This window comes from Moschus berezovskii, chromosome 4 (genome assembly GCF_049115385.1).
Source record: "Moschus berezovskii isolate FMDL1 chromosome 4, NW_MosBer_1.0, whole genome shotgun sequence".
Lineage (NCBI taxonomy): Eukaryota > Metazoa > Chordata > Mammalia > Artiodactyla > Moschidae > Moschus > Moschus berezovskii.
Genome location: NC_142463.1, coordinates 98,653,231 through 98,941,588, shown reverse-complemented (window position 1 = coordinate 98,941,588; position 288,358 = coordinate 98,653,231). Strand labels below are relative to the sequence as shown.

Here is a 288,358-nt window from a genome sequence, read left to right as displayed (position 1 = left end):
TAATTTGAAAATGTCCTTCTAGTCTTGTGAATATCCTTCCCTCATTCTCTTCCCTGGGGATGCTGAGTACGATAAGACCAGACTTCCAGCTCCTGCACTGTGGAAGTGTCATACAGTTAGTATTCATTTCTACCTCACTTATATACGTATTAAACCTCCACCCTGTTGATGTTAAGAATGTTAAGAAACATGGATCTCGCCCTTGAGAATTTCACTGGCTGGTGAGGGTAGCAGACTTGCTGGAAAAGTAACTTACAGCACAATGAAATGCTGTACTAGAGGGAGAAAAAGCATTGTGGGTACTTAACGGAGCAAGTAACTCAACTTAAACCTAGGGAAGCTGGGGAAGACTTCATAAATGTGGTGACAACTGAACTGCATCTTAAAAGATAAACTGAAATTTAGCAGGTGAAAGGCACACCAGGCAGAGAGAACTGAATGTGCAAAGGTTCAGTTTTGGAAAGAACATGGCTTCTTCAGGTAACTAAAAGAAGTAGACAATTCATGGAGTAAAGCAGTGAGAAAAAAAAGGCTGAAAAAATACACGTAAGTCTTCTTGGGTCTTCTTAACTCATCAGTGCTGGTGGGATAGGAACCAGCAAAACTGCTAGAAACACAAGAGAACTTGCAAAATACTTTGTTATGTAATTGGGCTATTTATTCTCCAACAGTGCTTTTTTTAAAAAAAATTGTCATTAAGATGGAAAATAAAAAAAGAAAATCATCTGTATATTATACTTTAGTATAACTCAACTGATGACATTTCAATAGCATCATTTTTACACAGCTGGGGTTCTGCCTGTCTACACAAAACAGCTTTGTTTTACTTGGTACATACATTTCTCACTCTTCATTATTTGATGGTTACGACACAAGCATCTGCAGTTACTTTCTCAATAACTATGATTATTTAATAGTAATATAAAAAATAAGTTAGTGTTATTTTTCACAAAAACGTCCAAGAACTGAGGTAAGCACCAGTGTCGTTTGTGGTACCAAGTATTTCATCATTAATCATTATTTAGTATATAGTAATTTGTCATCTAAGTAGTTGAAAAATAAGGTACTACTTTCAAGATGTACTTTGAAGTCATCTGATTGAAACTGTTGAAGATGGGAATATTCTGTTACTTACACTAATTATTTTACTTACTAATATTTAGTCATAAAAAAGAATTATGTACAACAAAAAAAATTTCCAATTGAAAAGGAAAGGGTCTCAAAAATGCCAAGGGAAGTTGTATATAAAATCATTACAGTTTGAATCTGAGTGCTGATGTGTGGTGAAGTTGTTGAAAATTTTTCATTTTTGACTCCAAGTATATTTATAAAAATAGAATATGCTCATATAGATACATAAACTAAGTAAAAATAGTCAGATTTGGAAATTTATTGGAAAACAGTGTTTACTGGAGAAGGGACATGATAAATATTCATTGATGAATAAAGGTAGGTTTTTGGAATTGAAAATCAAACTGAAATATAAAGGAGAATAATTATTTTGGTTTTTATTTTACAACTTGATCAACCCAAAAATGCACAAATTCCAAATAATTGGAATCAGAGAAATGAAACTATGATACTGCATTACTTTATAAATGAGATAAATGTTTCTTCAGCTCAGTCGATGATAAAAGATGAGACAATTTAAAGCAGAATGAAGAAATGTCATCAATTTGTATAAACAATCAGAAAAAACAAGTCTCCTTTAATTAAAGAAATATTCTTGAATTTCATTAGGCACAATGAGACAACTAAGGAATGCAGAGTTATTTTGTACATGTATACACACACAGTGAGTGCAAATCAGAACTATGACATTTCCATTAAACGTAAATAAAAAATTGAATGTGGGGGTGGTGAAGTTTTAGCTGCTGCTGCTGCTGCTGCTAAGTCACTTCAGTCGTGTCCGACTCTGTGTGACCCCATAGACGGCAGCCCACCAGGCTCCCCCGTCCCTGGGATTCTCCAGGCAAGAACACTGGAGTGGGTTGCCACCTCCTTCTCCAATGTGTGAAAGTGAAAAGTGAAAGTGAAGTCGCTCAGTCATGTCTGACTCGTAGCGACCCCATGGACTGCAGCCCACTAGGCTCCTCCGTCCATGGGATTTTCTAGGCAAGAGTACTGGAGTGGCTTGCCATTGCCTTCTCCGAAGTTTTAGAGGAAGGGCTAAAAACTCAACTGTGAAAATTTTTAAGGTTTATTAACAAGAGTGGGGCTTCTCTGATGGCTCAGTGGTAAAGAATCTGCCTGCAATATAGAAGATGTGAGTTCGATTTCTGGGTCAGGAAGATTCTTCTGGAGAAGGAAACAGCTACTCACTCCAGTATTCTTGCCTGGGAAATCCCATGGACAGAGGAACCTGGCAGACTACAGTCCATGGGGTTGCAGAAAAGTCAGACACACATTAATAAGTAAAAAGAATTGGAAACTCTGAAATGAACTCTATGCTGACACTTCTTTGACAACACAGCCTCTGGATCTGCGTAAGTTACCAGATTTTTCAGAACTTGTATAACAGGCTCAAAAATGTGAGAAGCAGGAAACTATGTGGCATGTCGAAAATATGTTGGATTATTTGTTCTTCAACATTATGGGCTATCATTGATAACTTCCTGAGATCTTTCAAATATAAAGAGGGATGGTGAATTAATGATCAGCTGACACTGATCATTGTCAGTGTCATTGGTTTCCAAATGTGAATTTTACTGTTTTTCCCCCCAAGTTTATTTCATACAAAGCATTGTAAGACTTCTTTCTAGGAAATTCCCTAGTGGTTCAATGGTTAGTGCTCCACATTTTCACTGCTAAAGCCCAGGTTCAACCCCCAGTTGGGGAACTAAGATCCCACAAGCCACATGGCACAGCCAAAAAAAATAAATAAATAAACTTTCTAAAGAGCTTCAAAGAAAGATTATAGATGTGTTTTCTTAGCTTTTAAGAGAAATGGTTCACTGTTTATTATCTAAGAAAACCTGTATCTCCAGTCTAATGCTCTCCCAACTGAGCTATTTTGGCTACTGTTAAACCTGTATCTCAAAATGATTTGGGCCGGGGTCATTATGCCAAAAAATAGTCTCTTAAGGTTTCAAAGAGAAAAAAAGTCCTTTCAGAGGAGAACAGCGGTGTTTGTTATCGTTGTTCAGTCGCCAAGTCATGTCTGATTCTTTGCAACCCCATGAACTGTAGCACACCAGGCTTCCCTGTCCTTCACTATCTCCCTGAGTTTCCTCAAACTCATGTCCACTGAGTCAGTGATGCCATCTATCCATCACATCCTCTATTTTTCCTTTCTCCTCTTGCCCTCAATCTTTCCCAGCATCAGGGTCTTTTCCAGAGTTGGCTCTTCACATCAGGTGGCCAAAGTATTGGAGCTTCAGCTTCAGCATCAGTCCTTCCAATCAATATTCAGGGTTGATTTCCTTCAGGATTGATTAGTTTGATCTCCTTGTTGTCCAAGGGACTCTCAAAAGTCTTCTCCAGCAGCACCACAGTTCTAAAGCACCAAATCTTCAGCCCTCGGTCTTCTTTATAGTCCAACTCTCACATCCATACATGACTACTGGGAAAACCATAGCTTTGACTGTATGGACCTTTGTTTGCAATGTGACATCTCTGCTTTTTTTACATGCTGTCTAGGATTGTCATAGCTTTTCTTCAAATAGTACGTATCATACTGCTTTATCAGAAGAATGGTGCACAATCAATATTTTTTGGACCAAAGGAAATGGTATTTGCTAAGAGTAAGTTTACATTTTCTGAGTTATTATAGTGTAGGGAAATTTCAGATCTACTGTTTAAATGGAAGTAATAAATGGAACAAAGCTAACTATATACAGTAATTTTGTAAAAGCAATGCAAATATGATCCTAGAACTTTGATTTTTCCCAGAACAAAGTAACAGCAACTCATTACATCCCTGTCATTGATCTTAGCTATTTGTTTATTTGATGTGGTCTACCTAATAAAAAGGTAGACCTTCCTGCACCTCAGCACCACTACCTGCGTATGTGTGGTTGTGGTCTGGCCAATCACGATAGCCGATGCAGAATGCTCATGTTCTAGTCTGCCTGGCCCCAGCATGGGCTTGGGCAGCTCTGGAGAAGCTCAGTATCCTAACAGACTGACCCTGAAAGACTCATCCTATTAGTTTACCACATTATCCAAGTGTATTATTCTTTAAGGCTGCCTTAACTGTGTCACATACCAGATGGCTTAAAACAACAGAAATGTATCCTCTCACATGCCTGGTGGCTCAGAGTCTGAAATCAAGGTGTCAGCAGGGCCATGCTGTTCTGCAGGGGCTTTAGGGAAGAATCCTTCCTGAACTCTTTTCTAGATTCTGGTGACTTGTTGCAAACATTGGCATTCCTTGACTAGCAGCTACATCACTGCCATCTCTGTCTCCTTCGGCGCATGACCTTTTCCCCTCTGTATCTTTATGTGTTGTCTCCTCTCCTTATAAGGACAGTAGTCATTGGATTTAGGTCCCACTCTGATCTGGTATGACCTCATCTTAGTTGATTACATCTGTAAAGACCCTACTTCTGTGTAAGGTCACATTCTGAAGTTCTAGATAGACATGAATTTGGTGGAGGGACATACTCAACCCACTACACCCAGCAATGGAAATGCTCTAAATTTAATCTGGCCTAAAATAACATCAGTTGGCATATAAATATTTTTTACATTTGGGTTTTAAATTATAGATCCTGAAGATTGCTCTTGTGGTTTTAATTGAATATGATATTGGCTCTGATGCAAAGGATCAGAATCATAATATAATCAGAATAATATAATAATAATAATCAGAATAATAATATAAATGAAAAATAGCCTGTTATAAAGTATTGACTATAAATCATTAACCTGGAATTTTCTTTTTTTTCTTTTTTTAAATTTATTATTTATTATTTTTTATTATTTTTTTTTTATTGGAGGCTAATTACTTTACAATATTATATTGGTTTTGCCTTACACTGACATGAATCCGCCCCGGCTGTACATGTGTTTCCCTTCTTGAACCCCCCTCCCACCTCCCTCCTCCCTTTATCCTCCCTCTGGGTCATCCCCCTGCACCAGCCCCAAGCATCCTGTATCATGCATCGAACCTGGACTGGTGATTCATTTCACATATGATAATATGCATGTTTCAATGCCAACCTGGAATTTCTCATGAGACTTCTCAGTTGCTTAATTAGGGTTCATTCAGGGAGCTACTTGCCCCTACCAGGTCTGTTATCTGTATGTGTGTGAAGTCAGATTATGAAGGATTTTATACACTAACTTGGGGGGTTTGGACTTGACTCTGTAGAAAAGGACAAACCAGTGGAGATTCACTCTTTTAAAAAGATAGTTCAGATAATGATATAGCGGATATAGATGCTAGATAGAAGCCACTGAAACAGCACAGGTGAAGTGATTGGAGATTAGACTGTTGATGGAGAGGGAGTAGTGAAATTGTGTTGGAAACTATCCCTGAAGATTTAGCAATTGGTTGCTGCTGCTGCTAAGTCACTTCAGTCAGGTCCAACTCTGTGCGACCCCATAGATGGCAGCCCAGCAGGCTCCGTGTCCCTGGGATTCTCCAGGCAAGAACACTGGAGTGGGTTGCCATTTCCTTCTCAATTGGTTAGGTAATGTTAATAATAACAGCTTATTTTTTGCCAGCTTAAGATATATTTGACATATTGTATGTTTAAGGTGAACAAGATGGTTTGTTACCCATATATATTGTGGTTACTACAATGTAGTTAGCTAACACATCCACCACCTCACATAATTTTATGTATATAAATGCAGTGAGCACATTTAAGATCAATCATAGCTAATATTTATTGAGTACTTTCTTTGTGCCAGGCACTATTCTAAGTACTTCTTATATACTAATACATTTAATTCTTATAATGACCCTATGAAGTAGTATTAATACTATTAAAATATTGGTTCAGAGGAAGAAACTGAGGCACAAATATTGGGTTGGCCAAAAAGTTCATTAAGGTTTTTCTATACACTGTTTCAGAAAAACCCAAATGAACTTTTTGGTCAACCCAATACTTGCCAAAGATCTCATATCTAGTGATTGAAGGAGTCAGGATTTTAACCCACAGAATCTGGTGAAGGAAACGAAAGAATCTGGGTGGCTGCTACATTTGGGAGTCTTGAGTGGATGGTTCTGTCATTAGCCACGATTGAAAATACAGAAGAGCAGGTTTGTGGGCAGTTTACTGGAAGGTTATGAGTCAGTAGATTTTATTTTGGATATCGTATTAAGTTTGAAGAGCTGCTGGTGGGAAATCCAAATGAATATACCTTGTAAATAGTTGATATCAATATAGAAATTATATTTGGTATTCAAATTCATCTTTTCTCAAAAAGAAAGTACTGTGTTTTAGTACATACATTATGTAGCTGTGGTAAAACATGACAAATTGATGATACCATCTCTCAGCTCTAAAAAACTAAATGAGTGCCTTCTTTGGGGTGAAAAGTCTTTGTGGATATATTCCTATGTCCTCTTTACATGGTTAGGTAAGTAAATATCTTACCCAGAACTTTATTACATTTTTCAGCCTAACAGAGCAGAGGAATTCATTCACTATGATTTGTACCCAGTGATCACAAGTGAATTTAATTCATTACAAACTCCCCTTATACCCTCACCCTTTGCTCCACACATTCCACCAAATACACCCCTGCCTTGCTCTAACCACGGGGTATTCCAGTTCAAATCCAGCTGTTTATGGGAACTGCTTTTGTTGAAATCATTAAAGAAAGAAAGGCCTGTGAATTCTCCTTCCGAAGCACTGCCTGTTTTCTGTGTCATTTCAGTCTCATTAATCAGCGTTGCCGCCAGGTAGACGTTGTGCTGTGTATTTTACTGTCCCCAGCACAGCAGCTCCTGCGTCTCTGCCCCGAGGCCGACGCACTGGGGAAAAAGAGAGAGGGAAACCATCAATCTTGCCAGTTGCACATGTCAGCAGTGATTCCTTCCCCCTTCCTGTTGGCTGTCTCTCTCACCACCTGTGTTTAGAATTAGCGCCGAAGCTGCTCCCCAGATGAATAAGAACCACTGTCCCTGTCACCTGCCCTGTCCTGGCCACCACTTCTAAAGGAAAACAAGAAGTACACAGGGCAATTATCTTTACTGTGTGCAGCGCAAGAGAGAGAATCACACATCCCCATAGAAGTTCACTATGTGAACATAAAATTACAGCAGATTTGAGGGTGTACAGTCTAGGAGGTAGCATCATTTATTGAAGCAGAGGGATGAAAGCAAATAATTTACTGAGTGCTCTGTTGTATTCTCATACACTCCCTCTGAAGTATCTACAGAGTCTAGTCTCACAGGGAGGCTTGCTGGTGGTTCCAGGAGTCCACTCTGTCCTGCAGTGGGTCCCTTTCCTTCATGTGCCTGCACCAAGTCTCTGGACTAAATGAAGCATGTATAGCTGAATTTGATCTGCTTCTGTTCAAGCCCTGACTCTGCTATTTATTAGATGGTCACTGCGCACTGAACCCCTCTGTGCCTGTTTCCTCACCTATAAAACAGAGTTTATAATCCTACCTACCTCATAAGGCTTTTTGTAAGGATTAAGATAATGCATTCATAGCTCTTGCTAGAGTATTTGCATAGTAAGCACTCAACAAATATTAGCCATTATTATTATTAACCTTATTGTTCAGGTTATCAAACTGAAGTTCAGAGAGATTAAATAATTTGTACAAAGTGCTGGGATATGTAGAAGGAATTGAACCTGATACAAGACTGTCTGATCCCCAAAATGTGTTTTCTATTACATTATGTTGTTTCCGTTCTAGTTCCATGTTACAAATAACTTCATGTGTGAGCTTAATCAATCACTTCACTTTATGCATGTCTTTATTTCCCATCATGTAAAATGAAATTGATAATACCTGACATTCCTGTTGGTATGAGACTTTTGTAATTATATGTAAATTAATCATCGTCAGGCCATATGCAGTAAAGCCAGGCATTTGTTTTTTTTAATTTGGCTACAAAAAATGTTCATGCCCTTAAAAAGAGTTAAATAAATACAAGTGTCAAAAAGGTAATCATTGCATATTCCCACTCTTTGAGGTAACCATTGTTAAGTTAAATGTGTAGTTGCCTTCCTTGTCAGCAGTCGTCTGTTTAATAAATGTCTTTATAGAACCACTGTGGGCTAAGCATTGTTCTCAGGCCTTTAGGAGGGTGCTATCATTATACCCATTTTACAGATGAGAAAGTTCAGTGACTTGCACAAGGAAACACAGCTAGTATATACAGAGCTGGTATTGGATTTGGCCCTTTGACTCCAGAGTTGGGCCTCTTCACCTCCACTCTGTGCTCTTAGTACTTACATTCTTATCTGTTGCATAGTAGTCCATCATATAAAAATAAAACTACTGTTTATTCAGTATGTTCCCTAATGGACATTTAGTTGCTTGTAGTCCTTTTGTCATTAGTCATATAGGGAATGCCAGATAGACTTACATTCTAATATGAGTATTTCTGTAGGACACATTTCTGTATGTTGGATGCATATGTGCATGCTAAATCACTTCAGTCGTGTCCAACTCTTAGTGACCCTGTGGACTGTAGCCCGCCAGGCTCCTCTGTCCGTGGGATTCTCCAGGCAAGATTCAACCAGTAGTGGGTTGCCATGCCCTCCTCCAGGGGATCTTCCGACCCAGGGATTGAACCCGTTTCTCTTGTGTCTCTTGCTTTAGCAGGTGTGTTCTTTACCACTAGCGCCACCTAGGAAGCCCTATTGTTGGATGGTTGGGTGAAAATATTTAAACACTTAAAAATTTGACTTCCATCAGTGATCACATAACTTCTGGAGAGCATACTGCATGCCAGGCACTAAACACTTTACACTAATAAACTCATCACAATCCTGTCATCTACCCTGTGAGTCTGGTATATTATCATCCCATTTTGTAGATGTTCAAGACCATATAAGTAATAAAGCCAGGACTCAGCCCAGGCAGTGTGGTGCTAAAGCCTACTGCTTAACCATGATAAATAACCAGACAAGTTATCACAGTCATCATATTTTACTGCTTGACTTTGTCATGTTTCTAACTTATTCTAAAGTTGACTTAACAGAATGAGCTGACAGAAGGGTCTGAACAAATACTGTTCAAACAACCCTGGGAATTGTATCAGTCTACAGGTTGGATGAAGAGAAAGGGAGCCATGAGTCCTGCAAAATGAGACTTCTTTCACCTAGTAGTATTTAGGATAGTCAAAGAGTTTTTTTGGTGAAATATTTTTATACCGAGAAAGTAACTTTAGAATTTTTTTTTCCTGTTTGTAGTATCGTGTGTATGTGTGTGCTTAGTTGCTCAGTCGTGTCCGCCTCTTTGCGATCCCATGGACTGAAGTCTGCCAGGCGATTCTGTCCGTGGAATTCTCCAGGCAAAAATACTGGAGTGAGTAGCCATTTCCTTCTCCAGGGGATCTTCCTGACCCTGGGATCAAACTTGGGTCTCCTGCATTGCAGGCAGATTCTTTACTGTCTGAGTCACTAGGGAACCCTGCGAGATAGTCATGCTGTCTCTCAAAGTTTCAGAACACCGAGGTCATGGAGTTCCTTCATTTCTTGGATATGAGAATTTCTGGCATCTTGGTTTCACTTATCCAAGGTCACCAGTGGTTATTTCAGGTTTTCCTCAACTGACTGAGCTGACCATGAAACCCAGCTACAACTGCCTAAGTGTTGAATTCTGACTCTGTAGGGGTTAGAGGAAGTTAGAGAATTTTTCACCCAGGGAAATAGGTAGAAAAGAGCATTCTATACAGTGATAATTTTGTATTCTATCCATTACAATTCTGATATTAAAATCTTCGTGGGATTACTTTCTTGTCAATGTCTGGGCTATATGTGCTTCTTGAGTCCCTGCTTGCATGCTAAGTCATTTTACTTGTGTCTGACTCTTTATGACCCAATGGACTATAGCCCGCCAGGCTCCTCTGTCCATGGGATTCTCCAGACAAGAATACTGGAGTGGGTTGTCATGCCCTCCTTCAGGGGATCCGACCCAGGGATTGAACCCGCATCTCATATGTCTCCTGCATTGGCAAGTGGGTTCTTTACCACTAGTGCCACCTGGGAAGCTTCTTGAATCCCTGAGCCATAAGGATTTATGAAACTGGGTATTATCAAGTAAGTTTACCTCATGGTGGAAGGTGGTATGCTTACTTGGTCTTTTCTCACCAATTTAGGGACTCTAGCCACACCTTCATAATCTGTTGACCATAATTTGCTGAACTTCTGCCTGAAGCCAAAGGGATCCTTGACTGTGGATCAATGCATAAATGCTCAGGGCTTTTATTAGCTTGAAATGTAAATTGTAAGCAATTGAACTTTTCACATTTTTATAGTCTATTTGTATGTTCGTGTGTGTGTGTGTTTATGTGTGTGTATTTCTATGTTTCCAATCAAGTTGGCAGTTTTGGAGAGTAATTATGTAGTAGTTGGCTAGGAATAGTGGTTTTTCAATCTTGGACACACATTAGAATCACACAGGGAACTTTTAAAAATTCCCTATGCTCATGCCAAATCTCAAACTGATTAAATCAAAATATCTGAGGATGGGACCCAGGCACTGGTATTTTTTAAAGCTCCCAGGTGATCACTGTGTAGACAAGATTGAGAACTGATAGCTTAGAAAGGTATCTTATATCTTTTATTCAAATGTTTTCATCTGTACCTCATTTTATGTAGTTGAAGTAAATTTTAAGACTACATATCAGTCCCCCCAAAGCCCCTCTCAAATGAGCAGGCATCAGAGTCACCTGGAAGGCTTGCATAACTCTTGTAAGTTTTCTCCTGGAATAAGCCCACCTTTGGTAGGTCTGGATTGGAGCCCAGGTATCTGCGTTCCTAAAAGGTCCCTATTCAGGTGATATTGCAGGTACAGAGACATAGGGTGGGACCCTCTGCTCCAGTTCCTGCCTTCCACCTTCTGAACTTTCTTCTCAACAATGGCAGCCAGGGTAGTCACCTCCAGGACAGACCATATACACGCAATATCAGTGTTAGGTAAGCTGAAAATGCTGGAGGAAGCTCCCACATGTTGCTCCACCTCCAGTTCAGTTCACTTCAGTCACTCAGTTTTGTCCGACTCTTTGGGACCCCATGGACTGCAGCATGCCAGGCCTCCCTGTCCATTGCCAACTCCTGGAGTTTACTCAAATTTGTGTCCATTGAGTCAGTGATGCCATCCAACCATTTCATCTTCTGTCGTCCCCTCCACCTCCAAATAATCGTAAATTTAGTCTCAAAAGTCTGTATGCAAATACAGCCTGCCCTTCCTACCAGATTGCTCCTCTTAAGTGCTTTCTGCTCTGAAGTCAGAGCCACCACTGGGTAGGTAGTTCTTGTGTGTCCCAAAATAGAACTTGGATTTCACTTTCCCACAGAAACAATTTTATGAATGGTGTTTAGGTGCAGCTGAAATACTGTTGTTAAAACCATCCTTCAGGAGTACTGTGGGTTCAATGAGGCTTCCATGGGCTGCCTTCCAGGAGTTTAACTGCCTTATAAAGAATTGAGTTTCTGAGTTTCGGAAAACCAGTTTTCAAACATGAACATAACTTGTTTAGCAACTACCTATAACTGGAACATTCGGTTCATTTTGTGTATAGTTATTTTGCCCTTTACATGGAGCCAAAGTCAGGGGTAGGAGTGGGAGATTTGTCATTTATTCCACTAACACTTATTAGATGCTCACAATGTACCTGGCACTGCTGTGTTCTGGGGATATAAAGATGAAAAAGACAGCCCCAGCCCTGGAGAGCTCATATTCTAGGTGGGAAAATATTTACTAAGCAAATAAGAAAATATTTACCAAGTTACCAATGTGATATGTGCAATAATAAAGAACCGATGAAAGAAGGATCTGTTCTGCCTGGAGAGAGTGACTGTGTGTGTGTGTGTGTGTGTGTTTGGTAGGGAGGAGGTATATTTAGCAAGTTTAAAATCAGGGAAGGATTGTTTGGCCTTGAAGACTATGGGGAGAGGGTAGGGTTCTCCAGGCAGAGATGAGGATGAAGGATATCCAGGCTGAGGGAAGAGTCTGAGGGCAGAGGGGAACAAGCAATACAAGAGTGGCAAGTAACTAGGTCGGCTCCTCATGGAAGATAATGGAGGACGACTGGGAAAGGGATTAATGGTCACATAATGTCCGAGCCTTACCCCCGAGGAAGAAAGGAAAAGATGTATACATACAGCTAAGTCTGTGTATGTGGTATTTACATTTTTATCCCAGCCTTTTTTGTGTGAAAACTCTCTTTTCTGTATATTTCCTGTTACCCTGAGGAGGAATATTTTTTCAACAACATATTAATATTTAGAAAATATACTGAATCAAGTTGTTTCCAAACCTGTGCTCTAGGAAGCTCCTCCAGAGGCTGGCTGGAGTGAAGGCGGAAGAGCCCACGGGGCGCTGACTACTGGGGCTCCTTCATTGACTCTACTGCTGTCTACACACCAAGCTTTTCTTTGGACTTTTCTACATGTTGGGCATATCTAGTAAGACTATTTCATTTGAAAGTGAGACTCGGGTTCTATCCCTGGGTCAGGAAGATCCCCTGAAGGAGGAAATGGCAACCCACTTCAGTATTCTTGCCTGGAAAATCCCAGGGATGGAAGAGCCTGGTGGGCTACAGTCCATAGGGTCGCAAAGAATTGAACATGACCAAGCATATAAGCATAAGCCTGTATTTTACCAAAAAAGGCAATGATAAAAAAAAGAGGTCGTATCTTTCTAGGCAATGATTTCTCTAACACTTTAAGATCAGTGTTCAAATTTTCTTATGGAGAAAAGCTAATATTTTCTTAAGCACTTCAGATCATTCTTTATACTTAAAAAATTTTTAGTATTCTTGATCTCTTGCCTGTATTTACTGTTCTATTCAATGTAAAAATAAATTATGTAGTGGTGGTTAAGATGTTTATGTCAAGAATTTGACCCTGGCTCATTTGGTTTAGGAAGCAGTATTATTGTTAGAAATTAAAAGTGTTTCTCACTACATATCATGTTATAATTATTTATATTGTGTTTAGATAATATATTTGAGTCACTCTTCCAATAAAAACTAAAAGGACTTGCCAGATTATTCCATACCTACATATAAGCTTTGCATTTCAACATAGCTTAGCTTCCCTTGGATGACAATGCATTCTCTCCTAGGAGCCAGAGTCCCTAGATTTTATATTTCATCATCTGATGGGGAGACATTGACTGAGGTGCTATTCACTGATGTGTAAGAAAGAAAACAGAAAAGAAAGGCATGAAGAAAATAAGCCCAAAGATATACTGAGGTACAAAAGAAATAGCTGCAGGATAAAAGAATGTGATAAATATAAATACAGAGGCATCATGTGGTCTGTGAGCCTAGCTCTGGAGGTCTGGATTCTGGTCCCACCTATGCCACCAGCTGTTACCTGGGCCTCTCAGGAAACATCTCCTTCCCTTTCTGAGAAGCACACCTTCCCTTTTTGAGAAGCATGTGTGTGGAGAGGGGAGCTGTGGGTGGGAGTGAAGGTAGTTAAAGTTCAGGCCAACCTTGAAGTCAAGAAGTTCTAACCTGGACGCAGACCAGTGAGAAGGTGGGCGAGTCCAGTTCTGAGAGCTGAGATTCAGATCTGACCACCTGCCTGTGATCTTGTGCAGGTTACTTAACCTTCCAGTGTCCTTCCTGGAAAATAAGGCCGGTAATTCCTGCCTCTGTCACATGCAGTGAAGTTCATGCAAGTGCCAGGGAGTCTTTCTGATTGCTTGAGTTCAGCACAGGAATGAAAAATACATCTGTGAAAGCATTCTGCTATGTGATGGAAGGACAGCACAGTGCATGGGGAGGGAAACAGATGCACAGCTCTTAAAATTTGGAGGTGGCTTAAATGAGTTTATAGAAAACTGTTCTAAAAACTCAAGTTCATTCCTTTCAAACTACTTCCCTGGCCTAACAATATGTGGTAAGTGCTTCTTGTCTCTGCCCTTATGGAACTCGCAGTCTAATGAATTAGTCACTCCTCTTTTTTTCTTTTTGATAGTGATGTTTTCCTACAGTTTTAATTGCTGGCCTACATATTGCTTCTGGTTTGAGGATGACATAAGACCTGCTTTCTCTTATATTGAATTAATATTTACTATATTGATTCCCAGGTCTGAGCATCTGGTTTCATTTCTAAGCAGAAACGAACCTAGTTTTTTTTCTTGGTGCTGAGTCAGCATTTTCTCACCAGACTCTCAGCTCTCTGTGCTTTCTGAAAGAAAGCGCTGACTGTGGCAGAACAATGCTGAGCTGTGGCCAAAGAAAGCTTCAGAGAAGCACCTGGATCCTCCCAGCCAGGATGAAAGTGCTATTTTTCTATGCTGGGTCTCCTATGTTTCAGCTCTTAAATCACTAGTTGGTGGTAGAGACATTTTCAAGGAAGTGTTGAAAATTATATACAAGAGTCCTCGATATACATGATAGGGTGATATACATGATAGAATTGAGAAGCCCTAACAGAGAGCTCCTTAAGCTGTATTTTTTATTTAGCAGAATAAACAGACTTACAAAAAGAGATTTTCAAGCTAATTAGTTGATAATGCTGATTCCTTTCTAATCACAGTCTGTGATAACATGCTTTTCATGGAACCAGGTAGACATGCTGGTTGTTCAGCCAAGTTTTTGGTCTACCATCGACTATAGTTAAAACAGGTATGATGAATACACAATTGATGCCCCAGCTGGACACAAGCAGGACTTTGTAATAAGAATCTTGAAATGTTTAGTTGAAGTCCTTGGTTGCCACCTCCATACCAAAGTTGAAAGTGTTTCTAAACTTGTAGGCAGGATTTTTTTGATGTATATTCTGCAGTTGGGAATAAAATCAGAAGCTCTCTTTAGTTGATCAGAAAAATTATCTTTTGCTGTAATTAGCAGCTTGGGATTTTTCAGATGCTTTTGGATGCAGTCATTGAAGTTATAATAATTACGAATTTGGAATGTGCTCAGTCCCTTATAACAGGAATGATTTGAACTACGTCTGTCAGATTGATAAATCTGTTCTCCCTCTGATTCAAATTTAAACTCCCATCCTCTCTCCTGGAATATGTCAAATCTCAGAGCTGAAACTGCCCATTGGTGATGTGAATTCTGTTACAAAATAAGCCAAGGCCTGCATTGACTAGAAGTGGCCTTTGTTAAAGAAATACATTGGAAGTAAAAATGAAGACCTGTTCTGTAAAATGGACCTTCTTTTTAGTCTCTGCACTGCAAAGGGATCGAAGGTTGATGCTCTAGCCTGCCCGAGGAGTGAATGCCTGTGGGCTGGTCTTGAAGCTGTTTTCTTTGTGGTTTGCCTCCCATCCACTGGGAAGCTCATGCTCCTTTCATTTTCATTCTTTTCCAGCTCTACTGCTTTTGAACACAGAACCCCCATCCTCCCACCACCCAAACTCCACATTCCAGCCCCATGATTTCATGGTACCAGGCGTATCTCCCCTGCTATGCTGTCAGGCTGCCTGCTGACTCTTGCAGGGGGAACAGACGGGAACATAAACTCACCATAGAAGAGCAAGACACTCTCTGTATATTTTTAAGGCCAGGAATCCAGTTCTCATTTAGAGCCTGTATTTTCTTAATAGCTCCTTGAAAATTGAACAAACCATTTCTTGTTGCTCTTACTTCTTGATAACATCATTCCCTCTGCCTAGATGTATAGAATCACAGAAACTAGAGAATGAAAAAGATGTATTAGATCATGTCTAGTTCATTCCCACTGGTCACAATTCTTTTTTTCCCACAGTCTGTCCTCTAGTGCTTTTCTCTTCTAGTTTTCTCAAGAATTAGTGTCTCCATTTGTCCTGGGGGATAATTCCTGAACATGGAGGAATTTGTGTGGAAATATTCCTTTTTTTTTTTCCCAGCTTGACAGTCCTGGTCCTTATAATCTTTTACATGACCATAAACAGTCTCCTTTCATCCTAGGTCAAGCGTTTCTGGATGGTATTTTTTTTTTCCTTTCCATTTATTAAGTTCAGAGCTTGTTTTTCTGCTTTGCTTTGTCTCTTCATCAATCAGTCCCTAAAGCCCATTAATCATTTTTAACCTCACCGAAAGCTCCTTTACTTATTCCCATATCAGGAACCCAGGGCTTACTGTGGTCCTAAGGTACTAGAGAAAGCCTCACTTATTCTATGCTAACTCTTCTCTCTCCCTTTCTTTTCTTTCTCCCCTTCTCCCTCTCCAGCCCCCACATCTGTCCCTCAGCCTCAGTTCTCATCTACCAGCTATTTTTAAAATAATGTCTCTAAATTATGATTTCAGGAGTTAGTCATTGAGGGCCTCCTGTGTGTGTGTGTGTACATGTGTATGATTCTAAGTGCAAGATCATATTTGTTCTCAGTTACTTAAAAGGTATTTTTCATATTCTCAGAGCCACAAATCTTTTAGGTCTCCTGAGTGCTTGGATCAAGCACAATTCTGGATCATGGAACTATGATGTAGCATTCTATTTTATAGCTGTCATCTGAAGAATAAAGAGGAAAATAAGCAGATATGGGGAAAATAGACTGTAGGATTTGAAATTCTAGGGAGTAGGAAACGGCAAAGTTTAAGTAGTCTTAGCACTCACATATCTGAAGTAGATTAGCTCTTAGGAGCTAATATTATATATAAAGTCTGTGGTAAATGTTACATTCTTTTTTAAAAAATTTCAGCTTTGTTGATATATATCAACAAATAAATTGTAAGGTATTTAAAGTGCACATATACCATGGTAATCTGATATATATTGTGCAAAGATCCCCCCTTCTGTCTTTGTGATAATCTAGAGGAGTGGGTCAGACACCACTGAGCGACTTCACTTTCACTTTTCACTTTCACACATTGGAGAAGGAAATGGCAACCCACTCCGGTGTTCTTGCCTGGAGAATCCCAGGGATCGGGGAGCCTGGTCGGCTTCCGTCTATGAGGTCACACAGAGTCGTACACGACTGAAGTGACTTAGCAACAGCAGCAGCAGCAGAGGAGTGGGGTGGGGTGGGAAATGGGAGGGAGGCTCATGAGGGAGCTATATGTATGTATAGCTATGGCTGATCCATGTTGATATATGGCAGAAACCAACACAATATTATAATTATTCTTCAAGTAAAAGTAAGGAGAAGGCAATGGCACCCCACTCCAGTATTCTTGCCTGGAAAATCCCATGGACAGAGAAGCCTGGTAGGCTGCAGTCCATGGGTTTGCTAAGAGTCGGACACGATTGAGCAACTTCACTTTCACTTTTCACTCTCATGCACTGGAGAAGGAAATGGCAACCCACTCCAGCGTTCTTGCCTGGAGAATCCCAGGGATGGGAGAGCCTGGTGGGCTGCTGTCTATGGGGTTGCAGAGTCGGACACGACTTAAGTGACTTAGCAGCAGCAAAAGTAAATAAGGAAAAAGATCCCCCATCTAGCTAATTATTACCACAACCAACACCTTACATATTTGTGTGTGTGAGAGGGGGAACATTTAAGTTCTACTCACTTAGCAAATTTCAATTATACAATACAGTGTTATCAACTATAGTCATCATGTTTTGCATTAATTCTTTTTTGCTGTGTGGTTTTCAAGATTGGAGGACAAAATATTATAAAGATGTTGGTTCTCCCCAAGGCAATCTATGGACTCAATTTAATCCCAATCAAAAATCCCAACAGGTTTTTTTTCTCTTGGAACTTGACACAATGACTCTAAAATACATTGAGAAGTGTAAAAGACCAAGGGTGGGTTCAGTTCGTCAGTTCAGTCGCTGTCGTGTCCGACTCTCTGCGACCCCATGAATCACAGCACGCCAGGCCTCCCTGTCCATCACCAACTCCCGGAGTTCACTCAGACTCATGTCCATCGAGCTGGTGATGCCATCCAGCCATCTCATTCTCTGTCATCCCCGTCTCCTCCCGCCCCCAATCCTTCCCAGCATCAGAGTCTTTTCCAGTGAGTCAACTCTTCGCATGAGGTGGCCAAAGTATTGGAATTTCAGTTTTAGCATCAGTCCTTCCAATGAACACCCAGGAATGATCTCCTTTAGAATGGACTGGTTGGACCTCCTTGCAGTCCAAGGGACTCTCAAGAGTCTTCTCCTGCACCACAGTTCAAAAGCATCAATTCTTCGGCAATCAGCTTTCTTCACAGTCCAACTCTCACATCCATACATGACCACGGGAAAAACCATAGCCTTGACTAGATGGACTTTGGTTGGCAAAGTAATGTCTCTGCTTTTTAACATGCTATCTAGGTTGGTCATAACTTTCTTTCCAAGGAGTAAGCGTCTTTTAATTTCATGGCTGCAATCAGCATCTGCAGTGATTTTGGAGCCCAAAAAAATAAAGTCTGACACTGCTTCCACTTTATCCCCATCTATTTCCCATGAAGTGATGGGACCAGATGCCATGATCTTTGTTTTCTGAATGTTGAGCTTCAAGCCAACCTTTTCACTCTCCTCTTTCACTTTCATCAAGAGGCTTTTGAGTTCCTCTTCACTTTCTGCCATAAGGGTGGTGTCATCTGCATATCTGAGGTTATTGATATTTCTCCCAGCAATCTTGATTCTAGCTTGTGCTTCTTTAGAATAAGGCAGAAAGACTTGCTTCACCAGGTCCCAAGACTTATTAAAAAGACAACTGTAATACTGGTGCAGAAATAGACAAAGAGACCAGTGAACCAATGAGACAGAACAGAAATACCAGATACAGACTCAGACATATAGAGATATTTGATTTATGCTGAAGTGGAATTCTAGAGCAGTGGGAAAAGACAATCGTTTCAATAAATGGTGCTAGAATAATTAGGTATCCATACAGAAAAAGAAAAAGGAGAGAAAATAAAGCAGATGCTTGCCTCACACCATATGTGAAGTGAAGTGAAGTGAAGTGGCTCAGTCGTGTTCGACTCCTTGTGACCCCATGGACTGTAGCCTGCCAGGCCCCTCAGTCCATGGGATTTTCCAGGCAAGAGTACTGGAGTAGGTTGCCATTTCCTTCTCCAGGGGATCTTCCCAACCCAGGGATCAAACCCGGATCTCCCACATTGTAGGCAGACACCTACAATGAGCTACCAGACAAGCCCACACCATATGTAGAAATCTCCAAATTGATACAGACTTAAATGTGCAAGATAAAACTTTAAAGCATGCATGCATGTTTTATATATGTATATACATATCTTCATAAACTTGGGGTTTTGGAAGATTTATTCTATGACATAAAAATCTGTAGTCAAGATTACATATTTGGTAAAATTAGGAACATCTCTTTATCAAAAGATAAGTGAAAGTCACTCAGTTGTGTCCAACTCTTTGCGATCCCATGGACTATACAGTCCATGGAATTCTCCAGGCCAGAATACTAGAGTGGGTAGCTTTTCCCTTCTCCAGGGGATCGTCCCAACCCAGGGATCGAACTTTGCAGCATTGTTCGATATCTCTGGCATTGCAGGCAGATTCTTTACTAGCTGAGCTACAAGGGAAGCCCATAACAAAAAAGCAAATAGCCACACAATGAGAGAATATATTGTCCACACGTGTAACTGACAAAATAGTAGGATCCAGAATATACAAAAATTCTTAAATCAATAAAAACATTTTCCAACTTCATAAAAATAGGCAAAATAAGCTGAATAGGCTCTCCACAGGGGAGAGCAATATGGTTATTAAAATAGCAATAACCATAGGAGTTCTCAGCTTCTCTAATAAATAATCAAAGAAATGCAATTAAACTGTAATGAGATTCTACCTTATATCACCAGTTAGCTAAAATTAAAACTACTGGCAAAGTGTTGGGAGGATGTGGACCAACATGAATTGGTGGTAGAAGCTGCATACCTAGGAACAGTTTAGCACACTGTAGTACAATTTAAAATACATATGCATACCTTGAAGATCCGACTCACTAGAAAAGACCCTGATGCTGGGAAAGATTGAAGGCCAGAAGAGAAGGGGATGACAGAGGATGAGATGGTTGGATGGCGTCACTGACTCAGTGAAAATGAGTTTGAGTAAGCTCCAGGAGTTGGTGATGGACAGGGAAGCCTGGAGTGCTGCAGTCCATGGGGTCACAAAGAGTCCGACACGACTGAGCGATTGAACTGAACTGAATGCATACCTTGAAGTGAACTGAAGTGAAAGTCGCTCAGTCGTGTCCAACTCTTTGCGACCCCATGGACTATGCTGCTGCTGCTGCTAAGTTGCATCAGTCGTGTCCGACTCTGTCCGACCCCATAGACAGCAGCCCACCAGGCTCCCCCTTCCCTGGGATTCTCCAGGCAAGAACACTGGAGTGGTTGCCATTTCCTTCTCCAATGCATGAAAGTGAAAAGTGAAAGTGAAGTCGCTCAGTCCTGTCTGACTCTTCGCGACCCCATGGACTGCAGCCCATGAGGCCCCTCCGTCCATGGGATTTCCCAGGCAAGAGTACTGGAGTGGGTGCCATTGCCTTCTCCCCATGGACTATAGAGTCCATGGAATTCTCCAGGCCAGAATACTGGAGTGGGTAGCCTTTCCCATCTCCAGGGGATCTTCCCAATCCAGGGATCGAACCCAGGTCTCCTGCATTGCAGACAGATTCTTTACTGGCTGAGCCATATGACCCAGCAGTTCAGCCTCTAACTATGTACACTAGAGAAACTTGTACAAAAGTAAACATAAAAATATTCTTTTTCACCCATAACTTTTTGGGTTTTTTTGGTGACAGAGAAGTTGCAAAATAATGCAATGAATGTAAAAAGTTTTAATAGTTGGTGGCTAAGCAAAACATGATAGCCAGTGGAAGGAGCATACATGAGCTCTGAAGTCAGTGATACTAGGCTTGAAATTTCAGTCTCATGTATGAGTTGTGTGACCATGGTCAATATCTTAATATCACTGAACCTCAGTTTTCTCGTCTGCAAATTGGAGGTAATCATATGCCTACCATATTGTGTATTATAAGGGTTAAATACATTAATACATATAAAGCATTGAGCATAAATACCAGCAACATAGTAGTTTTCCAGTAAATTACGGCTATTATTAGTAATATTTTTACTATTGTTAAAAATGATAAGGATACATTTTATTTTTTCAGAGCCTTTTAGTTATAGCACATTTATTGATATACATTCATTTTTGCTTTTTCGCTATAGAATGCAAAATGATTAAAAGGAAGCATGGCATTTTTTCACTCTGTATTAGGGACAGAAAATATATTTTGAAAAAAATTTGCAGGGGAATTCCCTGGCAGTCCAGTGGTTAGGACTCCATGCTTCCACCACAGGGGGCACAGGTTCAATCCCTGGTTGGGGAACTAGGATCCTGCAAGCCACATGGTATGGCAAAAAAATTTTTTTTTGCATTCAAAATCTTTCAAATACAGAGGCACATTTTTTTTCTCACTTCCTATTATGACTTCAATAACAGCAAATTAGGTCTGTGGGAAAGCATGTCAAAAATAATTTTATAATTTAAAAATTATGCAAAATTAAAAACTTCTTTTGAAGAAATAAAAAAAAAGTATGATTTTATCAAAAGTCAAAGGAAACCAAAACATGAATATGCTAAATAACTTTATCAAGAAGTAATATCAGAAATGAAGTATAGGTTTCCTAAATTTTAACCCAAGATTCTCCACATTGAATTATATCAGCAATTATTTTTAAAGAAAACTGAATTAAGTAGTAGTAACCATTAGCCCTAATGCTATGGCCTTCATTGCCTTACCTGTACAATGAGTGAATCATGTCATAACAAACCCTTGGAGCCCCTTTAACCCCCAGTGAAATTTCACTTCTATCTCTGAAGTATTTGTAATGACCACCAGAACCACAGTCATCTTTTGCTCTTGGGAATTCCTGTCTGTACTCCACTATTTATCTTTCCAAACTGGTTATGACTGTGTTGTCATGTTGTATTGTTCCTTTTATTTTCATAAGCATATCTTCTATCTCCAGTTAGATTGGAGATACAGACCTTTTCTTAAGTGCCTTGGCATTTGTAAGGTTTTGAGTGCAAAAAGAAAAAAAAAATTATCTTCTGTCCCCTAATAACACCTAACATAGTGCTTTGCCCCAAATAGGAACAAAATAAATGCATAAGGATGATGACTGTCAGATTTCATTAAAAAAAAAAAAGGAGTAGCCATCATAGCTGTGGTAATATGGGCATCAGATTCATGGACTCTGCTTCAAAAGCAATTTTGTTTGTTCTCCTTTGTTCCAGAAAGATGCTGTGAAGCGAATATTCTCGGGCATTCAGCCTACAGGAATCCCCCACCTCGGCAACTATCTGGGAGCCATTGAGAGCTGGGTGAAGTTGCAGGACGAGCATGATTCTGTGCTGTACAGTATTGTTGACCTGCATTCCATCACTGTCCCCCAAGACCCAGCCATCCTCCGGCAGAGCATCTTGGACATGACTGCGGCTCTTCTCGCTTGTGGCATAAACCCAGAGAAGAGCATCCTTTTCCAGCAATCTCAGGTCAGCTTCTCAGATTAGAAATGAGCAAACTTTTATTTTCAGATTATTTGAGGAAAAAATTTAGTAGTTTATATAGCTCCTGTTTGTGATATTTTTTTTTTGGACCGTTCAAAGGTGACTTCATCAAATGTAACTGTTTCATTTTTCCCTGTGCTCATATCATTGAGTATTATTATAATGCAATAATATTTTCAGCTTTTTCCTCAACTGTACTTGGTAAGTTTATAATGCTTCACATACCAAAAAAATTATATCCTATTATTACTTCTAACTCAAGAATTGTTTTTCTATATTGGGTTGCATTCAAACTGATGAATTCATGCTATTGACTAGCTTCCTGGTGATGAGGGATAGAATTTAGCAAGTGATGGTTTTACGTAACTCCAATGTTGCTTTGCTGGGTATTGCATTTGGAAGGTCTATTGGATAATTCCTATTGTTCATTCTTTGTATAATAACTTTTGAGAAGATTTGAAAGAGCTAGCTGGGAAATTGGAAGACGATGTCCAGTGTCTTGACTCCAAGCCAAGAAAGGCCTCAGAACAAAGCCAGAATATTTGACTCATATCTTTACTATGGATGAATCAGTTTGCTCTTGGACAGGCAGATAACCTGGCCTAGAGACAGAGTACTTAAGAGACTCCCTAGCAAAGAAGATGAGAGTTTTAACTGAATCATGCTTTACATTACATGTTTTCTTTAACCTGATGACAAACCCCAGCCAAGGAATAGAATGTTATACATGTTTTGGCATAATTTAACATGTATGCAAGTGTGGTATGTGTTATACATGTGTACAACTCCTTTATTGATCATAAATTTCTGACACTCATTATTTTTATGCATATTTAATCACCCACAGAACTTAATGGAATAATTCACACACCATTACATTAACCATTTAAAAATATGTAATGAATGAGAATAAATAAATAAAAATAAAATGCAGTTATCAACTTAAACTTGTTGCCAGCTTAGAGATAATCTGAAAGAATAATAGAATCTAATCATTAACATGACTTTTAAAGGCAATTTACCTCAGTTTCCTTTTTCACAAAGGAAAAAGTCAGGAAGGCTTTCTTTACGTGTGACTTTTCAGATTGAATCTTGGACAGATCTAATTGTCATCAAGAACTTGCTTATGTTGAGCAAACATCTGCCTTCCTGTAATTTTCAGCCATTCATTTAACTTCTCTCTGAAAATACATAATAAATAAACTCTGTCTTCCACATGACTGCTATTCCAATACTTGGAGGTATTGGTTGTGCATCATCCTTACCCTCCAGGTCCTTGTTCCATAGGACTTACCTTCTTCATACTAGCTGTCCTTAGATGTCTCACCCTCTTGGTTGTCCTACCTCAGAAGCATTCCTACCTTTTCTCCGAAAAGATGGTACCTCTCATATTTCATAAGACAATGTCTATCCAAACTCTTCACACCCCTCTCTCACATCATAATTATCAGAGCCAGTCTAATAATTATCAGAATCAGTTTTTGAGTCACCTAATGCATTTTCCAAGGCATACCATCTTCACTCCATCTTAGCTGTTTTTGAGATAAGCTCTCATTTGACCCTTATGTGATACTCTTTTATTAAGAATTTATTTTAAATTAGAGGATAATTACTTTATAATACTGTGATGGTTTCTGCTATGAATCAACGTGAATGGGCTATAGGTATACATATATCCCCTCCCTCTTGAACCTCCATCTTACCTCCATCCCACCCCTCTAGATTGTCGCAAAGCACTGGTTTTGGGTTCCCTGTATCATACAGCAAATCCCTACTGGCTATTTATTTTGCATATGGTGTTGCATATGTTTCAATGCTACTCTCTCAAATCATCCCACCTGTCCTCCCCCACTGTGTCCAAAAGTCTGTTCTTTAAGTAGGACTCTCCTTTGCTGCCCTGCAAGTAGGATCATCAGTACAGTCTTTCTAGGTTCCATCAGTTCAGTTCAGTCGCTCAGTCGTATCAGACTTTTGTGACCCCATGGACTGCATGCAGCATACCAGGCCTCCCTGTCCATCACCAACTCCCGGAGTTTACTCAAACTCATGTCCATTGAGTTGGTGTTGCCATCCAACCATCTCATCCTCTGTCGTCCCCTTCTCCTACCGCCTTCAATCTTTCCTAGCATCAGGGTCTTTTCAAATGAGTAAGCTCTTCGCATCAGGTGGCCAAAGTATTGGAGTTTCAGCTTCAACATCAGTCCTTCCAAGGAATATTCAAGACTGATTTCCTTTAGGGTGGACTGGTTTGATCTCCTTCCAGTCCAAAGGACTCTCAAGAGTCGTCTCCAACACCACAGTTCAAAAGCATCAATTCTTCAGCACTCAGCTTTCTTTATAGTCCAACTCTCACATCCATACATGACCACTGGAAAAACCATAGCCTTAACTAGACAGACCTTTGTTGGCAAAGTAATATCTCTGTTTTTTAATATGCTATCTAGTTCGGTCATAACTTTCCTTCCAAGGAGTAAGCGTCTTTTAATTTCATGGCTGCAATCAGCATCTGCAGTGATTTTGGAGCCCAGAAAAGTAAAGTCTACCACTGATTCCACTGTTTCTCCATCTATTTGCCATGAAGTGATGGGACTGGATGCCATGATCTTTGTTTTCTGAATGTTGAGCTTTAAGCCATCCTTTTCACTCTCCTTTTTCACTTTCATCATGAGGCTCTTTAGTTCTTCTTCACTTTCTGCCGTAAGGGTGGTGTCATCTGCATATCTGAGGTTATCGATATTTCTCCCGGCAATCTTGATTCCAGCTTGTGTTTCCTCCAGCCCAGCGTTTCTCATGATGTACTCTGCATATAAGTTAAATAAGAAGGGTGACAATATACAGCCTTGACATACTCCTTTTCCTATTTGAAACCAGTCTGTTGTTCCATATCCAGTTCTAACTATTGCTTCCTGACCTGCATACAGATTTCTCAAGAGGCAGGTCAGGTGGTCTGGTATTCCCATCTCTTTCAGAATTTTCCACAGTTTGTTGTGATCTACACAGTCAAAGGCTTTGGCACAGTCAATGAAGCAGAAATGGATGTTTTTCTGGAGCTCTCTTGCTTTCTCCATGATCCAGCAGATGTTGGCAAGTTGATCTTTGGTTCCCCTGCCTTTTCTAAAACCAGTTTGAACATCTGGAATACCACAGTTCATGTATTGTTGAAGCCTGGCTTGGAGAATTTTGAGTGTGACTTTACTAGCATGTGAGATGAGTACAATTGTGTGGTAGTTTGAGCATTCTTTGGCATTGCCTTTCTTTGGGATTGGAATGAAAACTGACCTTTTCCAGTCCTGTGGCCACTGTTGACTTTTCCAAATTTGCTGGCATATTGAGTGCAGCACTTTCACAGCATCATCTTTCAGGATTTGAAATAGCTCAACTGGAAGTCCATCACCTCCACTAGCTTTGTTCATAGTGATGCTTCCTAAGGCCTGCTTGACTTCACATTCCAGGATGTCTGGCTCTAGGTGAGTGATCACACCATCATGGTTATCTGGGTCATGAAGATCTTTTTTGTACAGTTCTTCTTAATATCCTCTGCTTCTGTTAGGTCCATACCATTTCTGTCCTTTATTGTGCCCATCTTTGCATGAAATGTTCCCTTGGTATCTGTAGTTTTCTTGAAGAGATCTCTAGTCTTTCCCGTTCTGTTGTCTTCCTCTATTTCTTTCCATTGATCGCTGAGGAAGGCTTTCTTATCTCTCCTTGCTATTCTTTGGAACTCTGCATTCAAATGGGTATATCTTTCCTTTTCTCCTTTGCTTTCTGATTCTCTTCTTTTCACAGCTCTTTGTAAGGCCTCCTCAGACAGCCATTTTGCCTTTTTGCATTTCTTTTTCTTGGGGATGGTCTTGATCCCTGTCTCCTATACAATGTCATGAATCTCCATCCCTAGTTCATCAGGCAAGAGATCTAAACCCTTAAATCTACTTCTCACTTCTACTGTATAATCGTTAGGGATTTGATTTAGGTCATACCTGAATGGTGTAGTGGTTTTCCCTGCTTTCTTCGATTTACGTCTGAATTTGACAATAAGGAGTTCATGATCTGAGCCACAGTCAGCTCCTGGTCTTGTTTTTGCTGACTGTATAGAGCTTCTCCATCTTTGGCTGCAAAGAATATAATCAGTCTGATTTCGGTGTTGACCATCTGGTGATGTCCATGTGTAGAGTCTTCTCTTGTGTTGTTGAAAGAGGGTGTTTGCTATAACCAGTGCGTTCTCTTGGCAAAACTCTATTAGCCTTTGCCCTGCTCCAGTCCATGTTCAAACTATGCTGGTTCTCCCAAAATGTGTTTTATAGTTGGCTTATTGAAATGATAATCCAACCAAGGTCTACAAATAACATTTGATTATAGATCTTAAGTCTCTTGTTTTTATGCTTTTTGATTTGTTGATTGTTTTATTTCTGTAAAGTTAAACTTTCCTCATTTAAAACTTTGGTTTTTGTGCTACTACTTTTTTCATGCCTTTAATATATTGATCAGCTTTCTTTTACTCATTATAAAATTAGCCTTTTTGGGCATAAACATGAACCTTAATTTTCTTCCTAAGGCACTATTTTTGCAAGTTATATAGACAGTTTCTGACTTACAGTGGTTAAACTTATGATGGTTTGAAAGCTATATACATAAGGTAGAAACTATACTTTGAATTTTAGATTTTGATCTTTTCCCAGGCTGATAATGTGTAGAAAGACACTCTGTTGTGATACTGGGCAGCTCCAAGTCAGCCACAAGATCACCAGGGTAAATGATCAAGACATAACCAATCTGTTTCCCACTTTGAGTACAGTGCTCAATAAATTACATGAGATATTCAGTACTTTATTATAGTATAGGCTTTGTGTTAGAGCCCCTGGAGAAGGAAAGGGCAATTCATTCCAGTATTCTTGCTTGGTAAATCGCATGGACAGAGGAGGCTGATGGGCTACAGTCCATGGGGTCACAAGAGTCGGACACGACTTAGTAGCTAAACCACCACCACCACCACCAGGGCTGATGTAACTGTTCTGAGCGTGGTTAAGCTATGATATTGGGAAGGTTAGGTATATTGTATATATTTTAGACTTGGGATATTTCAACTTAATGGTGTGTTTATTAAGACGTGACTCCATTATAAGTCGAGCACTCTTGGAGAGAGAACTTTATTCTGTCTCCCACCGTGCCTTTGCCCCAGGAGCTGATGGCAGAGAGGCAGTACAGAGCCAGAGTCGACCTCCAGGCCCTGGACTACTAAGTTACCCTTTACTCCTGCCTCAGCCTCACCATCAATGGTCCATTGCCCACGTTGTAGCCATGTGCTCTTTCTACTTAAAGTAAACCAGCACCTCTCTCCTACCCTCAAGGCAAATATCTAAACTCAGTTTCTAGAAAACCCTTCAATCATAAAGTCGCTGAGAACATCAGGTCAGTGTTTCTTCCACTCCACCACTTTTTATCACAAGTTATTTTGTGTTCAAATGAGCTGATTAACTTTTATCAAGAATTCTTTAAAGCAGAAGTTAGAAAATATTTTCTTGTTTTATTTTGAGAAAACTTGATAAATCAATTCTTAACTTATACAACAGATAAATTAGAGATCAGTTATACAATTATAACAAGGGTTTTTTTAATATTGGGAATTTTGTAGTGCTTTTAAGCATTTAGTTGATCATAAAATATGATAGGAATTTAGAAAACAAAGTATTGGGAGCCAATGCCAGTTAAAATTGGTTATTCTTGCATTTGTACACACACAATTATTTACAAGAAGAATTAAAAAATTAAAATGAAGAAGTTTTGAAATTGTGAGTTAGAAAAAAATATATTTTTTACATTATTTAAGTGTTCTTTTCATGTTCATCCACTGTGTTAAGCAAAGTACTTATGGATAAATATAGAGACCGGTTCCCTGGGCCATTGTTGTCTACCAGAGTAAGTTCTAGTAATTGTTTGAAATAGGGAAAGAATTGAGCTGTGTTGGGATGCTGATTTTATCAATTATTTTTGTTTCCAGTCCTTTGCATTCTTTCTCAGCCGTCTGACTGGAACGATTGAGACTTATTGAAGATTTTTCTCATTATTTTCTTTTTCCTTCTTTCCCACTGGCCTCTAGTCATGGTGCTTCCCCTAAAATATGTTTGCCATATGTGGGGAAGTTTTCAGAGCCTCTCCTCTAAAAGGTGTGCCTATGTGCATGCATGTGTGTGCGTGAGGGAGAGAGGGAGCGAGAAGACGCCTGCCTGTGTGTGTGCTTGGCAGAGCTTTCCATCCGAATGCCAAAGTCAGTGGTCTTTTATTTCTAGCAGGCTTGAGTGCAGATCCGATCTGATTCCCACAGCTGTCTCTGAGGTGCATGTCTCCACATCTTTAGTTGTTACTTTGCCTGGGATTGAGTCACCCTGCAGATGGAAGATAAAAGCTGGAGTTCATAGCTTTAGGCACTGGCTTTCTGCCAAGGCTAAGAGAAAAGGACAACTTTGACCATCAGACCTCCTGTTACAGAGGGTCCGAAACAGTCCAGGGAAGAGTACAGGGCAAAGAACGAAATCTGCAGCTTCAGAATGTGGCCTCATTCTCTAATTAGAGCGAGGTTTGGTTTCCCAGGAAACAAAAATCAATAATAGTAATACAGGAAGGGGGACTGTGAAGAAACCAATTTCCGAATGAGGGCCAACGGAACTGACTATATGAATCTTGGCTCAGTAAATACAAACAAAATTTGTACCTGACCCATGGTGCTTGTCTTAAAGACACAAAGCCAAAGCCTAAATGAGGACAGGGAATCTCTTGTGTTTTCATTCATCCTCATAATTTTGGAAGCATGTTTAAGTATGTATTTATATTTGTTAAACTCTCAAGTTGTTAGGCTACTGACAACAGGTATACGTTCAACTCAGAAAGGAAACAAACAAACCTCTTTATAAGTTAATGGTCTTGAGGAATCTATTTGTAAAATTGGCATCACTTTCAGAGTTTCCAGGGAGAGGCAGAGGTTCTAAATGACCCATGGAATAAATAATAAAGAGAAGTTAGGAAAATTATTAAAATACCCAAACTTATGCTATTTCCTTCTCTAAAAGGTTTCCACTAGTACCACTTCCTTGCCTAGATCTGTACTCATGTGTGATGCGATGAGAAGCTATTGTATTTGTGTTGCTTCCATCCTGGAGTACAGAGTTAGATCATATCTTAGTTATACCTCCAAGAAGAGCTTTTTTTACTATCAGGGCAATGAGTATGGGCTCTGAAGCCAGATACAGTTTGAATCTCACTGTGATCTCTTCTCGTTGTGACATACTAGGCAAGTTACTGAAGCTCTTTGAACCCCCTTTATAATGTCTATAATAAGGATATTTAAATAATATGACATATACATATGATTCCTGACAGTTGTTAACTTTCTCTCTCACCTTACCTCACCACACACATACTGTCCCCAATCCCGGCTTCTTGATTTAAGGATGGAGTTCATTCGTAAGATGAAGATCAAATTAGTGACAATGCCTCTCTGTATTCCCAATGACAAAATATTTTCACAAGAGTTTGTTATCAAGAAATATTTCAGACATTGAGAAGAGTATGAGTATGGATGGCTGCTTTTTGAAATGCTAACCTTTTGGCATACTTGCTGCATACAGTTTTTGTTTTTTAAGAAGTAAAACATTACAACTATAGTCAAAACTGTTTAGCTCTCTCTAGTCTCATTCTGCTTTCTGCCTCCCCAGAAAATGTGTGTGAAAGTGTTAGTCACTCAGTCATGTCTGACTCTTTGTGACCCCATGGACTGTAGCCCACCAGGCTCTTCTGTCCATGGAATTCTCCAAGCAAGAATACTGGAGTGGGTTGCCATTCCCTTCTCCAGGGGATCTTCCCAACCCAGGGATCGAACCTGGGTCTCCCTTGTTGCAGGCAGGAGATTTAATTATTTTCACTGCTGTATGATATTCCATTGTCTGGCTCTATCACAATTTATTTATCTATTGTTGTTTTCCTGGCTAAAGATATTTAGATTTTTTCCAACATTTTGTTACTATGAATATTATTGCAATGGGCATACTTACATATGCTTTTTGTGCACCTCTGAAAGCCTCCCCAGAGGGAACCACTATACTGAATTTAATATTCATCATTCCCATGTACCTGTTTGCATTTTTATTGCATATGATTTGGCCATTACAATCCATATTATTTATTTTATATGTTTTAGAACTTTACATAAATAGCCTCATGCTGCACATGTCTTCCTGAATCTAAATTTTTATATGCAGCATTAATTATGTGTTTGAGATTTAATCATTTTGCTGGCTGTATGATATTCCATTGTCTGGCTCTATCACAATTTGTTTAATCTATTGTTATTTTCCTGGCAAACGATATTAAGATTTTTTCTAACTTTTTGTTACTATGAATAATACTACAGTGGTGATACTTACATATGCTTTTTGTTCACCTCTGAAAGGCTTTTCTAAGGGTACATATCCAAGAGTGGACTCATGAGGATATATGACATCAATGTTAGTGAATTATTGTCAGCTCAATTCAGTTCAGTCACTCAGTAGTGACTGACTCTTTGTGGCTCCGTGGACTGCAGCACACCATGCTTCCCTGTCCATCAGCTTCTCAAACTCATGTCCATCAAGTTGGTGATACCATCCAACCATCTCATCCTCTGTCATTCCCTTCTCCTCCTGTCTTCAGTCTTTCCCAGCATCAGGGTCTTTTCCAATGAGTCAGTTCTTAGCATCAGGTGGCCAAAGTATTGGAGTTTCAGCTTAAGCATCAGTCCTTCCAATGAATATTCAGGACCGTTTCCCTTTAGGATTGACTAGTTTGATCTCCTTGCAGTCCAACGAACTCTCAAGAGCCTTCTCCAATACCACAGTTCAAAAACAGCAATTCTTTGGCACTCAGCTTTCTTTGTTGCCCAACTCTCACATATGTACGTGACTACTGGAAAAATATTCCAAGGAATATTGCCAGATTGCTCTCCAAACTGGCATTCCAACTTATGTCCCATCAAAAGAAGAGTTCCCTTTGATCTGTGGCAATATTTGGTATCAGTTCAGTTCAGTTCAGTTGTTCAGTGGTGTCCGACTCTTTGCGACCCCATGAATCGCAGCACACCAGGCCTCTCTGTCCATCACCAACTCCCAGAGTTTCCCCAAACTCATGTCCATCGAGTCAGTGTTGCCATCCAGCCATCTCATCCTCTGTCATCCCTTTCTCCTCTTGCCCCAATCCCCCAGCATCAGGGTTTTTTCCAACAAGTCAACTCTTTGCATGAGGTGGCCAAAGTATTGGAGTTTCAGCCTCAGCATCAGTCCTTCCAATGAACACCCAGGACTGATCTCCTTTAGGATGGACTGGTTGGATCTCCTTGCAGTCCAAGGGACTCTCAAGAACCTTCTCCAGCACCACAGTTCAAAAGCATCAATTCTTCAGTGCTTAGCTTTCTTTATAGTCCAACTCTCACATCCATACATGACCACTGGAAAAACCATAGCCTTGACTAGACGGACCTTTGTTGGCAAAGTAATGTCTCTGCTTTTTAATATGCTGTCTAGGTTGGTCGTAACTTTCCTTCCAAGGAGTGAAGTGAAGTGAAGTCGCTCGGTCGTGTCCGACTCTTTGCGACCCCGTAGACTGTAGCCCACCAGGCTCGTGTCTTTTAATGTCATGGCTGCAATCACCATCTGCAGTGATTTTGGAGCCCCCCAAAATAAAGTCTGACACTGTTTCCCCATCTATTTCCCATGGTGATGGGACTGGATGCCATGATCTTAGTTTTCTGAATGTTGAGCTTCAAGCCAACTTTTTTACTCCCCTCTTTCACTTTCATCAAGAGGCTTTTGAGTTCCTTTTCATTTTCTGCCATAAGGGTGGTGTCATCTGCATATCTGAGGTTATTGATATTTCTCCCGGCAATCTTGATTCCAGCTTGTGCTTCTTCCAGCCCAGTGTTTCTCATGATGTACTCTGCATATAAGTTAGATAAGCAGGGTGACAATATACAACCTTGACGTACTCCTTTTCCTATTTGGAACCAGTCTGTTCCATGTCCAGTTCTAACTGTTGCTTCCTGACTTGTATACAGGTTTCTCAAGAGGCAGGTCAGGTGGTCTGGTATTCCCATCTCTTTCAGAATTTTCCACAGTTGTCAGGCTTTGGCATAGTCAGTAAAACAGAAATAGATGTTTTTCTGGAACTCTCTTGTTTTTTCGATGATCCAGTGGATATTGGCAATTTGGTCTCTGGTTCCTTTGCCTTTTCTAAAACCAGCTTGAACATCTGGAAGTTCACGGTTCACGTGTTGCTGAAGCCTGGCTTGGAGAATTTTGAGCATGACTTTACTAGCGTGTGAGATGAGTGCAATGGTGCAGTAGTTTGAGCATTCTTTGGCACTGCCTTTCTTTGGGATTGGAATCAAAACTGACTTTTTCCAGTCTTGTGGCCACTGCTGAGTTTTCCATATTTGCTGTCGTATTGAGTGCAGCACTTTCACAGCATCATCTTTTAGGATTTAGAATAGCTCAACTGGAAGTTCATCACCTCCACTAGCTTTGTTCATAGTGATGCTTTCTAAGGCCCACTTGACTTCACATATCAGGATGTCTGGCTCTAGATGAGTGATCACATCATCATGATTATCTGAGTTATGAAGATCTTTTTTGTGTAGTTCTTCTGTGTATTTTTGCACCTCTTCTTAATATCTTCTGCTTCTGTTAGGTCCATACCATTTCTGTCCTTTATTGAGCCCATCTTTGCATGAAATGTTCCCTTAGTATCTGTAATCTTCTTGAAGAGATATCTAGTCTTTCCCATTCTGTTGTTTTCCTCTATTTCTTTCCACTGATCGCTGAGGAAGGCTTTCTTATCTCTCCTTGCTGTTCTTTGGAACTCTGCATTCAGATGCTTATATCTTTCCTTTTCTCCTTTGCTTTTTGCTTCTCTTCTTTTCATAGCTCTTTATAAGGCCTTTTCAGACTGCCATTTTGCTTTTTTGCATTTCTTTTCCATGGGGTCTTGATCCTTGTCTCCTGTACAGTGTCACGAACCTCTGTCCATAGTTCATCAGGCACTCTGTCTATCAGATCTAGGCCCTTAATAGACATTATTTTTGCCTTTATAAAAGATGGAATATCTTATCTCATTGTTGTTTTAATTTGCATTTCCCTGATTACTGGTATGGTTAAGCATTTTTTCATGTTTAAAACCTTTTGTTTTCTTCTGTGAATTACTTATTCACCCCTTTTTCCCACTTTAAAAACATTGTATTTTTTTATTGTTTGTAGAAGTTATTTCTTTACATATCCTAAATATTAATCCTTTGTCTGTTTTACGTTGCCTTTTTTTAGTCTATGGCTTGTCTTTTTAAATTTGTAAATGCTGTCTTTTATTATACGGAAGTGTTCATTTTAATGCAGTCCATTCAGCCTTTGCCTATATGATTTTGTGCTTCTGCTTGTCTTTTCAAGTAATTGTTCTCTGGCCTAATGTCATAAAGCTATTCTTTATGATTATTTTCTAAATGTTTTAAAGTTTTGCTTTTCCCATTTAAGTATTATCATACCATCTTTAGATTGTACCGGAGAAGGCAATGGCAAGCCACTCCAGTACTCTTGCCTAGAAAATCCCATGGATGGAGGAGCCTGGTAGGCTGCAGTCCGTGGGGTCGCTAAGGGTCGGACACGACTGAGCGACTTCACTTTCACTTTTTACTTTCCACTTTCACACATTGGAGAAGGAAATGGCAACCCACTCCAGTGTTCTTGCCTGGAGAATCCCAGGGACAGGGGAGCCTGGTGGGCTTCCATCTATGGGGTCACACAGAGTTGGACACGACTGAAGTGACTTAGCAGCAGCAGCAGCAGTTAGATTGTACACATTTTGACAGATTTTATTTGCATTATTTTAAAAAAACCACGTTTGATATTATCAGCACAGATCATATCTGGAGTGTCTTTACGTATTGGGAAGATGTCTAGCACATGTAATGGATGCATATTTTCTAAAATTCTAACTTTTGCTTGAAATCTGACATTTTATCATTAGCAACACTTTTTGTGAATTGTTTTCCTTGAAATTCCCATCTTCCCTTTTTCCCTTGATGACTTTTGCTAGAGACTACTCTGTTAATCTTTCTAGAACACAGATTTGGTTTTGTGAAACTCTCGTATCTTGGGCTTTCCAGGTACGCTAATGGTAAAGAACCCACCTCCCATTGCAGGAGATATAAGAGACATGGGTTTGATCCCTGGGTCAGGAAGATCCCCAAAAGGAGGGCATGGCAGTCCACTCCAGTATTCTTGTCTGGAGAATCCCACAGACAAAGGAGTCTGGAGGGCTACCATCTATAGGGTCGCAAAGAGTTGGACATGACCAAAGCAACTTAGCATGCATGTACATGCTGTTATATCTTTCTTTTCTATTTTCTTAGTTTTGTTGTTTCCTCTCTTGCTTCTGTTGTCTTTGATATTACTTTGCCGTTATTTTCATTAAGTGGACCTCATTAATTTTAGCCGTTCTTATTTTCTAATATAAATGTAAATATTCATTTCCTTGTAAGTACTTCATCAGCATCCACAAAGTTGTGATATGTAGTATTTTCACCATAACTCATTTGTAAATGATTTCTAGTTTGTTATTTCTTATTTGACCTGTGATTTATTTAGAAATAGGTGTTTTAATTTCCAAATACATGACTCTTTTTTAAAAACCATTTTACCCATTTGAATGACTAAAATTAAAAAATACTGATATGGCTAAGTTTTGGTAAGGATGTAGAGCAATGTGAGCTCATACATTGCTATTTAAGAGTATAAAAAGTCAGTTTCTTATAAAATTAAACATATACTTATGTGACCCAGCAATTCCCTAGGTATTTACCCAAGAGAAATGAAAACATTGTCTACAAAATGGCTTGTGCTTCCCTTGTAGCTCAGTTGGTAAAGAATCTGCCTGCAATACAGAAGACCCAGGTTCAATCCCTGGGTTAGAAAGATCCCCTAGAGAAGGGAATGACAATTCAATCCAGAATTCTTACCCAGAGAATCCCATGGACAGAGGAACCTGGCAGGCTACAGTCCATGGGGTCACAAGAGTCAGACATGACTTAGTGACTAAACCACCACATAAATGTTCATAATGTTTTTGCTCTCAGTAGCCCCAAACTAAAAACAACACAGATGTCCATCAACACATAAATAAATGATTGTAGAATATTCAGTCAATGGACTGCTATTCAAAGTGAAAAGGAGTATGTAACAATATGAAGGAATAGCAGAAACATTAAATGCCGAGAAATGCCTACAAGAGAATAATTCATATTATATAGTAACATTTATTGGATATTCTAGAACAGACAGAAGTAATCCATAATAACAAAAAGCAGATCAGTGGTTTCCAGGAGCAAGGGTGAGGAAGGGATGAAGAATTAACTGCAAAGTGGTATGAAGAAACTTTTGGGTGGCATTGAACTGCTCTGTTTCTTGATTGGTGTGGTGGTTACACATTTGTATGGGTTTATTAAAATTCCTATGGGAAATAGATGAGGTAACAGTGGAAACAGTGTCAGACTTTATTTTTCTGGGCTCCAAAATTACTGCGGATGCTGATTGCAGCCATGAAATTAAAAGACGCTTACTCCTTGGAAGGAAAGTTATGACCAACCTAGACAGCATATTAAAAAGCAGAGACATTACTTTGCCAACAAAGGTCCGTCTAGTCAAGTCTATGGTTTCTCCAGTGGTCATGTATGGATGTGAGAGTTGGACTATAAAGAAAGCTAAGCACTGAAGAATTGATGCTTTTGAACTGTGGTGCTGGAGAAGACTCTTGAGAGTCCCTTGGACTGCAAGGAGATCCAACCAGTCCATTCTAGAGGAGATCAGTCCTGGGTGTTCATTGGAAGGACTGATGCTAAAGCTGAAACTCCAATACTTTGGCCACCTCATGCGACGAGTTGACTCACTGGAAAAGAGTCTGATGCTGGGAAGGATTGCGGGGCGGGAGGAGAAGGGGACGACAGAGAATGAGATGTCTGGATGGCATCACCGACTTGATGGACATAAGTTTGAGTGAACTCTGGGAGTTGGTGATGGACAGGGAGGCCTGGCGTGCTGTGATTCATGGGGTTGCAAAGAGTCGGACACGACTGAGCAACTGAACTGAACTGAAGACTGAGCAGCTAAAATGGGTCCATCTTACTGTTTGTACATTATGTCTCACTAAAGTTTATTTAATATTAAAATTTTTTTATAATCAGTAGGCACTTAGAATGTTGTATAAGTCAAAAGAAAAAAAAAAGAGAAAAACCCATGGAACTGTGTGAGAACATTATGGGTAGTTCAATGTAGTTGTCTTTCAGACATTTAAAATGATAAAGGCAAAGTAAATATGGCATGAAAATGTCATGTGAGCTTCGAGTCACCCAATCACAATGTAACCAAAAAACAACCTGCTCACAAATGTAGCCAGTAAACTAATAATTTGATATGTTGATGTAACATGCTCCCTAAACTTCTTGTAAAACCAGCAAGAAGCACTGTGAAACCAAGTGTTGCAACTGTTGACCCCACTCCAAGGAAAGCATTAAAGAAAGAAGCTTTGCGTGAGATAGTGCTTTGAATTAGACTGACAAGATCTTTTCTGCCAAGATTTTTAGGGGATTTCAGTCAAGAGATAAAAGAGTTTAAAAGAAGAATATGAAAATCATCTTATGATTTAAGACTTCCATCATTTTTGTTTGTTTTTAAATTATTTTTAATTCATGATTTTCCTTGTTTAAATATTATTTATCCCAATCAAAACAGCAACAAATATATGTAGGGAGAGATATCTTTTACAAACATCTTTTACTTGTTGTATATTACAAAATAAGGAACACAACTCAGTGTTTGTTTTTAATGAAACACAATGTGACCTCTAATTTATCTGTCCTCAGTCTTTTCTTCTTATACTTCTTTACTGCTCTGATTCATTGATATATTGATTCCCTCATTCCTTTTAGGATTTTCTCTTGATCCCAATGTTAAGGCAGTAACTTCATTTTTCTTCTACTCTAATAGTTCATTTATTTCCTTTACTGATTCATCTTTAATCTCCAGAATTCTGTCCTGAAGTAGGTAGGTAGGTAGGTAGATAGATCTATTATATATATTCTGCCCTTGTGAAATTTCATCTGCTTCTATAACTTTCAGCTATTTTCTCTCAAATTTTGTTTCTATCCTTGACCTTTCTTCCTAACTTCAGACATTTTTGTGTGTGTGTTTCTAGCTATCTTTTAGACATCTCTCTATGAGATCTTTCAAAAAATCTCAACGTGAACATATCTAAAACCACAGATTTGGCCTATGAGCAGCAGTTTGCTAACCCCTACTGTATGAGGATTATATGTCCTCATCCACTGCCATGTGGCCAGCAGGCAGATAGGAGAAACATCTGGTCATACTCCACTGATGTTGGGCTTGTCCACATGACTTGTTTTAGCCAATGGAAAGTGAGTGAGCATGATACATACCATGCCCAAGCAGAATCTTTACAAGCCATTCCATGTTTGTTCTAACTCTCTTGCTGTTTTTCCTTCCTCCTAACTCAATCTAGGTCCTGGAATGAGAAGGTAAATAAAGCAGAGTAGACTTCCTAGATGGCTTCCCAGGTGGCACCAGTGGTAAAGAATCCACCTGCCAAAGCTGGAGACATAAGAGACGCGAGTTTGTTCCCTGGGTTGGGAAGATTCCTTGGAGGAGAAAATGGCAACCCACTCCAATATTCTTGCCTGGAAAATCGTATAGGCAGAGTCTGGTGGGCTACAGTCCATAGGGTCACAAAGAGTCAGATATGACTGAGCACACATGCCTGCATGTGCACACACACACACACACACATGCCAGCCTACAGCTACTAATATGTGATGTGAATGAAAAAGAAACCATTGCTGTGAGCCGCTTATTTAGGGTTATTACCCACCATAAGCTAGAAAAAGCAGACTAATATACTGCTATAGATTAAAAAAAATATATGTTTACACATATACATGTATAAATTAAGCAATAGAACTTAGAGGGAGGTGACTTTTTCAGTCTGGAGTAGACTTAAATAGCTACTTATTTAGCTTTGGAAGTATTGAGCTAAGAAAAAAGTTTAGAAAAATCCAAATGTGTACAGATAGATATTCATTGGCAAACGTAAGTCCCAACAGGAGGCAGATCAGTTGAAGAAAGTGAAAAATCAGAGTTCTTTTAATCAAAATCAGATCCCCAAACAAGGCCCCTGTTAAGGGAATTTGTGATGGGGATGACAAGAGGCTAATAAAGATAACTCAGCATGATATTGCTAGTTTTTGAGAGAAAACAATAAATGGGAATTTGTGTCTGAACAGTCTTCAGTTCAGTTCAGTTCAGTCGCTCAGTCGTGTCCGACTCTCCGCGACCCCATGAATCATAGCACACCAGGCCTCCCTGTCCATCACCAATTCCCGGAGTTCACTCAAACTCATGTCCATAGAGTTGGTGATGCCATCCAGACATCTCATTCTCTGTCGTCCCCTTCTCCTCCTGCCCTCAACCTTTCCCAGCATCAGAGTCTTTTCCAGTGAGTCAACTCGTCGCATGAGGTGGCCAAAGTATTGGAGTTTCAGCTTTAGCATCAGTCCTTGGAATGAACACCCAGGATTGATCTCCTTTGGAATGGACTGGTTGGATCTCCTTGCAGTACACAAGTGCCCAAACCAAAACTTAAAAGTACCTGATTCCTGGCATGATAACATTTATATGGGAAATAGTAAAATCTCAAGGGACACTTAGACGTTTGATCTAAGTTTCATTGAACTAGCTAATTTCTTGAATGGATGTGATCAATACCTAGCAACTGTATATTTTTTTGTATCATGCTGTGCTGTACTTGTTAATTAAATATTTTTGAAAAAATTTAAATTCAGCAAAACACAGGAAATAGTATAGCAGACATTCATGTTCCCAACACCACGGACGAATACTGTTGACATTTTGTCGTATTTGCTTGATCTCCGGTATTAAATCTCCTGTATTAAAGCTGAAGGACGCTTTCATTCTTTCCTTGCACACTCCTCTCACCCCTGCTCCCTGCGCCCTTTTCTCTGTCCCCAGGCAGTGAAATCTCGGGCTTGGCCTGTGTCAGTCTAGCCAGTTTGTCACACCTGTTTCCGTGTGCACGCCCATGAGCAGTATGTGATAGTTTTAATTGTGTGGTTTGAAAAAAATGATACAAGTGGTGCTGTACTGTAGAATTTTTTTTACAATTTTCCTTTCCCGCATAGCAGTATGTTTTTGTGATCTCATGTTAATTTTGTATATTTGGCTAGTATGCCATTATACAAATATGCCACCTTTTACCTAGATATCACCCTGTTGATAAACCTTTAATCTTTTCGTTTCATGTGTTCATTTAACAAATATTTATTGAATACTTACAGTGTCCCACATCCTGTGTGAGATACTCATATCAATGAAGAAATGAGACAAAAATCTTTGCCACCATGGTACTTGTATTGGGGTGACACAACATACATAATGACTATAATAAATAAACCAAGCAAAGTATATTAGAAGGTGATAGGTTATATAGAAAAAGGCTAAGGGGAATTGGGAGTGGTGTTGAGGAAAACAGGTTGTTATTTTAGACAGCATGGCTGGGTAAGCCCCCTTGATAAGATAATATTATAGCAAAGACTTAATGTGAGGGAGTTAGTGAGGCGAGTATGTGGGGAAAGAGAATTGCTATCAGAGAAGAGCCAGTGCAAAGCCCCTATGCGGGGAGTGTGTCTGGTATCTTTAGGAAACACAAGGAGGTCAGCAAGGCTGGAGAAGGGGGAGCAAAGAGGGTAAGGAGGAGGATTGGAATCCAGACATTATAGGCTTAAGTAGGAAGAGATGATCATGATAGACCATGGTAAGGACCATACAATTCACTCATTTAAAGTGTACAATGAAATGACTTTTAGTGTTCACAAAGTTGTGCATCCATCACCACAGTCAAATTTAGAACATTTTCATCACTCCATGAGCAGTCACTTCCTTTGCTTCTCTTCCCTCTCCATAGCAATCTCTGATTCACTTTGTTTTCTATGGGTTTGCCTGTTTTGAACATGTCATACAAGTGCATTTTGTGATTGGCTTCTTTCACTTAGCATCGTGTTTTCTTTTTTATTTTAATATAAATTTATTTATTTTAATTGGAGGCAGGCACCAGAGATCAAATTGCCAATATCTGCTGGATCATGGAGAAAGCAAGAGAGTTCCAGAAAAACATCTATTTCTGCTTCATTGACTATGCCAAAGCCTCTGACTGTGTGGATCACAATAAACTGGAAAATTCTGAAAGAGATGGGAATACCAGACCACCTGACCTGCCTCTTGAGAAACCTGTATGCAGGTCAGGAAGCAACAGTTAGAACTGGACATGGAACAACAGACTGGTTCCAAATAGGAAAAGGAGTATGTCAAGGTTGTATATCGTCACCCTGCTTATTTAACTTATATGCAGAGTACATCATGAGGAACGCTGGGCTGGAAGAAGCACAAGCTGGAATCAAGATTGCTGGGAGAAATATCAATAACCTCAGATAAGCAGATGACACCACCCTTATGGCAGAAAGTGAAGAGGAACTCAAAAGCCTCTTGATGAAAGTGAAAGAGGAGAGTGAAAAGGTTGGCTTGAAGCTCAACATTCAGAAAACCAAGATCATGGCATCTGGTCCCATCACTTCATGGCAAATAGATGGGGAAACAGTGGAAACAGTGTCAGACTTTATATTTTTGGGCTCCAGAATCACTGCAGATGCTGATTGCAGCCATGAAATTAAAAGACGCTTACTCCTTGGAAGGAAAGTTATGACCAACCTAGATAGCATATTAAAAAGCAGAGACATTATTTTGCCAACAAAGATCCGTCTAGTCAAGGCTATGGTTTTTCCAGTGGTCATGTATGGATGTGAGAGTTGGACTGTGAAGAAAGCTGAGTACCGAAGAATTGATGCTTTTGAACTGTGGTATTGGAGAAGACTCTTGAGAGTCCGTTGGACTGCAAGGAGATCCAACCAGTCCATTCTGGAGGAGTTCAATCCTGGGTGTTCATTGGAAGGACTGATGCTAAAGCTGAAACTCCAATACTTTGGCCACCTCATGCAACGAGTTGACTCACTGGAAAAGACTCTGATGCTGGGAAGGATTGGGGACGGGAGGAGACGGGGACAACAGAGAATGAGATGGCTGGATGGCATCGCCGACTCGATGGACATGAGTTTGAGTGAATTCCGGGAGTTGGTGATGGACAGGGAGGCCTGGCGTGCTGTGGTTCATGGGGTTGCAAAGTGTCGGCCACAACTGAGCGACTGAACTGAACTGAATTACTTTACAATATTGTTTTGGTTTTGCCATACATTGACATGAATCTGACACGGGTATACGTGTGTTCCCCGTCCTGAACCCCCCTGCCACCTCCCTCCCCATCCCATCCCTCTGGGTTATCCCAGTGCACCAGCCCCAAGCACCCTGTATCATGCTTCGAACCTGGTGATTCTTTTCACATATGATAATATACATGTTTCAATGCCATTCTCCCAAATCATCCCACCCTTGCCCTCTCCCACAGAGTCCCAAAGACTGTTCTATACGTCTGTGTCTCTTTTGCTGATTTGCATACAGGATTATGGTTACCATGTTTCTAAATTCCATATATATGCTTTAGTATACTGTATTGGTGTTTTTCTTTGTGGCTTACTTCACTCTGTATAATAGGCTCCAGTTTCATCCAACTCATTAGAACTGATTCAAATATATTCTTTTTAATGGCTGAGTAAGGAAAGTTATGACCAACCTTGATAGTATATTAAAAAGCAGAGACATTACTTTGCCAACAAAGGTCCGTCTAGTCAAGGCTATGGTTTTTCCCGTGGTCATGTATGGATGTGAGAGTTGGACTGTGAAGAAGGCTGATCGCCGAAGAATTGATACTTTTGAACTGTGGTGTTGGAGAAGACTCTTGAGAGTCCCTTGTACTGCTAGGAGATCCAACCAGTCCATTCTAAAGGAGATCAATCCTGGGTGTTCATTGGAAGGACTGATGCTAAAGCTGAAACTCCAATACTTTGGCCACCTCATGCGACGAGTTGACTCACTGGAAAAGACGCTGATGCTGGGAAGGGTTGGGGGCAGGAGGAGAAGGGGACGACAGAGAATGAGTTGGCTGGATGGCATCACCGACTTGATGGACATAAGTTTGAGTGAACTCCGGGAGTTGGTGATGGACAGGGAGGCCTGGCGCACTGTGATTCATGGGGTCGCGCAGAGTCGGACATGACTGAGCGACTGAACTGAACTGAACTGAATACTCCATTGTGTATATGTACCACAGCTTTCTTATCCATTCATCTAGCATTGTGTTTTCAAGGTTTGTCTATTTGGTAATATTTATCAGTACTTCATTTGTTTTTATTGTTGAGTAATATTCCATTGTATGGATATACCACATTTTGTTCATTCATTCATTAGTCAGTGAATTCATTACTCAGTATTTGGGTTGTTTCCACTTTTCCAGGGGGCTTCCCTGGTGGCTCAGAGGTAAAGAATCCACCTGCAAATGCAGGAGATGTGGGTTCAATCCCTGGGTTGGGAAGATCCCCTGGAGAAGGAAATGGCAACCCAGTATTCCTGCCTGGAAAATCCCATGGACAGAGGAGCCTATGAGGCTACAGTCTTGGGGTCACAAAAGAGTAGGACATGACTTAGCAGCAGAACATGCATGTACTTTTTCAGATATTTTCCACATGAAAAATGCTACTCAGAAAATTTCTGTAAAGTTTTTTTATAGTTGTATGTTTTAGTTATCTTGGTATAGATCTAGGAATAAGATTGCTGGGTGATACGGTAATTCTATATTTAACATTTTAGGGAACTGTTAAAAGTGTTTTGAAAGTGGCTACACTACTTGGTATGAGAGTTCTACCACCAATGTACAAAGGGTCCCTGACTTAGGATTGTTCAACTTACAGTTTTTCAACTTTACAATGGTACAAAAGCAATAAATATTGTAGCAGAAATGGTACTTTGAATTTTGAGTTTTGATTTTTTTTCCCCTGGGCTAGCAACTCTCTCTCTCTCTCTCATGGAGAAGGCAATGGCAAGCCACTCTAGTACTATTGCCTAGAAAATCCCATGGATGGAGGAGCCTGGTAGGCTGCAGTCTGTGGGGTCGCTAAGGGTCGGACACGACTGAGCGACTTCACTTTCACTTTTCACTTTCACACGTTGGAGAAGGAAATGGCAACCCACTCCAGTGTTCTTGCCTGAAGACTCCCAGGGATGGGGGAGCCTGGTGGGCTTCCGTCTATGGGGTCACACAGAGTCGGACACGATTGAAGTGACTTAGCAGCAGCAGCAACTCTCATGATGCTGGGCATCAGCAGCCAGCTACAGTTTCCAGGCAGCCCCATCATCATGGGGGTAAACAACTGACACAATTCTGTACCTATACAACCATTCTGTTTTTCACTTTCAATACAGTATTCAATAAATTACATGAAACATTCAACATTGTATTATAAAATAGATTTTGTCCTAGATAATTTTGCCCAAATATTGCTAATGTAAATGTTCTGAGCATGGTTAAGGTAGGCTAGACTAAGCTATGATGTCCTATATGTTAGCTGTATTAAATACGTTTTCAGCTTCGGATATTTTCAACTCGGTGGATTTATCAGGAAGTGGCCACCTCATGCGACGAGTTGACTCACTGGAAAAGACTCTGATGCTAGGAAAGGTTGGGGGCGGGAGGAGACGGGGACGACAGAGAATGAGATGGCTGGATGGCATGACCGATTCTGTGGACATGAGTTTGAGTGAACTCCGGGAGTTGGTGATGGACAGGGAGGCCTGGCGTGCTGTGATTCATGGGGTCGCGGAGAGTCAGACACGACTGAGTAACTGAACTGAACTGAACCCCTCTGTAAGTTGAAGAAGATCTGTATAGGAGTTCAAATTCTTCAAACATTTTTGTTGTCAGTCTTTTTTTTTTAAATATTTTAACTATCCTAATGAGTGTAAAGTGATAGCTCAATGTGTTGTTTTTTTCTCAGCGTGGTTTTGATTTGCATTTTCCTAATGACTAATGATGTAGACCAGTTTTTCACATGCCTATTAGTCATTTGTGTATCTTTGAAAAAGTGTCTTTTCAAATCCTTTGCATATTTTAAATTGGATTATCTGTCTTTTCATTGTTGAAGGATGAGTTTTTTACATAGTCTGGATACAACTTTCTTCTTAGACATGATTTGCAGGTAACTTCTCCTGTTTTGTAAATTGTCTTTTACTTTCTTGATGGTTCCTTTGAAACACAACATTTTAAAATGTTGATGAAGACCAGTTTATCTGTTTTTTTTTTTTCTTTTGCTATTTGTGCTGTTGGAGTCATGGACTAGCAAATCACTGATTAACACAAGGTCAAATAGGAAAATTTACTATTTTTTTCCAAGCAGTTTATACTTTTGGCTATTACACTGAGGTCCCTGATCCATCTTGAGTTAATTTTTATGTCTGATGAGAAGTAGGGGCCCAACATCATTCTCTTGCATGTAGATATGTGTCTATGGATATTCAGTTGTCCTAGCATTATTTGTTGAAGAGACTATTCTTTCTGAACTCACTTCTTTTCCATTGATCTATCAGTTCAATTCAGTCACTCAGTCGTGTCTGACTCTTTGCAACTTCATGGACTGCAGCATGCCAGCCCTCCCTGTCCATTGCCAACTCCCGGAATCCACTCTAACTCATATCCATCGAGTCAGTGATGCCATCCAGCCATCTCATCCTCTGTCGTCCCCTTCTCCTCCTGCCCTCAATTTTCCCAGCATCAGGGTCTTTTCCAAGGAGTCAGTTCTTCTCATCCGGTGGCTGAAGTATTGGAGTTTCAGCTTTAGAATCAGTCCTTCCAATGAATGCTCAGGACTGAATTCCTTTAGGATGATCTGGTTAGATCTCCTTGCTGTCCAAGGGACTCTCGAGTCTTCTCCAACACCAAAGTTCAAAAGCATCAATTCTTCAGCATTCAACTCTCTTTATAGTCAAACTCTCACATACATACATGACTACTGGAAAAACCATAGCTTTGACTAGACAGACCTTTGTTGGCAAAGTGATGTCTCTGCTGTTCAATGTGCTGTCTAGTTTGGTCATAGTTTCTCTTCCAAGGAGCAAGCGTCTTTTAATTTCATGGCTGCAGTCACCGTCCGCGGTGATGTTCTATTTTATACCATTACTACATTTTCTAAATTAGTGTAGTACTGCATTGATTGATTTTGGGGTGTCAAAGCAAGCTTGCATTTCTGGAATAAATCCCATTTTATTATGTTGTGTAATGCTTTATGTATGTTGCTGGATTTAATTTGCTAGTGTTTTGTTGAGGGCTTTTGCATCTATATTCATGTCATCAGTCTACAGTTTATTTTGTTATGATGCCTTTGCCAGGTTTTGGTTTCAATGTAATACGGGCCTCCTAGAATGAGTGTGCCCTCTTATTTTTTTGGAAGAGATTGTGAAGAATTAGTATTAATTTTTCAATGTTTATAGGAATTCACTAGTGAAACATGCTCTCTACCCACAACCGAGGGTTCATTTTATTGTTGCTGTGTCTGCTTATTGACTTTTCTGCAGCAAATCTGTAAAGTCCCTGTTCACAGTCCTGTGTGGTCACTACAGTCTCTGCTGGGTTAGCTTAGTGTTCAGGTAAAGATTGAGCTGTTGTTGTTGTTGTTTAGTCATGTCCAACTCGTTGTGACCCCATGGACTGTAGCCTGCCAGGCTCCTCTGTCCATGGGACTTCCCAGGCAAGAATAATGGAGTGGGTTGCCATTTCCTTCTCTCGGGGATCTTCCCAACTCAGGGATTAAACCTGTGTCTCCTGCATTGACAGGCAGATTCTTTACCACTGAGCCCGCCAATAATTGAGCAGAAATGTCTAAATGCTTTGATCCTATGATTCAACCCTTTGCACAGGGCCTCAAGATGAGCCAGAGATAAGAGACTGGGGTCTTCTCACGTTTTTCCTGGGCATGTGCACAGCCTTGCCTGAGGCCCAGGAACATGTCAGATCTTTTCGAAGCCCTCCATAAGCATATCATTTCCCAGCTTTTCTCCGTAAGATTTTTAGCCAGCATCTTGTTTTTCTCCTCCTGGTATCAGCCCCTCAGGCAGCAGTAATATTAAGTCATTGCTGGTGATTATTTTTGAAATATGTCCTAAGGAGAGGGCTTTTCCGACTGAGTGAACTCTGCTGCTGCTGCTAAGTCACTTCAGTCGTGTGCAACCCCATAGACGGCAGCCCACCAGGCTCCCCCTTCCCTGGGATTCTCCAGGCAAGAACACTGGAGTGGGTTGCCATTTCCTTCTCCAATGCATGAAAGTGAAAAGTGAAAGTGAAGGCGCTCAGTCTGTCCGACTCTTCGCAACCCCATGGACCGCAGCCTAACAGGCTCCTCCGTCCATGGGATTTTCCAGGCAAGAGTATTGGAGTGGGGTGCCATTGCCTTCTCCGGAGTGAACTCTAAATTAGGTCAAATAATCACCAGCCCTGCAAATGAGGGGCTTTTCCCCATTTTCCAAATGGGCAGCTGTCTGGTTGAGTAGTGACGATTCTCTGGGGTTGGGTCTTTATGAAGAGCTTCAGACCTCTACTTTCCCTACTGTTGGCTGCTAGGCTGCTGTTTTCATGGCCACACAGACATGGGGAGAGACTGATGGGGATCAGGCAAGTTAAAATGCCACCAGGCTCTCTGTTCTTACTGAGACTGTGATGTTTTTCTTAATTATTCTTCAGATGATTGCAAGCCTTTGGTTAATTTTCTAGAGTTTTATAAAAGTTGACTTTGACAGTTTTTGCTTGTGTTCTCATTGTTTTTATGGAGGAGCAGATTTTCAGAGGTTGTTATTCTGCTGTTTCAGCAGTCCCTCCACATTTTCTAAGCACCAGAAAAGTTTTCATTTTATTTTATTCAAGACCACGTGTAGTTAGATTTACAAGCCTTTTGCCTATTTTCACAAGCTGAACACACCCATGTGCAGGTTACATGTGTAATTTGTGTTGATCTTTATTCCCCTTTCCATTTACTAACCATCCCTTTCCCAAGATAACCTGTTTTTAAATTCAATATAATTTAGTACATACTCTTTTACATCTGGCTTCTTTCATTCAACATTATGTTTATGTGATTCATTCATGTTGTTTAATGTAATTTAGTCTTCCCCATTGCTGTAGTATTCCCTTGAGTGAGTATACCACAATATATGCATTCTATGTAGGTGGACATTTGGATTACTTACAGTATGGGGCTATTACAGTACATTCTTGCACGTGTATCTTTGTGAACATATGTAAACTTTTCTTTTAAGGTATACATAGAAATGGAATACCTGGGTCATATGTTATATGAATGCTGAGTATTAATGGATACAGTCAGCATTCAAAGGCAGTGGAACAGTGTTTACATTCTCATAGCATGGCATAAAGGGCTTCCTTTATGATAAAGCATCTGCCTGCAATGCAGGAGACCAGGCTTCAGTCCCTGGGTCAGGAAGATTCCTTGGAGAAGGGAATGGCAACCCACTCCAGTATTCTGCCTGGAGAATCCCATGGACCGAGGAGCCTGGCAGGCTACAGTCCATGGGGTTGCAAAGAGTCGGACATGACTGAGCGACTTTCACTTCACTTCAGCACAGTATAAGAGTTCTGTTTACTCAATATCCTGACCACACTTGGTAGTATTTTGGGTTTTTCAGTTTAATCATTCTGGTGAGTGTGTAGTGGTATCACTAATTTGCACTTAGAACATTTGGTCGGTTTTCATAAGGTTATACTGCTTTTTTCTTATCAATTTGTAGGCGTTCTTTACATATTCTGTATACCAGAGTATTCTGTTTGCAAACGTCTCTTCCCACTCTGTGACTTGCCTTTTTTTCCTCTTTTCAAAAAATAATTTTTATTTATTCATTTTATTTTTGGCTGTACTGGGTCTTCGTTGCTGAATGTGGGCTTTCTGTAGTGGCAGTGAGTAGGAGCTACTCCTCATTGCAGTGCACTGGCTTCTCACTGCAGTGGCTTCTCTTGTTGCACGTCCCCTGCATTGATTGATTCCTAACCACTGGACCATCAGGGAAGTCCCTTTTTCCCTCTTTTAATGGTTCAGGAGACTTCGGCATCAGGTGAAGAAGGACAGGGAGTGATCTCTGAGAGGTGGGAGACAATGGCTCCAATTTACTGCCTGGAAAGAATTCCCAAGCAAAGCACCCAGTGTGAAAGTGTTAGTTGCTCAGTTATGTCTGACTCTTTGCAACCCCATGGACTATAGCCCACCAGGCTCCTCTGTCCATGGAATTCTCCAGGCAAGAATACTGGAGTGGGTTGCCATTTTCTTCTCCAGGGGATCTTCCTAACCCAGTGATGGAACCCAGGTCTCCTGCATTGCAGGCAGGTTCTTTACTATCTGAGCCACCAGGGAAGCCCCTTTTAATAGTGGTGTTTGATAAAAAATATGTTATTAATTTTAATGTAGTTTCAACTATCAAGATTTTTGCTTTCTGTTTAGTGCTTTTCAGATCCTATTACAAATTCTTACTGACCAAAGGAAATTAAAGATACAATCAACTGGTTTATTTTTTCTACAAATTTTTTTAAATGTTTAGGTAAAAAATTTTAGCTAACCCTGAATAATACTAGTGTTTCCTCATGAGCGTATTTTAAAGATGATTATCCTCTTTCATTCACAAAAGCACCAACAAAGAATCCAGTCTTATACAGCTCTATTCCAGATTAGATTTTTTCCTTCCTATCAAGCCCAACAATTCCACTGAGTATTTCTTAGCCCCTTTGTTTGTAATCCCCACTGTCTTCTATTTTCAGAGATAACGGAGCCCATTAGAGTTGACGCTCTCTCACTTTCTGCTCTCCACTGTTATCCCGCGAGATAGACCCTCATCTGTATTTATTTCTCTTCCTCATGTTTCAGTGGAAGCTGTAGGTTTATCCCACCTTAAAAAAAAAAGAAAACCTTTGTTCTCAATCCCTGCCACTTACCTTTGTTTCTATCCTCCTTATAAAAGAAATGTCTTACACATATGATAAAATTGCATTGAACTAAATACACCCACACAATGAGTGCACATAATACTGGTGAAATCTAAATAGGGTAGATGGATTGTATCGAATTCTGTTTCCTGGTTGTGAGATTGTACTGTATTTATGCAAGGTGTTGCTTTTGGGGGAAACTGAGTGAAGGGTATACTGAATCTCTCAGTAGTATTATTTCTTACAACTATAACTAAATCTGTAATTATCTCAGTATACAAAGTTAAAAGATTCTTTCTGAAATTCCTATAATTATAATGACTGAATCACAAGCTGGAATCAAGATTGCTGGGAGAAATAACAACCTCAGATATGCAGATAACACCACCCTAATGACAGAAAATGAAGAGGAACTAAAGAACCTCTTGATGAGGTGAAAGAGGAGAATAAAAAAACCGGTTTGAAACTCAACATTCAAAAAACTAAGATCATGGCATATGGTGTCATCATTTCATGGCAAATAGAAGGAGAAAAAATAAAAGCAGTGACAGATTTTATTTTCTTGGGCTCCAAAATCACTGTTGATGGTGACTGCAGGCATTAAATTAAAAGATGCTTGCCTCTTGAAAGAAAAGCTATGGCAAACCTAGACAGTGTTAAAAAGCAGACATCTCTTTGCTAACAAAAGTCTGTATAGTCAAAGCTGTGGTTTTGCCAGTAGTCATGTATGGATGTGAGAGTTGGACCATAAAGAAGGCTGAGCACCAAAGAATTGATGCTTTATAATTGTGGTGCTAGAGAAGACTCTTTCGAGTCACTTGGATAGCAAGGAGATCAAACCAGTCTATCTTGAAGGAATTCAACTCTGAATATTCATTGAAAGGACTGATGCTGAAACTGAAGCTCCAATACTTTGGCCACCTGATGCAAAAAGCTGACTCATTGGAAAAGACCCTGATGCTGGGATAGATTGAAGGTAAAAGGAGAAGAGGGCAGCAGAAGATGAGATGTTTAGATAGCATCACTGACTCAATGGACATGAATTTAAGCAAACTTCTGGCAATGGTAAATGACAGGAAAGCCTGGCGTGCTGCAGTCCATGGGGTCACAAAGAGTCAGAGACCACTTAGTGACTGAACAAGAACAGCAATCATTTATTGAGGGCTTACTGTATGCTAGGTACTCTACCAAGCACTGTCAGGTGAATACTGTTGTTCATCTCATTTTATGCATGATAAAACTGAGGCACAGAAAGGTTAAGTCATTCATACAGGGTTTCCCAGCTATGGCCTAACCTCAGAGAGAGAACTCTTATGAGCTCTGCTATATTTCCTTTTTTCTCTTGTTCCATACTTAATGGATACTACTTTGACATTTGATATTTTCGCAGGTGTTTGCCATACATTTTGTTTAGTTACTCTTTTTTTAATTAATTTTTACTGGCATATAGTTGCTTTACATATACACTATTGATACTATATGCAAAATAAATAACAAATGATAACCTGCTGTGTAGCACAAGTAACTCTGCCTAATGCTGTCCTTGTACATCTGTCTTTATATGCTGCCCCCTAGTCACATTTCAACCACCGCTTTACAGTTCAGCGTTCATCCCAGTCACTCCCCTGAAACTGCTTTTGGCCGGATTACCAAGGGATTCTTTTTGGTCCTAACCATTCTTCCTGCAGCCTTTGTTACTGTTCATACATTCAACAGATATTTGTTGAGCACCTGTAGTGTGCCAGGCTCTTGTTTTACAGTAGTGGACAAGGTAGGCAAAATGACTGTAACTGCAGAATACATGTCTTTACTTGTTATGATTAAGAGGCCAGAAATCTGAAATCACTGCTGACTTGTTTGTGGATGGTCAACAGACCACTTTATTGTTCCATGCTTTTGTTTTTCTGTAGCTGAAACAGGTTATATTTTTATTTTGTTTGTGATTTCACAATAATAGAATGTACTACATTTAATACCATTTTCACTTTCTCCAGATAGAAATCTGATCGCTTCCAAGCAGTAGCCATGAATAAATTAAGAGAGCCAAATCCTAAAGTATAGTACCCTTCTGATGTACTTATTAATGATAAATTATGAAAATTAATTGCCTCTGACCAAAATGGCTTATGTTTTTTCTACATAAGAATAATTGAACTAATTTTATGCCACATTATTTGGAAACACCAGGAAGATCTCTGCAGAATATTCAATAGGTCTCATTCCATATATCCAAATATAAAGCTACTCCAAGGAAAATACTTGACTTTATAGAGACATCACGGCAGCTGTTTGCATATCACCAAAGCTGAGCTCTTGAGCCCTAGTTGAAGGAAAGGGATCATCTTGTCTCTTTCCACATGTTCATGGTTATTTTCTGTGTTTTTATTCCTTTCCTAATTCAGTAAAGAAGAAAAAAAAAATCTCTCCTAGTTTTTCATGTCAAAAAACAGCTCCTATTTTATTAGTTCAAGTGGGAATGTGTTTTGCTGGTGACTGGAAGCAACTATAATCCTCTTGCCTCCAGCCAGGGTTCCTGTTTCTGTCTGATAGCTGTTTGTTTACAGCAGCAGTTAGCAATTTGCATGGACAGTGCTGTCAAAGTCACTGCCCTCAATGAACCCCAAATGCCTCTTGGAAGAAAGATGACAGATTCAGCCCAGCAACTTGCAAAACTTTAAAAGCGATTCCTTGTCAAACATGTGAAAAACAACTCTTCCCTCTCCATGACTTGAGGGAAAAAAAAGAGAAACTATCTTATGCCAGATGGCGATTCCTTGCTAGTAAAATAGGCCTGGGCTGATTCAGCTTCATTCCTTTATGTTCCATTTGCAAAACCCACAAAGAACACATTTGGGGCCACTTTCCAGAGCTGGCAACAGTCTCAGCTTTTTAAGGAAATCAGATGGGCACGCACACACAAAGCCACAATGGATGAAGGGCTCAGAATCCCCAGGGTCCTGAAACGGGATGCATAGACCTTAAATTCTCAGTGACCAGTTAGAACCTGGCCCGGACCCAAGGATCATCCGAATTGTTGCCAGATTTGGTGACTTGATTTAATTTGTTTAAAACAAAAACAACTTGGGAAAAGTTTATATTTTCTTGTTGATTAAACCTCTTCTTAAAAAAAAAGGAAAAAATAGAAACTATAAAGACACGCTTTCAGATGATAAACTGACTCCTAAATTTCAAACTACTCTGGGTCTAAAGGACTCAATCTTTAGTTTTCAGCCCAGTACCTTTTTTTTTGCCATGTAAGATATTACAGCTGCTTTCATATATTTAGAGGATTGGACCAGTGTGTATGCATGTTTGTGTATGTGAATGGGTGTGTCTTCTCTTTGGCTTTTTTTTTTTTTACGTATAGTTGACTTATTATATTAGTTTCAGGTATACAGCATAGTGATTCCATATTTTCATAGATTACACCCCATACAAAGTTATTATAAAATCCTGACTAGATCCCCTGTGCTGAAATAGATGCCTGAGGACATAATGAAGTCCCCTCACTGAAAATGCTGAAGCAATGTCTGGTCAGCTGCTGGCTAGGGATGTTGTGAAGAAGATTGAAATACTAGACTAGTAATGGTATTGGGTAGTTTTTAAGATGTCTTCTGCATCTAAAATTCTATGCATTATGAATTAACTCCCCTGATTTTTTAAATTACCATGATCTGGTATATTTTAGTCAAGGTAATACCTGTTATCCATTTAGTTTTGCCTTATATGCGAGATGATATTGACCACCTTTGTTAATGTTCTATTTTATTTCTTCAGGTGTCTGAGCACACACAATTAAGTTGGATCCTTACCTGCATGGTCAGATTACCTCGATTACAACATTTACACCAGTGGAAGGTAAATGCCAGTGATCTGATTAATAAACAGAAAGAAGTTCAGTCCCCACTGGAGCTGTTTTTCCCCCTCTCTGTTTATTTTTGTGTTAGACTCTGAGAATCCTGAGTTTTCTGGCTTGCTGTGCACTAGTGGCTAGCAGTGGAGAAGGCAATGGCAAGCCACTCCAGTATTCTTGCCTGGAAAATCCCATGGACGGAGGAGCCTGGTAGGCTGCAGTCCATGGGGTCGCTCCAAGTCAGACATGACTGAGCGACTTGACTTTCACTTTTCTCTTTCACACATTGGAGAAGGAAATGGCAACCCACTCCAGTGTTCTTACCTGGAGAATCCCAGGGACGGGAGAGCCTGGTGGGCTGCTGTCTGTGGGGTCACACAGAGTCGGACACGACTGAAGTGACTTAGCAGCAGCAGCAGCAGTGGCTAGCAAGACCAGTATCTTTAACCTCATCGCCTCAGGGTATGAAACAGAAAATAAAAGGATTCTCCAAGATTCGTTTGAGCTAAAAAAACTGATATCGAACTTATTCATTATTTGATTTTATCTGTGCATGGTCAGTCCTTAGTGACCGTTAGATAGACTTGGTAAGACTTCGAATGTGCCACATTCTAATTAACAAACAATCACCATTTCTGGATTACTAGACCCTGAGGTTGCCTCCACCAGAATTAACTGGCTGTTAAGGCCTGAAGGCTATCATTGTGGGGAGAAGAGACTACATATTTTATTTCACATTTAAACAAATTGAGTCTAAGGAACAGTTCAAACTCACAGAAAAATTAAGTCTGTTCTTTTTCTAAGAAGTTCAACTGAGAAATATAAATTGGGTAATTCATAGTATTCCCGTGTAATTTTGCAATTGGATCACACCTGAAGGTACGTTGCCCTCCAGGACATCAACACTAATTTTAGTATCAAGCTTCTTTCTAGCATATTTTCAGGGCCACTGATTTCCTTAAAAGCTTGTTCAGAAGACTTCACATATGCTGCAGAGAGAAACAGAGCTTTAAACTAGCAGTACCTGAATAAGGTATACTGGGGGTGCTGTAGAATCGTTACCGGCCAGGAGTTAGAAACAAAATTGATAATGTTCTCTATCATATGTTGGTTTGCGGCAAGACTTTCCCATTTTATCATAATATGGTAATGGTAAACTGAACACTGAAATACTTTTAAAAGAACTGATTTAGTGGGAAATGCTCCCGCTTTAAAATAGTGTCTAAGGATCTCCTGGTAACACGTTGCGGTGAATGCATTCTGAATAAGCCTTCCACAAGTCTGTGATTTCTTATTTGTGGGGAAAATATGGTTTTCAAAGCTAGTCTTATCCTAGAGCTTGGAAACTGCCTTCGAGGGTCATTCTTTCATTAACAAATACTGATGATGCCTTCTGCTAGTCTCATAGCACGCTAAGTGCTGGAGATATCACAGTCGCCAAGATGGATGGATGCAGCACCTTTCATGAGGTTTGTAGTCTATTTTGGAACAGATTCCCAGGTGGCACTAGTGGTAAAGAACCTGCCTGCCAATGCAGGAGACTTAAGAGATGTGGGTTCGATCCCTGTGTCAGGAAGATCCCCAGGAGGAGAGCATGACGATCCACTCTGGTCTTCTTGCCTGGAGAATCCCATGGAGAGAAGAGCCTGGCAGGCTGCAGTCCATAGTGTTGCCCAGAGTTGGACATGACTGATGCGACTTAGCATGCATGGATAGTTAAACAAAAAATCAGTGTATGAAGAGTTTTAAGAGGACAAGGTTCCAGTTCCATGGGAAGATCTAAGAACTCCTAGCTTGGTTTTGATTGGGGCAGTGAGGGGCAACACAGTGGGGCAGAAGTATAGGATCAGGGTTGCTGAGGTCAGGGTTATTTGGAGGATTGATGAGATAACACAGGTGTGAGGCATCTGGGGCCCATAATAGACATCCAATAAATATTAGAATTCCCCACATCTCCCCACTTCCTTTGTAGTTTCAAGATCTAGTATTCTAATAAAAAAGACTATAAATCTAATACAGTAGCAATTTTTAAATGTTGGGTTCTTTTCTCATTTGTTTGTTACCAAATTAAATTTTTGTTATAATTACCTGACAATCAGTGCAAACTGGCCTTTATTATGGACATTATAATAAGGAGATGTACTGCAGGAATTATATGGTCAACTTTCAAATTTCCTATGAACAGCCTATCGCAGTAGAAGTGCTGTAAGCCAGAAACTGGGCTTCCCTGGTGGTTCAGTGGTAAAGAATCCTCCTGCCAATGCAGGAGACGCGGGTTTGATCCCTGGGTTGGGAAGGTCTTCTGGAGAAGGAAATGGCAACCTCCTCTAATATTCTTGCCTTGGAAATCCCATGGACAAAGGAGCCTGGCCGGCTACAGTCCATAGGGTCACAGAAGAGTTGGACATGACTTAGAGACTAAGCAACAAAAACAAGCCAAAAATTGCTGGAAGTAACCAGAAAAGCCTATAACTAAATTATGGAACATTAAGACTCTTGAGAGTCCCTTGGACTGCAAGGAGATCCAACCAGTCCATTCTAAAGGAGATCAGTCCTGGGGTGTTCATTGGAAGGACTGATGCTAAGGTGAAGCACCAATACTTTGGCCACCTCATGCAAATAGCTGACTCACTGGAAAAGACTCTGATGCTGGGAGGGATTGGGGGCAGGAGGAGAAGGGGACGACAGAGAATGAGATGGCTGGATGGCATCACCGACTCGAAGGACGTGAGTTTGAGTGAACTCCGGGAGTTGGTGATGGACAGGGAGGCCTGGCGTGCTGTGGTTCATGGGGTCGCTAAGAGTCGGACACGACTGAGCGACTGAACTGAACTGAAGATAAGGGAGGGCTTAAGTACTGAAGACAATTAAAAGGAGAAACTATTGTATCCAGCCTCAAAAGGTATGTCTGCATTTTGGTTTAGGAAGCCCGAGTTGTGAGGTCATGTGTGAGCTTGATTCTCGGAATGATGGAAGTTTATAAATTGAGTTGTTCATTTCATTCAGGAATCACTGGATTTCAGGGAAGTAACTCATATTAGATAAGCAAATAAAACTTATCTACACACCAAGATATCAATTTAGCATGCGTGCTTAGTTGTGTCCAACTCTTTGCGACCCCATGGACTGTAGCCCACCAGGCTCCTCTGTCCATGGGATTCTCCAGGCAAGAATACTGGAGTGGGTTGCCATTTCCTCCTCCAGGGGATCTTCCTGACCCAGGAATCGAACCCTTGTCTCTCGTCTCCTGCATTGGCCAGCAGATTTTTTACTACTGTGTCTCATGGGAAGCCCCATTTATCAGTTTACAGGTATGATATACCTAGACCTTGGAAGCAGTTACCAGTGAACTGCACACAACAGTTCAGTTCAGTTCAGTTGCTCAGTCGTGTCCGACTCTCCACGACCCCATGAATCACAGCACGCCAGGCCTCCCTGTCCATCACCAACTCCCGGAGTTCACTCAAACTCATGTCCACAGAGTCGGTGATGCCATCCAGCCATCTCATTCTTGGTCGTCCCCTTCTCCTCCCGCCCCCAACCTTTCCCAGCATCAGAGTCTTTTCCAGTGAGTCAACTCGTCGCATGAGGTGGCCAAAGTATTGCAGTTTCAGCTTTAGCATCAGTCCCTCCAATGAACATCCAGGATTCACACAACAGTCCCTGCTAATAAGCAGCTCTACCCAGAAAGCCAAATTTCCTGTAGCAAGGGGGTTAGTGCTGCTAGGGCTGGTATTCAGGGTGTGCATATGAGTAGTTTATAGTCAGCACCCAGTACTCACCAGCTGGTAAATCTTCCTAATATCACCTCTGGTGTTTCCATTAGCTTCCCCGTTAAGGAAATATTTTGGTTTATACAACCTGTACTGTTCATTGGAATCACTTTACTCTCACTGCTTTCCCACCTAAAGATCATGACCGATCATTAGAATTGGTAAGAAGAAAATTTCTCTTAGTTTCATTGTTTTTTAACGCCATGAGTTTTAGGGTTTTGTTTTAATGTGATGGTAAGGGGGCATTACAGTTTTGTCAATAGCACAGTATGAGACTTCTGGGAAGTTTCCACAAACAGTTTGATATTAACTAATATAATGTCATGATATATCCCAATCTTCCCCGTGAAATCTGGAGTTTACTGATTTGGAGTCTAGAAAATCTTAGACCTTTATTTTAATAAAATGGAAAAGAAATAGTGGCAGTGCAGGATCGTTTCAAGGGACAGTGGGGAAGCGGATTCACCTTATTCCTGCCTAAGCCTGGAATGTGGAGACAAGCCAGCCAGAAGATGGCCAGATTTGCTAAAAGGAACTGAGTGAGGATGTTGTTACAGGTGGCTTCAAATCACCCTTTGCTTGCTTTTAAGATTTCTTAATTTAGCATTATAATTAGGTTCATGTCAGATTTGTTTCTCTCCTCTCTTTTCACCCTACAGGCAAAGACTGCCAAGGAGAAGCAGAATGGAACCGTGGGGCTGCTCACATACCCAGTGCTCCAGGCAGCTGACATTCTGCTGTACAAGTAAGGAGCAGAGTTCACCCCAGCCCTAAATGTAGTCCTGCTGACAAGAGAGTGTCACCTAGCTTGAAAAGATTTGGTTCACGGGGAAGGATGGTTACAGCAAGGGGCAGGCACATGAATCCATTTCCATCTATTCCCCAGTAATAATGCTAAATCAAACCCATCAGTCCGAAATGAAATCAACCCTGAATAATCTTTGGAAGGACTGATGCTGAAGCTGAAGCTCCAGTACTTTGGCCACCTCATTGGAAAAGATCCTGATGCTGGGAAAGATTGAGGGCAGGAGGAGAAGGGGACGACAGAGGATGAGATGGTCGGTTGGCATCACCAACTCACCAACTCAATGGACATAAGTTTGAGCAAATTCCAGGAAATAGTGAAGGACAGAGAAACCTGGCGTTTTGCAGTCCATGGGATCGCAAAGAGTCAGAGACGACTGAGCGACTGAACAACAACAAATAGAAGTATGTTTCAATGTGAAACTAATAATTTTAAGAAGTAGCATTTAAGTAGCACTTACTATGGGTTGCAAACGGTCATAAGTAATTTACATACATTAACCCATTTAATCCTCACAACAACCTTTAGAATCTGTACCATCAGCATCCTCATTTTACAGGTGTGGAAAGCAAAGCACAGAGTGGTTAGTAACTTCCCTTGGGTCAGGTGATAGCAAGGCCTGGACCTGGGATTTGAGTCTATAAAGTTTAGGTACAGAGTCGGTGTTCTTAACCACTATGGGAGATAGCCTTCCCTAGTAATAATTTCACTTCAAGAGTTTTAAATATTGATTTCTCAAATAATCTAGCCTCCCAAGAAATGCTGTTCCATGGCTCTTGCTGCAGCTATGGAAATGCTCTCTATCTGCTCTAAGACCAGAGCCACTAGTCACATGTGGCTGTTAACACTTGAAATGTTGACAGGAACTGAATTTTAACTTTTATTTAATTCTACTTGATTAAAGAGCTGCCTGTGGCTAGTGGCTACTGTATTGGACCTGAGAACGAATTTTTCAACAGGCTATAAGGTACCCTCACTTTTATTGAACCCATAATCTATAAATCAGCTACTGCTGCCACTTACAGGTCTCAAGACTATACAACCAGAGGATGCCAGTGCCTTGCACTCTTTGTAGGACTGGCCGGGACTTCTGACCCCATTCCTCCTCCAGTTCTTCCCTGCTATCCCCATATCATCTCCCTTGACACCTATTTGGCCATTTAGAGATAAAGCCTCCCAGTCAGCAGGCACTCATAGCCAAGCATTGTTATAGTGGAAGCTTCGGAGGAAAAAGAAATTCTATGAGTGTTTTTTACTTCTTTTCCCTAAAGCCCTGACCCCCATAAAAGTGCCTCTTCTGTGGGAAAACTGGAATTCTTTGCATGTAAATGTGATAATAGCATGGAGATGATAGTGTATGTTCCTTGTGACATGACCCCGGAGGCCTTGTGCAATGACAGTGGAAACAGCCAGAAAAAGAATTGCTCAGCTTTGCATATAAGGAATGTCCATTAGTACATATAAGCTGTCTTCATTTCATTAAATTTAAGTTTGATTCACATTATGATTATGTGTCTGTTTGCTATTTTAACTTGAATGCTGGGCCCCTGATAGCATTTATTATTTGTAATAAATAACTTTTGACTTATCCTGGGAAATCTAGAACATTTTTCTCCAGGAGCAGCAAATGAAAGTTTAAGAAGGATCAAATAATATAGTTCCCCACTAAAGTAGCATATTTACTTAGAAAGGTTCTACAAAGAACCTTGATTTTGTCACCTGTAAAGATGAGAAAAATCCTTCCTAAAGGATTATAATGAAATACATCCCTTGTCTATGCTTGATGGTGATACCTCCATCACAGTCTTATGTCTAGTTCCATTTTCAAGGGCTACTTCTACATAGAACCAGAGGCTGATTTTTCAGCACCAGGATTTGGAAGCACACAATCACAGCAGATTTCTTGAACAGTTCAAGAGCTCTCATGGGAGAGTCCTCTGAACTCAGGGCTATGAAAAAGAAGCGAACTTGAACAAGAACGGTTGACCGTAATACCATGGAACAGAGAGTGGGAGGGAGCTCTAAGGGCCTCTTCTCCAAACCCCTTCCTCTACCAATGTGGCCCTGGCAGGCTAAGCAATCTGTCCAAAGCTGTGGAGCCAGACAATGGACAGAGGAGACTCGGGGTGTGATCATGGTCTCCTGAGGCCAGTGCTCACCCTCCTTAAGGAGCCAGTCATAAGTTATGTTAAGAGGCAAGATCATCACATGAATAACCAGAGTAGTATGAGATCATATATACCAAAGTGATGATGAATTTGTTTTCATCAGTTGCCCAAAAATATAATTGGCAGAATGATAAAAATCCTACAGTTTCTTTCATCTCTGAAGTGGGTTAATGGTACGCAACTCAGGGGCTTATTAAATTCTGCATAAATTGATATCACCTAGTATATACTCAATACAGAGATTTAGAGTACAAACGACAATTTATAAGACTGACATTGGCAAAAGTAGCTCCTTAACATCCTCAAATTTATCACATCATCTACCTTTCTTTCATGGAACAACAGACTGGTTCCAAATAGGAAAAGGAGTATGTCAAGGTTGTATATTGTCACCCTGCTTATTTAACTTATATGCAGAGTACATCATGAGGAACGCTGGGCTGGAAGAAGCACAAGCTGGAATCAAGATTGCCGGGAGAAATATCAATAACCTCAGATATGCAGATGACACCACCCTTATGGCAGAAAGTGAAGAGGAACTCAAAAGCCTCTTGATGAAAGTGAAAGAGGAGAGTGAAAAGGTTGGCTTGAAGCTCAACATTCAGAAAACAAAGATCATGGCATCTGGTCCCATCACTTCATGGGAAATAGATGGGGATACAGTGGAAACAGTGTCAGACTTTATTTTTTGGGGCTCCAAAATCACTGCGGATGCTGATTGCAGCCATGAAATTAAAAGACGCTTACTCCTTGGAAGGAAGGTTATGACCAACCTAGATAGCATATTAAAAAGCAGAGACATTATTTTGCCAACCAAGGTCCGTCTAGTCAAGGCTATGGTTTTTCCAGTGGTCATGTATGGATGTGAGAGTTGGACTGTGAAGAAAGCTGATCGCCGAAGAATTGATGCTTTTGAACTATGGTGCTGGAGAAGACTCTTGAGAGTCCCTTGGACTGCAAGGAGATCCAACCAGTCCATTCTAAAGGAGATCAATCCTGGGTGTTCATTGAAAGGACTGATGCTGAAGCTGAAACTCCAATACTTTGGCCACCTCATGTGACGAGTTGACTCACTGGAAAAGACTCTGATGCTGGGAGTGATTGGGGGCGGGAGGAGACAGGGACGACAGAGGATGAGATGGCTGGATGGCATCGCCGCCTCGATGGACATGAGTTTGAGTGAACTCCGGGAATTGGTAATGGACAGGGAGGCCTGACATGCTGTGATTCATGGGGTTGCCAAGAGTCGGACACGACTGAGGGACTGAACGGAACGGAACCTTTCTTTCAACTCAAGTGTGAGGTTGAGAATGTCCTCTTTTCTTATATAAAACAATAGTTACTTCAGATGCGGCAGGTAAACACCAAGAACTTTCCAATAGCTTCCTGTCTGTCTCACTCTGCCCAACGTCAGCAGGTTCTCACAGTTGGTTAAGACTTAAGGATTAGTAGTTCTTTTCCACCCACAATTATCCCCCTGTAGCCAAAAAAAAAAAAAAAAATCCCATACTATAAATATTCCTTCTTTAAATCTTCCTGATATATTTAATGATTAGAATATACACCAAGAATGCTATCAGATTACTTCATTTTTTCCTGTTTTCTGAGGAAAATTATGGTGGCAGATTTTTGCCTATTCCTGTCAGGATTCTGATATATTAATTTATTAAGCAAAAGTATTTTTCCATAAAACTAGGAACTGGAATTTCCTGGGTGGTCCAGTGGTTATTCCCACTCAGGGGGCCTGGGTTCAATTCCTGGTCTGGGAACTGGTACCCACGTGCCGCAACCAAGAGTTTGCATGCCACAACTAAAAGATCTCGCATGTCACAGTGAACATTGAAGATCTTGCCTGACACAACTAAGACCCAGGGTAGCTAAAATAAATAATTTTTTTTTAATCCAAGGTAATTATATTCAAGATGATTGTCTCCTACCTTAGCCTAGAAACTATCTACCTGTAATGCCACAATCAGATCAAAGATGTGGAGCTAGGAACTGCATGCTCCTTTTCTTAAGAGAAACAACCCTATGTTTCTGTCCTGTGTGGTCTCAGGCCAGACATCCTGCTACCAGCCACACGTGCTCCAGCTCACAGACTCTTCCTTTGGACTCTTTTCTCCTGCCACCTTCCTTCAGACTATTCCCAGGAGTACTGTTGCCACACTATGCACATCCCCCACTTCCTGGGCATGTGTGTCCTTTGGGCCACTGCAAAGTGTGCAAACAAGTACAGTAAACTCAGCTCTGTTTACTATAACATTTACTCTGCTGACATACATTTCTCATCTGTCTTACTGTGCTTCCTTCCAAAGTTTAGAAACCCCTAATTGCTTGATAATAAGTAGCAGAGGCAGAACTCAACCAGGTCTGATTTTTAGCCTGTACCATTGTTTTCCCTACAACAGAGCTCAAGCACTTGGGGTATTTTTTGTTTGAGATATTTCTGAATTTTGAAAAATATGATAACTAGAATATTTATGAATATATACATTATAAATATAGATAAATACAAAAAACCAAAAATATATACCAAAAAATTCATATTTTTTCTCACGAGCAAATCTATATGTGGCCCCTCATAATATGTTGATGTGAAGAGCTATTATAGATTTCATGATTCTTTTGTCAAAATCAGCATTAGGATGAGTGGCCCATGATGGGCTAGAGAACAAACATGAGGGAAGGCAGTGGAAGAGGAGCTTTCCAGATAACTGTATGAAGGATTTATGTAAGTGTTTTGGCAGAACTCGGTAAGGAACCCAAGAATGGAGGTTTTGAGACCATCTTAAGCTTGAGAAAGTGAAGTGAAAGTGTTAATTGCTCAGTCATGTTCAACTCTTCGTGACCTCATGGGCTGTAGCCTTCCAGGGTCCTCTGTCTGAGATTTCCCAGGCAAGAATACTGGAGTAGGTTGCCATTTCCTTCTCCATGGGATCTTCCCAACCCGGGGATCGAACCCTCATCTCGTGCATTGGCAGGCAGATTCTTTACCACTGAGCCACCTGGGAAGCCCCAGATGGTTCAGAATACTCTCCTAAAAGCAGGGGGAAGGTATTTGTGCACTTTTAAGAACAGAGTGAAATGATCCGATTTATACTTTTAAAAGAGAATTGATTAATATAAAGGATGAGTCGTAGGGGCTCAGCCAAGGTTGGTAGGCTACTAAGAGGCTCTTTCATTAGTCTGATTAGACCACAAAGGTGGCAGAGAAGATGAAGAGAAGAGACAGATTTAAAAGATTCTAGGATGTAAGATGGCTGAGACTTCATAATGGATTGGCTGTGTATGAGAAAAAAGCCATCAGGGATGTCCCCAGTTTTCTGACTTACACAGCAGGATTGATGATGGTGTTACCATTCACTGAGATAGAGAATACTGTAGGAGGATTAGCCAGAAGAATTTATAACTTCATGTGGTATTTTCTCCTCTCTCGGAAGCTTTAACTCCCTAGAAGTTAAAACCTTCTTTATGTCTCGCATAGTCCCGACACCAGGCCTTGGACATCATAGATCTTCAATAAATAATTGCTAAATTAAAGAGTCATTACCAGTGGTGGTGATTTCATCCTTTATGAAAGGAAAAGAAGCACCAAACCCCTATTCCAGCCAGGTTGGTTAAAGGCAGCAGTGCTGAAAATGCACAAATACAGCCAAAGAAGTAGGGAAAAAAAAACAAAGGAACAAATTTCTGTGAGCCAATACATGTAAGCAGTGATTATTCATCTGGACACTAATTCTGCCTGAGGGGTGGGGTGGATCCCAAGTGAATGTAGATGCAACAAGGAACTAAGCAAAAGAAACATGGTTTAGTCACCAAAGAAGATCAGACGCATTGTTGTGTGACAGAAGTTGTAACAATCAAAATTATGAAAGACTTTTGTTTTATGTTGTGTCTAAGAAAGTACAGTCAGGGTAAGGAAAAAAAAAAGAAAATGGGGAAAAAGAGAAGACATTAATATGGAGATCATTATGTAGGGTATAAATTTTAAAAGAACAGCACTAAATTATTTGAAGTGAAAGAAAGACTGTGAGGAGAGAGGTTGAAAATGTGAAGAGAATAAGCCCCATAAGTGAGCAGAATCAAAGACAGGCTGAATTAATGTAAAGTGTAAACTCAATGGATGCGAAGGAAGGGCCAAGATAAATTATAGGAGGTGAAAGGAGCAGCAGGAGCAGAGGGAGGAAAGACTAGAAACAAACAAACTAAAGTCAGATGAAAAAGCCAAGTGGAGCAAACGGTCCAGGTGAAAAAAATTAAAAAAATTTTTAATCCCTTTTTGTAAAAGCAAAACCTCTCAGGATTGTTAGCAAAGAGGCAAGGATCCGACAGAAGGCAAAGACTTATGCAGAGTCATTATGAAAACTAAATGTGTTTTCTGTTTAGTTTGGTTGCTTTGTGAATCTGGAACCATTTTGACATGTGGAAATATTCATTTTGATGTGCTTAAAGTGTATTGATTATGGTAATTGTTTTTTCTGTGTTATTTGCAGTCCATTGTGATTTCCTATGGGCTACTGTAATTGCTTTTTAACCTACCCTGTTGGCTAATTTGGTTTGGGGCAGTCAAGATGACCTCTGCATGTCGGCCTTACTATAATTACAAGACAGGAGTGCAAAGTCCAGTCGCAGAAGAGAAATTTAGGAAGGTGTGGTGAGTACATGTACACCTCAGAGAGGAGCATGTACCAGGTTGTGGATACTGTGGGAAACATAAAAAAGAAGATTTTTGTTTTCATTTCTCATCAAGTCAGTAACTTTCTGCTCCAGGATGTGTGAAAGGAGATCACAGGACATGATTTTGTAGAATTTCCTAAATAAATCTACTGACCTTCGAAGAAGAGAAATGACTTCCTGACCCTTTGTCATGGTCCCTGGATTTTCCCTTTCCCTTCATTATCCTGTCCCTATTTTCCTTAAATTAAAAGACTCCTCAGAAGTCCTATATCGTACCATTTATATTTGGGGATTACCTAATCAGATATATGAACTGCCAGTTTGTAATATGTTTTCTACTCAAATCAGGATTGCTGCCCAGGTCTGTGACTGTCTCCAGGATTCTATGTTGATATTTATGTTTGTGGTATGAGTCTGCTATCAAAGAGGAAAACGGTCCTGGTTTGAAAAAAGTCACAATGTACCACACATCAAGGTCCCAATATTATCATTCTTGTATCATTTTGTCTTTCATGCTGTCAGATATTAATGAATTTGCATTATACTAATAGCCCGTGTTTATTGAGCTCTTACTATCAAAAACTATGCTTGGTTATCTTATCTAATCTTTGAAACAACAGTAAGAGGTCAGCACCATTATGATCCTCATTTTATAGAGGAAATGGAGGCTTTAGAACAGTGAGAAACTTGGCTGTGATAACTCAATAGTAGCTAACGGAGCTATGATTTTAACTCATTCTGATCATGAGCGGATTTTATTATAATTTTCTCTTGCTTTAAACCTATATAAACTATAGTTACTTCCTCCTGAGATCATTCATTTATTGAATAGATATTTATTGAGCTCCTCCTACCAAGCAACTCTACTAGGTGTTGGAAATACATTGAAAAGCAAGACAAGGTCTCAAAAAGCTTATTTGCTAGCAGGAAAGAAAGCAAGATACAATTAAATAAGCAAACAAAAGAAGTAAAATTATTAGACTGGGATTAGCACCATAAAGAAAGTAAATAAGATATTGTGAAAAAGAATAACAGGGAAGCTAACTTTGAAGAGTAGAGTTAGGGAAGTCTTCTCCAAAGAGGTGATATTTAAGCTTAGACCTGAAATCAAGGCACCAGTAAGAGTTAAGGGAGCAATATTCTAGCAGAATACAAGAGCAATACATTCAATAGATCCAGCTCCCTGCCTTAAATATTTGAATTATAAACTTTCCAGGATTCATCATCTTGTTTTCAGTCTTTAAAGAGTTCAGTGGCAGGAGAGTCAAGTCTCTCACAAATTCATTTCAATGTTCTGATATAATTTAAGCATTCTATATTCAACCAGGAAAAAGTGAGAAATCACTTCTACTATTTCTATTCTTTTTAACATATTGGTACTTTTCCCCCAGGTGGTGCTAGTAGTAAAGAATCCACCTGCCAATGCAGGAGACACAAGAGATGCAGGTTCAATCCCTGGTTCAGGAAGATCCCCTGGAGTAGGAAATGGTGACCTGCTCCAGTATTCTTGCCTGGAAAAATTCCATGGACAAGAGTCTGGTGGGCTACAGTCCATGGGGTTGCAAAGAGTTGGACACGACTGAGCACATGCACACAGACACACACACACACACACACACACACACACACGTGCCATTTCCTCCAAACCAGATTTTGCAGCTAATATTCCTTGTTTGCACACTAGATACCAGGCACCAACTATGAGCTTAGCATGCATGCATTATTTTACTCATTCCTCAAGCACAGAGTCGGACACGACTGAAGCGACTTAGCAGCAGCAGCAGCAAGCAACTCTGTGAGTAGGAACTATTATTAGTCAGCTTTAAAAATTAAAAAAAAAAGGGATTTAGTTTAAACACTCACCCAGGAACACCCAGCTGGTGAGTGGCAGAGCAAGACCCCAGCCTAACACCAGAGCACCCACTCTAACCACTACGGCCTCTTCTTTATCTGAATGCACATTATGTATATTTTCCAAAAAGTTTGCATCCTGAGTGGGGTTTTTTTGTCTTATGTTTTTCCACATCATTAAATATTTTATGGTTTTAATGATTTTAATGTTTTCTTTGTTTTGGGCCTTGTGCTCTATAGAGAGATTGTGTTTTCTTTGTTTTTATCTATTCCAGTGATTTGGAAGGTGTGCTTTCTGGTTTTAATTCTAGTAGTGATCATCTTTAAACAAAGACCACCCAAATGAGAACAAATAGGCTTTCAGAGCTTGCCACAGCAAGAGACTCAGCCACCATCACTGTGTTCTGCAGGCAGGTGGGGGAGTAGAGAGGTTTTATAGGAAAGGAAGTCCTCAGGGATGCTCTGCTTAGAGATTGTTACCATGGGGAAGCTGGAGGCTAACTAGAAATGGGGCATCTTATGTGATTTGTTTGGGAAACATATTTGACTTTCTCTGGTTGGTCCTAAGTTGGACAAAGAATTGGGATGTTGGCAGTTATTAACCAAGTCTTGACCATGCTGGGTCCATTCCTGCAGAGACTGGTTTGTCTTCCTTGGTTGGTTGCTCCAGAGGTTTTGGGTCAGAAATTTTTGATCATAGAATGTCTGACCATTGTCCATTTGTATACCATTGTCTATTTTTGAAAATATATTTTTGACTCTTTCATTAATCTTTTCAAGTAAAAAATGTTGTTGTGATATTGTGTGGTTAAGATGGGTTATTCATTACACTTGCAGATCCTGAGTCTATACTCACACTTGCTTTTGATTTTGTAAACTAACCTGGGATTTTCAATTGACTGTTGTTACAAAAATGACTTGATTTCAGACTACATCATTTTCTATTTCAAATTGTAACCAAAATTTAGACTTTATGTTCTTAATCTTTTCTAGCCAGTCCTTCTACCTCAGCATCTCCATTTCTGAGTTCTTTAGTCTATAGATTTACTTCAACTTTTTTTCCAGTCCTTTTCAAGTTTTCTTCCAGCCTGAGAATTTCTTTCTGTTCAGGTTACCTCATCTGTAAAATTGATTTACATACAATAAGAATGCATTAAAAGTACTTAGCTAAGTGTGCAGCATATAGGAAGTGTTCAGTAGCTATCAGTTACTTTATCATCATCATCGTTATTATTATTATTATGAAAGTGTTAGTTGCTGAGCTGTGTCCAACTCTTTGCAACTCCATGGACTGTAGCCCACCAGGCTCCTCTGCCCATGGGATTTTCCAGGCAAGAATACTGGAGTGGGTAGCCATTCCCTTCTCCAGGGGATCTTCCCGAACCAGGGATTGAACCTGGGTCTCTTGCATTGCAGACAGATTCTTTACCATCTGAGCCACCAGGAAAACCCAATTATTAGTGTGAAAGTGAAGTCACTCAGTCATGTCCAACTCTTTGCGACCCCATGGACCATAGCCTACCAGGTTCCTCCGTCCATGGGATTTCCCAGGCAACAGTATTGGAGTGGGTTGCCATTTCCTTCTCCAGGGGATCTTCCTGACCTAGGACTCAAACCCGGGTCTCCCGCATTGTAGGCAGATGCTTTACCATCTGAGCCACCAGGGAAGTCCTCAATTATTATTAGTATAGTTCACATATAAAACACAGCTTGGCTAGGCTAGGTTTTTAATACTTTTTTCTCACAACAATATAAACATGGTTTCAGTGTTGTACAATCAATCTTACTTTTGTCTTTATTTCTAACTATTGGCTTATAGGATTTTTCTTTAAGTTTGTAATTTAAAATTTTTTCTGGATTGTGTTTTGGTGTGATTCTCTAGGATTTTTTTTCCTTTTTTTTTTTTTTTTGCCACACCAGGCGTGTGGGATCTTCTGTGACCAGGGATCAAACCCATGCCTAGGAATGTGGAGTTTTAACCACCAGGGAAGTCCCAGGTTTTTTTCTTTTTTTTTTTATATAATTGAAACTTGCTGTGTTCCTTCACTTTTGTTTGCTTACTTCTTTGTTCTTAATTCATTAATCTCTCCTTCTGTTTTAGGTTATTTCTTCTGTTCACATGGTCCTGATGTCTTCCTGAGGAGGACCATCCTCTAGGTCAGAGGATGGCCCTCCAGCCTGTCATTTCTTTCTCCTCATGCTCTGAGTTCTTGAAGAGCTTCAGGTTTCTTTTCCAGGTCACTGATACATCCTGTCCTTAGGAGATTCTGCTCCTACTGCTCCCAATTCTTCTATTATCTCTTTGGTTTCCTTCATCATTTTACTTTCTCTTCATTTCATTGTTTTCTGTCACCACCTATGTTTGTTTTTCTTCTATTGTGATTTCTTGCTCATGTATAATAACAGCCACGCCCTTTTGAATCCTATTGAGGTTACCCAGCAGTTTTCTTTAAAAAAAACCCCACAGTTGTTTCTTGTAAAAGTTCATTTTCAAATGTTTGACCTTGCTCAGGCTCTGAAGGGTAAAGTTCCCTTTCCTTCATTCCATGATATTTTTCATAGGCCTTGTATTGGGGTCTTTCACATGTTTGTTTGATCGACTGATTTCTTTCTTTTTTGGGGGGAGGGGGTGAACTGGGTCTTTGTTGCTGCACAGGCTTTTCTCTAGTTGTGGGGAGCGGAGACTACTCTCTAGTTCTCTAGTTGTGATGTGCGGGCTTAGTTGCCCCTCAGCATGTGGGATCTGCCCCGATCGGGGATTGAACCCATGTCCCCTCCACTGACAGGCAGATTCTTAACTGCTAGGCTACCAGGGAAGTCCTCATAGATCCATTTTTATGTGTAGGGTTTTTCAAATCCATATCAGAACAAGAAAACTATATTCAAATAGTGTTTGCCAGCAGACAAAAATCTATGCAGGCCCTTGTGTCCACCATCTCTCTACTAGGATGCTAGTTGAATTCCCTGCTCAGAATTTAGCAGGAGGGCAGAATCATGTGCTGTGCCCCAGCCCAATTGCTTGTGTTGCTCAACTAGGTTAGTATTAGTGCCTTAGATAGATTTTCTCTTATTGCCTGCCTGGCTCTTTCATTCTCTGAGCAGATGTATTACATGAAAAAGAACAGTCGCAGGATACCTTCTCCAAGGTTTCATCCTGCTTCTGTCTCTCACCTTCAGCACTTTACTTTTAATTCATCACACAGAAGTCTGTTAGTTTGGTGCCATCTCATTTGTTTATTTTTCCTCTTGCTGTCCTTCCCTGTGGAGTCAGATCCAAAATAAATTTCCCTAAGACCAATGTCAAGGAGATCACCACCTATGTTTTCTTCTGGGAATTTTATGGTTCCAGGTCATACATTCAAGGTTTTAATCAATTTTGAGTTAATTTTTGAATATGATATAAGATACCAGTCCAGTTTGGTTCTTTTACATGTAGTTGTCCATTTTCCCCAACACCATTTATTGAGGAGAGTGTTTTTTCTCGATTGTATATTCTTGCCTCCTTTGTCATAGATTAATTGACTGTACATGCACTTGTTTATTTCTGGACTCTGTTCTGTTCCATTGATCTGTGTGTCTGTTTTTGTTTCAGTACAATATTGTTTTGATTGCTGTAGCTTTGTAATATAGCTTTAAATCAGGGATAAAGTATCTAATCTTAATGCTATTCAAAACTACCTTCACTTCCTCATACTCTAGATAATTTTTTCAAATAAACCAGTAGCCGGTAATGCACAAGGAAAATAATCTCTTCCAGTTTTTCAGGGACCATTAATTAACCACAAGGCTAGTAGATTCTCTCTGTAACAAAGTACCATAGTTTTCTAGCAGTTTTTCTTTTCTGTGGCTGTTTTGAAAAGTTGCTATTTTTCTACTCATATGTACAACTGTCATTTAAATATTCAAGTGTACTCTAAGGCTGATGCTTCCCCAGGCAGAATATTAAACGTCCTTGAACAAGAAACTACAACACTTTATTAACTGTATTATCAAATGTCAACTCCTAGCCTAACACTACATACTTAAACTCACCTGTCTCCTTCCTGAGTAATATTTCAGTGTAACGTTTTCCCCATCCAGACTTCTCTATACTGGTTCATCTTCCTTAGTTTGATATACCTCCTCATGTTCCAACACAGCAAACTTTATATATGGGATTAAAATAATTATAAACAATGTCTTTATATGTTGATAATTTTCATCTTACATCTTCTTTTTTTTTTTTTGCTTATACCACGAAACATGTGGGATCTTAGTTCCCCCACCAGGGATCAAACCTGCACCTCCTGCTTTGGAAGGGCAGAGTTTTAACCACTGGACTGCCAGGGAAAGGCCCATCTTCATTTTTTAATAAAACAAAATATTGCAGGGACTTCCCTGGTGGTCCAATGGTGGAAATCTGCCCTCTCAATGCAGGGGGCCTGGGTTCGATCACTGGTCTGGGACTAGATCTCCCATACCACATACAACCAAGAGTTCACATGTCAAACTAAAAAAAAAAAAAAAACAAGATCCTGCATGCTGCAACAAAGATCAAAGATCCTGCATGCTGTAACTAAAACATGGTGCAAGCAAATAAATTATTTTCGAAAAATAAATAAAAATAAAATATTGCAGATAAAATCAAGATCTCCTTTGTTCCTTTCCCCAGACCCATTCTTTTTCCTTCTTTAGAAGCAGCTATGATCATGAATCTTTGGAGAAGCTTCCAGTATGTTTTTATATTTGTATTTGCATCTATAAACAATATGTAATATTGTCGTATGTACTTTTAAGATAAATGTCAGTGTACTCTACACGTCTCCTGCGACTTGCTTTTTTCATTCAACATTGTTTTTGAGATCCGTCCATTGTACTAAATTTTGTTCAAGTTCCCTTAGCATATTGACTGTGATATGATTGCAATTTACATAAAAACAGACAAGATCCCAAAAAAAGACTTTGAGTCACTCCCTGTGTGACAGGGAGGGAAACTCTTGCCTGAAGAACTTTCTGCCGTCTTTGATTTGAAGAGTGCGGTGGAGTGTCTTTCAAGTGTGAGTGCAAGCCCTGAAGTAAAAGGCATCTGGTCAAAGCTAGGATAATATGTGCTGACTGGGTGAGGGAAAGAGGAGTGGTTGAAAATACAATTATGCTTGGAGCATATGCTCTTTAGGATACCATTCCTCCCTCCCAGCAAGATGCTGTCACACTGGTGTTGAAGGCTGTGTTTTTCAGATATGGAAGACACAGAACTAGAGTAGACAAACATCTCCTTGGCATCTGTCTGATACACAGATAAAGACTTGGGTCTCAACATTCTGTCTGTAGCTGGTGAACATTTGTTGAACACCAACAGTGACACAGGCACAGGAAATGCAGCTGCTTGCAATATCATTTCATTATAAGCAGGAACCTTGCTGAGTTCTTCTGTCTGTCTTTCATTAAAGGTCCACACACGTTCCTGTTGGGGAGGATCAAGTCCAGCACATGGAGCTAACTCAGGATCTAGCACAGAGTTTTAACAAGAAGTATGGGGAGTTCTTCCCAGTCCCCAAGGCCATTCTGAGTAAGTAGCAAATATGAGATTGTCAAATCAGGTTGCATTGTGAAGAGAGGGGATTGGATGATGGAGTAAGAGATTTGGAACTTTCTTGGGACAATATTTGACTTTGTCATGAACAGGCTTCAAGATTTGTAATGAGAATCCCATCTTTTTCTGTAATGTAGGACTAGTAGGCCTCATTGGATTATTGAATAAAATAACCAAGGAAGTTTGAAAAGTATAAGAGAGACTAGAAACTACAAATAATCATTCTCATTATAAAATAGCATACATACATACATACATACATATATGTATATATATATCAGTCAGTTCAGTTCAGTTCAGTCGCTCAGTTGTGTTCGACTCTCCGCGACCCCATGAATCACAGCACGCAGGGACTCCCTGTCCATCACCAACTCCCGGAGTTCACTCAAACTCATGTCCACCGAGTCGCTGATGCCATCCAGCCATCTCATTCTCTGTTGTCCCCGTCTCCTCCTGCCCCCAGTCACTCCCAGCATCAGAGTCTTTTCCAATGAGTCAACTCGTTGCATGAAGTGGCCAAAGTATTGGAGTTTCAGCTTTAGCATCAGTCCTTCCAATGAACACCCAGGATTGATCTCCTTTAGAATGGACTGGTTGGATCTCCTTGCAGTATAAGGGACTCTTAAGAGTCTTCTCCAGCACCACAGTTCAAAAACATCAATTCTTCGGCGATCAGCTTTCTTCACAGTCCAAGTCTCACATCCATACATGACCACGGGAAAAACCATTGCCTTGACTAGACGGACCTTGGTTGGCAAAGTAATGTCTCTGCTTTTTAATATGCTATCTAGGTTGGTCATAACCTTCCTTCCAAGGAGTAAACGTCTTTTAATTTCATGGCTGCAATCAGCATCTGCAGTGATTTTGGAGCCTAAAAAAATAGTCTGACACTGTTTCCACTGTATCCCCATCTATTTCCCATGAAGTGATGGGACCAGATGCCATGATCTTGGTTTTTTGAATGTTGAGCTTCAAACTAACCTTTTCACTCTCCTCTTTCACTTTCATCAAGAGACTTTTGAGTTCCTCTTCACTTTCTGCCATAAGGGTGGTGTCATCTGCATATCTGAGGTTATTGATATTTCTCCCGGCAATCTTGATTCCAGCTTGTGCTTCTTCCAGCCCAGCGTTCCTCATGATATACTCTGCATAGAAGTTAAATAAGCAGGGTGACAGTATACAACCTTGACGTACTCCTTTTCCAATTTGGAACCAGTCTGTTGTTCCATGTCCAGTTCTAACTGTTGCTTCCTGACCTGCATACAGGTTTCTCAAGAGGCAGGTCAGGTGGTCTGGGATTCCCATCTCTTTCAGAATTTTCCACAGTTTTTTGTGATCCACACAGTCAGAGGCTTTGGCATAGTCAATGAAGCAGAAATAGATGTTTTTTGCTTTCTCCATGATCCAGCGGATGTTGGCAATTTGATCTCTGGTTCCTCTGCCTTTTCTAAAACCTGCTTGAACATCTGGAAGTTCACGGTTCACATATTGCTGAAGCTTGGCTTGGAGAATTTTAAGCATGACTTTACTAGTGTGTGAGATGAGTGCAATTGTGCGGTAGTTTGAGCATTCTTTGGCATTGCCTTTCTTTGGGATTGGAATGAAGACTGACCTTTTCCAGTCCTGTGGCCATTGCTGAGTTTTCCAAATTTGCTGGCATATTGAATACAGCACTTTCACAGCATCATCTTTCAGGATTTGAAATAGCTCAACTGGAATTCCATCATCTCCACTAGCTTTGTTCATAGTGATGCTCTCTAAGGCCCACTTGACTTCATATTTCAAGATGTCTGGCTCCAGGTGAGTGATCACACCATCGTGATTATCTTGGTCATGAAGATCTTTTTTGTACAGTTCTTCTGTGTATTCTTGCCACCTCTTCTTAATATCTTCTGCTTCTGTTAGGTCCATACCATTTCTGTCCTTTATCGAGCCCATCTTTGCATGAAATGTTCCCTTGGAATCTCTAATTTTCTTGAAGAGATCTCTTGTTTTTCATCTTCTGTTGTTTTCCTCTATTTCTTTGCATTGATCGCTGAGGAAGGCTTTCTTATCTCTCCTTGCTATTCTTTGGAACTCTGCATTCAGATGCTTATATCTTTCCTTTTCTCCTTTGCTTTTCACTTCTTTTCACAGCTATTTGTAAGGCCTCCTCAGACAGCCATTTTGCTTTTTTGCATTTCTTTTCCATGGGGATGATCTTGGTCCCTGTCTCCTGTACAATGTCATGAACCTCCGTCCATAGTTCATCAGGCACTCTATTTGATTTAGGTCATATCTGAATGGTCTAGTGGTTTTCCCTACTTTCTTCAATTTAAGTCTGAATTTGGCAATAAGGAGTTCATGATCTGATCCACAGTCAGCTCCCAGTCTTGTTTTTGCTAACTATATAGAGCTTCTCCATCTTTGGCTGCAAAGAATATAATCAATCTGATTTTGGTGTTGACCATCTGGTGATGTCCATGTGTAGAGTCTTCTTTTGTGTTGCTGGAAGAGGGTGTTTGCTATGACCAGTGCATTCTCTTGGCAAAACTCTATTAGCCTTTGCCCTGCTTCATTCCATGCTCCAAGGCCAAATTTGCCTGTTACTCCAGGTGTTTCTTGAATTCCTACCTTTACATTCCAGTCCCCTATAATGAAAAGGACATCTTTTTTGTCTGTTAGTTCTAAAAGGTCTTGTAGGTCTTCATAAAACTGTTCAACTTCGGCTTCTTCAGCATTACTGTTGGGGCATAGTCTTGGATTACTGTAATATTGAATGGTTTGCCTTGGAAACAAACAGAAATCATTCTGTCGTTTTTGAGATTGCATCCAAGTACTGCATTTTGGACTCTTTTGTTAACCATGATGGCTACTCCATTTCTTCTAAGGGATTCCTGCCCACAGTAGTAGATATAATGGTCATCCGAGTTAAATTCACCCATTCCAGTCCATTTTGATTCCTAGAATGTCTACGTTCACTCTTGTCATCTCCTGTTTGACCACTTCCAATTTGCCTTGATTCATAGACCTAACATTCCAGGTTCCTATGCAGTATTGCTCTTTACAGCATTGGACCTTGCTTCTATCACCAGTCACATCCACAACTGGGTACTGGTTTTGCTTTGGCTCCATCCCTTCATTCTTTCTGGAGTTATTTCTCCACTGATCTCCAGTAGCATACTGGGCACCTACTGACCTGGGGAGTTCCTCATTCAGTATCCTATCATTTTGTGTTTGATACTGTTCATGGGGTTCTCAAGGCAAGTGTACTGAAGTGGTTTGCCATTCCCTTCTCCAGTGGACCACATTCTGTCAGACCTCTCCACCATGACCCATCCGTCTTGGGTGGCCCCACATGGCATGGCTTAGTTTCATTGAGTTAGACAGGGCTGTGGTCCATGTGATCAGATCAACTAGTTTTCTGTGATTATGATTTCAGTGTGTCTGCCCTCTGATGCCCCCTCACAATACCTACCGTCTTATTTGGGTTTCTCTTACCTTGGTCATGGAATATCTCTTCACAGCTGCTCCAGCAAAGCACAACCACTGTACCTTACCTTGGATGTGGGGTAGCTCTTCTCGGCCACGCTTCTGTGAGTGGTCGGTTGTGCCGTGATGCCGGAGCCAGCATCTCTCGTATACATACGTGTGTGTGTGTGTGTACTCAGTAATGTCTGATTCTTTTGCAACCCCATAGATTATAGCCCACCAGGCTCTTCTGTCCATGGGATTTTCCAGGCAAGAATACTGCAGTGGGTTGTCATTTCCTTCTCCAGGGGATCTTCCCAACCCAGGTATTGAACCTGTGTCTCTTGCATCTCCTGCTTTGGCGGGTGGATTCTTTACCACTGGCACCACTTGGGAAGCCATATATATATATATGTATGTATACATACACACACACCACACACATACATATGTATGTATTTCTAAACACATCTTATTTGGTAGAGCAGGTATCTTTCCCTATCTTGTGGATGAGGAACTGAGGTTTGGCAAGGCTGGCTTTGTGCCCAAGTCATGTTTCTAGCTGGTTGTGAAGCTGGACCCTACACCAAGCTCTTCTTGTTCCAAAGCCAGCTGACCTTGCCTTCTCTGTTCACAGTAGAACAAAAGTACTAAGAGTGAGAACCACTGGATCATAATCTAGATAAACCAAGAGGGCACTGACAGTCCTCATACTTTGCCTTCTTATGCACAATGTACAGCTGAGATGGAGTATACAGTTCTACCTGCTGAGTCCAAAACCTCACCTGCAGCTTGCAAAGCTATATTACTCTGGAATCTTATCGAGGAAAGAAGCTGGAAATCTCTATCAATATTTTGGTAGCAGTGTTAACTTATGGCAGGATCAGAGATGACTGAAACTAAACTGCCCATCTTTATTAAGCTGACAGCATTTTAAAGAATATAACATGTGTTTACTATCAATTTAGAAGCAGAAGGTGGATATAAATTCCTGTTATTCTAACAGTTCACACAAATATATTTAGGGCCCCCCATGCATTGAAATCAACCTTCTTTTAGCAATAAGGACTATTTTCATGCTTTGGTCAATTTTATTTTACCTATATAAACTTTATATGTTTCTGTAATAGCCATAAATTAGGCAATTATTAATAATACTGGTTTTATAAAGCACAGCATAACATTTTTATTCTATCAGAGCAATAAAGTCACTTCTGTCACTCTAATGTGTGTGCGTGCATGTGTGTTTGTGTGTGTGTTGGTAATTACTTACCTAATTAATGGTAAAGAAATGGAAAGATGCCATAGGTTGTGAAAACTGGCATGGGGGTAGGAAGGGCAGTAGTTGTAGGCAGGGGTGATTAGCCAATAGGGAAGAGCAAAGAGGAAAGAAACAGAGAATACTTTTTAAACTGTTCATGGCACAACAGTATCAGTTCAGTTCAGTTCAGTTCAGTCGCTCAGTCGTGTCCGACTCTCCGTGACCCCATGAATCACAGCACACCAGGCCTCCCTGTCCATCACCAACTCCCGGAGTACACTCAAACTCATGTCCACAGAGTCGGTGATGCCATCCAGCCATCTCATTCTCCGTCGTCCCCTTCTCCTCCCGCCCCCAACCTTTCCCAGCATCAGAGTCTTTTCCAGTGAGTCAACTCGTCGCATGAGGTGGCCAAAGTATTGCAGTTTCAGCTTTAGCATCAGTCCCTCCAATGAACACCCAGGATTGATCTCCTTTAGAATGGACTGGTTGGATCTCCTTGCAGTATAAGGGACTCTTAAGAGTCTTCTCCAACACCACAGTTCAAAAGCATCGATTCTTCAGCGATCAGCCTTCTTCACAGTCCAACTCTCACATCCATACATGACCACGGGAAAAACCATTGCCTTGACTAGACGGACCTTGGTTGGCAAAGTAATGTCTCTGCTTTTTAATATACTATCAAGGTTGGTCATAACTTTCCTTCCAAGGAGCAAGCGTCTTTTAATTTCATGGCTACAATCAGCATCTGCAGTGATTTTGGAGCCCAAAAAAATAAAGTCTGACACTGTTTCCACTGTTTTTCCATCTATTTCCCATGAAGTGATGGGACCAGATGCCATGATCTTTGTTTTCTGAATGTTGAGCTTCGAGCCAACCTTTTCACTCTCCTCTTTCACTTTCATCAAGAGGCTTTTGAGTTCCTCTTCACTTTCTGCCATAAGGGTAGTGTCATCTGCATATCTGAGGTTATTGATATTTCTCCCAGCAATCTTGATTCCAGCTTGTGCTTCTTCCAGCCCAGCGTTCCTCATGATGTACTCTGCATATAAGTTAAATAAGCAAGGTGACAATATACAACCTTGACGTACACCTTTTCCTATTTGGAACCAGTCTGTTGTTCCATGTCCAGTTCTAACTGTTGCTTCCTGACCTGCATACAGGTTTCTCAAGAGGCAGGTCAGGTGGTCTGGTATTCCCATTTCTTTCAGAATGTTCCACAGTTTATTGTGATCGACACAGTCAAAGGCTTTGGCATAGTCAATGAAGCAGAAATAGATGTTTTTCTGGAATCACTTGCTTTCTCCATGATCCAGCGGATGTTGGCAATTTGATCTCTGGTGCCTCTGCCTTTTCTAAAACCTGCTTGAACATCTGGGAGTTCATGGTTTACATATTGCTGAAGCCTGGCTTGGAGAATTTTGAGCATGACTTTACTAGTGTGTGAGATGAGTGCAATTGTGCGGTAGTTTGAGCATTCTTTGGCATTGCCTTTCTTTGGGATTGGAATGAAGACTGACCTCTTCCAGTCCTGTGGCCACTGCTGAGTTTTCCAAATCTGCTGGCATATTGAGTGTAGCACTTTCACAGCATCATCTTTCAAAACTTGAAATAGCTCAACTGGAATTCCATCACCTCCACTAGCTTTGTTCGTAGTGATGCTTTCTAAGGCCCACTTGACTTCACATTCCAAGATGTCTGGCTCTAGGTCAGTGATCACATTATCGTGACTATCTTGGTCGTGAAGATCTTTTTTGTACAGTTCTTCTGTGTATTCTTGCCACCTCTTCTTAATGTCTTCTGCTTCTGTTAGGTCCATACCATTTCTGTCCTTTATCAAGCCCATCTTTGCATGAAATGTTCCCTTGGAATCTCTAATTTTCTTGAAGAGGTCTCTTGTTTTTCCTGTTCTGTTGTTTTTCTCTATTTCTTTGCATTGATCACTGAGGAAGTCTTTCTTATCTCTCCTTGCTATTCTTTGGAACTCTGCATTCAGATGCTTATATCTTTCCTTTTCTCCTTTGCTTTTAGCCTCTCTTCTTTTCACAGCTATTTGTAAGGCCTCCTCAGACAGCCATTTCGCTCTTTTGCATTTCTTTTCCATGGGGATGGTCTTGGTCCCTGTCTCCTGTACAATGTCACGAACCTCTGTCCATAGTTCATCAGGCACTCTATCAATCAGATCTAGTCCCTTAAATCTATTTCTCACTTCCACTGTATAATCATAAGGGATTTGATTGAGGTCATATCTGAATGGTCTAGTGGTTTTCCCTACTTTCTTCAATTTAAGTCTGAATTTTGCAATAAAGAGTTCATGATCTGAGCCACAGTCAGCTCCTGGTCTTGTTTTTGCTAACTGTATACAGCTTCTCCATCTTTGGTTGCAAAGAATATAATCAATCTGATTTCGGTGTTGACCATCTGGTGATGTCCATGTGTAGAGTCTTCTCTTGTGTTGTTGGAAGAGGGTGTTTGCTATGACCAGTGCATTCTCTTGGCAAAACTCTATTAGCCTTTGCCCTGCTTCATTCTGTGCTCCAAGGCCAAATTTGCCTGTTACTCCAGGTGTTTCTTGAATTCCTACTTTTGCATTCTAGTCCCCTATAATGAAAAGGACATCTTTTTTGGGTGTTAGTTCTAAAAGGTCTTGTAGGTCTTCATAGAACCGATTAACTTCGGCTTCTTCAGCATTACTGGTTGGGGCATAGGCCTGGATTACTGTAATATTGAATGGTTTGCCTTGGAAACGAGCAGAAATCATTCTGTCATTTTTAAGATTGCATCCAAGTACTGCAATTCGGACTCTTTTGTTGACCATGATGGCTACTCCATTTCTTCTAAGAGATTCCTACCCACAGTAGTAGATATAATGGTCATCCGAGTTAAATTCACCCATTCCAGTCCATTTTAATTCACTGATTCCTAGAATGTCGACGTTCACTCTTGCCATCTCCTGTTTGACCACTTCAAATTTGCCTTGATTCATGGACCTAACATTCCAGGTTCCTATGCAATATTGCTCTTTACAGCACCAGACCTTACTTCTATCACTGGTCACATCCACAACTGGGTATTGGTTTTGCTTTTGCTCCATCCCTTTATTCCTTCTATAGTTATTTCTCCACTGAGCTCCAGTAGCATACTGGGCACCTACCGACCTGGGGAATTCCTCATTCAGTATCCTATCATTTTGCCCTTTGTTACTGTTCATGGGGTTCTCAAGGCAAATTCACTTGTATAAAATTGTATGTTTTTATGTGTATATATGTACTAAAGGATGCATGAAAATACGATCAAAATATTAATATTTTATTACTATAGTACACCTTTACTTTCATGCTTGCTCAAATTGCTTGAATTTTTTACAATGAATGTTTGTTATTTATTTAATCAGATAAAAATAATGAAGTTATTTGATGTTCTCACTGCTTTTTAAGATCTAGACACTGACATTCCTATTGGTGTTTTGTTATTTTGTTTACATATTACCCCCCCGACGTGTGTTGGTGTTTCTACCTAGCATCAATGAAGAAGGTAAAGTCCCTGCGTGATCCCTCTGCCAAAATGTCGAAATCAGACCCGGATAAACTAGCCACTGTCAGAATAACCGACAGCCCGGAGGAGATAGTGCAGAAGTTCCGCAAGGCTCTGACGGACTTCACCTCGGAGGTCACCTACGAGCCCGCCAGCCGAGGAGGCGTGTCCAACCTGGTGGCCATTCACGCAGCGGTGGCCGGGCTCCCTGTGGAGGAGGTGGTCCGCCGCAGTGCTGGCATGGACACTGCTCGCTACAAGCTGGAGGTGGCAGAGGCTGTGATTGAGAAATTTGCTCCAATTAAGAGAGAGATTGAAAAACTGAAGATGAACAAGGACCACTTAGAGAAAGTTTTGCAAATTGGGTCGGCAAAAGCCAAAGAATTAGCATATCCCGTGTGCCAGGAGGCGAAGAACCTGGTGGGCTTTCTATAAGAAGTTTCAGTGAGTCACAAAAAGACTTTTCTCTCTTGTGGTCTGGGCACTCCGATAAAGGCAGCTTTTCTCACAAGCAAACAGTTAGAGTTTAGGGACACATAATTTGGTATATCTGATCATTGGTTTCATTTGATGAATAATGATTTGTAGGTTTCAAATAAAGCAGTGTACCGAATCCCAAATTCTCTAGCAAAAAAAAAAAAAACCCAGAAGGCATAACTGTCTGAATCCTCAATTATTTGATGCATGCTCATTGGCCTTAATTTATTCACACAAATGTGACTGAGGTAAGTAGTAGTTAATTTGGCCAATGGGTGTTTCATTGTTTGTCTCTCTCTGGAGTCCTTACCATCACAGGTGCTCCCTTTATCTATCCCAACCTTCTTAAAAAGTAATGTGTAGAAGTCTTAGACTTACAATCCTTGGGATGCCATTTGGACCAATAAGTGTTCAGATCTCATATCAGAGCTCATAAAAATAAGTCATTTGTCACTGAGAAGATCCCTGCTTTATTGTATTTAATCTGCTTATTTCTCAACAGACCACACTTTTTTTTTCTAGAAAGTATTATTATTATATTTTTTATTCAGATATACATGCTATAACCTTCTGAGAAGGTTGAATTATTTCAACTTGATTTATTTATTGTACTAAAGCCCAGGTCCATGAATTGTGTTCTTAATATGTATTTCCTTGCATTTGTCCCTCAGTTTAATGTCATCAACCCATCATGAAATCTATAGGAGAGGAATTACCATTTTATATCTGAGGAACATGAGGCTCAGATAGTACTGTTAGCTTGTACAGTATCTCTCCATGAGTAAGAAGCAAATCCAAGATCAAAACCTTTACTCCTTATTCCTAAGTAGTGCTTGTTTCATCAGCACATAGAGAGGCAGCATGTTTGAGACCCCAAGCATTCTTATTTTGAAGATGAGTACTGGAAATATAGGACTTCCCAGGTGGCTCAGTAGTAAAGAACCCTCTTGCCTAGGAAATCCCATGGGAAAAGGAACATGGTGGGCTACAGTCGTTGGGGTCAAAAAAGAGCTGGACACAACTTAGTGAATAAACAACAACAGCTGCAAGTATAGATCGAACTATAGATACTGTTTATATCAGCAAATCAACTAATAGCTGCTAGATTTAAATCTTGATTCAGCCAAACTTGATCACATTTGCTACTCAGAATCCCCAAGGCAGGTCCCAAGTTTTGTCTCCTTATGCTTGGACCTCAGAAATACTTCAAAGTATATTCTGCCTGACTACAAGAGTAGCTGGCCTGAGAATTCCCTGGCAGTCCAGTGGTTGAATCCAAGCTTTCACTGCAGGAGTCACAGTTTCAATCCCTGGTTGAGGAACTAAGACCCCACGTGCTATGTGGCACAACCAAAAAAAAAGTAGTTGGCCCGATGAGTTGGATTTTCCCGTTAAGTGGAAGCTTCTCATCTCACATCTGCTTCAGTCTAAGTAGTAGCAAGTCACTCTAAAATCTAACTTCTCTGCACTTCCCTTTCCCACATCTGAAAATGGAAATGATAATTGTGATTCACCACACCAGGGCCTGATTGATTTTGTAACAGAAATTCCTTGTTAAGTTTTTTGTCAGTGAGTACCATGATCACCATTTACACATGAGAGATGAGCATGCTGGGCAAAGAATTTTTACTCGTGTTTCTTAAAGAGAAGGAAATAGAGTGGTCCTTTTATCAGAGTAGATGTTAATACAGCTAACACTGCCTCCCAGAATCCGAATTAAAAGATCCTTTTTGCATCTTTTATTGAAAAGGGGTTTCTAGAGTCTTAGAGCCTCCTGGCATATTTATCCAAGGCTCTTTTTTTTTTTTTTTTGCCTTTAAAAGAAATCCTAGTATGAATCCTGAAAAATGACTAAATTAAAGGTGGATCTGTCAAACTGTGTGTGTGTGTGTGTGTGTGTTTTTAACCACCTTAACACACCTTTTATCCAAAGAACTAAAGGCACCATGGAAAGAATCTCAGAGGAGAAAAACTAGAAGACTTATGATAACTTCTAAGGAGCAAATCCCTGTGCAGTTGAGGTTGGGCTCAGGAGAATCCTGTTGTTATTCTTTGAAAGTGACCTGAGGACTAATCACATCTAATATCCAAGTCCATAATGATTGAGAGAGGTGTCCCCTTGATTTCAGTAAGTTGATAAAGGAGCCAAGGCTAGATTCTAGATTTATTTTCACATCCCTTCCACTTAGCGTTTATAGGCCTCCACATAATCTTTTTATCAAGATGAAAATTTAGAGCAAACTCCAACTTGTGGCTTCTCTCAGAAGGTGATTTTAATTGTTTTTCCTGTATGTTTTGTGGAGAGTTGAAATGATGAAAAATATTTAGATGATGGTGATAATGTTCAGGTAACTTAGTGCTCTGTAGCTCTGCTCCCTGACAAGCCCTACTTCCAATCCATGTTGAGGGACTGGCATTCAGAATACAGTGGATGTATCTTGCCTTTTGTAGGTGCCTGGTAAACATCTATCCAAATAATGTCAGAACATGGGCTAGAGAGTCTTAATGAAGTATGGATTTTTTTTCAGAAACCTTCTTGATGCGACCATAAAAGTGCTAATCATAAAACAATAACTAATACTTGAGTCCTCACTCTGTATCAGGCACTGTTACTCAACATCTTATAACAGTGTATTTCCAAATGTGGTCCCTGATCCAACAACATGAGCATCACCTGGGAACCCATTGACTCTCTGGCTCTAACCCAGATCTACTGAAGCAAAACCTTGAGGATGACCCCAGCAATCCATTTTAACAGCCTTCCAGGGAATTCTGATGTATGCTAGAATTAAAGAACAACTACTTTTATATGAATTCTCTCATTTAGCTCTCATAACCCAATAAAATGAAACTATTGTCAATCTCATTAAGGATGCAACCGAGGCATAGGAGGTTGAGTAATTTGTCTAAGAGAGTCCAGCTTCCAAGCGTTAGAGTCAGGTCATCTGATCCTGGGTCCTACTAGGCCACAGTGGATCCTGCACAATGTCTTCTGATGGTGTTTGGCGTCATGTGCTGAGGCTGAACTGTCCAATATGGTATATATGTCCATCTAAATTTAAATTAATTAAAACTAACTAAATAAAAAATTCATTTCCTCTGCAGCACTTTGGAGGGCCCAACAGCCTCAGTGACTAGTGTTTAGCATCTTGAACAGTACAGATGAGAGTATCTCAGTCATCACAGGAATGTCTCTTGGACACTGCTGCTTTAAGGCTTCCGCTTACTGATTTTGCTTGTAATAGGTCAAGCACTTACAGTTGAGGAGTCTCCCTGGAGAATTCTTCAACTGGAGAATTCATGAAGATTAGGTGAGAATCACAGACCTTATAGTTTCCCAGACTTCATTTCAGTCACTCAGTCATGTCTGACTCTTTGCGACCCCATGGATTGCAGCATGCTAGGCTTCCCTGTCCATCACCAACTCCTGGAGCTTGTTCAGACTCATGTCCATCGAGTTGGTGATGCCGTCCAACCATTGTCTTGTCATTCCTTTCTCCTCCTAATTTCAATCTTTCCCAGAAGATACAGATACAACTTAGTATCTATAGTTTCTTAGTTTCTTAGATAGTAAAAATATATGTGTACCCATCTATCTGCTGGGTACTTTATGTGTTTATATGAAATATCTAATTTACTATTTATATCATAAGACAGAAACTATTAGTGCTACTTTTTCAAATAAATAAAGATTCAGTAACTTGGCTAGACTCACATATTTGCCATTAGTCTGTAGTTTCTTCTAGTTGGGAACCCGGTGGTACCTCTTAACTCTGTGCACAAGGAATTGGCATGCCCCTTCTTGACTACTCTGGATTCTGTTCCTCTCCTGCATGTCCCATTATCTTAGCCTTCACATCTCCCTCCCTGCCTCCTTTCTTCCTTCAATGCTCTTATAATCATTCCCTTAAAGGTCTTAGTTTGTGCACGCAGGGCAGTCCTTAGGCTGATTTCCCCCCACCTTCATTTCCTGCGGTTCACTCTGTCCAGCACTGTGTGCCTATCTTACCAGGTAAAGGGATTGTACTGTGGGGCAGCACTTTGTCTCTTTAACATGATGACTCTGTGTCTGTTCTCATCGACTATGTGTTCGCCCTGTGTGACTAATGTTCTCTTTTCACTCTGTCAACTGGAGGGGACTTTGGAAATTTTTTTGGCTGGGAAGAGTCAGCTTCTCCCTGTAACTGAGCTGAAAACAGATTGCCTATTGCTAGCATGTAACATTTTCAAACACCCCCATAGACAGTCAACCTTGAGGCTTTACTGTTAATCATTTAAGCCCTCATATGTTAACTTTCAACAGTTCTGCTATATTGGCCAGGCTGGGATTATCTTATTTCTCCAGGAAGGAAACTGGCTCAGAGCATTAGTGACTTATCCTCGGATATGAAATGCAACATTTATGACAAAAATTTATGTAGGGCCTGCTTTGTGAAAGGCACAGGGGAAATGCAATGTGCCTATTATGTAGAGGAAGACAGAGATATCATGGTCAGTCTCAATCGTGTCCAACTCTGCCACCCTGTGACTGTAGCCCACCAAACTCCTCTGTCCAGGATTTTCCAGGCAAGAATACTGGAGTGGGTTGCCATTTCCTCCTCCAGGGGATCTTCCCAACCCAGGAATCGAACTTGTATCTCCTGCATTGCAGGAAGAATTTTTTTACCACTGAGCCCACACGCAGAGATACTAGCTAGCAAATATTGGATGAGCATAGAAATGAGCAATTAACCAAGATGTTTAGGGAAGAAATAAGACAGATATAGGATAGGAGAAAGGACTTTCCTATCTCAACTAGGAAAGGACCCAGAAACATGAAATTTGCATTTAGGGAAAAGCAAACCTATACAGTATGTGAACAAAATGAGAATGTAAATATTAGATTGAACCACATGAAACTGTCAATATTTGATTATTTTTACCAACAAAACTGGCAGTAAGTTGCATGTGGGTCCACCCACTGTGTCCAATGAACAAAAATTTTGTGGAGTGCCTTTTCTTCAGGCCCCATCGAAGCACCAAGAATTAGAAATGAGACATAATCCCCACCCTCAGAGTCCCCGTTTCCTCTGTGGAGATGAGCATGGAAAGCCAGTGAGAGGCAGATGAGCAACTAGAACCAAAGTCTTCTGAGACTTGTATGTCTTCAGTTCAGTTCAGTTCAGTCGCTCAGTCATGTCCGACTCTTTGCGACCCCGTGAATCACAGCACGCCAGGCCTCCCTGTCCATCACCAACTCCCGGAGCTCACTCAAACACGTGTCCATCGAGTCAGTGATGCCATCCAGCCATCTCATTCTCTGTTGTCCCCTTCTCCTCCCACCCCCAATCCCTCCCAGCATCAGACTCTTCCAGTGAGTCAACTCATCGCATGAGGTGGCCAAAGTATTGCAGTTTCAGCTTTAGCATCTGTCCTTCCAATGAACACCCAGGATTGATCTCCTTTAGGATGGACTGGTTGGATCTCCTTACAGTCCAAGGGACTCTCAAGAGTCTTCTCCAGCACCACAGTTCAAAAGCATCAATTCTTCGGTGCTCAGCTTTCTTCACAGTCCAACTCTCACATCCATACATGACCATGGGAGAAACCATAGCTTTGACTAGACAGGGTATATCAATTAAGGCATTATTTGAAATATGGCTTCTAAGTGTTGTACTCAGTGGCTCTCAGACAGAATATTTAGTATTTGATATTTAACCATGTTGGCTCTATGGAATGCAAACTAGTTCTTTGAAATATTCCCTTTCCACTCCTGCCCACATACACTGTGAAATAGGCTGATGGTCATCATTTTTTAGAAGTGTTGCCAAAAAGCAGATGATGTGACTTTATAGGACTCTACTTAGAATAAAGTGATCTGATTTTACATAGTCACTGTCTTACTCATCATATCCAACTTAATCCCTTTTTCCAATAAGATTTTAAATACAGACTCTTTCTGGGAAGAAAGCCATGTCTCCGGTCCTATCTGTGAACACAGGATGAAGATGCACGTGGGCCTGGCATTCACAACCACATCCCACACTAGCCTGGCCCCCGAGGAAGCTCATTGAGAGCAATTGTCAGTTCAAATAGAGTTTGTCCAGAGAGTTCCCTGAGTTTGCAGCAGCCTCCACCCGAAAAGGAGGTCCGGTGATCTTTTTTTTTTTTTTTTAAACTCTGTGGCTTGTCCAGACGTGACATGGGAGCCAGACCTGGGGATAGAAGTGTTCCCATCATGAACCAGGCAGAAGAGTTATTCTTACGCTGGAAGGGGAGGCGAGTACTGATAGGAATTCAAAGCCACAAACTGCTTTCTGATGGATTTCTCTCCTGGGATTAATAAATAGTGGAATTGCTGAGGTTGGTGGTTCCTCAGTCAACGATTATTATATTACTTTGTTCTTAGGCCTGCCTTTATTCTTGCTACTTTCTGCTGCTGCTGCTGCTGCTGCTAAGTCACTTCAGTCGTGTCCGACTCTGTGCGACCCTATAGACACCAGCCCGCCAGGCTCCCCCGTCCCTGGGATTCTCCAGGCAAGAACACTGGAGTGGGTTGCCATTTCCTTCTCCAATGTGTGAAAGTGAATTTGCTCAGTCATGTCTGACTTGTAGTGACCCCATGGACTGCAGCCTACCAGGCTCCTCCGTCCATGGGATTTTCTAGGCAAGAGTACTGGAGTGGCTTGCCATTGCCTTCTCCCTGCTACTTTCTAATCATCTTTAAAACTCCTGCAAGCTCAGTAAAAAGAATTCCCTGGTAACTAGTATGCACCACATCATGCAGAAGGGGCATGTGCTCTCACTCTTGGGCATCTCATCCCCACCCCCCATATCTAAACGGATGCCCAGTCTAGCTACTGCTGTCATTTCTGTTATCTATTGCTTTTACTATTCTCTAGAGAAACAAATAAGCAAAACACCCCTCCTCCTGAGACCTTTCAACTTTGGCACTCTTCTAGCTCTCCCACCCTTCCTGTTTCAAGATCTTCCCTGATGTCTGTGCATGTTTCATTTCTCTTCAAGTTGCCCTTGATGTCTCACATTATGATAGCCAACATAGCGTCTTCTGCCAGTTCTGGGCATCTGTATATTCCTCCTTATTTCCTTCCCACTGTTCTACAATAACTACCATTGTGTGCATCACTCCTACCCACTCCCTGCCCCACTGTCCTTTCTGCACCAGCCACTATCATGACTTCAATGCCATTCTCACACCTTCTACAACTTCATATTCATCAAGCCACCTGATCCTCCATATTCTTCCTTTTGTTTTTTCTTATTTTTTTATTTTTAAAATTAATTTAATTGGAGGATAATTACTTTATATATTGTGATTCTTTTGCCATACATCAACATGAATCAGCCATAGCGGAACTGGGGAAAGAACCTTTCAAAGCCCTTTTGATGTACTGGCATATTGACTTGTCAAGGTAAATGAAAGAGTTGCTACCTTTTGATCCGTCTTAATTCCAAAGTAAAAACCTCTGTATTAAGCATAAATGTTTCTCCACCCCACCCCATCCCTCCTCTCCTCCCAGAAAATAATATGTGCAGATACATAAAGAACTCTCACTGTATTTTAGATTTTTGTTCCTTTATACATGGGTTTGCCATAAAGTTGTGGCAGAGACTGCTAACTATGCCCCAGTATCCAGTCTCTCGTTCTTCCCTTTTGGAATGGAACTCTCACCCTTCGTTTTAGCAGAGCACATAGTCACAGGTAGGAACTACATTTCCCAGCCCACCCTGCAGCAGGTATAAATTTATTCCAGCCAATGGGATGGAGCAAAGGTGTCATGTGCAATTTCCATTTTTTCAAAAGTCTTTATTGGCTTTGTTACAATATTGTTTCTGTTTCATATTCTGGTTTTTTGACTAGGAGACGTATGTGATCGTAACTCCCCAAACAGGTTTCGAACCTGCATTGGAAGGTGAAGTCTCAACCACTAGACCACCAGGGATGTCCCATGTGAAATTTCCAGTTCACATCTTTCTAAACAGAAATTACTTCCTCCTCCCACTTCCTGGAACTGCACGTTGGACCCATTGATGAAAGCCACAAGAGAAAGATGGGGAGGGTCAACCCCCACCTTGGGTCCCTGGACTTGGCAAGAAGCACTGCCTTTCTATCCTGGATTGCCCATGTACCTTGGGGCTGTTATGTGAGAAATAAACTTTTATCATATTTAAGCCACTTTAACTTGAGGTCTCTCTGTAATAGTACCTTAGCTATTACCCCAACTTTACTGGCCTTTTACCCCTTACTGGCCTCTTTGTCCAATGTCTTCCTGCAATTGGATACTACAATTCAACCAACATTTTATGTGAGCCTTCTATGTGGTAAGGTGGTGGTTTTCAAAGTATGGCTCCCAGACCAGTAGCATCATCCTCACCTGGGAACTTGTTGGATGTGCAAACCCACAAACTGCTTTCCAGACTTGCTGAATGAGAAACTCTGGGGGTGGGACTCAGCAACTGGTTTTAACAAGCCCTCCAGCTGATCTGGATGCACATTAATGTTTGAGAATCACATACTGGGCAGATAAAAAAAGAATAAAACCCAGCCTCAGTTGAGGAGTTTACACTGAAGTAAAAGGCATGCAAATAGATAACTAATCACAAAAAAGTAATTATTGTCTTGACTTTCTATTTGCTGTCTACGCACCTTTTTCATCAGATTAACTCAAAATAATTTAACTTCGACTATTTTTCTTTATATATATGATTATTTATAGACAGCCTAAAAATGTAGGTCATTTGGGTCTATGCAAATCCTAAAAAGGGAAAATAAATGAAGTTACTTTTGTAGGTCAACACAAATTTGGTTATCAACATTAGAACCAATGAAAGTCTCCTGAAGCCAAGAGAGACAAACAAGAAAAGAGAGTTATTTTATACTGTGGGTAGTAAAATTACAGTACTTATTACCCTATAAAGGGTTATATGGCCTAGAAATAAAAATAGTTGAGTGTGGATTAAATTTATGAGTGAGAAAGTCATAAAATTACATTAAGCACAAGTTAGGAATGTTTAAATTATTTCTAAAAGTATCTGACATCAATATCATGAATGGAAACTACAGTCTTTGCTGTCACCACCCTTATCATCATATCATCAGTGTCCAGAACTCTAGGCTAGGTCAGACTAGGCCAGTGTGGGATTGGTGGTGGGATGGAAAGGCAGATGACTGAGAGTCAGGATTCCTGTGCTTAGTGTCTTTTGTATGAAACCCGTACACACTTCAGATTTGATGGGTGATAGAAGTAGAAGACGGAGAAGGCAATGGCAAGCCACTCCAGTACTCTTGCCTAGAAAATCCCATGGATGGAGGAGCCTGGTGGGCTGCAGTCTGTGGGGTCGCTAAGGGTCGGACACGACTGAGCGACTTCACTTTCACTTTTCACTTTCACACATTGGAGAAGAAAATGGCAACCCACTCCAGTATTCTTGCCTGGAGAATCCCAGGGACAGGGGAGCCTGGCGGGCTTCCGTCTATGGGGTCACGCAGAGTCGGACATGACTGAAGTGACTTAGCAGCAGCAGCAGCAGCAGTAGAAGACATAAGGGAGACAATGGATGCAGTTCATAAAAGCGTGTGTTATGATTTCAGATTAAAGCCAGTTTATTGTTCATATTAACCGGGGACAATGCAGATAACTGAAACCTGTAAATAATCCAAAAGCTAAATAAAATATTATTACCACTATACACAGCAAGCTGATCTTACTTTTTTAGCTCAGGAGCTAAACACTCTGGATAATGCAGTAATATGGGAGAAGCATTAGCATGCCCTGTAACTAGCCAATCTTGAGACTCAGGAAATTTAGACTCTTTACAATAATGAAGAGGTAGCAGTTAGCATTGCCCGGCTTCCCCAAAGTCATGTGAATCTTTAGAAGAAAGGGTTTGATTCTGCCACCTTGTATTAGGAGCACAACATCATTTGCTGCTAGAGATTATTTTAGCCCTGGCTTATACACTTCCAAAATCTTGCAGGGTCTTTGAACTACCATCCAGTTTGGTAAAATACAACCACTTTATTTCCTTCATTTCCTACTTTTTCACTTTAAGGATATTTCATCCATCTTCTTCTCCCAAATCCTGTCAGTCAGGATTTCTATTCCAAATAATCTGGAGTCACAAGCATTCAACAGTCTGAAGGCAAGTGAGCCTTTTATTGCATTTTTATTGAGAGTAAATTGAACTATGTGGGCAGGCTAGAGCGGGGCTCCTCTGTGAGGCTCCAACATGCCCCACGGTGCACCCCAGCGAGGAGTCATGTTACAGGAATGACATCACAGCCATCTGCTTATATTGGCTGACCAGCCCCATCAGACCCCTGTGCGCTGCCAGGCAGGCTAACTCCTTCTTCATCCACAGGAAAGTTTATGTGACCCCAGAAGTCTCTTAATTCTTATGGATTTCTAATATTTTCCTAATTTAGCATATGAAGAAGTGTTTGGTAAACTATAATCGTATTTCATCTTCACAAACCTGTATCAAGCATAAGGATTGTTATCCTCATTTCATAGATAAGTTTTCCCTGTGTCCTTCAGCACCAACTAACCTATTTATTGCACTTGAAGTTTGTGCCATAAATTACTATTATTTTTTTCTCTTATATATACTTGTTTGTAACTGTTGTGAGCACAAACCATTGCAAAAATATTGTTTGTTATTTTTTATTATTGATCTTGTAAAGTACTCATAGTCTGGGGCACAATACTGGGCACAGAGTAAGTGCTGAATAAATGCTTATTGACTGAAAACAACCCTAAGAAGACAGACAGGGTTTAAGAGCTGCCAAGTTCAATGACTCCAAACTATGTAAATTCATTAACTAATTCAAATTTTTTTTCACAACTTACTATGTGCCAGGCAGTGCTAGACACTGAGGGTACAGTGGTGAACAAAATTGACAAAATTCCCTGCCCTCTTTGAACTGAAATTGTGGCAGACAGACAGACAATGAACCAACAAGGATAGAAAATGGTGAGTCATAATGTGATGAGTGCTATGTGGAGATGTAAAGAAAATGGGGCTGGAATGTGTTATGGATTGAATTGTGTCTATTCCTCAACCCCCTAAAATTCATGGGTTGAGGCCCTAGCCCCCAGAACCTTAGAAGTGATCTTATTGGGAGATAGGGCCTTTAAAGAGGAAATTAAGGTACAATGAAGTCATTTAGAGTGAGTCCTAATCCAATCTGACTGATGTCTTTATATGAAAAGGAGATTAGGACATTAAAAAGACATCAGGAATGCTCATGCACAGAGAAAAGACCACTAGTTTTGGTGACTGTACAGGGGAAGGTGGCCGTCTGCAGGACACGGAGAGAGGTTTCAGAAGAAATCAAGCCTGAACCTACCAACACCTTGATCTTGGACTTCCAGTCTCTACACTATGAGAAAACAAATTTCTGTTGTTTAGCAGTCTGTGGTATTTTTTTAGGGCAGCCTTAGCAAACTAATACAGAGCATTTCTTTTAAACAGGGTTATAAAGGATGATTTTGCTGGAGTTAAACTTAGAACACTGAAGAAGTCAGTGAGGTAACATCTGGGGAAGACCAGTGCAGAAAGAGGGACCATCCAACTCAAAAGCCTTGACGCAGGAGGCTGCTTGACTTGTTAGAGGATAGCAAGGGGACCAGCGTGGCCAGAGTCAAGTTAATGAGAGGGAGAGGGGTTGATGAGACGGTAACTGGAGCATGGTCAAGGCCTCACAGGACATTGTAAGGATCATGGCTTTTACCTTAGGGTAATAGAATTGGGAAGCTATGTAAGTTTCATTCAGGCTATTATGTTAGAAAATAGACTATAAGGGTCAGAGATGGAAGTGGGGAGACCAGTTAGGAAAGTATTTTAATAATCCCTATAAGAAGGAAGGCTTGGAGTACGGTAATAGTGATGGAAGTTGTAAGACATGGTCAAATTGGTGATATTTGTGAAAGCACAGGTAACAGAATTTGCTGACAGTTTGGTTGTGATATTTGAGAGAAGAAAAAGTCAAGGATAACTTCAAGAGTTTTGACCTAGTAAGTTAGAAGGATGGAGTCCCTGGTTACTGAGATGGGACAGACTGTAGAAAGAGCAAATTTAGAAAGATCAGGAATTTCAGTTTGGACATGTGGAGATGTTTAGTGAGCAATTAGATATTTAAAACTAGAGGTCAGGGAGAGGTCCAAGCAGGGGATATTATTTGGTAGTCATCAATATAGAGATAGCATTTAAAGCCAAGAGTCTTGATGAAATCTCTAAACGAGGAATCATGGACAGAGAAAAGAGGAGGACCAAGGACTGAACTTGTTTCAAGGTAGAAGGAAATAAGAAAATAAGCAGCAACAGGACTGATACAGACAAGTACGATAGAAGGAAAACCCGGAGGGAGTGTTGCCTCGGAAGACAAGTGAAAATGATGTTTTCTGGAAAAGGACTAATCTGTGTCAAGCAAGGTGTTGTTTTTCAGTCCCTAAGTAGTATCCAACTCTTTTCGACCCCATGGAGTGCAGCACACCAGGTTTCCCTGTCCAGTATCTCCTGGAGTTTCCTCAAGTAAGGTAAGGACTGAAAAAAAGACCACTGGGGGCTTTAACAATTTGGGGCTCCTTGGTGACCTTGATCAAAGCAGTTTGTGTGGATGGTGAGGTCAAAAGTTTAATAGATTTAAGAGCAAATGGCAAAAGAGACATGAGAGATGATCATCTTGACAGACTTGCAAACAGTGATGCTGTCATGGGACAGTATAACATTGATATGGATGGATTCAGGAGAGTTGTGTTACTTTTTAAGTTGGGAAGGGGGAAAAATTGCATGTGTGTATGTTGATGAGAATGATCCAGTAAAGAAGAAAATTTTATGAAGCAGGAGTTAGAGAGAACAATTACTGAAGCAATGTCTTTGAGTAAGAAAGGATGGGATCTAGGACACCCGTGAACAGGTTGGAAATAGACAGGAAAAGGAAGACTATCTGGATGCAGAGTGCAGGTGGACTTTTGTGTGTCATAGGAAAGCAAGTAGGTCTGTTCACTGCTTCAGTTTTCTTAGTGAAAATGGAATCAAGCTCTGCAGCAGAAAATTAGGATGAGGGAGGGCACGATGGAGGTTTGAGGAGAGAGACGGGGGAGGTGTAAAGTAGTCCCATAGGGAAAAGGAAAGGGAAAGGACCAGAGACATGTTATAGAATTTCCAGGCTGCATTTAAGGGCTCTCAAGAAACTAGAGAACATTTATTTATGACAGCAGCCAATAAAGTTGATTGTTTTGCTCCAGCCACACTCCGCTATGTGGGTGTAGGCAGTATGTAGGAAAACTGGAAATTAACCTAGAACTGGGCTTTGCTAGGTAACTGCAACAAAAGAGCAAAATGGCTAAGGACCAAAGTATGTATAATAATTAGTTATAGCACCCAAATGGGCCCAAGGGGAAAGTGAGGGTGTGAGGGATGTGGAGACAGTGAAAAGAGGGCAAGATCAATTGACTGAAGGCCCCAGTGATGTCAAAGAATTGAGAGAGTAAGCTGGAGAGACAGGAGATGTTGATCTTAGTTTGAATTCAAGATTGTGGGCAAGTAGTTCTTGACACTGCCAAAGTTTGAGGGAATGGCCTGAGGAATGATTGTTGATATAGGGAGGAAAACATTATCTCTGGGGAAGAGAAGGTCAAAGAAGCTGCAATATTGCAAACATCATTTATTTCACTGTGCAAGCACAAAGGCTATGCCCAGAATAGAATGGATATAAGTGAGTGTAAGCCAGGAATTAAATTTTTAAGAAATGGAGGAGAATGGACTTAGGAGGCTATGGGCTAATGACTAGTTTCAAAATCAGAGTTTTAGGGAACAGAGAGAGAGAATGATCTGGCAGTATCAATGAGAAGCAAAGGGAACGCTTCCTTTACCTCCAGCTGCTAATATTGCACATAGGCTGTAGCACAAGATTTCCTGTATCTCCACATCTCCTAGGGTAAGAGGCCCGAGCTGGGTGGTGAGCATTGAGTTTTTCCTTGTCCTGAACTTTGGAAGATTATGTTGGGCGCATTCAGAAACACGTGGTTGGTCACTGAGCAGTTATTTCTTAACCTATAAATGATCCATCATCATTTAAGCCATCAGCAAAGTTTTGTAATTCTGCTGTTTGGCCCTACTAGTGTGACTCCTAGTCTAAATGATGTGTTTTTTGGTTTTTTTATTTTTTGTTTGTTTTTGTTAGAGGGGTTGGGAAGGTGAAGGGCCTGACAGTCAATTTAGCCCATTTCCTCTGAGACCATCTAATGATATCTCAAAATTTCCAAATAGGGATGCTTCCTGGAACAAGCTCTGTCTCAAATAAAAGGACCCTTGGGACATCTGGGGCTCTCCAGGCAGGCACCACCATAGGAATCTGCTGGCTTCCTGGAGCTGCTTTGTTCTGGATCTCTAGAGTCAATGGATTGGAGAAGGCGATGGCACGCCACTCCAGTACTCTTGCCTGGAAAATCCCATGGACGGAGGAGCCTGGTAGGCTGCAGTCCATGGGGTCGCTAAGAGTCAGACACGATTGCGCGACTTCTCTTTCACTTTTCACTCGCATGCATTGGAGAAGGAAATGGCAACCCACTCTAGTGTTCTTGCCTGGAGAATCCCAGGGACAGGGGAGCCTGGTGGCCTGCCATCTATGGGGTCACACAGAGTTGGACACGACTGAAGCGACTTAGCAGCAGCAGCAGCAGCAGAATCACTGGATATAGTTGGGACTGGCCCACGGTTGCTTTCTGCCACTGTTTTACTTGCTGTGTGTCTGTCATAAGGACACCATTGAGTGACACACTACTCTCTCTGGGGAAAGAAGTCACTTTGCACTTAACACACCTAGCTTTTAGAGTTAGTTTCTCAGTTTGGGCAGCTTTGAATTCCAGGAGTGTACATGTCTTAGCCAGCAAGGAGGAAAATAGTATTGGAGTAAGTGATGATGCCATCTTTCATGTGGCTAGTAAGCTATCCCTAAAGACATTTCCAAGAGAGGCATTCCAAAAATGTCTTGAGCAATCATTTGAATAAGGTGTAGAATCCCAGGGTTACTTCTTTGAAGGGCAACTCCAATTTGAATAAATAAATTTTGGTACTTAAAACAATATATCAGCCCCATTGCTTTCTAGTCAGCTTTCAATCCTTTAATCCTTTAGAAAATTTTTAACTGATCAAAGGAAAGCACCCTGCCTTAGTGACAGTTGTCACTCACCATTATGAGATGTGTGGATGAGATAGAAAATACTTCTGACTTGGTATATTTAGGAGCAGACTCAACACTGGCCTCCAATTTAGTGAACATTCAAATCAAGTATTTGGGACTTTTGAACATGCTAAGCAGAAACACAGTGAGGAAGCAAAGGATGAACTATTCATGGTTTGGAGAGCCAGATTTTAAATGTTGGTGGATCATGCTTTAGACTAGGTGCAGGGTGATGATGAGATGGCTCCTTAAGAAGCAGAAAGTCTTTCTGTGTGGAAAGCCACAAGGAATGATAATGACTTGATTCTGATTACCTATGCTTGCCACGGGGAAATTTTAAATGAAAAATATAAAAAGTAGTGAAAAACAGAAAGCTCCTTGAAAGTACATTTTACGTCTCTTTTATTTTTTTATTAGACAGTGTTACACAGGCATATAAACCTTTGTGATGACTTGGCTCCTATGGGAAAATCCAGTTGATTGGCAAATACTTTCCAAAAACAAAATCTCCTGTAAGAATATATTAAGGTGCTTTGGCGCTTTCCAAATTCCCTTTGGCTAAATAACATGAATTTATAGGAAAGATTATCATGATGTGCTTGAAATAGGCCAAACTAGTGCCCCAGTGGATGGAAAGTTTGTGATGATCTGGTTAGTGCTCACACAAACCTGTTGAGCTTAAACTAGAGAAGCTAAAAAAGCTATGGGTGGTGGGAGTGAGGCGGGATGTAACATGGCAGAGTCATCCTCTGGTCAACACATCCTGTTCTCTGTGATTTCATAGCCTATGGGGGAAGGTATCTGAAGAGAAGATATTGGTTCTGGGAGGAATCCGGGCAGGAGACTATATGGCCTGATTAAAAGAGGAGTCTGAACAGAAATTCCCTTACCCCTTGACCTGTCGTCACTCTACCAGGATACCTGGCACTGCTCAAAGGGATGCCTTAACATTACATTTCTCTTAACATTTTCTATCTTAAATTGAGGCCTCCCCTTCCCCATACTTAAGAGGATTGATATTGTGCAGAGATATGAAAGACACTGTATATAATGAAAGTGTTAACACTGAGTTCCTGATCTCAATACATGACACTTTAGTTAGTAAGATAAAACTTAAACCCATTTAACATGGTCAATCCCTCACAGTCCAGCAAAAATAGTTTTGCTTTGCATGACACATTCACTCAAGAGATAGGTCATGGAGGGGTTTTTACGTGAATGAAGTTACCTATCCAATCCCTTTTGTGCCCCTTTGCTTTATATTTCATTTGTCCTTTCATTCAACATATATGCATTGATACTTGCAATGACAAAGGCACTATGCTAGGCACAGGGAAAACCTAGATAAACATGATAACATCGTAAGGATATTAATACCTATCAATGACACCCCCTGAAAAAAAACATGATTCATTGTGATGCATTCTAAACAAATGATTTTTAAAATTTGGTTATTATCTTCACTTTTCCTTCCTGAGGTGACTTTTCAATCCTGCTATAAAAGTACTGAAAGTATTCTGATGGAGTGAAGTATATAAAAATCCCGTTTGTGGTGTAAAAGAATAAATGCAATTGGCGTTCTCTTCTGCTCCTAGAAGCATGAGGACTCTCTGCCTGTTACGGGGGTTCCTGTTCTATTGGAAGCCCTCAGCTGGTCTTTAGCAGCAATGATGACATAAAGGAAAATTACATTCTGATGCAGAATTCAGCCCCTTCATCTTTCTCCTGTCTCTACAGCATGAAGCTAGGGCCCCATAGAGGATCTAATATCAAAAGGAAGAGGGTAATACCACTATATGGAGAAAAAAAAAATAATTACCAAATTTCCTGAATAGTAAACAGCTTTAAAAAAAAAAGAAGAAGAAGAAGCTGAACCCTTTGATAGCTTGGCCCTTGGTCTGCCCGTGAATGCCTTAAGGATTATATCATCAGACTGACTGCAGCAGCCCGTGCTATTGTTTCAGAAGGAGGAAACGGTGAAGAAGGGGTGGGGGGAAGACGGGTGGGAGCAGGTCTGCACCTTGGGGAGGGGAGAGACAGATTTTGAAAATGCTAATGTTATCAAATGTTAATGGTAGTGAGACTAGGAAGACAAATTGAACAATTTCACAGCATCTATGGGGAAGAGGTTTCTCTGGGACATTTCTCCTTTTCTTGCGGGATTAACGTAAAGGTTTGGATTCAATAACTTTTCTACCACAGATGACGTTAGCTCAGTACAGGCATGCTGCTGCTGCTGCTGCTGCTAAGTCGCTTCAGTCGTGTCCGACTCTGTGCGACCCCATAGACGGCAGCCCACTGGGCTCCCCCGTCCCTGGGATTCTCCAGGCAAGAACATTGGAGTGGGTTGCCATTTCCTTCTCCCAGTACAGGCATAGAGCGACCTAAAGTCGTGTAGAAATGCTGTTGCTGAAAACAATCACCTGGGGGCAGTCTTGTGACTTGAATTTCCTCCACCTCACTCCAGTACGCATTTTACTACTTTTTCCCCTCGAAGTGCTCAGATTCTTTACCCGAGGTGAGAAAACGGGGCAAGGGAGGAGACAACTTAGGAACTGATTACTACACTCTCTTCGACAGGAGGTGACTCCACGAGAACGTGCAGGAGATGTGTCACAAGTTCTCCTTTAGTTCTTTGAAATGGAAAAGTTCAGAAGCTGAGAAGGCGGCGGGGCGGCGGCCGCAGACAGCGCGTCCTGGGGTGCTAACGACCTCAGGGCGAGGGCGAGAGGCCAGGGATTCCTGGGATTCGGGGCCTTTCCCGAGACCTCCCGGCCCGGAGCCCGAACACGCGTCCCTGCCCCGCCGCGCCAGCCCCTCTGGTTCCAAGACCCCCGGCTCCCGCCCACAACCTCGCGGGGACTCGATAGCAAAGGGAGGAGCGGGGCGTGGACCCTGCCAGGCGCTCGCCGATTCCAACCGTGGAAATGTCGGCTCCGGCCCCCAGGTCTGCCCTGAAGTCTAGCTGCTGCCACAGAAGTCAGAAGTTCTCGTTCACAAGCGGGTGCACTCGTCGGTTCGCTCCGGGGGCGTTTCTCGGCTGGAATCCGGGCATCGCCGGCGGGCCCCCGGGACGCGAAGCCGGCCCAGGTCGCCCGCCTCCAGCCAGGGCCCGGTCGGGGGCCGCGGGCGGCGGGGCGGGATCCAAGCTCATCGGCCGCGCCCTTCGTAGTCGAGCAAGAGACGGCAACTTTTGTGCTCTGTGCCACGCCGGGGGGTTCAGAGCCCAAGACCTTCCTGTGCTAGAGGATAAAGCGGGTGAACGGGAAGCGGAGCGCTTGGCCTCCCGGGGGCCGTGGGCGGGCGCCTGGGCCTGGGGGGCCCTGTCCTTCCAGGCACAGGGGCTGGGGCGGCCAGCGAGCCGGCTGAGCAACAGCGCAGCCGGCCGTGCGAGCCGCGAGAGTGTAAAGTAAAAGCCCTGAGCACCGAGCCCGAAACAAAGCCAGACCCCGCTCCACAAAACCACGGCGGGGATTCGGGGTTTATGAGCGAGGACTTCCTCGAGGTTTTCCCTCCTTCCCTCTCTGGCCCACCGCGCTAAAAAAGGGGGCACCCTCCGCCGGCAGGAGGAGGGGACGTTTCCTGAGGGGGGAAATGTCAGGCCGGGAACTCGGAGCAAATGGGCTCCGCAAGCGCTGGGCCTCGGCCTTCACCACGAGCCCGCTCCGAGTCTGGCTGCCGCGCGGCGCCAGCTGGTCGATCCGGGCCTGGCCCGCCGACTCGACAGAATTCACCGCGTGGGCCCATTTCTCCGGAAGTTGTGCCCTGCGGGACAGGCCCTTGTTGGGAAAGAGGAGGAGGCAGCCGCTTTTCAAAATCTGGTGGGGGGAGGCGGGGGGCAAGATGTTAAAGCTCCAAAGGGTTTTTCTTTCTTTCTTTTTTCCCCTGCTTAAGACGGAGAAGAGGACAATGCCGGGCTAGGGTAGATAAGGAGCTTCAACCCTCCTCTACCTCTAGACCCTAGAAATAAGGTGTGTGTTGGGGGGGTGCGAGGGTGGGTCCGCACACGCCTTCGCAGCAAGCTCATGTTGGCAGGGTGGGTCGGAGGAGGCGCTCGGAAACCTCGCCAGGGGTCACAGGGCTCCAGGGCGCCCGGATCCAAGACTTCTCCAGGTCATGCGCGTGTGAAGGCCCGAGGAGCGTCAGGTACAAGTAGGCCTCGGGACCGAAAGGCTCAGTGGGACGCAGAGCGGGCTTCCTAGAGGGTCCTGGTCGGGAGCTCGGCCCCGCCGCCTCCCCTCGCTTTTTCCTTGTTTCCCCCAGCCCCACCCGAACTCCGCGCGGCGGCTTCCCGCCTGGAACAAAGGCAGGCTCCCCAGCCTGGTCTGCGTCTGAATATCGCAGGCATGCAGGAGTTGAGGAAGCCTCCACTCTCCCCCGTGACCGAGAGAAAGCGCGGAGCCACGAAGGCTGCGTTTAGCACCGCCCCGCTTCCTGCGCGGAGCGGCCGGGGCCGGGCTCTTCCAGCCCGGCTCCTGCGCCGGGGGGGTGCGGCCGTCCCTCTCCCACCCGCCCGTCCGCTGCAGCTGAACCCGGGCCCGGAGGGAAGCTCGCGGCCAGAACTCCCTTCTGGGCGGTATCAGCCCAGCTCGGTCATTTAGGGATCCGACGTCGCAGGGGGTGACAGCGTGACTCACCTGTACAGGTGTAGTGGAAATGATTGTGCGCGTTTAATTTCGAGGCTATATTTCCAAAATCTAGATGGCAAAATAAGAGCGATGTTCAGAAAAGGAAAAGCCGTTTATTTCATTTGTTTAGGGTAAAAGTGAAAATGTTTTCAGCTTGATGGGGCTGGATGTTTTTCTCCATTGTCTATTTCACTAGACAAAGCTAAGGCGAATGGACATTTAGGGGGGTCTTGTGCAGTTTACGCTGACCTGTGAATCCGTAAAAGGAAAAGCTCCGGTTTCCAGTACCTTCTCTTCCCTACCTTCGTGTTAGGGGAAATTGTACCCGCCTCGGCCGTTCGTGCGGCATTGGTTTGAACGCAGCAGCATCTGGGCGAGTTCCGGTGGCGTTGCGTTCCCACCCTCTCCTGTGCCTCCAGTACCTCCAGCAGCGTTTTCTTCTATTGCGGCGGCTCATAGCCAGCTTTCCTATTTTGGGTTCATCTTACCTTCTTCTCTAGCCCTGTGTCACACTCTCCTCCAGGTGGAAATCCCCCCAAAGGTACTTCTAGACAGAATCCTTATACTGGTATCTCTCTGCTTCGCTTGGAACTTAGAATTCAAAGTCACAGCCCAGGAATATGCTTGTACATGCAAATACCTACGCCAAAGCTGCTGAATCTCATCACCAGTTCCGTTAGATCTCAGAGGTTCTGAGCACTGCTACCAGGGAGTATAAATCTTATTTTCACCGACTGTGCTGAGAAGTCACAGGCCACTGGCTCATTTGTTGCTACCCTTTTAGGGTAGTGTTTTCTGGGCTGGTAATCCACGGATAAAGCAAATAAGGTGATAGGGACTTATGAAAAAGATTGCTGAAAAACTCAGTGATATTTTGAGCCTACTGGAAGAGTTTCTGAATTTGCCTAGTAGGGAAAACTGAAGGCATCCTTCTCCCATTCTGCTTTTTCTGTAAATATGATTTCATGCTATGTAAATGATTTGTAATGTGTGTATTTGTGTATGTATAAATATGTTTGTGTATATATATATATGTATATGTATATATATATATATATATGTTTGGGTGTGTGAGCATGCTGTTGAAGTGTGCACCTGTGGAAATTACCCTAAATAAGTCTCTCCTTTCTGGCATATGCTTTGAAAAGATTTTCTTTGGTTGCAGAGCTTGTGATTCCCAAGGTCCTTAGACCGCTCCTGGAAGGAAAACAGGCTTTAACGAAAAGCATTGTGTAAAGAGGATTTAGCATACTCTGTTTCTAAGCATTTCCCACCCCATGGTAGCCGGATTGGAGCTTCCACAAATGCAGTGGAGGAAAAGCGTGAATTCGTAGGGTGCCTTCAGACTCTTTATCACATCTGGCATTGACCCAAAGTGTGTGCATCCTGAAGTCTGAGCCCCCATCATTCTGATTGTTGAGAGCTGAAACTCTCACAAACCTTCCATGAAGCCAGAGCAGAGTTTGCAGGATGAACTTGTACACAGACACACATGCATTTCTACAAAGGAGAGCATAGTAAAATGCCCTGCACACCGTAGACATTCAATGATATTTTTGTTGAGTGAATGAATGAACTCGTGAATATTTTTTTTCAGGTTAAGGGTTTTTTTAGCTAAATGAATTTGTATATGTGTATGTGCTATATATATATATATATGTGACAAGGAACTGTGTCACATATCCCAGAATGTAGGAGAATTTTTTGGTGTCTGCCTCTTTTCCCTTCCAGTTCTTCTGAGTAGCTCCCTCCCCCATGTCCCTGCCTGAGGCACAGGTCTCTAACCAGTTGGTAAACTTATCCAACCTGCACCAAAGCCTGTCAGTCAACCAGTAAAAGCAAATGCATTGCTTTGGTCACCTCCTCCCTTCCCTCACAGACACTCATGTTTTCATAAAGGTTCTTCGACTGATTTCACCCCACACACTCCCATGTTCTGCGTACATCTCTAGGTATACTGCTGGGTTTCACAGGCCTTCAGAGGAACTGGTCCTCCCTATTAACCTGCCTGGCCTCAGTCAGCATTTTCCCAGGCTGGCTGAAGTTTTCAGGAATGCTTGGGGGCTTCATCTTGGAGAGGACTGTCAGTTCCAGGAAGGGTAGAAAAAAGCCACTGTTTCCAGTCTGGTTGAGACAAGTCTAATGTTCTAGGTTTGTTTTATAAAAATGTATATTTAATCACAATGCAGTTTGACTTCAGACATTACAAACCTGGTACCTCAGAGAAGAGAGTCCAGTGGATCAAACTCTTGGCCTCCAGTAGACCGCGGAAGCTCACCCTTCTGTGGGAGTCGGAGGATGCTCTTCTGTGCTCCAGCCAACCCACTACCACCTAGAGGGTGCTGATACCCTCTTTTTCCCACCACCTCCTGCCCCCAGACCCCTTCAGAGGCATAGCAGGCTGGAAGGAGCAGTCTACCAGTACCCTAGTCACCACTGGGGAGGTAAGGAGCAAATTTCTACCCCCTCTGAACAGAAACAGTCTGTCCCAGCCTGAAAGACCCAGGAAAACAAGGACGAAGATTCTTCCCCGTTGCGTTTCTCCTTCCTCATCTCCCACCTCTCCCCTCATACTCTCCCTAGCATTTGGAAGTCCAGGAGGTCCTTGAAGGGAGCTGCCTCTAAAGGCTTTGCCCCCAGGGCAGCTGCCTGCTTTTTCAGGAAGGGGAGGGGGACGGGGGCAGGAAAGGAATATTTTTAATGCTCCTCTAAAGCCAAACTGCCAAAGAAATTGTGACAGCTCTTTGGGACAACCTGTAATGTTCCAGACCCCACCCTCAGCCCCTCGGGAGGGACAGTAACTCCTCTTTAAACGAGATGACAGCAGCCAGGACTGAGGAGGTGGAGGGCAGTCTAACTCGTTTCTAACCTGAACATCTAGAAAAATGTCAAACTGAGGCTGCATCTGGAGTAGCCTCTGTTTCTGCTTTGTCGTGAATACGTTACAGGAACAGGCCTGACCCACAGCAAAGTGAGGCCTTGGATTTTAGGGGCAGGACACTTCTGATCTTCTGTTTCCTCACCTGTCTGCCCCACCTACATCAGAGACTAAGGCCCCAGGGAGTTTGCGACTTGCTAGCTAGCGCTTTACAGTTTATAAAGAATGAGAGTGGTGACAACCCAAAGGCTAGTTGGGGACCTCCGCCGCCTGCCGCCTGCCGCCTTCTTGAAGTTCTCCAGGGGCCGCTTTCTGAACCGCCTTTAAAAATCGAAACCAAACCCCAACTCAACAGTGTTGAATCAGCTGCTCACTCTACCTGACCCGCCCCCCCATGTGATCTACAGCCGCGATCGCTAACGATCACCTAGGGACAAATTAAGGAATTGAAAATGCTGAGCTTGAGAAGCCAAATTCCTTACACTATCTGGGGTCGTTAATCACCCAGCAGAAACCAGCCCGGCAAGCAGGAAAAGTAGCTAGAGGGACAGAAAGACAGTGTGGGTCTGTGCGCTGGTGTTCAAAGGGCTCAGGTGGTGGGATTCAAACAGACGTGCACACGTGTCGGATGTGCTCAGAATGGGCGCCACAGTTGACGCGCCTCGGGAACCATAAAACTCTTTTAGGCTGCCCCCAATTATTCTAATTTTACAAAGGGGAAATGTGGACTTGGTAATCAAGAGACTCGTGCAAGGTTAGCTGACGACTTGTTGGCCCAGTGAGTCGGGTCTGCGCCCACCCGCGGCTCTTGCTGGAGAGAAGGCTGACTGTTTTTTACCCAGTGTGGTGAGAATAGAAGATTTGCGTTTGGGGAGTGTCTAAACCTCTTAGGAACCCACCTCCAAGGGCAGGGTGGGGTTGAGGGCACTGCACGCTGCAAGAAGGCGAGTGCGGGGAGGTGGGGGGTGGGGAGTGGGACGCGCGAGATTTGCCGAGATAGGAAAGTGTGTATCTGGAGGGGGCAAGTGTAACTTCGCGAGAAAGGAAGTTTCATCGCCTGCCACTATCAGAGTGGGGGTCATTACAAATTCAATATCTGGGAAGCCTGGCACTTGGAATCGGCTCTCCGACACCGTGTCTCGCAAGCAATAAGCGCTCCGGCTCTCCCAGAAGTCCGGAGCTGCGGGACTCTGGCCCCTTGCCCATCCAGAACCCAGGAGGCTAGGCTTGGACGCCTCCCACCTCCCCGGTGCTCAGCTCCCAGACTGCAGCTTGCGGAAGCACTGAGGTGTTTCGGGGCTTCCCTCCTTGCGGGGCCCCGGGCGGTGGAGAGATCCGGTCACACATCCCAGCAGGCGGGCTCCGGGCACTGGGCTCCTCCAGGGCCGGGCCAGGCCCGCTCTTCTCCTTAACCCCCTCAGTTATCCTCTCTTCTGTGTGGCCCCGTAATTATCGGGCCAATGTGTTTAGTGAAGCTCCTCAGACAATGGAAAGTTCCGAGCTTTCCTGGACATTGTGTTTGGGAGGTGGGGCCGGGACCTGCTGACGGCGGTTTCTCCAGCCCTGTCACCCCCTGCCCCCCACCCCGCTTCTCTGCCCCCTCAGCCACCGGGCAGCAGAAAGAGGCGGCCAGCCGACTCCTGCCCTTCGGCCGAATGACCCGCCGCTGCCGCCGCCACCTCTGCACCTGCCTGGCTGAGGTGAGATGCCCGGCGCGCGCGTGGTCAGGGCGGTGCGCACTAGCCCGCGCGGAGATGCTCAAGCTGCTGGGGCGATGACCTCGGTGACGGGCGCGAGGAGGGAGTGTTAGAGGGGTGGAATCATCTCCAAGGGAGCGGGAAGAACAAGAATTTTTAGGTGACCTGGGTAACGGGTCCTAACTTTGCCACTCAGAAACAGGAAGAGTCAACGAAGTTTTAGGAATCTTGGTTTTCTCGGCTAGAAATGATATTAACATCATGTTGCCCACCCTGGGGGACGATAGTTCTCTTTTCTGAGATGCAGTTCCGCGGGAGGCTGGGGAGACACGGCATCCAGAGCAGGTGAGAGCACGCTCTCTGTCGGCTGTTTTAACTCTTTCTGCCCTGGCAGGGAAATCTGAAATTTAAAACATCGGAAATGAACACGCAGGAACAACTCAAGTGCAATCGAGGTGATATTGCACTCTTGGTCTTTCCGGGAAAGGAAAAGACTTTCGGGGGTTTGGAAGAAGCCAAGTCTTCCGGCTTGCCCTTTGGGCCCGCCCCAAAGAGCGCAGGAAGCCCAGTGGGTACGTGGCGGTCGCTCTATGCGTCCTAGGTTCTGCAGACTCTAGAGAGAAAAAACAGCAACAACCCTCTGCCGCTTGGCTCCACAATAACCGTGCAGCGAAAACCGAGAGAAGGTCGGCCCCTCTCCAGGACTCAGCCCAACCTGGATTCAGCTTCTTCGGCCGCACAAACTCCCAAGCTCTAAGAACACGCGGCGCACTCCGTGCGCCTCGCGGCGAAGACACCCGGGCCACACTGCTGAGTTCTCCGCGTGGCGAATGCGCTTCGCTCCAGGAAAGCAATTGAGGGCCGGAAGGAGTCCAACCTAATCGACCAGGCCTGCAGAGTCGCCCAGTTGGCCTGTCACATATCCATAGTCAAGATCCTTGCTATTCTCTGCCCAGAGAGCCTGGGATTGACCCGGAAGCCCCGAATAATTCGAATCCTATCCTAGTTCACTCCAGTTCTTAAGGCAGCGCAGAAGCAACCTGCAGCCTGAGCGTAGGGGAGGCTGACAAGGAGCCTCTGGCAGCTACATGAGTAGCGACAGGCGATTTGGTGGTGTCTCCGAGGTTTATGTGGATATCTGATGACCCGACGTCCTGTCGGTGGTTAGCCACCCTCACCCACGCGCGGTCTGAAGTCCGTGTATCGGCAGGAGCCTCGGGGCTCTGATTCTAACGCCCGCGTGGAATTGGTCAAGTCGAGGTTTCTCCACGCGCCCAGGACCAGCTAGGCGCTACCCCGCTGCGCACCCCTCGAAGTTGAGAATTTCAAATACACTGGTCAAAATTCACTGTTGAGAACACTTTGAAGTTGGCTGTGACTGCGCCACTCTCTCCTGCTCCCTCCCCCAACTCCCCGCTCGACCAGATGCACCAGAGAGCCGCTCTTTGATCTTGCAAAGCAGCAATTTATATTTCTTTAAATTTTTTTTTTTCTGTAAAAAGATGATTGGGTCTGGGAGAATATAATGTAATTCCGCGAACTCAGGGCTGAGGAGAGATTTTCCGGGCCGGGCCAGGGCTGGGCCGGAGGCGCCAGGCACATCTGCTGGCTCGGGTTTGCAGCGCGTTCCTCTCCGCCGGTTTCTTCTTCCCGCCCCGACGACCGGGTTCCTGTGATTCACCCCAGGCAAGAAGCTGGGCGCTATTTGCCTGTGACCTAGAGATGCTGAGAGGGAAGGTGTGGAGGAGAGGAGGCTGCTTTAGGAAAAGCTAAGGGGGACACTCCACGTTAGGTGAATTGAACTGTAAGGAAGGAGAGAAGGAGCTCAGAGAGGAAAAATACCTCCTGCCTTATAGAGGGGGCCTCCCGCGGGCTCACCTGGCAAAGAATCTGCCTGCAATGCGGCAGACCTGGGTTGGGAAGATTCCCTGGAGAAGGGAAAGGATACCTACTCCAGTATTCTGACCTGGAGAATTTCATGGACTGTATGGTCCATGGGGTTGCAAAGAGTCAGACAGGACAGGAGAACTCTGTGCCCTTCACCCTTTTCCCCACCAGAAAAGGAGTCGGGGCAGCTGCAGCCTCAGTGGGTGGAGGGCCAGCACCAGTCCGTCCCCATCCAAGCTTTCCTGCCTTGGGGATTTACTGAAATAAAATCGACACACAACCTTTCCCAGCATTTTGCCTAATAACTTCAAATTGGATTAAGATTCAGGAAAATATTAAACTACAGAAAGCGCCAGACAAATATCCTGGGCTTCCCACCAACTCCTCCCACCCAGCTGGGCAACCCTCCCTCCTCTGACTAGGCAGACCTGGCCAAACTCCCACCACTCTGGGGTCTGCTTGGGGTCTCTCATTCCCTGGGGTCCTCAGATTCTCAGCCCTTTTCTCCCCATAACTGTGCTCTGTCTACTGTACCTGAAATCTCTTCTCTGCCCTCCTCTGCTCCCAGGAGACTATCCAGTGCTTGTGGAAGGCGAGGCGAAGCTGGGGGGAGGGGGGAAGGATGGTTAGAGGGGTGGTCAAGGTGGGGTGGCATCACCCGGCATCACCCGTTCCCCACTGCCCTTCAATCTGCAGGCTCCTTGTGCTAGGCAGCCAGGTTCTCTGAAGGAGTCCAGTTTAAGAACCTTTCCCTGAGAGCTTCAACACCTAGGTCACTAGGGCTCTGCTGTGCTTGGTGTACTTGCTGGAAAGATTGCTTTTCCAGGCCCCCTCTGTAATTCTCTGCCCTGAGTCACCTCAAACCCTACCCTGGGAAGACGGATCAGGGTTTCATACCCTGAGTTTAAACCTGGCCAGCCCACTACTAAGTTTTCAGGAGTTGAAGCACTTCTGGCCTCTTTCTCTCCACCTTCCTTTCTCTTTCTTTTTCCTTTTCTCTCCTTTTTCCCCTTTTCTGCCCCCCCCTTAAGTTTTATCTTTTCCTTTTGTCCTTCCTTTCCTTCTCATGTTTGTCTGGCTTTTGGTTTATCCCGCCTTTCTCGGTCTTAAAAGCCCCACTCCATGTTTTTCAGGCTCTAAAGAGGCCACCAGCCAGCCTGCCCTCCCCACTGCTCCACCCAGATAGAGCCTGCAGTGGGGACAGCGTGGGAAAGGGGGAGCTCCAGACAGAAGCTCAGGGGCCTCTGGGGCCCATGGCTCAGGACAGAGACTTTCTGGGTCCTCCCTGCATATACCTTTCCTCTCACTTACCTGACCCACACTCCGCTTGCTCACGTTTCTCCCCACAGTCTTCCTCACGAGATACACGTGTGGTCAATTTCCAGTTATAATGTAAAAATTCAGGGGAAATAGATGGAAAGATGGCTAGTAGTTTCCCCAGGCAGGTAGGGGAGCAGTCAAGTCAGCTGGTTGGGTGGAAAACTGCTTCTGCGGCATGGAGGGAAACTGCCTGGCAGGTTGGGTATGGGTAAAGATTACTAGTGAGGGCAGGAGGGAGGTTAAAGAATAAGGAAGCTCAAGCCTTGGGCAGCCCCCACACCAAGGAAACCCCGCACAACACTCCATTGGCTGCACAGGAGTTTTAAAGCCGCGTCTGCTTAGAGCACGTTCACCAGTGAGACTGCATTTGCCATCAGGGGGAGAGAAAAAAAAATGGCTCAAGAAGAGAGGCTGCCAACATTCCATAGAGAAACCAAAATCTGTAAAAGGGAAAAAGGAGGAGGGAAGGTCTTCTTGCGTTTCACCCACTTCCCTCTTTCTGGATCCCATGGGAAATAGTCAGCTGGGCCTTCCTGGGGACTGTTCTTCCCCACAACTCCCTTAGCACCCACGGCCCCAGTTCGCCAGGCCAGCCTTCTGCCTGGACAGGGAGGGGTGGGGGGACGATGCTGAAGCCTCAGGTGCTGAAAAACACGAGGAGCCAGCTCAATTTAGCCTCCTCGGAGCCCAAAGTTTACATGGGACTTGGTGGCACCTCTGCTGAGGTGAAAACTTGGATGGGGAGTTGGTGTCTCCTATCCAGCACGGGTAGCTCTCGTTGGGCATGGAGGACCTCTGTTTTGCTCCCCTTTCTCACCAAATTAAGCCAGAAGCTTTCTCTCCCAAGCTTAGGTTTTTCTTGAAAACTCTGTGGAGTTCTGTCCCCAAGAATCTAGGAGTTTTTCCTCCCAGTTCCCACTTCCCCAGACAGATCAGATTTCCAAGTCCTCGGTTATTCTGAGGAATAAAAGACTGATAGCAATCAGGTCTCAAGTCACAGGACGTGTTCCTTATCTGCATTTCATCTGGATCTGGACTGTAGAAACATGGGCTACAGTATATGAAGGGCCTTGATGATCTTGAAGTTGAGCCTGGGGAATGTGTGTATGACAGCTGGCGGGGATGGAGGGAAACTCAGTTTGGAGACATTTGAGGGACCATTGTCTAGAACAGCATTTCTCAAGTGACCATGGAGTTCTGGAGATGGCTCCCATGCCAAATTAACACAGCCTGTACTCAGAAGCTCCCAGTCTGAGGGTGGAGACCATCTGCATGGCACTGACTACCTCCACAATGGTGTGGACAGGTTCCACTGGAGAAGGACAGGTGGTGCTTGGAACTGAGTTGCGGGCTCCAAGGTTGCCTCCTAATAGCTCAGTTACCAGCCCAGAAGTGTGTGAGGATCGGCAGCTTGGAGATTATCTGGTTGAGGGTGGGAACACAGGCAGAAAGCCTTTAAGGAATAGGTGATTAGGGGCAGGGGGGGTGAGAGTGGGTTGTAGCCAGGAAAACCAACACTTTAGCAAAGCAACCCAACTGGTTTGGGAGCTGTGGCAAGAGCTGGCCCAGGGCTGCAAGTCTGCTGACAGAAGCCTGCTTGAAGCCAGTACCATGGAGCCACCAAAGCCTAACCAGAGCTTGGCAACTTGATTTTAGTTGACTGAGCCCCGCTAGGGTCAATAGCCTTCAGGTTCTGCTCGGCACCCAAGTGAGCACTGAGGAAAATCCCAATAGGAACTCCTGCCCAAAACCCAATGGGAGCTCCTGCCCTTTTGTCTCCCTGCTGGAAAGGATGCTGCACTCTAGCTGGGAAGTCCTCCTAAATGTAATTTAAATGAGAGTATGCTTTTTATTTTTGACCAGTAGACTACAGTTCCATCAAAGTCCCTTTCTTGAACCCACACCCTCCCCCAAGTCACAGGCAGCGGGAACCTAAGTGTGCAAGTTGTATTCATGTGTCTTTGTACCAAGAGAGGCTTCAGCTCTGTTCAGTTGCAGGTATAGCATTCTAGCTCTAGAGCTAGATTGTGTGTGTGTGTGTGTGTGTGTGTGTGTGCTCAGTCGCTCAGCTCTGTCTGACTCTTTTATGACCCCAAGGACTGTAGCCCGCCAGGCTCCTCTGTCCATGGGATTTCCCAGGCAAGAGTACTGGAGTGGGTTGCCATTTCCTTCTCCAGGGGATCTTCTCAACCCAGGGATAGAACCCTAAGTCTCCTGCACTGGCAGGCGAATTCTCTACCTCTGAGCCAGCTGGGAAGCCCCTAGAGTTAGATTGCCTGCACTGAGAGCTGTGAGGCCCTTTCCAAGTTGCATAGCCTCTCCCGACCTCAGTTCTCTCATTTGTTCAATGGGGCTGGTGATACTATTCTTGGTTCGCAAAACTTGAAATGGGTAGAGCAGGCTAGTGGGCATAAAATGCTTAGCACAGGGCCTGACACAGAGTAAAAGGTTCAATAAGTACTAGCTCTTCATACGAAGTGCAGACCAGAAAGAGAGGAGATACAGAATGAGATGTGGTAGCCAGCGAAGAAGGCAGCAATTCTTCTCAGCTGTTCTCTCTGCCTTTCCTGGAAGCAGGGGCCTCTGGATGGCATTGCCTTCTGTTGTTTTATTGAGCTGGGTCAAAAGTTCTCTTTCCCAGTGAAGACAGCCAAGGAGAGCAATACTAGGGGCAGGTGTCCGTGGTGCAGTTCCAGGCCACCCCAGGACCACTGGCCTTTGTCCCTTAGGAACCTCAAGCCTCCTGCGCCCCTGGTGCTGCACAGACCATTGAGAATTAGGAGAATGTGGGTTCATGGGTTCTCTTGTCCTGGAAATGCTTTCATTTACCTGAATTTGTTGACTGTCCTATGAGATCATTGGAAAGCATATGACGTTAAGTGAATATTTTTCCTAATTAGGGATAGACAACTTTCGTCACCCCTGGTTTTCTGGAGTAGGTGGCTGTGGGCCAGACTGCAATGTCTCCTGCAATTTGAATGCAACCAGCAGTGGGACTCCCCTCACCTACCTCTTTCCCAGTGGCTGGCCTTGGAACTCTGGCAATGTCTGGCTCTCCAGACACCCAACATGTTTCTTTGTCCAAAAGACTTTTTGAGTTATTTAAAAAAGTATATAGTTTGTTTAGTTATAAAACAATATACAAAATTGCTTTTATATTGCATGTATGGAAATTACCAAGGAGGAAAGCCCTATTGTTTGGATGAATGAGCCCTCAAAATTGTTTTTTATATGTGTAAAAAATCCACTTGATATGCATATATTATATGCCATATTGCATGTGGTATATATTATATATATCATAAAACCATATGGCTTTATATTCTGTGGTATGTAACATGGTTTTATATTCTATGGTATATAATATGGTTTTATATATGTATAATATGTATATAATATATACCATCTGTATAATATGGCATATAATATATGCATATCAAGTGGATTTTTAGCACATATAAAAAAACAATTTCAGGGCTCATTTTTCCAAACAATAGGGCTTTCCTCCTTGGTAATCTCCCTATCTCTGCTAGTTTTGGTGTCACCAGCGACTCAATGCATATAACCGGAGAGTTCCAGATTCTTTTCTACCCACTTTGGTTTGGTTTTGCCCAAAACGGGTCAGAGAGGTGGCCTATGAATTATAGACCAAAGCTAAGGAAAAGTCTCCTATGATCTTGCTAACGCCTTTTACCAGCCCTTCATCTGCAGCCTGAGAACAGAGTTAAGCACACCTCTGGCCACCCCAGCTGCGGCAAGAATTCAATTCCTCAGCCCCTCCTCATAGCTTTGTGGTCAGAGAGCTGTTTTCCAGTCTTTCTTCTATGATGGACAGTTTGTTCTCCAGTCATGGGAAGGGAGAGAATGATCTGTAAGGAGGCTGAAAATTCTAATTGGTCTCATTTTGGGGTGACAGTTCGGGGCCTGGTTAGCTGGTGTAGTTCTATCGAGGACATTTTGCTCTCAGGTGGCTGATTTTTATTAGTGAAATGTAAACAATTCTGGCAAAAAGTCATCACATCAAGGCCCTAATGCCACAAATCCTTTGACTTTAGCTGCTGGTCCTTGTGGACAGCCCTCTTTCAGTGTTCTAGGCGTCCCTCTCCCTTGCCTCACTACCGCCAGCCTCAGCTCCCCCTCAGGAATCTCAGGGAAGTTTCCTGATCCCAGGGTCCCTGTTGGCAGGCAGTTTTAGGTTGTGGGGCCTGGCGCTTCTTTCCGCAAGCTTTAGATAATCCTTCCTCTCAGTGGAAACACTAGAGAGGACTCTTAGCCTTGATTTAACTAAGCACCTGCAAACCTAGCAAGAAGGGGGAGATGGGGAGTCACAGTTACGGGGCAGACCTGGAAGACCTGGGAGGCAGCAGAGCAGAAAGAACTTGAAAAAGTGCTCTGCCTGGGAAGTATCTGGCTTCCCAGGTTTGGGGAGGCTGACTGGCTAAAGGGTGGAAGGGGCTGCACGCAATTAAAACCAAGCAAGACAAAATCCTACTTGGTCCTGCTGATTTTTTTGTGGCCCAGGCTCCCTGTCCCTGCTGGGCTCCTGTGCTTTGGAGAGTGTCCTGGTCTCACCCATGTATTGTGTGACCTCTCAGGCCTGAAGGCTGGGTACCCCTCATTTTCCCCATCTTTCCTTGCTGGAAAAACCTTAACCATCTCTGTGCAGATGAAAAAGAGGGGACTAGGGAACAGCCACCTGAAATTAACCTTCAGGAGGCAAGGGAGAGCCCCAGGGAGCTGTGGAGTGGGGAACTGCAGCGGGGAGAACTGCCCAAGGGCCCAAGGCTTGTAGACTTTTGCAGCCTTTGGGGTCAGCTGAATGTGTGACCAAGATGTTTCCCCCACGCGTGTGTATTACACTGTGTATATATACCCAAGCACGTCTTGTTCCTCCATGCATGCTTGATTCTAGAAAGGCATGTGGCTACACACGTGTAGCTGTACAGTGTGTGTATCAGCATGTGTGTGCTGCCAGATAGCTGGAACCATGACTTTGTGTTGGTCACGCAAAATAATGCATGAGCCTTGTACTTACGAGCTTCCAATAAAAGAACGTAGTGGTTGCCTGTGTACCCGCATTTATTTCAGTCAGTCAGTTCAGTCGCTCAGTCGTGTCCGACTCTCCGCGACCCCATGAATCACAGCACGCCAGGCCTCCCTGTCCATCACCAACTCCCGGAGTTCACTCAGACTCATGTCCACAGAGTCGGTGATGCCATCCAGCCATCTCATTCTCCGTCGTCCCCTTCTCCTCCCGCCCCCAACCTTTCCCAGCATCAGAGTCTTTTCCAGTGAGTCAACTCGTCGCATATTTCAAGGTGCATGAAATTTCGCTGGCGGCCTCAAAATCCGGTTTGATTTCAGTTGCCTAGGGCGGCCAAGCAACCCTGAGCTCCTGAGGATGCAGAATGTTACCTTCCAGCCCAAACCAAGCAAGGCGAAGAATAGGGGCTGGAGGGCATTCCCGGAAGCTCTCTCGCCTGGAGCCCCAGGCCCGCCTTCAGTAGGGCCTCGGTACCCACAGGCTGGCTCCTCCCTCGCGCTCAAGGGGGCTCAGCGCAGGCTCGAGGTTTCGCTTCTTGCGAAGTCTGGCCGGGCCGAGCCGGCGCCTGGGGCGGCGGGCGCACACCGAAGAAGGCCCAGGGCAGGCTGCCGCTCGCACGGGACGCCCTGGGGAGAGAGAAGGCGGACCTGGGGGAACAGGATTTCCTCGCCTCCTGGGCACGGCTGCTCGGCCTGGCCGCACAAGGCCCCCTTTGTGGAGGGGCCCGGCTCCGGCGCAGAACGAAGCAGGCGAACAATAGCGCAATGTTGCCGCCCGCCGGGCCAGGCTCTCCCGGTTACACCACGGCCGCCGAAGGCGAGGAAACCGGGTGGCGCTTTTTTATAGTCGCAAATATAAAATCGGGGCTTTCTCCCCTTACGCTCGCCCCCTACCCCAACGCCTATAGAAAGCAGATAAATTTATGAAGGGCGAGCTAAGAGAATAATTACAGGGTGAAGGCCGTTAAATTTTATTTCCAGTCCCAAAGGCAAAACCTGCTATTTTATTGCAAACATCTGGAAGGACCTAGAGGTGGGCACGCTGCTGGTTTAAAATAAAAACAAAAGATTTTATTTCGCGAAAACAAAAAAACATCATTAAAGACCCTTTTGCCCCCACGGACTTTTATTTTTAAAAAGTGCGAGGGGGTGGTAGAGTAGTCGAAGACGCACGACGGCCCCACAGTTCCCAGTATCTGGACGGAGCCGAGCTACTGGAGATGCGATCCACAGGAGTGAGCCCGGGCTCTTCTTGGGACCAGTACTACGCCCCAGTACTACGCCGGACTTTCCGGAAATCCATTCCCAGCCCACGCCCACGTGAGGGCTCCAGGCCAATTGTGCCACCCCATAACTGGGCGCCAATTTGGGAAAAGAAGTGAAAAGTGGGTCCATTGGCCTCACATTCCCTGAAAATTCTAGCACAGCAGTAGCAAAACCCCAGATCTTGTCCAGTTTCCTACCGATTATCTTGCCTGCTTTGCTTAGCTGTAAAATTTAGAAGTGGGCGACAGAGAATGAGATGATTGGATGGCATCACCGAATCAATGGACATGAGTTTGAGCAAACTCCAGGAGATGGTGAAGGACAGGGAAGCCCGGGGTGCTGCAGTCCATGGGGTGACAAAGACTCGGACATGACTGAGCGACTGAACACAACAACAAAGGTATTTGGGACCCCTTCACTCCGCTAGCAGGGAAGTTGAGTCCATGGGGCATTCATCCATATGCCTAAGGTCCTATAGCTTAGAAATGACTGGGACCTGGTCACTAGACTCCACCTGCCTTGAAGTCTTGTAATGGTTTCCTCGAATCTCCCCGTCACCTTATGGACCGATTTAAAATTTTTGTTTAAAAATTTTTGTTTTTAGTTCGTTCCTCAAAACTGCAAAGCCACAGTATTTGGTGGATCACCTTAGTATTAAGGCTTTCACAGTGGTGGTATTTAGAGGTATTTAGTGTGGAGAAACAGAAGGAAAGGACAAGGCATGTGGAGGATGTAGGGTTCCATTTCTTGCAATTTTGTGCCTATCTTGCAGAACTCGGATGTTCCTTTGAAAAATCAAGTTATCTGGACACAGTTGGTTTTAGGTGAGCAGGCACTAAGCTGCCCTTGGCTTTCCTCCTGTCAAGGCTAGGCCTGAAAGTCCACTTCCCTTCTGCGATGGGGGTCCTTGAGTGCCTCTTCCCCTCCCCTGCCCCTCTGACATCTCAGGTGCTCAACAACTTTCTCATCCTTTTGGGGACCCTGCAGTGGGTAGAGCAGGGCTTCCAGCTTGGTCCTTGTCAATCATCTTTAGGCCTGAAATTGACCTGAACTGGACTCACCACCTGTAGATTTCACCCAAGGGTGAAATAGGGCCCAAGGGTGGAGCCTATGTTGGGGAAACCTAGGGAGTGCCTCAGAAATTACAGTCAAATATTGGAGACCCCACTCTCATTCCTAAAGGTTAAAGGAGAGAGAAACTGAGGTAACGAGGGAATTTTGAAAGCCCCTTGATGTAGCGAGTAGAAGGAAAATACAGACCATATTCCCAGATAATTACATTTAATACTCCCAACTCTGTTTTTCTTCTTCTCTCTAGTTGCATAAAATTATGCACATAAGTCACAGACATTTAGCCATCCTGCTGAATCTTTCTCCAGACCTTTTCCCCTGTCAGCACAAGGTCACACACCAAGTGCATGCCCCTGGGAAAAACTTAAAGTTGATCCCTGTATTCACAGAAAGAAAATTTCCCTGCCCCTCCCTTTCACCTAGAGGAAAAGTCCTATTTTCATGACTGTTCTAAACGAGTGTGGCTTTGTTACCATCCAATTTGTTTTAATGGCCTAACCCACAACTCTGGGATACATGTGTATGGGGGATGGGGGTGAGGTAACGTATGTGCAACCTGAAGGAAGGGTATAGGAGCTCCTTTGAAAATTTTGTGCAGATTATATGCTCTGGTGTGGGGTGCAAATGCAGGACGTTGAAGGCACAGCTCATTTTTCTGTGTACGACTCTTGGACATGTATGTATGGACATTTACATCGTTCAGCCCTTCCAGATCTGCATCTAGGTGGTGGGTAACAAAAATGTCCTCTTTTTGAGAAACTTTCATGACCTTGGAGTGGGTGTGTGGCCTGTGGTGCAACACCCAGGCTCTGAGCAGGGTCTGAACCCTAAAGACCTGCTGGGGCCTCTCTGCTGTTCACATTGGGTTTCTCAAACCAAACGAGATCTGTGAGAGGAAGGCAGGCAAGAGGCTACCAGAGGGAGATGGAACATACAGGGGGCAGAGGAGGAGGAAAATGCTGGGAAGGAATAGAGGCCTGCCCCATTGCTATTCCATTGGGCCTGATCCTGGCAGGTGCTGGCCAAGGGTGGTGACATCAGAATTGGGAGCCAACAGAGAGGTCTGAGCTGTGGGGGGAGGGTAACTGCGGGTTCCTGGCCTACCTTCTCTCCAACCCCTGGAAGTGGTGGAATCCCAGGCAGTGGTCTCTTTTGGCAAGGTCACCTAAAAGCAACCCTGAGTGGTGAACTGAGGTAGGAGACCCTGTACCTGGTCACCCTGGTTTTTGCCTGGCAGTGAGGTGGGAGAGGCTGAAGGGCTGAGTGCTGGATCCCAGGGTTTGGAGTGCTGCTCAGGGACCCCCAAGCCGAGGCGCAGGCTCCTGGAATGCCGAAGAGGCCAAGCCTAGCTGAATCATCCTTATCCGGTGGCTTTGCCATTATTCTTTTTGCATTGGCTGAACGGGATAGCTTCATCTTCTCCATGCTGGAGGCCCACTGGAGGGGACTCCAAAGCTGGCCTTTTCCTCTCTTCTCTCAGAGAGGCCCAAGGTACATTCGGGACATACATGGTTGCCTCCAGAACCAGAGCCGCGTCCAACTGTAATAGCAAGAACTAGATTTTCTGGCTCTTCTGTGGTCAGGAGGGGAATGTGGCGTTTCAAAGGTCCATCAGGCCCTCCCTTCTGTCCCCAAAGGTGGAAAGACCCATGAGCGATCGTTCTTGGGGAGGATGGGGGGGGCGCTGCTGTGGAACACCGTGGGCTCTTCTGCCCTAGGCTTTCGGGTTCAGACCCTGCTCAGAGCCTGGATGTCGGCATGACTTGTCTGCTGGGGCCTCTCGGTCTGCTCTTCGCATCCGGGAGCTGGCTCTTTCCTGCCTCTTTCTTGCGCTGGGATAGAAGCTCTGGACCAGGGCGCTGGGACGATCGGACTGTGGCTTGGGCCATCCTCCTCGAAATCCGAGACTTTTCCCAGCTTGGCAAGATAAACTTCTTGGCCCTTCTAAACTCGCTCTGCGCTGGATTGCGTGCGCTCGGGGTCTCCAGCGGCCCGAGACCAGTAGCGTAACCTGGGAGGGAGTGTGTGAATCAGGATGGCCCAAAGTGCTGGATTTAAGTCCCTTAGAAATCCCTGACAACCACGCTGTCCTGAAAGATTTTTTTTTTTTTTTTTTTTTTACGATGGAGGGAGGATCAGTGGGGCGGGGAGAGCCGGGCTCCCGAGGTGATCGGATTTGAAGGGAATTTTGAAAAAGCTCCGTCTCCGCTGTCAAAGTTCTCGTCTGCCCTCGCCCAGCCCCTCTCGGCGGGTTCTTCAGAGCCAGCGCCCCGAGCAGGCGAAGCTCGGTTTAGCATCCACGCCGAACGGAAGGACAGCATTTGCTGCGTGCGGGGGCACAGTCAGGATCCGCCTGCTGAGCGTTTGGTAAGCCGGGTGCCCCTCCGCCGGCTTCTCGGTTTGAGGGCGCCTACGTCACCTTCTCTACCAGGTAGAGCTGGAAGGAGGCAGCGATCTTTATGTTTCCAATTACAAGACCTTGGGTAATAACGAGGCTTTCTTGTTTGTTTCTTTCGTTTTGCCTTAATCAGAGTTGCTTAGAAATCTTTCAACAGGAAAATAGGAACCTATGAAGCGAGGGAAATAGCAGATCTGAAAGCATCTGGGGGGCAAGCGCGAGATTGTTGGAATCATTTTCTGGTGTATTTGGACAGGTTGAAGTTTTGTCAAAGCCCCCCGATTCCAGCTCCAGTACTTAAAGTGATCCTACGCTTGCAGCGACTATGAGACCTAGCAGATTTGAGGGGAAAAGGTATGAATTTGGGGACTTGCAGGAGTCTGTAACGGCACAGATCTGACCTCGACTTTCACCCCCCCCCCCCGCCACGAGGAACCGTGGGGTACCGGGAAGCCAGGAGTTAAAGTCGGCCCAGGAGCATCCCGGGGACAGCCAGCGCGGAGCCCTGGCGCGAGCCTCAGTCTCTCCCCGCGTTTCATTGGCCCGCGTTCTCAGGGTTTCTCCAGTTCCCTCTTCGCCATTGGTCGGGGGCTGGCTTTTTTCCCCCCTCAGTCTTTCTCTTCCTCCCCCCTCCCTCTCCCTCGCCCCTCGGACAGGAGCGCACCGCCTGCCCCCAGCTCCTCGGGAAGGGAGGAATTTAGAAAAAAAAGTTTCCCAGAAGTTTGGATCAGAGCAAGGACGGGAAGACCAAGAGAGGAAGAGGGAGAGGGAGGAGAGAAAGGGAGAGGGAGGAGGGAGAGAGAATAAAAAAATGATGAAGTCCAGTCTACACCGCCTGTGAGCGCCTGCCCGGGTGGGTGGGAAACAGGACTCAGGCGCTCATGCAGCGAGCGGGTGGCGTTCCGGGCGCACGTTCCTAGCGGCTGGGGCAGCCAAGGACTTCGGTCCTAGCCGGCCGTGCAGGGCGCAGGGGGAGGGTGCCGAGGACCCGCGGAGCAGCTGCCCTCGTCTTGGCCGCCTCGCCGCCGCCTCTCCCGGGCCCGGCCCGGTGGGCGCTCGGAGCGTGAGGGCTCGGGCTGCTCCCTCTGTAGTGGGGGCGAGCGGGAGCCGGGGTGCGGGCGGCTAAGATGAGTGAAAGGAGAAGATCTGCAGTCGCCCTGAGCTCGCGAGCACATGCCTTCTCCGTTGAAGCCTTGATCGGCTCAAATAAAAAGCGGAAGCTGCGAGACTGGGAGGAGAAGGGGCTGGACCTGTCCATGGAGGCGCTGAGTCCCGCGGGCCCACTCGGAGACGCGGAGGACGCGGGTGCACACGGCCTGGAGCCTCACCCGGGTGAGTGCGTGGAGCCGGAACGCGGGAGGCGGGCGGAGAGGGGACGCGGGGCGGCCAGCCGGCGGGGAGAGTGGCGAGTAGGAAGGCCCTGACCGTGACGCCGTCTTACTCCAACGCCGGTTTCTTTTTCTTTGCGCAATGCCTTGAGGTTTCCCCAAATTCTCTGGAACCAATTTGGGGGAACTGGCCTGAGCCTTGCAGTTTCGTCGCCAACCTCAAGCCAGAAGGCCTACTTGTTCGCAACCCCTCTCTTTTTGGGAACAGAATGCAGTGTTCACCATGCCCGCCCCTGAGAGGGCTGCAGGCCCCTGGGGTTAAGAGGGGCGAGGATCGAAGGCAACGGCCGGAGCGGAGAGGAGATGGGACTCGCTTCTGAGAGCTCCGAGGACTGGCACGGAGTTCTCCGTCCAACAGCCCTGTGGAAATTGCCGTTTGTCCCATTTAGCCTTCAACCTCGGTCCCTTCCCTTCCCCCACCAACTTTTCTGGGACTCAAGCTGTCGCGTTTCTCCTATTCCCCGCGACGAGTTAGCACAATTAAATTTCTACTTCGTCCGCATTTGTGGAAAGAGGAATGGGTGTTAGCCCCCTTACGCTGCGCCTGGGGCCACTCTTCAGAGCCCACGTATTTGTGGGGAGCGGTGCAGTAACGTGTTGGATTTGTACGCATTCTATGCACAGTTATATGCACATAAAATGTAAAACACCGGGCGGATGTCGATGTCAGTATTTTAACAGAATCTTAGAAGGGGCGGGGAACAACTTAACGTTTTGTATTAAGTGCCAAGATTTCAACTGTGCAAAACAGTCCGAGGGAACAGCTGTTGTCGGAAGAATTTTGCGCGCGCGCGCGCGCGCGCACACACACACACACACGCTACGCTCACAGCTTGGTTTAGCGCTTCAGAAACTTTCCAGCCAGGATTTGTAAAACTTTTCTGGAGGTGCTTCCGCTGACCAGCTAGGGCTGGGGAGTAGATTCGGGTCAGAGCGCCGGCAAGTCGGAAGGCGGCGGCGGACCGTAAAGAGATGGGGCGGCCGCAGGCCCACGAGCTTGGGGACCCAGCTTGAGGCCCAGGAAGGAGCTTGGGGGCTGGAAAACTGGCCGATCCAAGGAGAGACAGCTGTCGCTTACATTTTCTCTTTCGGCAGTGACAGTTCAATTTCCATGCTCCTGAGGCTAATAATAACGCGATTAGCGGGTGACCTGCAGAGACAGAGTTTTATGAATTCTCCGTGTTCTTGCGGCCGGTTACGGTATTTGGGTTTAGTGCTGGGGAATTATTTTTATTAGTCGATGAAAAGAAAATTAAAAGGAGATTTATTTCGTCCGCTCAAGCCTTTCCCTGTACTTGGATGCGGGTGTCTGTCCACGCGGACCCCTGTGTGGGCAATCCAGAAAGGAACGCGTGGCTAATGTGTGTTTCTCATCTCTGGACAGACCCTATTTCCTCACCCCACTTATTTGTTGTCAAAATCTCCTTTGGGCCTTCACACAGTTTAGTGGAAGTTCTTTCAGGTCTTAGGACAGCTCATAATTGGGGAGGTTAAAATAGTTTATTTTATTTTTGCAATGGTGGAAAAGAGAGAAGTTACTTAACTGAGTATGCAGACATTCTGTCCTGGCCTCGGGTGCTTTTCTCTGGGAGGGGTTACAGGTCATAGGGAGCTGGTGTATGGTCGCATGTCCAAAAGGATCAACACTCGGATCATAATAGGGGACTCAGCTGGCAGTTTTCTTTCTGAAGTTCTTCTCAGAAAATAATGAGAGAAAAATGAGGATTTGGAACAAGGAGAGACCAGTTCAGGGATGTGAACAGGAGGACCTGGTGTCCAGAATGCTGTTTCCTCGATCCCCCAGGATGGGGGTAGGGGTTGAGGACTTAATAGAGAACTTTACCTGACAGACAGTTGAGGTGATGAGTTCCCATTACCTTTATCACTTTTTTTTTTTTTAAGGAAAAGGGCCTTTGGGTTAGAGAAAACGAAATATGTTTGTGGGGCAAAGGTCCAGGAGGAGGAAATAGCTTGAAGCCAAGAGCACTGGAGGCGCCTTCTTCAGAGCCGGGCTGCATCCTGCTGAACCTCGTTTGGTGGTGAACCAGGGGACTCTCCAAGGTCCCTGCAGTGGCCAAGACTCTTAGGACCAGGACAAACAGGATGTAGGATGAAAAACAGATCTTTCATTCAAAGTGCGCTCTGATGTGGAGGCTTTGCCGTCTGGGGAGTAGAGGAAGCAGAGCTCTGGACTTTGAGCCTGGATGGTAACACTGGAGGGCTTGGGGTTCCTTTTAGACCTTTCTTTTTGTCTCTAATACAGACCCCTAACAATACAAAGGCAGGGCCACATGTAAAGATGTGTATATGGTGGAGGCGGGAAAGGGGGTGAGGGGACTCACGTCTTGCCCAGAGCCGTGTCTCTATCCGGCTGGGCCTTGCCATTGACTTTAAACTTTCTTCTCCCAATTAGCACAAGAGGGTCTGGACTCGCTGTGGGGCTCAGCTGCCCTAGGCCGATTAGAAATCAGGAACTGAGAAAAAACCCACCATGACAAGAATATTGCCAAAGGCCTGGGGGATTAAACAAAAATGCACGCATACACTGGCCACCCGCCTTCGATCAGCTGTATTTATCATTCTCACCATATCCCTCTCCGACCCGTCCTATCATTTTCAGCCCTCCCTCAAAATCCCGGGATCTACAGGTAACTTAGGGGTCCGATTTTAATGCTCAGCTTTTTTTTTTTTTTTCTCAAAGACGTGGCTTTTGCTTTTTCACAGCCCGTTTTTCTTTCGGCGTCAGGACAGAGCTGGCTTTAGTTGGCGCCGAGCGCGCCCGCAGCCTGGGGCGCCAACCTTTAGCAGCGGGGGACCGGCCCGGCCTGCTCGCTGTAGGTCTTCACACATCAGAGGACACACAGTATGTATTTCAAAATTTTCCACCAAGCAGCCTGATGGTTCCCCCCCTCCCCCAAACCCTGAGGCCCTCAGGGCCCTGGAGGAGGGCCTGCGAGGTTCCCTCATTTTCACACCCAGATCAGCGCTCTAGTCTTTCGGAGAAGCCGCCAAGAAACTCAGCCTCTGCGGGCTGGGGAGGGTCTCAAAACCCGTCTCCGAAAAGCCTGGCTCTCGGGTTGGCTTGCCCTCCGCCTCTCACACAGCAGCAACGGAGGAAATTTTCAAGCCAGGATCGCCGAGAACAGCTGCTCCGGCGGCTGCGGCCTTGGAAGTATATTTCAGGCACGCGGCGGCGCCATCTGCGTTCGGACCGCAGCCTCGGCTCCACCCGGCTTCCCCAGCTCGGGTTTGGGCCTTTCCCGCCCAAATCCACAGCCCAGTGCGACCGATGCCTGATCCCCCGCGGAGAAAAATAATTTAAACCTTCTGCAAAGGGATTTCCCCCTACGAAGCCCGCAGGCCTGAGCCTCTGCAGCCAAGGCGTTCTGCGGCGGCCTAAGGAGGTGGCCACGCACGCGGGTGGGCACACAAAGCAGGCACACCCAACAACGCCAGGGAGATCCGCACGCACACGTGCACTCACGTCAGGCGCTCGAGTTCCCCCAGACGGCCGACTGCGCAACCTGTGGTAGAATAAGACAAGAAAAAGCCCTTGCAGTTCCCAGGGCCCTTGCTTCCTTCGAATTTTCGAAATCAACTTGGCACGGGAAGTAATCTGCCAGTTTATGGTTTGTTCGCTCAGAGTAGAACTCCAAGATTTTAATCCTGTCCTCACATCTCTAACCGACTCCCCCTCTCCGCAATATGGAAACACAAGGGTCAAAACAGAGGAAATGATTCTTCAGTTATGTTTAAGTAACGAGGAAAAAGCGATGCCTTTGAGACTGTGGGGGAGAATATACTTGTGCAAGGCAAGCACCAGCCAGGGCGCAGGCCGCGGCTTGGACCGCAGTGTAAGGGTAGGAGGCGCGCGGCGCAAGACGCTTAAAGGTCTTTCTCCGGAAGAACTCCAGTTCCTTGGTGGTCCTGCGTCCCGACGCCCGTGCAGGCCTAGATGTGCCGGCTCTGCGCCCTGTAAAGAAGCCAAGTGTGGGGCCTTCTGAACGTGACCTGGGTGTCAGGTCAAAACAGTCTAACACTGTGGCTGCCTCTTTGGTAAATGACCTTGTGTCACGAATCCGAAAGGGAGTGAAGGGGTAGGCAAGGTCTGAATTCGTCGTAGGCCGGGTTAGGATGGTGGTTTGCTGGGGCCTGACTGCCAAACGCCTTTTTTTGCACGGGTCTGGGAGAGCGCACCGCAGTGTCCCCAAAGCGGTGGGGAAGGGAATGGAGACGTTCTGCATAAAACTCCAGGCCTGGCGTGATGGCAAGACGGAAGGCACTCTGAAGGAGATTATTCTAACGCGTTTTATCCCATGAATTGAGCAAAGTGCTCGAGAGCAGTGGGGAGGACAAGGAATGGAGGAAATCCTAATGCCCAGAGTTTGGACTGCGGTGGAAGGAAAGTGGATTGGGCTGTGGTTTGCACCTCCGCAGGTCACCCGCTTGTACCCCGCCACCTCCACTTGCAGGGGAGGGAGGTTTCAGAAACGGGTGTAAAGCGTGTGGAAGGCGCGCGCGCGGGAGATGGGGTGGGGCGGGGGGCTGTTCTGGCTTCATGGCTACTCCGTGCAGGGCAGCCCCTTGCCCGGCTGGCTTCTGCCTCTCGGAGACCGTCCCGAAGAGTACAAGCCTAATGGGCGGTGAAGGCTTTCCTGGACAGATCAGCTTACAGCCTAGGTGCGCAGCGATTCCGAATTCGCGCCTTCCACGCCCCACCCAAAGCTTTCTTATAGAACACTTTATTTGGATTCAGAACTAGCGCCTTTGGGTTTCCTGATTTTATAGGCAAAAACTCCCAGAAAGAAAAGTTCACGAGGTGACGTTCATGCAGGGGAAAAGGGGAATTAAATTTCTTACGGTGGAATTTGGATCTAAATTATATTGATACATATCTGCATATCGGCTGCCATTTTCCTGTGTGCTCCCCCATTACTTCAAATGGTGTCTTGAACATCTTTCAATTATTAAAGAAAATTAGCTTAGCATATTTAATTAATATATCCGGCACGTGAGGAGCAAGCCAAAAATGGTATGAAATGCTTAACCTGGAAGCTAAAACTGAAATGATTGGGTATTGGTGGTTTGTGTACCCCGATTTATTTGTATAATTTCCTTTGTGTGGACAAGTTTCATGGAAGCAAGTCCCTCATCACGAATCCTTCATTTTTGGGCCACAAAGAGGGAGGGACAAATACATTTTGGCTCAGAAGACCGAAACATTTTGTTCATCCAAGCCTCTCTTAAGGGCATTGCTAGCATTGAAGAGTGAAATATTCCAGGTCTGTCACAATCCTTTTCTGTATTGCCAAAATTATAATATTAATAAGATGAGAGCACTTTTTTGGGGATCCTGGTTATGGACTCTAACAGAAGTTTATTTCTCATACCCCAGGAGAAAAATGATTACTTCTTAAATCTATAAGTTTTTTGTCTAGATGATGGTAAATTTTTTTTTTTAAGCTAGGCTGAACGGTGCAAATTCCACAGGGATAAAGAACAGATTGGCATTTCACTTTCCTTTCTGGAAATGCAGAAATCGGTCCCATGATTGTTCAAGGGTGTAACTGGTTATTGCTTTCTTACTCCCAAAAGACAAAGCAGTTAAGCAAGGGGAGAATATTTGAGTGGCTTTTTAAGTTTTAACTTTTGGGGATATTTTTTCACAGAGAAAAGTAGGGAGCTGATGGAACGTGGAATCTTTCCCCCTTCTTCCTCTCATCCAGGTGATTTATTTTTGCTTTGCCTTTTCTGGTTTCTAGTGAGCTTTGAATTTTATATGTGCATGACTGAGATACTCAGGGGTCTACACTGGTTAGAGCAATTAGCAAATTTAGAAATTAAGGTCTGTTTACACTTCTCTGGGCATGGATAATCATTAGTTAATTTAAGTGAGGCCCTTGTTGTTAGTGTCAGGGTGGAAAATGAGACTCAGTAGGGAGGACCGGAGGTGAAATGGAAAGAAGTGGGGAATTGCAACTGGTGACAACAAATCAACATTTATTCCCTGCCATTAATGGCAGGACATTTTTGCTGACTACAAACTGATGATGAGTTTTTGATGCCAGAAGTGAAAATAGGCCCTGAAATGACTGCTTTTTATTCTGTAAAATTTGCATGTGTTTAATACAAATTTATGTGTGAACATCAAGTTCTGAATGGGTCATAGATAAAATTTCAGAGAAAAGAAACTGCTTTTTTTTTTTTTTCTGTTTGGAGCCAGTTTAACAAACTGGGAATATCTAAAATATGGGGGGCCAGAGATTTTGTCATATCTAGATATCCTTTGACAATTCAAGAGTATCCTGGACCTGAAACTTATAGTTATTGGCATTTTTATTTAACTCTCAAATTAATTGATTTTGACTAAAGGCTAAAAAAAAAAAAAAAACAAAACCAGAAAATGAGAGTGTGCAGGTGTAATTGAAAAGAACAAGGAGAGTGGAACATTTTCTAAATGTCTAAAATTTTCTTTATTTTGTGAATAACGCCATCTTCCTTTTGGATGGACAGAGGCTGCCTTGTATTCTGAAGAGTAATTTCACATTCTCCCAAGAGGAAAGTTAAGGGAACCACTAAGAGAAGTCTGGATAATAACGATGGTTAATAGAAATCATAAGAGAAACACTGTGATTTGGGGGAAATAATTTAAGAATGTAGGAAATGTATTCAAATCTTGCCCTTATTTGTCCTTATATTGTCTGCGGTATATTTGCTGAGCTGTTTCCCAGTTGTCACACCCTTTAGAGGATTGCAACAACAAAACATCAACCCCCTAATTGTGGATTGCAGGACTAATCTCCTAATATAGCCTTCTTTTAAAAACCAAACGCTACAGATAACAGTAGAGTTCCCTTTACAAGATCATCATTATACACCTAGCTGGATCCTTAGAGTTCAGTGCCTAGTTCTCAACCGGGTGAACCAAAATTCTGACCCCGAACACCCCCTGTCTTTCTTTTGCTGTCCCACAGGCCAGGGCGTAATGTCAAAATCCCCAAACCGGGGCTCGGAAAGCAGTTAGCTCCCCTTGACTTCCCCCTTTCCCCTCACCTCCCCGCCCCCGACATCCGTTTCCCTCCTGCAACCTCCTACACGCACCTCGGTCGCTCATTTTTACCCCCTAAAAAAGAAAAAAAATTCAGATGACGTTTCATTGAGGAAGGCATTGGGATTGCATCTCTTAACGTGAAACCATCCCTGGGAAACCAGGGCCCCTAGGGTGAGTGTCACGAGTCGGCGAATTGGGCCGCGGTCGCGGCTGCTGACCCTCCGCCCCTCGCCCCTTGCTCGGCGGCCTGGGAGAGGGAGCGGCGGCCGGGCCTCGGGGCGCGCGGCCCGGGGTTCCCTGCTCCGGCTCTCGAGGCTGGGCCTGGCCGATCCGTCGGCCCGCAGTTGCCGCGGGGCCTTTGAAACCAGGGCCGGCATACTGAGGGATGGTGGGTGCATTTCTCAGCTCTACTTACATCCTGGAGAAATGCGGGGACAGTGAGGGTAATCAGGAGAGCTTTGATGAAAGATTCCCGTCCTCCGTCCCAAAGAAAAATCGGAGGCGGTGGGAGGTGGGGGGGGAAACCCCAACCTAACTTCAAACTGGGTCCAAAACTTCCAACCCAAATCAAACTGGATCCAAGGATCTTACACCTCGCGCCCTGGGGGAGTTTGAGCTTTTGCTTTCATCAGGCTAAACACATTTTCGGGGAATCAAACGCACTTCAAACATCAGCAATTAGAAACCAAGAAGCCCTCGGCTCGTAGAGTTTTAAAATCCCTAACCATTTCCAAATGGGTGATTTCTAGGGTCAGTCACTATCATAGCCAGACCGTTAAAAAGGAAAGTCATTTTGTCGGTTCGAAACGCAGATGATTCCCGGATGCGTGGGACTCATAACCGCAGAGATACCTCCTCGCAGGAAACCGGCATTGCCCACCGAGACAAAGGGACAGCAGGCAATTGTTCTTCATGCTGTTCTTGGAGATTTGAAACAATGAAGTAATGCGTTTCTCAGATAAGCAAAGAAATCAGTCAGCTTTACAAAGTAGATTGAGAAATGACTATATTCTGCAAGAAGCCTGCCAGATGGCTTCCCTTCAAGAGCTGAGCGTTCGCTGCGAGGGAAGTCCCGCCTCGAGGCGTCCTGGTTCCCAAGCGTCAATCACACCAGGCCCCAGGACCCAGAATTGTAACCTAGTGGATAGGTGACTCGGCTGTTTCAGGCTTCCCGTTCTAGCTACTGAAAAATAATCGCTTTTCACAGTGGGGAGGGGCAAGCATTTGGGCCGCTAAGTGGTTGTGAATGCAGCAGTGCTCTCCCTGGATATGACAAATCTTCCTTAATTCATAAGCCTAATACTCTGATTTCTTTGTTTGCAGCAAAATTGGCGAAGGGCTCCAAATATATATATATATATATGCGCACTGTGTATGAAAAGGAAGGGCTTAGTTAGAAAATTAATTGTATAGGCAAGCTTGCAGAGGAATACTGAATTGTGAGACATTTCAGAAACCTTAATTGCTTACATGGCTATCTTTGAGTCTTCACTACACTACATTGGACACAGGCCCTTGTATTCTAGATTGTATCCATGTATTAAGATGGGAAGTGGGCTAAACTAATTTAAATTAGACTAGATTCTAGTGCAAGCTTTGTTATTAATGTTGGAACCGAGGATATTGGTTTTAAAGGCAGACATATAAATGGTGGGAAAAAAAAGTTTTAAAGTTGTTTGTAGCCACTGATGAGGCCTTGGTTCCTGCTTCATGAAATACGAGAGAGTCTTAAATAACACCTGAGGCCTCTTTAGCTATAAGATTCTGTAATCCTGTTAACTTAAAAATATTTTCTTATTTCTTCCTCCTAATACAATTTAGCTATCACTTGACTCATCCTTTACTTTGTTGCAATGAGGGAACTTTTACTGCAGTTGTAGAAAGTAACAGTAATAGCAACATAAGACCAAAAAAAAAAAAAAAGATTTTTATAGCTAGAATTAAGAGCTTCCATAAAGCTCTTGAAAAGTTTTTAGATTAATATCACATGTTCAGAAGTCCCGGATCAGTGATTTCTAGTCTTTGTGTTTGATGTAACCTATTGTTGCTTGTGTGAACGCCCAGGACTCTCCTGCCAAAAGAATTCTATGGCATTACTGAATTTAAAAGAAATACAAGTTATTTTTGCTTCGAACGTTTTTTTCTGCCATTCTCAGAAATAGCTGGAAAAATTCTATGGATTTGAAAAAATGAAGACTGAGAAAAGCAACTTAAGCACTGGTAAACTGAATTGAAGGACCACCCTCCCCACCTGGTTCCACACCCCCCCCAGAATCAGTTGCCCCTCATTTCTATTTGAGCCTGATAGAAAGCACTAGTAACTATTTTCCATGTCCTGTCTGCTAAGCCGAGATCTTGATCTGGCAGAGATGTGGGAATGCTAAAAGGATGACTTAGTAACAGGCAAAACGCTTGTCAACAAGATAGATCAGAAGACAGCTTAGCATTCAAGACCTCTATTCATAGCCGCTGAACTTGAGGGCAGGGTCAGACAAAAAAACTGGGCCCAGGACACACCGAGGAGGGTATCTCATGTTTCTATCTTGTGGGACTTTATTTCCTTATAGACTTCTACAGTTGGAACCTCAGTGACAGCTCCTCTGCTCAGTTGCTGCCCTATTCTCTGCTGCTCTAGCCCCTGTGCAGAATTTCTGTTGTTATGGAGTTTCACATTTACTGGTCATCCTCTCTCACTGTTGCCCTATAAATTGTTGTGGGGCAGGGATATTGTCTTCATTGCTTTGTATGTCTAGAGCCTGGCACAGAGCAAACACTTAGTAAATAATAAAAATATAATGACAGTGCAATAAAAGCAATGATAACCAATTTATTGAACACTATGTGCCAGCCATTGTGCTAAGTTATATAATTGTATATTATCAATACAATGTAATATGTGTAAATATATACTATTATACATTATGTGTAATAATGTAATGTGATATATAACTATATATTCCAAATAATTATATATAACAATTATATATGTATGTAGATCTTCCAAAACACTCTAATGAGATAATCACTTCTATTTCGTTTCAATTTGTTACAGTGAGTGGATTGTAGAATGGTTAAAAGCTCAGGTTTCTGGGGTTAAACAGCTTGTGTCTGAGCCCTAATTCCAACACTTGGGCAAATTACTTAATCTCTGTCAACCCCAGTTTCTGCATCGGTAGTAAGAAATGTATTAATCACAAAGTGGTTGTGAGGGCTAAATGAGATAGTGCACATTTAAAGAAAAGAATTTAGCATGGTGCCTATTATTGCTATCAATTGAATTGGTAGTGATTACTCACCTTAGTGACTAGTTTACATAAGAAACTGTTGCAGATTGTAAATAACTATAGCCAGTACCCCTCTCCCCCAGTCTTTTGCTTTAAAGGGGATGTTTGGGACTTGAAGTGGGATCCCCACTTGGTGTATATAGCCTATGGTTGGAGACAGAGGACAGGATTTTCAGTGTGCGTGGCTTAAATCACACTGAACTTTGAGAGCCATTGCTGTTCAGGGTTCCACTGAGGCAGAAAGCCAGTACCTGAGTGAGCACTGGAGGGCTTTCAAGGGTGGGGGTCAGCCAGCTGGCAGACGTTAGGAAGAGGGTCTGGGCAGGGGCTGGGGCTGGGGAGCCTCAGCTTTACCAGCTCTTCAGGAACTCCATTCTGGCAGCAGACAGAGGGGCCTTTCTGGATGCAGGGAAGTGGAATAACTCCTGTGTGTTTCTCTTTGGTTAGTTATTGGAGCCCAGAAATCCCCCAAAGGTCAGGTTTTATCATATAGGAAATAATGTTCATCTTCATAAGGCTTTGTTTGTAAAGCCTGTCTTCTGATGGACCCCAGCATTCTGTGCAGAATGACTAGTAACCAATGAGCCGAGGCTGCTGTGAGGGATTTTTAGGTACTGCTTAGTTGAATTACAAGGAGAGAGGGAGAGTAAAGGGACTAAATGAAAGGGAATCCTATAACTGAGCGGACTGTTGGGAAAGAAGACACTGGGAAGTCTTTTTCCAGTGAAGCAGAAGAAGATGCAGCCATTCTGTGAGAACTCATATCTGGCTGCACACTTTTGCACAGTTTTCTTCCTTCCAGAAAACAGAAGGCTGAATTTGATCATTTACTATTAAAGAAAAAAATCGCTACACCTCAGACTTTGTTTATATTGATTCTCCACCGCAATGGGAGAAGGTGCATTCCCAGGGAAAGAGGAATAGAGAAAGGATCCCTCCCAAGGCCTCCCTCCTTCAAGGAGCTGGGGCCCTTCACCAGCAGCACTCAGGTCCTGCCTGGCCTTTCAGAGGAGGGAGCTGCTTTGCCCTGGCTGGAGGCAGGTCTGGGTCTTCAAAATAGACTCTCTGCTCCACCTTTGATCAGATGTTTCCATACTTCCAACCTTAAAAGCATCATCTTATCGCAGCATGCCCACAGGGCTAGCCATTAAGAGCTTTCATGGCTAGAGAGTGGACCCTTACAAGTCACTAAGCTGATGGTTTTACTCACCTTCTCTCACTGGATACACTTTATACACTGTATAGTCCTCCAAGGGAATTAATTGTTTCCCCATTTACAGAAGAGGATGCGTGCATGCTGCTAAGTCAGTTCAGTCGTGCCTGACTCTGTGTGACCCTATGGACTGTGGGCCACCAGGCTCCTCTGTCCATGGGATTCTTCATGCAGGAATACTGGAGTGGGTTGCCATGCCCTCTTCCAGGGGGATCTTCCTGACCCAGGGGTTGAACCTGTCGTGTCTCTTATGTCTCCTACATCGGCAGGTGGGTTCTTTATTTCTAGCTCCACCTGAGAAGCCCGCAGATGAGGAAAATAACTTGCCTACAGGCACACAGCACTAGTTCACTGTAGCCGGCTGGGCCAGAGTTTAAACACAGCTCCACATGGCTCCAGAATCAATGTCTTAACCATTAGACTGTATTGCTCCCCACTGTGGATGACTCTTCAGTGCTTTAGAGAGATCTTCATACTTTTTGTAAATGGAAACTTATGCTTTCTGTCTGTGCTGTTCCCCTAAACTGATTGTTAAATCGTAAATGAGAGACACCTCATTTATAGTTTCTGATTCTGTATCTTCCTTTCCTGTTTAAAGTCTCTCTAGCCCGAAGGTCGGAGAAGGCAATGGCAAGCCACTCCAGTACTCTTGCCTAGAAAATCCCATGGATGGAGGAGCCTGGTAGGCTGCAGTCCGTGGGGTCGCTAGGGGTCAGACACGACTGAGCGACTTTACTTTCACTTTTCACTTTCACACATTGGAGAAGGAAATGGCAACCCACTCCAGTGTTCTTGCCTGGAGAATCCCAGGGAAAGGGGAGCCTGGTGGGCTTCCGTCTATGGGGTCACACAGAGTCAGACACGACTGAAGTGACTTAGCAGCAGCAGCAGCAGCCCTAAGGTGGGCTTTCTTGGTAACTCAGTGGTAAAGAATCCACCTGCGATGCAGGAGACTTGGGTTTGATCCATGGGTCAGGAAGATCTCCTGGAGGAAGAAACGGCAACCCTCTCCAGTATTCTTCCCTGGAAAATTCTATGTCTGGAGGAGCCTGGTGGGCTACAGTCCACGGGGTCACAAAGAGCTGGACATGACTTAGCGACTGAATAACCAGCAACAAACCCTAAGATGCCTTCTTCATACCTGCTGTAGAAGCCTCTGTGACAGCAATTCAGGGTTGAGTTTATAAGCCATAATTTTTGGAATGGGGCAAATACAACCTTTTCAGCATGGCTTGCTTTGACTTTAATGCACAGAAATCTCAATGTTTGAAATGCGGTGGCTATATATTGAATTTTATTTAAAACCGCCTCATCCTAAATCCCCTCCTGCAGTGAAATTCAGGGGAAACTTTAACTGCTCTGTTTTACCCATTCCCTTCTCCATTCACAACGGGATGGATGGAATCTTATTGGTAATTGATTCAAAATGGAACAGCTTAGAAACGTATCAGTTGCAGTGACAAGCAATTCGTGCATTTCTAAGTGCTGTTGATTTTTTTTTTTCCAAACTCAGCAATCACAGCTGAAATCCCTTTGCCATGGATTGAATTTACAAAGGAGGAGATTCTGATTTCCACAGTGGCTTCTTTCTAATGCCCAAGGATTAGGAAACGGCCTTGAGGACCCACAGCAAGTACACTCGCTCTCAGAGTCACGGCTTTAACTTTAACCTCTGAGTGACTGCTCTGATTCATTTATTTTGTAACAGCTCTATTTAGAGCAGTCTAGTTCCGTATGGGATGAGTTATTTGCAGAAGTCTCTCATCCCGATAAACGTTTACAACCCAGAACTCCTTTACTCTTCTGACGCACTATAAGTGGGTATGATCTAAGCAGTGAGTTTCAGGAAACGTAGCAGTGGGGTTCAAGGGGTTTTGGTTGACCTGTTCACTGTCTTTCCATCATTTCTCACCCCCTCCCCCCTTCACTCAGAGTAACCGTTCTCTCTTAGGAAGTCTGATGCCTCCAAGAGGGATTTGGAGGAAAAAGAATCCCCCAGCCCTACCCCCAGTTTCTGCGTGTGGACTTTGAATTAATGTGTTTCTTGGCCCTTTAACGGTAAGGTCTGTCATATTCCTGTCTGTTGTGCACAGTGATAGAAAAATGGCTTTTAGAGGCTAAAAAGAGAAAGATGTCAAGTCAATCTCTGTTTTCAAGCTTTACTTTCTCCTTTTGCCCACCTTGCTCTGGGCCAGCAGTGATTGATGAGATTTGATATGCTCTCACAGCAACAGAAGCATATGGATCTCTGGGCCCATTTCCTTTCCCAAGGAACCCATGTGGAGCCAAACTCTTGAAATATAGAGGGTGGCAGAGGATGAGAGGAATGCTGCAGTCTTGGGTGATTTGCTGGATTTCATCCACGAGATGCGTCCATTTAGAAATGTAGATGCTTCAGGATCTAAAATCAGCCAGGCCTTGGCCAGTTCAGTGTTCCTTCAGTTTCTTCAGTGTTCGGAGCGCTGATTGCATGAGCAGCATTAATCCTGGGAACGTTAGATCCCATCTACTGCAACCGTGCATTACCCAGATTAGACTGTGACATTACAGAGATTTAAGGCATCTCTGTGATATTCTGACTGGGTGGTAGGTATGACAGAGGCACTTCCTATGGACACAGGACAGTTTGACTACCGTGGGAGCGAGCAAATAGTAAACCATGGCCTAGAGAGTGACTGTGTGTGTGTGTGTGTATGTGTGTGTATAGGGAGGGCCAGGGGGTGTTATGGAGAGCTGGGTGTAACGGTTCCCCAGCCTGCGTGGGCGAATTGGTTCCGGATGTTAACATTTTTTCCTTGGGGCTTGACTACATTCTTCTTTTTCTTTGCCTGTCTGTTTTCCTGCCCAAATTGTTAGGCCTGTACAGCTGTGTGGCTCATTGCTGGTGAGTGTTGAGAATGACAGATCTGGCTTTAATGCAGGGGCAATTTGGGGGCATATGTATAGGTAGACTTTTGAGATGTTTTCATCCAGCATCTTTCCTAAATTTTGAGGATATTTTTTTCCAATCCATCATCTTGCCAGCTGAGTACCAACCTTATATTGTATTGGATGGCCTCTGTTGGGGAATGAGTATGAAATTCTATAGAAAGCAGATGGTCCTTCATATCCTAGAATCAGAAGAAACCAGCCCGTGTGGGGAACTAAGATACCAGATGGAAGTCAAAGAGGCAGCCTTGTACAGTGGAGCAGAACATGGGGTGCCAGTTAGGGAGCCTGGACCGGTGGGCGTGGTTCTGTGTTGCCTGAAGTTGGTGACTTACTTCTGTGGCTCCGGTGCATCCGTGTACAATGAGGGCAATAACACGTGCTGCAGAGCTGTTGCGGAGAAGGCAATGGCAAGCCACTCCAGTATTCTTGCCTAGAAAATCCCATGGATGGAGGAGCCTGGTAGGCTGCAGTCCGTGGGGTCGCTAAGGGTCGGACACGACTGAGCGACTTCACTTTCACACATTGGAGAAGGAAATGGCAACCCACTCCAGTGTTCCTGCCTGGAGAGTCCCAGGGACGGGGGAGCCTGGTGGGCTTCCGTCTATGGGGTCACACAGAGTCGGACACGACTGAAGTGACACAGCAGCAGCAGCAGCAGCAGCAGAGCTGTTGTGAGAGTTAAGTGAGATAACAAATGCACAGTGCTTGGCACAGTGCCAGGCCTATGGAAAGTGCTCAGTATTTCCATGCTCATAGTTATACTGTTGGTAAATTGAGAACTCAGAAACTCTCCAGTGTTCTTACGAGAAACCTTTTGGTGAGTGTCAGACAGCATTGTCCCGAACTACCCTTCTTAGTGTATCTCCAGTGCTTGACCTACTCCCTTTACACAGGTTGACTTTTAAAAAAATGACATTCACATTGTATAAGTTTAAGTTATACAATGTGTTGATCTGATGCGTCTATATACTGAAACATGATGACTGCCATTTGTGGTAAGAGCATTTAAGATCTGGTCTCAGCAGCTTTAAGGCACATAGTGGGGTGTTGTTGAATATAATCCCAATGCTGTGTGTTAGGTCTCCAGAGCTCTTTTACCTTCTCTCTGCAAGTTTGCACCCTTTGACTAACATCTCCTTAATTCCCCCACCCCACCCCTGCTATTTACCATTCTACTCTGTTTCTATGAATTCAGCTTTTTAAAAATGCAACATATGGGTGATATCGTACAGTATTTGCCTTTGTCTGACTTATTTCACCTAGAGTAATGCCCTCAAGGACCATCCACATTGTGACAAATGGTCAGATCTCCTTCTTTCTCCTGGCTGAATAATATTCATACACATATATGGGTGTATATATATACGTCCATTTCTTTATCCGTCCATTGATGGCCATTTTGTTTTATTTTTTACTTTTATTATTATTTTTTTAGCCTTTTTTGGCCACGGCACACGCCTTGTGAGATCTCAGTTTCCTGACTAGGGATTGAACCCAGGCCATAGCTGTAAAAGCGCCAAATCCTAACTACTAGACCACCAGGGAACACTTTTTTGTTTTTGTTTTGAAATTTATTGAAGTATAGTTGATATACAAAGTTGTGCGACTATCTGCTGTACAGCAAAGTTATATGTGTATATACATTTTTCGTATTTTTACAGTATGGCTTATGGAAGTATATTGAATATGGTTTCCTGTGTACTTAGTGTGTTTATGTCTTAGTTATTATGAATAATCCTGCAACAAACATGGGAGTGGAGATCTCTTTTTGGAATACTGCAATTCCTCTGGACAGAGGCCTAACTTTTTATCATTCTCCATGCAGTTGTTTCTGCCCCTCCTGTTTTGAATACTTTTTGCCTTCTCCTTCCCTAAAATTTCGTCTGAAAAAAGTTTATACTGCTTCTGAAATCTATCTTAAGCATCTAATGTAACAGGAATATTCCAAGATGAAAAAGAATAATTTGATATAAACATTAATTGGCATGATGTAAAGATTCAAACATAGGGTGACTTCAGAAGAAAATTACATGTATCCATGCAGAGCTCATGTACAGTTTGGGTATTGCCATAGGGAATAAATTTCTCAGATGTCACTAATTTTATCTTCATTTGGAGTCCACTATAGGGAAGTCCTCTTCTAGGAGCCTGTCTGTAATTTCCTCTCAAAATGATGCCAATGTGCTGCTGTGATTTTATAGTCATAAGGCAGTCTCATTTAGACAACCTATAGCTATCAAGTGTGTAGCCAAGACGGTAAAAATATAGAGGTCCCCCACTGGCCTTCATTATCACAAAGCTCCTCTTGAGGGGAGGTCTTCACCAGGTAACCTGATTTAGACTATTTATGAGGAAGACTCCCATTCTGCCTCTGGTTTCACAGAATTCCTGCAGGCTTCACATTGCCAGCAGGGCAGTAATTAGTTTTTTGTTTGTTTGTTTTATTAGGGTATAATTGCTTTACAATGTTGTGCTGGCTTCTGCTATGTAAGGAAGTGAATCAGCCATATGTATACATATATCCTCTCCCTTTGGATCTCCCTCCCACCCTGCTCCAGCTCACCCATCTAGGTCATCACGGAGCACCGAGCTGAGCTTCTTGCGCTAGACTTCAGGTTCCCTCTAAATGTCTATTTTACACACAGTAGCAGTGTATTATATATGTCAGTTCCAATCTCCCAGTTCATCCACGCCACCCCCCTCCCCCCACCACACTCTGTCCACACGGCCATTCTCTATGTCCGTGTCTCTATTCCTGAGCAGGGCAGTAATTTGAATTTAGCTCCTTCTTGCCTTAACAGCATTTGTACCTGTTATCCTCTTGTTATCCTGTTAGATTGGCATTACCCTTTATGCTCGGGCAGTTGACGCCTTCAGCCAAGAAGACAGTGCGTTTGCCTGTCTCCCTTTGTTCGGTGGCCCTCTCGTGCACATGCCCGTGCTTATACACTCTCACAGGACTTTTGATTGGTCTTTTCTACATTTTAAAATTGGTTACAGAAGAAGAGGTAAAGTCAAAGCCTGTAAAAATCAATGTTTTGTACCTTTCTTATGACACTTAACACATTTTGCCTTGAGTGATAACTTTTTGGACAGCATGTTTATTTTGTAAGCCAACTAGACTGGAAAGCCCTGGAGAGCTCTGTGTCTCTCTCATCTTTGTATCCCTATTAGGTCTCCATGAACATTTGCTAAACTGAATCATTAGCTGTCAAACTTTAGTGAAGGGTGTGGTAAGCACCGCAGCCACTTTAGAGGTGATTTGGCTTCTAGATGCTCCTGGAGAACAACCTGAGGTGTTTGCCAGTTGCCTGTAGCTGCGGTCTTGGACATGTGAGTTGATATCTTTATACTCTTAAGTTTCTGTCTCTAATGGAGATAAGATCATCAGATTTTAGTAAGAAGGAAAGAATTTCTAGCTGTCCCATTAACAAGACATTTTTGTAGCTAGGATTTACCCAGTGCTGTCTGCTTGGAGCTTATTTCAGAGCTCTCTCTGACCAGGCATTAGCCTTTGGAAGCACAACTAGTTTGTAGGAGTAAATGCCTCATCTTACTGTATATGTCTCAGGTCTTATGTCCATGGCAGCCTCTGCTTTCTGCCCAGCAAGGGAGAAAAAGAAATAGAATAAAAGGCAATCTGAAAACCCCCAGTGTTAAACAGAAGGACAAAAATATCTCTAAATGAAAGACAGATTGCACAAGTTTGCCTGAGAAAGTAGCATTGGGTTCAGCTGAAGCAGAGTGATAGAAATTCTCCTGGTCATTCCTTCCATGAGCAGCAGGAATACACGAATGAACTGGCAGGAGGTCCCAGCTTAGGGCTCGGTGCCATGCTGGGAATGAAGGTCAGAAGGAAAAAGGAGAAAACCCTCTGAGACACAAGGGAATCTTTGAGGAAGATGGAGAGGTGGATGTGTGGAAGCTCTGAGAATACTTTTCAGAACCAGCACAATCATTACGAAGAGTCAGGGACTGAGATACACAAAGTGACAGGTACTTTTTGGTACCTGTCAAATCACATATAAAACCTTTACTACTGTCTGGGAACTGACTCAGGCCGTCAAGGAGAAAAACAGCCTCACTGCACTCTTCCATTCTTCATGTGCTGTCTGACCGCTGTGTGTGGCTGGAACTCACTTTAGAGGATGTGGCTCTCCAAACTTACCTCTCTTTGGGCTCTTGGTTTACTGTGCTCGTGGTGGCAGCTGACTGTTGGGACTGACCCAGTATCATGGTGGGTTCTGCAGGGCTCATGGCTTTCAAACCATCATTAAATTTAAAAACACAGCAGAGGGAAAACAAACTCACATGAAAGCTGACAGACCTGAGGTGAGTTGATGCCTTGAGCTCCAAGCTGTGGGAAAAGAGACCTTCTCCACCGTTCATTTATTTATTTTTTATTGGAGCATAGTTGCTTTACCATGTTGTGTCAGCTTCTGCGTAACAGCAAAGCGAATCAGCCATATGTGTATGCGTGCACATACACACATCCCCCCTTGTTTTTGGATTTCCTTCCTATTTAGGTCAGCACAGAGCACTGAGTAGAGGTCCTTGTGCTGTACAGCAGGTTCTCACTGTTTGTCTACTTTATGTCTATTATGTGTCAATCCCAGTCTCCCAGTGCATCCCCCTCCCTTCCCCTCTTTGCGTCTGTATGTTGGTTCTCTATGTCTGTGTCTCTGTTTCTCCTTTGCAGATACATTTATCTAGACCATTTTTCTAGATTCCACATATGTGCATGAATATACAATATTTGTTTTTCTCTTTCTGACTTACTTCATTCTGTATGACAGTCTCTAGGTCCATCTGCATCTCTGCAAATGGCACCATTTCGTTCCTTTTTATGGCTGAGTAATATTCCACTGTATATATGCACCACATCATCTTTATCTATTCATCCACGTATGGACATTTAGGTTGTTTCCATGTCCTGGCTGTTGTAAATAGTGCTGCAATAAACATCGACATGCATGTATCTTTTGGAATTGTGGTTTATATGTAAACAGCAGGATGACTTTGAGTCTGTCTTCCTCTAGTTGACTATCTTTGATCCTGAATCATGACGATGTTTCTTCAAGATGAGTTTATGGGTCCCTAAATGTTAGTAGCCAATAGATTTTAGGAAATGTTGGTGTCTTTTGGGATTCCAACATTCCAACCTAAGGCTTATTCTGAATCCTCTTCAGAAAGAGAATGTGACCCAGGAACTCAGACTTAGGAGGGGTACACAGGACAGCTCACCAAGATCTAGTTGTCAGTCTTGAGGTGTCATATTTGCATATCTCTGAAGGACAGCTGGGCTCTTCAGACACTGAAGTGCATCTTGATGGGTATGAGCTGCCCATACAAGGTTTAAAAGTTCATTACTCATTTATAGACATCCTGATCCTTAACTGAAAGTTAAGCTTCCCTTTAGATCTCTCACAGTCCAGAAGGTCAGGATCAATAATTACAGATAGTAAGCCCAGAAGGTCACCACTGCATGGTCCCTTAATACTCACACAGATGGAGTTCTTTCCAGTTTCATTGGGAAGACTTTGTCCCCATCAAATGAAGGAGCAGGTGGGATGATCTTGAGTTTCAGGATTCGGGGAGAGGCCTCTCCTTTGAGCTGCACTGGGTACAGAGGGTGAGCACAGTTGTCCAGGATGCTCAGGGACTTGGTGCACATACTCTGGGAAAAGAGGTGTTTTGATTGCTGTGTCATTTGCCTTTCATGACTCACCAGACAGCTTAACACAGATCTTGTTAACCATCCCTGTTAGGTGATACAGTGATTATGACATTTGGGCTATTTTGTCTTAGGGCAATCCCAAAACTGACTTTTAATCCCACACACATTTATTCTTTCCAAAAAAGCTTGAAACACCCAGTAACTCAAGATTGAATTTGAAGCTTGTTGTCGTTATCTGGCAGGGAATCTGGGCAAACAGGGAAGCTCCCTGTACTTGGCTCAGGGACCATGTTCTTTACAGACTGTAATCCAACATCCACATCACATGCTTCTCTACAGATGGGAAGCGTGGCACCAACACCCTTTTTTCAGAAGGTCAAACCAGAACCAACAACCCCTCCAATTGTTCAGTAGTTTCTATGCTTTTAGAGCTTCTAGGTCTTTCCTTCTTAATCTGGCAGCATCAACAAAACAGCCTGTTTACTTAGCATAAAGTCTTATCAGCACCAACTCCTCTGATATCTGAGTAGCCTCTGTAAATAAATTTGTACTTAATTTTAACCACTGGGACTTATAGCTAGGTGCTGTACATTTTTTGAAGTACATGGATTTTCACCAAATGTGAACATGGGCTCTTTGAATGATAGACTTACTTTTCAATGTTCAAAGGATGTTTGTTGTTTATAGGTGTTATAGAATGAAATGCTATGAGGGCAAAAAAAAATCCATTGATAAAATGAAGACAAATTCCTATCATATTGGTAATGCTAGATTTTCATATACCAAATTTGCTAAAAGTAAGTCATATCTTCCTATAACCAATTCTGTATTCTTTGTTGAGACTTGAAAATGGACCCATTTTGTATTCTTGATGACTTAGATTTTACCTGCCTACATTACCATGCTCAGAGATTCAGTGTATTTCTAACTGAAAATAGCAGCATCTATTTTCAGATAATTTCTTAAAGAAAAAATTCAAAATATTTCACAAAGGTCAGCCTCTAAACATTGCTTAGATTATGATTAGGGAAAAGCCCTAATTCCATATGTATAGTTAGGATATTGAACGGAAAGACTCCTCTAAAGGAAAAATGTCAGGCCCCTACTATTGGTAACAGGCGACTGGCAGTGGAGATAAATCATTTATCCTTTCTGCACTCTTATTCCTCCATGGAGAATGGGAGACAATGCAGCATGCCAATCAGCTGTCTTTCAGAGGTTGTGGAAAATAGACTTGCATGGTAGAGATGGGCTCTGGTTATTATTATTGTTCTGTTTCAGATAATTAAAAACATGTTATTATGAAAATTTCTCAACGTGAAAGTACATGAACTTTTGTGAACCCATCGTCCATCTTCAGTGCCACTAATATTTTTGCTTGTCCCCGTCTTTATTTCTACTTTTTGGCTGGAGCATTCTAAAGCAGACCTCAGACTTTATGTCATTTTACAACAAAGTTCTTCAGTGCTTGAGTAGACCTCAAAAGAAGGGTCATTTTCTGACCAAAATAGAATGCCATCATCACATATAACATGATTGATACTAATTTCTTGATATAATCTTAGTTAGTCCATATTCAATTTTCTTTGATTTGTCCAGAAACTGTTCAGCGCTCATTATCATCAACTTTTCTTCTCTGATTTTCCTCGTTAGTTCTTTTAATGACACCACACACCCAACAAAGTTCTACACTGGGGCTGACTGCGCAGTGTACCTGAAGGGTACGTTACCAGGCTAGATTCTGGGGTTCCAGTCCAAATATTCTTTTCAGAATATCTGGATGAGGACGAGGGGGTGAAACTTGTATTTTAGAAAAGTCCTCAGATGATTTTGACAGGCAACAGGTATGGAAACTACTGTTTTCTGCTGCTGCTGCTGCTGCTAAGTGGCTTCAGTCATGTCTGACTCTATGCGACCCCATAGACAGTATCTTTTCATTAGGAATGCCTAGGGGACAAGGGACTGGTTAGTACATGTTTAGCATCTTAAATGAGTGCTCTGGACCCTGTATTTTTAAAGCAATTGTAATAGTTCTGCCAGCACCCAAATAAATGTCATAACTGAGAACATTCGTTATTGTAGCAAGGACAGAAAATTACTTTCTGTTTTAATAGGAATGACTTGTGGCTATTGAAATAACGTGGGGCAGTAAAGTAAGATCTGATTACAGGCTCCCTAGGCAAATGAGGCTCAGGATGTTTTTCTGGTTGTGGCAAATACAACTTGTTATTTTATAGAGGTCATGGAAAATGAAACTCCTTCAGGGTTTTAACATTGGCAACAGAATACCATTCTGGAAGTGAATTAAATTAGAATTAAATTTAATTTTATGCAGGTTAACTCAGGGAGCTCTGCCCAACATTTGCAACTCTTAGAAAGATGTTTAGAGCTGAATGAAGCACCAAGTTGAATGCAACACAGGTTTGAAAATGAAACATTTGGTTAACCTTTTCTTTTGTCTCCATGGCTTTAAACAACTGATTTGTCTATTTTATCTTCCCTTTGTCCCTTTTCTGCCTTTAACTGATGGACAGGATCCACTGATTTGGTGGATGAGTTGCTGTTCTGGTGGAATACAGCTCTGTCTGTCAGGCATATGGGGAACATAAGCCCTGGGCTTGATGGTGGTAAACATATTATTTGAAGTTATCTTGATTGAAATATTGCCTAACAGTGCTGCTACTGACAGGTCATTTCTTTAGTTTTTACTCAGTGTTCCTACCACTGTGAAATCTGAAATGACTACTAATTGTGGGGTCATTTTGGGTCCTTTAGTTTTGAAATTATTCAATGAGAGACTTGACTAAATACAAATAATATTAAACAAATATGTTGATTAACATTTCTGTTACAAAAAATTACTGCTAATTACTTGCAGATTCCTTAACAAATAAGTATGTAGTTTAGTGAGCAGTTGTCACTCGTCTGTATCCCTGGGTATTTGGTGAGTCTGTATTTGGAGGTTGATCCTCTGAGCATCACAGGGTCAATTCTTTTGTTTTTCTCCCTTGGCATCTCTCCAGTACCTCTAATAGAATATGGTCATTGATGATATTGGATACAGTTGTTCATGTGTGCTCTTGACTAGACCTGGCATTTCCTATAGATCAAGAATCTGTCTTTATGCTGTTATCTCCAGTCCTTACACCACTCTTACCTTGCAATCCTATATCAGTTCAGTTCAGTTCAGTCGCTCGGTTGTGTCCGACTCTTCGCGACCCCATGAATCACAGCACGCCAGGCCTCCCTGTCTATCACCGACTCCCGGAGTTCACCCAAACTCATGTCCACTGAGTTGGTGATGCCATCAAGCCATCTCATTCTCTGTTGTCCCCTTCTCCTCCCGCCCCCCAATCCCTCCCAGCATCGGGGTCTTCCATTGAGTCAGCTCTTCGCATGAGGTAGCCAAAGTATTGGAGTTTCAGCTTTAGCATCAGTCCTTCCAATGAACACCCAGGACTGATCTCCTTTAGGATGGACTGGTTGGATCTCCTTGCAGTCCAAGGGACTCTCAAGAGTCTTCTGCAACACCACAGTTCAAAAGCAATCCTATATAGTTATATATAATAATAAAATAATGTATTTGCATGGCAGTTAATGGAATAATCATAACTTTGGGTTTTGTTTGCTTGATTGACCATTTTGACTAAACCAAACGACTGTATAATTCAGTCAAGTTGCTGGGTTTTCACAAAAAAAGATCACCAGTGTCATGTTGCTAATATTTTGTATTTATATGGCAGTTTGTTTTCTTAGAGCATTGTCTGTCCTAGGATGGAAAATCATAATAATCTCATTTGATTTTCTCAAAACCATATAAAATGGAGCCACTGCTGCTGCTGCTGCTAAGTCACTTCAGTCGTGTCTGACTCTGTGCAACCCCACTGACGGTAGCCCACCAGGCTCCCCCGTCCCTGGGATTCTCCAGGCAAGAACGCTGGAGTGGGTTGCCATTTCCTTCTCCAATGTGTGAAAGTGAAAAATGAAAGTGAAGTTGCTCAGTCGTGTCCAACCTTTAGTGACCCCACGGACTGCAGCCTACCAGGCTCCTCCATCCATGGGATTTTCTAGGCAAGAGTACTGGAGTGGCTTGCCATTGCCTTCTCCGAAAATGGAGCCACTAGTCATGGTAATTTGGAGGTGGGAAAGCAAATGGCCCACGATCACAGTCAGATGTGAGCAGAGCCCTGGGAGAAAGTCACTGATTTTCCATGAACATCCTCCCCCCAGACTCAGTACCCCCTCTTCCCTTACCCTGGCTTGGAAGATGAGCTGGAGGCAGGTAGGATACAGTTTTACACTCCGAGGGCCTTTGAATGTACACTGAGGTTCCTCTGGTTCTATAGGGCTGAGCTGGGCCTGTAAGTACATGGTAGTGATGTGAAGAGTTTCCTTCATTCTTTTTGAGAAGTCACAGTTTCTGGGCCCAGAATATCTGCCTGTCCATTTCCTTAGCTGCTGCCCGGTAGGCTCAGGAGCATGTGCTCCTGAGCAGATGTTAAATTCCTGCTGAGTGACAGTGATCATTAGGTACCTCTATCTGGGGATGGGCTTCTGTTACGTGTACACCTGTTAAATCACTGACTTCTTGGCAAGTGTGTTTGTAGGTTTTCCCTGATAGTCTGAGTCAAAGCCTAAGAATCACAAGGTAGGTTCTGTACTTTTCCTCTTAAAAGTACCAGGCTCACCTCTGCGTCTTAGAGGTCATAGTTGTCCTAGAAGATTCCATTCCTTAATAGAATGGAACAATTGTCACTTACTTTTTTCTTTTTCTTACAAGTTAAAAATACTCAAATAACTTGCACACATATTAAAAAGTTCAAATAGCATAAGAAGTATTCACTGAAATGCACAAAGTGAAAATTAGTCTTCCATCGCTAGCGTCCTAGTTTATCACTGCAGGGTCAGTCACTGTTAACCACTTTGTTTTGTATCATTCCAGGTAGAGGTATAATGTATGAGTCATTATATGGATGATGTGTATGAATCATTACATACACTTACATACATATGTTTATATTCAAACCTTTAAAATCAAAACACAGATTGTAGCATAATACACCCAGTACTTTGGACTTTATGAAGTTAGTTTCAAACTGTTATACTGGAGATTGTTAAATAGACATACTTACAGGTTTTCCCCTTCCTGCTGTTTTAAAAGTCCCATAGTATTCCAGTGTGTGGATTTATCATAATTTTTACCCAAACTACTTTAACGGACCTTTACATTGTTTTCAGACATTTGCTTCTGTAAATAAAGCTCTTTGAATATCTGAGGGGGCACTCTTGTGATAGCATTTATGGAATAAATTCTGGAAGTAGAGTTGTGTGGTTGAAGTTACGTCATTTAAAATTTTGATGGATGTTCCAAAATTGCCCTCCATAAAAGGTTGTGCAATTTACACTTCCACCCACAGGACATGACAGCCTAGTTTCCCACCCACTTGCCAACAGTATATTAGAAAATGTTTCCATCTTTGCTAACTAATATCCTTGTCTTTGAAAAATGTTTGCAAATTGATCTTGTCATAAATTCTTTTCAGCTCTCCCCACAACTTCCTATTTTTTCAAGGTACAGAATTTAAGTTTATAGGGCTTTAGGGCAATTCCTTCTTCCCTTTAAATAGGCAGAGGGTTTTGTTTAATCTCACAGGCTTCCCTGTTCCTGCATTTATTACCAATCATTACTTTAACTTATTCTTTTAGGATCCTGGGGTGCAAGTCATCGTTGCCGGAGGCTTTCAAGGTGTTGAGTCAATAAGAAATGGCAGCAAACATTTCTTGTTAGTGAGGGAGAGAATAAAAGGCATGTCACTCAGGCTTTCTGGGTGCAACTTTGGTTCAATTATCTTCAGATGTTTAAAATCAAGGCTGTTTCCAGACCATTTCAAAGAACAGCAGGGCAACCTGCTGAGAACTGTGTGAAATGAACACCCTGTTACAACTAATTAGTGTTACTGTTTTCCTTGCAGTTGGGGGTGAGAGGAAATATATGAAGGGTGTTTATCCCTTCCTGTAGTAGAAAGAGGTGGAGCCACTGGAAAAGCCTGGAGGGGGACTCAGAGTATGATTCCTCTATGACTGTTCCCACCTTCCTCCAAAGAATGGCTGTGAGCAGTTATGATCCAGGCTGCTGGTTCCATCCCAGTGCTGCTGCCTGCCTTGATCCATGCACAAGCTCTTCGGGTTGTTTGTACAAGAGGCCCAACACAAATGATGCATTCAATTAAATTCAACAACTATTTATTCAACACTTACGCTGTGTAGATGAGTGAGGAATAGTCCCGCCCTAAGGACTTTACATTTGGCCTTGGAGTACAAAATGAAGCAGGGCAAAGGCTAACAGAGTTTTGCCAAAAGAACGCACTGGTCATAGCAAACACCTTCTTCCAACAACACAAGAGAAGGCTGTACACGTGGATGTCACCAGATGGTCAATATAAAAATCAGATTGATTATATTCTTTGCAGCCAAGATGGAGAAGCTCTATACAGTCAGCAAAAACAAGACCTGGAGCTCACTGTCGCTCAGATCATGAACTCCTTATTGCCAAATTCAGACTTAAATTGAAGAAAGTAGGGAAAAACCATGAGACCATTCAGATATCAGTTTCCTTCAGTTCAGTTCAGTCGCTCAGTCGTGTCTGACTCTTTGTGACCCCATGAACAGCAGCACGCCAGGCCTCCCTGCCCATCACCAACTCCTGGAGTTCATCCAAACTCATGTTCACTGAGTCAGTGATGCCATCCAACCATCTCATCCTCTGTCGTCCCCTTCTCCTCCTGCCCTCAATCTTTCCCAGCATCAGGATCTTTTCAAATGAGTCAGCTCTTCACAAGAGGTGGCCAAAGTATTGGAGTTTCAGCTCCAACATCAGTCCTTCCAATGAACACCCAGGACTGATCTCCTTTAGGATGGACTGGTTGGATTTCCTTGCAGTCTAAGGGACTCTCAAGAGTTTTCTTTAACACAAAAGTTCAAAAGCATCAATTCTTTGGTGCATTCAGGTATGACCTAAATCAAATCTCTTACAATTATACAGTGAAAGAAACAAATAGATTCCAGGGATTAGATCTGATAGACGGAGTGACTGAAAAACTATGGATGAAGGTTTGTGACATCGTACAGGAGGCAGTGATCAAGACCATTCCCATTAAAAAGAAATGCAAAAAGCCAAAATGGTTGTCTGAGGAGGGCTTACAAGTAGCTAGAAAAGAAGAGAAGCTAAAGGTAAAGGAGAAAAGAAAAGATATACCCATTTAAGTGCAGAGTTCCAAAGAATAGCAGGGAGAGATAAGAAAGCCATCGTCAGTGATCAATGCAAAGAAATAGAGGAAAACAATAGAATGAGAAAAACTAGAGATCTCTTCAGGAAAATTAGAGCTACCAAGGGGACATTTCATGCAAAGATGGGCTTAGTAAACGACAGAAATGGTATGGACCTAACAGAAGCAGAAGATATTAAGAAGAAGTGGCAAGAATACACAGAAGAACTATACCAAAAAGATCTTCAAAGATCACAGATAACCATGATGGTGTGATCACTCACCTGAGACATACATCCTGGAATACAAAGTCAAGTGGGCCTTAGGAAGCATCACTACGAACAAAGCTAGTGTGGAGGTGATGGAGTTCTAGTTGAGCTATTTCAAATCCTAAAAGGTGATGCTGTGAAAGTGCTACAGTCAATATGCCAGCAAATTTGGAAAACTCAGCAGTGGCCACAGGACTGGAAAAGGTCAGTTTTCATTCCAATCCCAAAGAAAGGCAATGCCAAAGAATGTTCAAACTACTGCACAATTGCACTCATCTCACATGCTAGCAAAGTAATGCTCAGAATTCTGCAAGCCAGGCTTCAACAGTGTGTGAACCATAATCATCCAGATGTTCAAGCTGGATTTAGAAAAGGCAGAAGAACCAGAGATCAAATTGCCAACATCCTTTGGATCATCAAAAAAGCAAGAGAGTTCCGGAAAAACATCTATTTCTGCTTTATTGACTATGCCAAAGCCTTTGACTGTGTGGATCACAATAAAATGAAAAATTCTTAAAGAGATGGAAATACCAGACCACCTGACCTGCCTCCTGAGAAATCTGTATGCAGGTCAAGAAGCAACAGTTAGATCTGGACATAGAACTTTGGACTGCTTTTAAATCGGGAAAGGAGTACGTCAAGTCTGTATATTGTCACCCGGCTTATTTAACTTATATACAGAATATATCGTGTGAAAATCTGGGCTGGATGAAGCACAACAAGCTTGAATCAAGATTGTCAGGAGAAATATCAATAATCAGATTGCATATCATTAATCACATATGCAGATGACACCACCCTTATGGCAGAAAGCGAAGAAAAACTAAATAACCTCTTGAAGAAAGTGAAAAAGTTGGCTTAAAACTCAGCATTCAGAAAACGAAGATCATGGCATCTGGTCCCATCACTTCATGACAAATTGATGGGGAAACAATGGAAACCATGAGAGACTATTCTTTTGGGTTCCAAAATCACTGCAGATGATGACTGCAACCATAAAATTAAAAGATGCTTGCTCCTTGGAAGAAAAGCTATGACAAACCTAAACAGCATATTAAAAAGCAGAGACATTACTTTGCTAACAAAGATGCATCTAGTCAAAGCTGTGGTTTTTCCAGTAGTCATGTATGGATGTGAGAGTTGGAATACAGGGAAAACTGAGAGGTGAAGAATTGATGCTTTTGAACTGTGGTGTTGGAGAAGACTCTTGAGACTCCCTTGGACTTCAAGGAGATCAAAGCAGTCAATCCTAAAGGAAATCAGTCCTGAATATCATTGGGAGGACTGATGCTGATGCTGAAACTCCAATAGTTGGCCACCTGATGTGAAGAACCGATTCATTGAAAAAGACCTTGATGCTGGGAAAGATTGAAGGCAGGAGGAGAAGGAGACGACAGAGGATGAGATGGCTGGATGGCATCACCAGCTTGATGGACACTAGTTTTAGTAAACTCTGGGAGTTTGTGTTGGAGAGGGAAGCCTGGTGTCCCGCAGTCTGTGGGATCGCAAAGAGTTGGACACAACTGTGTGACTGAACTGAACTGAAGGACTTTAAAATCTCGAGAAAAAGGATAAGCTTCAGCTGGGTTTGAATTGTGATTTTTTTTTTTTTGTCCCTTATTGGCTCCAAAAATTGACTTCAGTTTCCTTATTTACTTACATCTGTTATAAAAATTACATAAAGGAATCCATAGTTAGTGATCAATTAATATTAACAGATACTTTGTCACCAGGACTGTGCCTTAGGAAGAGCTGTATGATAGCAGTATTCAATAAATAAAATGATAAAGTGTGTAATGGGGAAAGATGAGAATGGGGAGATCAGAGTTTAGTTAGGATAGGTGAGGTCACGTGGCAGTGATGAGTAAACCCTAACTGATGCTCTTTTACCCGAGCAAAGATGGCTACCTTATCCCAGCTAGTGCCTTGGATGCACAGAGACTGCAGTACAACACAGCGGCACCTGCTCAGGTTTCAGCAGAAGGAACACTTTAATCATAGTAGTAGTTCATTCACTCATTCAACAAGCATTAACCTAGGCAGGTAGGCCACTAGGTGCTGGGAGGAAGAAAGATGAAAACACACAGTCCCTGCTCTCAAGACGACAGACAGACCAACACACAAATGTAAGGCAAGGTGATGAGTGCTCCAACAGAGTATGTGCAGGGACCCCTGACCCAGTCTGGGTTGGGAAGAAGCCAAGAAGTTATTTTTAAGAGAAATTTATTGGAGTGTAGTTGCTTTACAATGTGTTATTTTCTGCTATACAGTAAAGTGAACCATCCACAGTATACATATACACCTCTTTTTTGGATTTCCCTCCCATTTAGGTCATCACAGAGCACTGAGTAGAGTTCCCTGCACCATACAGTAGGTTCTTATGAGTTATCTGTTTTATACATAGTAGTATATATATATGTCCATCCCAATCTCTCAATTCATCCCTCCACGCTGTCCCCTCTTGGTGTCCATATGTTTGTTATCTATGCCTGTGTCTGTCTTTCTGCTTTGCAAATAGGTTCATCTGTACCATTTTTCTAGATTCCACATATATGCATTAATATGCTATATTTGTTTTTTTTCCTTTCTGACATATTTCACTCTGCATGATAGTCTCTAGGTCTACCATGTCTCTGTAAGTGGCACTATTTCATTCCTTGATATGGCTGAGTAATATTCCATTGTGGGGGCTTCCCTGGTGGCTCAGTGGTAAAGAATCTGCCTGCCAGTGCAGGTGATGCAGAAGACATGGGTTTGATCCCTGGGTTGGGAGGATCCCCTGGAGGAGGAAATGGCAACCCACTCCAGGATTCTTGCCTGGAAAATGCCATGCACAGAGAAGCCTGGTGGGCAAGAGTCGAACATGACTTAGCAACCAAACCACCACCACCCATATTTTATCGTGTAAATGTGCCATATCAAGAAGTCAGTTTTAGTTTCCTGATTTCCACCACATTTCCCAGAAGCAGGGTCTAGATAAAGGAAGACCTTGCGTGAATTGCAGTCCCTGTGCGGCTACCCCTCTCCTGCTTCCCCCACAGCTCAGTCCCATGGCCACTCCCGTTCTGTCGCAAACCTCTCTTGCTGCTGCTTCTTGTGGGGCTCTGGCTCTGCCTGCCAGTGTCCATGACAGCAGGAGTAGCAAATTATTTCCCCCTCACACCAAGAGGATGGGTTAGGCCAAGCCCAGGATGATTAAAATTGAACTTCAGCCACTCCTGTGTTGACCAGATCTTGGTTTCTGCCCTCCCTCCTCCCTTCCAAGCAATGCGTAGCAAAAATTTGCTATGATTGAGTCAGAGTGGCCACTTGTCCCTATTTGCTCACACCCGCTTAGCTTGGAACATGAAGGCCTGATCATGAGGGGAACTCTGACGGCTCACACACTAGCCTGCTTGGGAGGCTGTGTCATGTCCTATAAATGACAGCCCTGTGCCTCTTGCCCTGGCATGTATTTCTGCAGCCCTTCCTTTCAACCTCGAATTTGGCCTCCTGGTCACCCTACCTTGTTATGTAAACTTTGGTGCTTTGGGGGACCAGCTCCTTTTACTGTGGTCCTGGGAAGCTGGCATCTGCGGACATCAAAGCCTGGGGAAGCTTGGACATGGAGTCTGGCCACTGTGTCAGTGACCTTGAAGATTGGGGAACTCGTGGCAAAGATGAAGGTACAAGTGTGGTGAAGAGCTTCAGGTGTTCTCTGGGTCTGATTTGCATCACTATTTCCATCCAGTTGCAAAAATGCATCAGGCTCTTGAAACTAGAGCTTGCTGGTGTGAATCAGATGAAACCTGAACTGTGTGGAAGGTGGCAGGTTTTCCAGTGCAAGCCTAGTGAGTGTACTTGGGTGGAAAGTCACGTCAGGCCCATAAACACAGAGAGATGGAGACAGTGCCAAAAGCAGAGGCAGAAATAGCTCAGGGGTCCCCATGTTGCTTCACTCAAACCCACCAGCTCCTGCCAGACATTCTTCTCCCTTGCTCTGCCTTCCACTTTCTCCTCTTGGTTTTTCTTTCTCTCTTCAAGTTGTATTTTGGTTTAGGGACTCTTCAGCTAGTCTATAGGACTACGGTTGTCTTGCTGGTCTCCGAGTGGCTAGGTCTTTTCCTGGACTGCAAGAGACGTGCAGAGAAGCTGGTCTCCTCCAATGGCTTCTTTCTAGGAAGCCATAGGAAACACGCCTCTCTGCTCTGCCCAAAGGCAATATATCCCAGGTGTCTGACCAAGGAGGAGAAATTGGCTCCCAGCTTAGGTTTTCGTAAGAGTGTTTTTGGATGTGTTGAATTTATGGCAGATGGTTGTGCTTATTCTGATTTGGAAGTCAGATTTCATCTCTTTCTCATTTGGGCTGTGGGTAGCGCTATATTTAGTAGTAATGAATTAGGAGACTGATGTAGGACTGACACTGACAGTGAAGAACAAATCTCTGTCTTTTCTAGTGCTCAGAATGTTAAGGTGATTTGGGAAGCTGGGTAAAATATAAGAGTAATGAAACAGGTGCTGTAGCAGCAGTAACTCCAGGGAGGGCTCAGCTCAGCTTGGCAGGAATGGTGTGTTTTTTTCCCCAGCTATAGAGACTGGAGCCCCTGCAGTGCTGACAGAAGTTAGGTATTGAGAATGTCCAGGACCTTCATCTCTCAGGCACCAGCCTGAGACAACTTGTACATTTCATATTCAGATGCAAAAGCCTTGCACACCTGGCAGACCACAGCTTTTTGCTTTCCAACACAGAGAGATGATGGTCTCTTTCACAGATGTCTATAGATACATACTCTTAAATACTTGAAAGCTTTGTCGTATAGGGGCAGCGTGTATCCCCCATAGCCCACCATTCAAAGTTGGGAGGATTCAGTAAGGCATCGTGGGAAGCACCTTGCACAGACCCTGGTGCAGATCAGACACTTGATGTTTTTTAAAATTTTATTGAGATATACTTGATTTATAATGCTGTGTTCATTTCTGCTGTATAGTAAAATAATACAGTTATAATTTATACTCTTTCATATTCTTTTCCATTATGGTTTATCACAAGATATTGAATATAGTTCCCTGTGCCATATAGTAGGCCCTTGTTTATCCATCCTATATATAATAGTTTGCATCCACTAATCTCAAACTTCCAATACTTTACTCTGCACCCTCCTTGGCAACCACATCTGTTCTCTTTGTCGATGAGCCTGTTTCTGTTTCTTCAATATGTTTATTTGTGTTATATTTTAGATTCCCTATATAAGTGATATTGTATGGTATTTGTCTTCCTCTAGGCACTTAATTGTTGACCTTCCTCTACTCCACCTCCCTTTTCTGCCTTATTCCTACCTTCTCTCTCAAGGAAAGTTACCAGGACTTGCAATTAATTTCCCATTACATATATATATATATACACACACACACACATATAATGGAAGATGTTATGCTCTTTGATGATGGCATGGCTTCTTTTCTCTGAGTTTGACTCTCCATTAAATAGTATTTATAATACTGAAACACTAAGCATGGTCTTGTTCTGATCTTTTAATGAATTTGCCCATCTCACTTACTACCCTAATCTCTATCTTTGCCTTTCCTAGGGTGAGACATCTGTTTGAAAATAGTCACTGGAAAGCAGAAGAGTCAGGGCTGGCTGAGGGGAGTTGGTAGGGAGTTGGTAAGCACCTCACAATCACCTGACAAGGCAAGATATTGTAAAATGTGGGCTGTAACCATGGGGGTTTAGTTAGTTTGTGGGGAGGGTGGACTGGTGGTGATATGTGAGAATATTGTAGGAGCAGAGTGAAGCCCTGGACTGGGCTCCCTATGATGGGGCTGGGACTAGGGTGAGAAAAGGTGTACTACACTAATCAAGATAGATAATATTACTTTAGTGCAGTATTGACAATATCAAAGTTAAGTGAAAAAACCTATAGTGAACTAAATATCAAAATATTGGAGTGATATTTGAGCCTGAAGCAAAAGGAAAAGTTAGGAGTACTGAACTTGTCTGTGTTAGTCCATAAAGGCTGCCATAACAGAAAAGCATGGACTGGGTGGCTGAAACAACAGATATTTTTGTCTCACAGTTCTGGAAGCTGAGAAATACCAGATCAAGGTCCAGCAGGGTTGGTTTCTAGTGAGAGCTCTTTTCCTGGCTTACAGATGGATGCCTTCTCACTGCGTTTTCACGTGGTAGTGGGTCGGGGGAAGAGAGAAAGCTCTAGTGTCTCTTTTTATAAGGGCACTAATCCTATTATGAGAAGCCCATCCTCATGACCTCATCTAGCCCTAATTACATCCCAAAGACCTCATTTCCAAATATTATCACATTGGGGTTAGAGCTTTAACATATGAATTTCAGCAGGAATATAAACATGCACTTTATATTAGATTATAATATACAGACTTATATAGAATTATACAATTTTAATTATGTAATTATAATATATAGTTTATATATTTATATATCTTTTTAATATATATAATATAATTATATAAGAGCTTTAACATGAATTTTGGCAGGAAAATAAACATGCGGTTTATATTAGATTATAATATATAGAATTATATATTTAGTTTATATATAATATAAATTATAGTTATATAATTATAATATATAGAATTATATTAAATATAATGGTATGAATCACTATCTTTAATATTTTGATATTTTTCATCACTAATTGTTGTATTAATTTTAAAAATATTGCATTGAAATATCATTTATCTGGATTACTGAATTTTTTGGTACTTCCTTAAAATTTTCATTCCTGGCCCTGCCTTAAGGAAACCTATATTCCTGGATCTGGGGTAGGGCATTGGGTCAAGGCATGACCCTAAGCTAAAGGGTCAAGGTCTGACCACTCATTGGATTGTCCATTGCTGACCAAATTCTTCATTTCCTTCTTCTTCCTTGTTTATTGTCAAGTGTATGGTTGCATTTGCAACACTTGATTATTTTTATTGTTTCACAAAAAGTGGAAAGTGAAGTTGCTCAGTGTCCAACTCTTTGTGACCTCATGCACTGTAGCCTACCAGGCTCCTCTGTCCATGGGATTTCCCAGGCAAGAGTACTGAAGTGGGTTGTTATTTCCTTCTCCAGGGCATCTTCCTGATCCAGGGATTGAACCCAGGCCTTCCACATTGCAGGCACACACTTTACCCTCCGAGCCACCAGGGAAGCCCCTTACTGTTTGCATTTCATCCAACACTGTGATAATTAGTTAAATATAATATTCCATAAACAAGTCTAATTTCCTGAATGTCTCCTATGAATTAAGATAGGTAGGAACCAGAGAACCCATTCTGAATCTTCAGTTTTGTTAGGCAAACTTGTGGTGACTTCTGTAATTTCAGTGTGTTGGCAGATTTAGTCTAATTTTAAAGATTACAAATGTCTCTTCAGCTCTCTGATATTATGATGACTTTTTGAAATTTTTAAAATATTTTCTTAAACATTTTAAAACTTCTGATTTTGATATAATACTAAATTTACAGAAAAGTTATAGTAACTTCTGTCTATACATTTTACTCAATTTCAGCAATTGATTATATTTTGTTTCATTTGCTTTTATGTGTGTATACATGCACATACATACACACACATATATAATCGTTTCTGAACCATTTACGGGTAAGTTAGAGACCTCATTCATTGATGACATCTGCTATATAACCAAGTCTATATTTAATTTCATTATTTGTCCTAATCTTCATCACAGACATTCTTTTTTGCTGATTCAAGATCTAATCCAAGATCATGCATTGCATTTGATTGTTCAATTCCTTTCATCTCCTTTAATCTGCAGTATAATTCCTTAGCCTTTCTTTATCTTTATGACTTTTTTTGAAATGCACAAGCCAGTTATTTTGTAGATTCAGTTATTTTGTGTTATCTGATGTTTCCTCAGGTTTAGATTCAGGTTATACATTTTTCGGGCAGGAACACCACGCAACTGCTTTGTCCTCAGTACACCGTATCAAAGTGCATGGTGTTGATTTCTCCCAGTTTTGGTGACATTACCTTTTTTTTGTTGTTGTTGCTAAGAAGACACCACCTAGCTGCTTTCCTCTCCAGTCTTTTTGTGTCCAGTATTATAAGATATTATTGATACGTGACATTGTGTGAGTTTAAGATACACAATCTGATGATTTGATATGTGTATTTATGTGACAGAGTAACCCCAATAAGGTAATTAACACATCTGTCTTGGTGATGTTTACACTGAACACTTGGTTAGGGTGGTATCAACCAATTCTTTCCACTGTAAAGTTAATTTGTGTCAATAAATGATTTATGGAGAGATATTTTGAGACTATTTATCTTATTCCAATACTTTGGCCACCTCATGCGATGAGTTGACTCACTGGAAAAGACTCTGATGCTGGGAAAGGTTGGGGGCGGGAGGAGAAGGGGACGACAGAGAATGAGATGGCTGGATGGCATCACCGACTCTGTGGACATGAGTTTGGGTGAACTCCGGGAGTTGGTGATGGACAGGGAGGCCTGGCGTGCTGTGATTCATGGGGTCGCAAAGAGTCAGACACGACTGAGCGACTGAACTGAACTGAACTGAACTGAATCTAACTTTGACCTACTTGTTTTAGCATCCATTGATGAGTTTGTTCCATTTTTATTTCATTCAAAATATTAAAAATTTGTATTGATATTTCTTCCTTTACCTGTGTGTTATTTATTACTGTGTTGCTTAACTTCCAAATATTTGGGGATTTTCTAGCTATCATTCTGTTATTAATTTCTAATTTAATTATATTGTGGCATGAAAGCAGACACTGTATTATTTTTATTCTTTTAAACTCATAAGCTTTGTTTTATGGCCCAGAATATGGTCTGTCTTGGCAAATGTTCCATGTGAACTTGAGAAAAATGAGTATTCTGCTGCTGTTAGATGAAGTAATCTATAGATGTCAATTATATCCAGTTGATTGATGGATATAATACAGTGTTGTTGGATTCAACTGTGTCCTTACTGATTTTTCAACCTCTGAATCTGTTCCTGATGGAGTGATATTGAAGTCTCCAACAGTAATAGTGGATTCATGTTTCTCCTTGTAGTTCTGTCAATTTTTGCCTCAGGTGGTTTGATGCTCTGTTGTTAGACACATATACATGAAAGATTGTTACGTCTTCTTGGAGTATTGACCTATGCTATGTAATCACCTTCATTATTCCTGATAATTTTCCTTGCCCTGAAATCTGCTATGTTTGAAATTAGTGTAGCTACTTCTGCTTTCTTTTGATCGGTATTAGTATGGTATGTTTTTCTCCACCTATTTGCTTTTAATCTATATGTGTCTTTATCTTTTAAGTGGATTTATTATAGACAACATAGAGTTGGTTCTTGTTTTTTGATTCCCTCTAATAATCTTTGTTACAATCTTTAACTGATATATTTAGACCATTGATGTTTAAGTGATTTTTGATATAGCTGGATTAATATATACCAATTTGTTGCTTTTTTATTTGTTCGCTTGCTATTTGTTCTTGTTTCGTACACTTTTTCTGCCTTTTGTGGTTTTAAGTATGATTCCATTTATCTCTTTTCTTAGAATATCAATTATACATCTTTTAAAATTTTTGCTTTCATTAGTGGTTGGCTAAGAGTTTGTAATCAGAGAAGGCAATGGCATCCCACTCCAGTACTCTTGCCTGGAAAATCCCATGGAAGGAGGAGCCAGGTAGGCTACAGTCCATGGGGTTGCTAAGAGTCAGACATGACTGAGTGACTTCACCTTCACTTTTCACTTTCATGCATTGGAGAAGGAAATGGCAACCCACTCCAGTGTTCTTGCCTGGAGAATCCCAGGGATGGGGGAGCCTGGTAGGAGGCCGTCTATGGGGTCGCACAGAGTTGGACATGACTGAAGTGACTTAGCAGCAGCAGCAAGAGTTTGTAATATACATTTACAACTAATCCAAGTGTACTTTCAAATAATATTATACTACTTCCTGGGTAGTGTGAGTGATACTTTCTCTCTTTTTCTTTATTTGGCTGTACCGTGAGGCATGTGGGATCTTAGCTCCCAACCAGGGATTAAACCTGGATCCCGGCAGTGAAAACACTGAGTCCTAACCCGTGAACTACCAGGGAATTTCCTGATAATTTCTTATAACAACCAAATATCCCTAATTATTTCTTTCCATTCTGTTTTAAAATTGAAGTGTAATTGATTTACAATGTTGTGTTGGTTTCAGGTGTATAGCAGAGTGATTCAGATGTTATTGTTGTTTAGTTGCTAAGTTGTGTCTGACTTTTTGCGACCCCATGGACTGTAGCCCACCAGGATCCTCTGTCCATGGGATTTCCCAGGCAAGAATACTGGAGTAGGTTGCCATTTCCTTCTCTAGGGGATCTTCCCAACCCAGGAATCAAACCCATGTCTCCTACATTGGCAGGCAGATTCTTTACCACTGAGCCACCTGGGAAGCCCTGTATATATGTTTGAGTATATATGTGTGTATGGGCTTCCCTGGTAGTTCAGATGGTAAAGATTCTACCTGCAATGTGGGAGACTTGGATTCAATCCCTGGGTTAGGAAGACCCCCTGGAGAAGGGATTGGCAATGCTCTCCAGTATTAAAGCCTGGAGAATTCCATGGACAGAGGAGCCTGGCGAGCTGCAGTCTATGGGGTTGCAAAGAGCTGAACATGACTGAATGACTAATGTGTGTGTGTGTCTATATATATGCATGTATGTGTTTGTGTGTATTTGAATATGGGCCTTCTGCTTCATTGACTATGCCAAAGCCTTTGACTGTGTGGATCACAATAAACTGTGGAACATTCTGAAAGAGATGGGAAGCCCAGACCACCTGACCTGCCTCTTGAGAAACCTGTATGCAGGTCAGGAAGCAACAGTTAGAACTGGACATGGAACAACAGACTGGTTCCAAATAGGAAAAGGAGTACGTCAAGGTTGTATATTGTCACCTTGCTTATTTAACTTATATGCAGAGTACATCATGAGGAACACTGGGCTGGAAGAAGCACAAGCTGGAATCAAGATTGCCGGGAGAAATATCAATAACCTCAGATAAGCAGATGACACCACCCTAATGGCAAAAAGTGAAGAGGAACTAAAAAACCTCTTGATGAAAGTGAAAGAGGAGAGTGAAAAGTTTGGCTTGAAGCTCAACATTCAGAAAACAAAGATCATGGCATCTGGTCCCATCACTTCATGGGAAATAGATGGGGATACAGTGGAAACAGTGTCAGACTTATTTTGGGGGGCTTCAAAATCACTGCAGATGCTGATTGCAGCCATGAAATTAAAAGACGCTTACTCCTTGGAAGGAAAGTTATGACTAACCTAGATAGCATATTAAAAAGCAGAAACATTACTTTGCCAACCAAGGTCTGTCTAGTCAAGGCTATGGTTTTTCCCATGGTCATGTATGGATGTGAGAGTTGAACGGTGAAGAAAGCTGATCGCCAAAGAATTGATGCTTTTGAACTGTGGTGCTGGAGAAGACTCTTGAGAGTCTGCAAGGAGATCCAACCAGTCCATTCTAAAGGAGATCAATCCTGGGTGTTCATTGGAAGGACTGATCCTAAAGCTGAAACTCCAGTACTTTGGCCACCTCATGCGACAAGTTGACTCACTGGAAAATACTCTGATGCTGGGAGGGATTGGGGGCGGGAGGAGAAGGGGACGAGAGAGAATGAGATGGCTGGATGGCATCACTGACTCGATGGACATGAGTTTGAGTGAACTCCGGGAGTCGGTGATGGACAGGGATGCCTGGCGTGCTGTGATTCATGGGGTCGCAAAGAGTCAGACACGACTGAGCGACTGAACTGAACTGAACTGAACTGGTGGCTCAGCAGTGAAGAATCCAACTGCCCATGCAGGAGATGCAGGTTCAATTCCTGGATCAGAAAGGTCCCCTGGAAGAGGATATGGCAACCCACTGCAGTATTCTTGCCTGGAAAATCCCATGGACAGAGAAGCCATGGGATTGCAAACAATCAGATACAACTTAGCAATTGAGCATGCATGCATACATATATATGCATATATTCTTTTTCAGATTCTTTTCCCTTATAGGTTATTCCTTCCCATTGTTGAAACATTCATTTCACTTATGCATAAGCATATGTTTGTATGTCTGCATATATAAATGCTTTTGCATGTATGTATGTGCACATAAGCATACGAAAATAAGCATATACACATAAGCATAAAGAAATACATAAACATGCATAATCAAATACATTGTTGTTATTATTACCTGTTGTGAAAGTGAAAGTTGCTCAATCATGTCCAACTCTTTGAAACCCCATAGACTATACAGTCCATGGAATTCTCCAGGCCAGTATACTGTAGTGGGTAGCCATTCCCTTCTCCAGGGGATCTTCCCAACTCAGGGATCTAACCTGCATAGGCCTCCTGCATTGCAGGTGGATTCTTTACCTTCTGAGCCACCAGGGAAGCCCAAGAAAACTGGACTGGGTAGCCTATGCCTTCTCCAGTGGATCTTCCTAACCCAGGAATTGAGCCAGGGTCTCCTGCATTGCAGATGAATTTTTTTTTTTTTTTACCAGCTCTGCTACCAGGGAAGCCCGAATAAAAAGGCACATGGGATCTTAGTTTCCTGACCAGGGATCGAACCTACATTCCCTGCATTGGAAGTGGGACTCTTAACCACTATTCCATTAGGGAAATCCCAATTACGTGTTAGATCAGTTAATAAGAAAGATAGAACTTTTTGTTTTACCTTCACTTTTTTATGCTTTTCTTTATGTAGATCCAAATTTCTGACTTGTTTCATTTTTCTTCTCTATGAAGAATTATTTTCAACATTTCTTACAAGGCAGGTCTCTGGCAGCAAGTTCCCTCAATTTTTATCTGAGAAAGTTTTAATCTTTCCTTCACTTTTGAAGGATAATTTTGCAGGGTTCAGAATTCTAGGTTGGTTGTTTGTTTCTCTCAACTCTTGAATTATTTCACTCCACTCTCCTCTTGCTTGTATGGTTTCTGACAAAAGGTCAGCAGTAATTCTTCTTTTTATTCTTCTATAGGTAATGTGTTTTCCCCACTCTGGCTTCTTTCAAGATATTTTTTTCTTTGTCTTCGATTTTTTAAGTTGGAATATATGTGTTCAGGTACAGTTTTTTAAGTTTATCTTATTTGGTGTTCTCTCAGCTTCCTGGATCTATAGTTTGGTGTCTGACATTAATTTGGGGGAAATTCTCAGTTACTGTTGCCTCAAATATTGCTTCCATTCCTATTACTCTTCTTTTTTTGGTATTCTCATTGTGTTTATGTTATACCTTTTATAGTTGTCCTACAGTTCTTGGATATTCTGTTCTTTTTCTTTTTTTTCCAGTCTTTTTAAGTTTTCGTTTTGGAATTTGCTGTTATTATATCCTCAAGCTCAGAGATTCTTTCCTCAGCCTTTTCCAGACTATCAATGAGCCCATTACAACCATTTTCCACAGCATATTAAAAAACAGAGATGTTATTTTGCCAACAAAGGTCTGTGTAGTCAAGGCTATGGTTTATCCAGTAGTCATGTATGGATGTGAGAGTTGGACTATAAAGAAAGCTGAGCGCTGAAGAATTGATGCTTTTGAACTGTGGTGTTGGAGAAGACTCTTGAGAGTCCCTTGGACTGCATGGAGATCAAACCATTCAACTCTAAAGGAAATCAGTCCTGAATATTCATTGGAAGGACTGATGCTGATGCTGAAACTCCAATAGTTTGGCCACCTGGTGTGAAGAACTGACTGATTGGAAAACACCCTGATGCTAGGAATGATTGAAGGCAGGAGGAGAAGGAGATGACAGAGGATGAGATGGCATCATTGGATGGCATCACCAACTCAGTGAACATGAATTTGAGCAAGCTTTAGGAGCTGGTGATGGACGGGGAAGCCTGGCGTGCTGCAGTCCATGGGATCACAAAGAGTTGGACATGACTGAGCAACTGAACTGAACTGAACAACCATTTTCCATTTTTAATCTGTCGCATTTCTTTTTGACTCTATCTTTGACATTTCATCTCTCTGCTTACATTATTCATTTATTATTTCATTGTCTCCTTTTTCCATTAGAGCCCTTAGCACAATAATCATAATTGTTTTAAATTCCTAGCCTGATAATTTCAACATTCCTGAGTCTAACATCTGACTCTCACTGTGCTGCTGTTCAGTCTCTTCAGATTGTAGTTTTTTGCTTTTAGTTTGCCATAGGGGCTTCCCTGGTGACTCAGTGGTAAAGAATCCACCTGCAGTACAGGAGATGCAGGTTTGATTCCTTCGTCAGAAAGATCACCTAGAGGAGGATCTGGCAACCCACTCCAGTCTTCTCTCCTGGAAAATTCCATGGACTGAGGAGCCTGGCAAATACTGTCCAGTCCATCGGGTTGCAAAGAGTCGGACACAACTGAAGCAACTGAGTACAGCACGTGCCTTGTAATTTTTGGTTGGAATCTGGACATGTTGTACTGTATGAAAGGAACTATAGTAAATAGGCTTTTAGTGGTGTGGTAGTAGGTGTGGAAGGGAGAGAAAGAATTCGTTCTCTAATTGGGGCACAGATGAGCCTGTGTCCTGGACTGTAAGCTTCACCAGTGATTCTCAGTTTTCTCCTCTTTTTCCCTTGGATGGATAGAGGGGTGCTGAATTTGGGTAATTTTCTTCATCCAGGTATGTTCAGTTCAGTTCAGTTCAGTTCAGTCACTCAGTCGTGTCCGACTCTTTGCGACCCCATGAATCACAGCACGCCAGGCCTCCCTGTCCATCACCGACTCCCGGAGTTCACTTAAACTCATGTCCATCGAGTCGGTGGACATCCAGCCATCTCATTCTCTCTCGTCTCCTTCTCCTCCCACCCCCAATCCTTCCCAGCATCAGAGTCTTTTCCAGTGAGTCAGCTCTTCGCATGAGGTGGCCAAAGTATTGGAGCTTCAGCTTTAGCATCAGTCCTTCCAGTGAACACCCAGGATCAATCTCCTTCAGAATGGACTGGTTGGATCTCCTTGCAGGTATGTTATGCTCTGGAAAATAGTTACTTCTTAGGGAAAGCCTTGTTGGGAAGAGAATGCTCTGGTGTATTTCAGAATGGTTCCCTTTCCATGCTGGAAGTATGAGGGGATTTTTCTATGATAGTCACTAAAAAGAGCTCCTGGAGGTAAAACTCACAAAGGTGTGGGATACCACCTATAACTGGCTCTCCATAGAGTTGTCTCCAGCAGTTGGTCAATTACAGGTTAGGTTTTCCTACCCTGGCACCAGTTCCTGCAAAGGTTTGTGCTCATGGGTTTCTGCTGTACTTAAGTTGTGATTCTCAGTATCCCCCCCAACTTTGATTGGGAGAGTGATTTTCCTTGTGGCCTCATTTCTCTGACATATCTAAGCAAATCTGATGATTTTTCAGTTTGTTCAGGTTTTCACTTGTTGTTAAAGTGGAGTGATGACTTCAAGGTCTATTGGTAATGATATGTTTATCTCCATCATTTCTTCTCTGCTTATTAGTTGACCTTTTACTCTAAGGTCTTTAGTTAATTTTCTTTGAATTTGCTTTGGTTCAACATTTCAAGCCTAGGTGTGACTCACACAGGTTCATTGATGCATAATTGTTATTAATTACTTTATTTTTGGCAACACTCAGTCTTCATTGCTGCACTTGGGCTTTCTCTAGTTGCCGCAAGTCAAGACTACTCTCTAGGTGCGGTGCATGGGCTTCTCATAGCAGTGATTTCTCTTGTGTGGAGCACAGTCTCTGGGCATGTGGGCTTCAGTAGCTGTGGCCATGGGCTTACTTGTCTCACAGTATATGGGATCTTCCTAGACCAGGGATTGAACTCCCCTGCACTGGTAGGTGGATTCTTAACCACTAGACCACCAGGGAAGCCCCATGTATAATTTTATTTAGGTAATTGATTTATTTGAATGTTTGTTGAGAACTGCAGTAAACCCACCAATTAACTTAGTATGCTTTTGTCTAGTGATGGTTGATTCTTTCATTAGTCCTCATAGAGTCTGTAGAGCATAAAGCATGGTTCCTGATCCTAAGAAGTTTATATTCTTATAGGGAAGAGAAGACGAGCATATACTAAGACATGGCCAATGTCATATTAAAGTATATATATCATCACTGTGTTATAGGTACAAAGAGTAAGTCTGTACCAATTCTGAGAAGGAAGTTATGGATGAGAATGAGAAGGCAGGCAAGATCCTATAACTCATAGCCATCAGGAGAGGAGGTCTTTGCAGACTTAGGATAAACTCTGCCCATTTACCTTGCCTGGAAAGATGAACTGCTTTATAGGTGAATTTTTACATGGGGCTTATAAATCTCGATGGAACACACATAGGGAAGAGTGGGCTGCTGTCACTAAACCTTGGGTCTCACTAAATCTCCATACCCAAGCATTCCTTGGAACCTAGAACAAGGTCATAGAGTTGAAGCAGGAGACCATGACCCAGATAATTCTCTCCTTTTTTTTTTTTTTAACTCCCTGCTTATCCTAGAGGTGGAAGCTCTTTCTTTTTGTGAAATTGTTCTGTGAGCTGTGTTTCCAGACCCTTGCAGAAAGAATATTACCTATTGATAGCAGAAAAGCATGACAGGATTTATTTTTTTTCTGACTGAACAATTTTGTGTTTCCAGACTGTCTACCCTCTGGTTGTAAATGCTTCGGGGGCAGGGCCCTGCATTATATTTTATGACATTCCCCATTCCCTGTGCCCCCGCATGAATTATCCATCTATTGACTGGTTTTCTGAAAAACACTGACTGCTTTGGGATGTGTGTGATAGGAGACAGAATGATGAAATTTGTTGACTCTTGTAAATTTAAAGCTTTTACTGTGTTACCTTAACACTGTGACCCTGGAGTGGCTCTACATTTTCCATTGCAGAATAAAAATCACTATAGTAGTTCCAGACCTCACTTTTCCATATATATTTACATATACATACACATATCTCTCTATTATATATATATATATATATATATATATATGTATATGAACACGTATATATTTTTCATGGAGAAGAAAATGGCATCCACTCCAGTATTCTTGCCTGGGAAATCCTATAGACAGAGGAGCCTGGTGGCTACAGCCCATGTGGTCTCAAAAGAGTCAGACATGACTTATTGACTAAACAACAACAAAAACAATATATATTTTAACATATTCTTATGTATTTATATACATATATATATATATTAATGTATTCTTCCCTATTTAAAATGCAGGTGGACTTTTAAAAGAAAAGGGCCCCTATATATTGAAAAGTTTCTTTGAAATAAAAAAAACTGTGACCTAGATGACCTCCAGTGGTGGGCTGTAGGCTAACTTAGAGCAAGGGAGGCATTCCTCAGTTCAGTTCAGTTCAGTTCAGTCGCTCAGTCGTGTCTGACTCTCCACGACCCCATGAATCACAGCACGCCAGGCCTCCCTGTCTATCACCAACTCCCGGAGTTCATTCAAACTCATGTCCACAGAGTCGGTGATGCCATCCAGCCATCTCATTCTCGGTCATTCCCTTCTCCTCCCGCCCCCAACCCTTCCCAGCATCAGAGTCTTTTCCAGTGAGTCAACTCGTCGCATGAGGTGGCCAAAGTATTGGAGTTTCAGCTTTAGCATCAGTCCTTCCAATGAACACCCAGGATCGATCTCCCTTAGAATGGACTGGTTCCCTAAAATGACACTATGTAGGTGACTCTATTGGAGAAGGCAATGGCACCCCACTCCAGCACTCTTGTCTGGAAAATCCCATGGATGGAGGAGCCTGGCAGGCTGCAGTCCATGGGGTCGTAAAGAGTGGGACACGACTGAAGTAACTTTGCAGCAGCAGCAGCAGCCAGTGATTCTATGTTGTCCATGAAGGTGGCTTCTGGAAAGATGGCTCAGATTCTTCATACTCTCTTCATGGGCCTTACTCTTGAGCCTGATGAAGTCTGAAGCTTGGTATAGTATAATTCTTCCAACCAAGGTGGTACTTAGAATTATGCCTTCTTAATGGTATGGTTAGATCTTGTGGAACTTTAAGTCTATGCTGATTAAGAACCTATTAAGTCATGCAGTGCTCCCAGCTAGGATGCCTGCATATATCAATTGTGGAAACCAACAGTTGGATCAAGGAAATCCCCCAACTTGAAATGAATATAGACTTGAGTTATTAAGCCCAGAAATATTTCCTGTCTTTGAGATTTGCTGGTAGGCCATGCTTGCCTTAAGTTAAAGGGTCAGATTTTCGCCTAAGCACTTGAGCTCTCTCGCTATTTCGGGTAACCACCTCCCCACACATGCATGCTTCATCAGGAGTCGGAGCAGGGTGAGTCTTGTCGGCTATGTCCTGTGCCGCATTGGGATCTCTTCCTTGGCCAAGTTCAAGTAAATGCACCTGATGAGTTTGCCTCCTTCTGTGATAATGTTGTAGGGCTTTTGATTACATGTTATTGTAGGTAATCCATCCTCATGTTAACAGGCATTCCTCCAAGTGAGGACAAGGCCTGGCCCATGGTAGATGATGACTCTCCCTTGGGATCTCCTGGGGACAGGCTGGTGCTTTTAGAACTGCAGTGTGCCTTGATCTTAATTTATCTGTTGTATTCAATATCATCAGAAGCCAGGGAAAGGCCGAATACCTGACCTCCATTCCAGGGCTGTGATATTGCACCCATTCCAAGATTCCTTTGATCCTTGCTTCGACAAGTCAAGTAGGAGAACTCCTTAGCTTTCCTTTGTACCCCCAAATTCATCTGACTTTGAGCATTTGAGCCCGTTTAGTTTTCAAAATACAGATTGTTTTGGTTGCTGGTTGGAGAAAAAAGAAAAAGCTTTGACAGTCTACTGGAAAGTAGCTGATGAGACTAATGCTTTTCCAAGCGTCCATGTGAAGATTAATATTCCTCCCAGCCATTACCTGGATGTCATGAGATAAGATGATTCTTGAGGAATAGTACATTGGGCTTCGTTTGGTCTTCCTGAGAACTTAGAAAGGCAGGCAAGGGCTACTACCTTCAGTTTACAGTATTCATGTTAAGTCCACTCCTGCTTCAAATGAAGACAACTGCTTGGCCCGGTTAGTTTCAGAGTGTTTATTTAGAATAAATTCAGGTCTGCTGAAATAATGTCTATCTTTGTAGGGAGCAAGAAAATATTCACCAAAATTCATGAAAATTTTTCATTTAAGGAAGAGAATTGTTGACTTTCTTGAGTGTAAAAGTCGATAAACTGAAAGAGAAAGAAAGAAAGGGAATGAAAGAAAGGAAGAAATAAAGAAAAGTGAAACAACCTCTGTGTAAAACATTAGTGCTGGGTTAAGCAGACATTGATTTCAGATAATTCCCATATGTGTAACATCATACATATTATAAGCACATGGCCTTTCTCATGTATCATCCATTCTCATCTGAAATCTTCTGGTGTGAACTGTGAAATAACGAAACTGAATTTTAAAATGTGTTTTATAATTAGAATCAGTGGCTTTGTTACAAAATCCGGTTTTAAAGAGTATAGTCTCAGTTGTCCACAGGCCAGAAACCAATTCCTTGTAATATGGAAAAAATGCCAGTACTGGGTCTATATATTTTTTAAAAAATGAAATGCCCCCATTTTCTCCAGCCTTCTTTTGTGGCTACTTTCTCTGTCTCATACTGTTCAGAGGGCTGAGCTGAGGGTAGATCTAAATATGGGATGTACTGTAGCTTCAGGTGCTAAGAGCCTTTTCCTACTCTTGGTTTTCTGAGACAGCAGAACTTCAAGAAAAAGAAGCACTCGATGTCTATCTTTTGTGGCTTCAGTGCAGGTTCTTAGCCAAAGAAAAAGTCCTTGTCAGCTTTCTGGGAGCCCAAGAGTAGCTGTGTTTGTATTTGCTGAGCCTCTGAAGGGTAGTTCACTTGGGAAATTCAGCCATACTCATGTGGGTGCCCAGTCTGGGCATTTGTAGGTGATTAAGCCTATGTTCAGAGAAGGCAATGGCACCCCACTCCAGTACTCTTGCCTGGAGAATCCCATGGACAGAGGAGCCTGGTGGGCTGCAGTCCGTGGGGTCGCTAAGAGTCAGACACGAATGAGCAACTTCACTTTCACTTTTCACTGTCATGCATTGGAGAAGGAGTGGCAACCCACTCCAGTGTTCTTGCCTGGAGAATCCCAGGGACGGGGGAGCCTGGTGGGCTGCCGTCTATGGGGTTGCACAGAGTCGGACACGACTGAAGCGACTTAGCAGCAGCAGCAGCAGCAAGCCTATGTTAGGGCAGACTTCCCAGGAGACAGAGGGATTAAACACCTTGAACTGATGGTTGGCTCCAGGGTTGTTAAAAGTCTTATAAAAAGAGTGGACCTAAGGCTGTTGCCGCTAAAGGCCCTGGGTGAGAGGGGAACTTGCACTTAAAATGACTGAGAGTCTTGGTTTCAATCTGTGAAGGCGTGTTTGGTTTTTTGTTTTGTTTGTTGTTGTTGTTTTTAACTTTTTTTTGGAGACTCACTGAAGTTCTTTTATAAATTAATTTATTTTTGGCTGCACTGGGTCTTCATTGTTGCACATGAGCTTTCTCTCATAATACAGAATTTCAGCATATCCATGCACCTTATTAAGCCCCATCTTAAACCCAGTGTCTAAGTCTGCTGTTACAACTCACTGATGGTATATGAACATTAGGAGATGATTTGAAGGAAGAAAAGGCCTTGTTGGCAATACTCCTGTTAAGCCATTAGTCTATAAATTCCAGCTTTACTGTGAAGTTCTATAGAGTGTTAAATACACGGTTTCTTGTCTTACTTCACACAATTCTCTAAAATCAGTTTTGAACTTTGGTTATGAGTCTTCATAATTCAGTATCTGGTCGTTCCTATGGCTTATACATAACTTTGTAAAAAAGAAGAAAATTTTTTTCTGATGCTTTGAATATAGTTTTGAAAGGAGTTTGACTTTTCCCTCTCTCATTCATCTCAACATAGAGTGCACTATTTCACAATATGAGATTTTTGTCATTTATATTATCATATTCTTTATTATATAACTTTAACAATTGAGTTGATCTGTTTAAAATATAAATTTACTCAAGTTAATTAAAAATAAGCTTTTCAAAAATTATTATATTTATAACAAATGTACTGTAAATAGAATAAAGACATGCTATTCACTGTAAAAAAAAAGATGGGACGTGGGGCAAGTTGTAGCTACTGTACTCTAGTTGCGGCAAGTGGTAGCTACTGTTCATTGCAGTGTGCAGGCTTTTCATTGCAGTGGCTTCTCTTATTGAGGAGCATGGGCTCTGGGACTAGTGAGCTTCAGTCGTTGCAGGATACAGGTTCAGCATTTGCAGCTCACGGGCTCTAGAGTATGGGCTCAGCAGTTGTGATGCACAGGCTTAGTTGCCCCGTCGCACGTGGGATCTTCCCAGACCAGGGATCAAACCAATGTCCCCTACATTGCAAGGCAAATTCTTAACCACTGGACCACCAGGGAAGCCCTGTTTTTGTTTTGTTTTGAATACATGGATAGTTTTAAGTACAGAAAATCCTTTAAAAAATTACACTCCTTGTTTAGACCCGTATTGTCTTCCCAGCCCACATTCCCAGCAACTGATGGCACTGTTGGAGTCACATTCAGATTTCTAACCCTGGTGGGGACAAGCCCCTCTCACATGTGCAGCAGGAGGGGAGGCACATGGAAGAGAGAACACCTTACAGGGGCTGTGGGTCTGGGGAAGCAGCAAGGCCCATGTCGAGACAGGGAGCACTGACATCAGGCCGTGACCTTTGGAGTGTGTGATACAGACTGGCAGGGGTGGGAGCAGGAAGCAATTTTGGCTGAGGTCAGTGGTGACCTTCAGGTTTCAGCACACGGGATCAGGGACAGTGGGGGTGTTGCAACTGAGGCCATGAGGTTGAGCAGAAAATGGCACCTGCGGTTGCAGCAGGTGAACCGTGATGGCTGCCAAGGAGAGCTCAAAAGCCATTTGGAGACCCTGCCAGCCAGAAGGCGAGGCCTGAGGCCTGGGATTCCACAGATCTCCTGCTCCAGGCTCAGGGCCAAGGACTGTTGAAATTGTTACCCCAAAACTCCTCCAGTCGCCCTTCTCCAGCTGGGAGAAGTAGTAGGAGGCACAGGCTACTCCTGTTCTTTAACTGAGAGACATGCTGCTTCTTATTCTGGGGAATTTCATGTTAGCAGTTGCCTGCATGTGAAACTCCACAGAACTCAGTGTGGAACTCTGCTAAGAACTTAGGATACCAAGCCAACTGGGGCCGGTATCTCCTACTGTTGGGAGATGAACTTCTTCCTAATTATTTGATAATCTTCTGACAGCTGCAGTTTGAACATTTCTAGTCTCCAGGAAGAGCTTCCCAGGTGGTGCAGTGATAAAGAACCTGCCTGCCAATGCAGGAGATGCCAGAGACTGGGGTTCAATTCTTGGGTTGGGAAGATCCTCTGGAGTAGGAAATGGCAACCCACTCCAATATTCTTGCCTGGAAAATTCCATGGGAAAAGGAGCCTGGCAGGCTACAGTCCATGGGTCACAAATAATTGGACACAACTGAGCATGCATGCACGAGTCTCTGGGAAAAGAGAATCTTTGCTGTCAAGTAAATTTATTCCAAACTAGGTGTTTTATGACATTACCGATAAAGTTTATGTCCAGTTGTTGTTTTCCTGAAATATTCTGCTCTTATTGAATATGGCTGGAGGGCATCCGAATGACTGAGTCGAGCTATTCTTAAAAGTTTACACTTGTTGCAGTATGAAAATTGCTCCTGTGTGCCACTTTTTTGTGGCATAAATGGCAATATCTATTCAGAGTGCCACAGTGACCTGCCCAGCTCCCCCGTCTTCACTACCTCATTTGGCAAAGAACCAGATTAAAGTGCTGACATTGAGACTGACTCTCCGGCTCCTCCAAGTGAGAAACGTGAAGCCCATTGTGCTTCCATGCCAGCACGCTCTGAGAAACCGAGGCTGTCTTTTTCTTATTTGTTTTTTGGTCATGGTATTTGAGTTCTACCTGGTGTTTTGATTAAAGCTTACCTTCTGTAGAATGGTAAGGGGTAGCCCCGTAATTATCAAGGCGTAAATATCAGATATTCTTTAGAAAAAAAAAGTAACAGAACAGTAACAGCAAAGCCACATGAGCGGTCATGCAGCTTAGACCAGTGCCCCTTAAAGAGGAATTTTCTGGAGGGCCTCAGCTCTGCCCTGTATTTAGAATTTGTTCTGAGGGGAAGGAGGTCATATGTTTTCCGCTGCTATTGGCAGATACCTCAGTGGTCCAATGTGGTACTCATTTAAACTATCTCTGTGGCCAAAAATGAGACCACACTGTGAGGGCTTCTGCCCCAAGGATACATGAAGAGAGAGGTTCTCTTTTTTTAACTTTTTATTTTATATTGGCTTATAGCTGATTTACAATATGATAGTTTCAGGTGGACAGCAAAGGGACTCAGCCAGACATATACATGTATGCTGCTGCTGCTGCTGCTAAGTCACTTCAGTCGTGTCCAACTCTGTGTGACCCCATAGACGGCAGCCCACCAGGCTCCCTCATCCCTAGGATTCTCCAGGCAAGAACACTGGAGTGGGTTGCCATTTCCTTCTCCAATGCATGACAGTGAAAAGTGAAAGTGAAGTCGCTCAGTCGTGTCCGACCCTTAGCGACCCCACGGACTGCAGCCCACCAGGCTCCTCCATCCATGGGATTTTCCAGGCAAGAGTACTGGAGTGGCTTGCCATTGCCTTCTCCGATACATGTATGCATTCTCCCCCAAACTCCCCTTCCATCCAGGCTGCCGCGTAACATTTAACAGAGTTCCCTGTGCTGTACAATAGGTCCTTGTTGGTTATCTATTTTAAATATAGCAGTCCTCTTTACGCCCCTGGCTCTTGGCTCTGCATTAGCCAGCTTCATTCTGGGTCCTTCGTCCCCTCTGTCCCCTCGTGTTCCCTCCCAGTGGAGAAGCACAGTCCTGCCCGCTGTGAAGCCTCAGGCCTCACGTTAGCCGGGGAATCTCTCCTCCACAGCCACACATGTGTCACTGTTTCTGTGGAGGGGTATTTTCTGCTTCTGTTCCATAAAAGCAGCCCTTTACAAATCTTTTGGAATCATGACACTTCTTTATTCTCCCTCCCTATTCACTCCTCCAAGCTGTGCCTTGTAGCCAGAATGTACTAAAATCAAAAGTAAAGTATTTGTTGTGTACTTATGCTCAGAGATGGTTCTTCAAGCTAGATACTAGGATATTATCTCCTGTCTTTAAATTTTAAATGCAGATGTATTTCAAGGGCCACAGAATGGACTACTTGATACTAGGACTGTTTTAGAGAAATCTGTGTTGGATGATGGCTACAACTGTGGGACACAGAAGTGAGAATCAAGAATCAAGCGTTCTTCACGAGGCATTTCCTTGAGGAGGTTAAAGGAAGCTGCAGACATTGCTGAGTCCTGCCACAGCGAAGAAATGAGACAGGCTTTCAGGCAAGAGCTATTCTGAGGCTCAGAGAGACAAGAGACAGGAATGCCTTGAGGTTGCTTAGAGATTTTGTGAACCTCACTGAGAGGTCTGGAGACAGCTTGAGTCTTGGATCACAGTTTCAAAGCATTTGTGTTTTCTTTCCATCTGCTCACAGTTCCCGGGGTTCTGGTGATCTGGACCACCTCAAGACACTGCTGACTGAGAGGCAGAAAAACTAGCAGCTGCTTCTGTTACCCTCAGACTGGAAGGCCTGGGCTAAGGGCCTTGCTGTCAGATCCCTGCCAAGGCCTTTGGCTTTCTTGAATGACTTGATCACACACTGATGTTTCAAGGCTGGGTGCTCCCCAGCTGGAGCCCTGAAAATGCTTGCGTGGCATCCCCAGAGAAGGAAACTAACTTGAAAGAAACTCCCACAAAGTAAATCACCAGGACCGGATGGTTTTCATCCAAGAGTTGGGGAAGGAAATGAAGTGTGAAATAGCACAGATACTGATGAAGACATTAGTTCTCCATTAAAACCACAACTGTGTCAGAGCAGAGGAAGTTTGCTAACACGATGACCTTATTGCAGGAGGAGAGAGATTAGTGGCCTATCTGCTGCCTCTGGAAAACCTGGTCCACGTGGAAAGAATGCCACAAAATATGCACAAGGACACAATAGCCTTTATCCCCTTAAAGTAGGGAAGAGGAACATCATTGTAATTCACGCATGGCAGCATTTCAGTGGAGTCCTTGGAAAGAGTATGATAACGAACATGTAATAACCTGTGGGCGGCTAATCTCCTGCTCCTGTGCCGATGGCAAACGTCACTAATTGATCTGGCACTCTTCTCTCTAAGCTTGAATCAGGTTTTATACTCCTCAAGTTTGTGATCTTCACTGCCACTGTCAAATGACCAGAGTTGACATATATGTTGAAATGCATTTATCCTCTTTGTCTAAGAGGATGTATTTTTATCATGGACCACATGAACTCATCATTAAATTGTAAATAATGACAAGAAGAAAGTCTTTCACAGGTAGTTCAGGAGCAGACAAGAGACATGTCACATTATTTCTTCCAAAGACTATCTAACTCCAGGGATAAACAGCTTTATCCTGGATTCAGGAAATGAATCCTAATGTGTTATCCCAACCCAAACCGTGGAAGAGTATTTCTGATGGGGAGGAAAGTCAGCTACCCTCTGAACAGTCAGCAGCATGTCCAGAAGGTCCTTTTAAGAAATGAGAATCGAGTCAGCCTCCTTCATTAGGCATTTCCTTGTGGAGGTTAAAGAAAGTTGTAGACATTGTTGAGTTCTGCCACAACAGTAACTCTGTGGGCAAAAAAAAAGTGAGACAGACTTCCAGGAAGGAGGTACTCTGAGGCTTGGAGAGAACAGAGATAGGAATGTTGAAACTGTGTGACTTTTTGAAAAACCTCAGGTTTCATTGGGACTGGCCTTCATTTCATAGAATGGGAGCAGCCTGACTCTGCTGCAGGTATGGGAATTCCATGGGCCTAATGCACAAAATGTTTTGCCTTTGGGCTGGACAAAGCTTCTATCACTGGTAATGATTAAAGCTGTTTGGTTATAATAGCTTTCCTATAGCCTCATGGCCTCCATGTAAAAGGATATGTGATAGAGCAGATCTCCTGGAATGGACTGTAAATGATCATTTAGAGAAGGAATCTGCCTGCCTCACTAGAGGGTGGGCTGTTTTTCTTGATCAATGAAAAGGTGCTACATACTTTGTTTAACAGAGAATCTATAGTAAAATGTACTTAACATGGGAGACACCCTAACTGTACTGTGATTTCTTGCTGATAAATCAGGATCTTGTCCTATCATAGGGCCATTACTTGGGAAATGAGCAGGTGCTGGGGTTCAAGAGGACAGGGCAGCAAGGATATGATGGGGTCCCTGGTCATCAGATCTGGGTGCCATTAATAAGTTGCCACTCCATTGCTAGGTACCCTGTGACTTTGGTCACCTCTAGAGGAATCATGGGTCATAGAATGAGATGTTGGGGAGGTCATTGTGTCTAGAGCTTTGCCTTACAGGAGCTAGGGATTATCATCTTACTGTACAGCACGGAGAACTCTACTCAGTGATCTGTGGTGACTTAAGTGTTAGTCACTCAACTGTGTCCAACTCTTTTCGACCCCATGGATTGTAGCTGACCAGGCTACTCTGTCCATGGGATTCTCCAGGCAAGAATACTGGAGTGGATTGCCATTCCCTTCTCCAGGTGACCTAAATGGGAAAGGAATCCAAAAAGGGGATATATATATATATATAGCTGATTCTCTTTGCTATACAGTAGAAACTAATACAACATTGTAAAGCAAACATATGCCAATACAAATTTTTTAATAATTAAATTAAAAAATAAAAGTAAAGATCATAGTTGCTCAGAGTACCTTAAGGGTGCAGTGTAGGGGAGGTGTAGATGAATGAGAGGAGGGAATCCAGGTCTTCTCATGTCACCACTCTGCTTCTGAGCCTCAGTTTCCTGTCTTTAACAGGCTCTATAAAAGAAATGTGGACTTAGCATGCTGTTTAGAGCACAGGGAGAAATCTCTGTGAATTAAATGATTACATTTCCAAGTCATTTGTAGTTTACAAAGTGCTTTCATCTGCATTATTTTACCCTGCTGAAGACTCCCTGAACTGGGTAAGCAGTAAGATTCCTAATCCACTTTCCACAGCTATTTCAGCTGAGACTCAGCAGGGTTAAATGGCTTCCTCAAGGTCATATCAAGGTCATAACCAGGGGTCAAGCTTCTGATTTCTGATTCTGAATCCAGGGTTCCTTTCACCCTACAATGATAGCTCATGGAGAGTTGATTCTATATATCATTCACTTTAATGACAGCAGAGTGTTCAGCGTCACAGCGTGGTAAAAATAGACTGTGAGGACAAGGAGGTTCTCGGTAGCAAACAAACTGAGCTCACCAAAATGTTCTCGCGGGCAGACTCGGTTGCTGTGGCCTTTAGGAAAGCCTTGGCTGTCCTGCCGAGGGCAGCGTCACCTACTCACCACGTCCAGCTTTCTCTGAGAAGCTGCCTCTTGGCTCCAAGGCCAGATGCAGGCACTGCCCTGGAGGACAATGGCAGGGCTGGGGAGTGGGGAGGGGGGTAGGATTTCTTCTGGGGTGTGGGGTTCGTGGACTGAGAGCACATCCCTGATGGTGGGACTGGACCATGTGTCCCACAACAGCGAGCTGGCTGGGTTTTGGCACACAGAAGGGGAAATAGCCTGGGGAGCCTGGGGTTCCTGTGCCCCCGAGGTTTTTCTGAGGGCTGGGGGGAGGACGCTGAGAGTGTATGAAAGAGTAAAAGTAGCCAGGCCAAAGGAAAAGCCCCATTTTCATTTGCTTAAAGATAATTTATAATCACCCTGCTTTTCAATATGGTGTGATATGGATTATAGTTAGTAAAAAAAAAAATCACACGTTTGCCATTGTTCAGTTTCTAAGTCATGTTCAACTCTTTTGTGAGCCCATGGACTTTTTGTAGCCCTCCAGGCTCCTCTGTCCATGGAATTTTCCAGGTAAGAATATTAGAGTGAATTGCCATTTCCTCCTTCAGGGGATCTTCCTGACCCAGAGATGGAACCCCGCTCTCCTGCATTACAAGCAGGTTCTTTACTACTGAGCCATCAGGGAAGCCCTCACTTGCATGTGTATGTGGCTAAAATAAAGATAAATGGGAACTAAGGGATCATACTGAGAAAGTTGAGGTGGTCTCATATGACCATTTAACACTCCTAGACAACACAACCACTTTGTAAGGGAGACTATATATATATATGTGTATATATACTTATATATATAAGTACACACATATATATGTGTGTATTTCTATTAGGATGCAGCACTAGTATTCTGTGTAATAGTCTTTTGAATATTTCTTCCTTTGGAAATGTCCAGCTAAGGGGAAATGCTTTACATTACAGTAGAAGAGAGCTTGGAAAATAGACAGTTATCCACTTGAAGAAATCCTATTAAATCAGTGGTCCTTGTCCTTTTAAAGTCAGTAGATTCCTTTGATAATTCCATGAATTCCATTTATCCTCTTCCCAGAAAAATGCAAGCTCTTACAAATTTAACTTACAATTTTAGGTCATCTATAAAACTCCAAAACCCATTCACTGATTTTAGATAAATGACCTCTCAATTTAAAAAAATTAGAAATTTATCCCTAATTTCAGAAATGTTGTCATAATGGTTTTTAACACTTTTTACTCTTCCTATTGATGCTATTTTGTTAAATAAGAAACAGTGCTGAAAGATTTTGTGGGAATTTTTATACACTTAAAAATATCTCAGGCTTCTATTTTTGTTTTAACATTTTCACAATTTTTTTTTATAATTGAAGCCATATAAGAAAGTATGGGAGGCGGAAATTGTGTCTTGTTTAAACAATTTTGCTAATTTTTAGGCTAGAGTTTACCCTATATTTAATTGAAACCAATATTTCTCTTTAACAAAAATTTAGAAATTAACATTTTATGGGATAATTTTTTCTTTACAAAAAGATTCAGTACATGCAGTTGAAATGATTATAATTAAAATGTAGATATATAGCCAAGTCACATAAAATATTCTGATTTCTCTGAAATTCCCTACCCGATGTCATTGTATTTTACGTAGGTAGTCATTGTATATTCACGTATAATTTTATTTCAGTCTTTTATTGGTTTATTTTAAAGATGTGATATAGTCCGTATTCCATTGTAATTTATATCTGATAATGTGCAATATTTGGTAGAATAAGGAAAATCTGCCTTCACTGTAAATCAATTTTGATTACATGTAGAATATGGCATATAAAATAATACTTTAATACCTACAACAGCCCACACGCCATCAATAAGATCTCATCCTTCAGACTTGTGAATTCTTAGAAAAAATTACTTCCACATGTTCCTAAAACTCCTTAAGGTTTTTGACTGGTTGGTGGTCTGTTGATTCTAAATATCTGACCTGTCAAAACGCCATCTTTAAACTTCTGTGATGCACAGAGGCTTGGAATTAGCCAGGGCTGAATTTATTACAGAACAAAGGGAGGTGATGATTAACACACCCATCTGAGCAGTAGGGGGGAAAAATAATCCTTGAATGGATTAGATGCCATGATCCTAAAACCACATTCTCTGAGTGTTGGGCCCTTGCCCAGAAGTGGGAAGAGGCCAAACTTTGATGCCTTTTAAATGACAGGGTATCTCCAAGGGACTCTGCTCAGGGACACTGGGGCAGAGAGTTGAGGGTCAAAGGGAAAAAAAGCCTTTCTCTCCTGTGGTCTAGCAGAGTTGAGGACCTAGATCCATTGTCTGTGAAGAGATTCTCAAAACTGACAGCCCACCCTATTAGTGTTATATAATTATCAGTCTGTCTGCCTGGTGGAGATTACATTAAAGTGTAAATAAATTAAAATTTATTTTGTTAACCACTAACCAGGAATCCCTTATAAATTTTTTTGGACTCCAGTAGGCTGCTTTCAAGACTGGCACAAAGCCTGCTGAGAAGATGAAGTGAATTATTATGCATTGTCCCTAGAAGCTGAGTCATAGGCTGGGCCTCTCCATTCACTGGCAATATCTGGTAGATGCTGAGCATTCCCAGGGTGTAATCCCAGGGAAATGTACCTTTGTAAGCATAGTCCATAAACAGAGCACTAAACCCACTTTCTAACTGGTTTTCTCTTTTTCCTCTGCCGCATCTTATAAACTTTATGAAAGAGTTACCGATTTTTAAAATAGCATCATATAATAGTGCTGATGGAGATTGACTCTGTAAGAGAATCCTCCAACCGATGGGTCCCCTCCTGAGAAGGAAACGGACCGTTAGGAAAGTGCTTTCGACCCTCATTCTCTGGGAGGAGGAGCCCTTGAATCACAAGTCCAGGTGCTCAGGAAATCTCCTGTCACTCTGAGATGGGCTCGGACATGGTACCAAGTCCAAAGCTTCTAAATACAGTTCAGGCTGGGTCATCATGACAGTTGCTGAGCTGGCACCACGATGGGGATTGAAGTGGGAACTTTGACAGTGCTTAAATGCCACGGCCCCTGGGCTCGAAGTCTTTCTGGGCTGGAATAGGGAGAGGCAGTGCAGAGCCTCACAGGGAGGAGGGTAGGAGCAATCTTGGCAAGGAAATCCTGCTGCCTCGGCGACACCACCACTCCTTCAGAAGGCAACAGACACCCAACAACACACCAGCTATTTTAGAAGCTGTCAGTTTCTGAATTGCTGACACACTTGGAGGACACTGTTTCTTCAAAGGTCATTCTGACCGTTCAAGGTAGGTAGGCCTGGGGAAAAACAGAGGCATGCTGTATAGCCAAGTTGTTGGCTGAGAAATGAATGGAATCAAGATGACAAAGAGTCAGAAATGGGGGTAGGAATATTGACCGTGGGATTCCCAAAGTAGCCTTTACCTAGAAGACAGCATTAGGCTTTCTTTTCCTTTTTTTTTTTTTAACCTTGCTCCACCGTCTTCTTATTGGCTATCACCAAAAAAATCCACCAGGTTAGCTTCCTTTGACAACTCACTCTCCTCTGGGAAGGGCTTTGAACGAAAGAAAGAAGACAGGAGAGACTTGGGAGGTGGGCTTTTACAGAGGAATTTCGTTGGGGACTTGGGACATGAGGGTGGGATTCTAAGATTGGCAAGCATCTCGAGGAGGGGGTTGGTAAATTGTAAACATGAAGATACCGCTACGAATACAGTTAATCCAGAGTGTTTATCTCATTCTTAATGCTTGCCCTGTGTCCCTAAAGTGGGTTCATTTCTACTGTTAAAGAATTCACTTTTAGAATTTTTGGAGTGGATGGATGAAGTGGAGTAGAGTAGATAGTGGATGAACCCCAGCTTTGGGGTAAGAGAGGCCAGGGTCCTTTTCTTCTCTCTGATGCTCCTGTGTAAGTGGCACTGGGCACCTAGGCTAGGCGCCAGTGATCTCGCCTGTCAAAGGGGTTATAATGCACAATCTTAGGTCTCACCTGCGTGCTCTCTGGGAGACTCCCTTAGGCACCAGAACTTTGCTGCCTCCTCAGGGTGTGTTTTCCTCAGCCCGAGCCAGAGGGTAAGTACTCTTGGCAAGGTTGTCAATCTGGGGCCAGGGGACCCTGCCGGCTCCCAGCTCTTCCCTGTCGTTCCCACCTCTTGTGGAGCAGTGCCCCCGGGCTGCTTCTTCAGCCAAGGATGATCGCTCTGCTTTTCTCTTCAGGGCTAGAGTTTGTTTCCCTGGCCCCATTTCCTCACTGAAGATCCAACATACATCTCTTCTCAGTGGTCCACCCTGTTTTCTCTTCTTTCAGGTTCTAGTCATTTTCTTTCTTAACTAGTGTGGCAGCCATCACAAACCAGGATTCAGTTCAGTCAGTCACTCAGTCGTGTCCAACTGTCTGCAACCCCATGGACTGTAGCACGCCAGGCCTCCCTGTGTATCACCAACTCTCAGAGTTTACCCAAACTCATGTCCATTGAGTTGGTGATGCCATCCAGCCATCTCATCCTCTGTCGTCCCCTTCTCCTCCCGCCTTCAGTCTTTCCCAGCATCAGTTCAGTTCAGTTCAGTCACTCAGTTGTGTCCCCAACTCTTTGTGACCCCATGAACCATAGCACACCAGGCCTCCATGTTCATCACCAATTCCCAGAGTCTACCCAAACCCATGTCCATCGAGTCAGTGATGCCATCCAGCCATCTCATCCTCTGTCGTCCCCTTCTCCTCCTGCCCTCAATCTTTCCCAGCATCAGGGTCTTTTCAAATGAGTCAGCTCTTCGCATCAGGTGGCCAAAGTATTAGAGTTTCAGCTTCAACATCAGTCCTTCCAATGAATACCTAGGACTGATCTCCTTTAGGATGGACTGGTTGGATCTCCTTGCAGTCCAGGGGATTAGACCCACATGAAAACAGGCCTTCTTAGCTGGCATTTCCACTGTTCCTTTGCTTTCCCTCCTTCTGCCTTTCCACAATCTCTCCTTCTAACACATTCAATTCTGATAGCCTTTGTTCTAGGCCCCGAACTGTTGTCTTCATTATGTGATATTTTTCAGTTCTACATCTTAAGTTCTTTTTGCTAGAATTTGCTTTTCTCTTTTTGACAGAACCTTCTTTCTCCCTCTCATATATGGATTGGGAAGTGATTGGGGAAAGATCTAACCCTGTGGCCACCTCCTTTTCCAAATTATGGACAAACTAATATTTAATATACTCCTACAGTGTGCCAGGGGCTTTGCTGAGGGCCATGGACATATCTGCTTTATTGAGGAAATTGACTCAGTCTGTTTAAATAACTTGCCCAAAGTCATAAAGTTGGGTCTTTGTGATTCTGAAGAGGGACTGTGCTCCTTCCCTTTCTTGGCAGCTTCTCTAGAAACCCCACTTCATCACAGATAGCAGGGACACTTGCTGTGAGGGTCTGGAGGGTACAGCAGCTCTTGTGCAGGGGTCATCCTTTTCCTGAAGGATAAGTCATCTCTGCACCCCCGCAACCCTGCCAAAGAGTATGTGCACGCGCATGCATGCACGCACACACACACACAAGCATCACCAGTTCAGCACTTGTAGAAGGGCTTGCTCCTCTCCTCATTTTACTCCCATTATCACAGGCACCTTTTCTTCTTAAGTTCATGTGGAGGAGAGTTAGCGTCAGGAATTTTTAAGATGACTGACTGATGGCTACTCATAGAGGTGACAGAATTCCCTGATGCCCCTGAAAGGTTTCAGGTTCGATGTGGCCAATTAGTTTTAATAAAACTCATAGTCCTAGAAGGGATAGCTAGTGGGATTCCAAAAACTTAAATTATGTGTGGAGGTGATCCTGTTGGGTTTTCATTGGGAACATGGCATTTAATTAAGACATCTCATTAGTGGGGATATTTTGGTCTCCTGAAGAAGATCAGAAGAAGAATAGCATTCAAGATTCTTGATATGGCTCCAGCCTTCTCTGGCCACACCTCTTCTCTTGCTTTGCTAAACATATAGCACTTCCTTCATTCATTCATGAATTTAACAAAAACAACGTTTTATTGAGTGCATAATAGATGCCAGACATTGTCCCAGGTGCTGAGGATTCAAGAGAGAAATCACACAGATACGGTCTCAATTACTAGCTGTTCTCTAAACCTGGCTGGTAGACTTTACTGCCATGCCTTTGCCATAAAATTCCCTTTCCCCGGAATATCTTTCTTCTTCTTTCCCTCTCTCTTCCTTTTCATCTTGAAAATATCTCTTCATTAGTCACAGAGAAGATTCCTGCGCTGGAAGAAGTTCTTGTCACCTCATAATTCCTACAGCATTTTGTTGATACTCCTTTCAGATAATAATGAAAATCAGCATTTATGTATCCCTGTTACTGGGTTTCCCTGGTGGCTCAGAGGTAAAGAATCTACCTGCTAATGTAGGAGACATGGGTTCAATCCCTGGGTCAGGAAGATCTCCTGGAGTAGGAAATGGCAACCCACTCCAGAATTCTTGCCTGGAGAATGACATGGACAGGAGCCTTGCGGGCTGCAGTGCATGGGGTCTCAAAGAGTTGGACACGACTTAGTGACTGAATAACAACAACACAGCATTCTCTTTCAGTACTGATAGAGTATTTACATAAACCCACAGACACACACTTTGTTAGTGATTCATAGAAATTTCACAAAGTAGGTACTGATGATACCCTCAATTTGTAAATGATGAAACTAAGGCTTATAGAGGTGAAATGACTTGTTCAAGATTAGACAGTTGGGAAAAAAGAGATGAACTTCAGAACTTGGGTTTTTGAATTGCAGCCCCTCAGCATGCTGTATGCCATGCTGGATTTTAATTGCTCTGTTAATATTAGATCCCTAATTAACCTGATCTGTCTCCTAAGTGATTTTGTAAATTCCTGAGGGCATAGGAACATAGCTTGTTTAATTTTGTACCTTCACAGTATCTAACACACTTGTGGGCCCAGGCTAGATAGTCAATAAGTATTTGTTGAATAAATGAGTGATTGATTGAATGGATAAATTTAGAAAGTTACTGGAGAGGTTGTTACATTTTCCAGCCACATGGCTCTTCTATTAATTAAACAAGATGGTTCGTTATATTTGTCTTGATAGGTTGGGTGGATTTCAAACTGAGTGTAGCTGGTGGTGTCCTGTGTATAATTGAAGGATATGGCATGTTCCTGGCTATCTTTGAATGTCTGTGTTGCTTACATGTTTGAAATTGCCACTTCCAAGCGCACTCACCCCAGGAGTCATAGTTAAATTACTATTGTTGATTGCAAGTCAGCTGCTTAATTCTTCCCCTTTAGCATATTAGCATGGATTTATTGGTGTTTAGTGAGAATAGCCTAACAAGGTAGAGCAAATTCTTCTAGAGCCTTTAGGGGAAGGCCTTCTTTTCACATCATGGAAATTTGGCAGATATTTGATGGTGTTATGGTGGTGGCTGCAGTGGAGGTGGGGATGGTGGTGGGAGGTTGGGAGTAGTTGTGGTTGCAAAGAGCAAACATGCACTGGCTTAGGGATGAGCTAATGTGTCAGTTCACCCAGAAAAAATGCCATGAGCCTCGGGGAGGGGCATGTGTTGACAGCTGCTGGCCTAAAATTGACTAGTCAATCTTGAAGACCACCCAGTCAACCAGGATCAAATTTTGGAAGACCTCTGGGGCAAGAAGTTTTTCTATTTCAATATTGCCATGTAGCTTATGATCAATTTTTGGTTATTCCATTTATGCATTTTCTGTACTTTGATCAAGAATATTTTTTGAACCAAGAGTTGGTCTCAAAATTTGTAATTTTATGGGGGTTGGGGGAAGAAATAAAATATTTGAACTTAGGATTGTTCTAGAAAAATCCAGGACCCATAGTTGTCCTTATTTATTCTTAGCCTTCCCAACTAACTTGATCATTGGCTTGTAATCTTATATGTTAATTTGATGCGTTACTGTTTATAAAGTGCTTTCACATGTTATTATCAGATGATTTCTCCTTACGTGTAGGTATACATTTAAGACTATCAAAAGCTTTTGTGCCCTGAACTCTGACCTCAGTCTAAATAAACCAAATTATTCACAAGTAGAAACTATTTCAGCTGTGTTTTCTTGTCTTTCCATGCTGTCATTTCACATTTCACAAAGTCCAAACATTTTCCAATCCAAGTATCTTCTAATGTTATTTTACTTAATTTCTTGACTAAAGCAGAAGAGTGATCTTTAGTGATCTGTCACATTTGGATCTTTTACCCAGGGAGGACTGGAAACAGGAGGTGAAATACAACAAGAAGGGCCTTTTACATTTGTATTTATATGTTAAATAATGTTAAGTTGGTGAAGAGACCTAAAATATTCCTGAATATAACTGCCCTCCGACCGAAAAAGGAAAATTCCCATCTGACCTTCATTTGTATTTTCTCTTTTCTAAGGATGCACAGTGTTTTAGCTTCTGTAGAGCTGTCTTCTCACCCAGCAGCCTGAACATTAGCTCTGTGTTTCCCACTTCAGAGTGGGAAGCTCACAACTCTGCAGGACTAGCTCTAAAAACTGGGCAACAGGCGACAGTAGAGCATTGCCTGCAGTGTCAGACTAACTCAAATCCCACTCTGACCGCTGCTAGTTATATAATGTGAGAAAAGGTTCTTCATCCGGCCAAACCTCAGTTTCCTCACTTGTAAAATGGCAGCAGTAATGCTTATTCCATAGGATTTTCTGTGAAAATTGCATGAGGCTTATCTATAAATATATACCAACTATTTAGTGTAGTGCCTGCTATTTCTCTTCTTTTATTTGTTTCCACCTTTAAAGCATGCTGGAGCACTACAGGCTGAACCTTTGGTGACATTGAGCCTTTGTCTGATCAACAAGAAACAGATATAAAAATGACTGCTGCCACTTCTTTGCAAAGCCTCTTTAAAAGGCTTAGATCGCAGGGATGACATTGGGTCCTTGCCTGTGGTCTGCTTGTCAGTGAGAGAGGTGCTGGTTGTCAGGTGCAGAGTGCTTTAGGCAGCTGAAGGATATGTGCTCTCAGGCTCCTTAATTGGATTATTGGCATGGGAATTGCAGGCTTCAGGTTACCACCCCCCTTTTCCCAAAAAATACTTGGACGGCATGGAGGGCTCAGAGACTTCATTCCATTACTAAAGTCATCTAACAGGCTCATTTGAGTGTTTGCTAGCATCATAATTTTAGTTTAATCCAACCTGGGTTATAGTTCATTCCCTTGAAGCTCTGGAAGGGGTATCAAATTTGGGCTCAGTCCGCACTCAGGTCTGTGCCAAATGTTCTGCCTCTGCCGTATTTAGAATTACTCTATAAAAAGTTTCATCACCAGATTTTGCTAAGCTACCTGATAAAATCTGATGTCCCAGGACCAGTTTCCACTGCAGAGGTCCTCTGGAAATAGGAATTACTTGAGCCAGGTACAGGGAGTGCTGCCTGGGTTATAAGCTTCTGATGTCTGCTGTGGTATGAATGGGGGCCCTGAGATGACTGTGGGGGCATTGGTTTTAGAGACTTTTGGACTTAAGATGTACATCAAGGAGTGGTTGTCCTACCAGTGTCTGATAGAGGGTACTGCTCAATAAAGTCATGTCCCAGTTATTGGCAAAAACAAAAACGATTATCATCTGGGTTGGGTCTTTCTTTTTTGCCTCAAACTACTTTTTTCCCTTGGCTTAAAATATGACACCTGAGGTCCAGTCTCATGGAAGTGACTGTCCATCTAATCTCAGAAAATTCAGCATCTCTTATCTGACTCTAGAGTAGTCTTCTACCACCAGTCTTCCACACTGAAACCAGGCTATCATGTATCGTTCATTCAGGAGATGTAGCAAAGTATGAAGTTCAGTTTATGGAATTCATAGTCTAGAAGGGAATACCAAGCTATTTTCACCTTCATTTAAAAGAAAACTTTGGTGTAAACAAAATAAAGTCTAAACTCCATATTATGACACACACACATTTCTCCTAAAATATAAACTCAATGAGGCCAGGGTTTTTTGTTTTTTCTCCAATGATGTCTCAAGAATCTATCTATAAAAGAGTAATTGGTACATTTATTATGTACCAAGGAGATCCAACCAGTCCATTCTAAAGGAGATCAGTCCTGGGTGTTCATTGGAAGGACTGATGCTAAAGCTGAAACTCCAATACTTTGACCACCTCTTGCGAAGAGTTGACTCAATGGAAAAGACTCTGATGCTGGGAGGGATTGGGGGCAGGAAGAGAAGGGGACGACAGAGGATGAGATGGCTGGATGGCATCACCGACTCTGTGGACATGAGTTTGAGTGAACTCCGGGAGTTGGTGATGGACAGGGAGGCCTGGTGTGCTGTGATTCATGGGGTCGCAAAGAGTCAGACATGACTGAGCGACTGAACTGAACTGAAGTCATTGTCTAGTTGAGTTGAACCTGATTTTTCCAATTTATCTCACTTTCCCTCTTCCCTTATGTATTTTAACCTCTTGCCATATTAGTGTGCTTGTAATTTCCTAAAAATGACAAGTTCTTAATGCTATTCTCAGTACCTGAGATTCTGTCCCCATCATTTCTTTGCTTGCTCATATTAAATGCATATAAACCTCATATAGATTTCAAGCTCACTCTTAAATTTCACCTCATGAAATTTTCGATCCTCTCATCCATTGGCTTGTTTGCTCTTCACAGTTTCCATTAGCGCTTTGCTCCTACATTTGTCAGAGCACCTATCAAAGACCAGTGTCTTTAACAGGTTCTGTGTTCTTCCTATCATGGTGAGCTCCTTCAGAGCAAGAACTGGTTTTATCTATCTTGGCACATTCATATACAACCTGATCTATACAAAGCAGAAATGTTTGGTGGAATAAAAATGACAGTAAATATAGTTTAACATGCCTGCAATCCTTAGGAGGTAGAACTGATGTAATCTGAATTTGGCTGTCAATATTACTTGAAATGGAGATAATAATAGTAACTCAGAGTTGTTCTGTTAAATGATGATATGTGTGTAAAGTCTTAGCTGAATGCCAGTAAGTGCTCAATATATGTTGACTACTAACTCTTTGGGCTTCCCTGATGTTGCCAGTGGTAAAGAATCTTCTGCCAATGCAGGAGATGTAAGAGATGTAGGTTCAGTCCTTCAGTTGGGAAGATCCTCTGGAGGAGGGCATGGCACCCCACTCCAACATTCTTGCCTGGAGAATCCAATGGACAGAGGAGCCTGACAAGCTATAGTCCAAGAGTCAGACACCACTGAAGTGACTTAGTATGCATGCATTAATTCTTTGGTTGGGACAGTTCTTACGAGCTTATATTTATATCACTGTCCAAAGTTATCCTGCTGATAACATTAGATTCTGTTTTTGTCATTAAGATATAAATGTTGTTTTTGAGAAGGAAGGTATCTTCCCCTTGTTTCTAATAATAAAATAAGGAGATAGTAAAGATAAGGAAACTGAGGTATTGCAAAATGAGGTGGCTTTCCAAGCCCCTACTCTTGGTTTTCCAAGCCCCAAAAGTAAATATGCCTTGTTAACTGTAGTAATAAATGATTACTTAAAATTATTAGTGAAGTGGAGATGAAATTCTCCTGGCAGACTCTGATATATGTTTGGTCAGTGTGTGCATGCTAAGTCGCTTCAGTCATGTCTGACTCTTTGCCACACTATGAACTGTAGCATGGAATTCTCCAGGCAAGAATACTGGAGTGGGTGGCCATGCCCTCCTCCAGAGGATCTTCCCAACCCAGGGATTGAACTCACGCCTTCTGACTTGCAAGCAGGTTCTTTACTGCCGAGCCACCAGGGAAGCCCATGAAATATGTTTTCATAATATCTAATTTTGCAATTAAGTCAAAGAACATATAATATAGGCTTTTGCTGTACATGTCAACTGAATCAGTTTATCACGGTTGTGTTGCTGCTGTTAGGCTTGGTGGTCTTTAAGCTGTACTGCTGCTGCTGCTGCTGCTGCTGCGTCACTTCAGTAGTGTCCGACTCTGTGTGACCCCATAGATGGAAGCACATCAGGCTCCCCCATCCCTGGGATTCTCCAGGCAAGAACACAGGAGTGGTTGCCATTTCCTTCTCCTAAGCTGTACTACAGATCCTTTATTAAACATTAAACTTCAGTTCAGTTCAGTCACTCAGTCGTGTCTGACTCTTTGTGACCCCATGAATCATTAAACTTAAAGGGGAATTTATAGCACCCCTAATTATATATGCGTGTGCTGTGCTATAAAGATTAAGGAAAATAGGGACCAGAATAGTCATGTGACTTGTTGTTTAGTCACTAAGTTGTATCTAACACTTTTGCCTTCCCATGTACTGTAGCTCTCCAGGCTCCTCTGTCCATGGGATTTTCCAGGCAAGAATACTGCAGTGGGTTGCCTTTCCTTCTCCAAGGGATCTTCCTGACCCAGGGATCGAACTCGAGTCTCCAGCGTTGGCAGGCAGATTCTTTACCACTGAGCCACTAGGGAAGCCCGGTTATGTGATTTGGCTGAGATCAAACATTTAAGCCGTTTCGGTTGTAAGGATAGCCAAAACAGCTGAAGCGTGTTACAGAATTGCTGACTGCTTTGGCCAAGGATGAATGTAGTATGATCTTGGGGAGACCTGATCATTGATTCAGGAAGCAGAAGACCAATTTCATAGGCCATGCTGTTTTTAGTTTTTTTAGTCTTAATTTCCTCATCCACAAAATTGACATAAACACATATGCCATATATTAGATAGTATGTAAAATATAAAGGAAGAAATTATTTTATTATTGCTATGTTTTGCATGAATTGAGAACTGGAACTCTTCCTAAGCTAAACTGAGCTTTCTCTGAGAACTTAATGTTACAGTATCCAGCTTGTCGATACAAAATAGGTCAGAGATAGAAAATGAGTGACCCTATGAATCGATGGTTCCTGGAGAAGCAAACGGTAACCCACTCCAGTATTTTTGCCTGGAGAATCCCATGGACGGAGAAGCCTGGTAGGCTACAGTCCACGGGGTCGCAAAGAGTCCGACACGACTGAGCGACAGAACGGAAGGGAACGGATAAATCGATGGTTAGATTCTCTTTTGGAAAGCAATAGATATGTTGGTTTGACTCAGAGTCACGTGATGTTCTCCAGTGACTTGTAACTGGCTTAGTACAGGTTCCCAAAGTTTTCTCCTTTAACTTCCTTAGTTGTATGTAACTTTTCACTTATGCTCCTGATTTCCTAAAACTTCCCTCATTGCAATATTGTTCACAAGAGACATCTGAGCCAAAACATCCATCCAGGTCATTCCAATGAGTTCCTAATGGTTATTGTTTGAAGGCAGGAAGTCACAAACTTCCAAGAATGAAGGAACCTTGAAAACACACAAATATTTTCTGATCTTCAAAAGACATTATATTTCTGAATGGAGGACCTGACTTATTTGATATAACGTACTCACTATGCACTTAGGTACCTTGAGTGTGCATTCTGATTAACAGATGAAATAATTTATCTGGTTAGCCTGAATATTTTATGTAACTATGATTTGGAAATGTACTTTACAAAGGAGTAAATTTTATTTTTACCTCAACTGGTGATCTGGACTCTGAGATGACTATTTTAAGGGTACTATAAAATAGTTAATGTTACAGGTAGCCCTCACTGCTCTAGGAGTTAACCAACTATAGAGAATCAGTGATATATATATACATACAATTGAATATTATTCAGACATAAAAAGGAAAGCTCTGTTGATATTTTTAATAACTGTAAATGTAATTTTTAATAACTGCTATTTTGTTCCAGCACCACAGATGGATCTTAAGGGCATTATGTTAAGTGAGATAAATCAAATAGAGAAAGAGAGATATTGCATGATCTCATTTATATGTGGAATCTAAAAAACAAAAAGCACTAAACAAAACAAACAAACAAAAAAACATAAATTCTTAGTTGCTGCTGCTGCTGCTAAGTCACTTCAGACGTATCTGACTCTGGGCAACCCCATAGATGGCAGCCCACCAGGCTCCTCTGTCCCTGGGATTCTCCAGGCAAGAATACTGGAGTGGGTTGCTGTTTCCTTCTCCAATGCATGAAAGTGAAAAGTGAAAGTGAAGTTGCTCAGTCGAGTCCGACTCTTAGTGACCCCGTTTACTGTAGCCTACCAGGCTCCTCCGTCCATGGGATTCTCCAGGCAAAAGTACTGGAGTGGGTTGCCATTTCCTCCTCCAAAACTCTTAGCTGCTGCTGCTAAGTCACTTCAGTCGTGTCCGACTCTGTGCGACCCCATAGACGGCAGCCCACCAGGCTCCGCCGTCCTGGGATTCTCCAGGCAAGAATACTGGAGTGGGTTGCCATTTCCTTCTCCAATGCATGAAAGTGAAAAGTGAAAGTGAAGTCACTCAGTCATGTCCGACTGGCAGCGACCCCATGGACTGCAGCCTACCAGGCTCCTCTGCCCATGGGATTTTCCAGGCAAGAGTACTGGAGTGGGGTGCCATTGCCGCTACAAAGAACAAATTGGTTGGTTACCAGAGTCAGGAGCTGGAGGGGAGGTGAAATGGGTGAAATGGTCAGAAGGTGCAAATTTCTAGTTATTAAAATGGATATGTCCTGAGGATATAATGTACAGCATGGTGACTATAATTAATAATATTGTACTGTATATTTGAACTTGCTAGGAAGAGAGATCTTAAAAATACTAATTGCACACACAAATATAACTAGGTGTGGTGAAGGATGTTAACTAGATTTATTGTGATGATTATTTCACAGTATATACATACATTGAATCTTTATGTTGTACATGTGAAACTAACATTAGGTTATGTGTCAGTTAATATCTATAAATGTAAATTAATCTTTCAGAAAGATGAAGTTAGTAAATAAAAGTTGCAGAAAATACCCTAGAATGCTACACTCACAAAAGTGTTTGTGTTTATTTCTACATGATGAGATTAAAAGTGATTTGTTTTTTTCTGTCTTTTTGATCATCTACAGTTTCTATAATAAAACATACATATTCCTTTCTGAAAAAGCAAACTATATAAGCTATTATATTAATTTTGTTTCCAACCTATAACAGTTAAAAAATCAAGGATATAAAATTACATGCTCCATTCATGTGATTGAAAATGTGGGCTGGTGCCTGCATTCTGTATGTAGAAGTCATTTGGGCTTTATTTTGTGAGGGAGTGAGACTTCAGGAGCACGGAGTATTTCCAGGCAAACAGCTGTCTCTGAAAATCCTCTTCATGGGAAAATAGTGCCTCTGCCTCCACATCTTGTCCATTCCTTTCTTAGTAACCATGGAATGTTCCAGCCCTCTTAGATCTCTTTCTTCCCTGAATTCCTATGTGACATACAGAAAAATATGTAATGGTATGGAGAACTGCATCATAGTATTTGTCTTGGTCTCTGATTATTTATGAACATTTCCAGTTTCTACTTGTTCTGTAAAGAGATCCATTGTGTACTTCAGTATTTTCCAGAATCTAGCACAGTGCCGGGCACATAATAAGCACTCAATAAACGCGTAATTAATCAACACTAACTAACTGGGAAATTTCTCAAGGTCTGGATTCTGTTTCAAATTATCTACATGGTACCTTGTATAGGGCCACATGCTGATAGGTGCTTATTGATGGATTTGATTGAAACTATAAACAGAATACTCAATTCCTCAACTCCCATGATAATGTGAATTTGGATCCTCAGTCTTTTCCTCATTTCTTTATCTTGCCCAGACAGTTTATAATTCAATGCTTCTGCAATTTTTTTTCAAGTCCAACTTATCGAATTTTTCTTTCATGAATCATGATTTTGGTGTTTTATCTAAAAAATAAAAAAACCACTGAACAGCTAACAATCTATTAGAAACAGTCGGCCATTGAGTACTTAGAACTAAAGTCCCAATTAAGCAATTTGTATAATGATCTTTAAGAAAGGTTATCTCTTTTGACTTATTTACATGTGTTTTAGACTTTTTCCTAAAGTTTTGAAGTAGAATTTTAAAAAAATGATGCTTCTAATTGAGGTAGCCTGGGTTAATCCTGAAAGTTGCATTAAGAAGGATTCTTATATTCTTCAAACCACTAGAGGTAGAAGAGATTATGAAAGTTTTTAGTTCAGTCCTTCTAATTATACTATGAAGAAATAGGTCCAATGTGGCTAAATAATTTGCCCAAGGTTGTTCATTAGTCCATTTAATGTTACATTCTGAGTACATATTTTATTCCAGATGATGAAGGGAGTTAAGAGCAGAAACTTTTACTTCCTTACTCTGCAGCCCCCATTCCCATTCCAATCCCTACCTCAAGTTGGCTACCTTTGGGAGAAGGCAATGGCACCCCACTCCAGTACTCTTGCCTGGAAAATCCCATGGACGGAGGAGCCTGGTAGGCTGCTGTCCATGGGGTGGCTAAGAGTCGGACACGACTGAGCAACTTCACTTTCCCTTTTCACTTTCATGCATTGGAGAAGGAAATGGCAACACACTACAGTGACCTTGCCTGGAGAATCCCAGGGCGGGAGAGCCTGGTGGGCTGCCATCTGTGGGATCGCAGAGTCAGACACCACTGAAGCGACTTAGCAGCAGCAGAAATTGATCACTTAGTGCAATAGTGTCTTTCCTTTCTTTCCTCCTTCCTAAACACATGCTAGAGAAATCATGTGTCAAAAAATTTTGCCGGACTCTACTTAGGTTGTTTATTTCCAGTTGTTTCACAATCATAGCATGGTATGATAGGGAGATTTCATAGTACTTTGCTCCCAAAAGTAGGACAAAACTGTTTTTTAAAAATCTTGCTTTGAGAAGATCTTGAAAAAGTCACAATTCTAGTGATAAGTAAGGAGTTCTTGGCATATCACAGAAACAAAATGGGATTTGGGAATCCACACCTCAGGGGGTTGGATTACTATGTTTGGAGAGTGCGTGATGATGTCATGGCTCTGCTGAAAGGCAGACTGAATAAGGGTCGCACAGAGTTGGACACGACTGAAGCGACTTAGCAGCAGCAGCAGCAGAGATTTGTCACTCAACCACAGCTCTCACCTTAGATGAGTAGCTCCACTTTTCTATACTTGGAGGAGACCAACATTAGCTTCTGTTTAGTCCAAGGTATAAAATGATATGCTTAGATATGGAAAGTCTGGCTGTACAACTTTTTAATGTTTTTGATGAAGATGATGACTGGATCAGTGACTGTGGATAAACTGAAGATTATGGGCAGAGGCTTCCCTGTTGTTTGGGAGCTTGGTTCAGTTCTGTGGCATGCTGAATGTCTTCAGCAGTGAGGGTGAGTAATTGGGGAGGATGTAGAAAATCGACACTTGGCTTCCAATGGGCTTTGCAAAGCTGTGGGAGATTCTTGCTAGAAATGCTACCTGGACTTTAGAGAGGAACACTTTAGGACTGGAAGGAAAGAAAATTAAAGGTGTCATGAGAGGCATTGTTCACAGGCCTGGAAACCTGCTCCAGTTAGTGAGGATGGCCGCAATATGGTCTGGCATTGTGTCCAGCCTTCTTCCGTCATATTAATGTCAAGGACTGGTGCCCAAGAGGTCCTGACCTTTGACAGCATTGAAAAGCCAGTTCTCAGAGTAATGCATTGTTGTTTTTAACCTTTCTTTATGTATGTATTTAATTAGGGGGTAGAAATCAGAATCCTAGATGTTAAGGGTGAGTGGAAAAAATAGGTTCTTAGGCTTGGTTTGCAGTATCATTTGACATAAGGAAACTACTAGCTACTCCAAGTTTGGAAAATATTAGGAGATACAATGCTTCTAAAAGTAAATTCTGAAAAATTACAGACCTGACTCTAGCATTCTCTTTGGTCTGCATCCTCCCTACTCCCCCACCCCCAAACCTGCCCCTTCTTTGAGAATAGAAGACGCAGGAGGAAAGGACCATCTGGCCCAGCATGCCAGCTTTTTATTTGGTTGCTCTCAATCCTACCTTCCTGTTTGGATCAGCCCTCCCCTCTGCCCATACTTCAGAAACCAATCAAGGTGTCTCCTAAACTCATTTATTCCCTTTGTTTTAACCGCCTTCTTGGGGTAACCTTTTCCATATGCTTACATCCTTGCCTCACAACAGACTTTTTTTTTTTTAAATCCAAAATGGCCTGATTGGGCTTTAAGGAAAGCCATTTACTCAAATATACAGCAAGGTGTTTCTGAAGGTCCCAAACAGCTTTTCATTACTTGTGATGACCAGGATATATAAATGGAAGAAAAGTTGCTGTGTTTAAAAGTAACTAACTGATGGACAGTGTTGCTGTGTGGTATGGAATTAAAGAATACATTGCTGTTAGCATGGAATCTTTCCCCCCAAGTTGAAAAGTCAAATCTGGGTTTGCAGCTGGAGTCTGTGATGATGATTCTTTCTTAAAATTTGGCCTTTGTTTATTTTGTTGCCCCAGTTTGGTTTTATTCCCTTCAACACAGTGACATTCATACTCTTTCTATTGCCTATTGTGGACCAATTTTCTTCAGCTGTTGCTAGAACTTACTAAAATGCCAGATGTCATGTTGGAAACATGAAACCTGAAAGAAGATCATAAATCACAAAAACAAACCATAAAAAAAAATACCCTGAGTACTGTGCGCTGGAGCTTCCCAGCTTTAAGCCTCCTTTTGTTACCCTTCTCCCCACCCCATCGTGCCCTCGACCCTGCCTCCATCCTCTTGAGGCCAGGGGCATGGGGGCAGTCAGCAGTTTCTCACCTAAGGCTCAATTATTTATTTTGCAGATTCCGAGCAGAGCACAGGTTCCGACTCCGAGGTGCTCACTGAGCGGACTTCCTGCTCCTTTGACACTCACGCTGACCTGGGCCCCGGTGCTGCAGGCCCCGTGCCTGCCACCATGTCTTCCATGGAAGAGATTCAGGTGGAGCTACAATGTGCTGACCTCTGGAAGAGGTTCCATGACATTGGAACCGAGATGATTATCACCAAAGCAGGCAGGTAAGGACAATTCCGTTAATAGCCAGATTCGAAGACCAGGAGAACAAACTTAGGAGCTGTTACATTTTTCTTTTTATTTATTTGTGGTAGGTGGCCTTGGTGAAGCCAAAGCCACTCTCATTCACTTTTCAGCATCTGGATATCTTGATAAAATGCTTTTTTTGTGTGTTTATTGGATTTTGCTATTTTTCTCCAAGGATCACTCAAACCTAAATCACCTCTTCTCTCACAAACATTTTCTGCTTCTAATGTGTGCCAGCCAGTACTAGAGATCCATGGTACATAACAGTCAAACAATAGATCACCAAAACTAGTGTTACTTCACCAATCAATGTTTTCAAGAGAAAAAGCTTGCATCTTCTAAGGCATTTAAATCAGCCAGATATGTGTGTAAGAATTTTGTTTTTGGTAAAATTTGGGCTTGGTGCATTTTTGGAACTCTGCTGATTCATTCTGTTTTACTGTTGGCTTGAAATTACCACTTTAATGGGACCTGCTGGAAACTCTTTCAAAACGATTTATGTAGGATGATAAAAGTTTTAAAAACACAGCATTTCTTGAAATAAACACCACTAATTAAGCTACTTCTTTGTTGGTATCTTTACATGCATTCAGAGTTAGGTATCTGTTTTGTGCTGGATATTCAACATGTATTACATTTAAACTTCACAGGAGTCCTTTGAGGGAGGATATGATAATCCCATATATAGATGAGGATGCAAGAGTTGGAAGAGGTTAATTAACTTGACTAAGGGCACACAGGTAGTAAAGGACAGCTCAGAATTCTACACAAATCTGTTTGGCTCCAAAACAATTGTCTTAAGTATGTATGTCTGTTCTGCCCTTTGAATTCCAGTGAAAATAAATTTGTACTGAACTTTTTAGTGTATAAGAATAGTTCATTGAGATTAAAATAGTTATACTGGTTTCATATTTACAAAGTCAATCCACGTAGTCCCACATCACAGAGACCGAAAGGACTCACCTCACTGGTTGTAAACTATCTTCATTAACCATGGACATTTAAATCAAAAGCATGTTTTGACTGGGTCTAGTTCACTTGAATATGCATTTAGAGAAACCTCTCAATAAGATGTTACAGAAAGATGATGTTAAAATGAACTGGAATCAGTTTCATCCTCCACTGTAAACCCCCTTCCTTCTTTAAGTTTTAGTAGAGAATAAAACCATTAAAAAAACTTTATTTAGAGGAGCAATTTGAGTAATTGAAGAATTACTTTCAAAATACCTTTCAGAATTATTTCTTAAAAATTGAAGTATAGTTGATTTACAATGTGTTAATTTTTGCTGTACAGCAAAGTGATTCAGTATATTCACACACCCATACCCACACACACATATATATACACTCTTTTAAATATTCTTTTCCATTATGGTTTATCACAGGGTATTGAGTATAGTTCCCTGTCCTATACAGTAAGACTTTGCTGTTTATTCAGAATTACTTTCAAAAGCCATCTTTTTTTGTTGGTTGAGTTTCAGTCTACATTTTGAGATATTATGACTTGGACAGAAACAGCAATTCAAGGAAGATATTTTTACTCATTTTCTTAGTGTTTGTTAAGGGCGTTAGTTGGGTGAGAGGGGAAATACTACTTTTATTGTCTATCAGATTTTCCAGTTTACTTTGGGGGCAGTTTACTTACTACTACTAACATTATGTCTGTGTATTTTAATCACATTTGTTCCTGATATCATTCCCTGTTCCCTGCACATCAATGAATTCAGTTTATTTGAACACTTCCTTGACAACTCTCCTGTGGTGTCATTTCATGATTTCTTCTGCAGTGTTTTCTTTTCTGTATCTCTGCCTTCACAAATTCACTTTGGTACCTGAATATGTGGGCTTCCCGGGTGGCTCAGTGCTAAAGAACCTGCCTAAAGAACCCATCTGCCCTTACAGGAGATGTGGGTTTAATCCCTGGATTGGGAAGATCCCCTGGAGAAGAAAATGGCAGTCCATTCCAGTATTCTTTCCTGGGAAATCCCATGGATAGAGGAGCCATGTAGTCATGGTGGGCTACAGTCCATTGTGTCACAAAAGAGTCAGACATGACTCAGTGACTAAACAACAACAACCTGAATATATCCAGGCATTCTGAGCACAGACATACAGTTTGTTCTTTATTCATATCCCTTTGTTTAGGTTTAGAAACTGTATTCATTGCTTCCATGTTGGATTGCCTCAGCTTTTTACTATCAGTAACTCTGCTCAAGTAATTCTGGAACCACTCAGAAACATGCAAAGAAGTCTTTCTCTTCTGTAAATTTTCTTCATTCCCTCCCCATCCCAGAAATTGATTCTTTCCTTTTCACTTCATTTTTCTTCCTATGTAGTGTCCTTTTCAGTTTTAATTTGTTTCCATTTTATTAGTTATGCATGCCTCTCTGTTCTTTTTCCCTCTCAGACCTTAGTCACCATCTACTTCTTTTCACATTCCTAACTGTAAACTTGTTGATTCAGAACTACTGTATTCTACAGAACCCTCAGTCTTTGAGTGCAGCAACAGAACCTGCTGCATGGTCAGCACCATGGACAGAGGTGTTTGTAGTTATTAATGGGTTTGGAAGTCAAAAAAATTGACCTAAATTTAGGCATAAAATGAAAACTAAACTCATCTCATTTTGTGAATATGAACGATTAGTTTTTCCCTGGGTGTTATGACGTTGCTTGATATTCTGTGCTAAAATACTGACAGAAAGAAAAAGCAACTTTGGTAAGATTTTATTGAGAGAACTCAAATATCAGCATAGACTTGAAAGCAAGAAGTCACTGTAAGGATTGTTTGTTCTTTTCCTTTGTTTTATAGATGGTGAATTTAAGTGACTTATCCAGAGCCATACAGCTCATTCATTTTAGAACTTAATTACTGGAAAAAACAGGTAGCTTCTCCACGCAAGGTCATATAAATGTTTCAGACAAAACAGGTATTGAATTTAAAACCATCTGACCCTTTTTCTTGAAGTTATCAGGAAATAAATTCATCTCTTTCAGTGTAGTGTAGCCCTCTGTTGCTGGCTGACAGAAACCACATTTCCTTATCTCAGGTAGTAAGAGAGAGGATTTTCCACCCCCAGAAAGATGTTCTCCAAATATTTATATAGACAGGGCAATCATAAGTCACTGTTATTAAGAAGGGAATTAATGATTTATACGTATATGTATATACGTACAAGTTTCCCAAATTTTTGGAAAGAGTTAATATGAATCACCTACAGTGAATGATAGATTTAGTCATTATAAACAGCCTACAATAAAATTTCATTAGCTCACCATCATACTAAAATAGAGGACTTTCTAATTAAATTTTAAGAATAGAGAAAGAAAATCTAAAACTGGAATACCAGTAGAAGCTTCTGAGAGTTATAAAGTGAAAAAGAAGAATTGGTAATACTGACATAATTCTCTGCAAATATTTAAGAAATAGCCACCATCCCTATTGAAGATCTATGGTCACTCTTGTGCTTTAACCTCAAACAAGATTATGATGTCACCAACCTATAACCAGAGGACTTTTGTTTTCTGAGTAATTTTTGATGAGTCGTAGAGTGTGTAAGTAGCACAGAAAGCCCCTCATGTAAACAACCGGGTGCACATTTGTGAGATGACTGTCTGGGGTCAGGGTATGGTCTATGGCTGTGAAATGGAGCAAAGCCAATTAGGCCATATGTGGATCAAGCCTGTGACCTTGACCTCATTAGCACCGTGCTCTGCCCAGTTCAACTAACTGGCCCCAGATGGTTAAACTTAATGCAGCATTTTGTGTACAAGTACCCTAGAGCACATTCAGGGCAATCCACATTTTTTTAAAAAACTGAGCATTTTTTATGTCTGGCTCCTAAATGAATGACATGCAAAATAGCCTGATGTTTTTCTTCTTTCTTATGGTTAAAGAAGAATGGCGAATTTTATTTTAGTCCCCTTGAAACTCAATACCTCTTTGGGGCTGCTCCCTCTCCTCCTCTTCAATTATGAGAGTAGTTGTAAAGTGCCATATCCTGACCTCGCTTGCTTTGGCAAGTTTAACAAGCCATTGTGGTAGAAACAAGGTATTGCCCAGAGGCCACTAGAATTCATTTGGTATTTGCTTCTTATTCCACAGGGTCCTTCCTCTGACACACACGTTGACAGCCTGAGAACTTGCAGAAATTTTTCTCCAGTTTTATGCATTAAAAAAAATCCAAAAACATTGGTGGCCCTTTGTTTGAGAACTGGTAGCACCTTCCTTCTTTTCTTCAGATATTATTTTTAGAGTGGTCATTTTCAAGTAGACAATAAAAAAGTATTTCATGATCACTGCAATTAACTGGGATAAGCTACTTAGGGAATAAGAATATAAGTTATTCAAGTGTATTAAGTATAAAAGTGAAGTGAAGTGAAGTGAAGTGAAGTCGCTCAGTCGTGTCCGACTCTTTGCGACCCCATGGACTGTAGCCCACCAGGCTCCTCCATCCATGGTATTCTCCAGGCAAGAATACTGGAGTGGGTTGCCATTTCCTTCTCCAATTAAGTATAAAATTGTAAGTATATTTAAAAGTGTTTTAGGCAATTCCATGGCGGTCCAGTGGTTAGGACTCCATGCTTCCACTGCAGGTGGCCCAATTCAATCCCTGTTTGAGGAACTAAGATCCTGCAAGCTGCATGGTGCAACCAAGAAAAAAAAGAGAAGAATGTTACAGTCTAATAGGGAATGTATATACACACATTTTATCTATCTACCTCTTGTCTCTCCATCTACCTCACGTTAAAGCTTTATAATGTAAAGCATGGTATGGTATGAGATCTTTGGGTGTATGAATAATCAAGCAGTTCAATTTAAGTTCAGAAGAGGTGTTATTTCAGCGGTATAAATCCTCAGGATATTTGGTAGTGATAATTTTCAAAGTGAAAAAAACAGCCAACTTTGAGAATTGAAGGATATGGGATTTTGATGTGCTTCCTATTAAGAAGAGACTCATCAAGTATTTACTCTTGCTGCTTCTTCCCCTCTGGTGGCTGAGCGTCCTGCCTTGTTTCCCATCACAGGAGGATGTTTCCTGCCATGAGAGTGAAAATCACTGGCCTGGATCCACACCAGCAGTACTACATAGCAATGGACATTGTACCTGTGGACAACAAAAGATACAGGTAATGATGACTGGCATGTGGAATTGTGGGCATCATCAGCACCCAGGATGCTCTGTAAACTCGTTAGATGACACATTTTAACAGTGCACTGTACAATGTACTGGATGGGGAACAAGGAAGAGGATATGCCAATGGCCTGTGGTAGAACACCAGACAGGAAGTAGTCACTAGAGAGGAAGGGGTCAGAACCAGTAATGGTTTGGTCTGGATCCTCCTAACATTTCTATAAAGACTGGGGTTATATAGGGACTTCCCTGGCAGACCAGTGGTTCAGACTCTAAGCTTCCTCTGCAGGGGGTATAATCTGGTCAGGGAACTAAGATTCTGCATGCCACAGCCAAAAAAACAAAAATAAATATATTTTTTTTTAAAGTGGGATTGTATAGTGTATGCCAGGGTAGCAAAAATCAAATAGATCTTAAGTCTAAAACTAATTCAGTTAACACTGGAAGTGATTAACGTATTGAATGATTTGGTTTATGAAATACTAAGTGAGCTAAGATGATTTTGAAAAGTGGTCAGAGAACTGCATTAGTATAGTATATTCAATCATCAACATAGTGGATTATCCTGTTGTTGATGGAGGGGGAGAATGGGAGAATTGGGTAAGACCTCAAGAAGAATATCTATTTAGGGGAATTGTTGGTAATTAATATGGATTATGAACAAGTTTGCTAAATAACTTTCCTTCAGAGCCATTAAAAGGCTACATAGTCTCCGTGTGTCTCACACATAGTTCTTGTCAGAAACAGGTTGTGACTTAATTGATCTCTTGAGTTCTCAATCAAATCAGTGAGTCATGGCTCATTTATGAGATATTTCAGAACTTGGCCCTAAGCCCATGAATTTGGAGGTTAGAGGTGAATAGAGAAGTTCATTACTTGTATGTTAGAGGGAGTGTGGGTTAAGAAAAACGTGGTCTTGATGTTGGACTTAGCAGGGGAGATGCTCCTTTCTTTAAAAGCATCCTTCTTTTCAGTGAAAATGGAGACCGCTGTCTTCGTGCAGCCATTCCCAGCAACACCAAGACTTCCCAGTTAGTTTTCTTTGATTAACCTAGTCTCATTCCAGTGACTTTGTGGGGAAATAATGTGGATGTTCAAAACTAAGTTTTCATCAAAATGCTTCAAAATTCAGAGTCTTAGCTAAGAAATGGTTAACAAATGAGAGGCTTGGAGGGTCTCTGCACATGGCTGTGTTTTATAGGACAATATGGAAGATGTTTTTAATAAGGAACCAAACCCTGAGCAAGTGGCCAATGGATTATATGGTTTGCATTTGAAAGGTGAAAGGTTGCAGTAAAATACCTTTTCCATAGCTAAACACGTGGGTTCAGGAAGCCTGTGTGCACACAGGGGTGCAAGGCAAGGAGAGGAAGAAGAAAGAAACAGAACTGTGAGAATGTTTTCCTTGTGAGAGCTGCGGCTTTGATCATTAACCACAACACTTTTCTGCCCTCCCCCACCCATCTTGTTTCCCATTTCCATCTCTATTTCATTTTCCCTGGTTATCCACCCTTCCCTTTTGCTCCTTTGTATTCTCTGTTTAATCCTCCCTCCTCCGTTTTTTTTTTTCTCATTTGTGTCTCCTCCCTCCTGTACCTAATTGTTTCCTGGGCCTCTGCTCCTCCCCTGCATCTGTCTCTGAATTCTCTTCTCTCCCTCTCTGTCTCAGATATGTGTATCACAGCTCCAAGTGGATGGTGGCTGGCAACGCTGATTCCCCCGTGCCCCCAAGAGTTTATATACACCCTGATTCTCTAGCTTCTGGAGATACTTGGATGAGACAGGTGGTCAGTTTTGACAAACTCAAGCTGACCAACAATGAATTGGATGATCAAGGACATGTGAGTCAAATAACCCCATCTTCTCTACCTTCCTCTTTCCCTTTTTTTCCTCTAGAACTGACTAGCCCCAGGATGTTTCAAATGGGTAAAAAAGAATCTCTATGCTATTTTGAGTCATTTTAAGTAAATTAAACAAGCACAAAAGTTTTTTTTTTCCTCTTGTAAAATTACATTTATTACACATCTAACATTTAGCAACTGTCTGTTATGTATCAGGTTATGTTTATCAGAGTTCTTGTGATCCAGGAACTCACTGTCAAATCAGGAGAATTCAGACAGAAACACAGGGTGCATTTCAAAATGCTGAAATAAATCACATCATTTAGTAGAGTAATTCCTATTATTCATACCATATAATTCATATTATCCTCTGAGGGCAATAAACTCAGAGAAACTGTTGTAGGGACAGTTCTGGCTGATTAGTCAAAAAATTTATGAATTTATAAGAGAAGACCAGGTCTTAAGGCTGGCCAGGTATAATTGGTGCCCGTGATTTAATTTTGGCAGTTAACGCACTGAATTTTCACTGAATGCCAGAATCCACACTGGATGCTCTGGATGAAGACTGAAGAAACTAAAATCATGGCTCCTATCTTTAGGGAAACGGTAACTTTCAGAGGAAAAGAGAACACCCATATACGCTGAGCTCTCACATAACATGAGAGAATGTCCATAAAATCAATAACAAAGTTCAAATAATGGCTTGTAAAATTTAAAGACAGATGAGCACATGCTGAAAATGTGAAGCAGGAGGGAACAACAGTCACACAGCAGGGGTTCTGAGGCCTTTTAGTGGAGTGGAGTCTACTGGCATCAGAACCAGTTCACTCAGTATTTATCCAAATGAAGAAGACACATCGCACTCACCACCTATGACTGAGATGCTCTGCCACAGGGTTCTATGTGATGTGATGCTCCAGTCACTTAGTCCTTCCAGCCATGGGCAAGTACGCTGATTTCCAGTTTCCTGTACGTCTCACCTCCAATCTGTGTCTTCCTATAATGCTTTTATGCTGTAGTTTGTCTGCATAAGAGCTAGAAAAGATGTAGGGATCTTAGAGGCAGCCCTGGGGTAATGTTTCCCCTTCTCATTTCAGATCATTCTTCACTCTATGCACAAATACCAGCCTCGAGTTCACGTGATTCGCAAGGATTTCAGCAGCGACCTTTCACCCACCAAACCCGTCCCCGTTGGGGATGGAGTGAAGACATTCAACTTTCCCGAGACAGTGTTCACCACCGTCACAGCCTACCAGAACCAGCAGGTGAGAGGCTGCCTTTGAGAGTCGCCTGCTGCAGCTGCCTTTAATGGAGTTTATTCATCCTTTTGTAAGAACTGCTTAGTCCTTCTCCATGGCACTGAAATGCTGGCGTGAGAGCCACCGGGCTGGTGGCACACAGACAGCGCTGGTGATGACAAGGCGATAATGCCTGGTAGCAGCTGTCAGAGTCTAGATTTAGATCAGAGACAAGATCTTTGACCAAGAGGACCAAACCTAAGTCATTTTCAGGTCTCTCTGTACTTGTATGCATGTTTCATGATCTCTACTACATCCTGGCAAATGTTCCTCATCACTTGAAATTCCTGAGGTTTGATTCATTCTTTCTCTTTTATCCTCTCCGTGGAGCCCTCCATCAGGCTACATCAAAGTCATTAAGCCTCTCGGACTCTATGTCAGACTCACCACTTCCATTTATACTTTCAGACGAAGTTGGCTTGTGCTCACCAGCCACACCCTAAGATCTGTATGACTTGATGTCAGTAATATATTCATTCTGTTAATATTTATTGAGAACTTATAATATTCTAAGCTTAGCAGATTAAGACTCATTTCTTAATCTCATTTCTCCCTAAGCAAAGAAGAGTTTAAGTTGAGTGAGACACATAAATACATAATGATAATACAGTGGAATAACAGAGATGTGGACAGGGTGTTTTTTTTTTTTTGTTTGTTTTGGTTTGGTTTTTTTTTTTTTTTTTTGGTGTGGGAAATAAGGGAAGTTTTCCTGGAAGAACTGAAGCTTCTTCTGTTGTTGAGACACACATAGGAATTAGCCAGTTGGTAGGGGAGAGGAAGAGAGATGACAAGTCTAGGATTACTGTGGGCATTTCTAAAAAAAATTCTTTTTTTTTTTTTTTTAAGAGAATGACTTGATGGATTTCCAAGTTGTCTCACTTTATGCAGTTCTCTAAAAGTTGCATATGAATCTCATTTTGTAAGTTAGATTGTATTTCACATTTTGGTAAATTGTCTAATTAATAGGATCCTGCAGTGAATTCTTTTCCAAAACAAAGATTTTTTGCTTGTTTGTTTTACTTGAAATTCTGCATACTTTTGTTTTGGGCCTGCTTGGAGCAAAATGGACTTACACTATAGAACTCAATACCTTTTATATTGGACACTGTGCTCTAACAAAGAAACAAACAGGAAAGCTTCATTCCCTAAATATTTATTGAGGGCTTACTATGTGCCAGGCAGGTGAAGGTGTCTTACACAATCTTCAGTTCATATAGAAACTTTTTCTACCTTTTATAGTACATCCTGGTAAGATTCCTTGGATAGTTTTTAACTCAGGGGAATTTGATATACAACAATCCCTTAGTCGGACAAAGGTTAAGTGCTATATGGTTGTTGCAGTTTCTCAGCACCTGTAAAGTGTTCCCAACTTCAGACTTTCCTTTTAGACGCTGCATTTGATCTCAAGTAGAAGAAGAGCTTTAGTTTGCGATGGGTGCTAATTAATTGTTTAAACTCTCTCAAACCCCTCATATAGTAAAATTGTAGAGGCCATGGAGGGGTCTTACAAAAAATTTAGTAATCAAGATTTCTTAAGCTCTGGTACAAGATAGAGCAGCAGTATCAACATGACTTTTGGAGCAGCTGGGACTTTGGGATTAATTGTATTACAGAAGAGGGGAAATATAAGTTCTTTGAATAACTGAACTTTTTCCAAGACTACACCAGCCACCATTTTAATCATTACTTTCTCATGCAGGTGGAGAGATGTGGCGATAAGTATAACTCTAGAATGTAGCTTGTAGAGCAAAGAAGAACACTGTTGAATGGCCATTGCACTGCTTCACTGAGATCCATTCTAGAGGCCAGGAGAGTCAGTACTGTAACCCAAGCTAAAGCTAAAACTCTACAACTCACTATGACAATGAAAGAAGACCAAGCATGAGCATGAAATCTCTTTCAGTTCCTTTGCATTTCATAGACAATGTTCCAGCATCTGAGTATATTCTACTCACATAAATATTTTGCCTATATCTGGACTTGAAAAAGAAAGTGAAATTTGCTCAGTCGTTTCTGACTCTTTGTGACCCCATGGACTGTAGCCTGCCTTGCTCCTCTGTCCATGGAATTCTCCAGGTCAGAATACTGGCATGGGTAGCCATTCCCTTCTCCAGGGGATTTCCCCAACCCAGGAATCAAACCTGAGTCTTGTGTATTGCAGGCAGATTCTTTACCAACTGAGGCACCAGGGAAACCCACATATGGACTTGAGTAGGGGCAATGGTAGTTTGGCGGGGGTAGGATGCTGTGACTAAGATTATGGGATTTGGTAATAGACTTATCTGTTTGGTTTCTACCTTTTTATTGGCAAATTGTGTGACCTTGAGTAGGGTCACACAATTTGTGTTTTCCTCTCATCTTGTGTTTCCTGGCCTGAAAGTGTCCTGACCTTACTAGGACTAGATGAGGGGACATGTATTGTCACTAACATAAACCTGGCATCTCATTAATAGTAGTCAGCCTACATTGTAAATGCCTGGGTCTGCACAGGTATGAAAGATAATGGGGAATAGAGGCAATTTTAAAGAACAAATTTCTTATTAAGGAGAAAGAGGATTCTTGGGGACTGGAGGAGGTACATGGGCTCTTGAAGGAATTATATTCAATAGGTAACTACTTTGATATCTCTATTCTCGTGTCTCGTTGGTGAATTCATGATGTGCTTACATTCAAAATAGATGAGTCATACTCAATTCCACCCGTTTTAAAATCCAGATAACAGCTTTTGCCTGTTTAACAAGCCTCCATTCCCTGGATAAATCAATGAGCATGATTGTTTAACGTTCCCTTTGGCTGTGCAGATATGATTTAATAGAACACAGTGCCTTCTAATAAAGCAAGCTAACCTTGGGTCTCTCCCCCAGGAATCTCGAGGTCTTTATCCTGTAAGGCAGATCTGTCAGGTACCAATAATTTTCAAACTTGTCATGAAGATGCCGGGCAGCACAAACTGCTCTCTTCTGTGAGCTCCATTAAGTGATTATGTGTTTTTGTTTCCTCAGCCTTCTGGTGGGAGGGGGGTTCAGGAGGGGGAACTCATGTACACCCGGGGCAGATTCATGTCAATGTATGGCAAAACCAACCAATATAATATTGTAAAATAATTAGCCTCCAATAAAAAAAAAAGTTAAAAAAAAGAACAAATAATATCTTAAAGCAGAGTTGTTTACTTCAGTTTTTTTTTGTTTTTTTTTTTAAGGGAAGGGCTAAGGAGGGCTATGAGTAAGGAAAGAGGAAAGAGTCAGGGATAGGTTCTCACTGTTCTCAGGGACTTGTCTGGAGGAGCACAAGGCAGGAAGGGCAGTAGAAGAAATGGAATTGGAGTGAGCTGTCCTGCTGTCCAGCCTTCCTAGGGAAGGGCAGTGCGTTGTTCCACATACAGCAATGGGCTAGACATTTGGAGACCTGGATTTTAATCCTAAATTCTCCACTAGCTTCCTGTGTCACTTTGAGTAAGTTATTTTGTTTTTTGGGGCTTCAATGTGTTATTAAAATGTCATTTATTTTAAGAAATAGTGATGGCAGGAAGAGATAGTGGGGAGCTGTTAATTCTCTTTATTTGGTAGAATGAAAAATTGCAGTATCAATATTGATCCTTCACATGGTGGAAGGGGAGGATTTGGAATTGGCCTGTGACATTTTGAAGCCCCAAAACCACTAACTAGGAGGAAGGACCCTTCCGTCTCCGTGGTGGTGGTTTAGTCATTAAGTCATGTCCAACTCCTGCAACCCATGGACTGTAGCCCACCAGACTCCTCTGTCCATGGGATTACCCAGGCAGGAATACTGGAGTGGGTTGCCATTTTCTCCTCCAGGGGATCTTCCCAGCCCAGGGATCGAACCCATGTCTCCTGCACTGCAGACAGATTCTTTACTGACTGTGCCACCAGGGATGCCCTTGAAACTGAAACCACTGATTAGAATTCCATCTCTGTAATTCTAAGCTATTTATAGTCCATGCAGCACTGACTACATGCTTGGAACATGACTGAATGGATAATTAGCCAACATACCTCTACTACCAGGTTCCTGATGCATCTGTGATTCTTCTTCTTTGCATATAAATAGGAGTGGCATGTGAAGAAGGAGTTTCTATTTTCATGAAATAATCGATACTCTTCTTGCCCATTCTTCTACTGACCCTTGCGGACTGACTCGTAGACTCCCAGGGCTGCTAACATACTGAAGTTATTATTGCAATTATATGCTCTTGGAGTGCCAACTTGGCAGGCCCATGGCAGAGAGGAAAGTACACGATGCCCAGACTCTCATCGAGGAGGACAAGGTGGTAGAAGCGGGCATAAAGGTGGTTCTACCCTTAATGCTTTTTCTTGGAAGAAGCTGATGCCAATACATGTGCTCATGGAATTAGCAGGAAATTTCCATTGCAGTCTTTGTCCTAAGGGAAAAAGACTGCTGAACCTTGATTTTTTTTTTTCTCCAAATAGGAAACTAGATTTCAAAATGGCACAGCCCTGTCTTCCTTAGGTAACACAGTCTCATTTCTTGATGAGAATTGGCTACATGAACTGTATGGGAAGTCTGAAACCATAGCCAGGCCAGGTTTGTGTAAGCAAATCCAATAGGATTTCTGAGCCACTCATTATACTCCGAACTGCTGAGCCAGTTTTGCCTTAATTTTGCAATCAAATTAGTATAGAATTTTTGTTCATATTGGATTAGAATTTTTTTATCCCGTTGGAATACTTTTCAAGCAATCTGGTAAAAAAATAAGAGTATGTTAATGAGGGAAGTCCCTTTGAGCCTTGGTCTGGTGAAATTATACTGAGGATATTCAGATTTTCTTTGTAGGTTGTGCTCTTTATGTCTGCACTGTGCGTGGTGAGGTATACCTGATTTATTAACTGCATCTATGTTACTAGGCAAAATGGTGAGGGAAAATGGTTAAAATGAATAGTGGCAAGCCATAACCACCCCCTTATGTGCCATTGTCTTCAATAACTCAGACTACACAAATCAGTATAAGGTTATGGAAAGAAAATTAGTGAAGAAAAATGCTTCCATAACCTCGGTATTTTCCATGTTGCCTCATTAGCATTGGACCAAGTTCGAACACAACTGCTGTAGAATAGCTTTAGTTACAATGGAAGTTACTAATAGACCTTGTCCTGATGGGACAGGCATTTAAGATTTTTGTCTGTAATTCCTATAGTGAAAGCAAATAGGATTGGGGGAGTTGTTTGGTCTCTATTCTCCGAGGTTTATTATGGCTTTGGGACTGGTGATTTCTGCTTCACCAGTGAATGAAATTCATTCACTCCCTCGCTGTATGCATTCATTGAACACAAATAGCATGTCATCTTGGCTGGCTGTGGCTATATGCATGCTCAATCATGTCTGACTCTTTGCGACCCTGTGGACTATAGATTGCCAGGCTCCTCTGTCTGTGGGCTTCTCCAGGCAAGAATACTGGAGTGGGTTGCCATTTCCTCCTCCAGGGGATCCTCCCAATCAGGGATTGAACCCACATCTATATTTACATATATTATCTATAATATATAGATATGTATTTTCCTCCCAAATCTTTATGGATGCTGTTGTAAATAATAAAATATATCTTTAATATTGTTGAAAATAAATTTCACTTTATTTAATTGTAACATGTATATTATGACGTTAGGCTAAGTGCAAATTTTGACTTACCACTACAATAGATGGGAGATAAACTAGCTATGAGCAAAAAATATAAGAGAATTGATCAATTCAATATCTCTTTTAAATAATTGATTTATATTAAAAAACCAAATAAATTACATATAATTTGGAAAAAAATAAAGAGAGTGTAGTTAAGAGAGTGGCAGAAGTGCCCTATTTTGAAGGGGTAATCAAGGAAGACCTCTCTCAGGGGGTTAACATTTGGATTGAGACTTAGGGTGAGGAGGCAGTTATACGAAGAGTAGAGAGCATTTTAGTCTGGGGGTAGAATGGGCTTCCCTGGTGGCTCAGGTGGTAAAGAATCTGTCCGCACTGAGGGAGACCTGGGTTCAATTCCTGGGATGGGAAGATCCCCTGGAGAAGGGAGTGGCAATCCATTCCAGTATTCTTGCCTGGAGAATCCCATGGACAGAGGAGCCTGGTGGGCTACAGTCCATGGGGTCACAAAGAGCTGGACACGACTGGAATGAGCAAGCACAGCACAGAATGCATGTGAGGGGTCTGAGCAGGGAAAGAGCTTGACACATTCTAACTCTGAGAGCAGCTCAGTTTGCCTGGAGCCTGTGGACCAGAATTAGGGGCAGGTGGGTGGGGATGGAGAGGCAGGCAGGAGCCAGGGCATGCTGACCCTGCAAGGCCAGGCAGAGCTTGGATTGAATTCTGAGTCTAGTGGTAAGCAGTAAAGAAATGACATGGTCTGACTATGTGTTAACAAAGATCACTTTGGTTGCTGAGTGAAGAGAAGAGATTGGACAGGGACATAAGAGACGTAGGTTCAATCCCTGGGTCAGGAAGATCCCCTGGAGGAGGGCATGGCAACCCACTCCAGTATTTTTGCCTAGGGAATTCCCGTGGACAGAGGAGCCTAGCGGGCTACATACAGTCCGTAGGGTTGCAAAGAGTCAGACATGGCTGAGTGACTTAGCACACAAGAGTGGAAGAGGAGAGATTAGTTTGAAGAGTATTTAGAGTAGTTTAGTCAAAAGACAGCAGTGACCTGGTCTAACTAAGATGGGGAGGCAGAGGTCAACAGTCCTATTGGATCATAATAAATAAATAACATTAAGGGTACGGTTGATAATGAATTATTCAAACGAGCCTCCCCTGCTACTCCACATGTACGGGCAGGGATGGGTGCAATGGGGTTTATGAGTCCTCTTTGCGGTTGCTTGGGGGCCCCTGTGCTGTCTTCTGGTCCTCACTGGCCTCTGCTAGAGGTGTGGCCTGGGGCCAGGTCTGGGCTGGTCCTTGGGTTCCTTGTGTTGATGTGCTCTACCAACAGGAGACCATTCAACTTGTGCTTTTGTATTCCTGCATCAGTCAGACCTCCCGGGCTTCCCTGGATAGCTCGGCTCCACCTCAGGTTTCATCTAGGTCCTCTGGCTCTTGTCTGGACTGCTGCACCTCTGTGTCAAGGCCACCCTGCCTTCTCCTCTGAGTCCCTGACCCACTGGAAAAGGGCTGTAGAAGGCTCAGGAATCCTAACTCAGGCCTCTTCCTGCTGTATTTTTGCTAGCACAGCCACCCCATGTATGACCTGCCAGTGTGCCTCTGAGTCTCCCCAACCCCACCTCTGTATTTTAGTTTGAGCAGAGAGCAAAAGTATATGTAAACCTAACTACTTGCTTTTCTTATGTCTGTCACCTCTTTTCTCATGTCCCACTGGAGTAGAAAGGGAGGATTTTTATACTTCTTTTTCTACCTGATGAAAATTCATCTCATGTCATGTCTTTCCTTGTATAGGACAGCAAGCTGTCATTTGCATCCCTTTCTATACTGAATCTGGAGAAGGAAATGGCAACTTGCTCCAGTACTCTTGCCTGGAGAATCCCATGGACAGAGAAGCCTGGTGGGCTATGGTCCATAGGGTCGCAGAGAGTCAGACATAACTGATGCGACTTAGCATCCACTATACTGAATCCACTCCAGTACTCTTGCCTGGAAAATCCCATGGATGGAGGAGCCTGGTAGGCTGCAGTCCGTGGGGTCGCTAAGGGTCGGACACGACTGAGCGACTTCACTTTCACTTTTCACTTTCATGCATTGGAGAAGGAAATGGCAACCCACTCCAGTGTTCTTGCCTGGAGAATCCCAGGGATGGGGGAGCCTGGTGGGCTTCCATCTATGGGGTCGCACAGAGTCGGACACGACTGAAGTGACTTAGCAGCAGCAGCAGCAGCAGCATACTGAATCTACCAGGTGGCTCTTGATATGGGAACTATGGGATTATTGACGTTGTGAATACATTGATTTACTCCTCCAAAATACTGTCCATGTTACCCTTGATATTTGTGTGTGTGTGCATGCTCAGTCGTGTCTGAATTTTTGCGACCACGTCAAGTTCCTTTGTCCATGGGATTCTCCAGGCAAGAATACTGGAGTGGGTTGCCATTTCCTCCCGCAGGGGATCTTCCTGACCCAGGGATAGAACCTACATCTCCTGAGTTGGCAGGTGGATTCTTTACTTCTGAACCACCTGGGAAACTCCCCCTTGGTATTTGTAGGCATAGCCAAAATTGTTGGCATAAGCATTAATCGGGGTCATAATTTGGTGTGGATAGCTAATATTGCTCTTTTCTGCCTACAGCATAACTAAATGTCTGCAGGGTAGTAAAGGCTTTTCATGATGTGGCCTGAGGTCAGCCTCTCAGTTTTCTGTCTCATGCTTCTCTTCTTGTACCTTGTGTTCTGGTCACATCCGACTCTTAAGTGTTTCTTAAAAATGTTTCATTCTGGAACTTCTCTGGTAGTCTGCTGGTTGAGAATCTGCCTTCCAATGCAGGGGATGTAGGTTCGGTTCCCAGTCACGGAACTATGATCCTACGTGCCACAGAGCAACGAGGTCTATGCGCAACAACTAGAAAGTCCACACACCTCAACAAAGTCCCCACATGATGCAACTGAGACCAAAGCAGCCAAAACAAAAGCTTCATCCTTTCCCACTTCAATTCTATGACTTGCGTCAGAGCTTTCTTCTTAAATGCTTCCCTTGTTCCTTTCTCCCCTTTTTGCAGATTTCATTAAAATCCTATGCATCCTTCCCAGCTTGGCTTACATGCTTCCTCTAAGGTGAAACCTGGGAGTCCTTCAGCTAGCTTGGAGCAATTATTACCTCCTCTAAGCTCTTATGGCACTTTGCCTTTATTAAAAACCTTATAACTTTTTGTCTTATGTTGTAATTATTAATATATATATATATATGTTCTTTTTTCTCCTTGATTATAAGCTTTATTGGGAAAGGCATAGATGATACACAGTACTGACTGTCCACCACGCTGCAATTGCAACCTGTCACATGGTTTTGCACACAAATGTAATGCAATGTGTATGCTCACTCATGTCTGACTCTTTGCAACCCCATGGACTGTAGCCCATCAGACTCCTCTGTCCATGGGATTTCCCAGGCAATTATAACACTGGAGTGGGTTGCCATTTCCTTCCCCAGGGGATCTTCCTGACCCAGGGATCAAACCTGTGTCTCTTGCATCTCCTGCATTGGCAGGCAGATTCTTTATCACTGCACCACCTGGAAAACCCTTGATAATAAATGAATAATGAGTAGAACCATCACCCTCTTCATAAAACTCTCTAAATCCCACATTAAAAACTTTGAAACAAGTAGAAAAGTGTTGTGTTTTCTAACATTTGATGGCATTTGTCTATTAAATCTCCATGCAGACCCCTTGGCCTGAGATACAGGGAACTGTGGGAAACAGGTTTTCAACCGTTTCTCCCAGGCCCATTAAATAGGACGTCATTATATTTACAGGGGTCTGTGCCCCCAAAACACGGCAGCACAATCATATATCACAAGCCGCTATCATAAATGAGTCGGACAGGATAAGCCAACTTGAAAGAGAAAATAAAATATTATAACTCCAACTTGAAAAGAAAATATGGTGTGTGGTTTATTGCTATGGATTATGGAGGAAGAAAGAACTGATTTTAAGTCAAAAACAGAAAAGCAGTGACAGTCTTTAAAGTCAATACAGTATTCACAGGGCAGACACTAAACCTTAGAAAGCCGAAGCTTCAGGCTCCTGCTCTGGTCTATAAAATAGATGTAAAATTGCTTTTGCTTCATTATTAGTGCTACGTTATTAGTGTGCCACTCTGAAGCAAGGAATGTTTAGGGGGAAAAATAAACTTTGGTACTTTCAAGGCAGAATCTCTTTGTCAGAGTCTCACATTGTATTTTAAAGACCTTCAGACTGTGGCTTTAGGAAATTCTTTTGTGACAAAGGGAGACAGAAGAGGGACCTGGAAAGATTTACAATGTAAGAAACACTGTTAGACGTCCTAGTGAAAAGTTCTGCTGTGACCAGAAATAGGAAGATGTCCTTGAGTCTGTTCCCTGTGACTGCATCTCCATTCCTTCCCTCATCAGTACTGTTTTTCTAGATTCCATACATATATATGCATTGCTGCTACTGCTGCTAAGTCACTTCAGTCGTGTCCGACTCCGTGTGATCCCACAGACGGAAACCCACCAGGCTCCCCCGTCCCTGGGATTCTCCAGGCAAGAACACTGGAGTGGGCTGCCACCTCCTTCTCCAATGTGTGAAAGCGAAAAGTGAAAGTGAAGTCGCTCAGTCGTGTCCGACCCTTAGCGACCCCATGGACTGCAGCCTACCAGGCTCCTCCATCCATGGGATTCTCCAGGCAATAGTACTGGAGTGGCTTGCCATTGCCTTCTCCGATATATATGCATTACTGTATGGTATTTGTATTTCTCTTTCTGACTTACTTCGGTCTGTATAACAGGCTCTAGGTTCATCCACCTGAGTTCAACTGACTCAGATTCATTCTTTGACCACCTACCTGAGGGGTGGGAAGGGAGGGGGACAGGAGGCTCAAGAGGGAGGGGATATATATATATAATTATGACTGATTCATGCTGTTGTAAAGCTGAAACCAACACAACATTGTAAAGAAATTATCCTCCAATTAAAACATAAATGAATGAATTTTAAAATTCATTTAAAAAAATAGATGAATTTTAAAAAGGTAAAAAAAAAAGAAATGGGAAGATGATCTTAAAAATGAAATTTCCTTATTTCTAGAATTACCACTGAGGATGACTTTCCTCCTTTCCTGAGCTCCCTAGGCCCCACCTCTAAGTCTCTGTTGTCTGAATGTAGTGAGTCGTTACAATCCAGTTCAGACAGAGGATATCAAAATGCCTCCCATGACAAAGGTTAAAGGCAGAAAAACACAAGAGAGAAGATGGAATTTGTTGGTCAGGCCTGTTCTGGTCTGAAGGCAACAGGGTAATATATTCCGAAGCAGAATGGGAGGGGACGAAGATAGGCAGCAGTTGAGGGGGAATCTTGTGCTGAGAGGTTGTTGAACCAGATGGCTCCTAAAGACCCATGCAACTTGGGTTACAATCGTTTGCCCTGGATTTGCTCAGCCTTATGAAGCGGCTTCTTTGTTTCTTTTGATTACTTATGGGACTTCAGAGACTGGGTGAGATGCCCTGCATCCTGCCCCATCACGTCCCCCATTTCTAGGTTTTTCTTTGGGTGCAGCCTTGACAAAAGTCTAGCTACTTTTTTGTGTTGTCTACAAGATCATTTTAGGTCATAGCAGATGAGCAATACACAAAGGCAAAAAAGATACAGCTTAAGTGACACGGGAAATGCAGGCAATTACTCGGTTCTGTCAGGCTGAGGCAGGTTGTCTGGTGCTCTGATTGCACCTGATTGGGTTGACTGAATCCATTCATTCATTCTGCACTCACTTGCTCACTCATTCATTCAGCAAGCACTTTTCAGGTACTTCCTGTGTGTCTTGTATCTGACCATTGTCCGGTTTTCCATTTGGATACCTTTGTTTGTCTGGGCAAATGATTTATCTCTATCTGGGGGGCAAGGAAGGTGAGCAGAAGAGAGTTTACAGAGTCACGTACTGGGAAGACCTTGGTTTTTAGGAAGAAATGGGTCAGGTGGGTCAGACATCTGTGTGCCAGGCCCAAGTCCTATGTCAACTTCAATCTAAATCTCAAACTAAAAGGAAGTTAAATAAAAATAACAGCTGTTGTTCACCGGGTGATTTTTGTTAACTTTCTAGGAGCAACCAAAAAAGAAATCAGTTAACATAAATACAATTCATCCTTTTTTTGTTTGTTTCCAGATCACCAGATTAAAAATTGACCGAAACCCTTTTGCTAAAGGATTCAGAGATTCTGGAAGAAACAGGTGAGCAAATTGGAGAAGACTCACTGACCTTTCTTTTCTATGTGGCATTATTTTCCCCACGCCCCGTTGGTGGCTCTAGCTCCTGTTTTTGGAGAACATTTGCATGCTAGACAGACACAGGCCAAGAGAAATGGGTAGTTGTTTAAGAATCAAATAATTCTGCCTCCCAAAGGCTGAATTATTCAGTTCTTTGTTTGTGATTTGTGCTCATGCTCAGTTGTGTCCTACGGTGACCCCACAGATTGTAGCCCGCCAGGCTCCTCTGTCCATGAGATTCTCCAGGCAAGAATACTAGAGTGAGTTGCCATGCTCTCCTCTAGGGGATCTTCCCCATCTAGGGATTGAACTCCTGTTTCTCGTGTCTCCTGCATTGGCAGGTGTCTGGCTTCTTTACCACTAGTGCAACCTGGGAAGCCCAGTTAGTGGAATAGCCTAAGAAAAATGCCTTCCTGTTAATGACTCTTTCAAATAAGACAAAGGCCTTTGTTTTCAAAATGTAGCTAATGAAGAATGGTTTCTATTCCATGCCCAAAGGCCAAGTCAAAAACAAGCTTGTAAGATGTTTCCTGTTGCCTCCTTTTTGGGGCTCTGCCTTCTGGGCTTATTGAGAACCTTGTCAGTGAAGAGGAACTCAAAATAGAAGCTGGCCTTTCATAAAGAAGCCTCTATGGTGTTTAAGGTGTTTACTTGGGGTCCATGCACGTTTCAGGGGTTCTGTGAGTTACCAGATAGTGAAAGAAAAGTTGTAAGTGGATGACCAGGTGAGCATTTTTCTAGGAAGAGGTCCATCAGTTCAGTTTAGTTCAGTCTCTCAGTCGTGTCCGACTCTTTGTGACCCCATGAATCACAGCATGCCAGGCCTCCCTGTCCATCACCAACTCCCGGAGTTCACTCAAACTCATGTGCATCGAGTCAGTGATGCCATCCAGCCATCTCATTCTCTGTCGTCCCCTTTTCCTCCTGCCCCCAATCCTTCCCAGCATTAGAGTGTTTTCCAGTGAGTCAACTCTTCGCATGAGGTGGCCAAAGTATTGGAGTTTCAGGTTTAGCATCAGTCCTTCCAATTGTCAGGCAAGTGGATGTTCCTCAGTTTTTGTCTCGTCACAACAAAGATTTGGAGTGATGCAATGAACACCCAGGATTGATCTCCTTTAGAATGGACTGGTTGGATCTCCTTGCAGTCCAAGGGACTCTCAAGAGTCTTCTCCAACGTGACAGTTCAAAAGCATCAATTCTTCAGCGTTCAGCTTTCTTCACAGTCCAACTCTCACATCCCTACATGACCACTGGAAAAACCATAGCCTTGACTAGACAGACCTTTGTTGGCAAAGTAATGTCTCTGCTTTTTAATATGCTATCTAGGTTGGTCATAACTTTCCTTCCAATGAGTAAGCATCTCCATAGCTTTCTTCAAATTTTCAAAAAATACCTGTGACCAAAAAGTTAAGAATTTCTGCTCTAGACATCACCATCTGTCTCCAGAGACCAATCCTTGTGACTTTAGGTATCCAATGACTTTCTTTTCTTCTGTATCTTCAGCAGCATTTCATATTTATTTTCTTCTTGGCATTCCAAAGAATGTTTTCTTTTTTTCTCTTTTTCCCCTTTGTCTTCCCATTGGATTCCTTGTTTTTCAGAAGCATGACTTAAAAGAGAAAATTAGAATAGAGAGGGTGTATTGACCAGGTTGGAGCTTGCACTAGGAATTGGAGGCACACTTTAATCTTGAGATTAAGACCTTGTGTCTTGAAGCATATATCTCTGGTTTAAAAATTTTGATAACAGTCCAGTTCAAGTCCTGAGGTTCTCCTGTCTCCTCACTAGGCTAGAAAGGACCTGGACACATCATTTGGCCATGGCCTGTGTCTGCCTTAAGGCCGGTGAATATCTTATTGCTTAGGACAGACAAATGTCTGTCCCAAGTGATGGACTGCTGTTCTTTGTAAGAACTCCAGGAAAATAGAACTAGAGATCCTCATTAGCCCATGTCAGTGTCTTAGTCATTAATTTCTGATAGCATGGAAATTCTTTATTATGTCATATTAAAACCTGCAGGCTATTTTCAGTAATATCAGTAATTATAAAGTTATCTGTTATTGAACACTACTGTGTTTCAGACTTTTTACTTACATTCTTTCTAATCTTTAAGGCAACCTGTTTGTTACCAATGAGGAAACAGGCTCAGAGAGCTTAAGCAGCTTTCCTAATGTCACACAGTAAATCTGGGAGTAGGGAAGATAACCCAAATCCACCTCACATCAAAGTCTGTGCACTTCAAGCTTTATCATGCTAGCAGTATAATCTTGATTATTTTATATTCAACAGATATGGAGAATAGAGCTCTTTCTCTAAAAATCATTCTTCTACTTAAAGATCCTACTCAAATAGCCAGAACTTTCCTTTTTCCAAATAAATCAACCGGTATTCTCTGGCTGTCTATGCAGATTATTCACCATGACTTTGTCATTTACTTCCTCTGTGTGTGTATGTGCGCGCACGTGCTTAGTCACTTCAGTTGTGTCCGACTCTTTGTGACCCTATGGACTGTAGCTCACCATGCTCCTCAGTCCATGGGATTCTCCAGGCAAGAATCCTAGAGTGGGTTGCCACACCCCCTCTCCAGAAGATCTTCACAACCCAGGGATTGAACCCTCGTCTCCTGCATTGTAGGCAGAGTCTTTACTGACTGAGCCACTAAAGAAATCCCCATTTACTCCCCATATCCCTGTAAATAAGGGGTCCCTAGTAGAGGGGTCCCTAGTATGGACCTCTCTCATAGCTCAGTTGGTAAAGAATCTGCCTGCAATACAGGAGACCTGGGTTCAATTCCTGGGTTGGGAAGTTCCCCTGGAGAAGGAAATGGCAATCCACTCCAGTATTCTTGCCTGGAAAACCCCATGGGCAGAGGAGCCTGGTAGACTACAGTCCATGGGATCGCAAGACTCAGACATGACTTAGTGACTAAACCACCACCATCACCAGTAGAGGACAGGAGGTCAGGCTGAGCATCCCTTATGAAACTGTTAAACTGTGAGCAGGTGAAACTGTGATATGATGAGAGTGAAGTCATCTGTGTCATGAAGGGACTGGAATGAATTAGTGAAGGTAGAAGCCATTCTCATCCTCAAGCTCTCTGGGAAGCTAGACTAAAATAAACTTGTTGGGGCAAAAACAGGAGTCCCTGTATTTTCTCTTTAAGAAGCTCAAAATTGCCTGTTAACCACACTTTAATTCTTACTGGCTGCCTGCAGGATGACAGCAAAAATTATTAACGCCATTTGGCAGATGGGAAAATTGATGGGTGAGGATATAGAGGATTATTTATAAATCTCCAGGAACTGGTGGTCTATGCCAACACCAGAATCCAGTTAGTTCATCACCTTCTAATCAGTGGCTCACTGATGGCCTTTCTTGTGCTAACACAGTTCTTAAGAACCTATGATTTTCCCCATGAATTTTAGACATCAGATGACTCATACGGACGTTCATGGTTTGATGAGTTGCATAGAAATGTACCCAAAACATATGGATTACATTTCCTTTAAAGACACATGGGCTTAAAAATTAGGAGGGAAAGTGCTTGGCCAGTGTTTTTTGGTTTTGTAGAACACAAAACATTTGTGGAATACTTTGGAGTTACAGAAATTGCCAGACCTCAAACCAAAACACGTTCAGGTTTGTCGATCTCCATCAATCCCAGTGTGATCCTGAGGTTCCAGAAGGGAGTGTGAGAGGAAAGATTGGAGGACGCAGCGGCCACTGCACTCTGTTAAAAAGCCTCTCGTGAGTCTTCCTAGGCTCATAAACCTCTCACAGTTTATGTTGTTTTACAGTGCTGGGTGACCGAGCGTGGCTAGGGTGACAGCAGTATCCTCTGAGCATTGAGAAGAACTTGAGGCAGCTCTTGTGAGGATGCTTATTTCCCATTCTTATTTATTTATTTTTGGCTGCCCTGGGTCTTCACTGCTTTGCAAGGGCTCTCTCTAGTTGCGGAGAGTGGGGCTACTCTTCCTTGCGGTGCATGGGCTTCTCATTGAAGTGGTTTTTCTTGTTGTGGAGCACAGGCTTTAGTCATGAGAGCTTCAGGAGTTGTGGCTCACCAGCCCTAGAGCACGCAGGCTTTAGTAGTTGTGACACATGGGCTTAGTTCCTCTGTGGCATGTGGAATCTTTCTGGGCCAGGGGTCGAACCTATGACTCCTGCATTGACAGGCAGATTCTTATCCATTGCCGCCACCAGGGAAGTCCTCCCATTCTTATTTGAATGAAAGGAGAGGTCTATGAGAAGTATTCGTGGCTTGTAGCCCCATCACTTTCTCATTCCCCTCAGTGGGAACCAGGGTGATGGATGTGATTGCTGAGTCTGGAACTCTTCAGAACTGCTTGCCTGCAGAGAGTATGCAATCTGGGCTCTTCCCATTGCATGGTAAGCCCAGCAGAGGAGGCCTGCAGGAAATCAACTCATTTCAGGGGGTTCCAGCACACTCTTTCAGCCTCTGTACCTGTGCCATCGTCTCCAAATACTTTTCATCAATAGTAAAACTGGTGTTTTGGTCTCCATGGCATCAGGCTCCTAGGTCTTTTTCAGAAATTTATTCTGAGTTCAAATGAGGACAAGGGGTAATAATCGCTGGGCATTCCGGAACCCCAGTGGGAATCCCAGTGAATTCACTGTGTCAGCCCTGTGACATCATCAGAACCCATCATGGTTCCTCCTGCTTCTTTAGGAAGCATCATTCACACACTACAGTGTGAGAAGGTCACTGCCCTTCAGCCTTTACTTATGGAGCTCCTACTTTTCATTCTCATGTAATTTTGTCCCTGAATAGAAGTGTCTGCCAAAGTGTGTGTGTGTGTGTGTTCATGTTATGGAGAAGAGTAGTAGACATATAGTCCTTTTGCAGTGAAAACACTGACAGATTTTGCTTCCAGGCATTGTCTCTGCAATGGGAGGGAGATTGTTTATTTCTGTTGTTCTTCCTTGTAGATTTCTCAGAAATTCTGTAGCCCAAATACAGCTTTGGGTGGAAACATCAATATGTATTTACCTTTAGCAGGCCCAGCCCCAGGGTGCAATATCCAGCATCCCCTCTGGGAGATTCCTCATAAAGAGGAGGCAGTAACACCTTCTTGTTCCTGGGGGAAAATAGATGCCCTTAGCTTGAGTTAAGTTTTGTCCTGTGATCTGTGCTCCTGGGCTCTGTCTGTTCCCTGCTAGAATGAAGCTCCTTGCAGATGGGGCTCTATCTTTTTCAGGTTCTTATTCTTATATTTTTCCCCCTGTAGTGCCAGGTATATAGAGTAAAATAATAATTGTTCCTTTAGTTACAGAACATTAGACAGAGTTGATGAGTGGCAGAGAAGTTAAAAATTGGGACCTCTGGAGTAAGAAAGCCTTAAGCCAACCAGGGGTGAGTCAGGTAGAGCCACAGTGGGGAGCTGGTTTTGGACACTAAGAATGGAATAAAGAGTGAATCTATAAATAGTCTTTGCAGGAAGGACTAAGGGCAATTTTAATTCAAATCTGAGATGGACTGCTGCTGGAAGACACTGATTTAGCTTAATTATAGATTAGCAATGTTCAGGCCATTTGAACTGGCCCTGTACAGTGAGGGCGTGTCTGGGCTGCCTGGCTCCCTGAAAAGGAGGACATCCAGCAAGTTCCAGAGGTGTGAGCCTCAGGGAAGACGGGCTCCCGGAAGATGAGCCCAAGTGGAGTAAAGTTTGGTTGAGAAAGGTCACTTAGGAGCAAACAGAGGTCAAATTACATCTTTGGCTATGACCACCCCAATGGGCATCTCTGTCCAAAAAGAAAACGAAGGTCAGGAGGCTGAAGAGAAACAGGAGTCTTTGCACTGAGTCTCACAGTCGAGAAGCAGCCTGGGAGGTCTAGTGTGTCCATGTGCCTGGAGAGCCCATGTGTGTAGCTAGAGGGAGCATTGCCGTGGCAGAGACCTTGCACTTGAAAGGGGACAGACAGAGGAGCAGCAGGAAAGAGAGCTCTGCAGGTCTCAGCCAACATCTAAAGTGAAAACCTTGTTCCTGTTAGGATTTTATAAGATTTTACAGAAAGCGTCAGTTAGTTTGGGAACGTCTGTATAGTCCCCAGGGACTTCCTCCAAAGCAAACACATACACAAAGAGGAGAGGATTAAAATTATGACCTGTCGATGGAATGAAGGTTCTGTGAACTTGTTTTAGAAGTGGTGTGAACTGTGTGACCCTGGGTTCTCCACTGTTAGCAGCCTTCATCCTGTCTCTGACCTTGGCCAATGCTATACTCCCAGTCTAAGGCAACTGCCGGGGGATTGTCCCAGGTGACGTGGTTTCCTCCGGGTGCCCCTTCCGTGGTTTCCTCCTAGGGCTGGCATGGCGCCCCAGGGGTCACTGTTGTGCTTCCATGACAGGTCCCCTGGGAGTGGCCCTTCTGTAGCCCAGGGAGTTGTTGCAGCTTTTTGGGAGGGTGTCTTTGTCTCAATGGAGTTTGCCCTTGGAGGCTTAAACCAGGACACTCAAATTCCACAAGGCAGGGATTGTCAGAGAGGGCCAGTGGCAGGCCCTATATTATGAGGAGCTTGGTTTTCAGGGGAAAGTAGTTTTAATAGGTTGCCTCCCACTAAAAACACAAGAGGGCATGCACTGTTGTTATACAATCACTCAGTTTTATCCAGTTCTTTGTGACCCCGTGGACTGCAGCATGCCAGGCCTCCCTGTCCCTCACTATCTCTCAGAGTTTGCCCAAGTTCATGTCCATTAAATCTGTCATGCTAGCTAACCGTCTCATTCTCTGCCACCTTCTTCTCCTTTGCCTTCAGTCTTTCCCAGCATCAGGGTCTTTTCCAGTGAGTCAGCTCTTTGTGTCGGGTGGCTGAAGTATGGCTTCAACATCAGTCCTTCCAATGAGTATTCAGGGTTGATTTCCTTTAGTATTGACTTGCTTGATCTCCTTGCTGTCCAAGGGATTCTGAAGAGTCTTTCCAGCACCACAGTTTGAAAGCATCAATTCTTCAGTGCTCAGCTTTTTTCATAGCCCAACTCTCACATCCATACATAACTACTGAAAAGACCATAGCTTTGACAGTATGGACCTTAGTCAGCAAAGTGATGTCTCTGCTTTTTAATTTGCTCTCTATTCTTGCCTGGAGAATCCCAGCGATGGGGGAGCCTGGTGGGCTGCCGTCTGTGGGGTCACACAGAGTTGGACACGACTGAAGCGACTTAGCAGCAGCAGCAGCAGCAGGGTTGTCATGGCTTTCCTTCCAAGAAGCAAGCGTCTTCTGATTTCATGACTACAGTCCATACTGATTTTGGAGCCTAAGAAGAGAAAATCTGTCATTGCTTTCCCTTTTCCCCCTTCTATTTTCCATGAAGTGATGGGACCAGATGCCATGATCTTAGTGTTTTTTAATGTTGAGTTTAATAGGTTGCACCTCACTAAAAACACAATAGGGCCTGTACTGAGTCTGAACTAATTCTCAGAGTGTTTCCAGCAAGCACTGCTGCTTTCTGGGAATGTGACTGGTGGTAGTGTTTCCTGGTGCCTAGTGTCCCTTACATGTGTCGGGGGATGGTGATCTAAAAATGGAACCATTGACCGCCTTACGGGAATGGATGTGTCTGTTTACTGGAAGAGGATGCTTAATGAAACTGAGACTTCATCCAAAGGAAGGACTCTCTACTGCTGGTGGGGAAAGTGTTTGGGAGTAAAGTTTTTTTGTGGACCCCCCAGTTAAGCAGCTGCTGTCCCAAGGCCATGTTCACTGATTGAAAAGCCATTTCCTGGCATGAAAGAGGCCTGTGAGATGAGGAATTAGAGTGCTGAAAGTTAACAGGAGGAAAAAGGGGAAACGGTTAGCCAAGGGCCACGTCCTCGGAAGGAAACTTTTCTTTGGGAGTTAAGTTGCAGGTGGGTCTCAGTTAAAATCTGTTCGTGGTGTTCTCTAGTGTAACCAACTATCTCAAACACTGTGTACACATTTATCTATCTGTTGAGCTGAACATACCAAATTTCCTTAGTTGTAGGTCAAAATGGTGAGATAGTAGCTATTTCATGCAGTTCAACCTTGTATATTTTTTTTCTAGGCATTCAAATTGTAAGTATATAAATAGTAGTAGTAATCATTTCATTTAGTATCTGTGGTCCAAGTTTTCTACTTTTACCTCGGAGCTGATTGGTATCAGTATAGAGTTTCCCGTTTTACTGATGGTGAGACTAAGTACAATGAGGCAGTGACAGCATCCAGAGAATGGTGTCACACTCCTCCAACAGGCTTCACTTGCCCCTGTCCACCCCTGATTCCTTGTCACTCCTGAAGGTAAGCTTAGAGCCAAGGAGCTGACCACTTGCCTTCCTTTCAATCAGCACGACTTTCCAAGTATTTCCCTCGCTTTAAATTTCTATAGTTTTTGTTCATTCTCCCTTGAGCCATTGGCTGTATTTTTCCAGCCAGTCTCATTCTGCTCGCTCCTGGAAATCTCACTAGCCCCTGGAGATTTTGTACACTCTTTTTTTATCCCTGGCGTGGGTGCCATTCAACAGATCTATGGAAGCGATCAGTGCTGGACTCCCTGGTAGGCGTTGCTTCATCTGCAGCTGAAGGTAGCTGGCTTCATAGTGGACTCTGGCAGCAACATCCTGCCAGACTCCTCGTGTTCATCCAGGCCATAGCTGTTTTTCACGTCCCCAGGCTTATGGTCTTTCAGCCAGAGTTTAACATTTTTCCCTGCCTTGTTATTTGTTCTCCCTCCTCTGTCATGAATCTTTCCCCCTATTGTCCTCTTGGCCATGTGGGTTTGCCAGAGAAAGTTGGCAGTTGTTTTATTATCTATGGCTTTTGCCCAGCGATGGTGTCATCTAACAGAGTGACGTCTGTTTAATGGCTAACATATTGGAGTCTGAAATATCTGCAAGATAATGAGGCCTACAGAGGCTTGAGGGACACATTTTTTTGGTTCTTAGAGGAGAGAATGAGAAACAAAATTAGGTAACATACGGGTCCTTCCACATTCAATCCAGAACTAGAGGGCTGACAAAGCTTTGTATTCTAGTTAAGTAAGAATGTTTTCTGTTGTTCCATATCACAACCTGAGCAGATGGTGAGATTTCTATTACTTGAGTGAGACCAGTGGTCCTCATGCTTTTATTGTATTTTCTCTCTTGTATTGAAATATTTTGTCCTAATCAGTATACATTTATTAAGTAACAATTAAGAGGGAGTAATAGTATCTCCATTTTACAGGTAGGGAGCTTTAGAAGTGTGAGGTTATATAACTTGGCAAGGTTGCACCAGTTAAGTGTCAGGGTTGCAGCTGGAAGCCTGGTCAACAGCCTGGCTCCTGACCTTGTGCTCTTAATCAGTAAAATAATCTGTGCCTTGTGTAATTTAGCATTACTCTACTTATTCAGACTCCAAGTGGTTACAGCACTCCCATGTTGGAAATCCCTGGGTAAGGAACAGTTTTAACTCAACTCTAATCATCTGTCCTTTGGACACCTTTTCTTCCAAACCATTGTAAAGCACCAGTTCATCAGGTAGATGTATTTATGGCACACCTAAAGCCGAGGTTTTAAAAAAAATTTTAATCAGAGGGTAATTACTTAACAATATTGTGCTGGTTTCTGCCATATATCAACCTGAATCAGGCATAGGTTTACATATGTCACCTCCCTCCCCATCCCACCCCTCTGGGTTGTCACAGAGCACTGGCTTTGGGTTCCCTATGTCGTACATCAAACTCCCACTTTTTATCTGTTTTACATAAGGTAATGTATATGTTTCAATGCTACTCTCTCAAATCATCCCCCCCTCTTCTTTCCTCCTACCCCGCACCACCCCCCACCCCATGTCTGAAAGTCTGTTCTTTATGTCTGTGTCTCCTTTGCTGCCCTGCAAATAAGATTGTTAGCACCGTCTTTCTAGATTCCATGTATGTGCATTAATATATGATATTTGTCTTTTTCTTACTGAACTCTGTGTACCAGGCTCCAGGTTTGTCCACCTCATTGGAACTGACTCAAATGCATTCCTTTTTATGGCTGAGTAATATTCCATTGTGTATATGTACCACAACTTCTTTATCCATTCATCTGTCAATGAACATCTAGGTTGCTTCCATGTCCTGGCTGTTGTAAACAGTGCTGCAGTAAACATTCAGGTACATATGTCTTTTTCAGTTATGGTTTCCTCAGGGTATTTGCCCAGTAGTGGAATTGCTGGGTCATATGGTAGTTTCATTCCTAGTTTTGAATGATGGCTTCTTTGCCAATTTAGACCTTCATTGGGAGGTCTTTAAGACTATCCATGGAGAACAAATACCCTGAGGAATCTTGAAGATTCCAGATCTAGTGAAGGAGAAGGGCATGTGGAAGGTTTGACCTGACCACAGTGGACCAAGGACAGTCTAAGAAAAAGGATTAGAAAGTTGACATGCGGTAATTAGACTTGAGACAACAGAACATTCTGGTTTTGTGTCTTTTCAAATGTTGGAACAGGAGGAGAAAGGAAAGGAGTTCTGAAGCACAGTGTCGGCCGTGGGATATAACCCAAGCACCTAACGTGGAGTAAATACTCATGGTGTCCGGCCGCCACATCCTCCACCTCCCTCATCTTGCCCTTGCAGCTCCAGTCACCCTGAACTATTTTCAGTTCCTAGAATATATCTTCTTTTCCATGCCTCCAAGTCTGTGCATATACTGTTAACTCCACTGAGAAACAGAGTAGAGGTCCTCTTATCTGTGTGAAAAACTACTGAGTGCCCTGTGATATTAAGCTTAAATAACTGGCCTTTTATGGAACAGCCCCTGCCCTTGAGTTTTCCAGGTGTAGTCAAGACATCTTGCTCAGTGCCTCATGGCATCTTCTGCGTATCTCCAGTATAGTGTGTGTCGCACAGTTCAGAAATTAGTAACTTACAGGTCATTATCTTTTTGTTGAGCAGAATTCTCCTTAAGAGTAGAGACCATAGGGGTGTCTTTTGCCTTTATATCTCTTGAAACTAGCACATAATTGTTTTCCTGATTGAATAACCTCTTCTTGACTTCAAGATCCCATCTCAGTAGACTTCCCTTAGTCCTTGACTGTCTTCTATTGAGAGCTGATCAGTGATCTTAACAATCCCTAGCATAAGTTCCCCTTGTTAATGGAATCACCAGCAAAGAGTAAGATGTCAGAATTAGAAAGAAAATAAATGAAAGGAACATAAAAAATAATTTTTTATCTGAAGATAAATAGAAAACAGAAACTATGCATAGGTGTGTTATCTAATAGGTTATGAATGTAGTTGTAATTATTATAATCATCAAATATTTGATAAACCTCAAAGGGATGGTCTCACCTTATTTTTTTTGGAATGAGAGGATTAGAAGATATTTCTTTTCACTTTGGCTGTTTTTCCAAATCAGTTGATCTCAAGGCATCATCAGTTTACAGAAGAGCTCTTTGACTTGCTTCTTCGCTTTCCCTTTCTCCCTCCTCTTCAGCGCGTGCTGTTGGCTTGGCCAGTGAGCAGACGGAAATGTCTAAAGAGGAGAGGCCTGGAAATCAGAGAGGTGATTACAGCCAAATGACTGAACAAAGGGGGTTTAGATATGGTCTGTGTTGTCACTGGAGCAAACAGGGGAAAGTAAGCAAGACGGGGACACTGGCCAATTTGATCATCTTTGATTGGGAGCTTCGGAGATGACATCAGGTCTCTGGTGTTTAGCAAACCCTTTGAGGCCCACCATGTGGAACATGTTAATGACATGTAGGTTACCTAAGACTACTTTTTTTAATCCATTAGAGAATGAATTCACTTTTAAAACCCTTGAGATGAAGTTTTTAAAACTGGGATATAATAAGTAAACAACATGTCATTGCTTAGTATAAACTTTGAATAGACATCCAAATAGCTGAAGATGTTAATGGGTAGTTGGCAAGGATTCTTATAAGAGAAGATGAGGGTAGAAATGACTGACCTGTGTTTAGGGGACTCAGACTCTGCTGAAGGTTAGAAATTCCATGACCAGAACAGAAGAAACCAAAGAAAAACTGAAACCTCTCTGGGACCTGAGTCAAGAAAGACACAAACAGCCATACATAGATGCAATTCCCTTCTCTAGTACTAGAGAATTCTTTCTGTCTTCAGAGTCTTGACTGGGTATCAAGTTGTTTTCCAGTTTTAGGCTTAGAAAAATGAATGCTGGTTAAAGTTTGGGAAATAGTGACTCAGTAATAAAAATAGTAATAAATATTAAATAAATAAATAAGTAATAAAAATGATTCCTTTATTTATTAAATACATATAAATTGAAATCTTGCCATGTAAAAGGCATTGTGCTAAGTATGGGACATGGAAAAGCATGGTTGTGGGACTTTTGCTGGTGGTCCAGTGGTTGAGAATCCGCCTGCCAATGCAGAGGACATGGGTTCAATCCTGATTGGGGCAGATCCCACATGCTGAGGGGCAACTAAGTCCACGTGCCACAACTATCGATGCCCGCAAGCCCTAGAGCCCATGACAAGAGAAGCCACTATAAGGGGAGGCCTGACACACCACAGTGGAAGAGTAGCCCCTGCTTTCCACAGCTAGAGAAAGCAAATGTACTGCAATGAAGACTCAGGGCAGCTAAAAATAAATTAAAGAAAATATGGTGAAAAGTAAATCAGCTAATACTTACCTTGCTGTAGCACTTTACCAAATCCTGATAAATTAAAAAAATAGTGCCTTTGAACAATTTGATCTATACAATAAAGCTTAGTGAAGTCTGAAGACAGATATGATGTGGCATATAGTAAACAACAATTAGGCTTGTGCTCAGTCATGTCCACCTCTTTGTGACCCCATGGACCATAGCCCAGCAGGCTCCTCTGTCCATGGAGATTCTCCAGGCAAGAATATTGGAGTGGGTTGCCATGCCTTGCACCAGGGAATCTTCCCGACCCAGGGATTGAACCTAGGTCTACCACATTTCAGGTGGATTCTTTACCATCTGAGCCACCAGGAAAGCTCATAGTAAACAGATAGGATTGGTTTTGTTTTTTTTTTTAAAGAGACCCAATCTGAGTATATAAATAGATTCAGTAAGGTCTAGGATGAATCTATAAGAGATCGATCCACAGCACATTAGTAAAGTGTGGTTAGGAATGTATGGACTTAGCTGTTAGTTTTTGGTAGTCATGCCCAACCCCAGATTCACCACCAAAAAAACCCTCCTTGTGACAGACACCTGGACTGGATGGACCAGGGGCATGTCCATATGTGGCATGTCATACATTATGTTAAGAGCTAAGGAACCCTTTCCTGATGAGGATATGGAATGTGTCTGGCACTCTTACTGTTTACCCATTGGCAGTATTGTTGCCTGAAGAGTCCCATGGACAGAGGAGCCTGGCAGGTTATGGTCCATAGGGTCACAAAGAATTGGATACGACTGAAATGACTTAGCATACAACACAATAGGACCAGGGGCTTCCCAGGTGGCTCAGTGGTAAAGAATCTGCCTGCTAATGCAGGATATGCCAGTTCCATCCCTGGGTCAGGAAGATCCCTTGGAGAAAGGAATGGCAACCCACTCCGGTATTCCTGCCCAGAGAATCCCATGGACAGAAGAGCCTGGTGGGTTGCAGTTCATGGGGTCGCAGAAGAGTCAGATGGACTTAGTGACTAAATAACCACAACAATGGAACCAGAGGGTAAAAGTTGCATCAGTTACACTGGAATTTTTTGTATTATCTTTGATACTTCTATAAATCTAAAAGTATTCCAAAATAAAATGTTTATTTTTTTTTAAACTAAAAATGTTTATTTTTTTTTAACGAGAAAAGGTTATATCGGAGATTTCAGCTCAAGATCAGAAAGAACTTTCTAATAGATCTGTCATAAAACTATATATTTTCCTTGGGAAATACTCAAACCGAGGCTAGATAATTCTCCATCTAAGATGGTAACATAGGGAGGAGATTTTAGATTTGGATAATGGATGAATGTCTGCTATCCTTTATAAAGTTAACTACTTAAATAAAATTATTACTACCTTTGCCCTTTTTGTCTGTTATGTAAATAAAATTAATGTTCATTTTTAATTCCTTTAATAAATATAACATTGGCAGTATATCAGTGTATTATGACTTCTTCACAGTGTTCCGTCACTTTATTATGAAGTGAGAAGGAGCTGTTCTTTGTCCTTGAACTAATATTTTGTTCGCATCATTGGTACATGTTGCTGGGACGAATGGAATAGGAGGTGGAACAAGAGAGACTTTGGCCATTTTCAGTGAGCCTCACATGCCATTAAAGAGAATCCTAAGATGTTCTGGTGAGCCCCCAACATTCCAAAACAAGGCAGTAAGAGCTAAGCCTGGCCTGCCTGTTTTTTATGTTCATCAAGGCTCAGCATGGCTTTATCTGCCTATCCCCTTATTATTCTGAACTCCCTAATTGCCTGGACTGTTTCTCTCCACAAATAGTTTCATGTACTGTATTCAGCATTAATGTACGGTGACTATGTGGAGATGTCTTCTATTCCTACTTTTAACAGATTAACAGCTAATAAACACCATGCAACACCCTCTCCTCTCAACCTCTTCTAAAAATACAGAGTTTGATTTGCCAACATTGGTGTATTTAAAGCCTCCAAGATTCCAGGGAAGACTTTAGAAAGTTAACTGTGCAAGTATGGCCAGTTCAGAGAGGAAATTTTCCAACACAAAGAGTCAATCAGTGTATCAGCAGCTCATCAGAGAAGAACCTCAGGGGATCTTGTAATCATTTATTAGGGAAGGATATTTGTTCCCACTTAAAATAAAGCTTCTCACATTATTCTTGCTGTGCCGGACTGAAGAGAATGCTGGATACGTATTACCTAGGGAGGACAGGCAGCGTAAATTTCATCTCAAGAGGAAAGCGTATCTTTTCCTAGGAAGGGACACCGTGTTCCTTTCCAGTGACTTTGCAATGAAAGGATTTATGCTCCCTACTCTTCTTTAACTTTATTCTACCTTCTTCTGCCCGAATTTCCCCTGCCTCCATGTAGCTGGAAGTGAAACAATTAAAGAGTGAATAATCAGAAGCTGTGTTTCAAAGCTGTAAACAAAGCACCAACCAATATTCTCTTTTGAGGATATGGAATATCAGCAGTACTATATTTAGGATAATCCAGATAACCTGGATAATTATGTTAAAATAATGTCCATCAATCTCATATATTGTTTAGTTGTTTAGTTGCTAGGTCTTGTCTGAATTTTTTTGACCCCGTCAACTGTAGCCCGCCAAACTCCTTCTGTCTATGGGATTTCCCAGGCAAGAATATTGGAGTGGGTTGCCCTTTCCTTCTCCAGGGGATCTTCCTGTCCCAGGGATTGAACCCCTGTCTCCTGCATTGGCAGGTCGATTCTTTACCACTGAGCCACCAGGGAAGCCCTAAAGATACATACATATATATAATAGAATTTATTGAAGGATAAACTGGGCAGTGTGCACATAGTTCAATTAATGGAATTTCCAGTATCAGTGAAGCAAGAGCCATAAAGTAATATATTATAAAAATATTGGCTGTTCCCGAAGTCCCAAGTATATGACTCTCAAAGACCACTTTGGTTGTTATATAAGAGAATGCAGATAAATATTTGCAGAAATGTATTGGTCCTTTTGTTTGAGGAATAATTTTAGGGACCAAGCACTTATTGTGCCTTCAAGTAGGCATTTCCTGTTGCAGCAGAAATTCAAGTGCATTTGATCACTTATCTCTCCTTCTATTTCTAGTACCCTGCTTGTCTCGGTTGATTTAAGAAGCCCTTAAAGGCACAGCAATATGACGGTTTCATGCGGTGGAGCTGACTCTGGGGCAGACTGTGTCAGTGCACTGTGTAATATGATGACGTTGTCTTGTGGTAGAGAAATGGTCACTGCTACTCTTGGCTCAGATCTGTTTGTGATATCCAGGGACCTTGACCTTTAACATTTAACATGTATTTTTCATGCAGACTAAACCTTCTCTGAAGAAAGGTCAGAGTGAAATTCTATCACAGCTATGACTTGTTTGCAGATAATCTGAACTGGGTTAATTTCTTCTTTCTGCTGTATTCTAGCAACATCTGTACCTGTGCTCTTCCAGACCAGTTTACCCCTATGATGATATCTCTCAGTTCTTATGTATATACTGATTGTCGCCAAACCACCTCAGGATTTTTTTTAAAAAGTCAATGAATTTCTGGGGATTATTTAACAACTTGCTGGCTTTTCTCTCTGTAGAACCGGACTGGAAGCCATCATGGAGACTTATGCATTCTGGAGACCCCCTGTGCGCACACTCACCTTTGAAGATTTCACCACCATGCAAAAGCAGCAAGGTAAAGCCCTGGGCAAGGCCTCTGCTTAAAGACTGTGTGGCGGAGGGAGTGGGAGCTGAACTGAATATAGCACAGCTGGCACCAAGCCAAGCCACGAGTTACATGGACTCTCCTGGAACGAAGAGTACTAGATAGCTCCGTAAATAACCAGAGCATCATCACTTGTGCAGACAAGCTGGTTTCAGAGGCAGTGTTTTACCTGGCACCTCCAGATCCCTCTCCCTTTTCCCGAAGCAAGGTTATGTTCATGATCACAATGGTGGTGAGATGATTGTTTCTATCACTAAGCATTCACGTAACCCTTAGGATTTGGAAAGTGAAAGTGTTAGTTACTCAGTCACGTCGGACTCTTTGTGACGCCATGGACTGTAGCCCACCAGGCTTCTCTGTCCATAGGGTTTTCCAGGCAAGAATACTGGAGTGGGTTGCCATTTCCTTCTCCAGGGGGATCAAACCTGGGTCTCCTGCATTGCAGACAGATTCTTTACCAACTGAACCACCAGGGAGCCACCAGGGGTGGAGATTTGGAGATAATAATAATTTCATGGCAGCCTTATCTGTTTTCTTATTCTAGTTTATAGATAAGAAACAACTTAGCCCTGGACAGTGGGAATGAATCACTCAAGTCTGACAGTGAGGAGGGGGCTGCTGCAAGCCCCTCTGAATCTTCTAGCTTGCGCTTTCTCCTGTTTTGCTGGTGTGGAGCCACACCCACCTCAAGTGGATGGGCAGAGTAGACTTTTTTCTTCCACTGCTTTCTGCTTTTCATCCTTAATCTCCCTTCTCTTCTCAGGTTGGGAAGCCTGTGGCCACGTGAACAGGCTCATGGGCTGATTTCATCTCCTCTTTTCAGTCCAACCACAGGCTTTCCCGGGGGCAGCACCCATTCACCAGGGTACCCAAGTGAAAGTTTCCCAAATGTCAGATGCTTAATGAGTCTTCCTCTCCAGCGTCCTCTTGTCTCGAAGTGACAGTGATCAAAATTAGTTTGAACTCATTCTATCAAATAGGTGCTATCAATAGAATCCTAGTTTTTTAATTATGGCTCAGTGATATAGGAGTCCTTTCTAGGACTTGATAACATACTATATTTCACCCCCTTCTCAGGGAGGTTCTAGCAGTCTGAATACTGAAATAAGTTTTATGATATGAGTTACTGAACTCCCTCAGGCTTTAAGATGAGATAGTGATTAAAAGCATAGGTTCTGGAGTCAGACAGCTTGGGTTAGGCTCTTATCACTGTTCTTTGCTAGCTTGGTGACACTGATCAAGTCCCTCATTCTTTCTGACATTTAGTTTTCTTATCTGCATAGTGGGAGACTATAATACAATTCATGTAAGGATCAAATGAGATAATGCACTAAAAACACAGGAAGCCCTCAGTATGTGCTTTCTGAGTATGATGTCATTGTCATCATCATCATCATCATCGTCGTCTTCACCCCCTATGTCCCTCATATCAATACCAGAGAAGAAAACACACCAGAGACAGGAAATATTGCTGTTATGATGATTTATTCATTACATGATTAGACCATTCATCTTCACAGGGATCTGGGGAAGCAAGTGGTCCAGAATATCCATCTCTTTAAAAAAAATTTTGTTGTTTTATTTTATATTGCTTTTTTACTATGAGAGAGCAAGTGGGCCTATTTTATTTTTGGCCATGCTAAATGGCATGTGGAATCAAACCCACACCCCCAACATTGGAAATTCAGAGTCTTAACCCCTGGACTGCCAAGGTAGTCCCTTTATTTCCTTTTTGAATAAATGGATGAGAAATGGAAGCTATTTGTTGGAAGCATATTGCTCCTTCTGATGCTGTCAATATATATTCAGGGTATTGCTGATGCTTTGATGGTTTGATGCCTTCATGGCCCTTCAGTGGCAGAGGTTTATGGAAGTTGGGAAATTTGGGCCTTCATCTTGATGGTCACTAAACTGTCTATATAACCTTGGGCAAGTTACTTCTGAATCCGTTTCCTCATCTCAAAGAGGGATAATTATCCCAAAGAGTGATGATTTTTGTGTGTGTGTTTGTGAGGCCATTTACGTAAACATGCTTTAAAAATGAAGCTGCCATGCAGAGACACTTACTTAATCCCATTTATTTCTGACGCGTCTCCTTGCTTATCTGCCTTTGCTTTGCTCATTGACTTTCCAAGCCCTAGCTGAGCAGGAGTTTGTATCATGAAGGCTGGTATGAGGTGGTAGGGGTGCCAGTTCCTGAGAGCAGGCATGGGTGGTGACATTGTGTTCATTGCTGTGTCCCCAAGATCTACCCCAGGGCCTGGCACCCAGGAAGTCCTTAATGAACAATGAATGAGATGGCTCAGGTAGGCAGGGTCACCATCTGATTAAATCTTGGAGCACAATCACCTGATATGGGGGCATGGATACACATGTGGAGTAATGGTTGGGGATGGCTACGTGCATATCGCCAGCATGTGGAACCGCTGGGCAGGTGTAGTAGGCATGGGGAAGCTAAAAGGGAACCTGCATTGCTAAGGTGTGCAGCATAGCAGGGTTCATGATGCTCCTATTGAAAATGTATTCATCTGAAGACTTATTATTGACACACGGGAAACAGTGGTTTAAGAGAAACTGAACTTGCAGGGCAAGATGTCACACTTATTCATGGAGTCTCTTTTTATACTGATGGGGGAAATGAGCATAGAATTATTGGATACATATGGTGGTGAGATGGTGCGAGAGGAAAAGCCAAGACTCTATTAAATAGTTTAATTGGAATATATTTTTGAACTATACATTGAACTTGATCCAGATTCTCATTATTAAAAAATACGTGGCTTGGGTTTCTTGACATTAACAAAGGATGTAAAAGTAACAATACTCATTCCCTCTTCCTTTAAAAACCTAGGTTTCAGTAACTCTGGACAGTATCAGTCATAAAATGGACAAAAGAGACATAGCTGTCTGTGTTAAACTGTTTTGTGTCTTAGAAGTAAAGAGTGGTGAGTTTCTAGTGGAAGCTTCAATGGCAGACTGATTTTGTACTGACTCCCTTTTGGTGAAGAGACTATTGGGAATGTTGGCCCCAGACTAGAGATCCAAACAGTGACGCCACCCAGGTGTCCACATTACCTCATTGCTTCAAGCACATGAATATCTGGATGTCAGACACTTAGCCCTGGGCCAGTTTTGTGCTGTTGCTGCTGCTGGAGGCTGGATCAGCCATTCTGCTTGGGTGACGTGAAGGATGCTTTTTCCATCTTGCCCTTGTTGTCAGTTAAATTTCTCTTTCATTAAGACCCATCTGTTGATAACATTTCAAGGAATGTGCTTAGGTGAATTAACCACAGTTTTACAAAAATCCAAATCCTTCTATTTAAAAAAATGTATTGAATGGATGCTCTATATAGTTGTTTTCTCTTATGGAGAAGAATACATGGGATTCATTGTCCTGACTTTTTGTGTTAAAACACAAAAATAAACAGAGGCATAGCACAGCCTAGGAACATATCTGCAGTTAAGTGGACTGCTGCTTCACTGGGCACTTCCCTTTCCACCAGACTTTCTTCCTTCTTACTTACCACACACACACACACACAATCAGTTTATTAATCCATTTGATGGTTTATTGTCAAGGACTTGAGCATTCGCTCTATAAATAGTAAATCCATATTTCATTTTTATGAAGTCAAGTGTCTGGTTTTAATTTCAGACATCTTCATTTAGAATCAGCAAGGGAGTTTATACTTTCGGATAGTCTGGAGATAGAAATTATATTTCAGGAACGGCTTCTGCCTAAACACCGCTTGTGGCAGGAACAAAGTAAACTAACCAAGTAAGCTGTGCTTGTAGAAGTGGAGTGAGGCAACACCAAGAAGTAAAAAGAAATAAGAGCCCAGGTCAGTTATAGCCAAGTTTAATCTTGTTGTTCTGATGACACCCTGATGTTGTTCCGAGGTTGTTCTGATAATATATACAATGGCACTACTTGTATGGCCAATACTGAGAGGGTTTTTGTGAGTGGAGCCTCCAAGTGATCTGACAACTGTTATGTGAAAAGGAACCATCCGGGACCAGTGGCTCCAAAGCTGGTCATACATCTCCATCTGTGAATGTAAGGAGACCTGCCATTGACAGAAAAGCTCCCTTCTCCTCAACTGGTGGCAGATGTCACTAGACAGATTTCAGCACCTTTGCATTTTTTAGTGTTTATCGGGCAGTTAAAAGTTAGGATCATGAAGGTCTCTGTTGGGGTTGTCAACAACTTGAGTGTTAACTCTCAGTTCAGTTCAGTTCAGTCGCTCAGTCGTGTCCGACTCTCCGCGACCCCATGAATCACAGCACGCCAGGCCTCCCTGTCCATCACCAACCCCCGGAATACACTCAAATTCATGTCCACAGAGTCGGTGATGCCATCCAGCCACTCTAGTAGGTCCTTATTTCATTTTTATCAGTTGATTTGTGTTAATTAGAGGTTGGTCAGTGAAAGAGATCAAATAGTGAGAAAATTCATACTAATAAAGAGACTGGGAATGGAGGAAAGTTCAATGGACAGAGGTCTTTGATCATTATAATGTTTCAAAGATAGCCAATTTATGCTGATCTCATTTATCCCTGAGGTAAGAAATAATGCCCGAGGGGAGTTCTTGACAAGGATTGGAGAGTGTCTCAATTCAACCCATAAAGAAAATAGTTGCTCATGCTTCTGGTGCTTAGTTGCTCAGTCATGTCTGACTCTTCCTGACACTGTGAACTATAGCCTTCCGGGTTCCTCTGTCCATGGAGTTTTACAGGCAAGAATACTAGAGTGGGTTGCCATTTCCTCCTCTAAGGGATCTTCCTGACCCTAGGATTGAATCCCAGTCTCCTGCATCTCCTGCATTGGCAGGTGGGTTCTTTTTCACTGAGCCATCCGGGAAGCCCCAGGGTAAATGGTTATTGGATACATATTCTGTTTTGTCCTATAGACCATTATGCTCAATACATCCAAAAAGGGTCCATGATATACCTCACAGACTTGGCGCCCTCTCCTGGGGGAAGGACACTGCTACCCATTAGTCATCTGAGACAGTTCCCTCCCTCCGTACCCACCATATCCAGTTCAGTTCAGTCTCTCAGTCGTGTCTGACTCTGCAACCCCATGGACTGCAGCACAGCAGGCCTCCCTGTCCCCACCACATCCAGCCGTTACCAAGTTCTTGAATCTGCTCATGTCTCTAATCTCCCTTGTTACTACTCCACTCCAAGGCATTATCATCTCTCACCAGACTTCATCCTCAGGCTCCCCATGGTGGTGACATAGCTGCCAGCATTCCTGGACCTGCATCTTTTCAGGTTTAAATTCTTTAAGATTTCTAGCACAATCTCACTGAGCTTCATTGACTCTAACTGAGTTGGCTCTGAATTAGTTACTGTGGCAGGGATGGCGTTGCTTAGACCATCCAGGCCTGAGTCATATCCTTTCTTTGGAGGTATGGGTGAAGGCTGAGTGGGAGAGGGAGTGCTTCTCAGAGGGAAAAGTGGATGCTGTTGCCGGGAACGAGGCAGGATTCCAAATGACAGTAACAGCAGATGTAAACTGTAGCAGAGAAGGCAGTAAAACAAGTATCAGAGAAAATAAGCAAGTTGACGGAAAGTGAAAAAATGGGAGTGTGCCACCTGGGGAATATGGCTAGTGTTGTTCAGTCAGTCATGTCTGACTTTTCGTGACCCCAGCACACAGCATGCAAGACTTTTCTGTCCTTCACCGTCTCCCAGAGTTTGCTCGAACTCATGTCCATTGAGTCAGTGATACCATCCAAACATCTCGTCCTCTGTTGTCCCCTTCTTCTCCTGCCTTCAATGTTTCCCAGCATCAGCGTCTTTTCTAATAAGTTGGCTCTTTGCATCAGGTGGCCAAAGTATTGGAGCTTCAGTTTCAACATCAGTCCTTCCAGTGAATATTCAGGACTGATTTCATTTAGCATTGACTGGTTGGATCTCCTTGCAGTCCAAGGGACTCTCAAGAGTCTTCTCCAACCTCACAGTTCAACAGCATCAGTTCTTGGGCACTCAGCCTTCTTTATGGTCCAACTCTCACATCTATACACGACGACTGGAAAACCATAGCTTCGACTATATGGACCTTTGTTGACAAATTGATGTCTCTGTTTAGGTTTGTCATAGCTTTTTTTCCAAGGAGCAAGTGTATTTTAATTTCATGGCTACAGTTGTAATGATTTTGGAGCTGAAGAAAATAAAGTCTGTCACTGTTTCCATTGTTTCTCCATCTATTTGCCATGAAGTGATGGGTCTGAATGCCATGATCTTAATTTTTTTGAATGCTGAGTTTTAAGCCAGCTTTTTCACTCTCCTCTTTCACCCTCATCAAGAGGCTCCTCAGTTCCTCTTAGCTTTCTGCCATAAGGGTGGTATCATCTGCATATCTGAGGTTATTGATATTTCTCCTGACAATCTTAATTCAAGCTTGTGCTTCATCCAGCCCAGCATTTTGCATGATGTATTCTGCATATAATTTAAATAAACAGGGTGACAGTATACGGCCTTGATGTACTCCTTTCTCAATTTGGAACCAGTATGTTGTTCCATGTCTGGTTCTAACTGTTGCTTCTTGACCTGCATACAGGTTTCTCAGGAGGTAGGTAAAAGGTGTTCTGGTATTCCCATCTCTTGAAGAATTTTCCACAGTTTATTGTAACCCACACAGGCAAAGGCTTTGGCATAGTCAATAAAGCAGAAGTAGATGTTTTTCTGGAATTCTCTTGCTTTTTCTATGACCTTAGAGAATTTTGAGTATTACTTTGCTAGCATGGGAAATGAGTGCAATTGTGTGGTAGTTTGAACATTCTGTGGTATGTATGAATGTGGTGGGGAATGTGGTACGTATGAAATAGGGGCGTTTAAGAAGCAGAGAGACTCAGAACACAAACAGTGTGAAAAATGAGAATTGGGTGAATCTAAAACTGTTTTAAAAGGAAGAGGTTTCAGTCTATGTATATCTTTAAACTTTATGGAGAGATGCACTCTTTCTAGGATTGAAAAGATTCATAAAGACTCTTTCTAGGATTGAAACCACATAATTCCTATTAACACTATAATGTTTATATTTCTGTTTTGAGAAGAGTGCTCATTTCAACTAAGGGCTATTCCTTAGTTGGGATAAACAGGGCTCTGGTCATTAAGCTTTATGGCCTCTGGGTTTATTCTCTGGGATTCATCCACAGGATTCTGACATTCTACCTCTTACCTGTTTGAAAGCCTTGAAGAAGGCTACTCAAGGGCACCTGGTAAATCAGCACTCCTCAGGGACAGATGCCATTGAGTTATATGAGAGAAGAGTCTGGCTCACGGAACCAAGTAATTATATGGAAATTTATTCTTCACTAGCCCAGATGGGGTTTTGTTTCACTATTTTTCAATTTTGGGTGGGGGAAGCACAACAAAATAAACCCACAAGGACACTGTTTGTGAAAGTCTCCATGTTACAATCTGGAAGTGATCTAAAGATGCAAAAGTCAGCAGGTTTGGTATTCAGGATTTTCATGGTCACATTTAACTTGTCTTCATGGTACACAAGTATATTCTAGGTTATTGTCCTTGTATGGAATCACTGCTAAACATGTATTCTTTTTGGTTATTTTGGCTGTTGGCCTTGAATGTTGGAGCAAGTTAACATTGAAGTAAATTTTGAGTACCTCCTCACTTTGGGTTGTGGGTAAAATAGCCTGCAGGGAAGTGGGGTGGTAGAGGATTGGTCCTGAAATGCTGGAGAGCTAGTTACAGCATTACATTTTAATCATCTCTCAGAAGTGGGGCCCCCAGTGGTTCAGATGGTAAAGAATCCATTTGTAATGCAGGATACCTGGATGTGATCCCTGGGTTGGGAAGATCCCCTGGAGAAGGGAATGGATACTTGGAGAATTCCATGGACAGAGGAGCCGGGTGGGCTACATACAGTCCATGGCGTCGCAAAGTTTGGGACACGACTGAGTGACTTCACACTTCAGAAGGATTAAGATCTCTGAGGACAGTGAGAAGGACACCCACTTACCTAAATTGTTTGTATTCAATTTCACTTTGCTGGATCTGATCTGAGGAGAGATGGAGACATGGGGCATCTTATTTCCATCCCAAGTGGGGAGTGAGAGGGAAGGGGAAGATAGTTCAGAGAGGAAACAGTTGATTTACTTTGGGATATGGACCCGGTAGGTGTACCAGTGCTTCATCATTCACAGCCTTAGAGACTCCAATAGCCTGTTACATTTGGGCAGCTGGCTGTGACATAATGCTCCCTAGAGCCCAGCATCAGGGTCTTTTCCAATGAGTCAGCTCTTCAACATCAGGTGGCCAAAAGTACTGGAGCTTCATCTTCAGCATCAGTCCTTCCAATGAATACTCAGGGTTGATTTCCTTTAGGATTGACTGTTTGATCACCTTGCTTTTCAAGAGGATAATATATATTATTTCATCCATTTCTCTGTACATGCTTACAACATTGATATTCACAGTTCCATCTGTATGGAGAAGCCCGCTTGCCAAGGTCCCATCATTAGAAAGATCACTGGGATTAGAACTGGGTTCGTTTGGCTCTATCGCCTCTGTTCATCCATTAAATAAAGTTTAAATCAACACTCTTAGAGCATTCCAGACCTGGCTGTACAGAGCAGATGGGGATAAAGACAAGGCTACACAGGAAAGGGAGGCATGACTTCCTTTGAGAGACAGCTCTGACTGCTGTGTATCAGAGAGGCCTGGCCTCCCACTCGTCCCTGGCTCTCCTGGGTTGAGAGGCCTCTAGAAAGCTAAGTGTTGAAATGCACAGGGAGGGCAGCTTGCCTCCTTATGCTTATTTAGCACTTGGCTGGCACTCCCAATCTTGTTTAACAGCTGAGAAGCTGTTAGATCATAAGAGAGTAAAGACTTCTCAATATCTTGGTTTGCTTCTCGGCACAACAAATGCCATAGTCTTCTCTCTTTTGTGTGGACTTTGAAAAAATGGCTGTTATCTTTATTGATTATTTTAAGTACATAAGAGCATTTCTTCAAAGTGGATGGAAGCAACGTGACTTTCTCTCAGACAGGCTTGCTCTCCCCCTTCAAATACTAGTTTGTATGGGGGCTCTCACCCCTTGAAGCTCAGCAGGCCACCAAGCCTCATTTCCAGTGAGTGTCATTTAAAAGCCAGAGCAAGCTGACTACAAACTTTTTAACATGTGCCTCTCATCTGCTCGGCAGAGATCCCTGTAACTTGTTAATAGTTCCCTTCTTATTTTTTTCTAGTGAAACCAATTGAGGCCTTAAATCAGTACCATTCGTTCCATCATGGGCCATCCGAGAAAAGCATTTAGAGTTATAAAAAGTCATCTGCTCCATCTTGCACTTCCTGCTGCAGGGCTCAAGCTTGGCCTGGTGGAGCATATACCTATAACGGGATGGTACGGCGTGCCGAACAGGGGTCTCTTCCAGGACCACATAAACGCCAGATCTGGAAGAGCCAGGATGGACTTTCAAAGAGAGGAGACCAGATACACATCCCATAAAACACAGATCTCTTTACAGCTGGAGTCGAGTTTCTCCATTTGTGCCATAGCACTTATTTCACTGACGTGCCTGGCAGTTAGGGTGGAAGAGGGAGAAAAAAGTGTAGGATGCCTCAGAGAGGAACCGCATGCTTGCAGAAAATGAATGCCTGAGCTTCACATAAGGCTCTGTAGGCTGGGCCACTCAGTGGTACAAAATTAAGAAGCGTGTTCTCGCTCATCCTTGTTGTTTCCACTTCCAGAACTTCTTCATTGTGTTTAAATGACTCCTGGGAAAGTACTTGTTACTAGCAATTGACACTTTAACAGAAATGTAATCCTCCAGACATAAATATAATTCTGAGAAGGACAGAAACAAGCCTATCAGTTCGAGCCCTTGTTTCACAGGTGAGGAGATTTAAGATGTAGCTTGCCTTGCCTGTGGATGGGAGCTGGATGGAGGCCAGTGAACCTAGAATCATGTTTGATGCCCTTCTTTCTGTGGTCAGCTCTGGCTTACTTCTCTTAGAGGTATTTACAGTGTTGGTCTTATCTCAATTTGTGGAATAAACATCTTTTTATCTCTCTTAAGGGAATTTTCCTATGCTGGGAAAGGTTGAGGGCAGGAGGAGAAATGGGCAGCAGAGGATGAGATGGTTGAATGGCATCACTGACTCCATGGATATGAGTTTGAGCAAACTCCAGGAGATAGCGAAGGACAGGGAAGTCTGGTGTGCTGCAGTCAGTGGGGTCGCAAAAAGTCAGATATGACTTAGTGACTGAACAACATCAAAGGTAATTTAAGATTTAAACAAGAAACAAAAAGGAGAATTTCCTGAAATGATTCTACAATCAGGGGCTATTGATATCTAAATCCAGTTCTACCTGGGGAAATTCTTTTGACCAAGCAAGAGATGTTGTTGGTTGGGCTTTGTGAAACATTAACTTTGAAAAGACTATTAACAAGAGCTAAATTTATGCTTCTACAGCCAAAACTACTCTAATACTTGTGAAGGTAGGCTAAGACTTTTTTACCCCCTGTGCTAAAAATTAACTTTGGGTTTCTTTTTGAGGTATCAGCCTCTCAACTTGCATATGTGGACCTTCTTCATTTGTACATTGTGGGTGACTCCTTTGGATCCCATTATCTCTAGAATTCTGCTAGTTTTCTTCACATTTTTCCCTCACTGACGAAAACCTTATTTCTGCTCCTTTCCACGTTAAAGTTCCTTTACTCTTGTATAGCAGCTCAAGTTACCAGGAGTCCCTGCATGAGTTGTGGATGACCTAAAGGGTACAGTGCTCCTTGGGGAATCACAGCTCTCAACAATTCTGGGAAAGTCCCAACCTTGCCATAAAAGAGAAATTCCATGAGGGGAGAGTCCCAGTGGAAGACGAAGTAGCTGCTCCTTCTGGAATTCACAATGAAAGGTTCAGCAGTCCTGACACTCATCACTGCTTTCAACTTCCAGTAGATGGGACAGGAAGTGGGTGCAGCAGTGCTCTTCACAGTCTGGTAAAGGGGAGGCTTGCTGCTGCTGCTGCGAAGTCACTTCAGTTGTGTGTGACTCTGTGCGACCCCATAGACTGCAGCCCACCAGGCTCTGCCGTCCCTGGGATTCTCCAGGCAAGAACACTGAAGTGGGTTGCCATTTCCTTCTCCAATGCGTGAAAGTGAAAAGTGAAAATGAAGTCACTCAGTCGTGTCCGACTCTTAGTGACCCCATGGACTGCAGCCTACCAGGCTCCTCCGTCCATGGGATTTTCCAGGCAAGAGTAGTGGAGTGGGTTGCCATTGCCTTCTCTGAAGGGGAGGCTTAGTAAGGTCATTTTTGACCTTCTTAAACTACTTGAGGGCTTCCCTGATGGCTCAGATGGTAAAGAATTCACCTGTAATGTAGGAGACCCGGGTTTGATCCCTGGGTTGGGTGGGAAGATCCCCTGGAGAAGGAAATGGCAACCTACTCCACTATACTTGCTTGGAAAATCCCAATGGACAGAGGAGCCTGGTGGGTTACAGCCTGTGGGATCACCAAAAGTTGGACGTGACTGAGCGACTAACACTTTTACTTTCAAACTACCTGAGAACATATTTCAAGTAGATTGGGTTGAACTGGCCCTTTGTCTATCGGTACATCAGTCACCAACGCAGTTCTAACATCTGCGGTATTAGAGCTGCTCTCTCAAATAAAATTCAGGGATTTTAGGAGATAAAATGGTCCTGGACATCATCTAACCAAAGAGTGGTCCCTGGACCGGCAGCCGCAGCGTCACTTGACAACTTGCTGCAAGTCCTCAGGCCCTGTTCCAGACCTTGTTTTGTTCAGTTGCTAAGTTGTGTCTGACTCTGCAACCCCATGGACTGTAGCCCACCAGTCTCCTCTGTCCGTGGGATTTTCAGGCAAAAATACTGAAGTGGTTGTCATTTCCTATTCCAGGTGATCTTCCTGACCCAGGGATTGAACCCTGGGTCATGCCTGGGTCTCCTGCACTGGCAGGTGGATTCTCTACCATTGAGCTACCAGGGAAGCCTGTCTCAGACCTACAGAATGAGAATTCTGGGGGTGGAATCAGTGATCTGTGTTCTAACAAGCCTTTCAGGTGATTCTCATGTCTCAAAAGAATTTATGTTTTATTTTTCAGGGGGCAGCACAGGCACTTCCCCAACCACCTCCAGCACTGGGACACCATCCCCTTCAGCTTCTTCTCATCTTTTATCTCCATCCTGTTCTCCTCCAACATTTCATCTGGCCCCCAACACTTTCAACGTGGGCTGCCGAGAGAGCCAGCTGTGTAATCTCAACCTCTCTGATTATCCACCGTGTGCCCGAAGCAACATGGCTGCCTTGCAGAGCTACCCAGGGCTGAGTGACAGTGGCTACAACAGGCTCCAGAGTGGCACCACTTCGGCTGCTCAGCCCTCTGAAACCTTCATGCCTCAGAGGACTCCATCCCTGATCTCAGGAATACCAACTCCTCCCTCGTTGCCTAGCAACAGCAAGATGGAAGCCTATGGTGGCCAGCTGGGGTCCTTCCCTACTTCCCAGTTTCAGTATGTCATGCAGGCAGGCAATGCAGCTTCCAGCTCCTCATCACCACACATGTTCGGGGGCAGCCATATGCAGCAGAGCTCCTACAATGCCTTCTCTCTCCACAATCCTTATAATCTGTATGGATACAATTTCCCTACTTCCCCTAGGCTAGCTGCAAGCCCAGAAAAACTGAGCGCCTCTCAAAGCACTTTACTCTGTTCTTCTCCTTCCAATGGGGCCTTTGGAGAGCGGCAGTACCTGCCCACGGGGATGGAGCACGGCATGCACATGATTAGCCCTTCAGCCAATAATCAGCAGGCGACTAACACCTGTGACGGCCGGCAGTATGGGGCGGTCCCAGGCTCCTCCTCCCAGATGTCTGTTCACATGGTTTAGTGGCCAGTCCCAGCACCGCGGAGCCAACTGCAGCCAAAGCAGCTCCAGAGTCTCCAGGGGCAGATCCTCCTCTGTGGGAGCCCAACACCTTTGAAAAAATGGAACTGTGTGTTATTATTATTACTTTCTGGAGGAGGAAAGCACATACCCAACGACAGCAAGAGACAATTAAATCCACTGAAGGAATACTTGCAGTGGAATCATCTCTAACTCGGTGGTCATTCTACTGCCTTCCCAAATCTTAGCATCGTCTAATCAGAGTGGCCTTTGAAGAAACTGAATAATCGTTTTATAATAATGCTAAGGGAGATGCTAGCATGTAGCAGCCATGAAAAGTTAGCCACACACAGATACATACCTACCTTTACATACACACATACATATGTGCATGCATACATACACACGTACATAAATATATTCATGCACAAACCCATCCAGACACAAACATACATGTACACTGACTCGGAACTGGGTGAACTCTGTGGAGGGAAGCCCAGCATGGGTGCTTTCACCAAAAATTTGTCTATGTACAACAGTAGACGGACTGGGTCAGCAGTAGCTGCCTGCCAACGTTTCTTCCCTGCAGCTTACCCTTTTTCTGGAATGAACCATGTATCCTGAAACCCCTTCCCATCAATGGGGGTGGAAAGACATCAGTACTACAAGCGGAGTCGGCTTCCTGGAAAAGATGGCTTTTGAACTTTGGCTCTCTTCGATTGGTGTGCTAGCATTGATGTTCCCAGTGGTGCCCGTGAAAAGAGGGAGTCAGAGCAGCTGAGAGAGAGAGGAGGAGAAAGAAGGGAGAGCAAGAGAGAGGCGGAGAACAAGACCGAGTGAGAAAGAGAGGGCAGCGGTGGGAGTTTGAATTCACTGAGGAGTGGGTTTGGCCCCACCCCTGCCCCTTAGGTCATGGAAAGAACCACGGAGTTGTGGAGGAGCAAACCTCTCTGGGACACTACGCATGGTCAGGGCGCGGCTGAGAAGCACCCAGGCAAGGCATGAGTCTCAGTCCCACCGTTCTGACCACTGTGAGCCAGAAGAGAGGGGCACCACACAGGAAGTGCCGATTCCAGAGCACGCAGCCTGGCAGGGGAAGGGAAACAGAAGGAGTATGAGAAAGGAAGAGTTTTACAACCTCAACAGATGATACCAAGAACAGAGGCAACACAGGGAAGTCTGGCCTTCCGAATGCCGGATCCAGATGCCTGACCTGGATTGCCTGCCCCATCTCCTCTGTGGCAGGAAGAGTCCTGTCACCTTCCAGAGAATTGAGAATGGGCCTTCTAGAATACATCCTTCCACCTGCTCTTAGATCGCCACTTTTTTTTTTTTAAATCAAATAGTTCGTTGCAATTTTGAAGTTTTGGATTTTTCCTTTCATCTTTCCCTTCCCCTTCAAATCCTTTAATGATAAGAAAAGTGACGTTTGGTGCCAGCTAAACTTTTTAAGTGGTGTGGAAATGCAGATAGTACCAAGTAAAAGAATTCAGATATTATTAAGATTTTTTTTTTGGTTTTGAGGTGTTGTAGATAAATGTATTTATGTGCCTAGTGGGGAATCCAATATTATGAATATTAAAAAAGGGGGCAATAAAAAGGGTATGTAAAATATGTATGAAGAAAAGGTGTATAAAAATTTGCCCTTATGCACGGAACTCTGTTTCTAAGTGCCAAGCACAGAAAGCCGCTAAATAAAATCTTTGCAATTGTTTTCTGCGTATCCGTTCATATGGAATAAGCAAGCAGCAGCCCATGCCTTTGAATTGTGCTGTGCAGAAGCACAGCATTCTCATCTCTACTACTTAACATGATCTTTGTTCAGAACACACGAAGTCTGTATTACCATCCTCATTTTATGATCAGTAACTAAGCTTCATAGGGACTGATTTATCCAGATCACACAGCCCGACAGAGAGAAAACTAGGACCTGAAGCCAGGGCTGTAGTGGGACACCTGGTTTCATGTTAGCTGCAAAAAACCTGTGAGTCAGCTGCTGTATAACACAGGGAGTGCAACCCTGTGCTCTAGAGAGGTGGGACTGGAGGGGTGGGAGGGAGACTCAAGAGGAGGGGATATATGTATAATTATAGCTGGTTCACATTGTACAGCAGAAACCAACACAACATTGTAAAGCGATTATCCTCTAATTAAAAATAAAATTTTTGAAATTAAAAAATATAATCTATTTCATGAAAAGTTGTAGAAACAAGAATAAATCTATATGCCATTTTTTAAAAAACAAAACCTGTGAGTCTAATAGCAATCCTCCTTGTAGCTAAGTGCCAGATAGTACACCATGAGTCTTACATAGATATCTCTGCCAATCCTCCCACAATTCTATAGTGGGTATTATTTTTATGATGTATAGATTTGGAAACCAACTTAGAAAAGTCCAAGTCTTTGACCAAGGCCCTCAGGTAGCAAGTGATTAAGCTGCCAGTTTGACCTCAGGGTCTGTGTAATTAGCATTATGCCTTTCTGCTGGAGCCCCGGCAGACTCAGGATGCACCGGGACCATCAGGAAAGAATTCTGAGGGGTTGGAGCCAGAGTTTCTCTGAGGCAGGATTTACTTTGGATGTTTAATCGTAAATGTATATCCTCCCTCTTGAATGTGCCTCCCGGCACAAGAGGAGTGATTTTGAATTGTTAGGTATCAAATGACTTTTAAGAGACTAATAACGTGCCCAGGGCTATTCCATTTGTAAGCATTTACGCATCATCTCATTGGAGCCTTACAATAACCAGGAGAGGTGAACAGGGCAGAAACTATTGTTTTGCAAATGGGAGGCTAGGATTTTGAAGGCTGGGTTCTGTCCATACATAAATGTCACTGGGAAGCCATAGTTCAGTTCAGTTTAGTTCAGTCACTCAGTCGGGTCGACTCTTTGCAGTCCCATGGACTGCAGCACGCCAGGCTTCCCTGTTCATCACCACCTCCCAGAGCTTACTCACACTCATGCCCATCGTGTCGGTAATGCCATCCAACCATCTCATCCTCTGTCATCCCCTTCTCCTCCTGCCTTCAATCTTTCCCAGCTTCAGGGTCTTTTCCAGTGAGTCAGTTCTTCACATCAGGTGGCCAAACTATCGTAGTTTCAGCTTCGGCATCAGTCCTTCAGGACTTAAAATCTCCTGCTCTTACACTTACCTCTTACTGTTTTCCAGCAGACAGTTACACTGGAAGCTCACTGACCCATTTCACCAGGGCTTGATTTTGTGGGGTGAAGTTGCTGGACCACCATACTCTTTCAATATAAATGGAGCTTGGGTTGGGAAAACAAAAACAAAGTCATGGTTTTGGTTTAATGAATAATTTCAAGGAGTGGCCAGTTAACTCCATTAGCCATCAGCTCAGTTGTGTCTGATTCTTTTGTGACCCCATGGACTGTAGCCTGCCAGGCTCCTTTGTCCATTGAACTTTTCCAGGCAAAAATACTGGAGTGGGTTGCCATTTTCTGCTCCAGGGGATCTTCCTGACCCAGCAATCAAATCTGTGTCTGTCTCCTGCATTGGCAGGCTGGTTCTTTACCACTGTGCCCCCTGGGAAGCCCAATTAGCCTTCAGATCATTGCTAAAATAGCCAGGACAGTAGCTGATTTAGTATCTTCATGGATTGTAAGCTCTCTGGGTGACATCTCAAAACATAAAAAGACACTCCTATTTGAAAATCTAGCAGTCAACACTTGGTTTCACAGTGGTAGACCAAGAACAACAATATATTAAGATTATTGTTATTTCTTACTGATTTAGCAGCATACCAAATATTGTTCACTGGTCTACCAGTGTTTGAGGTTTTACGTAATAGGAAAGCATAATATACTGAGCAACAAATGACATAGAAGCTCCATATTTTCATTTAATAGTAACAATGATTTCTTACCTTATATTTTTCTTATTAAAGAGCAATAATCATGCAAGAGTATTAAGTACAGAAAATATCTATAATTTGGATAAATTAGAACAGTCCAAGTTGGTTACACTTGAATTATGGCATATATTTCTCTCTGTAACTGAGAAAGTAATAAAAAAAAACTTTCAACACAAACTGGATAAGGATTGTCAAGAATGTACTCTACCCAATTATTTTTAATGAAATGATGAAAGCTTGTTTTAATTGGCACAATGATTGCATACAAAGGGCTATTGAAAGATTACCCTTCTTTGAGTTAAGATGCTCATGTTTTTGAGAAAAGACTGTCTTGCTCCCCTTTGATTCTCAAGGCCCCGTATGAATCCTAATACATAGTCCTTCTTATTGTTGAATTTATTGGCCAAACCAATTTTTTCAATACTGCAAAATGGTTACATGGCTGAATTCACTCCAAATTAATAGGACCCAAATTAAAGATTTATTGTTTCTCAGTGTTCTGTGACAGATTAATGAAAATTTACTTTAGATTCTAGCTTGACAAAATCCATTACACATAATAGAGGACTTAAAAAAAATACATGTCATACTTTTGTCCTTGAAAGTGTTCACTTTTCAGGCAGTCATGCACATGTGAGGCAAATGGAAAAAAGTCTCTCAAACTTGATGAAGATTTTCAGTGTAATAAGGTGAAGTTAGGATTGTTTTCACCGTAGAGGTAGAACTTGATTATTTGGACATAGAAATGAACAATTAAACTTGATCCTGTCTTCAGGGAGCTCATGATCTGGTGTGAGAGTGACATAGAATATGCTAGCAAATGAATAATGTAATTTCAGATTGCATACATCATTTTGAGGAAACTTAAAAAGATGATAGAGAATGATTGGGGAGTGAGGATGAAGGCTCATTCATCCTTGTGAACCGTGAACTCCCAGATGTTCAAGCAGGTTTTAGGAAAGGCAGAGGCACCAGAGATCAAATTGCCAACATCCGCTGGATCATGGAGAAAGCAAGAGAGTTCCAGAAAAACATCTATTTCTGCTTCATTGACTATGCCAAAGCCTTTGACTGTGTGGATCACAATAAACTGTGGAACATTCTGAAAGAGATGGGAATCCCAGACCACCTGACCTGCCTCTTGAGAAACCTGTATGCAGGTCAGGAAGCAACAGTCAGAACTGGACATGGAACAACAGACTGGTTCCAAATAGGAAAAGGAGTGCGCCAAGGCTGATATTGTCACCTTGCTTATTTAACTTATATGCAGAGTACATCATGAGGAACGCTGGGCTGGAAGAAGCACAAGCTGGAATCAAGATTGCCGGGAGAAATATCAATAATCTCAGATATGCAGATGACACTACCCTTATGGCAGAAAGTGAAGAGGAACTAAAAAGCCTCTTGATGAAAGTGAAAGAGGAGAGTGAAAAGGTTGGCTTGAAGCTCAACATTCAGAAAACTAAGATCATGGCATCTGGTCCCATCACTTCATGGGAAATAGATGGAAAAACAGTGGAAACAGTGTCAGACTTTATTTTTTTAGGCTCCAAAATCACTTCAGATGCTGATTGCAGCCATGAAATTAAAAGACGCTTACTCCTTGGAAGGAAGGTTATGACCAACCTTGATAATATATTGAAAAGCAGAGACATTACTTTGCCAACAAAGGTCCGTCTAGTCAAGGCTATAGTTTTTCCCGTGGTCATGTATGGATGTGAGAGTTGGACTGTGAAGAAAGCTGATCACCGAAGAATTGATGCTTTTGAACTGTGGTGTTGGAGAAGACTCTTGAGAGTCCCATGTACTGCCAGGAGATCCAACCAGTCCATTCTAAAGGAGATCAATCCTGGGTGTTCATTGGAGGGACTGATGCTAAAGCTGAGACTGCAATACTTTGGCCACCTCATGCGACGAGTTGACTCACTGGAAAAGACTCTGATGCTGGGAAAGGTTGGGGGTGGGAGGAGAAGGGGACGACTGAGAATGAGATGGCTGGATGGCATCACCGACTCTGTGGACATGAGTTTGAGTGAACTCTGGGAGTTGGTGAGGGACAGGGAGGCCTGGCATGCTGTGATTCATGGGGTCGTGGAGAGTCGGACACGACTGAGCGACTGAACTGAACTGAACTGAACCCCTGAAGAGATGGTTACTAATAGGGCTGGGGTTTTGCAGGTGGCACTAGTGGTAAAGAACCTGCCTCCCAGTGCAGGAAACATAAGAGACCTGGGTTTGATCCCTGGGTTGGGAAGATCCCCGGGAGGAGGGCATGGCAACCCACTCCTGTATTCTTGCCTGGAGAATCCCCTTGGACAGTAGCCCTCCAGGCTCCTCTGTCCATGGGGTCACACAGAGTTAGACACCACTGAAGCGACTTAGCATGAATGAACATTACTAAGAGGGCTACATTTGAGTTAGTATAAATGAAGACTTATTTTAGAGTTTACTTACTCCTACTTCTGCCAGGGCAGCGATATCCTCACTGGAAGATGTGCTTTGCTAGTTTTGTGTTAGCTGAAGCCAGGCATTGTTGTCTTTTTCCAAAGGCTTTGTGTTAATAGCACTGATACTTATTTATGAATGCCCTGCTGCTGACCTTCTGACACTGGGGCCATTTACTGACTCCTCAAATTTGAATCTATCTTCTACATGATCCCAATAAAGTTCTATTCTCACGACTTCCTTGGCAGAGGAGGAGAGTCATTCCTTCTCTCTGACTTTATTAAAAGGTTAAAATAAAGGCTCAAGCAACCAATTAATTAATAACAGATTAATAATGAACAATAATTAATAAGAAAAATACTAAATACAGCTTAGTATTCTAGTTTTCTCAGAATGATTCTGTGTGATAGATATTGAAAACTTATACTTTAAAAAAGATTTCAGCCTGGTTGAGGAGTCAGGATATATGCATATAAAGTAGTGAACAATGAAACCATTAAATTGGTGGTGGTAGAGACCAGATGCATGGCAGAATTTTAGAATGAAGCAAATTTTTATTGAGTCTTTATTATATGTTACACATTATGCAAGGTTATCCTAAAATCCTTGCAACAATCTTCTAGGATTTGTATTTAAATCCCTGTTTTACAGATGGGGAAACTGAAACTAGTAGAGGTTTAGTAATGTGCACAAAATGAACAGAGCTTGTATGCATCAGAGACAGGGCTCCAACAAAGACCTTTCCACTAGTGTGTTTTTCCCCAAATTAGATTTATAAGGTCAATAATGAAGAGAGTTGTTCCTGGAGAAGGTGGAACTTGAATAGTCCTTTGAAGAATTCATAGAAACCATATAAACTGAGGAGAAATGAGGATTGTGAGAGGCAGTGCAGCAAAGACAAGTAATCTCTATGGGACTATGAGTTACGGTGGTGGGACTTGGGGAGAGGATTGCTGCTCTCTTAAGTCAGATCTCAAAAATCCCAAGTCCTATGCTCTCCCTTCTGCCCCCAGTACCGTGACCTTGCACTCCCTTTTCTGATATGAGATGTCCTAGCTCTGTGGATGGTCAGGCTACTCAAGATGGCTGTTCTCTTGCTCTCTGGACAACCCCAGCTCAACCAGTGCCTGCTTCACCTGCAGCCTACTCACAGACTGACCTCCCTACACACTCACCCCAGGCCCCAGCTAAGGATTGCTCAAGCTTTAGATCAGAATTCTCCACTGTGCTTATCAAAGGGGCATTGAGGGATGTGCCCCTCTGCTGGTTTCCCTGGTAAATGAGAAGCCCTGTTCTGTTCAGTTGCTCAGTTGTGTCCGACTCTTTGCGACCCTGTGGACTGTAGCCTACCAGGCTTCTCCATCCATGGGATTCTCCAGGTAGGAATACTGGAGTGGGTTACCATTTCCTTCTCCAAGGGACCTTCCCGAACCAGGGATCGAACCCGGGTCTCCCGCATTGGAGGCAGACGCGTTAACCTCTGAGCCACCTGGTTTCCCTGGTAAATGAGAAGCCCACCTGAACTCAATTTCTCCTATAACTGGTAACCACCCTCTCATGCTGCTGGGAGTGAAGCCTGCTGCCATGATCTACTCACCATGGGCTGCACATGGCGGGGTGTCATTCCAGGATCTTGCTTCAGACATGTAAGATCCACGCTGTCCATTAAACCAGCAGCCCCCAGCCTTTTTGGCACCAGGGGCCAGTTTCGTAGAAGACAGTTTTTCCACGGGCCAGGTTCCAGGCCTGGTGTGCTGCAGTCCAAGGGGTCACAAAGAGTCGGACACGACTGAACAACTGAACTGAGGTTTCAGAATGACCCCAGTTTCAGGATGATCCAAGTATATTGCATTTATTTTAAAAATTTTATTAACTAATTAATTTTTGGCTGTGTTGGGTCTTCCTTGCTGCTTGGGCTTTTCTCCAGTTGTGGCGAGCGGGGGCTACTCTCTAGCTGCCGCGTGCAAGGCTCTCCTTGTGGTGGCTTCCGTTGTTGTGGAGCACTGGCTCCAGGGCCTGCGGGCGTCAGTAGTTCTGGCACGTGGGCTAGGTAGTTGTCACGGGCTCTAGAGCACAGACTCAGTGGTCGTGGCACATGGGCTTAGTTGCTCCACTGCGTGTGGGATCCTCTGGGACCAAGAATCCAAACCTCTTCTCCTGAATTGGCAGGCATATTCTTTACCACTGAGCCACCAGGGAAGCCCTCAAACACATTACATTTATTGTGAACTTAATTTCTAATCTAACGCCACCGCTGATCGGACAGGAAATACTAGTTCGTGGCCTGGAGGTTGGGGACCCTTGCTAAACCACTGAAGGTGGGCAAGTGTAGAGCTTACAGGACTGCAGGGTGCAGCCCAACATTCTAACTTGGGCAATTTGGGATTCCCTCCAGTGTGTCAGTGGGAACCTTCACCCTGGAAAGGACCAGTGGGGACTAGGGGGTGATCGAAGAGTCAAGTTGCATCCCCCCAGCCTTCCCACCCCGCCGGTCTAACCCGCTCCCACCAAGTCCCCAGGGATAGGTGCAGCTGCCTATCCCTGTGCTTCTTGTGTCTAGCTCTGTACGAGCCTGTTGCTTTCTCCAGCTGCGCATGCTGTGCCACACGGGATGGTGAAAGGTGAACCTTGCTTCTTAAGGCTGAGAAAACATTCATCTTGTTTTCCTTCTTAGCTCATTGCACTGTGAAGGGGAGCGGAATATGCTACCCCAAAATATGCCACTTTGGTGTGTGGATTATTTTCAGCTGAAGGCAATCAAGACCCTTCAGACTGGAGAAAAGCTTTTACCTCTCCCTTAAATACCTAAATGAGTTTAGATGGTGGGGAGGAGGGAGAGGAAATGGACCAGAGGGAAAAAAAAAAGCACAACAATCCTTTTATGAGAGACACCTTTTTATCTGATTGCTTGTACTCAGGGCAAACTTCTAACCACCAAGCATCAGCTGCTCTTAACTTCTGTGAATTGCCCTCCTCCCCTTGAAGCCCCAGGCTCCTAGTACATCCCTTAGCTCAGGAAGGTTCCTAAGGCCTCAATTGCCCTACTTACTCTTTAGTTTCATATCTTTGGGGGCTTCTTTACAGAGGTGGCTCAGTGGTAAAACAATCTGCCTGCCAGTGTAGGAGACTCAGGAGACGCTGGTTCGATCCCTGGGTGGGGAAGATCCCCTGGAGAAGGAAGTGGCTAATCCACCCCAGTATTCTTGTCTGGAAAATTTCACTGGACAGAGAAGACTGGCGGTCTACAGGCCATGGGGCCTCGAAAGAGTCAGAGACAACTGAGCACGCACACACAGACAGAATTAAATTTGTTTTCCTTCTGTTAACCTGTCTTGCATACATGTGAGCTAAATTGCTTCAGTCATGTCTGACTCTTTGCAACCTTGTGGACTATAGCCCTCAAGCTCCTCTGTCCATGGGTTTCTCCAGGCAAGGATACTGGAGTGGGTTGCCGTGCCCTCCTCCTGGGGATCTGAACTGTTTCCCAGGGATTGAAACTGTTTCTCTTATATCTCCTGCATTGGCAGGCCGGTTCTTTACCACTAGCACCACCTGAGAAGCCCTGTTAATCTGTCTTATGTTAATTTACTTATTAAATCAGCTAAAGAACTCAGAAGGCAAGAGGGGAAACTTTCCATCCCTACAGCTGCTCAGAGCATTTATCTTTCATGGGCCAACCTAACAACATTTCCTACTTCAGATGCTGCATACTCATACTGTTTGCTTTTGTTGAACTTTATTGCAAACCCTATTGGGCTTCCCTGGTGGCTCAGCTGGTAAGGAATCTCTCTGCAATGCAGGAGACCTGGGTTCGATCCCTGGGTTGGGAAGATTCCCTGGAGAAGGAAATGGCTATCCACTCCAGTATTCTGGCCTGGAGAATTTCATGGACTGTGTAGTCCATGCGGTTGTAAAGAGTCGAACACTACTGAGTGACTTTCACTTTCATTGTAAGTCCAGTATAGGCACAGAAAACCAAAGAGATTTTGAGTCCTTGTTAGTACTTTCATTCAATGAAACCAAAATGAAGTGGGTTGCCAAAGAATGGCAAGGTCAGCCTTCATACAATTCTCATTCTAGGAGAAGTTCCTGGACTCTGTGAAGAGGAGTCTTGGAATTCTCCAAGTCTTGCCACACTGCACATCCTTCTTCCAACCATGGGCATGTAAAGTCCCCCCTAAGCTGTCTCTAGATGATGTAACAGATAAACCCCCAAATGTTAAGAAATTAATGCTTATTTCTCACTCACTTCACAGTCTACATGGGCTTCCTGGTTATGTGGCTCTTCTCCAAGCAATGATTCTGAGAACCAGGCTCTGACCAGACTTCACTATCTTCAGCACTTAGCTTGGTAGTTCTCCATTCAGGCAGCAGATGGAGGAGTAATGGAAACTTGAACGTGGGAAACATTTAAAAGCCAGGCATGAAACTGGTTACATGACTCCTCCATTTTTGGTTAGAACTCTAACCACACCTAACTGCAGGAGAAGCTGGGAAATATGGTCTAGCTAAGCACCTAGAAAGGAAAGGAAACGTGTTAGGTATGAATTAGGAGTCTCTGCAAGTTCGTGGGCCGATCTAGGCTTATTTCCTCAGATCTGCTTTTCCTATGAAAACTGCAGGTAAGGGTAAGGCTAGCTTCTAGTCCCAGCTTGACTGTTTTGCAAAACAACTTGCAGCGGTTGACTTTACCCCATTAGGGTTCAGTTCATCAGTAAGATATACGTTTTAGCAGGAGTTCCTATTTCCTAAAATATCTTGAGGGTTTACAAAATTGCAGAATGAGATTTTCTCAAGTGGTAATAACTAGAAAATAAGAAACATTTATCAAGTGCTTATTACATGCCAGCTAAGTGGTTTACATACATCATCTTATTTAATTATCAATAGCAATCTTCTAAGATAGATACTATCATTATTATGCTCATATTGCAGGTAAGAGAAAATATACAGAGAGGCTAAGAGTCTTGCCCAGGGACACACTCAATCAGTCCCATTCAAAGCCTTCACTATTCATTAATGTGTTAGTTACAGGAGGCTTTTTCATTCGTTTTTATATTTATTTACTCAGCAAAATGCTGAGAATGCTATATTAATAGATAAGTCATGTTTCCTGCTCTAGAATACTTAATAGAAGGAATAGCCTCTTTTTTCCTTTTTTATATTGAAGTATAATTGATTTACAATGTTGTATTAATTTCTGATGTACAGCAAAGTGATTCAGTTATAGATATGTGTGTGCATGTATATATACTTTTTCAGATTTTTCCATTATACTTTATTATAAGATTTTAAATATAGTTCCCTTTGCTATACAGTAGGACCTTGTTGTTTATCTCTTTCATATATAGTAGATTATATCTACTAATCCCTTACTCCTCATTGGAAGGACTGATGTTGAAGCTGAAACTCCAATATTTGGCCACCTGATGTGAAGAACTGACTCATTTGAAAAGACCCTGATGCTGGAAAGATTGAGGGCAGGAGGAGAAGGGGATGACAGAGGATGAGATGGTTGGGTGGCATCACCGACTCAATGGACATGAGTTTGAGTGAACTCTGGGAGTTGGTGATGGACAGGGAAGCCTGGTGTGCTGCCATCCACGGGGTCACAAAGAGTCGGACACGACTGAGCGATTGAACTGAACTGAACTGAAGTCCTCACTTATCCCCCCTCCCTTTTCCTTTGGTAGCCATAAATCTTTTTCTACGTCTGTGGGTCTATATCTGAAAATAAGTTCATTTGGGTCATATTTCAGATTCCACATGTAAATGATATTGTATTTGTCTTTTTCTTTCTAACTTACTTCACTTAGTATGAGAATTTCTAGGTTTCAGGTCCATCCATATTGCTGCAAATGGCAGAATATCATTCTTTCATAACTTTCCATGTACACACATACACACATACCACATCTTCTTCATCCATTCATCTGTTGATGGACATTTAGGTTGCTTCCTTGTCTTGGCTATTGTAAATAGTGCTGCTATGAACACTGGGGTGCATGTATCTTTAAATCAGAGTTTTCATCTTTTCTGGTTATATGCCCAGAAATGGGATTGCTGGGTCATATGGTAGCTCTATTTTTTAATTTAAGGGGCTTCCCTACTCTGTTCCATAGTGGCAGCACCAATTTACATTCCCATCAGCAGTGTTCAGTTCAGTTCAGTCACTCAGTCGTGTCCGACTCTCCGCGACCCCATGAATCACAGCACGCCAGGCCTCCCTGTCCATCACCAACTCCCGGAGTACACTCAAACTCATGTCCACAGAGTCGGCGATGCCATCCAGCCATCTCATTCTCCGTCGTCCCCTTCTCCTCCCACCCCCAACCTTTCCCAGCATCAGAGTCTTTTCCAGTGAGTCAACTCGTCGCATGAGGTGGCCAAAGTATTGCAGTTTCAGCTTTAGCATCAGTCCCTCCAATGAACATCCAGGATTGATCTCCTTTAGAATGGACTGGTTGGATCTCCTTGCAGTATAAGGGACTCTCAAGAGTCTTCTGTAGGAAGTGAAAATGAAAGTCGCTCAGTTGTTCCAACTCTTTGTGACCGTGTGGACTGAATCCTGCCAGACTCCTCTGTCCATGGAATTCTCCAGGCCAGAATACTGGAGTAGCTCTTCCCTTCTCCAGTGGAACTTCCCAACCCAGGGATCAAATCCTGGTCTCCCACATTGCAGGTGGATTCTTCACCATCCAAGTCACCAGGGAAACCCATGATGCCTGCTGTGCTATGCTCAGTCATGTTTACTCTTTGCGACCCCTTGGACTGTAGCCTGCCAGGTTCCTCTTCCCATGGGATTCTCCAGGGAATACCAAAGTGGGTTCCCATGCTCTCCTCCAGGGCATCTTCCCAACCCAGAGATCAAACCTAGATCTCCTGCATTGCAGGTGGATTCTTTACTGTCTGAGCCACCAGGGAGGGTTCCCTTTTCTCCACACCCTCTCCAGCATTTATTTGTGGACTTTTTAATGGTGGCCATTCTGACTGGTGTGAGAGGATATCTCTCTGTAGTTTTGACTTGCATTTTTCTAATAATTAGAAGTTGAGAATCTTTTCATATGCCTATTTGTCACCTGTATGTCTTCTTTGGAGAAGTGTCTATGTAGGTCTTCTGCCCATTTTTTGAATGGTTTGTTGGCTTTTTATTGTTGAGCTGTATGAGCTTTTTATATATTTTAGAAATTGAGCACTTGTTGGTTGCATCATTTGCAAGTATTTTCTCCCATTTTGTAGGTTGTCTTTCCATCTTGTTTATGGTTGCCTTTGCTGTGCAAAAGCTTCTGAGTAGATTCCGTTTATTTGTTTTTTATTTCTTTTGCCTTGGGAGACAGACCTAAAAAAACATTGCTACAATTTATGTCAGAATATGCTTTGCTTATGTTTTATGCTGTCATGTCATAATTAAGTCTTTAAGCCATTTTTTGTTTATTTTTGTGAGAGGGTGTGTTCTGTTGATTTACACATGGGTATCCAGCTTTCCCAAACCACTTGCTGAAGAGACTGTCTTTCCTCCATTGTATATTCTTGCCTCCTTTGTTAAAGATTAATTGATCATAGGTGTGTGGGTTTATTTATAGGCTCTTTTTTTCTGTTCCATTGATCCATATGTCTGTTTTTGTGCCACTACCATGCAGTTTTGATTACTGTAGCTTCATAGTATTGTCTGAAGTATGGGAGAGTTATGCCCAGACTTCTTTTTTATTAGGATTTCTTTGGAATTTCTGTCATTTATGGTTTCAAATAAGTTTTAGGATTATTCTAGTTCTGTGAAAAATGTCATTTGACAGGGATAGCATTAAATCTGTACATTGCTTTGGATAATATGGCCATTTAAACAATATTAATTCTTACAAATGAAGAGGATGGGACACCTAGGAATAGCCTCTTACTCGGTTTCATCCAAAAAGATGCCACATTTGACACTGTAGTGTGAGTACCTAAGGATTAACTTTTTTGGTTTTAATGTTCCCAGGTAGCACTAGTGGTAAAGAACCTGCCTGCCAATGCAGGAGATGAAAGTGACATGGATTTAATCCCTGGGTCAAGAAGATCCCCTGGAGTAAAAACTGGCAGCCTACTCCAGAATACTTATCTGGAGAATCCAATGGATGGAGAAGCCTGGTGGGATACTATCCATAGGGTCACAAAGAGTCAGACATGCCTGAAGTGACTTACCTCAATGTATGCTTTTGATTCCTAAGGCATCCACTTCAAAGATATCCATCCTTAATAAATATATTGCCACCTACACAGCTAAAGCCCACCACACACATAAATTGCCCCATTTAGAAAGCCCTCAGTCCCCTAGATAACTGAGGGCTTGAGTAACCATGCTTCAACCTTCCAGCACCTTAATTCCTGCTCTTAAGTTTTAAGTTCACCAGTAGCTGGTGAACCCACAAAACGTTAGGCACCCCTCCCTCAATTCCAATAGAGGCAGAACTCCAGGTCCACACTCTCTAATCATGACCTGTTTGTGTGGCTCTGGGCATGCCATGTACTTTTCAGGACTTGGGAAGAAACCTTGTTTTGTCAAAGTTCCCCAATGGCTGTTGCTAAGGTGCATCTTGCAATCATAATAAGGACCACAAGGGCTGGTTCAGCCACAACATTGGCTCCGAAGAGGAAAAGTCTGTGGGGGCTTCTCACAGTAGCAGGGCCCAGGTGAGCATCCCCAGGCATTCCTAGTTGATGATATCTTTATTCATAGGTTGAGACAACATGAAATAGACACAAGTATGGAAGCCACCTTGAGAGTTTCAGGATCACAGTATTTTTTTTTTTTTTGGACTTTTTATTTTGTATTCAGGTTTAGCCAATTAACAATGATGTGATAGCTTCAGGTGAATAGCAAAGGGACTCATCCATACATATACATATATCAATTCTCCCCCAATCTATTCAGCCTGCAGTTCTGCAGGCCTGTGGAATAACACTTCCTATCCCTAAGTAGGAGCACAGAAAGACTTATTGTGTAATGTTCTGTGTAGTTGCCAAAGAACCAGTAAAATTTTTTTTGCATGGCTTCCAAACTAAGTTTCTAGAACTAGGTTTTGTCTAACCCCATGATAACACCCATACTTTTGGTTTCAGAGTGTGGCTAGTGATGATCCTCAGAGACGAAGCTCAGAGAGCGAGGCACCCAATAGAATAAGCCAACCACCATCTTGGTCTGCTCACCAGTTAGCTGTCTTTTCCAAGGAGAACTGGTTCAACAATCCCTTCATCCAGAAGTGGTTCCCAGAAACATGTAGGCAAACTGCCACAGGTTCCATTTCCCATTTCTAGAATGTTTTGGTCTAGGGAGTGTTTCATGCTTCATCAATAGAGCCTTTTTCCTAAATTCTGGTTTTGTTTCCTTGCAATATATGCTTACATGCATCTTTTCCTTAGAGTTCTCCAAGTCTCACACTAACGTGGGTTAATTCTTCTCAAACACAGCCTGGGAAGGACTTCCTTAACTGTTCAGAATTAGAGAAGACTGAGGCCCTAGTTGAAACAATCAGGACAAAAGCCAGAGGATCCACGGTTGGAAAGACTCGTTTTTTTTTTTTTTAAATACAAACCTCCAGGATGCAAGATTCCTAGAGACTTAATCATTCGAGGACATTCTTTATTATGTAGCTGAACAGGGCTATCCTCAAGCAAACTGAAGGTGATGCGATTGGGAAAGATTATCTCTGGGGTTCTCAGTCTGTATCTAAGATAGGAACACAAACACACTTGTGAGGATGAGGCTGGAAAGCTAATGCAGAGGGTGAGGCATCCATATGTCATAACAGACAGTTGGATTTCATAACATATATGAATCCCAGAAGAGCCTTTCAGGAGGATTTAAGGAAGATACTGTCAGAGGATACTGAGTTATAGACCAATCCAAAGTGGCTGCTAATTTCTTGCCTCCTATAAGGTGAGAGTGTGGGGGAAGTCAGTCATCCCCCTCCATGTGGTCTCTGCAAGACCTGCTAAATACAGTTATCCTCTGAATGTTAAAATAGTTAGTCTTTCTGTGGTAACAACTGCAGTTGGATGTGTGTCCTTCCATGTGTCAGCATAAGCCATACGTAACATTTCATGACAAAGTGATACCAAAAAAGTTTCTGGAATAGAATTAATTCACAGGCCTGGAAATAATTTTCATCTAAACTCATTCAACTAAACCTGCAATGGCTCATCGACATGTCCTGAAAATCTATTTTGTGCAGGACATGGTGCTAGATGTTGGTAATATATTGTTGCTCTTGTTTAGTCCCTAAATCTGACTCTTCTGTGACCCCATGGACTGTAGCCCACCAGACTCCTCCTTTCCATGTGATTTTCCAGGCAAGAATACTTGAGTGGGTTGCCATTTCCTTCTCTAGGGGATCTTCCCGACCCAGGGATCAAACCCATGTCTCTTGCATTGGCAGGTGGATTCTTTACCAGTGAATCCCATTGTTAATATATAGTCCTTACAATTTAGGGGTTCCCAGTCTAGTATGGATACAGACCATAAACAGAATCAATTAGTGTAGTGTATTGTAGGAATGAGATTGTAGAGACAAAGGTGGCTGTGGCAGGAGCACAGAAGAGAAGTAGCTGGGTCAATTCAGAGTTCAGGGAAGACATCCTTTGGGTACTGATAGATGATTAAAAGCTAGACTGCTTCACACAGGTGTAGAATAAGCTGAAGACCAGTGACTGTAGTCAAGATGGCTGTATTGATGCTCCAAGGAAGTGCAGAAGCCCACTGATACATGATGCAGTATGCTAGAGGAATTCTGGGAAATTTTGTACCAGCAGATGTGTGGAAATCCCAAAACTTGGCTGAAGATTTAAAGCTCAAGGAACCAGGTGCCGTTAGATCTGTGGAAACTCAGTTTGATAAATTAAATATATAAAGTGCTGGCCAGCAGAAGGCAGCATCACGGAGACACGTCAGGCAAACATCGTCATGCCATATCCATGTTTATCCCAGAAAGCATTGCAGGAACCCTAGCAGCACTCTAACCTATCTGGAGAGCCACACCATGGACAGCCGCCACGTCATCTTCACAGCGTGAACCTGATGACGCAAATGTGTGCAGGCACTTAAGCCACCACAGAAAAGCTGAGCACTAAGTGAAAAGGTCACTTGTGGGAAGGTGTGATATGTGTGGGGGAAGCCAAATCACAGGAGAGTTACCCATGCCAGGGCCAAGGCAAGCACGATTCAACAGGAGCCGTCCGGCCTGTTCAGTTTAGGCATTTCCTAAGCCCACACTCAAAGAGTGCTAGCAGGACCCAGAGATCCAAAATTATGAGTTATTTAACTTGGCCGTGAGCATGACTAGCTCTTTTGTGACTTGGCTGTTCTTGGGGATGTCACACCTTAATTCCATTGGGCTTCACTGAAGAATATTTTTTTAGGTGCGTTTTATACTTTGAATGACATAGTCCTTTCTGTTTCAAGAAATAAAGAAGAACCAGTAGTAAGGGGTAAATTCACTCTAGCTCATTCTCTCAGGGAAAATGCTGCTTTGTAAGGAGTTGTACTGCAGGCACACAAGCTCCAATGGGACATGCTGCAGCACACAAAAAGCCATCTTTTTTCTTCCACTGCTTTAAGCCTGATCAGAACTAGGAGACATTAAGGAGGAAGTGGGAGTGTGACTGAGTAACCCTTAGAGTTACTTGCTTACACACATATCACACATATCCCTGGTGACTCAGATGGTAAAGAATCTGCCTGCAATGCAGGAGACCAAGGTTTGACCCCTTGGTTCTGGAAGATCCACTGGAGAAGGGAATAGCTACTCACTTAAGTATTCTTGCCTGAAGAATTCCAAGGACAGTGGAGCCTTGGCAGGCTACAGTCCCTGGGATCTGAAGGAGTTGGACACAACTGAGCAACTAACACATTCACTGTGGGCTGAATTGAAGAGCATCTATTTCTGGCTTCTGCTTTCCTGAATGCCCACTTCAAGAATCTCACAGGACGAGATTTATTGAATTTTGAAACCTGAGCTCTATCATCTGTTCTAAGAGAAGACAGATTTCACAGACTGTCCAAGTACAGAATGGAGTGCTGTTGTGATTACAAGAGAGAAGGAAGCTGGCCTGAAGACAAGATTCAGAAATCTGCAACAATGAGAAGTGAACAGAGACTTTTGTAGAGCTCAGAGGCAACAACTATTCAGGAGTCCAGTCTTCTAACTCACTTTTATAGGTCAGGAGATGACAGAATGAAATGTACTCTTATTTGATTTCAATTGACTCTCCCCCCAAGAAGCAGAGAATTTTATTAGTGTGTTTTGCTTCTAGAGAAGCTACAGTCTTTGGGCCATATCCAGTACTTTTTCTGCTATACAAGGGCAGATAGCATACAGGGAACATGCCCTAGACATATTTTTAAAGGCCTGCATTTGAGTCTTTGGTTCTGTGAAATGGAGATAATCATGTATTTCTGAGAAAAGATAGTGTAATCAAAAGTTCTATTTGTAGGGTGGTGGTGGTGATTTAGTCACTAAGGCATGTCCGACTTTTGTAACCCCATGGACTGTAGCCTGCCAGGCTCCTCTATCATGGGATTTCCCAGGCAAGAGTACTGGAGTGGGTAGCCATTTCCTTTTCCACGGGGTCTTCCCAACCCAGGGATCAAAGCCAGGTCACCTGCATTGCAGGTAGATTCCTTACCGGTTGAGCCACCAGAGAAGCCAGGCACCTGAGAAATGCTATTTATGTTGGTGTTTGTCCATTTGTCTTCCTGATAGAAAATAACATGTGAGCAACAACTGTTTTAAAAAAGGCATAATTAGGATGGCTTGCCTGCCTGCTCCATTAAAGCTGATCTAGGAAATTTTGAACTAGTAAGAATCTTGCCTAGGTCAGACTGCAATCGGTGGGAGCACCTCCCTGGTAAACTGGGGTACTAAAGAAGTCTACTTTGATGCCTTACTAGCTGAGTCATTCATGGGAATGAGCATAAAGTGGGTGGGCTGAAACAGTAGAAGCTTCATGTTCCAATCCTGTCTTCAATCAGCTCTATTACAGTCCTCTGGCCCTTCTAGGCCCTTTTTTCCTGTCTTTAAAATAGAAATGTCACAAGAGGTGGTTTGGAAGATTTCTGGCATCTCGATGTTCTGTGGAAGGTAGCTGGATCTCATTCATGATCCATCTTTGGAATAGATTCTCCCTAATAAGTGAAAAGATAGATCAACAAGAAGCTGAAAAATCTCACTTGCACAGAAAAGAAAACGGATGTCTCATCTCTGCTCAAGCACTTCTAAATGTTTCTTCATTAGTTTCTGATGCAGTGTCCTTTCTTCTTCACAGTCATGACACTCTAAGAAATATTAAACTCCAAAGCTTTAAGAATTTGGTGGTGAAGATGCCTGGATTTAGACCCTGTGGTGTTTATCAACACCTATTATCCACCGACCTCTCTATACGTATATATTCCCCTCGTGGAATATAATACTCAAGGATAGGAGTTTTCTCATATTATTCATGATATGTAGCAAATATTGGAGTCACAATAGGTGCTAAATTAATTATGAGTTGACTTGATTTGATAAGGATTAAGTATTTTCTTTACATACTCACTTTTTAAAATATACAAAGTGACTTCTTGTTTTAATGAAATAAAATGCCAACAAATATTCAATGAAAATATAGCACACTGTTGTTACTTCTTTAGTATTTATCTTAGCAGATTTTCCTAAGCCTGTTCGGCCCGTATAGTCATATATTTACTCACACTTATACATTCTCATGGATTTTTATTTCCTTCCTTCACTTGTTTTTAATGAAAAAGTGATAGTACCATAGATAATATTCTATAGATAGCTCTTTAAAATTAATTTTATTTATCCTATAGTTGGCTTTGTACTACTTTATAGTATGATGCACTATAATTTTTAACCAGTTCTCTACAGATAAACATGAAGATTGCTTTTGTTTTATACATTTGTTTTGAAAATCCAGACAAACTTTAAATAAAAATTTAAAAATATGTATTTTGGCCTCTTGTATGCATTAAATCTTAGAAAACCCAGGTTCTAGCCTTTATGGGTTGAATCTGCTGGAAAATCTGTTGTGTATTCCAAAGATAGACTCTTAGTGATTTATCAAGCCTTCTCCAGCTCTCTCATAATCCTCAAATGAGCAAGGCTCACCCAACAGCTGCCACCAGCCCTGGTTTCCCCAAAAGGGTCATCTTGTGGGTTTCAGTTAACCTGACTGTGAACAAATTAGGGTCTGGCTCCAAAAACCTCCCCCTGTCTTCCACAGATGCACAGGACAGGGTAGGTTCTCCCTGCCTCTAACCATACATAGACAGTTTTAGCAACAGCCTGCCTGGCATCTGTTTCACCAGGTTCTTAATCTCAGCACCATTAGTAATTGACACCATAAATAAGATCACCGGTGAGTGCCTGGAATCTTGGGATGGGCCAGGAATTTGACCTGGAGATGCTGGGGGATCTGACAAGAGCAATCTTGTGGTAAGTTAATATCTGTGGCAAAAAAAAGGGCTACTCTAGCACATAGCTGAGTAGACACGCAGGTTTCCCAGTCTGGAGGTGCTCCATAAATAAGATAAAGTTTCCTGACCTATCTCTGGGATTATTTGTAGCCATGGTTACAGCATGTGATAGCTGCAAGTGCTTTCTGTAACTAGGGGAGTGGGGCTTCTAACTTCAGGCTTTTGGCCAGAGGTTGCAAACTTCTGATAAACATGTAGAATGCTAAATAGTAAAAATAATTTGCCAACATTTAAAAATTGGGAGGTTTGCGTAAAATTCTGAACTTCTGGTATCTTTGGGGGGAAAAGCAAAGATTTGGCCCAACTAAGACCAGTTTCATGTGGGGGCCAGACAGGGCTGCCATCTTCAGTAGGGTTGTGAGCTCTCCAATTTGACAGAGTCTTCCTCTGGTCTTCTTCCCTAGCCTGTAACTGCTGGCCTCTGGCTAGGATGTGATGACACTGATAACCCAGATGTTCTGTGGCTACTCATTGCTAAGCAGATGAGCTAACCACTCACACAGTAAGAATTAGTGGCAAACTTCAGGCCTCCCAACTCTCAAATATTTATTCTTTCATTTACCTAGAGGGCAAAAATGCTAACATTAAGATTTACTCAATGATAAGAGATGACATTTATCCTAGCACAATTATTACCTCTCTTCTCCAGGTAGGTAAACTGAGGTTCAGAGAAATTAAGTGAATTGCCAAGCTCACAGAGGTAGCAAGTGGTAAAGCCAGGATTTGGCTTCCCATTAAAGAATATTCTCATTCCAGAAGTTCTGCCTGGAATCACTGTCCCTTGCTTTATCACTCACTTTCAAAACTGAAAATGCCTCCAGGTAAATGGAGGCTTGGGCTGCCCAGGTGGCTCGTGGTAAAGAATCTGCCTGCTAATGCAGGAGAAACAGGTTCGATTCCTGGATTGGGAAGATCCCCTGGAGGCAGAATTCTTGCCTGGAGAATCCCATGGACAGAGGAGCCTGGTGGACTACAGTCCATAAGGTAGCAGAGAGTGAGACTTCACTGAATGAGTGAGCATACACACAACCAAAGGGAGACTTGGAGTGTTCATCGGCTGATACTAAAGAATCGTTCATTGACAACTATCTTTTTAGCTTATTAACAGTCCATGTGGGTACAGAACGCACTTGAAGGAGGGTGGGGACTGAGATGAATCTTCCACTTGAAGACCAGGACTACAGAGAAAGAAGGGCATGGGAGGATGGGGTTCAAAGAACAGGGTTGGTGTGAAGTTTTTCATTTCTGATAAGAAGGCGTATCCTGAGGACCCTGAGGAACCAAGTATTACCAACACAAAAGGATTTTAGGTGAAAGATGGGGAATGAACATGCATAATAAGAAGTTTGTGAAAAAAAAAAAAGGATAAACCTCCTTTTGTTGGAACACAACCATTTGGAGAACGCTTAGAATGAATGGCAGACATAGCAGGGAGCAAAGCACTTCAGTTTGTTTCTTTTTATCCTTTTTTTCTTTTTTGGGCTGCACTGGGTCTTCGTTGCTAAGTGCGGGTTCTCTCTAGGTGTAGCAAGCGGGGGATTCTCTGTATTATGGGGCAAGAGTTTTTATTGTGGTGGCTTCTCTTGCTCCAGAGCAAAGGCTCTAGGCACAGAGGCTCAGGAGTTGTGGTCCTGGGCTTAGTTGCTCCATAGAACATGAGATCTTCCTGGACTAGGGATTGAACTTGTGTTCCCTGCATTGGCAGGCAGATTGCTAATCACTGGACCACCAGGGAAGTCCAAGCACCTCAGTTTCTGACAAGTTCTCATTTCCTTCACCAAGGAGAAGTGTCTCAACTGTAAAGTATAGAACAGATGTAATTAAAAGGAAATTGAAGGCCAAGATAGGTGGGAAGAGAGAATTAGAGTCCTAGTGAGAAAGTAGGCATAGTTCAGTGGATGGAACATAGGTTCTGGAGTTGGACAGACTTGGGTTTGACTCCTGACTCAGCCTGACTTGTGTTGTGTAACTTTGGTCAGCTTTCTTTTCTGAACCTCAGTTTTCATGGTTGGGATTAGATGAAGTATATTTATTAAATGCCTAGCACGTTGCGCACTCCGAGGGCATAACTGAGTGGGCATGCGGGTTTCTCAGCCTGGAGGTACTCCTAAGGAAGACAGAGTTTCCTGACCTATCTCTGGAATTATTTGTAGTCATGGTTACAGTATTTGGTAGCTGCAAGTGCTTTCTGTGACCAGGGGAGTGGGGTTTCAGACGTCAGTAAGTTCAGTTCTTTAGATCAAGATGAATCATACCCTGGGTACCAGGAGAATTTATACATGAGAAGAGGAAACTCTTGTTGGTAATGGTTAAAAAGTCACAAATACTGAAAGAGGTCCTAGAAAAATTGGAGAAGGGCAAGGGGCAAGCGTCATTATTTTGAAAGAGTGGTTGAAAGAGAGATTCAATGCTATAGACTTGGTGCCAAATCCAGGCAAAATTCTATAATATATTAATCAGATGGTTAGAAAAGACAGCAATGATTACTAGAAGTCAGCCCAAAACTGTTAAGAAAAAAATCATTCCAAGTAAATCCCACTTTAACTTTTGTTTCAAAATGTTAAATTAATCAATTAGGTAAATGCTGTGGATTAGCAAATCACCCTATTGATGTGACATTTGGCAAAGATTTCAAGATATTTTGTGGACAAGATGGTGAGGCTTTGACAGAATGATAGCACAGGCCAGGCTGATAGAACTCAAATATTGTTGATGAGGGAACAATTCTTGAGGGAAGCACTAAGGTTATGCCATGGGGTCCTCTTCTTGGTCTTATCCTCATTGACATCTTTAGCAGTAATTTGGAAGAAAACAGATTATACGTCATAAAAATTCAGAGCACAAATAAAAACTGAAAGAGGAAAATATCAATAATACATTGAATGAAATGATCAAGATTCAAAAATATATTGCCTATCGTCAAAATGGACTGGTAATGAAGATCAGCAAAACTATCAGAGATGCATATTTATTTTTACTTTAAAATTTGAAATTTTTCAGCTCTTGAAAATACAAAAAAGGAGAGGACTATGTTGGAAAGAAGCACATGTGAAAAAAGATCTGGATCTTTCTTTTCAGAGTTGTCTAAAATTTCATTTTAAGTCAGAATATGCTGTGATTTACTTCCCAGGTGGCTCAGTGGTAAAGAATCTGTCTGCCAAGCAGGAGATGTGGGTTCAGTCCCTAGGTTGGGAAGATCTCCTGGGGAAGGAAATGGCAACCCACTCTAGTATTCTTGCCTGGGAAATCCTATAGACAGAGAAGCCACAGTCCATGGGTGTCTCAAAGAGTTGGACATGACTTAGCAACTAAACAACAACAACATGCTGTGATTCATAAACTAGTAGATTCACTCAGATTCTGTCTGTAGTAGGGGTAACTGCAATATTAGTAGTGATAAAAGTGCTGATAGAGGTAACAGTAGCTCATATTTATTGTACACTTCTTCTGTACCTGACACTGTGGTTTTACATGAATGAATTAGTCTAGTATACACAGAAGAATTAGACTAATGGCTGAAACAATGCTAAAACCTCAGCGACTTAATATCATAACATTTTATTCTTGTTTACCTTGCACACCTTTGTGGGTCGGGGAGGAGAGATGGGGATGAAGGGACACAGTCGTGCTAAGACACAGGCTCTATTTATCCTGTGGTTCCATCCTTCTCTAGGTCCTTGGAATTCTCTCCATTCAACAGGCAGATGGCAAAAGCAAAGGAAAATCACCTGCAAGAAATTCTGGGGGTGAAATAGAACAGCTCTGAAAGTGGTACTAATTGTTGTGGCCCATGTTTCATTGCCTGAACCCAGTCACCTGCCTCCTCTAATTTCAAGGGAAATTGGAATGTATACTCCAGCTGTGTGCCCCAGAGGATGGACAGAACGCAGATGCAGGTAAGCACTAAGAGTCTGGATCATTTATTTTTCTATTGAACCCATATCTATGAGGTAGATACTGTTATTAATCCCATTTTAAAGAAGGGAAAGACATTCAGTGGTGTAACAGTCCAGAGCTCGGTATCACACTTAAAGAAGAATCAGTTCAGTTCAGTCGCTCAGTTGTGTCCGACTCTTTGCGATCCCATGAATCACAGCACGCCAGGCCTCCCTGTCCATCACCAACTCCCGGAGTTCACTCAAACTCATGTCCATCGAGTTGGTGATGCCATCCAGCCATCTCATTCTTTGTCGTCCCCTTCTCCTCCTGCCCCCAATCCTTCCCAGCATCAGAGTCTTTTCCAGTGAGTCAGTTCTTCGCATGAGGTGGCCAGACAAGTTTAATATTTTAGAGAAAAGGGACCAATCTCTTCGTGGATTCGTGTGAGTTTGACAGAACTGTTTGTGTGTAACTTGGAAAGGAGAAGATGAATGGATGCTAAGATAAATATCTTCAAATAATTGAAGTTTATTTGACTGAAAGTAAAAGAAATAATTTTCTATAAGTTGGAGTCATTTGAAAAAGTCACGATTTCTGGCATTGCTAAGAGGTCTTTGTCCCAGGAGAGTTCCTATGGAAACAGTAGTACCTTTGAAGGATATTGTTATGGGGCCTCCCAAATTGGGTAGAAGCTTTGTTCTATGATTTTGTGAGGGGATAAAAGACATGATGCTTTTTTAAAATTATTAAATGTTAAATTTCCACCATGGGCCTTCACTTTTTCACTGGTATTATGGCTAGAAACAGGCTTCTACAAATTTACCATGCAAGCACAGTAAAATTTCTTTAAATTAACAGAGCAGGGTGTGTATGTATGAAGTTGTGGGGGGTATTGGTAAAAAGGAAGTAGGATACAAGAGGGTTGGTCTGTATTATGGATTAAGAATGAATAAAAGAATATTTTTTAAAAGAATTAATTTTATTCTATTATTTTCAACCTGATTGAATCTTACCTCTTTTTATAACTCTTTTTAGTGAATAAGCCTAGCAGCCATGAAATTAAAAGACGCTTACTCCTTGGAAGGAAAGTTATGACCAGCCTAGATAGCATATTAAAAAGCAGAGACATTACTTTGCCAACCAAGGTCCGTCTAGTCAAGGCTATGGTTTTTCCCGTGGTCATGTATGGATGTGAAAGTTGGACTGTGAAGAAAGCTGATCGCTGAAGAACTGATGCTTTTGAACTGTGGTGCTGGAGAAGACTCTTGAGAGTCCCTTGGACTACAAGGAGATCCAACCAGTCCATTCTAGAGGAGATCAATCCTGGGTGTTCATTGGAAGGACTGATGCTAAAGCTGAAACTCCAATACTTTGGCCACCTCATGCGACGAGTTGACTCACTGGAAAAGAGTCTGATGCTAGGAGGGATTGGGGGCGGGAGGAGAAGGGGACGACAGAGAATGAGATGTCTGGATGGCATCACCGACTTGATGGACATAAGTTTGAGTGAACTCTGGGAGTTGGTGATGTACAGGGAGGCCTGGCGTGCTGTGGTTCATGGGGTCGCAATGAGTCAGACATGACTGAGCGACTGAACTGAACTGAACTGAAGATGTGTTTTCCTTTTTTGATTAATAAATCAGTGATTCTAAATGAATAAATAATTTTTAATGTTCATTGAAGTGAGTTAATAGCAAATTTCCCCATATTCTTGTTATGCCCCCTCACTAATTGGTTAGATCATCTTTCTCAATGTATGCTAGAAATAAAAACTAAATTTCGGGCCCTGTTGTTAACATGAGAAACTCTGAATTAGGAACAGTTGTAATCAGAAACATAAACTATAAATAATTCTTGTTCCTTAAGGCAAATCTTTGAAGAATTTCTACTAAAACTTCACTTAGGTGAAAACAAGAAAGTCAAAGTCAATTGATTTTGGATACATGCCTTTATTTGGATTCTTGCCTATTTAGGTCTAGACGTCTTACTCTCTTCTCCTTCATCTTATCCTCTGCCCACCACCTGCTTACTCTGGATTAATGAAGTTTGACTGTGCTTTCTTGTCATCTTCCCTTCTCCCTCCCAGTGATTATATATCCTGGGCTCTAGAGCCCTAAGAAAGCTTGGGAGGGAGTGTGTGGGACTAGGGGATGGTGTTGAACTGCCAGAATAATGGTTTGCTGAAATATTTTCTATGATTCACTTGAAGGCCTTTATTGGTGTTGCGTAGAACCAGTCTTCCTGGAGGAAGGCAGAAGGCAGGGCTGGAGTTCCAGCTCTGCCTTTTATGAGCTATGAAAATTTGGACAAGTGGTTTAACCTTTCTGAATCTCAATTTCCACATTTCTAGAATGAGAATAATAAGATCACTTGATCTGTCATCACCCACTTCACAGACTGATGGGTCAACACAGTGATGTAGGTGAATGTTCCTTGTAAGTAAGAACTTTCTTTCCTCCTCCCTCATCCCTATTTCCTTCTTTATTTCTTTCTTTCCACTTCTTTCCTTAAAATTATTTCATGGACTGCTACAGCCAAAAAATAATTTTTGAGCAATTTCCCCTGAATGACCCTGAATGGAATTATGTCTCTATGACTGAATAAATCTCCTCTCCTGGGCTCCCAAAACCCATAGTTGTGTTGAGAAGCCCCAGAAGAATTTTGTGGAAATGTTTCACTTCCTCAGAGAGACAGGACAAAGGCGTCTTCAGCCAACAGACTCTCTGTGTCTAAGAGCAGGCAGGATTGCCAACTCTAACAGAAAGCTGTCCTGCTCTTTGAGAAAGCAATGGCTCAAGAACAACTTGCTTCACATTTCCAGAAGATGCTGGGCTAGCTGAATCCCTTGCAGGAAAGAGTCAAGTGCATGTTGCTTTGGCATCAGCTCAGTGAACTATGACATGGTGGCCCTGAAAATGATGCTCTGTGCTGTGCTAAGTCACCTCAGTCGTGTCCAATTCTATGAGACCCTGTGGACTGTAGACCACGAGGCTCCTCTGTCCACGCGATTCTTCAGGCAAGAATACTGGAGTGGATTGCCATGCCCTCCTCCAAGGGATCTTCCCAACCCAGGGATCAAACCTGCATCTCTTGTGTCTCCTGCATTGGCAGGCAGATTTTTTACCACTAGCACCACCTGGGAAGCCCAAGATGCAGCTCACAGCTCTCCAAATACAGGCGGAACAATTGACCAAGGACCTAAATGCTGCTCCCTGAAATCCATGGCCTATTTGGTTCAAGGCTGTGCCTCCCAGGAGCTGCTCCATTCAAAGATGGTCTTGCTAGAATACTAAGGCAAGACCACGCCTGGGAGATGTGGGATTCTGCTAATGGTTGACTCTGGGTAGCTCCAGAACTCCACAGTGGCCTTGATGAATCTTCCATAAATGATGTAGGAGTCTAGGAAAGTTTTGCCCAACTTTTTATTGTTCTTCCTTTAACTCAGAATCAGACTTGCTTCCTGGTCTGACAGCGCTCTCTTTTATTTTTTTGGCTCCTTCTCCATTTTAACTCACACAGGCATTCTCCTAATTAAATCAGTGTACATTTAATCCCAGCTTGACTTCTGTACTTGGCAGATCATTTAAACCTCTCAGTTTCAATCCTTATATCTCACAAGTTGGGAGAGTCAGGGGACAGAAAAAAGGCTTAGAAGAGAAGAGGGGAAGGCCTTATTCAGTGTCTACCATGGGCCAGGCACGTTCTCTTCCACTGATTTGCATAATTATCACATCAGCTATAACGTGGCAGATAGTATTGCTCTTTTACAGAAAAGGAAGCTGAGGATCAGAGAAATGAGATCACTAGCCCAGGATTGTGGCAGAGCCTAGATTTGAACCTAGATCTCTCTTGTCTTCAAGGTTACATCTTCTTTACCACCTTCTCTTCTCTTCTGGCCACTTAATTGTGAAAATCCTATGGGACAAGAGATGTGAACACACTTTGAAAATGTAAAAAATGTTATTCCAAAGCCAAAGGTTATTATTTCCATTTGTTGCAGTCAGGGCCACTATATAAAATGCAGGATTCAACACAAAATGGAAATGTGGGGCTCCTTGTGGAAAGCGTGTTGAGAATTACAGCATGCCATAGCAGAGCATTTAACCAAGTGTGATCCTTTCTGAGTGTGGAACCCACCAAGCCAACCTGGCAGGTGAAATATCAATACAGGGGCAATCATATTGAGCTTGTAGGAAATTTTCTAGAAGAATAAGTCCAAAAGTTAGTTGTTCAGAGAGGTGATGTGGAAAAGAAAGCTTTAGACCCTCGTATTTTCAATGCCCCAGAAGTGACCTAATTCTGATTCACGTATGGCAAAAACCTTCACAATATTGTAAAATTCTTTAATTAAAAAAAAGAAATAACCTCTGGAGATCTTTAGGGGAAGTCACTATATTTCAAACAAAAACAGAGGCTATAACAAAGCATGAGCCAGTGGGCATGAGGTTTGTAGCAGTTCCTTACCAGCCCCAGTATTTCTGGCTCTGGATACCTCAGCTTCTTCTGAAGGCATCGGGGGCCTCTGTCCTAAGGCACAGCTCATGGAAAAACACAGGCTCTGATCTTTTCCCCACTGAGCTATAAAGTTGTGCCTGCTCAGTTAGTTCTCGGCTCTGTTTTGGGGGCAGCCAGCTCTCTTGAGAACAGTGCTGCTTTCTTCAAGTATGGGCCAAATCCTAAGTTTTGGATAGCAGAAACTCACACTCACTTTACTTAACCAGATGGATGGCAGTATTGTTCTGTGGAGGCCTTAGATTCAAGCAGCCTCATTATGGCTCCCTGGATGTAGAATGCATGATTATGAAACATTAAGGCAGACAAATCACCATATGATTTTCTATGTGGTTGGGGGCATCTTTGTTTGGGTCAAAGATCCACTTGTCAGGAAAAACCTGGATGATCCTCTTTGTTAGGCATGCGTGAAGGAAAGGTTGATCAGTCGTGTCCGACTCTGCAACCCCATGGACAGTCCATGGAATTCTCCAGGCCAGAATACCGGAGTGGGTAGCCTTTCCCTTCTACAGGGGATCTTACAAACCCAGGGATCGTACCCAGGTCCCCCACATTTCAGGCAGATTCTTTACCAGCTGAGCCCTAAGGGAAGCCCAAGAATATTGGAGTGGGTAGCTTATCCCTTCTCCATAAATGCATGCTCAGTCACTATTGCAACCCCATGGACTGCAGCCCATCAGGCTACCCTGTTCATGGGATTTTCTAGGTAAGAATACTGGAGTGGGGCCATTTCCTCCTCCAGGGGATCTTCCCGACCCAGGGATCAAACCTGCGTCTCCTATGTCTCCTGCATTGGCAGGTGGATTCTTTACCATTGTATCACATGGGAAGTCCTCTAGTAAAGCAACCTGAAGTATACATGCACATGATCTTGGCCCTTGATTAGTTTTTAGTGAGCATACGGATCCTCTTAAACTGTGCAGGGAAATCCATCAGCATTGTCCTCATTCTGGCTTTGGTTTGACCTTCCACTTTGAGCTTTCGACATGGTTAGCAAGAGCTACTATATCATTTCATGGCACAAAAGCTGGTGACAGTTTGGTGGAAAATAGTCATGAATCTTGCAGTTACTGAATAGTGGAGTACCTTAGTGGTCCACTCCTGTGCCTTTGGGCAATCTAGCATCAGTCTCATCTCTCACCACTTCTTTATTTGCTCTTTGTGCTAACTAATGGCATCCTGTTTTACACTTATTTACTTTTGTGGAGAACATTTAATTGGCCTAGAATGCCCTGGCCCCCTTTGTCCATGGAAAGAACTACTCTTTTGAGAGTGTGTCAATTGCTCGTTCCCCCCTCTGGACTCTCATCCCCTTCTCAGTACTAACTCACATATGCTCATCATTCATTTGCATGCAGTCTTCCCAACTGGTGGGTGTGTATCTAAAGAACTGGAATTGTTCTCTCTGGTCTCCAGAAACTTGGAGACTGCAGTGTCCACACCATAGTAAATTTTGATTAAGTGATGGATTAACAAGAAGAGAATAAATGAAGCATCCCGTATCCAAAGGCTTTCTCCCAGCATCCTTCCACAGAATCAAACTGTTTCCTACTCCAACTTATTCTTATTTTGGCTTCAGTGGAAATGTAGATATAATTTCTTTCCTTTTTTAAAGATTTATTTGTTTGTTTAGCTGTGGTGGGTCTTCATTGCTGCATTCAGGCTTTCTCTAGTTGTGGCGAGTGGAGCTGATGTTTGTTGCGGCGTGCAGGCTTCTCATCGCGATGGCTTCTCTTGTTGTGGCTCTTGGGCTCTAGAGCGCTGGCTCAGTAGTTGTGACACACGGGTTTAGTTGCTCCAGAGATCCAGCCAGTGTCCCTTGTATTGCAAGGCAGATTCTTAACCACTGGACGGCCAGGGAAGTCCCTGGACATCATTTTTGTATAACAAAGAGCAGACCCTCCTGAGCCTTCACTATTCACATAGAAACAATTCTTATCTATTTAATAAAGTCATGCTGGCCTTATTTTTCAACTGTTTGGCTATATCTAATATTCTTCCTGGAAATTTCCAGAGAAAATTGACCAAAAAAAGAGTTAATTCTTCTGATTTAGTTCTCAATATCGAGGAGGCCAGGATGCAGTCAGCATGGCTCAATAGAACCAGGAGTATCCAGCTCTATAAAATTCTTCTGGGTGGTGTATGATTTAGTGTCCAGGATGGGTGAGAAGAAAAACTCCCCCAAAGATCAAAAGGGACCTATGTCTTGGGAACCAGGATAAGGTGAGCCAATGTCACCAAATAATTCTACAGATTATAATAGATTACAGATTGCCAGAGGCCCACTTCTGGATTAGTTTTTATATCATTCACTAATTATACCCAATATTCTTTTATTTTTTATTTTACTCTCTAAAAAATACTGTTTTATTTCACTCTCTCTGTGAGGGTCAGGGAGAAGTCATTTTATAAGAGGTGGCCCATCACCTAGGTATTGTTTATGATTTCAGAGGAATATTAAAAGCAATATGTAGGACTATGATCAAGTTATAACAAATGGGAAAATTCTTTTCAAAGCTATGAACATTTTGTTAGTATAGATCTTCTGAGCGGAGAAATAAAAAAATTATGACAAAAACCCTGTATTTTTGGCTAAGACAACAGATGTTTACTTTATCAGTCTGTGTCTTTAGTTTGTAGTGTTTGCAGGTGCCTTCCATGTTCTGGACACTGAACAAGGGGAAAAGGTTATAGGCTTATCCTTAAGCCTTATAGGGTAAGGCTTGTTTTTAGACACCCAGGTTTGGTTTGTTTCCATGGCAACAATTACAGAGTAGGTAGGCTATCTTTCATTGGCTAGCTCTGGTCATTTATATCTTTATCCCATGAATCAGAGAGGACGCTGTTATAACCTCATGGGGAGAGACATCTGCAAGAATCCATAAGCTCCCACAACCTATGTACTTGGCTTCTGAGTGGCTCATATTTGTGAAGCATAGGAGGCAAGGCTCTGGCAGGAGCAGGGGTACCTCCTGATTGCCCTGGGAGAATTTCAGAAGTAAGCTGGGATAGGTTAGTGGTACCAGCTCCCAGGCTTCTGGTGAGGGGCCAAGGCCAACCGTAAGGGAGAATGGAGGGAAGGTTGTATTTAGAAGAATCATATTTGTTTAGGTCTGTCCTGATTTCACATCTCTTGTCTCATTTTTAGACTATGTGTCAGATCACACTGCCTGATTTTTAGTTCAAAAAATATGATTATGAACATGTGAATAATTTGCAAAGGACACCTTCTCCCCTTCAGATGATGTGTGATGTTCTCCGAGGGATCTCTTTCAAATTTGGTACCTGAGAGGATCAGCGCATTGGGTCTCTAATACTTCAGGAAAGCATTTTCTGAACTGCTTTCCAAGAAACTGTTAATAGGTGTTTATTAAAAATCAGGGCTGTGGTTGAATAAAGACATTGGGAACATTAGGTTAAACAAAATGAAACAAAAATCTTTAGTCAGTGATCAGAGCCCTTAATTTGCTAATGTAAACTGTGACTCAAACAAGGTGTGTGTGTTTTCCCAACTTACTACATAAGGAAACTTACCGTTCTAGATACCTCCCAGTGTAATCATTCAAAAGAACACTCTTTAGGAAACATACATTGGAAACAGAATGTCCCTATAAATTTTCATCCAAGCCAGAACAATTGTGAAACTTCTTTTGACAATATTTAAAGGTATCTCTTTTTGTTTACATGAAATATTTTAAAATATTAAATACATACTTGAAAATTTTGTGTATTTTTTTAAAAATTTATTGGAATATAGTTGATTTACAATGTTGTGCTAGTTTCAGGTATACAGCAAAGTGATTTAGTTTTACATATACATACATTGATTCTTTTCTCATATAGGTTATCACAAAATATTGAGTCACGTCCCCTGTGCTATACAGTAGGTCCCTGCTTTATGTATAGCAGTGTGTGTATGTTAATCCCATGCTACTGATTTATCCCTCCCCCACCTCATCTCCTCTTTGGTGACCATAAGTTTGCCTCAATAAATGTAAGTCTGTTTCCATCTTGTAAATAAGTTCACTTGTATCATTCTTTAAAAATTAGATTGTACACATGAGTGATATCATATGATATTTATCTTTCTCAGACTTACTTCACTTAATATGAAAATCTCTATGTTCATCTATGTTGCTGCCAGTGGCATTATTTCATTCTTTTAATGGCTGAGTAATATTCCATTGTATATGTATATAGCACATCTTTATCCGTCACTCTATTGATGGACATTTAGGTTGCTTCCATGTCTTGGATGTTGTAAATAGTGCTGGAATAAACACTGGGGTGCCTGTATCTTTTCAAATTATGTTTTTTTTTTTCTGGGTATAACCCAGGGGTGGGCTTTCTGGATCATATGGCAATTCTATTTTTAGTTTAAGGAGCCTTCATATTATTGAAAGTTTTGAGAGAGAAAAGCCAGGGTATTAGTATAGCTGCATAGCTAGTATAAATTAGAACTGTCCCAGGTAAGCTGGGGACATCTCGTCACCCTACTTGGATGGCATAGGCTTAGCTTCTCACAGAACAGGCTGGTTGGGATGGCTCTGCAGGATTGGGATTTTTAGGAAGAAGGTGGTATTGATAGAGACTGTTGCCGGAGATACAGGAGGCATCAACAGCAAATTCTCAGTTGACTTGGAGATTTTCAGTGCTCAGTGAGTGCGGAGGGCTTTGGAAGGCACCTTGGCGGAGCTGCAAACAGTAGCCACCAATAATGTAGGTGGGAATGTGTTGCCATTCTGGGACCAGCCCTTCCTGCCATTCAGCAGACCCTATCCAAGCCCTGTATTTCTGCAAAGTAACATGCTCACCAGTGGCATCGGGTCTCCATGTGAGTGCCTGTGACCCCTACTTGTAAAATGGCCAATTGCAAAAACAAATAAGCAGCTTCAAGGACCCTGGGAAAAGAGGATGCCATTTCACCCAGGATCTGCCAAATAAAACAGTCTGGGAAAAACAAAATAAATAACTTTCTTAGGCCTAATGAGAAACAGCAAGTGTTTCTAATTCAGGCTTCCTCTGGGCCTCCTCTCTCTGATGGGCCATTGGAACCTGGTCTTGCAGAAGTGGCTGCTCTTTGCCAGATGATTGGGCCTGGTTCACAGTTGGCTTGGCTGTCCTGGGTCTCTTCCGAATGGCTGCATGTATTCCAGGTAGCATGGTGCTCATTTCCTCCTTCCCACATCAGACAGTTTTTCAAATCTTTTATCAACTGAGATCTTCTGTTTATTTTGCCTGATTCCAATCCTAGTGCCTCAATCAGAGGGAGGCTAGGAGAAGACCATCCCAAACTCCTTTCTCTGTGTCAGAATTAGGCAAGATCATTATTTTAATGTGTGTATATATGAGCTCAGTTGTTCCAGTCGTGTCCGACTCTATGCCACTCTATGGACTGTAGCCCACCAAGCTCCTCTGTCCATGGGATTTCCCAGGCAAGAATACTGGAGTGGGTTGCCATTCCCTCCTCTATGGAATATATATATATATATATATTAAAGCTTTTAAGCAGGGAGTAAGTAACATGATTGAAACATTTTTTAAATTGTGAATAACTCTCTAGCTGCAGTAGGAAAATGGATCAAAAGGAGTGATTCTGTAGGGAAGATTTTTCAGGAGGCCATCTCCAACTGTGCTTGAAGCTGAGACATCCCAGATCCCCCAGAATTCAGAGTGATTCTCCCGTTTCTCTCAAAGTTATAGAAAAAGTACCGGAGTGGGTAGCCTGTAACAAAGGCTTACGTTTACCTATAAGTGAAAGTCACTCAGTCATGTCTGACTCTTTGTGACCCAATGGACTTTACAGTCCATAGAATTCTCCAAGCCAGAATACTAGAACCTTTCCCTTCTCCAGGGGATCTTCCCAACCCAGGGATTGAACCCAGGTCTCCTGCATTGCAGGCAAATTCTTTACCAGTTAAGCCACAAGGGAAGCCCAAGAATACTGGAGTGGGTAGCCTATCCCTTCTCCAGGGATCTTCCCAATCCAGGAATCAAACTGGGGTCTCCTGCATTGCAGATGGATTCTTTACCAACTGAGCTATGTACATATAGGTTACTAGTAATTTTTTTAATTGGAGTATAATTGCTTTGCAACATTATGTTAGTTTCAGCTATACAGCAAAGTGTATCAGTGATATACATACATACATACGTACATACATACACCCCCTCCCTCTTGAGTCCTCCCACTCCCCACCCCACCCCTCTAGTTCATCGCAGAGCGCTAAACTGACCTCTTTGTGCTGTATGGCAGTTCCCCACTAGCTGTCTGTTTTGCACATGATAGTGTATATATATCAATCCTCTCTCAGTTTGTCCCACCCTCCCCTTCCCTGACTGTGTCTCTAATTCTGTTCTCTATATGTGTCTCTATTCCTGTCCTGCAAGCAGGCTCATCTGTACCATCTTTCCCGATTTCATACATATGCATTAATATATACTTGTTTTTCTCTTTCTGACTTACTACACCCTGTATGACAGACTCTAGGTCCATCCACATCACCACAATGACCAAATTTCATTCCTTTTTAATGGCTGAGTAATATTTCATTGTATATATGTGCCACATCTAGTACTTTTAGAACAACTTTCACAATTATCCAACATGATCATCACAGCTGTTTTGTGAATTTGGAAGTGTAGGGGCCTGTATTTCTATTTCTGAAATAGGGAAATTCTGAGGCTCAGAGGAGTTTAGCATCTCTCCTGATGACCACTGTGATGGTTAATGATAGGGTTAGGGCTAGAATCCAGCTCTCCTAATTTCCTGTCTTAAGTATGTTTTACCTTAGCAAGCTTTTCATCAGACAACAGTTCTTTTGGGGTTCACAGCATGAGTTTGGAATGGGATGTGCTAGGTATACCTCAGCACGCCATGATGAGAAAATGAGTGTTCTCCATGGAGGGAGGGCATGGGCTTCTGTTTCCTTAAAAGAACAAATTTAGCCTTTATATTGGGCTTCCCAAGTGGCTCAGTGGTAAAGAATCCATCTGCCAATGCAGGAGATGCAGGAGACATGTTTTTGATCCCTGGATCAGGAAGATCCCCTGGTGGAAGGAATGGCAACCCACTCTAGTATTCTTCCTGGGAAATCCCATGGACAGAGGAGCCTGGCAGATTACAGTCCATGGGGTTATAAGAATTGGACATGACTGAGTGACTGAACAACAACAAAAGCCTTTATATTGGATTGTGTCTCCAAAACTCATGTTCTTCATGGATTCTTAGAATATGACTTTGATTGGAAATAGAACCTTTGCAAATGTAATTAGTAAGTTAAGGTGAACCCATCCTGGGGTAGATAGGTCCTAAATATGACTAGCATCCTAAGAAATGCTAAGGGCAGTCAACAACCGCAGAGAGCTAAGAAAGCCAGGAGACAGGACCCTCCATCACAGCCCTGAAGAAGGAGATGAGCTTGATGACACCTTGATTTCAGATTTCTGGCCTTCAGAAGTGTCAGAAGCAGTTCTGTTGTTTTAAGCCACATTGTTTGTGATACTTTGTCATGGTAGCTCTAGGAAACTAACATAGCTATGCCATGAAAAAGCATTGTCCAATAGAAAGATAAAGGGATGTACATATATAATTTTAAATGTTTTAGTAGCTTCATTAAAAAAGTCAGAAGGGTAAATTAACTTCAGAAATATATTTTATTTAAACCAAGTGTCAGTTATACAAGATGAGTAAGTTTCAGAGATCTATTGCATGACATTGCGCCTATAGTTAACTCTGTGTACAGTGCTCTTAAGGCTTCCCAGTTGGCACGGGTGGTAAAAAATCTGCCTGCCAATGCAGGAGACGTAAGAGACACAGATTTGATCTCTGGGCTGGGAAGAAGCCCTGGAGGAGCGCATAGCAACCCACTCCAGTATTCTTACCTGGAGAATCCCATGGACAGAGGAGCCTGGCAGGCTATGGTTCATAGAGCTGCAAAGGGCTGGACACAGCTGAAGTGACTTAGCATGCATGCATGCACTGTGCTCCTAACACTTTTCATTAGGATGATAGATCTCATGTTAAGTGTTCTTACCACAAAGAAAGCAAACAACAATGCCACAAACTGGTGTGAGGAAAATTTGATGGTGATAAGTACATTTCTTACCTTGATTGTGGTGATGGTACATGGTAGTATGCACGTGTCCAAACTCATCAAATTGTGCCCATTAAATATGAGCAATTTTTGTATATCATTTATACCTCAATACAGCTGCTTAAAAACATCAGGCCAAAAAATGAAAACAAAATTATCATTTAAACATGTAATCACTATAAAATTTTTAGTGCTGTACTTTACAATCTTTGAATTTAATGTGCGTATTACATGTATAGCTGGAGAAGGCACTGGCACCCCACTCCAGTACTCTTGCCTGGAAAATCCTATGGATGGAGGAGCCTGGTAGGCTGTAGCTCATGGGTCGCTAGGAGTCGGACACGAATGAGCGACTTCACTTTCACTTTTCACTTTCATGCATCGGAGAAGGAAACGGCATCCCACTCCGGTATTCTTGCCTGGAGAATCCGAGGGCCAGGGGAGACTGGTGGGCCTCCGTCTATGGGGTCGCACAGAGTTGGAGACGACTGAAGCGACTTAGCAGCAGTTACAGGTACAGCACATCTCAACTTGAAACTAGATGTATCAAGTCTTCCACTCAGGTGAGACTCAGTTCAGTTCAGTTCAGTTCAGTCGCTCAGTCGTGTCCGACTCTTTGCGACCCCATGAATCACAGCATGCCAGGCCTCCCTGTCCATCACCAACTCCTGGAGTTCACCCAAACCCACCTCCATCGAGTTGGTGATGCCATCCAGCCATCTCATTCTCTGTCGTCCCCTTCTCTTCCTGCCCCCAATCTTTCCCAGCATCAGAGTCTTTTCCAGTGAGTCAACTCTTCGCATGACGTGGCCAAAGTATTGGAGTTTCAGCTTTAGCATCAGTCCTTCCAATGAACACCCAGGACTGATCTCCTTTAGGATGGACTGGTTGGATCTCCTTGCAGTCCAAGGGACTCTCAAGAGTCTTCTCCAACATCACAGTTCAAAAGTATCAATTCTTCGGCAATCCGCTTTCTTCACCATCCAACTCTCACATCCATACATGACCACGGGAAAAACCATAGCCTTGACTAGATGGACCTTGGTTGGCAAAGTAATGTCTCTGCTTTTTAATATGCTATCTAGGCTGGTCATAACTTTCCTTCCAAGGAGTAAGCGTCTTTTAATTTCATGGCTGCAATTAGCATCTGCAGTGATTTTGGAGCCCCCCCAAAATAAAGTCTGACACTGTTTCCACTGTTTTTCCATCTATTTCCCATGAAGTGATGGGACCAGATGCCATGATCTTAGTTTTCTGAATGTTGAACTTCAAGCCAACTTTTTCACTCTCCTCTTTCACTTTCATCAAGAGGCTTTTGAGTTCCTCTTTACTTTCTGCCATAAGGGTGGTGTCATCTGCATATCTGAGGTTATTGATATTTCTCCCAGCAATCTTGATTCCAGCTTGTGCTTCTTCCAGCCCAGCGTTCCTCATGATGTACTCTGCATATAAGTTAAATAAGCAGGATGACAATATACAACCTTGACATACTCCTTTTCCTGTTTGGAACCAGTCGATGGTTCCATGTCCAGTTCTAACTGTTGCTTCCTGACCTGCATATAGGTTTCTCAAGAGGCAGGTCAGGTGGTCTGGTATTCCCATCTCTTTCAGAATTTTCCACAGTTTATTGTGATCCACACAGTCAAAGGCTTTGGCATAGTCAATGAAGCAGAAATAGATGTTTTTCTGGAACTCTCTTGCTTTTTCCATGATCCAGCGGATGCTGGTAATTTAGTCTCTGGTTCCTCTGCCTTTTCTGAAACCAGCTTGAACATCTGGAAGTTCACAATTCTTGTATTGCTGAAGCCTGGCTTGGAGAATTTTGAGCCTGACTTTACTAGAGTGTGAGATGAGTGCAATTGTGCAGTAGTTTTAGCATTCTTTGGCTTTGCCTTTCTTTGGGATTATAATGAAGACTGACCTTTTCCAGTCCTGTGGCCACTAGAGGCTTCCATTTTGGATAGACCACGTCTGAACTTTCCCTGTGTCAAGCCTGTGTGTGTTGCACTGCTTTAATGAAATCAGGAGAGGGAGCAAGAAAGGCAGACTTTTGCCCTTTGTACTATGCCTTCTGATGCTCTCTCGGTTCCTGTTGATTCATCCCAGTCCCTCAAATACACACTGAGCTACCAGGAGCATCGTGTCCAGCCCTGACCCTGGTACCTACAGTACGTGGGACAGAGCAGAATTCCTTTCCAGACATGCTGATTCCTCACCGTCATTTCAGAACACATCCTACGACCTTCTCCTTGGCCTGGCTGAATCTTGCTTCAGCTTTCTGCCTTTTCCCAGGAACAAGATATTCTTAGTCTTGCGGCTCCTTCTTGGAGCCCCCAGTATCCATTGTCTTAAAGCATCTAATTAAGCCCACATTCTTCCTTCCCTCCCTTACATTGCTGCTTCAAGTGAGGCAGCAGGCACAGGGCTGAATCTGACACTGACAGATTCTCATGCTGATTTCCAAAGAGATGCCCAAACCAAATGTTACAAAGACAAACCATATGGGAGCTCCAGCTCTCTGCACCATTAATAGGAATTTTTAAACGACTGTGATTGATGGTGCGGCTCTTACAAGTCCAAGATCAATGAAAATGCATCTTGATCTTTTGAACTCCCTCATTTTTTCTTGGATCCTTTTCCTGTACAATAGGTCCTTTTTCTGTGATGCCTGAAGGCATCTGGGGCCCCTTGGATGAATTTGCCATCCATGCCCTTGCCAGCCTGCCTGCTTGTGGAACAGCAGAGGGTGAGGAGAGGGCCTTGGAAATCAGAATACTCATTATGAGGTTAAACGCTAAACTGGGACTTTTGGAGTAGAAATTCTACATTTTACCTAGGAAAGGACTCTGGACCAAATTAGGGACATCACTCACCTCGTTACAGATGAGGGGGTAATAATATTAAGATAATCATTTATGTTCTTGAGTTTTGTTTTGTTTTTATTGCACACTCATTTACCTGTGCACGAAAGGAACTTCTCGCCCCAGCCTCTTGCACTGTACCAAGATGTTGAAGAGGGACTTTGGAAAGAATTGTCTTCCTTTGGGGTCTTGGCCTTCTCTTCAAGCCTGAAGATCCTCCTAAGAATATATATACAAATACAATTTTGCATGCAATTTCGGGGCATTCACAAACCTCCTGTAACCCATCCATGAGCCTCACATTAGGGACACCTGGTGCAGAGTAACTGTTGTAGAACTGAAATGAGGCAGTCAGATAGAGATGGGATATTGTAAAAAGGCAGGAAACCATAGCTCGTTTCTTGTTTTATGTGGTTCTCAGAAAGCCACAGCCACATATTACAAAAATAGGTTCCTTGGTGAAATAAGTTTGGGAAACACTACAGAATTCTCTCTGCACTTCTACTTTGGAAATTTATGATGGAAAATAATATATTACATACCTTAGGATGTGAAAGTTGGACTGTGAAGAAAGCTGATCGCCGAAGAATTGATGCTTTTGAACTGTGGTGCTGGAGAAGACTCTTGAGAGTCCCTTGGACTGCAAGGAGATCCAACCTGTCCATTCTAAAGGAGATCAATCCTGGGTGTTCATTGGAAGGACTTATGCTAAAGCTGAAACTCCAATACTTTGGCCACCTCATGCGACGAGTTGACTCGCTGGAAAAGAGTCTGATGCTGGGAAGGATTGGGGGCGGGAGGAGAAGGGGACGACAGAGAATGAGATGGCTGGATGGCATCACCAACTCGATGGACATGAGTTTGAGTGAACTCCGGGAGTTGGTGATGGACAGGGAGGCCTGGCGTGCTGTGATTCATGGGGTCTCAAAGAATCAGACACGACTGAGCGACTGAACTGAACTGAAGAAATCTTGGAGAAATTCCAAATTAATTTGACCAAAGAATCTTTTAAAACTTTATTTATTTATTTATTTCGGCTGCGCTGAGTCTTTGTTACTGTGCACAGGCTTTCTCTGGTGGTGACGGGTGAGGACTGCTCTCTAGTTGCGGTGTGCAGGCTTCGTGTTGCCGTGGCTTCTCTTGTTGCAGAGCATGGACCGTAGGACACTCAGGCTTCGGTGGTTGTGGCATGTGGGCTCCACAGTTGTGGCTTACAGGCCCTAGGGTGTGTACTCAGTAGTTGTGGTACAGGGGCTTAGCTGCCCTGTGGCATGTAGAATCTTCCTGGAGCAGGGAACAGGCAAGTCCAAGAATCTTACTTTTGTATAACACTTCAAACATCTCACAGAATAGACTCTAGGAAGTACTGCTTGTTTGTGCTTAGTTGCTCAGTCATTTTCGACTCTTTGTGACCCTGTGGATGGTAGCCTGCCAGGTTTCTCTGTCCATGGGATTTTTTAGGCAAGAATACTGGAGTGGGTTGCCATTTCCTCCTTCCAGGGGATCTTTCTGACAAGGGATTGAACTGGTGTCTCCAGTGTCTCCTACTTTGCAGGTGGATTCTTTATCTGCTGAGCCATCAGGGAAGCCCTAGGAAATACTGGCCCATGTTCAATCTGGATCAATGTATGGGCCATTCCATATCTTGGTTTCTCCCATTGGAACTACTGGTCCTACTTTCCCCTTGCTTCCAACTATAGTGTGTACTCCAGTTCCCGCTGTGTCCTGAGTAGCATGACCATCAATACATATGGATAAGTGCAAAGAAGTAGGGCCATGAATGAGTACAGTAAAGCTGCCTTTCTGCACACACTCAGGAGGGATTATGCAATTGTTATTTTGCTAGCTATAGAGAGGGCTTCCCTGTTGGCTCAGATGGTAAAGAATCTGCCTGCAATGCAGGAGACCTGGGTTCGATCCTGGCTCGGGAGGATTCCCAGAAGAAGAGAATGGCTACCCGCTCCAGTATGTTTGCCTGGAAAATTCCACGGACAGAGGAGCCTGGCAGGCTATAGTCCATGGGGTCGCAAAGAGCTGGACACGACTGAGCGACTAACACACACTGACAATAGAGAACGCCGTTTTCATCGAACCACGTGTTACTGACGTGCCTTGAAACTGTGCCCTGGGGAAGCACTGAAGTGCACGCTTAGTTCTCAGAAGCGTTCACTGGCCTTTGCTCTTTCTCTAGTTTGTGGGCAACTGGGATTTCTCTTTAGTGCCAGATGTCTGGAGCCACCCAACTGGAATCGTGGCTGTCAGGCTGTGTGGGAGACCTGGATGAAAGACAGTCAAAGAAAATGTCTTGTAGAAGTTGGCGCTGGACGTGTGCCTTTTTTTTTTTTTCTAGAGTATGATTTATTTATATTAAAATATGACTTTAATCACAGTATTCAAATTAGCTGACTGATAATGCATATTTATCTCTTTCCCCTCAAGAGGCCATAACACAATGATAATAAAAAACTGTAAAACCACAATATGAAGAGAATGGTAGAGGTCATACATGCCTGAGAAAGTACATTTCTAGAAGAAGGAAAACTCGTGGAGACGTTAGCTACTGAAACAAGAGGGCAGGGAACAATGCAGCAGAGAAAAGCAGAGTGTGGTCGAGGGGACAACTACTAGTTTCTGCAGATCCTGGAAGTATCTCAGTATGTGGTAGTTTAGTCACTAAGTCATGTCCTGCTTTTGTGATCCCATGGACTGTAGCCCGCCAAGTTCCTCTGTCCATGGGATTTGTCAGGCAAGAATGCTGGAGTGGGTTGCCATTTCCTTCTCCAGGGGATCTTCCCAACCCAGGGACTGAACCTCTGTCTCCTGCATTGCAGGCAGATTCTTTACCAACTGAGCCAGCAGGGAAGCCCAGTGAAAGGATGAGTACCCTAGAACTCAGGACGATCTTGATACTTCTCTACTAGCTATGTAGATGGCTTAGGAATGGGGGAGGGGGGAGGGACTAGGGCAGTAATCTGGTTTTTAATTATTTTGGTTATTATTATTATTCCAGAAGAGGCCTGCCCACCTGGAGCTAGTGTTCCTTTAAGATTCAGGAGAATAAATTGGCAGTTTATAGGAACAGATTGAGTTGCCTCATTAAAAAGGCTTTAGTGACTGGCACATCCTAAGACAAAATTTGCCTTCACATGGAACACTTGGTCTACTGCATCAAATAAATTTAACTCTTGCTACAACTTCATTTTCTCTTACAGATTAAAAGAGGTCCAGGCAGCCATGCCAAAACTCTCTTTTCCCCAGCATATACTGAAAATAACCTTGAGTGGAGCTACTAGTCTTAATGGTTTTTTTATATAACATTGATCAGCACATAGATTCTCAATGAATGGAGATTTGTTACCTCACAGAGTAGTCTGTTCTACTTTTGAATTCCCCCTAATTGTTAGGAAGCTATTTCTTTTAACTGAACCAAACATTTTCCCCATGTTATTCCCACCCATTGTATGTAGTTTTACCCTCTAGAATCTTGGCAAATAAGGCTAATTTCTTTTGTTAGCATTTTAAAATTTAATTTAATTTGGCATGGCTGCCTGGACCTCTTTTAATCTGGACGTGTGCCTTGAAGGCCGTGAGTGGGGAAGGCCCTCCTTGGCATAGAGGATGATGTGAACAAAGGCATGGAGGCTTGAGTCTCATGGAGCCTATGGTCCATGGGGCACATCCAGTAAGTCCCCTACATACAAATGAGTCTTGTTCTGAGAGCACTTTTGTAAGTCTGGCTTGTTCTTAAGTCCAACAAAGTTAGCCTAGGTACACAGCTAACACAATCATTTATATAGTACTGTAATGTAATATGGAGAAGGCAATGGCAAGCCACTCCTGTACTCTTGCCTAGAAAATCCCATGGATGGAGGAGCCTGGTAGGCTGCAGTCCGTGGGGTCGCTAAGGGTCGGAGTGACTTCACTTTCACTTTTCACTTTCACACATTGGAGAAGGAAATGGCAACCCACTCCAGTGTTCTTTCCTGGAGAATCCCAGGGATGGGGGAGTCTGGTGGGCTTCCGTCTATGGGGTCACACAGAGTCGGACACGACTGAAGTGACTTAGCAGCAGTAGCAGTAATGTAATAGGCTTATAATACTTGTCACACAATACATAAAAGCAAACACAAAAAGAAAACATTTTTAATCTCATGGTATAGTATCTTGAAAAGTACAGTACAGCAGCTGGCACATAGGGGCTGGCATCAAGTGGAAGGCAGGAAGAGTGGAGGACTGGAGGAAGAAGAGTAGCTGAAAGATGGTAGAGCAGAAGGATCATCAACAATAGGCGATGGAGGGCAACTTAAAATTTCACTCACTTCTGACACTGATGGCTCAGAGCTTGACCTTCCTTGCTATAACCAGATGTGTGTTCACGTCTTTGAAGGTTTCCAACTTGAAGATTTGTATGTAGGGGACTTACCATACTCGGTTGTTGTTTAGTTGCTTAGTTGTGTCTGACTCTTTATGACCCTATGGATTGTAGCACACTAGGCTTCCCTGTCCTTCACTATCTCCTGGAGTTTGCTCAGATTCGTGTCTATTGAGTCGATGATGCCATCCAACCATTCATCCTTTGTCGTCCTCTTCTCCTCCTGCCTTCAGTCTTTCCCAGCATCAGGGTCTTTCCCAATGACTCAGCTCTTTACATCAGGTGGCCAAACAATAAAAAGTCATCCGACTGTATCATCGTTTATATTTTGGAGGAGGCGGCAGCAGCATGCAACAGCATTAATACAAACTGAATTTCATGTAAGTCTCCATAGTGGTGGTGTGTAGAAAAGAAAGGACTTGACAGAGCTAGGTGTTTGCCAGAACATCCCAAATCCTCCTTCAATGGCCAAACACATTTTCCCATCTTCCTTTTGCTGTTGTTGTTGATTAATTGGTAAACTCTGGGCATTCTGTGTAAAACTTAATCCATCTGTTTCTGATTCTTTCACACTTAACTTATCGAGATGTTATTTTGCAAAAATGTTTTGGATAGCCAAGTGCCTT

General features: G+C 42.7%; 2 protein-coding genes across 6 annotated transcripts in view; both read left to right on the top strand.

The window, feature by feature from the left end:
- Positions 1-82,236, top strand: part of WARS2 (tryptophanyl tRNA synthetase 2, mitochondrial) — a 105,784-nt gene extending 23,548 nt beyond the window's left edge. For 2 of the 3 annotated variants that reach the window (XM_055402047.2, XM_088835624.1), the window contains exons 2-6: positions 22,242-22,499; positions 53,361-53,441; positions 57,869-57,954; positions 72,140-72,258; positions 80,514-82,236. In XM_055402047.2, the coding sequence (XP_055258022.1) occupies positions 22,242-22,499; positions 53,361-53,441; positions 57,869-57,954; positions 72,140-72,258; positions 80,514-80,962 (993 nt within the window). In that variant the 3' untranslated portion in view covers positions 80,963-82,236. The remainder of the gene's footprint in view (positions 1-22,241; positions 22,500-53,360; positions 53,442-57,868; positions 57,955-72,139; positions 72,259-80,513) is intronic. The other variant, XM_055402049.2, reaches the window with a different exon arrangement.
- Positions 82,237-118,404: 36,168 nt separating this feature from the next.
- Positions 118,405-245,199, top strand: TBX15 (T-box transcription factor 15). 3 transcript variants are annotated; one of them, XM_088835623.1, is made up of 9 exons: positions 118,405-119,711; positions 193,562-193,775; positions 198,823-198,924; positions 200,599-200,770; positions 201,868-202,035; positions 213,880-213,944; positions 230,173-230,270; positions 237,501-237,599; positions 242,405-245,199. In XM_088835623.1, exons 1-9 carry the CDS (start codon positions 119,507-119,509, stop codon positions 243,187-243,189), a joined length of 1,908 nt encoding a protein of 635 aa, XP_088691749.1. In that variant the 5' UTR covers positions 118,405-119,506; the 3' UTR covers positions 243,190-245,199. The 3 variants fall into 3 exon arrangements, with proteins under 3 accessions (XP_088691749.1, XP_055257480.1, XP_055257481.1); XM_055401505.2 differs by lacking the exon at positions 237,501-237,599 and having other exon boundaries at positions 118,458-119,711; positions 242,405-245,197; XM_055401506.2 differs by lacking the exons at positions 118,405-119,711; positions 237,501-237,599 and adding an exon at positions 176,477-178,167 and having other exon boundaries at positions 242,405-245,197.
- The last annotated feature ends 43,159 nt before the right edge of the window (positions 245,200-288,358 follow it).

Coding starts and splice junctions, on each gene's coding strand:
- TBX15 (XM_088835623.1), top strand. CDS start 119,507: ATGAGTGAAAGGAGAAGATCTGCAGTCGCCCTGAGCTCGCGAGCACAT. Junction 193,776..198,822: donor ATTATCACCAAAGCAGGCAG/GTAAGGACAATT, acceptor TTCCCATCACAG/GAGGATGTTTCCTGCCATGA. Junction 230,271..237,500: donor CACCATGCAAAAGCAGCAAG/GTAAAGCCCTGG, acceptor CCTGTTTGAAAG/CCTTGAAGAAGGCTACTCAA.